The following is a 243,468-nucleotide window of genomic DNA, read 5'->3' as shown; positions in this document are numbered from 1 at the left end:
TGGCAGTACATATGTGGAGCACATAAGTCCCTCACTAACCAGGACTCAGATGACAAACGTGTCTTGATCCAGTTAAGCCCTGAACTGCCTGAACCAGACAAACATTCACGGTCAGCCGTGGCCAATCAGTTATTTTGTGTGATGTCTGATTTTGATCTTTATCTGGATCCACATCTGAGGTGTGTGTCTGCCCACAGGTCAAGTCAAATGCTATCAAATCCTTTTGGTTTTGGTTAAGTATATAAAATGGATTGCTCAGAATATTATAAAAATGCCCAAGGTGGTCCTAATCCTAACTTGTGTGACAGACAAGCACCTTTCCTTTGGTCTTAGTTTGTCCTGCAGCTGTGTACAAGCAGTCATAACACTGCCTTTCCCACCCGGTCAGGTTACCACCACTTGGACTCTTTGCTGTCACACACACACACACACACACACACACACACACACACACACACACACACACACACACACACACACACACACACACACATCAGAGCTGACCTGCATCTGCAGACATTATATTATTTACATCATGCCTCTCCTTCACATTTTGATTCCCTCAGAGTCATGTTTTTTTAGTTTATGACCTACATACACAGCTGGCTATGTGGTTTTAAGTCAAACGTCTCAACAACAGACATTCTTGTCCCCCTCAGGATAAATTTTAGTATTTTTAGTGGCTCCTTAAAGGTCCAGTGTGTAAGATTTACAGGCTTTTTTGGCAAAACTTACCAGACATGTCATATACAGTTGATAATTATTTTTTCATGACTATATAATTGTCTGAAAATAAGAAACATTGTCTTTTCTTCACCTCAGAATGAGTTGTTAATGTCTACAGAGGGCATGGGCCCTCTTCCACAGAGGCCGCCATGTTACACCGCCATGTCCAGAACAGACAAAACAGTCACTAGCTGGAGATAGTGTTGTAGTACTTGAGATCGTTCTTGGTCTCAAGACTGCTCTCAAGACCACTTTTTGAAGGTGTTGGTCTCGCCTCAATGCAGAACGCTTGTTGTTATACGAGGAGACCCTTTTTTAAAACAGTTTATAGCTTTTTAGGTGAAACTACAAGAATAACACTGCTCTTATTTTAAGTGACTTGCTGTAAAAACTGTCTCATTGAGTATGAATTGGCTGGTAATTGAATGAACTAAACAAAAAGAGAGTTTTTGGTCTTATTTGAAGACTTCTGTAAGGTGAACATCCGGTCTTATTTTAAGAAATCGTATTTTGCAAATGTTTTCGCGCAAATTTGATAAGGCATTTTGACAGTTTTTTTTTCAATGCACTGGAGTAAAATAATTAATTAATGAAATAACCTGATGTTTGTTACACTGAAGGTCACTAGTTCTAGGCTTTGTTCCTTCATGCAGTATTATTGTAATGGTCTTCTCCTCAACAGCAGTAGAAATCAAAAGACTTGTGTCAATTTGTGATCCGTCTTTAATGAGAGACATTATTGTCCAGCAGCGACTAAAGTATCAGGAAAGACCATTTAAGTATGGTAAATTAACTGTAATTAATTTAGAAGGCTAATTTAATAGAGAGAGGATCAGACATCAGAGGACACAGTGGAGGCTGTGGGTTTGAGCCTCAGACATCTCGGTGAATTTTGAAGTCCAGTGCTCAGTGGAAAGGATGAAGTTTTTCAGACTAAATAGCTCAGTGTGTTAGAAGCATGACTGAATGTTTTGAGACTGTGGGTTCAATCCCCAGTGTTGTTTGTTGCCTTTTGAAGGCTGATGTCCAAAGGAAAGAGTACGGAAGGGCATGTCTCTTATCTCTTTGAATGGTTCAGTCGGTAAGAGGACTGCTGTAGAGATTTAAAGTTGAGGGTTCAACCCTCAGGCGATAATGTGCTTTTTGAAGTCCCACACCCAGAAGAGAGAGCCAAGAGCTATAAGAGACAAATTTCAAGTGTCTGACCAAACAGTTCTGCCTGCTCAGGAGCTTTGGGTTCGGGGTTCAATCTTCATGCAACTCAGTGAAGTTTGAAGTATGTCATCTAAAAAATAATTAAATAAATAAAAGGCTTGAAAAATAGAGTTAAAGTGTGTTGTGTTGAATGCTTTAAGGAGTAAGAGAACTGTTTCACATTTTTAAGGTTGTGGGTTCGATCCTTGAGCAATGTGTTGAGTTTTCAAGTGCAACACTCAGAGGGAGACTCAAAACCTTGAAGAAAGGAGGTTTAATTGTTCAGGCCAGTAGCTCAGAATGATAGAGGACTGCTTGGAGATCTTCAGATTGTGGGTTCAAGCCTTGAGCCATTCTACACATTATAAATGCTAGTGTTGAAAACTGAAACTGAAAAGAACCAAGAATCAGTTTTCATCTGTCTGACCTAATAGCTCAGGATGATAGAGGACCATTTAGTAGGGCAGAGGATGTGGGTTTGATTCTTATGAGACTCATGAATTTTGAAGTCCAGCACTCAAAGTGAAGTCCTGAAAGCACTCAGAGAACAAGAACAAGAGAAAGGAGACTGGCTGGCCTGGTGGGTTTGTCAGTATCTCAAAATGTGCCAGGTGCTGCAGCACCAGGTTCAAATCCTGCCTGTGGCCAGTACCTGGAGGGCCAGTCCTGCTCTGGTTGGAAAGGGAGGGAGCCATGTCCCCCCTGCCTCTCTAGAGAGATAGAAGCAGGGCGTTATGGGATGAAAAATCTGGTGAAATTTTACAACAAGCTATATTGCTTTAGCATGCATTTTCAGGAGGATGTTTGTGTGTTTGGTGCAACTATTAGTCACTGGCAAATAGTGGAGCACAAAGCCCAGGCCAGTGAATCTTTTGCTCATTGGATTTTCCTTTTAGAAACTGGTGTTAGTTTGATTTTCCTTTTAAAATACAAACATTAAAATTAAAATAAATTTTTCACTGTCAAAAAGTAATGAGTTAAATTTAAGAAATGCTTTCTGGTAAAACAAAAAAATGAAATCACTAGGAAGTGTTGTTTTCATCCAGGATAAACAGTCTTTGGGTTTGACTTTGATATGATTTGAGACATGGCAAAACAAGGCCCATCATCCAGCATCATTTGTGAACCTGGTCAAGCCAGCCAGTGCTTGGATTTTAATGCACTTCTATTTGGGCTGTTATGGTAATGGTGCTTGGAGCTGCCAAAAAGGGCAAAGGACAAAAGAGGCAAAAGGGCAAAAGACTTCCATTACAGCAATAATTTTTCACAGTATTATCACAGAATGACAGCTAAAGGAACACTGTCCGACAGGCACACTGGTAACCCTTCATTTGCAACCCTTGTTTTATAAATGACCAAAACCAGTCTCAGAATATGAAAAAAACAGCTTTTCGTTTTTACTTCCTAGTGATTTTATTGTGTGTTGGTCTATACGAAATAGACCATGACCAAAAAATGCCTTGTAATTCGATTTTAATGTTTGTATTTTAAAATGAAAATCAAACAATCACTTGTATTTTGTTTTTAATACTCATTTTTAAAAGGAAACTCCAATGAACAAAAGATACACTGACCTGGTACCATGTGTTTCATTTGTTGTTAGGCTGACTGTCAAACAGGAAGTGGAAGATTCTATAGAGGAGGGAGGGATCTGGACTGTACTAAGTGGTACGGAGCACACAGGGGGTTAATCTTATACAAACTAAAAAGAGCAACATTTCAACACTTCTTTGTACTTTATCCACAGACATCACATGTAGAACAAGGGATCATGTGATACATATCAGGTGTCCAAGACCACTTTTTGAAAGTTGTGTCTCAGTGTCCTGTCTCCTTTATTATTCACGTTCATGGCGATAAAGGAGCTGAATGAGGAGGAATCTTCATTTGTTTTCTGTGGGTGTATTTATAGGAGTGTGGTGCTTTCAGATCAGTTTTATCCTAAGTGTCTGGTCTGGTCTCAGTCTTGACTTTGGTCTCAGCCCTTCAAAACCTTGGTCTTGGTTTAGGTGGTCTTGAGGGGAGGGTGAGGTGAAGTGTTTACATCTGGAAGCTCACCACTAGATGCCACTAAATCCTACACACTGGTCCTTTAATTTTTCATTTAGCGCCATCATCAGGTCAAAATTTGTCCAGTATTTTGATTTGTGACCAAATATCTGTAAAAGTAACACGATTCTCATCACCCTTGGTTGTACTTTGCGTTTAATGCTAATCAGGAAACGTTAGCATGCTAACACACTAAACTAACATGGTGAAACAGGGCAAACATTATAACTGCTTGACATCAGCATGTTAGCATTTGTATTTGTGAGTATCTAAGCATGCTGATGTTAGCAAGAAGCTCAAAGCACCAAAGTGCACAAATAGGAGAAGTTAACCCCCCTTTCTGGCAGAAATCTTGCTCTTTTAACCTAAACATTTTTTTTTTCCTTAAACTGATTCAAGACGCCCTTCTCCCAGAAGCCTGCAGTGGTTAAGTACGGCCTCACAGAGCCACTAGCTGTAGCATTAAACTAACATGCCTGTCACCTGTTTAACACATTTCCACCATCATTTGCACAAAAAACAAACCCAAGTAACACACTACACTTGATTATTGACACATTCTGGCATTTGTCTCGTAGCAAAACCCACCTACCTTGGCAGTTAGGCTGGCTGTAACAAATAAAGGTATTTGTGCTAAACAAAACCATAGACGCGCCCACGCATATTACTTGAGTGAAGCTCCTGGCAGGCAAACGTTAACTCCAGTCTATATCCTCCACTCTAAATGTAAACCATGTAGCTGACTTTACCCTTTTAGTTACAGTGTTGATTTCTTGGTATTTGAAGTGAATGTCTGATCATATGAATGTCAAAGTTGTCTAGAAGTAACAATGTGAACACTCTGCAGTCACGCTGCCATGTTGGCCTAGTTTCCAGGCCTCTGGGGCCAGTATTTTTATCTAAGAACAGCACTAGTTTAGGGTAGTTTCCTCTTAATGAAATACATTTGTAGGCAGCTGTATAAGTACACAAGATGATACTGTAGCATCTATCTATCTATCTATCTATCTATCTATCTATCTATCTATCTATCTATCTATCTATCTATCTATCTATCTATCGATTGTTCGTCTCACACTGGAGAATAGTGAGCCGTTGTTTTGATGACTTTAAAGCACAATGAGATTACCCCGACAGATTAGAAAGCACATACAAGGATGGAAACACTGCTGTACACTTCAAACACAATCACAAACAAACTGTATATGTGAAGATGATTGACACAAGTATTAAAGTCTTTGAATGTATAAAAACATTTTGAACATTTTATCAGCCTTGTGCAAAGAATCATAGGATTTTTTTTTTACTTTTTATTGTAGAGTGTGAGTAAATTACATTTGATTTTATGTTTGATTTTTGATATAAGGTCAATATTTATTTTTTACCAGTGCTATTGTAACACTTAAATCTGATGTGGAAAGACTAGTGAAAAACAATGAATGACAGATTTTATCTTGTCGCCTCTGTGTCTTCCCTTTCTTTCTCCATTGTTTTTATATTACGACAAATTAATACTGCAAATAAATGACCACTGTATTTTACTAACAATTAAACTGTTATGGTCTGTATATTTGGCTGTTGCACCTTTTGCATGTCTAACACATGTCTTTTTTTTTTCTGACAGAATTGTACAATAAATCTTTATCAGTGAAATCTCTCCCAGTCTGTCCTTCTGTCTTTCCACACCTGGGTTTGGTTTTGGTCACAAATAAGATAATTAAAGAAAGTGAATAACAGTTTCCTGGGTCTTCCCAAGAAGAAAAAGACAAATTGGTTTGAACAAAGTAGGGATTGTTTCTGTGCATGTCCAGCTTTAGCTAATTTGTCCAGTTGAGTTCACTTACTGAGCCGACTCACTGAGCGTTGCCCACAGTCATAGTGATCTTCTGGCTAGAAAAGCTCCTATCTGTTGCCTCAGCGCTCTCCTGAGAGGGGCACACACACACCAGGAGAACATTACATTACATCACAATGTAAATTAGCACAGGAAGATGCTGTGCTAGCACTGAACAAAGAGGAGAGGTTCACTGAAATTATTCCATATGCCCAGCGAGTAAACCAAAACATTGCTTCATTCACGCGAGTGTCTTGCTACTATTCGTGCGATCCAAAGAGCTCTCTCTGACTCCAAACCCTTCAGATGGTATCTTTCTTTCCCACAGCCAGTCTGTCGCGATCGATCTGATCCAGAAACCAGTTCTACATGTCAGCTGAACTGAGGCTGGCAGAGCTGATTACTCGACATGCCCAAACTGTCATCCTGTTCCCATTTCAGGCCTCCAAGAGCACTTCAAGGAACAGATTTGTCGTGCAAAAATTGGAAGAAAAAAACTGCGGACCATCTCAACCGCAAGATTTAGTGGATGATTCAGAGTTAAGTGTTATGGAGGCTTTGGCAATAATGTATGATTGTATGATATGAGTCTATAATTTCTTAACAGCAGGAAGCACAGAACCTCTCAGAGCTGTTAGGGTTTGGTTGGAATATTTAATCCCAACAAATCATGCAACAAGATGTATTTTCTGTTTTTCTGATGCACACAGTATGCACTTTGTTTTCAGTTGCTCGATGGCAGCAACACTGAAACAATCACATCCTTCCATCCAAACACTTCATAAAAAACAAGAGTTATAAGTGACAGAAAAAAAAACATCATGATCAACTATCAGTTTCACGAGATAGATACAAACAACCAAAAGATCACTTTGGGTCTGACATTGTTTGCAGGTCTACTTCCTAATTTTCCTAAACTATTCATATGAGATGATGCAGTTGTCCAGTAAAATGGCACCTCAGAGGGCACTGTTTCACATTTTGTCCACTAAAAAGGTTCTTTAGAGGACACTTTATCCCCCATTGAGTCTGCCAGTGCCTGTGGTGTCTGATAAAAATAAATGCATAAAGGATTATTTCAAGACAAAAAGTGAATATAACCAACGTGATGAAGCAACTCATCAAGCTTAATGCTTCAGGGTGGACAGCTGCACTGTATCAAAAAGTATTCTCTGTTGGTTTCAGTATTACTTAAAAGGTATTGTTATTGTTACTGGTATCACATGAGATATCATGAGATATAGTTAAATAGCCTTGCGGCTACATACAGTATGCTCAGGGACAATTATTACCCTCTAACTGGCCAGAAACAGGTCTGTCCTAAATCTGTCCTGGCACAGTGTTTACAGCAGGGACAGATTCACCTCAGCGAAGACCTTCATGTTTTGTTTAATAATATGTCATTGCCAGCAAGTCTTCACTTGATCCGACACCGTAGTGCCCAGATAAGAGACCGGCGTATCAGAGTCCAGGCAGTAGTCTAAGTAGGGGATATCTCAAAACTGCACCAAATCAGTTCAAACCCCTCCATGCCGCTGGTAAGCTGGGGGTACTGTTTAGACTTAGTGGATTTGTCTGGTGGGATCTAACACAGACCCACACTGAGTCCACTGAATGATCATAAGCCAACTCTTGTCCGTCTCAGTGGTGTATTTGACCCTTTACCAGCTCAGGAGAGATTTACAGATCTGTCAGGCCAGCAGCCAGGTCACACTGTAGATATAATCGCGTGTGTGTGTGAATGTGACCTGTGTGTGAAGGTGCTTTAATGTGCATCATAAAAGACAGAGTGTTACTCAATGTCCTGGCAGAGTGTGGGCTGGCTTCCTATTGCACAATTTGGTTGGACCAGGTTGTCAGTGTGTGTGTGTGTGTGTGTGTGTGTGTGTGTGTGTGTGTGTGTGTGTGTGTGTTGTTAATGTCACTGGGCTTTCTGGCTGATGTAATCGCTTAAAGGGACAGCTCACCCCAAAATTAAAATTACATATATTACACCTTGCCAGCAGTGCTATTGATCCATCTACAATGTTTTGGTGTGAGTTGCCAAGTTTTAAAGATACTGACCGTAGAAATTTCTGCCTTCTCTATACAATATAGCAGGACTACATGTCACAAGTCCTGTGTTACTTCAAGCACCAAAAAACATGTTTGAAAAATTCTAAACCAGCATCTCTTTCCAGAAATCATGACTTGGTTAATCAAAATAGTTTTTCACATTCGGTTTGGCTAAATTTTCAAAAGAGATTGACGTCTTTCAAAACAGTAAGTTCAGTTCTCAGAACAATCAGCTTGTTGTTATTTCTCATTCTTTCAAGGAAATTGCACACGTCTTGGCACATGCATGCAGAGGACTAAGTACAATTTCCTAACTCACGAGTTTATTCTCAGCGCAGCTGTCAAGCTCGTCACAACTTCTAAACATTCTTTTATCATTTGAACCATCATGTGCAAAATAATCCATGATGTTATCAAAATCTCCCAGGCATACGTACATATTCCATAAATATCTATGACATAGAATGTTTGTGATGTCTGCTGAATTGGAAAATGACCTTCTAGGTGGCAGTAATGAGCTAGAAATCATATGGAGGTCATTTTTGTGGCAAAATTTCTGTATACAACTTTGCATGAAAGATCGAAAGGTGAATTTATTTTGTTCATGTGAGCAGGGGTGTAATCAGGAGTGAAGCCAAGAAAACTCTGTATATTGCCTCTTTGAAATCAGACAGAGTGAATTCATCAATTTTCCAATCAACTGTATCAATCAATAAGGGAGAAAAAGGGTGGGTAAACTACAGTTTACCCATCTTTATATTTACCACTAAACCCCTGTAACACATTACTACACAAATAAATTTACCATACAAATGTAAATCCCTTCTTTAGTGTACTAGAAATTGAAATTTGATTCTAAAAAAAAAATAAAAAATAAGACACACACAGCCAGTGTGTCGACAAAAAAGTAGAATAAAACTGCACATTTTTGCACATAAGGAACATTTCCAGGGTTGACTGTCATGGTGAAACCAGTTAACCAGTACAATTACTTTTCATTTTTGGTGGCATTGGCAAACTTAATGAAACAGTAACTTGTTTTGGAAGCATGAATTCAATGTTTTGGGCGAGTTACCACCTTTTGTAAACATGCAGTAGGGTCTTGATTTACCAGGAAACTGTTGCAACAATTACGTTTACAATTTAGAGGACGTTAGGACTGTTTCCAAAAATGAGCCGAACTGATTGAGAAAAACTTTAATCCATAGACCTTGTTGTGAACAGTTTCATGTAGGAACTACTTTCTTTCTGCAGTAGACTCTACCTGATCTACTTTTTTTCTAACAGAAAGTAGTTCCCACATGAAACTGCTGACAACAAGGTCTATGATTTATGATAGAACCCTATGAACCTGTACATAATTTCACCCTCACAAAAAGTGACAGGGCATAAATGCACCCTCATTTATTGACCTCACTACCTGAAGGTATTACGCTTGCAACTTCTGAGTCCTCGTTTAAATCTCATCTGGAAATGTATTTTTTTTTTTATCTAATTGTACTATTCCACTAGTTTTTAACTGTATGACCTGTTTGTGAATCAGTGTTTTACAAATGTACCCATGTTTTGAAAAGTGCTGTATAAATACAGTTAATATTATTTAAAGTGACTGCTCACACAGAAATCAATACAATTTATACGCAGATCCAACCAGTATCTGAGTTTTGGAGATATCAAATGTAGTTGCCTTCTCTCCAATATAATGAGACTAAACAGTACAAGCCCTCTGTTGATCAAAGCACCAACAAAATACACTTAAAAAAATCAAAACAACTGGGAGGGACTGTGATGAGGGATTTCATTTTTCTAATTTCATTTTATTCCATTAATCTAATTCTAGTTCTATCTGATGGGATACTATTAAATATTTATATGGAAGTTTCCAGTCAACTCTATGGGAAGACATGAGTACTTGTATTAGTAAGGTCAACAGCACACTCTGGTGGCCACATATACATTTCAACCAGTTAATTCTACCCACTACTATATTCAGATTTCAATCTATGGTAGGTATGACTCAAATCACGTATCATCTTTGCTTTAAATTTCCAAGAATCAGGCCCTTGAGATCAAAATTGAAATCATGTCTTTGCTCCTCTCTATGCTGTACAATATTATTCATTTAGGTTCAACAGGCAGCATTTCAATAAAGACCATACAGTTCAGTGCCGTAACTCATTTATTACTGAATAAAAATCGGACATGAACACGTGCAGACTAAAAACCAGTGTAACAAATTGACGACCCTAAAATTTTCTGAAACCAAGTCTGCATCCCCTGCTGTAAAAATAAAGAAAAACATACGTCTATAACCAGTTTGCTTTTTTTTAAACTGTACAAAACACAGCTTTTAGCAACATACATCTGTCCAAAAAAAAAGAAAAGGAAACAAAAACCACTCGTCTGCCAGTCCCTTAATGTGCAAACATATTGAACTTTCCTGAATGATCGTTTTTATTTTACATTTATTCATCCCATCCTTCCACTGAGCGGTTCGCTTTTATAAATCAAAGCGTTCACATATTGTCAGCGGATATCAATCCATCTTTACACTGTAAATAAGTTTCTTCTCCCAAAGTCCATAACTCTACATGTAAAACCAAGAACACAAGGGTAGGCTACAGGGATGGTATGGTGGGTGGGATTATGGGAAAAGAAAGAAAAACCTATAGGTGGAGGAGACGACGACAGGTCTGGGACTGATGTCACACTGCAATGGTGCCTTCCCTCAACCACTGATCATGTCTGACCAGGTGGGTGAAAAAAAAGGGCTAGTAAACCTACAAACAGTCCACTGCATGCTGGTTGTTACTGCTGCAGCTTGGGTTGCTCAGATGCACACATTCAATGTACGATAACACATCAACCACCTCTGCCAAATATCAGCTACAGGTGAGCTGTTGTGTAGATGAGAATCAAAGCAATAAAATAATTTATCACTGAGACATTTGTACATGCAGCAGCTCTGTGTAGGAGTCAGGCAATTCTCAACAGTATTTCTATAAATGCCGCTAATGTTGAGGCTTTATCAGTTTTGATAAGGACAAATTTTCATAACAAAACTAACCGGTTGTGTTATTTGGTTTAGGCCAACAAAATTAAGAGTTGAGGAGAATCAACATTCCTGTAAATTATACAATTCCAATGTTTGGTTTAAGGATGCATATGAGAAACCCAGAAACTATGGTGGTATTGGATTATAATATACACAAAATCAAATCAAACCCGGCATGTTCTCTCTATCACTGCTGAAGTGCAACATTTGGCTTTGACAGCTGATGGATGTTGATTTTTTTTTTTCTTTTGTCAAATTCTTGATTACCAAGCTCAAACATCTGACAGATTGAGGATATTTGGTTTACTTGCAATATAAGTTACTTAAACCTTTTGAAGAACATGTCAGATGTGTCTGCTTGCATGACTCCACAGTGAACTGTTCGACAACATTCAGAGAACACACCACATCGATCTGGTTTTGAGTATAATGACAATACTTTAGTGACCATCAGTCCTAGAGCTAGTCTGTGTGTGTGTGTGTGTGTGTGTGTGTCTCAGCGCCGATGACGGCTATGTCCTGAGTGTCCACTACTGCTGTGGTGTTTGCTCTTGTGGCTACGCTCCCTCTCTCTGTCCCTATCATACGACCGAGATCTCTCCCTCTCCCTCCTGTCCCCCCGATGACCACCTCCTCGCTCATGTTTGTGTTTCTTAGAGGACAGGTCGAAGGAGCTGCGGTCTCTGTCTCTCTCCCGCTCTCTCTCTCTGTCCCGGTCCCTATCTACTTTGACTGGTGTACGGGACCGTGACCGAGAGCGTGAGCGCTTCCTCTTGTGACCAGATCCTCCGCTGTTGCTGTGGCGTCCGCTAGGCTTAGAGTCGCTGTTTCCGTGGTGACTGGTCTTGGATTTAAGATGAGGGAGCAGAGGCGAGGGTTGATGTCGCCGAGGCGATGGACTGCGACTGTGAGAGCGAGAACGTGAGCGAGAGCTGTAGGTCCCTGAGCGACTGCGTCTGCTGTTGTAACTGTTGAAAAGAGAGAAGGAGAAGATGAGGAATACTTCCAGCAAGTTAAGCAAATTTACAAGTTTTCAGATTCACTATAAGAGGATAAGGAATTATACAATCATACAAGTTGATACTCAGACCAGTAAATTAAGAATGTCTTAGATTTTGATCTTACTGTCTGCGAGGGGAGCGGGATCTAGAACGGGAACGTGTTCTTGAGCGAGATCGACTTCCACTCCTGCTGGTCCTCCCAATCTTCACCTCTTTTCTTAAACTGGAAAACAATTTTAAAAAAACACAAAGATTAGGCATGTAAACTTAAACACACACAGACACACACACACACACTTAACTGGCACTAAGAGCCAGCTCTTAAAATGAAACAATGGCACAAAAATCCTCGCAGTAAAATACTGTTTTTTTCTTACCCATTGTGTGGACTCTTGTTGACCTGAGTCCTGTTGTCAGGCTCCTTCTTAACTGGTTTGAGGGTCTGGGGGTTGGGGGATTTCTCCTCCACCTTGACCACATTTGGGGAGCAGGGTTTGGAAGCAGGAGAGAAGCCACCCAGTGTGGACAGTGCTGGGGTACCGTCAGGGTTCAGACCTTTGGCCTTCAGCTTAGCCTCTGCCAAGAACACCTTCCTCCGCTCCACCTCCTTCTCCAGCTGGTCGTAGTTGGGCTGGGGAAGAAATCACAGTCAGTTTACTAAAGAGACAACCGGTGCTAGCTACTGTGAGCAGGCAAGGCTATCACACTGCTGCTAATAGGTTTGTTATGACAGGCAGTTCTTATGGCATGCAGAGCAGGAGTCTTTGCCAGTGTTGTTTACAGCTTAGCAGAGTGATAATGTGGCATATTTCCACTGGGTAAAACAGACAATGTCAGTTGATGACTCAAGGTCATATCAACACTAGGGTTATCCCTTAACAGTCAACTAAACCATTAGTCAGAGACGAGTCTTAATCAATGACGTTTTCATCATTCCATTGATCTGTCACAGAATCCTCCCACCTCCCAATACCATTCAGGGAGCTACACCTTGTTATCTGGTGCAGGGGATTAATGCAACACAGACCTCTTCTCTTGTAACACTGAAGTCCCCAGCACACTGCTGCAACAATTCAGAGGTGATTTACAGTGGCTTTAACCAGGACTGTGAAAATGGAACAGGACAATGAGGACACGGGGGGTTCAGGCGGGGACAGGAGAGGTGTAATGTGGTTGAGGTGTGAGTTGAGTGAGTTTGTAGTGAGTTAATTTGTAAGTATGCATCATCCATAGTGTTGATAGGCCTACAAGCATTTGTTGTTGTGAAGGTGGATGTTTTAAATAACAGCTGTGTGATCTTTTACTGTGTTAATTAAGAAAATGTTCAGCCTCCTTGCTGGTTATCAGACACTCAGAATCATTACCACATACTCCATTTGCATTTAACAGGCATCTTACATTGTGCCCCAATCAATATGACAATCAGTCAACTAGGAAAGCCTTTTGTCAGAGCTGCCCTAAGTAATGCTGCACTATTCGAGGGGGGGCATCTACCTTCTTCCTGGTGTAGAGTCTAAGGGTGGTGATACAGATCTCTTTGACCTCATCTTCAGTGGCTCCAAACAGCAGGTACCAATGAGGTCTTGACGGCAGAGGTATCTGGGAAAAAAATACAAAGTTTCTAACATCTGAAGGTGCTACACTACAGCTATAGATGATATCTGATGTGACAACATTTGGTATAAAAAACAAGACCAACAAAATGAGCACTTGTGAGAGGGTAATGAAGTTGTTTAAGGCTAACAGTTCCTCTTACCTGCAGAGCTCTGGCAGCAAGGAATATGCAGGCACAGGCAATAGTTTCAGCTTGGAACCTCACAAACACATTTGTCCTCAGGCTGTCGTTCATGTAGTTCCTATAGACACAAAAAAGAACACATAGAAACAAAAACATAGCAACTTCTCTACACAAAGCCACCTCTCATCCATTCCCACATCCTTTAAATCATGTCACAGCTTCAACCACAAATTCTGACTGTAAGTCAATAATCCGCAACATGAAATGTCTACAGCGCTAACTCCTGATCAGGGCTTTATATTTTTTCTATTTTCTGATAAGGGTTTATATTTTTAATTCTTGAAGCTAATTTACAGCGGAGAAATGTTTGGTTATTGACTTCTGCAAAAGCATGAGCCCTGTAACTGCTAACTGATATGCTGGAGAACAGGTTACCGTTTGCTGATTAAACCATTAGCAGCACTGACAACATTTCAATTAATCATAAGACCTGACAGCTATTTAAAAAAACAAAAAAACAAAACAAAAAAAAAAACAGTTAAGCTTTATAACACAATGCTGAAGCGAGATATGCATTTTGATCAGTCAGGTTTAACTTTGTCCATTTCTCTCTGGGGCATCCATGGAAGTGCTGTATGTCACAGGTAAAGCATGAAGACACAAATGGGGAAAAATCTATTGAAGACCTGCCAAGACCACCTTACCACACTATGACCCGGGACTGGCTGGATTTACGGAAAAAGATTGAGACAATGACACATGCCTTATAAAGGGATGGGGGTGTGCACATGCAGGCATATGGTTTTAGCACATTCATTAAGAATGCAGCTGTTTCAGATGGTTGGATCTGAGGGAATAGGGAGGCCCAGAATGTCCGGTGACATGCACAACAGTTAGATTTTGGGAGTCAGTGGCAGGTTGATAAAATGATGTAACAATGGTCTAATATGCAGACAGCTTGCAAGTTTTATGTTTAATATGTAAACCATGAGGACTGTGGCCTTCATGTTGGAAGGTATGACTACATTCCATTTTGAATAAATGTGTTCCAACCATGATTTGAAACTGACCCCTATAAGACCACTGATTCTATTTGTCTGCAACCCTATTCCACCATGCTGCGTTCTAAGACACTCAAAGACATTAGATGGCAATCTATGCCTCACTACTTAGGCTGAGTGAAATCTGTGTGCTACAAAACAGATTATGAGTCAGTGGGTTGTCTAGGGCAACGGGTAAATTAGATTAGGGAGAGCATTAGGAAAGACAATGTGGCCAGGATGTGAATCAGGCAAGTACAGGGTGGTGTGAGCATCTATGTCCTTCAGAAACATAGAAGTCAGAAACAAAAAAAAGTGTGGTAACAGAAACATGATGGTAAATCCCCAATAAACCGTGGGTCCCACTGAGATTATTGTGGAAAGGAACTACAACTAAACAAAAATACTAAAAATGATCACAAAGCAGTGAAACATCATGTAAGTGGTGACACTTCTCCCTATGCATTCACTTATGTGTGTCAATTTCCACCCATCAAAATTATATGTGCTGCTCTACTGGAGGTTTGACGCAAGTAATTGTTCAAAATCTGCCACGTGGCAATTACTTCCAGTCTAACCTGCCTTCGACAAATGACCTGACCTGCACTTTGGCAGGCCAGTGTGAAATCACTATGCCAACGTTACTATAGATTAACACATGGCCGTTGGATTCTGACTGCTGCGTGGGCGAGACAGGTCCTTGGAGGCAAAACCTGAGAACTGGATCAGCCTGTAAGACAGACACATGTCTGAACACCACGTCAGTTGGGGACAGGACACAGTATACTACTGTAAATATTATATAAAAAAAAAAAAGGCAGGTAAACTGGTCAAAAAAGTTATTCTGTTCTGGCTAAGTTTACTTCATTGCTAGATGCAAGTAAACTAGAAAAAAAAACCTCAAAGTATGTATTTGTAGCTACTTGGCAAAAATAGGTATTACAGATGAAACCTTTGTAGCAAGACCAAAAAATACAAATCCTTTTGGACACCCAAGGCTGTTGGGAAAGGCCCGCCCGCCCCCTTCAGTGAATCTTGGCATTGGGATTGGCTGTCTGGAGAGGGGCAGCCAGCCAATGGGGGGAGCTTCCTGAGGTCATGTGGTTGGAGGAGGCAGAGTTCAGAGGTTCTTTATGTGACTTACCAGCATGGACTACCCTTTAATCAAAGAGTAGAGAGAAAGGACAAAGTTAAACCAAGTTCCCTGGGCACCGTCAATCAAAAAGACTTTACAGCAAAGCCATGTAAGGGCAGACAAGAGAGTGAGACACGTAACAGGATTAGGCAATAAAACAAATTGCTCCATCAGAAAAAAAAAAAAAAAAAAGAGGTGGAACGGGTTAAAATGGAGTGAGGGAATGTCGCAGTCAGACCTGGGCAAAATGGTTGTTGAATGTTTTTCAAATTTGTATTTAAACATGAGGGGCACTTGAATGTCACTTATCTGACAGGTGTTGTTTCCACATGTGTCCCAAGATCCTAGCAGATAAATCAAGTCCTCCTCAAGTAATTCAACCATTTGAAACTCCTTCAACTTAATTTTTAGCCCAGGTCTGGTGGCACTTCTTGCAGACATGACAGGTTGCTGCTGTGGGGGATGGTCAGTGGAGAACTATGAAGGAACTTACCAGGCCGTCTGGACCAGTGTCTGGTTCTTCTCACATTCCAGGACTTGAAGATACATGACGATAATCTGGAATCATAAAATGAATGCATCACTACACAGAAACAGCTCCAAATATGTCATTGTGCAAGCTCAAGCCTTTTTTGAGAAGTGAGAATAGTCTGTCATAGCTGCTTCCTGTGTGGTTTCATCTGCATGGAGTAACAAACTTACAGGTGCAATAGCTAATCTACACTGGGCTACAGAATTTTAATCATTTTGGCAGTGGCTGTAACTCACCTTGTGTGGATGCTTGACATGGACACAGAAACCCAGCTCCTTCAGGACCCGCCGTTCCGCTTTGATGACTTGGTTTTTGGTATTTATGTAGTTCTGATCAAGTATCAATGAACTTGGAGTCCTAGTTTATAAAGGAATCAAAATAAAATAATGTTTCTCCTTTCCTCTCTAAAATATAAGTAAAAAAGAAAGTGCCCTTATGCTTTCTTGTACTCTTCTTTTTTCCGTTTCAACCAACTCAAAGCAACAGGTTAAACTGTTTGAATGCCTGACAGTTTGCTGGGGTTTGTGGACTCCTGTGGTTCCAGTGAAAGCTTATGGGATCTGCAGACAGCCCTCAACCTCAATCACCCCATATCACAGCTTCAACAGAAATAGACCCATGTCACCACCTAAACACGCAAGAACGTTTTACGGGCTTCAAATCTGAACTATAATATCCTGCCTACAGTACTGTTACGCACTAGATACATAATTACAATAATACTCTGTCCAGCAACCGAAACCACTCATTACTTCTCTTTCCTTAATACTACAGCAGGGTATCCAGACTCAAAGAAATTACCAGAAAAATACAGGTTGCTTTTAATAATGACCATATCACTACAAACAGTACTATACCAACTGACAAAACGTGCTGGTTAAACAAAAAAGATCATTTTAAGTGCTACTGATGCAGACAAACAAGTCTACCAGTGACTTTACAGCAAATACGAAAAAAAAATCTCTCTAAATTAAAAACAAATCAATTGCATGCATTCTGATCTATAAATCTGTTCACAGGCAGTGTGTCAGCTTCCACAACGGACTATCAGCCCTATATTGTGTACTAGTCATGACACACAATCTACATCACAAGACAAGAACATAAAGACTGTTTTATTTCAAACACTTCCGAGATTTGGGAGAAGTAATTTAGCATTTGCACTTTCCAGAACCAACAACCAACAAATTTCAGATCCAAGCCCAATATTTTGATGTCTCAAACAGAAATATAAATGTGAATACCGTCATGCTACAAACCACATGCATGGAGAATACTTCAAATATCAGTGTACTGTCCACGCCTTAAAACAGTTAACAGCCCAAATCCAGATCTTAAAAAACAGACTTAAAAGTGCATCACACTTACTGATTCATATACTTGAAATGTTGATTCCGTTTACCTACACGTTATTCCAAACTCTTACAGCTACAGTACATGCATTGACACTAAAAAAAAAAAAAAAAAAAGAAACCCGCATGGACTACGAATATCCAATTTATTACTTTAACTTCACGAACAAGGTCATATTGTCTATAAAAGCCATGGGTAACAGTAGGTGAATGGGGTTTTGCTCTTGAAGCACAAACAAAATGCATGGTGAGGAGCAGTCAGAGAAGAAGACTACATTACCCAGTGGCCCACAGATTGGCGGACAGATACCCAAAGCCTAAGATTGAACCACAGGAGTCCTCAAGGTGCCCCGGGGGCCAAGGACCTTCGGCCAACCTGTCATCCCCGATCCCAGTGCCCCACGGTGGCTCAGACCACGGGCGTCTCCCACAGGAGGGGGTGGGGTGGCCCTGGGGGGAGGTGAGAGACCCCCTTGCATCATGGTTGTCATGCCGACTGCTTCATCTTACGTACCATTCCACATCACCGAGGCTTTGGTAAATGTAGCTGGTCGCTGTTAGTTGGTTGCAAGGGAAAAAAGAAGCCAAGTTAATGCCAAGGCCTTCAGTACTGACATGTACAGATTTTTATGAAGACAAAGGCACACTCTAATTAGTTGTGCCTTGTCTTACAATGTTTAAAATGCGCTCCAATCTTTCAGTTGAGTTTGTTGAGATATCAATTTCAGTGCAATGTCAAACTCAGATGTTACATGTAGACAATTACACTTCTGAAACTACCAGTGAAGCGGAAACTGAAAAGTTTTAAAATGGTTTAGAGTACATGGATAAACAGAAGAGCACTTTCACAGCAAAAACAGATCAACATCATACAACATACACCATCATATAGGATAAAATCAAACAACAAATGCAATGTAACATGTTCCATGTAACATTAACATTACGGTTTACAAAAAAAGAGACTGGATTTAATGTTGATGCTTACTTTTTGCCTCTGATCTGTCTTAGATGGTGGAAAACGTTGATGACATCTCGTATTCTTCGTGGCGCTTCTTCGATCTTAGAGGCCAAGTTGATACAAGCCATAGCAACAATCTAGAGAGAAGATAATTGAAGCAAAAAGTTGGAAGAAAGAGGTCAATAACTTAAGATAAGCAACAAGATACAGTGCCAACATGTGACCAGGGTCAGGCGGGGTGATACAACATATACCAATACAACAAAGCCACGCAGACCTAAATTTGTCAGTAATGAGATCTTGTCATACTCACACGCCTACACACACACACGTGTGTGTGCACACATATTTATAGCCTATTTATACTATGGCAGCTCTCATTTCAGTACCTCTGAGAGAATTAGGCCATTGCGGGAGAAGTTGTAAATGTGTGAGAAGACCTGCTTTGTAATAATAATGAATTAATACATGATTTTGCTTTGTTTTGATACATTACAATACTAATGTACACATACTTTGATAGAGGACCAGCTGAAGACCAGCTCTTGATGTTTGCTTTACTTAGTTAAACACAATCAAGGCTACATAGTAGAACTGGCCTTATAAAGCAATCTCATGATTTGAGCCGAAATATCTTAGAATTTGAAGACAAATGTGTTCTCCTGGTTTTAAAGGCTCTATTGCAGTAACAAAGTTTTCTGCACTCACCACGCAGCTTTAGCTACTTATTGTTGGCCTGTAACCACACTGACATTATATCCACTTTGCTAATGATAATCTGAATTCTCACTGTGTTAATACCATAAAGCACAAATAAAAAATGTCCTACACAATCAGCGCAACATCAAGATATATTTAGTCCAAAAATAATTATCCATATCACCAGCCATACTGTGAGATCATCATGTATTTGTACTATGCAAAAACTTAAGGTACATTACTTTCAAGAAAATGTGTAGATCAAGATACATAATGTATAACGTGATATAGTGTAAAAATTAAAATAATAGTCAAGGACCATAACTGTCCAGACCTAGTATGCAGTAATAATGGTTGCCTTAATAACATTAATGTTTGTAAACAGAAGAGAAGTGTTTCAGGTCTAGAAATTCACACTGGCAAACAACCAGGCACTACTTTGATCTGGAAAACTTTTTAAAGACTGGATATAAGAGAAATCTAACAACGTTTCAATTCACTATTGCTTCAACACTTGGTCCTCAGTATGCCCGCTCTTAGTCTTTTAACGTTTGCAGCTTACAAACTCTGGTAACGGTACAACGTATCGACAATATGGCTGCCACCAACGTAACCACCACGTTAAGCTATGCTAACGTTAACGATCAACCACTGGACAATGATCAATAAACCTGATCAGACTTACCTCAAAACTGTGTTTCACGAAGGACTTTGAGTAGAAAAAACGATGGAAGAGCACCTGCCCGGTTGCCATGGCCACCTGTCGAAGAAAGTACAGAGCATGACGTTTGTACTTTGTCTTGTATAAGCTGGCCTAACCTTGCACAATGGACCGCCGCCATTTTAACTCCACCACGCCAACGTCAAAGAGCTAACATTAGCTAACGGCTAACAAGCGGACTGTACCTGATTGTGGTCTAGAAAAAAAGCTGTGAACTTCTGAATTAAACACACAAACATGTGTGCTATTAGATATTATAGCTATTGAGAAGACGTACTTGGGGTAACCGGAGAAGAATGCCAGCTGATTGAATCAATTCACAGCCAAGGATGCGAAGGTCGGTCTCGGTGTTCAGGTCGAGGCCGTCGAGCATCGATGGCGTCGGAGAGAGCCTTTCCTCCGGTATGAGCGAGTTGTCGATCGTAAGGTACACTTCAGAGTAAACTTTGTCACCAATGAGGATGCCATCGTTGTTTGTGGATGCGTTGGAAGATACAGAGAGAGGACCTGCGGCCATCTTCACCCGAAAAAAAAATATAACCGCGGTTACGGCTACAGCTCAGCCAGCCTCGACAGAACGACAGCAGCGGGGCTGGGTGATTGTGACAAAGCACGTTACGTCATCACCCCGTTGAGACGCAAATGGTTGTGCACATCCGCGGCGGTAAATAGTTCCACAAAATTGAGTGTTTCAACAAAAAATACGTTAATTTCTTCACAGTGTTTAGAAACTGTTCTGAAATGTAGCATGTGTTAACTGAATGTATATCAACTGGTCTCTAGTTCATCTCGTCTCAATTTTGTTCCATTATCTCACCTGTCTTCAGATTACAACCTTAGACTGGGAACACAGTCTAAACTAGGTTAATTACGGGTTATACAAATAAATAGTTATCAAATAGATCGTTTTGCCTGATATACGAGAATGTTTCAATTGTTATAATGATTACAAATTGTAAACTATCTCGTGTTCCGTTCAAGAGCCCCTCGTACAACTCAATCTTCCAACTTAAAAAGTATTTTAGATGACAGATAATGACAATTGAACTTAATTGTAGTCATTGGTCGACAGCTTTATTGACATAAAAAAATATCTAAGACCCTCTGATTTCACAGCCTTACAGAACATACAAAAAGTGTAATTTAGGAATTTCTACATTAATTTAATTTATTAATGGTAGTTTCTTTTATACGGAGGCTCGGTTTTACAATTAGTGTTGAATGTAGCAGTACAGCACTCCCATGCATTTGCTCCGTAAACGTTGGTGGCAATACAAGCATCTCACTAAATATTTTCCTAATGGTTGTAATATTTATGTTACCAACATCACCCGAAGGCAGCACAAGGAAGCGACTCACCACCAACGGTTTCTGTGACGTATTTTACGGGAAAGTCCGGACTTTTCACCACTACCGCTGGAACATATCCATCCGCCAATTGCCAAAAAAAAAAAAAAGAAAGAAAGAAACCTTGAAGCAATTTATTAAGAAACCAGTTTATTAAGAAACCAGTCTTAGTATGCTTAATTTACAGATAGTTCACAGGAAGTCAACAGTTATTTTATTATTTATCCATATAAGTATATAGCAACCCAGGTAGGGTGAGTGGGGCAAAAAGGTTCAACACAATTATGAACTTAATTTGAAGACTGAGACTGATTGAAGGTGTAATTTCATGGCATTGATTGTGTCAAAGAACATGCAGCTCCACAAGTACAGCTAGTACCAGGAACATTGTGTTCACTCATTGTTCTGCCCCCGTATTTTACAGCCTGCAGCCTTGCAGTAACTAGACATGAACAGCAGAGAGAACTAGAGACACACGAGTCGAGGTTTCTGAAAACTGGGCACCTAAGTGAAGTTGTGTGCTTCCTGAGGTGACAGAGTTCTGTGAGGACACTCACTGAGGACACCACAACACTAACCTTGTACCAAATTCCCACCAACAACCTGATGCTGCAATTCAGTTTACTGCAGTGTTTGACTACAGCTTTACTGCCAATAAGTGACTTGTTGTACTGTACGGTGTGTGTTACATTCACAGACAACCAGTTAAGACATGTAATAGTAATAATCGTATAAAATGTATTTTTCTTCTTCTTCTTTTTCTTACTAGTATTATTATTACATGCCTTTGCTGGTTTACCATCACTATTGGCATGTTCGCAAAGTCATTTGGTAATTTGAATAATTGCAAGGTTGTTAAGGAAATTTGAGTTAAAATAAACTGTGGCTCATTTTGTATTATTACATCATCTTAGGCCCTGTCTTGATAAAGGGCCCAAGGTCCAAATCTTGTTCTACGAATTTAATTAATTTAGTTTAAATCCGTGGTTTTCAACATTTTGAGACCCCTTAAAATGAACCAGTGTCTTGCAACCTGTCATCACAGCTTGAACAAATCCACCAAAGTGTGATTTCCCCCTCTGAACACCGGTAAGAGGTAAAAGAATCTAATACTAATATTTCACAAAAAGCAAACATTAAAGGTCCAGTGTGTAAGATTTACAGTGATCTGTTGGCAGAATATGGCAGAAATGGGATATAACATTTAAAATATGTTTTGATTATCATGTAGTCACATGAAAATAGGAACGGTTGTGTTTTTGTTACCTCACAATGAGTCGTGTATATCTACTTGGTGTGCAGGTCTGATTGCATCATAGAGGTATTATACATAGATGACACGTTTTGTTGCATTATGTCAACATTGTAAAGACACAAATACATGTAAAGGGGGAGCTGAGCTGAGTTTTTCTGGATAAAAAGCACTGTAACATTTATGTTTCAACAAATCTCAATTGTGTGAGCGGTGTTACATTCAAACATTATGATATATGTAAGCCAACTCTGGTCCCTGATAGAGTGCCAAGTAGCCCTCTGACCATTTCTTAATTCAAAATGAAAATAAACTCATACTGTTTTTCCCAGGAAGGAGGGACAGATATGTCAGTTTTGTATGATGGGATAAATGAGGCTGTTAGTAACAGAGGAGGTTGATCAGGCTGTGCTGAGTGCAGTCAGATCAGACTGTGGGCTCTGCAGGGAAGAAAAGCTGAAGAGGAGCAAAAGTTGCACAGAAATGAGGATAATTCTGATGCCACAAATGTGTATTTCGCACTAAAAGAGCTTAAATATGCTCTTCATAACGTCCCTGGTAGGAGCAGTTTCTGTTTATGAATCATTCCAGCATTTCAGTGACTGCATGATGAAGAGGTTCCAGCTGTTTAATGTTGTACAGACTCTGTCAAATTGAACCCAAGCATTTACAACAAAAATGCAGCTGCCGTTATTAAATGCAATAAAATAACTGATTCATCTGTTATAGTTCATTTAGTTAATAAGTTAATAAGTCACTTAATTTCAACATAGATAATCTCAAGGAAAGATGAATTATGGGTAATTTAATGTTCATGCATTTTATCTGATAAATAATGTTATTATTAGTGTTTGTTTATTAACTGGCCCCAAAAAGTGGCCCCAGAAAAAGCAAGTTGAGTATCCCTGATACATGGAGTAAGTTAGAAAAAAAGACCTTTTCTTCTTACTCCATGAGTAGAATGGACAAACCAAACAGTGGCTCTATACGAGTTTCACTACCACTATAATATCTCCTTCACGCTTAGAAGGAGAGTGACACGAGGTGTTTGTAATCTGCAAGCTCACCACTAGATGCCACTAAATCCAACACACTGGTGCTTTATTTTAGTTTATTTCACTGGTTTCAAATATTTTGGCTTCATACTCCTTAAGAATGAAGCAGTGTGAATATTCAACCTCTCATCACAGCTTGAATAAATGCACCAGAGTGATTTTCCCCTCCAAATGTCTCAGACTGTTAAATTTTAACACCTGTTAGAGATGAAATACAAATACTCGTATTTAATACAAATCTTGCACAAGATTTCTTTTTCCATATGTAGTAAGTCCTCAGATTTATCTTGAAGTGGTTTACGTTATGCTCACATGGACTATTGCTGCCTTCAAATGTGTTCATGAGAAGTTGTATTCACAACATTGTAAGTGGAAATTTGTGAACCGCGCGCACAAGTTTCCATGTCATGACCAAGAGTTCCTGAGTTCCATTTCAGCAACAATTACTCCAAAATAAAACTGCTTTTAATCAGATTACCACAAACGGACACATAGCAATCGTGGGCCCAGGTAGTTTTCCAGAAACAAGTGTACTGTTTTTTTCCAAGTCTAGAGGCAAATAAAGTGAAACTGCCACATTTAGTCTGCTGTGTGCAGTACACAGGTTGACATCAGGGCACATACACAACTCACAGAGGGAGGAAATGGGGGGTTTCAATTGGAGCCCAAGAGCAAATTATTGCCCCAGGTCGCACTAACAGTTTAATCCTGGCAGTGGCTGCTTATTTCCTGAGGTTACGTTTGTATGCGAGTGTCTGCGTGCGTCTTAAGCCATTGTAAGTAATAGCTGTAATAACGCAAACACAGCATAAGGGTCTACTCTCATAACCCGTTTGAGGCTCCATGTGGCGCGTAAGGCACAGACAGATACACAAACACACACACACACACAGATTTACCTCCTTGGTTTTCCTAATACACCATATGAGGTGGCAGACTGAGGTCTCATTGTCCCCGTCATTAAGCAACACCTACAACCAGCACCTCCGGCCCTCGCACTTACGCAGTTACCACGACGACAAGAATACTGAGCATTCTTTCTCCGGTTGCCCGGGTGACACTAATTATAGGGTGTGGGAGGGCTCACGGGACGGCAGAATTCCGGAACGACCATAACGACGCAGGAGAGAGGCGTTCAGGGACGCCCAGTGACGAACAAGGACTTAGTTATACACACACACACGCGCCACTCCCTGGAGTGCGCGCGTGTGTGTATGTGTGTTTACGAGCAACTTGCACACAGATTCCCCAGGGACACGTGTGCATGCCTGCCCTGCTATGATAATTACTGCGAGGAGATCACACTCCGAATGTGTGTGCATGGCATGCGTACGTGTGCGTACATATGGATGTTTGTGTGTGTGGGCTTTTGTTAAGGGTGATTAAATCTGAATGTTTCAAGGCGATCAGAACGTCATTCATGTCAATGTAATGCGGCTTTATGCTGCGTGGCTGCTATTATGCGCATATCAACATATAGAAAGTGTTTCAAAGAGATGTATCTCTCTCACACACACAAGCCCTGTGGCTCTTTTCTCAAACACACGCACGCACAAACCAGGAAGGACACCGGGTCAAGGGCTACAAAGCAAGGGCACGAGCAAAGGAAAAAAAAAGCCCCAGTAAAAGAGCAGAGGGGAGTAGAAAAGAGAGCTGATGGGATCAAAAATAAAGTGAAGGCACAGAGAGCTGAGGAGAGGGGAAGCTGAGGGGGAATTGCTTTTTAGCAACAGAGTCAGAGGGGTTGAATACTAAAAGAAGGCCATGGAGATTAAAAGAATATTGACTTGGAGATACAGAGAGGGAGAGTATGTGTGTGTGTGTTGGTGTTTTGAGTGAGGCAGAGGAAGAGAGAAGCAGCGACACTGGGAATCAGTCAGAACTGGGGGTGTATTTAATGATGCCATACAAAATGCTGTGCAAGTTTCATGGGTTTTGCATTAATTTGAATGGCCAGGATGACTTTTTGTATGAGGCAGCACCTGAACGTGCATTTTATACAGCATATATATGGATTTACCGATGCCCGTTCAATCAGCAACTGACCCATTCATATGAAACAGCTGTCACTCTGTTTGCTGTTAATAGCGTAAAGGCTGAGACTCTAGTTTGCAGTGAAAACCCAAGAATTAAACAGCGTTAGATAAGGATTCATGATCAAATCATCAGTTTTTGTGTCATGTCTCCACTTGTCAATATACACAACCTCTTTCTCATAATCACTTCTAAGTTAATACAACCCTAATTCCCCCAAAAATACATTAATGGCCTGCTCACTGCACGGTTTGGAAAGGTTGTTTCCACACTATAAACTAACACTTATTAACAGACAGACTTTTTTTTTTACCACTATAATCATGCACTATGCCTTTAAAAAGCAGAGAGTCATTATAGGTTTAACTGATGTTTTTCATCACACCTGATGTCAGGGGGTGCTGCAGCCCCTCGATGGAGGTGCTGACCTCCATGGAGAGTAGTGTGTGTATGTGTGTGTGTGTGTGTGTGTGTGTGTGTGTGTGTGTGTGTGTGTGTGTGATCAGAGCAGAGACAGCGAGTGTGTCAAGGGCAGGGAGAGATGTGGGATAGAGTGGGATCATAAAAAGGGGTTATATCTTTAAATACAGAGCAGACATGCAGGTCACGGTGGGAGGAAGCTAAACAGGGATAAAAGGGAAGGTCAACGGTCAGAAGTGCATGTACAGGGAAAATGTGACCAGTTGTCAAAAGGCCAGCACGTGTCTGGAATGGACACTTTTCATGGCAGACATTTTGACTTGCCAAAGCATGTTAATGGTGGCTCCATAGAGCACTGCAGGAATGAGTCCTAGCTTATATTTTCCTCTTGCCTGTAGAACCATTTCTCCATCCAGATTGTTTTGGTGTGAGCTGCAGAGTTTTGGAGATATTTGCTGTAGAGTTGTCTGCCGTCTCTCAAATGTAATATAACTAGATGGTACTCAGCTTGTGGTGCTCAAAGTGCATTTAAGAAGCTCAACAATAATGCCTCTTTTCAGATATCATGACCTGGTCACTCAACATAGACACAGACCCTGTTGCGAGCAGTTTCATGTAGAAGCTACGTTCTGTTAACAACAAAAAGAAAGTAGCTCCTACACGAAAGTGCTCACAACAAGGTCTGCAGATTACCTTGAGTAACTGAGTCATGATTTCTCGAAAAGAGACATTGCTTGCTGATATCTCCAAAATTTGGCAACTCACACCAAAACACTGTAGATGGATAAATAGCTCAAAAGGCCAGTTGAAAAATAAGTTTCATTTTGGGGCGAACTGTCCCTTTAAGAGATTTTCCTGTTTTGTTCTACAACATAAAATATGTCAGTAAATACCCCACTCATGAATTTTGAATTTCTGTTTTCTTTACCCCTCTATGATATATGAACTGTATATCTGTGGGCAGTGGACAAAATATGTGAGGACGTCATATTTTTCACCATTTTCTGACATTTTATAGACAAAAAAACTAATTGATTGATTGAGAAAATAATTGACAGATTAAATGACAATGAAAATGATTGTTCAGTTTCAGCCCTACCTTAAACATCATCACACCGAGCACTAGTTACATAGTGACGGTGCCACTGAAGTCATATGCCGTTAGCTTCTGGTGATCGCATTTATGCTTCAAAAATCATAAGAAAGGTATTTTGGTAAAGGTAATTTGTCAAGATTATCTTACTGAAAAAAAATGTGTAAGGATCAAAAAATGCTGTTCACCACAGAGATTATTTTTCTGCACAAAAAAAATTCCCATTGGCTTTTTGTCAAAGAGTGATACTAATGCTGCAATCCATTTTACTCGGAACTCAGGAAAAAAACGACCTCTGACACAGAGAAGCACAATGGCTGCAAAAGTTGGAATTCTAAGTCTGATCTTGTGCAGTTGAAAAATATATATGTTTGTGTTGTTGAATGTGCTTTAACAATATTGTCGTTGCCATTTACATTCAGCTGATTTGTGTTTGATGGAAGTCTCTCTGAGAATGTGGTACAAGCTTACCCCTCCTGTTTCTTTTAAAGTGTGCTAATCTGTTAAATCAGCTGCAGGAGATGCTTGTGAAGTTCAGAGGCTTGCCACACAAACATCAGTTTGCTGCAGGCGTCCATGCTTTCCCGAGCAGATGCACTGGGGCGTATTTAGATTGGAAGTGTCAAATGCCAACTTGGAACTTCCAACCTCCGACTTGCAATGGACTGCAAGCATTGCAGCATAACTTCCAGGTTGGCCCACAAAAATACGTCATCCCTGCAGCGCTCTATTCTAATAAGTGTCCCAGTAAGCCATGTCAGTGAGCCAGCATACACAGTACCAGAGCCCTGGAACAGACTCACCTGCAGCTCTCTCTCTCTGTCTTACACACACACACACACACACACACACACACACACACACACACACACACACACACACACACACAGGCACTACATAGTGATAATCACCATACAATTCATGTCCTTCAGTGACATTACGTGATTACAGACAGTGAGTGATGGCGGTGCTGGGACAGAAACAATCACTCACTGGAGACAGACGCACACATGGCAAAGTGTCGTGTAATGAGTAAACACACACAAGGCCGCACACATTCACACTCAAGCACAGGAAGGCAACAAAAGGCAGCTGCAAAGCACAAAAGAAAATATTACCATTCCACATAAAGGACAATATGTACTGTTGTTTCTAAGGGCAGTCAGGGGTCATTTGTTATGTTAAGTTTACTCAATCAGAATTAGAGCCAGGCAGATGTATCAGTTGGCGGATATTATTGGCCAACATTAGCCTGTCATAGATATATTCGTGTATATTGGTATCAGCATACATGTATTTGCAGATAGTTTTTAGTTTTATAAGCAGCCGTTTATGCACATTTGATCATTGTCAGTTCAAGTTAAATAAATTTTTATTCTATTTGTGTTTTTTTTTTGGTTATTTAAAATTATTAAGAAATATCGGTGAAAGTTTGATGTTTCAGTGACAATAAATGTTATTATTACACTGTAACATATCCTGCTGTTTGACAACCACATTTGAGGGATCATGACAATATCAGCTGATAAATTAATATCAAAAATCTTTTACCCAAAACTCCAGTATTAGTCGGGCTCTAATCAGAGTGAAATGAAATAACCAAGGTTTATTATGATTTATTGGAAATCTTATAAAAAATACACTGTATCCATATTTATCAAATGAATTTCTTACTGACAGTTCATTACAGTCAATTTCAAGAGAAAAAAAACATTAACCTGTTTGTTCTGTGTGGTAGGAAATGTTCTGTTCGAGAGGAAGAAAAATAGGTTGTAATGGCACAGAACGTTCATTGTTTTGCATTTTAGAGCGTCCTCTCCACACGATCCGAGATTCTTAGCAGATAAACCATATGTGTGTGTGTTCTGGCAAACAGAGGAAGCGTTGGCAGGACAAAATCATTATCGTTCCACCTTTCTGTGTGTGAACAACGTACACGTGCATTGTCTCACAGATGGAGTGGAAGAGAGAGGGACACGGGGAAGTCAAACTAAAAGCTTTCCATGTGTGCCAGTGAGCAGGGAAATGAGTTCCATGGCGCGCACACACACACACACACACACACACACACACACACACACACACACACACACACACACACACACACACACACACACACACACACACACACACACTTTTCACGCATTTCTCCCATCATGCCAATTCATCCCAAATGTAGAGGGAGAGGAAGAGGGGAGGGGAGGGAGGGAGGGATGGAAAGACCTTGCACGGAGTGAATGATGTCAATAACACACAATGCCTGAGGGGAGAGTGTTGGGTAATTGTTGTGTGTGTGTGTGTGTGTGTGTGTGTGTGTGTGTGTGTGTGTGTGTGTGTGTATGGTGGGGCTTGCCTTACAGTTTCTTTTGTGTTTGCCTGCCTTTTGTTTGTGTCCACAGGTGGCAAGGGACACGCTGTCGTGCTCCTTCAGCCCTGCCCTTGTGACAGGCTGCATGTGTGAGTGTTTTTGCATGTGTCTGTGTGTACATGTGTGTGTGTGTGTGTGTGGATGTTTGTCTGTGAAATCCTGTGCGTGCCAGTGAGACTGCGTGAGTCGGGTTGTGAGAAAACAAGTGCATGTCTGTTGTAGAGTGTGTGTCCTGGGACTTTACTGGTGTACGAACAGGACTCACTGGTTGTGCTGTTGTGTATAAAGTGTGTGTTTGTGTGTGTATGTGTGTGAGTTTTAGACCATGCAATTAAAGAAATATTTGACTAAAATGCATATGTGCTATTAAATTTTAAGAGAACAATAAAAATTCCATTAACATAATAGATTAATATTAAAATTATGTTTTGTTTTTAGAGGGTGCAATAGCTGTTTATTAAACACATGTTCCAGGTTGCTTTTCACAGTCTCCCCTTCCTCTCCATGACTAAACCGACCTTACGTCTGACTTCGCTCACTGTGCCACTTGCTTTCAGTCTGGGCAGTGTCCCCTCTTGCTTTTTTTCCCCACCAAACACCCCACCACGATTCCAGGGCTCCAAACTCCTCCCTGCTCCCTCTCCATTCGTGCCCCGGCCTCTGTCTTTGCTTGCGCTGGCAGGGGAGGGTTGGAGTGTGTTTGGGGAGTTTGAACAGCGAGTGAGAGGTACCCGGGGTTGATTAGGGAGATGGAAATGCTTGCTCCCCATGGGGGTGTGTCTCTCCGTGGGGTTCAGAGGCAACCTGGAGGAGCCCTGATGAGACGCAAGGGAGCGCAGCCCATTGAGCTCCTCTTGAGTCTGACACAGAGCAGCAGTCAGCTCCTCCCTCTCCTCACACTCCCTCCTCACTGTCTCCTGCAGTAACGCCACCTGGAGGGTGAAAGACAGAGACCAAAAAGTAATATTTAAGCAAGTCATTTTATTTAGTATTGAGTCTTTCCATCTTCTGACAGTAAGATAAAACAATCAATGTAACCTCATGTCTGTGAGTTAAAGGGATAGTTCAGATTACTTGAAGTGGAGTGGTAGGAGGTACTTATCCATAGTCACTGTACTACCTACAGTAGACAGCAGTTGCTAAATAAATATATAAGTTTAAGTATTAGAACATATACTACATTTAGAATATTTTCACTGCTTTACCTTGCTGCCAGACAGCATTTCTGACAGGAAACTGCTGTTACATAAGCCAAGTAACACTCTTTCCAAACCAACAAGACCCAGAACACAGGAGTTCCTGGACTACTCCTGCCAAGATCAGTTAGTTTGTTTGTGTTATTGTGTGACTTCAGTGAACCGAACTAACCTTTTAAAAACTGAATTCACATAATAACACAAACTAACTAACTGATCAAGGCAGCAGTTGACCAGCAACCCTCGTGTTTTGCAAGATAAAATGACTGATTTTGCCTATGAAGTCTGGTTGGTTTGGAGAGAGCGATATTTGGCTTATATAACAGCAGTTACCCCTCAGAAAAGGCTGTCTGAGGGCAAGGTAAAGCAGTGAAAATATTCTAAATATAGCGTCTGCTTAAACTGACCGGCATCTGCTGTAGGTAATTATACTGATTATGGATAAGTACCTCATACAACCCCACTTCATATAATCTGAACTATCCCTTTAAATAAAGCCATGTTTAGCTTAACTTTGCATAAAGACTGAAAACAGTGGGAAACAACAAGTCTGGCTCCGTCCAAAGTTCAAGAACACAACTACCAACACCTCTAAAACAGACAAATTTGTTTTTCATGTAACTTTTACATTTAAAAAAAAAAAAAAAAGATCAAATCAAATTGAATCGTGACATTAAAAGTGACATCAAATCACATCATGGATTGAGACAATTGTGACAAGAAACAAAATCCATCCTCACTGGAGATGCTGGTGGTTGGTGGCTTAACCTCCCCTCAGTGTCAGTTTTACATTTCTGTTTATGTCAGTCCTAACAAAAATTATACTAACATCTTAAGACTGAATCGGAGGCTGAATATAATGCGTTGGACATACTATGTAGTGAAAGAGAGGGGGGTCTGAGACAATGGAGAGGAATTTGAGAGAGAGAAAAAGAGAATGAATGACATTCAGTTGAGAGACATGCAAAAATAAAACAGACAAAGATGGAAAAACCTTTGGATGCAGATGATAAAGGGGGTTATTCTGAGCATCTCGCTGACACTGTGAAAACTGGCACAATCAAAGAGACTTGGTCAACAAGACCCACGCAGGCAAGCTACCCTAACACAGTCACAGTGACCCAGTATTAATAGCACATCACCACAACAAAACTCAAAAACTGCTCACAGAGCTGCTCATACAGATGCAGAATAAAATATACACATAAAGTGCAGCATGTGTGTGCATATGTCTGCTCAGAACCACCAAACAAATGGCAGTAAAATGGTTGGTGCTGGGAGGTCAACATGTGATACATTATACTGTTTACATTTCCAGGTCTGCTGAGAAATAGAGCCTCTGTCACTGAGTCAAATCTGTTGAAAACCAAACTGCAGCTCTTGTTCTGTGACAGCCAGAAAGGAAGACGGAAAGGAAAGCTGCTCATTTTAACTCCTGAGCCAATGTTTTTTTTTTTTTTTTTTTTTTTTTTTAAAAAGGCCCTTCATTACTTTCCAATCACTTTACATGCGTTTCCTACCAACATGGCGCACAGCCACAAATACTGATCACTGGCTCATTTAATTACAAACATATGCCATTTGAATGGTTTACATCATTATGACCATCTGCTGTTTGATAACACACGTGTTTTATGCATTTCAAAATGGTCGGGTGACAAATTTAAATACTTCAATATAGCAGACACTTACTGGAAGATGCAGGCAGATTCCTGTTGGCAGTCTGTACAGACTCATCATATGTCACTGACTGTCACATTTGGCACATATGTTCTTTTAAAACAACAAAAATTATGTGGCGCTGGAGTGACGTATTGGAATAGGATACAATTACAGTACTCATGATAGCTGTAATACACTGTAATTGTATCCTATTTTGAAACAAGACCACTTCACTTGCATCAAGATTACAATAACTTTAATGTAACTCACTATAGCCACAAAATGATACATAATTAAATAATGAAAAAATGCTGAAACATAGAGTAGCTCAAGAAAAAGAACAGATCGTTTGTGTTACAAATCTGTGACTTGTTAATGATGGCAGTATTAACTAAAAGCAGCCAGTTAGCTTATCAACTGGTCAGACAACTATTTACAGAAATGGGTCTTTACCAACATTACAGCAGAACAATAAATAAACTGAACATCGACTAGACAGAGTAACACCATGAAATACAGAGATAATGCAGTTTTTGTGCTACATGACAGCACATCATAAGTGACTTCTGCTCCGCGTTGAAGGCAGAAACATAACGGTGAGCTGACAGGACAGAAGGAAACAAACGTGTATTTTCAAAATAAAAGTTTAAAACAAAAGGCTATGAACAAAAACATCTAAACATGAAGAATTCACAACAGAAAATAAAATATTTTGTTTCTTTCAAGGAGGGGCAGGGTGTCCCGTAGGGGATGCAGATCTCCCTCCCAAAACAATCGTTAGGAAAACATTTATTCATAAAGGCAGTGAACTAAGTTCTTTATACAGCAGTATCCACAGTTTGCTCACATGCTCACAGAGCCACTGGTCATACCAGACCACATACGGCTGGAACAGTTAATCCCCTGAATGTACTGAATGGATCAATGGTGCGTTTTAAGGCCAATTAATTAAACTTTTCATTTGTAAGAGGCAACCTATGTTTGCTTTTAAGGACCAGTGTGTAGGATTTAGTGGCATCTAGAACCAGACAGATATATTCATTTGCCAGTATAATCGCCAGTTTTATCGTTCTATAAAGGTATCAATGTGTTTGGTTTTTTTTTGTTTGTTTTGTGCAGAACAAAATGCATACTGTTTTTTATCTTTCTATTTTTCAGTTTTACAGATTGCATTTTATGTACATTTGATCCTTTTTCTCAATTCAAGTTGTTCTATTTGTGTTTTTTTTATTTTAAATTATTTATAATTGTTATTATTTATGTATAAATCAAGAATATCAGCCAATATATTGCTGTCATCATTTTTTTTTACTCCTTTGCTGTATTGGTATTGGCCCTGAAAATCCAGCATCAAACTCTAGTGGTGAGCTGGATGCCACTGGCACCTTCCCTCCACTTCCGAGCGTGTAGGTAGGAGAACCTAACTGAAAGGCCCTAATTTAGGCAGTTTTAAGTTTATCCATTTTGGGCTACAGTAGAAACATGGCAACATGGTGGACTCTGTGGAAGAAGATCATAGCTACAAACAGCTTCTTTAATTCACTCCATTTCTGCCACATTCTAATATACCATGAAATAAATTTTAAAAATATTTTGAATAATTTGAAGAGAAAATATTAAGCTTCCAATCCAGTGCATCTCTACGCTAATTTTGATCCACTTGTGTTGTCATTGGTCTGTATGGGTCTTCATATCGCTCAGAACTGTGTCAAATATCAACTGAAACCTCAATATGAGAGTCCATCAGATTCACCAGTAATTTCGTCCTGGTCTGACGTGTGACACTGCGTGAAGAGCTCCTGTTGCTGTCATGCTGAATGATTACAGGGACGATCCAAAACACATGTTGCGTTAGTGGGAGTTGTGTGTTTTTTTTTCTGAGGGTAAAATACAGTGTATTTCTCTCTGCTGCCAGGTGCTAAAACACCAGGAGTGGAAGGAATGAATTACAACTACTCACGTTACTGCAATTAAGTCATCGCTTGGAGTATTTGCACTTTTATGAGTATTTTTTCTGTAAGTCTGTAATTTTACACTTACTTAAGATGAGGTATCCACCACCGTACCAGAGACAGCGGAACTCTCTTGTCTGTCAGCGGTACAGGGAGCTTCTCTGTGCGTGTATGTCCAAATCTGTTCAGTGAGGGAAATCCCCAATAATGAAGAACACAAACTAAATGTGTGTGTACTCTCTTTTTTACACTCATGTTTTGAGTGTGGTTTTCTTTGCATGTGTCTGTAATTGTCAGCATATGTGTATGTGTTAATAGCTACCTATATGCCTCTGTTATATCCATGTTCCATGTGTAGTGTGTCTTATGTTATGCCATTGTATGGAATTATTATGAGATTGTGTGTGTGTGTGTGTGTGTGTGTGTGTGTGATAGTACACGTGTTTGGCCACTTCCTTTCTGTGTGTGTGTGTGTGTGTGTGAGAGAGAGAGAGAGACTTGGAGTGTGAGTCTCTTTACTGCCTGTTTATATGCAGGCATGTGTTGGATCCTGTGCGCGCGTGTGTGCGTGCATGTGTGTGTGTGATGTCGTGCATGCCAGTCTAGCTGTAGAGAGAGACAGCCATCATTAGGGGCTCCTAGTGAGAGCAGGATTACAGGGCTAGTAGATGGAAGTCACACGCAGACCCACAGAGCCCCTGCTTTTAATCTAACACTATAAACCACATTCCAACACACACACACACACACACACACACACACACACACACACACACACACACACACACAATTATATATACACGTGTTAAAAAACACAATCAAAGACCCTCAACAGTACACTGCATGTAGGGTTGCTTTTATGCGTGCACACCAAAATGCAGAGGCACAAATACATACTCAAACACTTATTTTAGGCCTTGTGTGTGTTGTGTGTGTGTGTTGTGTGACCTCAGTACTGCTAGTGGGAGGTTAAAGGTCAGGCCTCTTTTCCCCCAGACACAATGACCTTTTCCTCTTGTCCTGTTCCATCTTGCAAACAAAGCCAGAAAGGGAAAAGAAGGGGGTAAACAACATAAAGAAAGAAAGACAGAAAAGAAAGAGTTTGGGTGGAGCAGTGAGAGAAAACTGTAAAGCAGTGAGGCAGGAGAGAGAGTCAGACTGAATGGGGCACTTCCAGATGATTCTGGGTGTGTGTTCTTGTGTGCGTGTGCACAATTATGCACTTACGGTGGCTTTATATGGCGAAACTTTCACGCACTTTTTGCAAGCTGCTAATTGCATGAAATCACAATTTTCATGACACATGACAGTTAAATGAAGCAAATAAAAAAAATATCTAAGTATCATACAAGTTTAAGCCTAACTTACTTAGCTTTACTTCTAACTATCTCCATACTGCATCAGCCATAGAATAACATGCTTGTACAAGATTATGACCTGTTTTTTGTGGTAATGAAGGTGCCCGGATAGACTGTTTAAAATGTGAAACAAAATACTATCACTGCGATGAAAACATCTGCAATACTATTATCCTTGTTATATTTCTTAAAGAAATTCAACTACAAGTTATCTAAACATAATAATAACTTTTCAAAGGGGTAGGTATCTAGAAACCTTGTTCTTCTTGATGATGTCCCTATAAAAAGGGTGCTGTGGATTATATCACATGTGCTGCTTTTCAAATTTGTAAATTAGGCTTTGTTCATACTGCAGGCAAATCAGATCTGTTTCTCAAATCAGCCCGTTAAAACACACCGTCCAAATGATCTGATCAGATTTTGTGTCCCAACATCATCAACCTATCTGCATGTGTTTCTGTGGTAATGACGCAGGCCTCAGTAATTACATACGCTGGTGATGCCGCTTTCCAGTGGGGAGGCATGAGAAGTGGAGATCATCGTCTCACCCTCCAAACAATCGGGATGTCAAGTCGCAGGGCAGAACTCCACGGTCACACCAGAGAAACTCGGTGAGAGAAGCCATTGTGAATGTGATGTTCAGCTACTCTCTTGCACTTCCATCACTCTGAATTTGATGTTGTCTTTTTGTGTTGCAAGTGATGCAAAAAATTCTTTGATATCCAATTTGATCAGCCCAAACGTCCCAACTGAGATGCATGTGTATAAAACTGGTTGGAATAGCATTTAAAACCACCACCAAAATTCTGCAAATTAGCAAAAAATAGTATTTTGTCTGTTTTTGCCATCCAGATGAAAAGGTTTACATTCAATCTGGACACACTCTGCAGGATTTCAAACAAGCAACACAAGAGTAGGTTAGGACATCCTCACTGGGAAAAACTGAAACAATCTGATGTATGCTCACTGATTCACATCACTTTCAGTTAGGAAGCAGTGTTAAACGTAAAGTGGTGGCAACAGTGTGCTGATTTACTGGATACAACCATAAACAGCGGTTGTGTATCATCATTAAGTTCAGCATTCAGCACAAATTTATGGACAAGAAAGGAAAAAAATGACAAAAATGAGCTGTAGACACATGATACATTACAGGAGCATAGTTCAAATGTTTCTTTTATTGTTGACTGACCTGATTTTTGTTGTTCAGTCCTAAAATGTTTCTTTCATTTAAAGAGATTGATTATTACTTTGTTGTCTTGAAAACTGACTGGGTGAAAGGTCATTCACACACACTCCAACACTGAATGATGAAAGTGCTTATTTGACATTGCAGCAGTATCTTGGCAACAGAGCGATATCACAAGGTCATGATCAAAACGTGATTATCTCTAACCAACACGCACACGGACAAACATCGATAGATCAATAAAAGTTTCATAAAGAAAAGGATGATAGAAGCGTGGGTTTGAATTAGATAAGGACGGCAAGAGATCATTAGAGACAGAACTGAAGAACTGAGTCAAAGGCTTGGAATATAGAAAGAAAGAAAAAGAAGAAACAAAGGTCATCTAAAGGGATTATACTGATTGATCTGCTCTAAAACTACAAGCACAGCATAGAAAAAACTACCCCCTTTAAATTAGATGAGAAAGAACAGAAAGAAAAGGGTGGCGGGGGGAAGGAGCTGCAGTGCAGAAGGTCCATGAATGACATAAAAGAGCATGTCAGCTGTGAAATTGGCATCAGGGCACCTTGAACTGGCTGAACTCATGTGGACAGGCACTCTGAGGGAGACGGTTAAGCAGACAGAGGGTGAACAAGTTGGAAGGTTGTCGAACCACAGTGGTACAAACCTGAGCTGGGTAAGTGAGTGAGGAGGAGAAGGAGAGGAGGTGGTGCAGGAGCACTGAGAAGAGGAACTTCACTCTAGGAATGCAGCTTTCTGGACAAGGAATGAATCTCCTTAATTTATTAGGTTTTTTGTAATATTTATTGATTAATCACCCACCTCAGCTGAATCATCCACCAGCTCTAAAACTAAACCATCCTCCCAAACAGAAATGAACAGAAAAAAACCCACTTAAATGACTCTTTTGTGGTGGGACACACTGGACAGTATAGTCACATTTGTGCAGCATATGAACAACTGTAACTGTTAAGATGAAATGCATTTTCTACAGAAATCATCCTGGCACAAATTAATTTTTTTTAGATTTGTTCACAAATGAAATGTTTGTACAGAACACAAACCAGCTGCATACTTTGATTTAAGAATTTTAAATGGTAAAGCTGCACTAACTGCTGTTTTTTATCTGCACTAGGGTTGCAACTAACAATTACTTTCATTACCAACTAATCTGAGAATTATTGTCATGATTTATTGAGGCTACCAGGGTGCCCCAAATTTAGCGTTGTTTTTTTTTTTATCCCTCTGCAGCAGATTAGATAAAATTATTAAAAATGTGAAACGTTGGCTCTGAATCAGTTTTCTCTCCCTCTGTAGTCACCATTCTGTACCGCCCACAACACTATCTGATTGACTGAATAGTGAAAAGTTCTATTTCAATTAAACATATGCATAAAGACATTTCGACAAAGTTTTGTGTTGGAATTTGTGTTATTCTGAATTTTCTAGATACAATCTAAGAGAATTTAAGTAGAGGAAAGTTAAACTAGAAGTGTGTGTTTATGTATGTGAGTGTTAGTGGTCACACAGCTGAGATGTGTGATGACTGTTCCCCCGGAGACAGCATTAACACACAGACATACAATGACTGAGGCACGCACACGCACACACACACACACACACACACACACACACACACACACACACACACACACACACACACACACACACAATGTCTATCAATCAATCAAACATGCTCTCTTTCCTGTCCTGTCTTTGTTCTTGTTCATAAAAGTTGCTCCTTCACTCTGTTTCATTCACTTCCACCCTCTCTCTCTCTTTCTCTCTCTTTCTCTCTCTCTCTCTCTCTCTCTCTCTCCCTCTCTCACACACACACACACACACACACACACACACACACACACACACACACACACACACACACACACACACAGTTGCTTTCCTTCGTTCCTTCCTTCCTTCAGGCTCTTCATATGTACGCCTCATCCTGCTTCCCCTCTGTTCTGCCTCCCTCTTTTCACTTTTTGTTTCACAATTTAATTCAGCTCCACTCGGATGGTGCTGGCACAGAAATCCATCACTGCACACTCTGCTGCCAAGGCAAATATGAACTCTGTCTGTCTCTGTCTCTCTCCATTTAAACTCTCACTCACTTCCTTTAGCTGTGGCCACGCTCACTCACACATACACAGACACACTTAACTAAATTTAATCCAGCTCTGTTTGAACAGTGTTGGCACAGAAGCCCCACCAACAGAACATATAAAACATATGAAAATCACTCTTTCTATTTACATGCACAGTGACAATGTTTTCTGTCTTTCTTACTCTTGTGAGGACAACTGAACGCCACGCATCGGAGAAACAGCAGCACAGATGCACTGACACACACACCTCTTTTTGTAGTTCAGCGTTCCTCTCAGCCATCAGCTTTAGCTCAGCTTTAACTTGGCTCAGCTGCAGTGCCTCCTGCTGTTGGGAGCGCTGCAGCTCCTGGTGGATTTCCTCCTCTCTCATCCTCCTCTCCTCCACCCTGCTCCTCCTCTCCTGCTGCAGCTCGTCCTGCAGCCCTCGTAGCTCCTGCTCTCTCTCCTGCACCTGCAGAAGAAGACAAAATGGGTTCTGATTTGTGGATATTTATATTTTCATCTAATTATGACTATTCAACTCTTGATGTATTTTGCCAAAAACTGTAAAATGGATAGAAACTGGAGGATGACTTTGCATTTCCTCTTTGCTCATTCATCACATTGTCAAATTTGACATCTCATATATGACAAAAAATGATGCTTTTCAGCTCAACCTTGGACCAGCTTGAGTTACTTGAGTCAGTTTGTCTCAAAACAGTATTTTTTTTCAACCTGTGGTGAGCTTGTTCGCGAGCCTCACTCTTTGTTCAGCCACTATCTTGAAAAGGTCAGTGTCAGATATCTGCTCATATCCAAAAACCCGTTGATATCAAACTCTTTCATAATGTTTAAAAATAGGTGGGTTTCTCCTGACCAGAAATGTGGGATTTTCTTTTGTGTACACATCCCTACCACCGCCTTGCCAACTGTTGGCTAGTTGGTTTCTTTATAACGCACAGAGCTGATAGTAAACAGGCAAGAGGACGTGTGTGCATACACGTCCAAAGAATACTACTAAAACCCGAATAATACTGGCATATGTCTCCACATCTTAATCAGAATATGGTACATTCAGAATAAGACCTAATTCAGAACGTCTGAAATATCTCGTTTACATGACCTACTGTATATCAAATTCAGAATATTGTCATATTTTGAGTAATGGCGGAAAATTACTGTGCATGTAAACATAGTAACTGACTCATCCAAATATACTGGGAAATCAAGATGTCACGAATGTGTCTAGGCTTCTGCGTCATATACCGGGGCCAACGTGTTTTCTGTAACCTCATCTAAAATTTGCAAAGGAAGTGGGTAGGAGGGGAAGCTGCAGTGGCAGACACAATCGGAACTCAAGGGGTTGAGTTGGACTTCTCGATTTTACTTAACTATGGAAACCGATTAACTGTCCCTATCCGTCATATACAGCTCTGGAAAAAATTAAGAGACCACTGCAAAATGATCATTTTTTCTGGTTTTACTATTTATAGGTATGTGTTAGAGTAAAATTAACATTTTTGTTTTATTCTATAAAGTGTTTTCAGACCTCAAATAATGCAAAGAAAACACGTTCATATTCATTTTTAAACAACACAACACTAATATTTTAATTTAGGATAGGTGGGATAATCTCAATCTTTAATCACAGCAGTGTTTTTATAATCTTCCTCATAAAATAAGATTTGGTACAGGTGATCACCTAATCAGTGTCTCATTAAGTAGAATGAGGAGGCTTGTGTTGGAATCCAACAAACACTGGAATGGGTTGGCTGCCATTCATGTAGAGATGCTGATTTAAGAAACATTTGTTAGAGTGGTCTCTTAATTTTTTCCAGAGCTGTATGTAGTATTAAATCTATTGAACCGTCCTTGTGTTTTGGCCATTATTCATACTGTGAGAGATTATTCTGTTGGCAGATTTATTGTATTTCAGGGTGTGGGTGAGGATACACCTTTTGTGTCTTTGTTTTCTGTTGTCCCACCCCCACTGTCTGGATTTAAAGTCTCTGTGTGTGTGTCTTTCTTCCTTCTTTATGCCATCAGTACACACAGACTAACCACAGTGTCATTGACAGTCAGTGTCATAATGGTGCTCCCCATGCGGAAAGCATGTAAGGGAATTAATCACACACACACGCACACACACACACAGAAGCAGGAATACACAGTAACATAGACTGACCAGACAAACATTACTCATAGGAAATAAGTGGGAACTTCAGGGGCCTCATTTAGAAAAATGAACATAGATTTATACTTGAAGTTATTGTTAAGGTCTTTCTAATGGTGTGTTAACATTCAAATAATAAAAGCTGTTGAGCATAAAAAAACTTGCTCACACTTGTTCTAACTTATGCACCTGAGAATAAATCTCAAATTAACTCAAAATTGATGGCAGTCGCCTTACACTCAACAACTTCCCCTTATACATTATAATGCAGGCACAAAAGAGGATTTAGTCAGAAATGCCCGTGAACCAAAAGAGAAACTTTTCAGAAGACGAGATAACGGTGAGGGTTGAAGCCAACATGTATTATTTGGTTGACTGAATAGTGGGTTGACAAACAAAGCCAAACACGTAGCTTGAGTGTTTCACAATTAATTCTTCACATCTTTAACTGATAATTTCTACACATTGTTCATAAAGCAAATGCAAAGTTTACCACAGGCTTGGGCACAGACGTGTCCCAAATTACAATAACCCAATACAACCAGCAGGAAAATCACTTAAATCAAGTCTAGACTCTCTAAGTCTAGTCTATACAAGTGGTTTTCTGCATAAGTCACTTAAGAACTAAATTGATCATAAGTCTATTTTATAAATGAGGCCCCTTGTCTTAAATTCCTGGTGGGCAGAGAGTCACAGACATGCAAGCAATGGACAAAGAGGGAAGTGAAGCAACCAAAAGAGAAGAAACAAGGAGAGGGCCAGAAAAAATATACTGAGTAAAGCACAAGCCCTGTCATTTTCCCACAACCACTGAATGAACTATATTCTGCAATGTATGCTGATTTCTTCTTAAAATATGGTGAATGTAAGATGTGAAAAGAGGAAAGGGAATAAGACAAGAAAGCCAGAGAGGAGAGCATGGAAATCATATCATTAAAGAGGCCTTATATTGTAAATATAACAGTTATAAATGGCCTGTTACAGCTGTATTTAATTGATGTGTTGTGATGTGTTGTCTTCAGTGATCATTTTTATTTATTTTCATTATCAACCTTCTGCTGAAGCTGTGCGCCGTCTTGCTGGTACTGTAGAAGCAACAACTGATTTTTCTCCCTGTCAATTGTCAGCTCTAGCTCCGCCTCCCTGCGAAGCTCCTCCATCTGCTCCTTCAGGTGCAATGCATTCTGGGTTCTCTGCTCTTCCAGGGCAGCCTCCAGCTAGAAAATATCAAAGACAAAGGATACATTTATACACCAGTTTAAAGGTAGAATATGCAGGATTTGTTGGTTGCTGTTAGCAAAAGCAGCATCAAAGTTGGCCCCTCCTCCCTGGCTTAATGAACAAGGGCTTGAGAATGAATTAAGTGAAGGAGTGGCAAGAACAAATCAAGAAAATCATTGAAATAAAATGTTATTTCAAGTTCACTTTCAGGTTACTTTATTTGTACCTGTAGGTAGATTTGTTTTTTTGGTAAAAGAGACAGGGCATCCATCTTGACATTTTACAAACAACACAGACAAAGACAAACATGATAAAAGTACTCAAAGGCTCCAAGGAATTAATGAAACTGGGAAACAACAATACACTGCTTTAAAGCATCTGTGCAATGCTGCTACAACTTGTTCAACTAAGCAATGGCCACTGGTTATTGTCTGATTTTCTTTGTGATAAAGCATTTTGTGTGAATGCATCCAGAGCAAACCCTCATCCTGTCACTGTGGATATATCTTTTTTTCTTTATAGATTCCTGACCTTACAACCTGCATGCTGTTGTTGGCTTGTATCTACACATTACTTCCCAAAGGCTGAAACATCCAGAACACAGGAAAATAAGGAAATGCAGGCAGAGAGCAGACATCACCACTCACTTCTAGTGGGTCATAAATGATGTTTGAGAGGGACTATTTTTATATGAGCCAATACATTTTTTAAAGAAAATCCTGCATAATATGCCTGTAAATATCACACGCAATAATTACAATGCGAGTGCACATGTAGTCTTGCCATTTAAAACAGAGACTCATGACTTTTAATCATCAGTAGCATTAGTGTGTAAATAGTGCGTGATGAAAACTAGAAGTAAAAGTTCAGTCTAGCCCACATCCTATGGCCTGTCTCTAATTCAGAGTCCTAAAAGAGACCGTGAAGTGTTGATTTTTGCGTGATATAAACAGGAAGGAGGGAGGTCACACAGAGCTTTGTGAAAGAGTTTAACAAGAAGCACTGAGACAGACATAAAGAGACAGCAGTGGTGTATCAAATTGCTGGGTACAAAACACGCGCACAACCTGAAAATACGTCTAATGAAAACCATTGAAAATTTCTGTAGCTGTCAGGGGAGGATTTTGAGAAGAGTTGGCATTGTTCTCTAACCCTTTAAAACACATCAATGCTTCTGTAAACATATTTAATCTCAAAATACTGCGTCCTGCCCACAGTCTCTAACCTCTAAAATATACTTTTGACAGACGTGTTATTGTTCCACGTTGGGTTACATATATTATTGCTGGTGCAATCTCTAAATAGAAACAATGTCTTAACCCTCATCTGAATATATGAAGGGGACTAGCCTTGTCACTGCACTCAATCAAAAATTAAATTGTCACGGACATAAAACGCCAGCTTTGGCTTTTATAAGAGTGAGGCCAAAGTTGCATGTGACATATTTTTTTCAGTCTTGGCCAAGGCAACTTTGTTTTCTGGAAGATCCGACAAACTGAGCATCAGAGCCGTGAGCTTTGTGGATCACTGTGGCTATGAGCATGTGTGTGTGTTTATCTGTGTGAGTATGCCTGTGTGCATTTATGCGTGCGAGCGTAAAAAAAGAGAAATAGTGGATGTGGGAGTCAAAAAAAAAAAAAAGACGAATTGGCGTGTGAAAATGTGTATATTTGGGCCTGTGTGTGCGTGTGTGTATTATGCTTGCGGTTTGAGAGACTGTATGAGAGAGACTAAGATTGCGTGTGTTGGATCAAATGAGAAAACACCACTTCCTCTTTGCTGTTTGAATGTACGTGTGAAGAGCATGGATGGTTTATGTGTTTATATCCTTTTGTGTGTGTGAAAGTGTGTGTCTGTGTGTGTGTGTGTATGTGTGTGTGTGTACACAGCTGCTGTTTGTATTTAAAAAGTGCAAAAGAGTGACCACTTCCTCTCCATGGGTATAAGGCCATGTGAAGTCAGGAAGCCCATAATGAACAATAACCTGTATGGATGTGTGTGTGTGTGTGTGTGTGTGTGTGTGTGTGTGTGTGTGTGTGTGTGTGTATGTGTGTGTGTGTGTGTGTGTGTGTGTGTGTGTGTGTGTGTGTGTGTGTGTGAGCTGTCCTAGTGCATACATCTTTCATGCGCTGTGTACTGTGTGTTTTAGTGTGCCTGTGTTCATCTGCCATATGGCACACATGTTCTGCATGTGACATTTTTACATTTACATTATGTTTAGCACTTGTTGGGATGTGGACTAGAACAAAGTAGAATAAAATAAGCTAAACATAATTCTCTGACCTGTTCTCCTACAGTTCCTCTTTAATCACCGTGACCAAAAATGCTCGGGTTTCTGTGATGCAATCTGTGGAGTTAAATGTGTTTTTGCAGCACAACTAGGTCAGCGGTGGAGATAAAGTACACATCAAGTAAAACATAGAGCTCAAACAAACTCAAGTTAAAAGGCCTTTAACCCTTAATTTAAGAAAATTATATACACTAGAGATACTTTAAGCCAGGGGTTTGCAAACTTTTTCACATCAAGAATCTCAACAATAGACGCACATTAGAGGTTTAGAATTTGAGAGGATTTTGGATTAAGGAATCCCATCTGAGAATTTTTTTTTTTTTTCAGTTTAATATTTTAAGATAATCAGAGAACACTCCTTTTGCACAGTTGTAGATCGGCAGATGCGTAGAAGACCATAGGTTGACAATGCACAACAGTAAGACGACTGCACGCTGTCTTCAATCTAAAGATTAATTCAAACCCCAATTCCCAGAAATGCTGGGATGCTGTGTAAAAGCAAAATAAAAATAGAATGCAATAATTTGCAAATACTTTTAAACCTATGTTCAATTCATTCATTCATTTAAATTGAGAATGAGTGTATATTTACAAAAAACAACAAAGTTTATCTGTTTGAACATGAAATATCTTGTCTTTGTGCTGTATTAAATTGAATAAAAGTTGAAAAGGATTTACAAACCACTGCATTCTGTTCTTATTTACTTTTTACACAGTGTCGCAGTTTTTTTTTTGGAATGAAAGGGCACAGACCTTTGTTTTTCCTATATTTTACCATTTTTATGGGACAAAGTGTGTCATGACTGCACAGGATCACAGGCACTTTGCCTCTTATTGCAAACACGCGATTGTAATTTTGCTAAACCCTGAGATTTGTATCATAGTCTAAAATCTTAAAACCAGAAATAACCTGATCTTTCTGCAAAGATACAGCACTGCTGAATGTAGCTATTCTTTTTTCTTGTTCTTGGTGAAAGTTCCTCTTTGTTGTGACATTCAAGTAAACCTCAGTCACTCTTGCCGCCAGACAGACAGACAGACTGTCAGACAGTGCAAGAGACACTATTACACTGTTTGAGTAATAAAAGACAGACTGGTTTTATGTGTGTGTGTGTGTGTGTGTGTGTGTGTGTTTGTATTTGTGTGTGTTTCTGTGTATTTAGTTTATCTGGTGTCAAACAGACTGGTGGTCCTGGAGCCTCATAATCTTATCCACATTGTGTGCGTCAGGACCCTCCCTGTTAAACTCCTCTGAACTGTGACAATGACTTGGATGCTGTCCTAACGTCTATTTACTCCAACATACTGGAACAACATGTCTGCCAGTCATAAACTGATACACCCACAGAAACTAAGCTCATAAGTAATGCTTTGATTTGTTCAAATCCATCGTACAAAATAGAAACATTACATCTATGGACCATATATAACCAATATCCAGATACACTTGGCAATTAGATTACACTGGTAAAACTTTAAAGCCCCCCTTCACTCAAAAATATGTTTTCCTTCTTTTCCTACAGTTGAATGTTTGAGCTTCACTGTGCAGAATGATATATGTACAAAGTGTAAAGTTTCTTGGTGCTCACTGAAAATCAGATTTTAAGGGTTGGGCCTGAGAGCATGGTTTGTGATGGATGTCACAACTAGTTTAGAGGTCGATCCTGGTCCAATTTGGAACTTATACAAGTGTGATGTAGAAATCTGAAGCAGCTACTACACATGCACTGAGAGTGGACGTTACATTGGAGCAGGAGACATCTTGTGTCCAGCAAGAAATGTTAGCATATTCATAGATTATGGAATCTTTAATTAGATAGAGGGACTAGATGCCTTTTTAAGGATTTTAATCGCGAAATTGTAGTTTTTTGTTAAAAAAAAAACATGTCAGCCACACATTTCTGTTACACGCAGGCTCAAGTGTATCAGTAATAAACTGAGACAGTTTAATAACCAGTTAAAATAGAGTAATAACAGAGTTATTGTTCCTCCTGGAATTACCTTTGAGGCTGTTTGCTGTCTGCAGTCTTCCTCCATCTTGGTTAGGGCTCTGCCATGGGACTCTATCAATACTTCCCTATAAACACACACAAAAGGAAAACCAAAACAATCTTTTACCTGCTATAATTTCAGTTCCATTTAGAATATTATACCTTTAAAACTGTTCATGTAAATAAGCATCCACAGTGAAATGAGAAGATAAATGTAGCATCAGGTCAGCAGCGACATCTGAAACCATTTTTAAATAGCAACTGCCTGAGGACCAAATACCTCATTCCCTTACTTGATACAGCAGCGACCAACAATCTTCCATCTGTTTCTAAAGCCATCACTGCTCTGCTGTAAGTGCCTTAAGATTCCCATATGAGACCAAATAACATGTTCACAGTCACAGGCTGCTTTGGCCTCTGGAGCCTTACAAAGACCCTCAGTGCCCTCGATGTACGTAAATGAAGTGACCCAAACACAAACAGAAAGGGGAAAAGCAAAAAAAAAAAAAAAAACCCTTGCAAATAATCAGCCATATATTCTGACACGAAATACAAATTCAAAGAAATGGACTTGTGCATGCTTTAAAAATAACATGCAGTGAAGTACGTGTCAAATGCTCTTTTTAACACACACACACACACACACACACACACAAGACACGACATGGTGTTAACCATTTTTACAGTGCAGCACTTTCTGCAGTTGAATAGATAAGTAAGTAAGCCAACATCACATCTATATCCGTCACGACCCAAAAAGCTCTGATAATATTTACACATGCTTCTTTTTTGATGATCCTCTCCACATGTCAGGTTGCATAAAGAATATATAACGAGAATACTCCCAAAAGTCTCTGGGGAAAGAGAGGGGGATGAGGAAGGAAAAGAAAGAAAGACAGTGAGATGGAGTTGAGATAGCTGGAAAGGCTGGTTTCATGGATTTGTTGATCTTCTGTCCAAATATAATATGTCATTTCAGCAGCTGGTCCGGCTGATAAGATGTGAAGTAGCATAAAGCTTAATCCAGCCAGAGACGAGCTGGGGAACTGACGGTTTATTACTAATGTTTATACAGTTAGAGTTGGAGGGAAAAGGCACTTTGAGGCAGCTGTTTCAAAGAATGTGAGCAGAAACAAGGATTCTGGTAGAAGAACTAATCACCCAAAAGAAAACAAAGACATAAAATGTATGAAATGAAATGCAGAGATAGCTGTGAACAGATGTGTATATTGTATCTTGGTAAAGTTGCCGATAGCACAGAAGTTTTGACATATGCAAACACAACCAATTTTGCTGGCTGACAACTAACCTCACAGTTTTCATCGATGACATTTTTTTACTGATGAAAATAAGACAATAACTAAATAAGACATAATTTACGGTTACAAAAACAGTGACAAACTCTATTGGCCCTTTTAATAAGAACATAGTTTTACCATCCTCAAATGAAACAAATGTGTAACAAGGAAAGAAGAATGCACCTATGTAGTATGCATATTATTAGACATATGACATGTAGTACACTGTATGAAATGTTAACATTAACAACAACAGGTAAATAGATATTTCCTCCAGGAGTATATTACGAGTTTGAAATTCTAGAAAAACATTATGTAATTGAAAATATATATTTAACAGAAGCTGACTTCACTTTTGAAAAAATCCACACATACTTTTTGAGGGGTTTGTTTATGCCCCCCTCACCTACATATCCAACACCTGTTAGACAATATGTGTGCATCTGTGGCAAACACTTCATCACAGGTTGGTTAATTATGTTACTGTGTAAATGTGTCGTTTGTACGTCTAGATTAAAGTGAATCAGTCTTAGTGACCGTCTGACTTAAGTTTTTACATCACTGACCTCCCCTTTAATTATACTGACACATGCATGCTTGATTGTAGATTCAGTTGACTAATATCTTAGTTAAAACAATTCAGTTGACTGAAATATGACTAAATCAAAACTAATCTAAATTTGCTTTCAAAATTAACATTGAACACAACGGACTGAGAACATCTCAATACACATAAAAAAAATTGTAGTCCTATGTGAAACTGCCACTACCTCATAGCACTTTGTGTGTGTGTGTGTGTAAGTGGGTCCATCTGTATAAGAAAAGCATGTGAGCTGATGTCTCTATGTGTGTGTGTGTGTGTGTGTGTGTGTGCATGCTTGACTGTGTGTATATCTGATAGTGGAGTAGATGATCTACAGTATAATAAAGAGCAGCAGCTACATTCCATCTCTTCTTAGTCGGGGCAGACACAATATTACTCACTCCACTGGCTCTGGCTAATCACATCAGCCTACTCACCACACACACACACACACACACACACACACACAGAGCAGCACAAAAGTAGATGCAGACAGACAGCCATGCATGATCGCTCCCCAAGAGTTGCAAGTTTGATGCCAAGATGTGACTTCTAAAGCTCATTTAAATGTGTCGTGGTCTTGTTAAAAGACGGGATTCAGAGAGGAGACGTGAGCTTAAAAAAAGGGCTGTTGCTGTTAAACAAGCATTATGAAACTACGCACCAGTTCTGCAGTTAAGTCTCAGCTGGTGAAAAACCCCTGGAAGTGAGGATTTGACAGTTTTATGAAGCCGAAGCCTTTTTAATATGTAACAAACTGCTGATGCATGCAGTGTTTGTGTGTATCTGTATGTGAGTGTGTATGTGTGTGTCTCTATGTGAGTGCTTGCGTGGTTGTGTCCCACTGTCAGTAATGTAATTCCGGCTCTCTGACTATCAAAAAAAGTAGACCCCTGCAGAGGTAGTGTACCAGATATTTTAAAATCAACTTTGAGCGTGTAAGTGCACGTGTACATGTATATGTGTGTTGGCGTCTGTGTGTGTGTGCGCGTGTGTGTGACCCCCCGGGGAGCGTGAGCGTGCAAATTCAGCCCTCAGAAGGAGGTCTGGGGGGATTACAGGGAGGAATGATGGGAAAATCTGGGAGCACTCTCTCATTCACTCACACGCCAGGCTGCTTTTAAGGACAGGCGAGTGTGTGTATGTGTGCAGTGTTGTGTGTGTGTGAGTGTGCAGTGTGAACGGCTGCTACCTCATCAAAAGGCACAGAACATTTTTCCACTTTGTGCTGATACAATCTTTGTGTGCACACGCAGACAAAGACGGCTGACTCGACTCCAAATTATATCAGTCTTTTAAAAATTTTTTATAGTGGAGCTCAAGGGCAATTTTAAATAATCTTTATTGTGTATGAATCAACAATGCAGATCAACAGTTAACAGGAATCGCCGCTGACATCATCTCATACATCCTCTTTGTAATTTTCAGGGACATAACACTCCACCTGCAAAGATGATTAAGATTTCAAAGTCAAAGAATCTTCTCACACTCACCCACGCTATTCAAAGCAGGAAAGCAGGAAAAGGCTGCTGCCTTGTAAAAAAATTGACATATGAATTTACAGCAATAGCAATTTATGACAAGTGAATAAAAGGGACCGAGAGAGTCACAATAAAAGTAAAGACCCAGACATGGGTGATATAATACTTTCCACTCTGGGAAACAGGGAGAAAAATGGAGAAAATATGGCAACAGAAGAGAAAAAAGAAGAACAGTAAACTTGGCCAAAGGCAGTATTTGCTGAGGTGGAAGTAACTAATTACAACTACTGATATTACTGTAATTAAGTATTTTCTTGGGAGGGAACTTGTACTTTTTATTTTCTTTAAATGAGCAATATGTAGCCATTGTGCATCCAAAAAGTGACAAACGTCCTTCACTGTAAGTTGATCAGCTGTTTATGACTATAAAGCTGAGCCTCTTATCCTGAAAAACAAAAGTCCACAAAAATACACACTCTGGAGTTGGACTTGATTGACTGCCTGTCTTACTGCCTGCCAGACTCTGTTAACAAATTGCTCAATACAATCGTTAAAAACATCTGTTCTTTTTATAAGAGAAATATGGATTATATTACAGATTTCTCCTTTAAGTAGGCTTTACACTATTATAATCTACTTAGTTACTTTTAAAACCATAATGAGTACTAAGTACAATTAAATCAATGTCCAAATGATTCTGTAGCTGGAGTTTTACTGCCAAGAAGGATAACTGATCACAGGTCAGCAGAGTAATTTAGACTGAAGATTTGATTGAATGGCTGATATTGATAATGCATTAAACATCAATGGTTAAAAAGTAACTGATACAAGTAAGTACTTTTTGACAAGAATACTTTGTACTTTTACTTCATGTAACAGTGCTTGTACTTGAGTACAAATTTTCAGTGCTCTTTCCATCACTGTGCTGTTGACACTAATCTTTTTTAAGTCTTATTTTTTAGCCTAATTGTGTAAAGCCTGAGGCGTAAAACCACTTCTCTGTACAGGGACAGACAGAAGGGAGAGTTTTGGGGATCATAATTTCTGTCACGAAAACATTCCTCCGCTGCTTGAAACCACTTGAAACAAGTCCTCTCACATTTAACAGATGGATGAGGAACCGCACAGATACTCCTGACCTCTCTTGACTTTTAAATCTTTTACTCTCTCCACTTTCTGCCACTTTCGCTGTCTCTCTGTTTTTAACTTCGCGTCAGTTATACTGAATCAAGAGCAAGCTGTCATGTTTCGTGTGTGTGTGTGTGTGTGTGTGTGGATCGTGTGCGGCCCCTGTGACCCAGGCTGTGTGCATGCGAGAGTCAGACAGTGTGTGAAGTGTAACCACTGCAACCACAGTCACGGTCTCCATCCCTCCTCCCTCGGCCCCTGTACTCCCACCCTCTCTCTTAATCTCCTCCTCTCCTCCTTGTTTCCTTCCCTCCCTGTGCCCTTTCGTGCTCTTCTCTCCTCCTCGCCTCTAGGCCTTCCTTCATCCCTCTCTACTCATATGTCTCTCACTCACTTTCTTCCACTCCACAATCCCACCACCCTTCAATCAACCACCCTGGCCCTGGGAAATCACTGTCTGCTGGTAACTAAGCTTGTCTTTTCACTGTCACTTCACAACTGGTTTTCATCAACATGTAACATGCAAGATTCATAACTGTGTCCAAGTCATAGACAAGCAGGGGAATTGTCCTTGTTATTGTAAAGAATTGACCTTTTCCAATAAGCAATTTGGCTCTAATTTATAGGGGGAATGACATGTTGTCCTGTATCACCACCCTCACCTAACTATCACTTTGTTGGCCAAAAAACTGCGTTAGATGACAATTCAGCTCTAACAGTCAACATAGCACGCACTGATGTGAACTGTTTGCTTTGATGTGAAGTTTAAAATCATGAAATTTTGTGATACATGTTGTTAAGTATATAAAAAGTTTCAAGAAAATGATTAGACATGCTATTTATATTATTTACAATAAATGTGTGAAAAACTATTTCCTGCTGTTGGCAATTTAGCATTAGCATTAGGGATGGGCACGATTAATCGATGATCGATAATTGATCATTAAGAATTTTGTCGATCACGTAATTTTTTTTCGATTTTTCGACAGTGTTTAACAGAGTTCATGTAGTGTGCGTCGAGAAAGCAATGTAATGAATTTCATTATGTGGCGGTAGTAAAATATCCCACCAGCGGGGGGCGATATAGCAGAGAAAACCGCCTGCGAGCTGACTTCTGCCCTGCCGCCGTATCTGAAGGTAGTAAACATGAAGCGTGCACGGTGAACAAAAACAAGTAGGTTAAGTAAGCTATAGCCCAGGACAGTTACCACCGTAGCCTTCATGTAAACCTATAGGCCTATAATGTGTTATTGTTATGTGGGACCTCCCTCTCTCAGTCGTGCCTTTTGGCAAAAAAAAAAAAAAAGGTCAGCTGCGAGTCTACTTTGTTCTTTGATTAAATGACTATTAGTTAATAATATGATGTTTTATTTTTGTGTTTAAAAGAGGCGAAATGTAGCCTATTTATTTTGTTTTAGAGAATAGCCTACTGGCTCTTATTTTGTTAAGATCTCGAGTCCCGACGCCTCCGCGTAGGTATATTTCTATTGTTTAACAGTTGCACATTTAAATTGTAAATCGCGCAAGACGTGGATTAAAGTTCTCCTTAAATTATTATTATTTATTATGATTTTTTATTCTGTCTAAAAGAGGCGGAATTGTATTTTGTTTGAGAAAATAGTACTGTCACTGGCTTTTATTTTGTGAAGAGTTTCAGCCCGACGCCTCGCGGTGTTTTGTTTAACAGTTGCACATTTAAACTGTAGCCTAAATTGTGCAAGAGGATTGTTGGATTAACGAGAAAAATCAGACTGCCTGTGGTATTTTTAATCATTTTTTCTATCAGACATTTCTTAATGATTAAATCGATAATTGATCGTTAATTCTCATGATTATCGATCAAAAAGTTTGTCGAAAATGCCCATCCCTAATTAGCATGGACCTTGCTAACAGGAATACTTTTATTTTGAAGTGCAGGAAGTAATCTGTTGAGTTTGATGATTGTTTACTGATGATACAAACACAAGACATCAGACACAAAGCTCCATTTTGTTTATGTTTCTTTCAGTTTCTTTGAAAACTGCAGCATATTAGACAGTAAAATCTTCTGTTATTATCTAACACACTGAGGAATTCATTGCTATATTCCTGACTACATTCACCATCAACACTGACTGGACCGCCACATGAAAAGTGCCAAATTTTCTGTTGAAATCATTATGTTAGTTCATTCTTCATGTACATGTTTTGCTTTGATTGTTTTTATTTTGAAAATAATCCAGTATTTATCCCTTCATTTCCTCTGTTTACTTTACTTCAAGTTTATTTAAAAGTACGAGAAGGAACTTTTATATTTTGTTGATTTTGGGCCCCCCTGTGGACAAAAGCGGTAAAGTTTCCATCATAACAAACAAAAAATAAAATGATCTAAATAAAAATCTCCTCCTTCTTCCTTTTAATTGGCTATGATACTAATCACTATAACTTTGCCTGGGAAAATGTAAACACAGCCTAGGTTCATGTGGTTACACGGGGAAAAAAGTCTTAACATGCTCTATATGAAAAGTGCCCCGAGATAAGTTCTGCTATGGTTTGGCACCATATAAACAAAACTGACTAACATGACTTGACATGTTCTAAATGAGCTACTTTGAAATGTTGTACAGCACAGAGAAATTCGGAGCATTTGACTGACACTTGACTCCAACAAAAGACGTATAGCAGATTAAACATTACATGAAGCTATTTTTTTACTCTTTCCACAGCCTCCTACTGGAGATGAACCATTTCAAAATCCATATTAATCCTGCAAAGGACGTATCACACTAGTGATGTATCCTCAGTATGAAATCTGTTTTAACTCTGCAAAAGAATTTAAGACAGTTTTACTGGTATTGCATAAACAGGTCCTGGGGGTGAAAAGATGGCACGCAACAGAGGGGTTGGCACGAGGCAATCTGCAGTGACAGGGTGGCATAGAGGGTGGAGTGTGAGTGAATGAGATAACAGAGTTTACATGAGGACAAAAATGGAATCAGACCAATAGAAGAGGCTTGGTAAGGCACAGGAGAAGAGGTGATAAGGCCTAAATTGTAAAGTGTAGTATAAATCTGTGTATGTGTGACTGTGTAAGACAGACTGAACAGCGTGTCCTTTCATGGGTCACTGGAGGTCGGTGGAAGTGGTCAAATCTCTTGACTTTATAACGAGGGATAAAAAAGTGTTGGAATGTGCGTGCGTGCACGTATGTGTGTAATGATTGCGGTCGGGACATAAAGTGTGTGCAGTCGAGTCAGTAATCCAGCCTTTTCCTCTCTGAGCCTGTCTACACATCTGAAGAAAGGACATTTAGACAGACGCGCATGCGAGCACACGCACACATATTGACCATCAGACCTCCAACGACTAAATGAGTTCGGCTGAGGACGCCGCAGAGACACAGGCTCGGGTGTCTCTTTGTGTCCCGCCGAACCATTGCTATTCATTTAAATAATGAGATCAACTGGAAAAATTGAGCTGTTTCAGCCTTGAAGGGCAAGATTTCACTTTCAAGTCTACCACAGAGTTTCAGCTTTTAGTTATTTAGTGGCTTTAAGTTATTCTTATATTTCTGCATCAGAACTGAAACTTTCACCTCTATTTATCTACTGAAAACAAAAGCTATTATTTTTACTGTCTTTGAAAGGGTTATTAAATAGAATAATTCAATCAAAGGACAGTTTTACAAATGACCTGTAATGCCTACTGATCATAAGACTTTTATTTCATTATGCGATGCTCACTGATGTTTCTCCTCCAAGAAAGGACACAGAATGATGAGTTTCACTGTACAAGGCAATAAGGGAACTTTTCGTGGTAAATAACAAATAAACTGATGATCAATACACTTAATTGATATACTACATATATAAATATATAGATTTGTCATCTTTTTGGCACCCCTGCACTACAGTACATATTTTTTTCAGTACCACAGTCCTCTATTCATTACTTATAGAGACAGCTGTGGAGTAAACAGCTACTCAAAGAAATATGGCTTTCCATGACCATTTGTAAGTGTTTCTGCTTCTATGATTAATCTTTTATATTTATTTCACAGTGTCACAGTTTTTCATATGATGCATTACAGGGGTTTGCAGACCATCCCTTCTCAGAGAAATAGACTACAACACTGATGCAAATAAATGATAACACACACAAGCGTGATCATCCTTAAGCCACGTTATAAAGAATGTTTCTGTGAATCTTTTTTTTTTTTCTGTGATTCACATCCTGTCATCACAGCAGCATCCTCTGCAGCTGGAGCACAGTTCTTCATGATGCTACCAGGCCAAATTACAAGTCGATTTAAAATATAACAAATGACACCAACCAGTGACTTTAAGATAAATAGAAAAAATAATGTATTTCAGTCTCCGTGCATCAGGAATTACTGTTACTGTGGAGCAAAATAATATAATACTGTATATATTTTAAGAGTACCATAACACAAATGAAAGCTTCTTCTTGAATTTAACCTTTGTAATTATGTATTATGTATTATGATAGTGTTTGTATGTTATGTGCGTAAATATCGTAATGACATGATTTACGACTCCTGTTGGCTACTAACTAACCAGGCTGCAAAACTCACTAACAGGTGCGGTAAACATTTCCATGGTAACAAGGAGCTCCAAGAGATGCCCGTTATACTAAAGGATTGTGGGTAGTGTAGTACTTATCCATGACAAAGTGAATAAAATGTATTTCTCTTGAAATAAGGTTGACATCATATCAACTTGTGGCTTCTATAGGAGCAAATGCCATATTTTCACAATCTCATAGCTCATGGTCAGTCTGCCTTAGATGGTTACGATGTTCTAGCTAATAATCTTAATCCTATTCAGATAATGAATAATTTTCACTTACCAAACCTCACTGTTGAGCTCTGCTGTTTACTGCAAATTTGCTTGAGAGGTTGTTCTGCAGTGGTGAAACTTGAATATTTGTGGGCGAATACACACTTAGTGTACTTTAATCTCATATGGATTTATGGTTCCTCTGGTGCCTTGGACCATGAAGTTGTTGCAGACAACATTGGTAAACAGTTTGTTTTCACAGAAATCTCTAGGAGGGATTCAGCTCGGTTGGTCCTGGGTTTATAAGCTGGTTTTGTTTTGCTTGACTGCGTAATCAGGACATAATAATAATAATAAGCTGAATCCATCATCCTCATCTTGCATCTCTGAAGCCATAAACTCTGTAAGTCTGTCAAAAGTGGAGACTCTTGGTCTCTTGGCCTGGTGCTAGGAAGACGTGATTGGTCCACTGGTGATTCTATTGGATATCCAGAGGATTTGTTGCAGGACTGTTGTGTTAGAGAGGAGTGCAGTTTTATTGCCTGGTGTCAGAGGTTGAGGGTGTTTTTCTTATGGGATTGTAGTTGGTACTGCTTGATATGTGATAAGTCTGCTTGTCACGCACTCTACCACAGGAGAGCTGAATACACATCAAGTTTGTATGTTTATTTGTATATATTATATAGGTTTATAGGACAGCACTGTAACCTCAAACAAACATCTCTTTTCAAGAAGTAAGACAGAATAATCTGGTTCCTGCACTGTTTAATATTTGTTTATTTGTATGTATCATATTGATTTATGGTGCAGCACGGTAACTTATAACTTGGAGCAGCATGGAGCTTCTTAGGTTCTGCATGGAAAGTTACACACAGGAAATACCACAACACTTTGTATAAGAGGGTTTTAATGTCTTTCATGTGTGGATGTGTTTGCATGTAATTAAATTTAGGACTTCTCTTTTTTGATATTTATCTGTATTAGTTATTTAGACAAGCTTTTAAGTTATGTTAGGTTTACCTTAATGGGAAAAATAAATTAAAAGATGCAAAAAAACACTATTTTAAAGCAGTCCTACAGTGTAATAACAGAGACTATAGCCTCTAGGTATATTTATGATTATACTAAAGAAAAAAGTAAGTTAAAAAGCATTTTCCTCTGCTCTTATGATAATGGAGATAATTTTGTTTTGATTCAACAGCAGCAACATGATCGCATATAAAAATGGGAGTAGAAAACTTTTTTGTTTTGACTTGTCATTATGAAGTAAATAGTGATCGTCTATAGAATAATAACACCATCCACAGCATGTGGTTACCAGTAAGCCTCGCTGTCATCAGTCTGCCACCGAGCATGATTTCTTAATGGGAAATGTTGCTTCCATTATAGACCAAATTAATGAACAAATTCATATTTTTTAATGTTTTCTTCTAATGTCACTCCCTCCTCCACCCTGACGACATGCTCTGTTGGCACAAAGCACCAACTTGCAATGCACAACATTACAAGAGCTCATGCTTGTTCCCAAATTCAACATAACATTTTGTAAAACTGTGTTCATTTCAATGTACCTGTACAATGAATATGCTTCCTTCTTCTCTGTTATTAAAGTGGTGTTGATAATTTCTTAACCGACTCTTCACTATGACTCTGAGGAAACAGAAAGTGATATGGTGTTGTATAAAAGTGTGCTCTCCGACAACAATGAGACCACTTGGAAACACTAGGGGGCTGAAAAGCTGTCGGTTTCCACTTTATCTAGAAAAACATTCATTTAAACTTCAGTTCGACTTAAAGTTCCTTATAAAGGGTAAATGTAGCACCCTGATACTTGAGGTATTTACAGCTTTATCTGCAAACAGTGCAATCAGGGATGTGTATTCAAAAAAACTAGATAAAGTACTGACATGGATAAACACCCATAAATGCAAGGTTACTGAGCAGTGTGCTGGACAGTGTGGGCCAGACACACAGGGAGAGGTAACACCTTACATAAGAGACTGGGCATAGCTCCCAGCACTCTATTAGATCTCTGCTCTCATAGAATAATGTAGGCCCTTTGGTTGGTGCATCAGCAAGAATTCCTGCCTGCACTCACCCCATGTCCTCTCAGACACAAAAGGGTTGTAAATATTTAACATTAGAACAAAACAGTCCAGACCAGGAGTTTGGACTGCCACCAGTCTGCGGTTGTGGTGTCACAGTTTAGAAAAGCCAAGTGCAGCCATGCACTGAAGCTGGCACCCAGTAAGCTTCAATTAGTCGTCACTTCAAACCAAAGCAGCCATTTTTGACATTGCGGTTGAATATCTGACCATATCTTCCTGAAATGAGATGGGTTTCTGACAAGCTTTGAGTAGGACCACTGAACCAAAGTCAACTCTATGTACAAAATCTAATGAACAACCTCAGGACTGAATCGATGCTAACTCATTTTGTTTCTATCTCATTTGCAGTTGAAAACTTGGTGTCAAATGTGAAGTATTTCTCTATTGGAAAGAAATCATGTATACAAGTTCAGGGAAAAAAAGAACATCTGTAGATATCATATTATTAATGATCCAGCATGTATGATTTAGGGAGATTTAGTGATAAAATATGTCAGAAACTGAATATAATATTCATAAGTATGTTGTCATTAGTGTAGAAGCACCTGAAAATAATAATGTGTGTGTTTTTGTTACCTTATAATTAGATGTTTATATCTACAGAGGGTGCGGGTCCTCGTCTATGGAGGTTGCCTTGTTGCACTGCCATGGTTCTACAGTCAGGGATTCTGCAGGCTTTTAAGACCTATTTCAGACCATTATAAATTCAATTTAAAACCAACTTCATGTCCATACTGGCAAAAACGTACAAAGGGTATGAGTTTATATAACTGATGTTAAGCTACCGTGTGTAAACTACAGAGCACGGCTGCTGCTTTTAATGTAGGTGTAGATCCAAATGTTTGGAGGCTGCTAACTGGAGTTGCTGCAGTTAAACTGTGATCAATACAAATTTTTCCCCAAAACACATGTAAAAGTGAGACCGAAAATTGCAACTTTATAAAAGTAACAGTAACTTCGGAATCCAATCAATTCTTAGGATCTGTAAAAAATATTCAAGACATTTTACGGCCCAAAGTTCAGATTTGTGGATTTTAGACTCCAGAGGAAGAGTGAAACAAGGTGTTTGTAAACTACAAGCTCATTGCTACTTGTCACTAAATCCTACATGGTGGTCCTTTAAGGGTTCAACACTTCAACACACAAAACAGATTCTGATTCAAATGTTTGAAAGTATGGATTGGTGTTTTCAAGTATGTGGCAACATCTTTTTCTAAATGAAACCTCACCAACTTCAAACCAGCAGGAAGAGCACAGACACAAAAGAAAAACAGCAATATTTTAAACAAAATAATGAAAACTTTGGGAGAAAATACTGTGTTTGTGTATGACTCTATCACTCATGGTAAGAGGCAGATTGAGAAAATAAGTTTTTAGGGCCTTTAAAGGACCAGTATGTAGGATCTAGTGACATCTAGCAGTGAGGTTGCAGATTGGAAACACCTCGTCTAACTCTCCAAGCATGTATGAGAAACTACAGTGGCTGAGAAACTTACAAAAACACAAAAGACCCAATCTAAGCCAGTGTTTGGTTTGTCTGTTCTGGGCTACTGTGGAAACGTGGCAGTGCAACTTGGCAGCCTCTGTGGAAGAAAACCCACACCCTCTGTAGATATAAAGGGCTCATTCGAAAGTAGCAAAAACACAACGATTCTTATTTTCAGGTGACACTAATGAAAAAAGACTTAAGAATATTCTGCCATATTCTAATAAATCCTGGTAAATCTTACACACTGGATCTTTAAGAAGAATAAGTTTGTGTACCAGCCTATTAGTGTTGGTGTTAAAGGATCAGATGAATAAAAGTTTTAAGAACAGAATAGAATAGAACAGAATGGAATAGAATAGGGGTAGATGTACACAGAGCAGAGCAGACATCACAATGACCTTTCTCTCCTCAGCTCTCTTGTTTCCTGCTGGACCTTCTCCAGAACTTCCCTCAGTTGTGTCACTTCCTCTTCAGCTGCGCTGCACTTCCTGCTCATATGTTCCTCCCTCTGCTGCCACGAAGATAGCTGCTCCTGCACGCTTTCGCACCTTTGTTGGCATGACAACCACATCTCGTGTTTCACCTCCAACTCCTCCTTTAACCTGTTTAAAAGATGCAGGGGCAAAAGTATATGAAAGAGTAATGATGAAGAGGGTCTGTGGTCTAAAAACAGGATTATTTTACTCAATAAAAACTCTTAGTGAGAAAAGATATACAGATACAGAAAATGAGTATCCGCACAAACACACACACACAGTCTATACTGTGATTCTGTAGGCGGAAATATCTTTCAACTGCATGTATATAGAGCATGTGCAGGCACGCTCTGAACAAGCACACAAACACACACACCTGCAGGCACACAGGAACTCTGTACTGGCAGGTCAGCCGGTGACTGTGAGCGTCAGAACAAGTCTGTTACATAAGAGAGAAACTGTTTGTTCGTCAACATTATCAGGCTTCTTATAGTCAGATGGTTTACACACACACACGCACACACACACGCACACGCACACACACACACACACACACACACACACACTAAAACTGGGCCAAGCCCTAAATTCAACATATGTTCTATTTTTCTTTTTGCTAAAACTGACAGGAGAGGTTTTCCACATAGGCTGAGTACTAAATCTTTATGGTGTGGTCCTGACAGTGAACTTTGGTGTGTCAAGTATTGAGGAAAATATACTTATGTACATATATTGTCTATACACTAGTATTTTCATTACTGATTAACCTGTTGATCAATTTCTCATTTAATAAATTGTGGTTTGATTTATAAAATGACAGAAAATGATAAAAAATGTTGATTACTACAGATATAACCACTCACTGAATATCGCAATACTGCAACAAAAATGTCCTGATACTGTACCAGTCTGTGATGATATCTACCAGCATATTGAAATTAATTAATTCTTTTATTTTTTTCTTATATGATTCTATAAAAGAACAGCTACTGATGCATTGTTTTTGTTTTGCAATTGTACATATATAATTCAAACCTTCAATGCTAACAACAATTCATGCAGCACATGCTGATGTCATGGCTGGCTACTTTTATTTTACTTCATTATAGCAGTGGTTCTAAACCTGTGGGTTGGGACCCCCAAGGGGGTTGCAAAATCATTTTGGGGGGTTGCCAGAAGTTTGAAGAAATAAAATAACATATTGCACCAAGCAGCATGGGATGAGAAACTTTAATATTACATTGATTGTACAAGTGCTATAATATGAGTTTGGTATAGCTTCAATATGTTCTACAGTATACAGCTGACTGACAGCCTCAGGCAGGGTGTGGGAGTCACAAACGCCAACCTGATTTTTCTGAGGGATCACCACTCAAAAAGGTTGAGAACCACTGCATTAAAAAAGTTAAATGAAAAAAAAATGAACAAAATGCACATCAGATTTATGGGGATATTTAAGGACATTTTTTTTCAAGTCATAATTGTATTGGTATTATCGTACCTTGACTTTTTTGTATTGTTACATCCCTATAATGATCATAGTTCCCTAAAGCCAAAGACGAGATCCTCAAATGTCTTGTTTTGTCTACAACATATTCAATTCACTGTTATAAAAGAGTACAGAAACCAGAAAATATCTACATTTGAGGAGCTGAAATCAGAGGGTTTGGATATTTTGTGCCTAACATTCAGAATTCTCAGAATGCATGGCAATTAATTAAATAGTTGACAATGAATAGATGAATTGACTAGTTGTTGCAGCTCTACTTCTCTGCTATATTAGTGTTTCTTTTTGCAGATTTACCCTGTTATCAGGAGATTAACACGTGATCGACGTTATGGATTGACAGTGACAGAGCAGTTGAGTGATATCAAACCCAAGAAGGTTTGTTTACTCATCTCATCTCTGCTCTGTACTCCAAGGAAAGGTTGGCAAAAGAACAATTAGAACTGAAACTGGACGGATTCAAAAACAATTCAATTTAAAAGAAGCAGCTACTAGATATCATTTATTTATTGATTTCTCTGCAAAAAGTAAATCTTACTGAGCAGATAAACATCATCTTTAGCCACCTACAGTCTCCAATCTTGGGCAGTTTGGTAAATTGTTGTCTCCCATTACATTTTCTCCCAGCTAGGGAGGGGGCGCTCCCTCCCCCAAACCCTCTCATCCCTTCTAAAATAGCCTCCACCCCCCCGGTGGAGTGCTATCATATGTTGAGCTGTATAGAAGCCAGAGGGTGAGATCAGAAACTGCTGTGTGGGAAGGGAAATAAATCGACAGTGTAATTGAACACACCAGGCTGCCAGTGGCTTAGAAAAAGAATACCAGCAGATAGCATGTGAAAAAATACACACCCCACATACATCTAACGCCTGCATGGAAAGATGAGAGGCTCTGTGTGTATATGTCTGTCTGTGGGTGTACACATGTGGGTTGGGTGTGTAAGCACATGTGTCTGCCTGCGTATTAGTGAGATGCGCTCTCAACAGAAGTGCCACTGCGCGTCTGCACATCCACAGTATGTGCGTGCCTCAGTGCACAGATGAGTGTGTGTTTGTGTGTGTGAGAAACATGACTCCAAGCCAACTAAGGAGTGCTTCCATCTGTTGCGCCAGCCTCACACGAGACTCTCCGCTGTGTCACTGGCACTTTATGGAGCCTAAGATCTCCTCAAGTGATCCAAGAGCAGATCTCAGCTGACACTAATATCCCCACCTCTCTCTGGGAGGAAGAGGAATGAAGCAGAGGAACGGAAGAGGATGATTTGGAAGAGAATGAGTGGGATAAGTGGAGGGATTGTGGGAAAGTTGGAGAAGGGATGGGATGAGATGATGATTATCACAAGACAAAACAAAAAGTGCAGAGAAGAAGAAGAAATGGACAGGTCAATATACCTGAGTAGTAATGTATATGAGTATACATGCCAATGAGAATATGTACATGTATTTTATTATTTTATATTTACTTATTTTGTTTTCTGGATTGCCATGAAATACTTTGAATGTTTCAACAGGCACAAGATATGCCATTGTTACGTTAAAAGGAGCAATATGTAGCAATAGTGCACCCAAAAGTGAGCACTGCAGTCCCAATGGTGACTTGGAGCCATAGACTGTATATGAAATAGGTTGAATTCCTATTCAATATATAGTCTATGGCTGAAACAAGTTGTTTACCCCAGCCCTTAATTCCCAGAGCTGAGCTCAGGCAGGCTACAGGAACACTGCAGGAGCACTACATCATAAATTGGGAATAAAATGTGATGACAAGTCCTACACTGTAAGTTGATGAGCTGTTTATTACTATTATATTTTTGTTAAGTTACCAAGTTAAGTTACTAGTATATGCTTTGTTAACTGTTAAAATGAATGAAAAGGGGAAAAAAAACAACAAAAAGTTGGTCACAATAAAATATATACCTGAGCAATTTTTCTCTGTCTTCTTCCTGCTGGCACAGCTGCTCCTCTCTCTGTCTCCTCTGCTCCCTGGAGACACAAAGTGCAAGGCACAGTCACTCAGTTTTCACCATTTGTAGATTCAGTAAAGGTACACTGACATGCCTGAAAACAGAGTAATACTTTCCTCTTTCCCTAAAATGTAATTCACATTAATTGTACCCACGATTCACATTCAGGCAGAGGGGAATAAAATCTCCTAGAGTATGTTTTTACAATTTCAAGTGTCATTGAAAAGTACTTGAACAAGATACCAAATCCATACAACTGCTATTCTGTGTACTCCTACGCTTGTGGAAGAAGCTGAGCTTAACAATGAATTCTCCCTCTGGGATCAGCAAAAGTTCAACTCAGCTTCCTGTATATCATGATTCGTTTGCCTCGCAAAATACTGCTGTTGTCATTTTACAACTGAGCAACTTTCCACAAGTAATTTAGATTTTTTTTTGTTGCTATATTCAAAGTAACAAGCCTGTGTGCATGTGTTTGCGCTGCTGTGTTTCTGAAATCACCTCCTTGTCCATGTGCAGCTGCTGCCTCTCTCTTGAGAAAGTAAATTGGAAATCAGTTTTAATTCTAATTCTGCGTGCCATGACAGTATGTGGTACTCCCGCCTCCTGTGCACACACACCCACACACAATGACACACACAGACTTTACCCCAACCCTCCTAACCCTGTCGGCTTCTCAGCCTAATCCCCTCTCTGGCGGCATGATCAGTTAATGTGTTTGTGTGTGTGTGTGTGTGTGTGTGTGTGTGTGTGTGTGTGTGTGTGTGTGTGTGTGTGTGTGTGTGTGTGTGGCTGGCTGTCTAGCCCTGTGACCTTGCAGCCACACGCAATGAGGATACAGAGTGAGAGGGCTCGCACGTCTGAGCTCACAGTCAGACAGCCTGTTTTCACTGCTCATCTACGACTGTGTGGATTTAGTGGCACACTCAACAAAAATTTAAACCCAACACTTGTTTTTGCTCCTGTTTTTCATTAACTGAAGTAAAAAATTTAAAACTTCTTCTGTGCAGACAAAATGTTTGTTCTCTTCATTTTTTCTCACAGATTTATTAAAATCTGTGTTTGTGAGCACATCTCTTTTGTCAACATAATCCAACCACCTGACAGGTGTGGCGTACAGAGATGCCGATTAAACAGCATAATTATTACACAGGTGTGCCTCGGACTAGGCCACTCTAAAATGTGCAGTTTGATCTTGAAAAAAGACATTTATTAGACTGAACTTTGGCTATTTCACACAGGACAACAGATACCAATTGTTTTCTTTTTTCCCAGGAGGGCAAAGTCATGAATGGCTTAGTCTCATATTCTTGCCTAATCCTAACCAATCGTGCTTCATGCCTTAATCTAACCAACCTAAACAAGAAAGGAAATGAGTACCAGCCAGTCAGAGGAAAAGTAGGGCAGGTCATGACTTTTCCCAACTTGGAAAAAAACTGGTACATGTTGAGAACAGATCTTTGATACCTTCATGGCACCGACTGTATTGCCTCGATTCTACTGAGTGTTACATAAATGCCTTGTCATTTGGTACCAGATTTTGATACCTACCGAGTAAATCTAATCAGCGTCAGTGAGCCAATAAGCATTCAGCATGTTTTGTTATAACAGGGTCTAATAATGCTGGATCTATTATTCACATCATAGAGGCCCGCAAGAAAACCACCACACTAACATTACACCCAGAGCCGGGGATCACAGGCGAGCCAGACTTTAGCACACAGAAAGTAAGAGGTCTCACTCTGCCACTATTTCCCAGTGCCACAAACCTCATCCACACAGTCATTCTCTTCTTCCTCTCATTCCTCTTCTTCTTCTATTCAGGTAGTGTGCAAAGTAAGATTAACTATGCCCAGCCCTAAGTCTCTGTAGCCCCATAGTTCAGTTCCTGTTCAGAGTGTCCTTTTATTGTGACCAGTCCAAGGCACAAACATGCTGTTGAATCACCATCTTGATATGCCACACAAAGATCAGGTAGATTATCTTGGTAAAGAAGTGCTCACTGTGCACAGAGGAAGTCTTAGATCTGTTACTTCAACTCATGAAAAATGGGAGCAAAAGTGTTGCATTTCTTTTTTTGTTGAGTGTACATTTTACTACAGCGATTCAGTAAACTAGCCCAAGCAGCTCATCACTCTACCAATAATCTATCATGTCTGCATTGTAACATATTGTCAGCTGGTTGCCTTTTGTTGTGTTAGTAATAGTGCAACACTTACAATGTATAACTGAGGTTAGCCACAGACAGACAGAAGCATAGATAGACACACAGGCCTATACACACACACACACACACACACACACACACACACACACACACACACACACACACACACACACACAATCAGAGTAATAGAGTCACAGCTGTTTGGCACCAGTTATCAGCCTCCCTCTCTTTGTACCTCTCATCACACATCTCCATCCCATTTCCTCTCTCTTGCTCTCTGTTTTTTTTTAACCCTCTTTTCCTGCTGTCATAGCTACTGGTGATTTAGAGCAGGCCCCTGACTGCTCCCACATTCTGCCTGCTTAGCTGCAGCACACTGTCCCCTTGTCTTTCTGTCTTCAAGGTCAGAGATGACATGATATCTGACTCCCAGCTGTTGTTTCAACTATCTTTTATCCTCTGCTCTCCTGTTCCTGCTCACTTCTTTTTTTACTAGAGGTGAAAAGAGCCTTGAGAGAAGGGAGCAAATGTAACACAGTAAAATAGAGGATGGCGCTTTTCTGTGAATTACTGTAAGGTGTGCTCTCTTAGTAATAAAGATGCTAGAACCACAAAAAGTTCTCCAGCCTGTCCTGTAGGAGAACCCTTTTTGGTTCCTGGTAAACCCTTTTATAAAAGTTTCAGTTGAAACCTTTTCAGAGGGTTCTAACTAGAACCCAAGATAAAGGTTTCTACGTAGAAGTGTCGATGAGAGGCTCTACAAAGAACCCTCTACAAAGCCTTTCTTCAAAAAAGGGTTCTTCAGAGACAATCAGTTTTGGGTCGAACCTCAGTCCTTCAGAAGGAACCCTTTTGGAAGCTTATTTCCAAGACTGCAGGGTTCAGTGCGGTGAAGGAGTAGCAGAGCATTTTGTGCATTTCAGTGGCTGTAGGTATGTGGTGCACTCAGTGCACACATGGAAACAAGGTGAGACTTCGAAGAATCTATTATCATACATTATCATGGGGCGTGTTGTAGGCAGGTTCTAATCATGGCATGAGGGCTCCGAAGGGGTTTCAGAGTAAAGAGGCGAGAGGTGTTAAAACAGTCTCATGAATTTTCATGGAAATGAGTGTCCAACCTGTAAAAACATGCAGTGAATAAACGAGGAAATCATGTAGAATAATGAATCATCGCGTTCACGAATGAAGAAGTTCGCTTGTTGCACAAGACTTAATCAAGGTAACCACAGTGTGTCACAGCTTGACAACATGCACTCAAATTACAGACTACAGATGGAACGCATACCTGCCACCTTCGGCTCACTGTAACAAGAGTTAATCAGCTGTTGTGGATAACAGACGCTGATAGGAACATTAACCTTCACTCTGCCTTCTTGGCCATAATCAGCATTATTATTATTATTATTATTATTATTATTATTATTATTATTATTATTATTATTATTATTATTTTATTTTATTTTTCTTTTCTGTGTAATTAGAGGCATCAACTAGTCAAAAAAATGTATCATAAAAGTGAAACAAGAAAAATATGTGGGTGTGCCTCCACAAATTAAAGTGAAGCCAACTGTACATACTTCACTGTAGATCCTGTCCGAACAGCCGGGTGGCAGGCGAGGAAAAGCACGGTGAATCTTGACACCGAAATTGTAATGTACCAGTGACACCCTGCTGAGTGTCTCCTCCCACTGCGGTGTGTGGCAAGTCACCAAAAATACCAAACAGCCACATAAGAGGGAAAAACCTCTCTGCATTTCAGGAAATTACCATTTCTTGTGCAGCATGTGCTCACATGATAACATAGCTCAGAGGAGGAGGAGGGTGAGCAACAAGAGGAGCGAGATTTTTTTGGTACTACTTTATAATAAGACTATAGCCTTTCAAAATATTTATAAATGGTTTATAATTAGATTATTAATTAGGTTGTAGACACTTTATCATTCATTAAACAATTATAAATAAGTTTTCATACATCAATGTAGGCTCGCTATTTAGCAAGATTCAGTTACTGCTTCCTACTACAGCTGCACCAACTAGTCCATGAGGCTACTATTTTGATAACTGATTAATCATTTTGAGTCTTTTTTTTTTAAGCTCTGCCATTTCAGCATCTCGAATATGAATATTTTCTGGTTTCTTTATTCCTCTAACTGAATATCTTTCGCTTGCAAAAAAAAACAAACAAGACAATTGAGGATGTCACTTTGGACTTTGGGAAATACTAATCAACATTTTTCACTATTTTCTGACTTTTTATGAATCCAACAACTCAATTAATCGAGAAAATTGTCACTAGATTGATTGATAATGAGAGTAATCATTAGTTGCCGCCCTACTTACTTATTAATTTTACTAGTGACTTACTAACATTTATAACTAGCAAAAATGTGGGGGTGAGGGGATTTCTCCTCCAATTCTCAGGAGGGGTGAATCTGAGGTGGACTGGCCCCAAAACTCCTGTTATATGGGCAAGTAAATCAGAGGTTTAACAGTATAGGCTCACTATTTGGCAAGCAACTGCTGCCCCATTTATTTAATGTGGCGTAACAGCTTATTAATGATCTATAAAGAGTTTAAAACCCAGTTAATCATAAACCATTTATAAATCATTTATAAGGGTAGTTTTACTGTAAAGTGGAGCCATTTTGGTTTAAAAAAGAGAGAAAGAGGAAAGAAAAAAGATGTACGGGTCGTGACCGCGTTTATCAAATATGAGATAAACAGAGGACTGAGGATAGGGAGGAAGACAGAAAGTGTAAGCGTGTGTGTCAGCAAATGGCAGGGCAATATCTTGTGTAAAATTAGGTCCTTGGATACACCCTGAGATCAATAGTTATTTCTACTGCCAACTGTCACACAGGCGCAGACACACACACTTTAATGCATACATGCACACGCGCAGAGCAGTCAGCGTGCATCAGCCTTATGAAAACAAGCTGTATCACATCAATCACATCAATCCTTTGCTCTTCCTCTCTTGACCTTCACTCATTCCATCATCCACTCTTTCATCTCTCCTCCCTTGCTCAGCGCATCCATCCTGTCTTTCATCTGTCCCTCTCTTCCCTCTAATCCATCCTTTCAACCTGGCCCGCGTCTGTGTCGGATGATCCATGTGTTCATCCTCTGATGAAAGGATGAGCTCAACATCTCCTGCCAATCAGAAGGCGGCAGGAAGCTTCCCAACACGTTTGACATACGTGTCATCCAGGCGTTAGAGGAAGGGGCTTGTGACGCGCTCTGTGATCCTTTGACAAACGCTGTCAAAGTGCCTTCAGGCAGAAAGCAGACTGCGATTGCCCATCAGACCTGTGGACTCGTTTAGTGGCCAGTACTGTGAGCTGTAGGTCAGGTGATCATGATATTATACATCAAGTGGTTCTGACCAAGCAATCTGATTGGTTAACGCAACATTTTGAACGGGATCAAATCAGCATGACGGCAGACTGTGCTCATCACGGATTTAACAGCACCATCAGTTCTAATCTTTGATGATTAGAACTGATGATGCTGTTAGATTGTTGCTACAGTGTCTCATTAATACAGATGCAGCCACCTTAGGCTGGAGAGCAAACAGTTTTATGACTGCGGTGAACATCTTGTTTTTGGAAAGCTAAACAGCAACAAATATAGATTGAGGCAGAATATTTTGTTAGAGGAAAATGTGATTTTGTCATTTTTTTCAATTCATTTTGACTTATGGACTTTACAGTGCTCAGGAGTTATTGGAAATGTTGGGATCACACAGAAATGCTCTTCAGCACCCATCATCAGCTGTGTCGGTGGGTCTGTGACAGGTGACACTAGCTCAAAAAATATATGTGAAGTTTGCAGATGTCATAGCTAAATCCATGTTTATTTCCCATGTCCATGGGAAATAAAAATTCACAATATGAATACATTTTGACCACAATTTTGATTTTGTTAGTAACCTGTTATATAATTGCAATATCACACTCAAGGGTGAGCTTTACAGTCATTATTGGCATATCCCTTCATGTGATGTTGCTTAATTATATATCATACACAGCACTGCCACAGTAGTCCATGTACATATACTGTAAATACTGAAACATTCAGGGGCACAACAAATAAACAAACTAAAAAAAATCCTTAAGAGTCTGTAAGTCAGTGTGTGTGTGTAAATAGTCATGACAAAACAAGCTGCCTCTGAGTGTGTCTGTGGCATGCTGATCAGATTGCATGCTCGGATCAGAAGGATTCCACAGCCGCTCGCTGTCCTTAGACCGCCCCTGAAATATGTGTGTATGTATGTTTCCAAGGCAACGGGGCTGGCGCCGCAGAAATGCAACAGGTGCGGAACACTGATGTTTGATGGAAGTGAGGGGCAAAGGTTGGGTAGTTGTCATGGTAACACATCCTGTACACAAACAAACTGGTACTTTTTGTTCTGGGATCTTGAGCAAGCATCAAAGGTTTGGGAAACTCTGGAGTCTGGATGATGCACAGTGTGACTAAAAGGCTACAGAACACACACACACACACACACACACACACACACACACACACACACACACACACACACAGCTGCTGTGGAAGACAGTGTCAGAATAGGCAACCAATCAGCATCAACTGGACAGTGAAAGCAGCTTTAGCCAGTCAATTCAGATGTCCCATCTGGACCTCAGTCTAGACCTCGCCTGACTGTTTGCCACACATGGCACAGAAAGAAACACCACTCAGGTGTGTTTATTGTAATATGATCACATCCCCTATGTGTCCTGATGAAGAAATGACAAAAAAATGAACTTGATTGGCTATTTCAAACATATGTCCAGTAGTTGTTCTATAGCCCTGCAATTCTGTAATATTAACATATTACATTGGCTGTCAAAAGAAGTTTAGCATCACCTCTATTTGCTTAAGAAAAGGATCTGAAAACTTCCTCCACTGCTGCATTTTGTGAATAAATATTTCTAACCTTACATTTCTGGAAACACAAATTAAAATTAATACTAGGATTATTTTCATAATTTGAACTATCTGCCAAAAACTCTTTACCTTTACACCTAATATTTACTCAGATGATCCTTTATGCACTTTATACTATACTTTTCCTTGTATGTAGCTTATATTCCTCCACATTGTAATATGCTATTTTTAAATGCAGTTCTTATTGTATTTATTTCCATCTCAGAATACAGATCCATCTTCTGTTGCTCCTCTTGAGGGTTATCATTTTATTTCCTGTTATATTGTTACTTCGTGGAGTTTTTCTCTTCCTTGGCATATAAAAATATGACATAAATTTTTTGTTGTTGGAAATATTTTCAGGTGGAAAACATTAACGTAAAGTTACATATATCTGTTTATATTTTACAAAAGGCCTACAGTCTAGGTTAAATATTGTACACAGTGCTGCTGTGTCACCACTGAGCCGCTCGGATAGATGAGAGCCCCTCTTTTGCCTCCCCATAATCCTTTACACACACACACACACACACACACACACACACACACACACACACACACACACACACACACAGTCCTTATCATGCAATAAAGTCTCAGACTTGAGCACACACCCGCCTCCTCCTCCTCCTCCTCCTCCTCCTCCTCCTCCATATACACCTCAACATGCAACATGGCCTTAAGGCTGAATCTCCCTATAGCATATGTCCATATGTCTGGGTGGGTCGCGTGCGACTGCCAACATCCCCTCCATCCTCCCTGTCTCAGCCCTGATCCCTGTATTGGATGGGTGCACACATTCCACACACACACACACACACACACACACACACACACACACACACACACACACACACACACACACACAAAGTTGACAGTGGCATGTACAATTTGTGTGGCAGGGCAGAGCGCAGGGAGTCAATATAACAAACAAATTTGGCTGAGCACTGATATTTTCCTTGAATCAGAGTGGTCAGATATTTAAAAAGCAAATCAAATTCTTTGGTGATTTTTTTTCCTTCTCAAAATTAAAGTAACATTATATTAATACTCCATATTTCATTGGTAACAGATTATTGTGCATTAACCACAACTTGAATTATCTTTCATCAAAGCCAGATGTTTTCATTAGTTTAATACAAAACTCTACGCTTGGAAAATTATATAAATAAGTGTGTATGGAGGGGAGAAAAAAAGAGAGAATGGTCAAAATGGAGTTAAGGAATTAGCGACAGAGGTAGAAATGTGAGGAGATACACCCATGGTGTGAACTACACAGGAGTCAGGGGGAGCTTGGGTCCTATCAATAAGACATGAATCCCCCTGATTTCATCTGCAACACACAAAATAGTAACCCTAATATGTACCAAGGTATCAAGATTATGTCACATTTAGATGTTTTTTACGTGCAGCTAACCAGTGATGAGACAGACCCACACTACACAGACATATACACATACAGCTCCACCACACATACTGCATCTTTTCCATAACTGAAGGCAACAGCACTTTGAAACAGATAAGAAAAAAGAGGGAAAAAAACAAAATCAGTAGTTTCTAAAGGTCAAAAGCAAAGTTCATGACTAAAACATTTGGGAGGGACAAAGAGAGACCGATGAGGAGGTTATAGAGGGAGAAGGAAGAAATATTAGTGAACAAATGAGTGCTTCATCTGCAGCCTGTCAGGTCAAGTAGTCCTTTCATTTTCTGATTATCAGATAAAAGCAACATTTAACAGTTACTCCCTTTGCATGTAAGGGGAAGCTTGTGATTTTCTTCTATTGTTGTGTGTGTTTCTGAGGGCGTTTGTCTACTTGTGTGCACTTTGAAGTGGTTGATTTTTCAGATAATATAAATAAAATTACTAATACCAGATTAAAAAGCATCTGTGTCAGTCGGTGCAACTATTCAATGTCTGCAAACATTTGAAACAGATGCCACTAAACAGCAAATCAGTGTCAGCATAGCACCAAATATGGAATATTTCATCAATTTTTAAGGGCAAAAGACACGGAAAAATTAGACCTAAACAATAACCAGCTCAAGCATTCTTGTACTTGTGATAACAGTAAATAGTGGTCCATTTCAATCATCACTTATGAGCCACTGGAAATGAGTGTTAGTGACTGTATCTGCAAAGGCCCTGCACTCTGCCTGTAAATCCTTATATTTTCTCATTATTTTGATGTGCTCAGGATGTTTCACCAACCCAAAACTTGGTATTTGACATCCAAACTCGTTTACAAAGAGCTCGAACAAATCCTACTGACTCTACCTTTAAATATACAATCATTTCTATATGATGCATTCTAGGCTGGCTTCTTGAAAATAGAATAAACAAGACTAAAAGGGCTTTTTCACTCTTACTTTTGACTGCACCGAGTCCATGCTCCACCGATCTACATTTCTGGTGCCACTTATAATGTAATGCGGTGCCGAGTCACACCTGAGGTGGACAATCTCCAGTGTGAAGTACACTCGACCTATCAACCCATGACGACTCCTCCTTTACGCCTAAAAAAAGTGTATTAGGAGGCTGAACTCATATCTGAGAGCACAGAGAAATGTGCTGTTAAAAGTTTCTGTGTTCAGCTTTCAGTACTTTTGTAGCTTCTAACTGAAACTCTGTAGTTTTAAGTTTAGATTCTCTCGTGCATTAGTATTTGTGCTCTCATGTATCTGCTTTATTTTACTGTTTCATGTTTGCTTTCAGTAAGTCAAGAGTATTTCTAGGTTTGGAGCAAAACCTTAAAATATGTTTAAAAAACTAGAACCAACAAATGTTTGACATTTTAGCTTGAAAAATGAAAAAAAAGTATTAAATAGTTGGAAACTAATTTTCTTTTGACTGACTATTCGATTAATCAAATTGCAGCTCTAAACTCTAAAGTAGTGGGAAACTTAAAATTTGACCTGATGATGGAGGTAGATAAAAAGTCGAGGGGTCACTAAAGTTATTTTAATTTATTCTCAGTGGGACATGGGTATGGACCAAATTTCATAGTAATTTAATAGTTGTTGAGACATTTAAGCCATCCAATAACTGATGAGATATTTCAGTCTGGACCAAAGTGGCGACCATGCCACCAGCAAGGCTATGAAATACACTTTACTCAAATTTACATGACAGCTTTACAACTGCTGCGCCTCTTGAGAATTTAGGAATTTGAAAAAACATAATTTATGTGATTCACTGACTCTCTGGGTGCAACTGTACAGTGTGTGTTGAGGGTGTGTGCCAGTGTTTGTCTATGTGTGTATATTTGTGTCTGCAGGTCCAGGTATTAGTGAGGAAGGAAAGGAGAAAAAAATGTCAAAGGAGCTGTGAAATGTTTGAACGGAGAGAGCTTCATCATCAGCATATTTTCAAAAGCCACAGGGACATATTTTTCCTCAAGTCCTAAACCCCTGACTAGACCTTTGTGTGAGAGTATACAAGTCAAATCCTCTGTTGTTGCAGCTTAGCAGGCCCGGCATGTGGAACGTGTGCATTTCCTGGTTTGGGTGGTGCCAACGGAGCTGCTCAGAAGGTTTTGATTGGTTGAGATGAATCATGCATAGAGCCAAACCCTGCTGTGACCTGTTCTTCACCCGGCATATTCCACATACCAAGATCCACCTGCGTCCCCATCTGTGCATGTGCATGTTTTTCATAAATGTGTGTGTGTGTGTTTTACCACATACTGTAGACACTTACATCAGCTGCTGAGCTAGGTGCTCCTTCTCTTCTCTCATTTTCTGAAAACCCACATTGGAATGCTTCAGCTCCTCTCTCAGCACTGTTCAAACACACACATGGATTTGAGTTTACTTGACACAATGAAGATGCTGTAAAAGCTTACAAAAGCTTGCCTGCTCAAAACCAGGCTTGTCACCAGAGGCTGTTACACTGCATGATTTACAGAAGGAGGGAGACAGAGGGCAGAGAAGAGACAGACAGATACAGTAGGCAGAGTTTTCTATCACATTGTTACTTCACACTTGAGCCAAGGAGGAAACCCTACACCATATGAAACTATCTACGAGAGTGACAAGAGTGGAGGGCGAAACAAAACAAGAGGCGGAGGAGGAGGAACACAAAAGAAAGACAGAAGTTCCAGACAGAAACATGAGAGCACCTCAAACAAGAGGTGAGGAGGAAGAGTGAAAGGAAAACTGAGGTGGAAAACTGAGACATGAGGAAGCAGTTGAATATGCGAAAGAGAGGAAGAGCAGAAGGAGGGGAGTGTGTTGAGTACGAGCTGAGGGGAAGCCATGAAACAGAACACCACAGTCTGGTAGTCTTTGTTGATGTGTGTCTGATACAAAGAAGCTGCTCTGTTGCTACTGTTTCCTCTCTTCACTGTCTGTCCATTTTCACCATGACAGTTAGGATACAATTTGCACACAGCAATGGGATACAATACAAGGTATTCATCACACGGGCCACATTATTAACATCAGTATACAGTAAAGTTCATAGAAAATACCAGATAACAATAGTGGCTAATGGTCATTGCTGTAGTCCTGTTTTGTTGGAAAGAGTTCCCTAGGTGGAACCACACTGTGGGAGGAGGGCGTACATAATTTGGGGTCTAAATACCAAACCGTTGATTCTTCATTCCATATAAAACTGTGAGTTGGCCAAATGTCAGAGAAACAGTAAGTTATTACACCTTGTCTGCAAAGGCTGCAGCTGCAGTCCTCCATCAGTGTCCACAGGATTGTTTATCCACAGTACTGCTGTGCACCAACAGTGTTTTGCCAATTTTCACAGCTGACAGCAAAATCAATGTACAGTATGTACGCCAAGTCATAATAAAATGAACTTAAAGCATTAAAATACACACTCTAACACACGCTCAGCTGTACTGATTAAAATTGAAGTGTATCTGTTCTGTCAGACGTGTAAGACTGAAAGGTGTGAGAAGCTTGTCTTGTTAAACTTTACAATAGTATTAGAGTGTTGATACTGGGGTTCAGGGCTGTCCACACCCAATACAATAAGTATTAAAAAAAAACTATAATGATGTGACCATCCACACCGATCTAGAAAGAAATTCTGCAAACAGTGGCACCAAGTATGTGCTGCTCGTTCCAGCTGTGTCTGCAGCTTAGAAAAATAGGTATTAATGACCTGCTGTATGTTGGTGAGTTGAAGACAAATGTCCACACTGGTGAAAAATAAAGATTTAATTCTATTCTATTGTTTTCTATTCTATCCCGGAGGGATTGGTTCACAACATTCTTCAAAGACAAGAGGATTTAGGGGAATCAAACGCTCTGCTGTGAGACTTATTTTCTTGTATTTATACTGTCATATGAGTCAACATTAATTTGATGGTATCCTGCCGATTGTCAGAGGCCATTAGTTAAGACCAACTTCAGAGATCCCATCAGTGTCAAAGACCTTTTGGCAGTATGTCTCAGGGAAATTATGTTTCTTTATGTCCAATCTGAAGCCTAACATACTGTTATACAAGGGTTCAATAAGTTTGTAAGCTATATCCTGTAAATTCTGGTGGACTGTCAGTGTTTCTACTGTTCATCAGAACACTCTACTCTCTCTACTCTAACCTTGCCACTGATGTTGATGTTATAGTTTTGACAACTCATTACAGTAAGTATTTGTATCAGTCATATACTGTAGATACACAAGTAAGTTAAATGCACAGTTCTTCCCTGTTCACAGCCACCTATGTTGCCATGATGATAAAGCTACACTAAATTAATATTCTGCAGTTAATTTCCGCTCATATTTTTCTTTAAGTATGCCCCATAGTGAAAGTGTTTCTATCTCTCTTTGCATCACTGGCTGATATCTAATGACTCAATATTTATCTATGGCTTGTACATTAAGTGGCTCATCAGGGACATTACCTGTACACTCAGAACGATTCATCAAACATACTGGTCATGGATCCCCATGGATCGTTTGCTTCTCTTCCATCTTTGACACATAGACTGTAAATGAAGATGGATGATATGCCTCTGCTTCCTCTCACTTTAAAAAAATGAAGCCAAAATATCCCGCCATATTTCACTGGTGACTTCATTTGGAGCCAGAGTCTGCACAGTACTGAGTATTGACACTTGAACACAGATCAACGTGATGAGAACTACCTAAAATGACAGAAACCATCTTTGTGAAAATGTATTTGATGTTTACTTTGAGTTTTTAGCTCAGCCCATGTCCCATCTACTAACGTGGAGTGGGCTGGCTTTATGACCTATACTGCAGCCAGCCAGCAGGGGGCGATTGAGATATTTTAGAAAGATGTTTTCTGTGGTATTTACAATAGCTTTCATATGAGAATCTGAGTTAAGATCAATGCTAAAATGGATTATATTGGTATTAACATGAGCATTACCATTAGTATTATGCACAAAGCCTGCCCTTTCTGGTTTCAAAGCAAAAAAGATCAGTCATAAAAAGCCAACAGACAAAGCCTCTGTGTGGGTGTCTGACTAGCTGTTTCCGTGGCTGTCAGGTCAGCAGTGTGGGTAGTGGAGTGTGTCAAAGAAGTGTTATATGTTTATGTGTGTGTGTGTGTGTGTGCGTGTGTGTGTGTGTGTCTGCTGTATATTGAGAGAGTTGTCTGTGAGGGTCCTTCAGAGCAGAGCAGCAGGGCACAGTGGCTGTGGCTCTGGAGAGCTCTCAAACTGATCCAGCAATGTCAGGCTGACATTTTCCTCCTCCGACTCTTTGCTTTCCTCGCTCTCTCTCTCTCTTTCTATTGCTCATTGTTTTTTTCTTTCACTCGTCTCCTCGCTGTCTCTCTCCTCTCAGTCTTCTTTCATCCCTTTCTTGTCTCTTTCTGTGGCTCTGTTTTCCCTTTTCTCTCTGCACTGCCTGTCTCTCTTTGTCCGTCTTTCTCGGCAGGAAGAGGGGAGTGTAGGAGGTCCTCCTAAAAGCGGCAATACACCGATAATTGCTTTCTGGTCACTGTGACATGACAAGGTCCGCCAGGGTAAAGCAACAACGCACACACACACAAACATACACTCAGAAACTCACACAGGCTCAGAGAAAAAGACGCACATAAATAAAATGAACACACAAGAAGGCATGCACAAAGAACCACTTGCAGAAAGACGCACAAGCGGCACAAAAACACACACAAATACACATTGTAACAAAAACGTCCAAATAGAAATAATTGTATAAATACTTGATGGAGCAGAGGGGCTCTGCAATGAAAGCAAACCAGCCTGTCTAACTATCTCTACAGTGTTTCTATTATGTGCCACAGTACTTACACACAGACACACACACGCAGTGTAACAAGGTGGCTGTAAACATTACAGCAACTTATTGGCAGCTTGCCACCAAGGTAATGTAACAGTTTTACAGTACTGTTACTGGGCTGCTTCTTTGAAAATGCTGCTGAATGTAGATTCATGTACTTTTCAGTAAATCACAGTAATAGCTATACTAGTGTGGTCCTCCCCTTTAATATACCAGCCTGTCCTCAAACACTGTTAAGACCAGGGAAGATTTTAACCGCAGAGAATATCTGATAACTTTAGATATTTATGTCAAATCAACAACATAATTACTATAATTAGCCAGGTGTCCAATCATGAACATAGTGATAAAACTGGAAAAACTCCCAGAGGATGATTTGTTTTCCACAAATTTGGTGGGTGTAGATGTCTGTACCAATTAGAGGGCATCTGATAAATATACTGAATCATGTTGTGAGTGGTTTTCAGATGGTTTTCATTAATTGTTACCTGGCTACAGAACTGCTACACTAGGCCAATATGGTCAACTGACAGGCATAAAACGCTAACAACAACAAAAATCTCTAAATTGAGCAAAGACATACAGTGTGGCATACAGTGTCAATGTTACACAACTGTAAGAAGAAAAGGTCACTGTATGAACAATCTACAACATAAAAAAAACACATGGATGAAACTGTGAAAGCAACAGGGCATGTTTACAGTTTCTGCTGAAGTTCATTTTATTATTGGGCCCAAAGGCTTTGTTAAATTTAAATCAGATTCCCTCATGTCATTGGCTAGTTCTTCAAAGATATTAGTGTAAGTAAATTGAAAGAAGGGGAGAAATACAGCACCTCCCACAACTGATGAGAATTCCCCCTCACAATTGAATATGTTCCATAGTAACATAGACTATAAATTAACTCATATCAACATGACATAGTTCACATTTTGCAGAAATTGGCCTCACACAAACATAAGCAAACACAGACACACCCGGCGCCTCCAGTTATGCTGGGATTTACACACTTTAAGGCAATTTATAGGGAGCTAGTGACAGTAATCTAGAGGACCCTGTGACACTGTAGGGTCCTGTACATTACAGCTGCCTTTACAGTTACCTATTAACACACACAGCTGCACCCTGGAATTCTTACAAGACTCTACATAACTATAATATCACATTCTTAAGTGGTTGGGTACCAAAAACATTTTCGGGTGTCTGCCTGGTTTATTATGCGTAATAAAAGCAATACTTCTGAACCACAGCAGAGCAGCATAGAAAAACATCACAGAAATGCTGGATTGCAGAGACCTGGAGGAGGCCTGTTACAAGATTATTTTCCTTTAACTTGGATACTATGGAATTTGCAGTTCGTCTCTCCAGACACTTGGTGCCACATGTTCAAAGAAATGTGCCTTTAATGCCTGACTTCATTAAGAGATGGCTCAGTAACCGCGACTTGTTTTAGCTTGATTTTAGACACCACTCTAGTAGATATTAGTCAGGGAATCAGTTTATTGCCAGTCCTAACTTTGTCAACAAATGATAAGTATTAGTTGAAGCGCTTACAGACTAAATTATTACAACAATGTAAATGAAAAAAAAAATATTAAAAACAAAAATGACTATGAAATCTCTGTTCATTACGCCCTCACGAGTAAAGATGAGACGATTAGTTGGCCCTGTTCGGTGGACCTCCTTCAATAGATCACAGTACTCAGCCATCTCAAAGTACTAATAAATCTATGTTGCTTAAAAAGGAGAATGAAAAGCTGCTGACGGCAGCTGGCCTCTCAAATGATGAGTGCCTGATCTTCAGTAGCAGCTTGTCAGGTGGGAAGAAAGGAAAGAAAAAAGAAAAGAAGAAAGAGGAGATACGGCCTGTGGAAACTTTTCTCTTACACTCAGACTGGAAGAAAGACCGAAAGGGAGTGCCTTGATGTGCAAAAAAACCCACAGCCAATATGAAAAGACGTCTGAAGATACACTGTCCTGCAGTGTCATTTATGTAAGCTGACTGATTCGATAACATGTATATATGTTAAATCCCTTTTAGGACTACCTTTAATGTTGGTATACCGGTAACAATTTATAATAAACATTATAAAGGGTAAATTGATGGTTATTTAAACTTATTTAAAATTAAGTTAATTAGTTAATCAAACTAATTTTACAAGGTTTAACACCAAGCAGTACAAATATCTGGTCTAAGTAATGGTTTCTTAAAGATTTACATTCATTAACAAATACTCACTGTGGTACATAAAATATACGTGTGCAATGACAAACTGTTAGTTTACTAATTTAATCAGAATGTAACTGTGATCCTCTCAGCTATGATACAATATAATATTTAATTTATAAACGACTTCTTTCCTCTTACACTAAATAATGATAAAATAGCACAAATTACAGCATTGTTGATAATTATTATCAATTTAACATCTATTAATGATGGTTATTATAAAGTTTTTACATTTAACATAATCCTGTATTCCATTTAACTTCAGCAGAGGACCTCAGTAAAAAGTCTGTTTGTCAGGTAACAAACATGATCAGTGTCTGAAAACCAACAATGATGCATCAATAATTACTTATGCATTCCCTTTCATGTTATGAAAGAATGTGTGAGTAACACATTCTCAGCCTAGATGACTAAACACATATTTTAAATTATGTCCATTTTTTTTCTTACAGCCAGGAGAAATATCCTCCAGCAAAATCCATCACCGTATCATTAAACTATCACTGAAAAAATTACTCCTGACTAAAACACTCACTAAAATGAGACTAAATTCCAGTTCCACTAATTAAATCTTGACAAAAACAAAGCAAAAAAAAAAAAAAAAAGACTAGAATGTGACTAGAATTTTCAGTAAGCCTAAAATTCAACTGAAAATTCTTGTCAGAATAAACAAAGTTAATTTCTAATGCAGTTCATAAATCTCACAATGATTTATTCATATTGCAACATAAACATTTTTACCTAAACATATTTCTAATCCAATCCATAAATCATCCAGTGATTCATGCACGTCTCGGCAGATATAATTCTCTCCTGTACGTTTCCATAATAAACAGACAGCAAAACACAGTCACACTCTTCTTGTTTGATGTTTCTATATTGCTGTTGTCACTATCAACATACACACATACACAGTTGGCTTCCAGGGAAATTGATATCATATAGTCTAAGGATGGCCCAGGGTGTTGGCAGATGGCTGCGGTTCAGGGATCGGTCACACAGACATACACACACACACACACACGCACACCCACATACACAAATATATATATTTAGATTCATACACCCTTGGCCACGCTCATAGCCTTTCACCTTAATTTCACTGTCAACCCTCTATCCCCTTTTCCAAAACACTGAATGAGAACTCCCACACTCTCCAAACTGTCTGTCCATCACTATCACATCAAGTTGTAAGAGTCAGCTGCTGACATGTGCACAAAATGAACAGAGATTAATTATGTTTTCATGTCTTCCTCGGCTCTCAGTGCTCGTCTTTGTCTAGCTCGCTGTAAAATTCCACACCCCTTGAGGTTGTTTTCTCATCTCCTCCCTCCTCTTCTCCACCTAACCATAAACCGCATTCATCTGTTCACATTAGGCCACCTCCTTATGTTTCTCTCTGTCGTTTTTTCACTCCTCTCTTTCTCCTTTCTTCTGCAGTTTGACACTAACCGCAGAACGCTGATAGACAGGTAGCACAGTTTAATTGCCGGCTAACGCCCATATCAGTTTGGAGTCATACACGGGTGACTGGCTAAGGTGTGTGCTTTGTAGAGGTCTGCAGCGCAGTCTGACGGGGGCCCAGGAGTTTTCACACATGCAGGCCAAGTTCAGGCCCATTTCCACAGACATACGGCAGGCTCTAGTCATAAATAAACATTAAACATTATATGTTTGTGATAATTTCAAATTACAATAACATATTCATTACAATAGATTGAATAAAGTAGTAAAGCAAGAAAACGAACAAATAATCAATCAGCAATTATTTGAACAATCGACTGTTCATTTTTCAAGCAAAAATTACCTGCATTCCCAGATTCCAGCATGTCATCTTGGAGAGTTTGCTGCTTTTCATTGTCTTATATGATCGTAAACTGAGATTAAATTGAATATGTTTGGGTTTTAGTCGGACGAAACTAGCACGTCTCTTTAGGTTTCAGTTAACTGAACAATGAGCATTTTTCATTTGTTCTGATATTTTATGGACCAAATGACTGCAAACAATCTGCAATCAATCAATCATGGCTGGTTGCAGCTCTAGATTGATTGATTATTATATTGATGACAGATATCTGTGAGATCTGTCCTGAGCCCTATAAGTTCTGTCCATTTCTGTGTTCAGTTCAGGGTCACACAGGTCCGGTGTTCTGCCCTGTGCGGTGTCATGTGTAGCTTATCCTGCCCCCCTGGAGTCATGTGCTGTGTCTCGATCATGTTTCACATGTTTCCTTGTGTATCACATTTATCCTGCCCTGTGTCTTGTTAATCTTATTTATTACTGTCACCCGCTTTCTGTCATCATGACTTGTAAACACTCAGGACCAAAGTGTGGCTAAATAAGTAACTGAAAATCGAAGCAATTACTTATCACAGCAAAACATGTGACAGCTGTTGGACTTTGGTCACTGAACTGAATCTGATATACATGCAAACCACATGACGAGGCTGAAATGTTTTGTTTTTTCTTGATCAAATTAGACAAAATATAAGTGAATGGTGATTAAGGACTCAATCCTACGCCGATCAAAAGCGCATGGTTCAGAGCGCAGGGTGAAAGGGTTTTGAGTTATTTAAGGCGTGTCCAAATCCACCTTTGCAATCTTGCGCCATGGGTGTGCACCTTATCAGCTGCGCACAAGTGCCTTGAGTAATTCATGGGTGTGCTTTGGGCATAGCATGCACTAAACCGATCAGAAAGTCAGTTCTCATCACCTTTAAGAAGCAGGTGAGCCCAAGCATTTGCAGGGAAAAAGGTGAAAACTCTGATTACACCGATGAGACTATTGGCTAGGATTCCCACTAACACTACTGTGGGTGAAGGAAACAAAATCAGAGAGTGTTTTTGAAGTTTGGGGGAAGTGAGCATAATTACGCATGGATTATCCAACAGGTATATCCAACCAGGATCAATCTCTGTCAAAGTACCCTTACTTTTTTCTCCTCGGGTCAGGCCGATCTTGTGGTCAGATACAAGATCTTGTGTGTTTTGTATGTTATAGATCATTTTTCTGGATCCCAGTAAACACGCAAGCACACTACAGTTGCTCTATCTGTGATCAGGCCTTATCAATAAATCTTGGTAAGACTTAGTTTGTGCATAAATAAACATTCCTGACCATTTTTACTGCCATTAGACATAATCTAGAACAAAACACTTCATACAACAAGATAAAATATTGTTTCAGCCCTACGTTTCTGAATGTGAAAAAGGTTTCTGTGACCATATGTACTGTGTGCATGCGTGTTTATATGCACGTGTGTGTGTGTGTGCATTCCTGGGTGTGTATTTTAGTGCATCTGTTGGTTCGTGCAGCAGCTGCCTTTCATGCTCACGTCACTGAACAAACACATACTCACACGGCATCAATACAAACAGTCTACTTTCTTTTTCTTCCTCTTCCTCCATCACATTCTCCCTTGTTCCCTCCCTCTCTAACACACACACACACACACACACACACACTTGGCAGCTGTTTGGAACGTGCAGTGGAGAGAAAAAGACCCACCCATGAGGTGAGTCGGAGGTTAGCTCTCCTTCAGGCATTTACTGTCAACGATGAACACACACACACACACACACATGCATACACACATGGCCTGTAGTCTCGTTCTTTTTGCTTGCCTCTTTAAAGTTTATAGTAAGAGTTTCATCAGTTTACAGCATTTACACACATATAACCATGAACACACACGCATTCCTGCCTGCCTAAATTCTCTTTAAATGTTACAAGAGCTTGTGTAGCGACTGTAAACACACACACTACACACACACACACACACACACACACACACACACATTTTAGTCATCCATTGCGGGTGCTGCCCTCAGAACTTAAAGTCCACAGCACAGTTAAACTAATATTTATTCCTGCTGAGAGATTATTTGCTCGACTCTATTATTAGACTCTATTAGTCTGTTTCATGTCCAGGTCTGTATTAAAATACACATAAATTACCCTGATTCTGTTCTGTTTATACTTCCTTAAAATGTGAGGCTTACATTGGTGTGTGTGTGTGTGTTACCTGAGAACACCTGTGTGCTGTGCTGCAGTATCTGACATCTGAAGTGCTGCCAGGCCCCCATCAGCTGGTTGAGGAAACCCCGTACATCTGTGAGCTCACTGCCAAAGGAGTGGAGTGTGGAGAGAGTCGTTCGCAAGGCCTGCTGCTGCTGAGCACACACATGCCTGACACACACAAACATACACACAAAATAAAAGCCAAAAAACTCAAAATTCACAATTCACAATAAACTGACAGCATTTCATTCACAAACGGCTGAAATATCTGAGCATCTTATGAGCGCTGTCACACAAAGACTGAGACAGTACTGTTAATAGCTACCCAGGTAGCTGTTAACAAGTGCTGTTAAAGTGACAAGTGTGTGAATAAGATAAGATCAGCCATTAAAGGTCTGGCTTGGAAAGACTGTGCTTGGAATCATAAATTCAACAAATACTTTGACTATGACTCTTCATCCCTGATCACTCCAGTGAAGTTTATCGGTGTGTAAGAGCACACGACTGTGGTTACTGTTCCCTGGTGTGAATGTGTGTAACTGAGGGCTTTTAAAGTAGAGCATTTGTGAAAAAGAGCATACTGCGTGTTCTGTGACAGCGTTCCCTAGACAGCTCAAGGGTTTTAAAAAATGTAGCTGCTCTTTCACTGCAAATAGTATAAATACTGTATATGTGAGAACTTAGACAGTCACACAGTGGTCACAATTACACATTGTATAGTATTCCCATCTGACAATAATCAAGACGTTTCTGCTAGCCACAACGCAGACAGCTCATGTGTATATTTTCTGATTAAGAGGGGCTGAGACGAATATCATATAAACCGTAGAGCTGGGACAATACGCTTATCTCCTGATTTGATAATATCATGATATCTGGGTGATGATTCAATATGTATTGCAATTCTACAAGTATTACGATTTGATATTACAATTTATTGTGATTTGTATTTGCCTTTTTAACACTAGACCATGGGAAAAGGTTGTATCATCCACTTCTAGAGATTGTTTATCTTTAGATTTTAGATTTACAGAAATATTGCACATCATAGGTAAGTTAGTTTTTCTGAGTTTCATTTCAGCAGCATCATTGCTATACTGCATATAACAACGGTAAACAAAATACATTTTGAAGCAGACTGTTACATTTAACTGTTCCTGCTTGTCAAGCTGCTGTTATAAGAATAATAAATAAAATATCAGTAGTATAGACATATATGCTGTCCTAAACTGCAATGTCCTCGGTTTGAGTCCAGCTGAGGATTGTTGTTTCATGCCATCTCTCTCTCTCACCCCACATTTCTTGTCTGCCTCTCAACTACATTATCAATTAATGAAAAAATGCCCCCCAAGTACAAAAAATAAAAAGCAAGGAACAAAGAGACTTACTTGGCTATAGGCTAATATTAACAAATCACAGCTTTTAAAACCTAGCTAATTAAAAGATGATTGGAAATCTAGTACCAACCACTTAAGACTTCTTTTAAATTACTTTGACTGAAAATTACTCTGCCGTGTTCGCTTAAAACTAATTGATTTGCCAACATATGATTTGATTTTAGCAGTTTAGTGTCAAGAAAAAGATGCTGACACCAAATATTTCTTCATCTCTCCATTTATTGGTTTAAAAGCACCACTGCAGCACTTTTTATGTTCAAAATGGGCAGAGTGGTCAAACAGGATGACACTTCACATCCAAGTCAAACTGAACAGACTGCACTCACACTCTGAGTGAGTTTGTTAGCTCAAATGTAGTTGCACAATTGCCTTTGGTTAAATAATAATAGGATTAATTCATATATATGTCCTATAGATGAAGGAGTTGTTTCGTCCTGGCCCCTCCTCCCCAGACTCAAGGAAGTTAAGGCAGGCAGCAGGAATGCTGCAGGAGCACGAGACGAGCCATTGTAAAATGACAATAACGAGAGAGGGTGTGTCCTACACTGTAAGTTGATCAGCTATTTTTCAAGCTGTCAGTTGTTTGTCAATTATGGCTAAGCCCATTGTCCTGAAAAGAAAACCCCACTGCTCTGACGTTCAGTGATTTAACTGTTATAAACATCTGCTCCTTCTAAAAGATTATTATTGATTTCTTACGACTCATAAACAGAGACTAACTCATTTGTTGAACATTTGGTATTAATTTGAGCTCTAATTAATGTGAAACAGGGAAACAACAAAACCAGTTATGGGCACAAACCATACCATGGTCATTTTATGATTTATTTCAATAAATATTATAGATTTCTCCTTTGACATATCAATATTCCATTATTTTTTTTAAAACAGTTACCGACAATACAGGTTTATTGCAGTACCCCTAACTCAATTCTGTCCTTATTCAAATAAATCTATTGCTGCTCTGACAAATTTGTGCCTCAAATAACTGCAGAGTAAACAGCACTTTATTTGTTATGAACTCAGTTATTTTCTCATTTATTGGCTTCCACTGATGTAGGAAATGACTGACAGCTAGAAAGAGAAACTGTTAATTAATAGAAAGACGACTGAGGCAATGAGACATAAAATAAATTTAAAAAGGTGAATAGAAGAGACAGAGTGAGACTGAGGACTGATGTAACCACAATGTCCTCAGAAAAGGGCACAGCCATGTTTTACAGCCCTCTCCCTCTCCTCCATCTCTCTCAGTCTCAAAGAACTGTGTTCAGACGAAAAGCACTTTGAGCAACATGAAAGATCACTAGCTTGGCTCACACACACACACACACACACGTGCTTACAAACACACGCTCAGTCAAGTCACAAACTCATGCAAAGAGTGGACATGGAAAACTCAAGTGCTGGAATAGAACATTCTGTTATTCCAAGAACACTTTTGAAGGAACATGTGGGTGAGAGCACACCAAACAGTTTCCTATTTTCTTACACGTAACACATATGGATAAAATGCAGGCATGGGGGAGCACACAGGTATACCTACACCTGCACAAACACGAGCCTGTCTCCACACAGACAAACTTCCTCAACATGGTGGGTTCTTGCGTGCAAAGTGATGTGACAGTTTTTGAGTGCTCAGCGGGGTTTGAGTGGTTGTTGTTTTTCTTATTCAGGGTTTGTGGCTTAAGGTGATCAAAAATGAACGCAGTCTCAGACTAGACGGGATGAGAGGGGAGACTCTGAGCTGCTCCACCGTGCCTCAGAGTGTGTGCGTGCGTGCGGAGGGGAGGAGAGCATAGCCACTGCTTGTCACGAGAGCCAGTTTTATAATGTCAGATGACATAAATCATAAGGCTGACAGCACCAAATGGAGGAACAGATATGAGCCAGATCTGTCATCGGTGATAAGGCTAAGATAGTGAAAAACAGAGAGGGAGGGAAAAAGACTGCATGCGTTTGCTCACCCGATGGTTTACTCATTTAGCAGCCTTCACTGTCAGACGCCTGATTGAAAAGCACTTTTTTTTCCCCTGATGTCTCATATCCTCCCTCCCACTCTCTTCACCTCCACCTCTCTCCTCTGCTCCTCTCCTGTCACTAACTGCTCACCATCTCTCTCTCTATTTTCAGGAAATAACCAGAGGGTCAGTTGAATTAACTTTCCTCCTCCCCCTGTTTTTTCCATTCTCTCTTTTATTATTTTCCCTCTATCATCTCACACAGTTGTTTCCCATCTGCCCAGGCCTTCCTGCCGTGCATCTGGTCAAGGAGCTGACAGCCAATCACGGTGATGCAAACCCATGCTTTGAGTTTTTTTTTCATTGTTCGTTTTTTTGTGTGTTTCATCTCCATCCTGTTTTGGCTTTCTTTAACTGGTAACACCTCATTTGAAGGGTTGTGCGTTTATGTAAGACTGTTTTACACTGTTGTAACCATATCATGACACCTGACATGACTGTGAAGTATGAGTTAATGAGTGTTTATGACTGCTGTCATTAAGTGTCATTTGGTCAATAATGTCATTTTAATGCAAAGTTGATATTGTTTGAGAGGTCTTTGTTATGACAACTTGACATGAAATAAGCCAATAATGTATTTGCTATGACAACGTGACATTAACCAAGACAAAAAATGTCTTTGTTATGAAAATGTGACATTATCCAAAACAACATAACCTGCCAATGTCTTTGTCATGACAAGAAACTGTCATTTTACACTATACTGTCATCTTGTCATTGCCACTGTAAGCATGTCATGAATATTTTCCTTCACCTCAGGTACAGTGGACTTGTCATACAGGTGTCATTATGTTTTATTACACTGTCAAATGCTTTTGTAGCAGTGTCATGAACAATTTCCTGGACTTCAACTAAAAGGGTATCATTTGGACTTGTCATTCTGATGTTAAATGTTATAAGACCAGCTTGATGACAGAGTACAGTACTAAAGTGCAGCAAACAGTGGTAAGCTAGTTTACTTGATGTTTAAGTTGGCTGCATGCTGTTTGCTCTTATCTGTAGCTGACGTTAGCTAGTTAGCAAGGTTAGCCGTGGAGCCGGCTGCCTATTTAGCTGACTCAGTCCTGGGGTACCAGAAGCAAAACCTGGCAAGAAAACCACCTTTTTATTATTTTCTCTGCCATCAAAGTGGCCACCATCAGCCATCAAGTTGTGATCATTAGTTTGGCTAGATTTAGCTAGCTGCCGCTGTCATGGGAGGGGAAAGTGCCAATCAGTACTGCACATGTGCAACCCTCAACAGAGATGAGAAAGAAGTGAGATGTGCCACTTCTAAGCTTCTTCTATCATCAGCTCCTGCAAAAACAATGTGTTTAATTCAGGATGTTGTCAATTAAGACCTTTAAAAAGAAGTGTAAATGTCCTCTGGATGCAGTCTGTTTTAAAAGCTTTCAACAAAAAACATTCATAAAGACTCCTTCATGTTCATGACAGGTGTCATGACATGGGTGCAATGACTGTCTTATGCACGCCCTTTGAAATAAAGTGTTAGAATAAGCTCATCATATTACCCTACCATCAAGCTTTTGTGTCACTTCATTTTAATTTCTTACCTGAGAATTTCACCTTGCTGCTTCTCTTTTCCAAGTAACTGCTTCACCTCCTCCTTCGCAGAAGCTGCTACTGCCAGCCTGTCGAGTGAAGAAGAACAAGAGAGTGGAAGAATTAGCGTGAGGAGTCGTGAGCAAAATTCACTCATTACAGAACCTTAGCCCAACATAATGCCACTGTACTCCCATGGGGTAAAATTAGCTTATAGATAATGCAAATTTAATGACAGAGATGAGAGGGATGATCGTGATGAAATGGAATGAGATGAAAAATTAAAGTGTTCCTCGGAGGTAATTGATATAAAGAGATGGGCTTCCCTCTTCAGCTCATCTTATCTCGTTTTGGATAATTTCAATGTATAATAAATAATTTTTTGAATATGAGCAGAGTAAGCAGAGCAGAAAGGCAAATATTTAATAGGACTGAAGTGCAAAAATGAGATAATTTGCATAGTAAAAGAAGAAAGTAACTGATTTTCTTTCAAAGTGCCACAGATTTCAAGAGTAGCTTGGAGGTACAGCCATGATAGCAGATTGAAGTGTTAGGGTCCATTCTTTAATCTATTAGCAAAACTTGCGGTGTTGAGCACTGGAGTGTGTATTCATCCTTGGCACAGTAGTATGCAACTGTAGCCCACTAACCCAAACACGCAGTACACTTAACTCACACTTGATGCACACTTATCAGAGTACTATTCAGAGTATATCACATGATTCATAATGGTTGACTGCACTACCATGGTGCAGCTGTTGGCAGTACTGCATCCGTAAGCTAGTTTTATGACCTGCAATAATCTACAGACATGAAGAAGTAAAAGTTTATGACTTGCAAATACTTGTGTGGGTATTGGGACGAACCCATACTGTGCAGATGTTTTCAGTCTGATTGATTCCAGACAGGAGAAATCCAATCTGACAGACAGATTCCAGCAGAGCGCAATCAAACAAAGACACATAAACAGTGAGATTGTGTGACCAGGACACTTAGAGAACGTGGACAACACATCCTGTTCTTTCCTAAAACACCACAAATAAGCACAGACAGCCAGACAGCGAGAGTAATAAACATAATGAGCAGTAAGTATCACAAGGAGCAGACTAGACAAATAGAGACTAAAACCAGACAGGTAATAGTCATGACCAACAAAGTTTCATCAAGAAGCGTAATTTGAACGAGATGCAGTGATCATGCCAGGGGATTTTCTGCTTATTGGCAGCACTTTAGAAACAAACGTGAGGCAAGCCCCATTTGAAAGTATAGAGGAGATGTTTCCAACATACTGATGCTAGGGATTCCCCCTTGATGATAAGCCATCTTTAAATGATCTATGTAGGAGAAGCAGAATAGCTACAAGCAACCGAAAGAATCCAAATTTCTGCTGTTGTTCCAGACATGTCATATTTGACTAGTGCTGTAGGCTAAGTTATATTAAAAATATCTGATGCTACGCAAACTGCCTAACAGACAGAAAGCAATCTACACTCAAAAAAAAGAAAATAAACGCTTTTGTTTTTGCTCCCATTTTTCGTTAGTTGAAAAAAAGCTCAAATTTTTAAAATCCGTGTTAGTGAGCACTTCTCTCTTGCCAGTTGATTGGCTTGTACTCATTGCCTTCATTGGTTGGGTTGGCTAGCTAGAATCACAGTTAGAATCTAGAACAGTTTCTCCAGCTGCTCTCGGGTCTTTGAACGGTTTCTCCCTTTAAAGTTAGTAATTGTAAGCCAGTAAGCAGAGCTGTGTAGTATACTTCGGTCCAGCATGGAAAATATAACAGTATGTGCATGAAATCACAAAAAGGTTTTGATTTATATCCGGTAACACAAGTATACTCTAGCGAGTTACTTGTTGACGGCGGCCATCTGATAATGTAATGAGTTACCTTTAAAAGTAACCCAACACTGATAGCTACATAGATAACCTTGTCCTGCTTGTTAGGTTGAAGTAACAATGCCAGTTGTGATGACACGTTATGTTGGGGACACAAAGAGTCAACAGAAAGACCTGCTGTTAAGTAGCTGTTGCTGTCCCAGCTTACTTACCCCAGTCCATTTTTAATCTAATAGCATCATCATCTAAACACTGCTACTTTACTGACCATAAAACACACGAGCAGTCACAGAATCTCAGCTTGAAAGTCTATTTACCAATAATTCAGAGCTTTCAACCGCTATATCACCACATGTTATCACCTGAATGAAAGTTCACGTTCAGGTCATGAGATGACATCTGAGCCAGCTCCAGTGGCTGAATGAAGATGCAGCTAAAAGCTCAGAATCAATAGTAAGTGGGCCTTTCAGCTTCACTTCTCTTCACCAGATATTGTTCCCAAAGGTCAAGAATGATCATTCATGCAGAGAGCAGCACTCTTATTTGTAGAATATCATCATGCTGAGATGGCCGCATTTGGATTTGTGAAATATAACAGTGATGCAGTATGTTTAAAGGTGAGCATTTTAAGGACTGAGATGGGTTCTTGTTTTATTGCAAATATTTATTTCTTTGTTGTGAAATGTTGCACTTCTGTGTTTATTTATCTTTAGTATGTCCTCATTTTCTTTCATAACATTTTTTCTTTGAATGTTGTTTTTTACATGTATTTGTTAGTGTTACAATATTATTTATGTTGTTATTTTGGCCTCATCTGAAAGAGATTTTTATTTGCAGCCATCCTGGTTAGAGGTCAAATAAAAGATACCTGTTTTCTCTCTATCTGTGATGAACTGCGTGTACAGCTGGGAGGCTGAGAACAGTGTGGGGTGAGAATGAACACAAAGGCGTGTTTCTAGTAATCTGTGTGTGTGAGAGAGAGAGAGTGCATGTGTGTGTGAATGAGAGGCCATGTTTGAGTCCGAGTGCATGTTTACAAGTAAATAAGTATGCGTGTGACTGGATTAGCTGATGTCTGTGTCTGTGTGTTTGTGTGTGTGTGTGTGTGTGTGTGTGTGTGTGTGTGTGTGTGTGTGTGTGTGTGTGTGTGCGTGCGTGCATGTGATAGAGAGCAACTTAGACCTTTCTGCATTTCTGCCTGCCCGTTTATGTGTTTGCCACTTTCTAACCAAGTCAGAAAGTGGCAAGTGTGAGCCTGTGATCCTCTGTGTGTTTGTGTCTGTGTGTGTGTGTAATGTGTGTATTTGTGCATGCATGCCTTTGCTTTTCGAGTGATGGCAGCCCAGACTCCCACTGTTCACCCATCTGTCCCCACCAGTCCCAAAGCGAGATCAGAAAGAACACTGCCTCGAGAGGGGTGTGTGTGTGTGTGCGTGAATGTGTATGTGTATGTGTGTGTGTGTATTTTGTATACAAATCTGTGTGTGCTCTGTGTGCGTGAGCTTGAGCTCCTGTTCCCAGGGCAGTGGCTGTCAGTGGAATAACTAGGTAGCACAGTGCCAGTGAGTGCGTGCCAGATTAGAGTACCCCCTACCAGCAGCCCAAATCAACTGCCTCATCAGGACATGTCACACACACACACACACACACACACACACACACACACACACACACACACACACGACAAGCCATACACACATGGACGCTCATGCACACACTGATCTGCCAGCCAGAGTGTTATCGTGACCTATCAAGTCACTTTATTTTTCTTTTTTGGAGTGTGTACTGTATCTGTCAAAGACTTTCGTGCGCCTTCATATTTTCAGAGATTTGGACTGAAGGTCAACATCACAAAGCCAAACTTAACTTCCCCTAGTAGGCTTATTTTAAGCCCCAGACTGTGTACAAAATGTTCTGTGTCATTATGTCTGTTTATCCTAGTTTTTGTACTGGGCTAAAACTCAAGGGTGATTGTGATTTTGCTATTGCTGGCTCATCCTTCCCCTTTCCTATCAGATTATGCCGATAACAATATCTACAAATAAAAGCTTCAAGGTTCCTCTCTGCTTTACAGCCTTTAACTGTTTGTGATGTTTTATTGATTGTATTGTTTTGCTATGTGAGTATCAATGTGTATAACATTTGACTGTTTTATCAATGGTCTTTCTTCTGGAAACAACCACAGGGGGTGCTGGTTTATACTACGAATCATCAGTGGGCCATACTGAAGAAGCCGCTCTTCTCCACAGATTTTTCCCTGTCCTGTGGTTTAGTCAGATGTGTATACACATTTGTACTTAAGTAGAAGTACAGATACCTGTGTAAAAAAATACTCTGGTAAAAGTACAAGTACAGATTCAATTTCTTTACTCAAGTAGAAATGAAAAACTACAGGCTCTGAAATGTACACAAAGTATGAAAGTAAGTAGTAGTCTGAAAGACTCTTTCTTTCCTCTTTTTCCTGTGCAAAGTTAACTGAACCTCACCTTTCCCTGGGAGTCTCCCACTCTGTCTGTTTCGTCTTGTTACGTCTTCTCCATTTTGTTATGTATTGTTATGTCATTTTTTCATCTTGTTACATATTGTTAGGTTGTTTATGTCTGATGTCATTATCATCTTATTACGTCTTTTATGCATTTTTTTTTCTGGTGACATCATTTTAATCTTGTTGCACCTTTTATGTCATTTTTGTCTTGACACGTCCTCTTACTTTGTTTTCGTCTTGCAATAAAACGAGCTGGTTTTGAAAATGTACCTGTGAAATCTACTCAAGTACAGGGAGTATTTGTACATACTTACTTCCAATCACTGGACTTAACATATTCCACATTTTATCAGATATGTTCTATGGCCACATGATTAATCATAAAAAAACACAATCTTCATTCATACATTTATCTGATCTCATTTCTAAATGATGACAATCCACTCACTATAGAAACGGGACATGGCAAGCAAGGCAGTCAGACACAGTTTAGCCAGCCTACCCAGAGGAGTTGGAGCCAGAAAGTTTTCAAACAAAAAAAAAGACAAGCACAAATTTGCAACAAGCTTTGTGACATACATACACGCTTGCACCTGCAGTTCCATATTTTACAATTTTTTAATTTTAAGTCCCAACAACTCAACTTTTTTCAAATGTTTTTTGTTGATTGAAGGTCATCAAAATGGTTATCTTATGCATTTACTGTAGCAAAGAAACTTGTTTTAATGTTTGCGGAGAAAGCAGACATCGCATCTATCAAACTGGCTGTAAGAAACAGAAAAACTCTCTCACCTGGAGATAATACAGTTTTGCTCCATTAAACAATCTGGTTCAGTTCAACGGGATTTCTACATTACAATGATAACTCTATCTGAATAGCTGACTTATACTGACACAATGTAGAGTTCTGGGAAAGGGATAGTTATCTACAAGTCCTTTCGTGTTTGTTAGCTTCATCTGTGTCTCTAAAGATATCATTCTCTCAGTACTGCCCTCAAAACAAATACCCAAACAAAATGTAGTGTAATTCCTTATTCAGCCACAAGAGACCATTTCTCATCAGTGATCAGCCACTGGAGCTGAAACACTGATGTATTTACCTTGAAATGACTGTCAAGCATTTACTCTTCCAGGCCTTTTGACATTGGTCAGGGTAAATTTGATGTAGAACTGTTTAATGCTAACTTATGAGTACATGTCAGTCTAAATGAGGTTGCATATTTATGTGCCTCTGCGTGTGTGTGTGTGTGTGTGTGTGTGTGTGTGTGTGTGTGTTAGTGCTGGCATTTCCTGTCATCATTAGAAGTGACATAAAAGCTTCCCCATATCAAAGCGTCATCTGTTCACCCACTGTGTGTGCGCATGTGTGCAAGTTAAAAGGCTGTTTTGATCAACATCATGGCAGAACATTCAAAGCTAAAAGCCATTTTACTTTGACCAAAAATGAGCACAGACAGAAAGTAATACACCTACAGCCAAAGACAGACACATTACCACACCCTAACTCACACGCAGTGGAGGTACAGCTTTCAAATGTTTCTAAAATTAAAAAGCTGAAACACGTTTGGGACTGCTTAAATGTTTTGATGAACAGTTAAAGCAGTTTAATTAGAGGCGTCAGTGCCTCACTAGTTCATCACAATCTTTTTGTTCAAAGTTGTGACGAAGAGCTGTAGTAGTTGAATATGCTGGTATTTTAGTTTTAATTGATTTCACCACTATAAAAAAAGGCTTGGTCAGACTTTATTTCGCAGTACACTAATAAGATATAATAGTACTCTGTATCAAATTAGACACAAACTAAAATAATGTGTTTTTTATTAGACAGTATTAGACCCTTCTTAGATGTTCTTAGAGGGTAATTAGGACAAATAAACAACAGAGCTGTACTGTAAACTTAAGTGAAACATCTACATCCCCATTTAAAAACAGCATGTGAAACAGATCGACTAAAGGCAAAAACTAAAGAGGTAGAGGAATATTTTGTCTACGGGTGTCCACACAGAGTTACTGTAATAACTGTATAGGCAGATAATGTGATTTTATAAAGTAAGCATTGGTCTTGTTTTCATTTAAGTTTACAGTGAGGTTCTAATAGGTTTAAATAAAGGATCTAATGCTGTCTACTTAACAACATAGCAATTCTAGTTTTTGTCTATTTTGATGCAAAGTATGGCTTGTTACATCTTAATAGTGCACTGTAAAATAATGTATGGCCCTTTAATGAAAATGTTCTGTGTGTGAGGTTGTGACACCCATAGATATCTATATCTATGGGTGACACCTACTTGCATATATTTTGTTGTCAAGTTATCTGGTAACCATGTCAGGGATGCCATAACAAAGACTGTGATGATCAAAACAGCACACATGCACAGACACACACACACACACATATACACACACAAGTACAAGTACAAGCACAAACAATGATATCATATTATGGCTAACCGAATTATCTCCAAGGAGATGAAAATGCATTTGTCATCAAGCTTGTCATTTTTAATTTAAATTCAAAAAACTAACATATTTTACCGTGTTTCATTTGTGTGGGTATGAGTTGCTATGCTACTGCATAATGTTTCTGCTGATTACCAAATAAACTTTGTCTTGTTGTGTGTGTGTGTGTTCTTGACACACACTCACACACGTTAATGTTGTTGTTTTTGTTTATCGTGTTGTCATGAGCCCCATGGTGAAGTTGAGCCACCATTAGAGCTGAACAGAGGTCATCTTCTACCAGGGAGAGTTCTCCTCCAAAATAATATACACACAACACTGGCACAGCAGTATGTGTGTGTGTGTGTGTGTGTGTGTGTGTGTGTGTGTGTGTGTGTGTGTGTGTGTGTGTGTGTGTGTGTGTGTGTCAGTCTGTGTGTTTGATGTGGTAATGTGAACTTGAAGTTGGATCTATGCTAATACCTCACATGCTGACTTAGACTCTGTACATAGTAGACCTGGCATATTACCCAACACACACACACACGTACAGAGAGGGAGAGAGATTACAGTGATTTGTGTATTGTTTCTGTGGTTGCCAGTGGAAACCAGAATTGAAATAAAACCACATGAGTACATAACTAATTTACCATAAAGCACTTCCTTGTTACAAATGGATGCCTTTCTATTTGTCATCCATCATTCGTGTCTCCTTCACTGTTCTCCCACCTGCAAGTTGTCTTATCACTGTTACAATCCAGCCCCAGGTGTGTGCGTGGGTGTGTATGCATGTGTTTGTGTGTGCTCTCACACGTTTTTTTATGATTCATTCTTCATAACTGCCAAATTTATTATTTTTTTTACTGTGCGCAGGAGTGATTATCCTATCCACTGCAGGTGTATAGAAGTGTGCACAGGCATGTGCACACACACACACACACACCTGGGCAAAGACATAACACACACACACAGTCACGTACAGACGCAAACAGACTCACACCCAGGCACGCCGTTTGGATCAAGACTAAGACCAGCCGAGGGGGAAGCAAGCAGAGCGTATTAAATTCCCAGACACTTCTCTCAACATCATAAGCATGCGCACAAGACACACGATATGTTTCAACCTGTCTCCGGTTAGATGAGCTCTGTCTGTCCATACATGTTTCTTCTACCATGGGGCAGGTTTTACCCCTCGGTAAGTTTTGATTGACGTCTAAACAGCATTCAACAGGCTATTCTAAATATAGAGACAGAAAGAGAAAGCTAATGGACGTATTTAGGAAGGCTCAAACTGTGATGACAAGGAATAAACTTACCATATGGCAGAAACATTTTATCAATATCAAATCCAGAATACAATTCACTAATCAAATTCTGAATCCTTTAGAATCCCTTATCAACTTTAATTAGATTCAGCTGTTAAAGTGTACCAGTAACTGTTCATCTTCTGTTGGCTGAAAAGGCAAAAGCAATTCTGAGTGGCAGCCTAATTAATGTTCACAGCCTGTAGCAACAACTCAAAGTTAAGGTGACACTTTGAAATATCAGGTGTATCCTCGTTTAGCAAGAGCCGCACATCATCAGTGTAAAAGCAGCAGTGGATTATTTGAGGTGAGGCACTTATTCATAGTGAGTATATTACCAACAGGAGATGGCAGCCAGCACAGCCCCAGTTAGGAGCAACAGTAAAAGACTGCAGTGTACTGCTGTGGACAGGGCCACCAGCAAAACATATTTGAACCACTTAAAAAAAGGCCCACCTAAGAAAAGAATCAACATCAGTCTTAGTGATGGTATATTTAGAATGTTTTCAGTGCTTTGATTTTTCCATCAGACAGTCTTTTCTGATGTGGAACCTCTGTGACATAAGCCAAAAATCACTATTTCCAGATCAACCAGATCCTTTGCAAAGGGTCTCTGGCTGAAAGTTCAGCTGCAATTTACAAATTACCATGTCATTTAGCCAGGAGTTTTGACCAAAGTCACATAATAACACAAACAAACTAATAAATTCAGGCAGTGGTAGACCAGCAACTGTTCTACAAGATACAATTACTGATTTTGCCAGTGGTTGAGTGAGTCTGGTTGAGTGAGAGGAAGCTATTTTTGGCTTATATGATTGCTGTTTCCCATCAGAAGAGGCCCTCTGATGGCTAGGTAAAGTGCTGAAAATATTCTAAATATAGTGCTCACTTAAACTGATACTGACTCTTTAGGTGGACTTTTTTTTAAGTGGCTAAAATATGCTTTGCTACTAGTACGTACCAGGCATGCTGGTACTTCTCTCTGTTTCTCTGGAGGCGTGTTGACTGCCATCTACTGTAGGTTATACACTGACTCTCAGTAATTACCTCATACAACCCTACTTCAAATAATCCTAATTATCCCTTAACAGTTATCATGATGGATGGACTATGTGAGTCATTCTTGTCTATTTGCCTTTGAGAAATGTGGCACCAAGTTGTGTATTTTGAACCTTTCAGAAAGAGATTCAAAGTCAAAAACACTACTGGAACGTTGACATGAATGGTGTTTACAAATCATAAACTGATAAATGGGGAAGCTCTAATACGACACAAACATAGCACATATCTATTTCTCTTTTCTCCCTTCCTCTTCCTTTCTTTATGACAGATCAAAATATCTCCGGCTCGCCTGTGTTTGAACTTGTCTAGCAGGTGACGTTATAAAATCAGGTTTAATTGCTCTCTGCACATTACTACCCTTCTCACTGTGCTTTCCCCTGTCATACACCTGTCACACACACACACACACACACACACACACACACACACACACACACACACACACACAAACACACACACACACACACACACACACACACACACACACACACACACACACACACACACACCATCTGACAGGTGACATTTTAATCAGGTTTAGTTTGTATGGTGAGTGTGTTGTTATCGAGCCACCAGTCAGCCTCACACACACACCATAACCACCTCTCTCATCCTGTCAGACTAACACAGGATCAAACAGCTAAGTTTGTTAGAGGAACATAGAAATGTGCAATGGAAGGTTTGGTTGTAGATGTACTGTATGTGTGGCTATAAGTCAGTATTGGGATCTCAAGTCCAAAAACAGTATTAGAAAGGCCAGAACCTTTGTTTAATAGCATGTACATCCATTTGTGTATAAAATCTACCATCCATTTATGGTATGAATGACATAATCTCCCAACAAAAGCTGTATTAAGTCTCTCAGAGTGGAAGGGGAGGACTGTCAATCAAAAACACATCTCACATAACAACAGAGTCACACTCCTGCTGTGTAGCCAGCCATTCAGAACATCCTCATTAACTACCACTCGCATGCTATCTCTCTCTTTTTCTCTCCTCCTCTTTTTACCTTTTAATCTTTTCATTACCACCTGTGTAAGTGATGGCGTACAATTGCAGCAAAGTACTTGCAAATTGCTGGTGTGAGTGTTTGGGGATTAACAGAGACAACAGGAGACGGGACTGAAAGAGAGTGAGTAAAAAGTAAATTAGTTTGTAAACAGGTGAAGAAGGTAGGAGACTGGATTAAGGTTTTACATTTAAATTAAACAATAATTAATGCATAAAACAAATTAAATATACATATAGAGAAAGAAAGAATCCACTGCTGTCAGTCCATGCAGGGGCCTCTCACACATCTCTGTGCCGTGCATCATTATCTCTGACTGAACTCTGGCCTCCTGACCTGAGCCTGGCCCCAAGGCTCCAGAGCACAACGTTTGTTTGTGTGTGTGTGTGTTTGCGTGTGTGTCTGACTCAATGGAGAGGCAGTGTATGAGAGAGATAATCAGCTTACATTAGTGGATTGGCTCACCAGTCTACCATACACACAACAACATACGGACAACCTGAAACCCAGCAAGCCATATGAGCATAGCAGCTGCAGCCTACACATACACGCACACACAAAGAAAGCAAAAATGAAAGCAAGAAAATCCTCCCTGAAGCAATCACTGCTGAATTTTGTAAGTCTTGACATTTCAAGTCTTCATAACTATAGATTTGTTGTGAAGTCTCCATTTAGCTTACTGCTAAACTCTATACTTACACTATAAAGTACAATATATAGATATAAGTGAATAAGTCAGACACTATTTTATATGAAGCATACGTTTCATATTCACTGAAACTAGAATTACTGACTTGTGGTTCTATACTTCATGCAACCAGGCAAATTTCAGTTTACATCTATGTCTGTTCAAACAAACATACTGGCCATTTTTGCCACATCTACAAGACAAAAAAGTAACTTGCACCTGGTCTGTGCGGCCGTGGGCCGGAGGTATAAAAATGAAGGCAAAACGAAGGCGTGGCCTGGTGCATTCCCTCTCTTGTACTCGGCGCATTGGAGTAAAAACCACTTGTGCCTTAGGCCAGCTAAAACTGGTCAAAGTGCAAAGTCCGTGGCACAATTGGTCTGTCTGCAGAAGATAGCACCTAGCACGCACTCACACGTCTCCACTATCACAAACCACCTTCATTATGTTCAGTCTTTTCCTCACACAGAAGTGTGGATTAGTAAACATATTTCCTATCAGCAATTAAGTGTAAATATTGAAGTTAAAAGCACGTGGGGGTGTGTGTGTGTGTGTGTGTGTGTGTGTGTGTGTGTGTGTGTGTGTGTCTCACACTTGGCTGAGGTGCACACATGTCTCCACAATAAAAAAACACCTTTAATTAATGTTTAACAGTGTGTGTGTGTAAAATTATTCTCACTAATAAGGAATCAGGAATTATTATTATAATTGTAAAGCCCAATGAATGTCAACAGACCTGCAAAGTGCACATGGGACGGGATCACAGCTGTCAGATCATCTTTAACAGATCAATCAGCATGACAGCCGTAGTGTTTGTGTCTATGTGTTTATTGGAACAACCATGATTTTAAATCATTATATCTGACCATGAAACCCGTCTGACCTGGGGAGAAAACTGTTGGAGCCTGATGCTGGGTGAATAATCAGCATAATTTTGCGCACAGGTTGAAGCTGCACCTCAATCTGGCTCAGGTGGGTGTCTCCTCCTCTCTGCTCTAATAATGAACTACAAAAATCTAATTTCAAGGTGCCTTAATGTAAAACACAACCAGTTACAAGTCTTCATGACATTTACGGCTCAGGTATTGTATTACTTCTTGCAAACATTAACGTAAAATAAACTATTTACACATGAAGCTGCTTTGGACACGTCCTGCTGTCCTATTTTCGTGAAAGGCAATGTCTGAGGAACACTTCAAACTTGGTACAAGTGTCCACTTGGATGAACTGATCGAAAGGGTCAAAGGTCAAGGTCACCTCACTAAAAACATTTCTGTCCATAACTCAAGAATTCATACGCTAATTATGACAAAATTACACACAAATGATAAATGAAAAGATGGTGAAGATCAAAAGGTCAACTTCACTGTGACATCACAATGTTCAGCTCTCTATCAGTCCTCTGTACTCCTCTGTAAAAGTATTCTCTATGTGAAGACATAGGGCATATTTCTCATTGGAAATTATTCACTATAATCAGACATGTACAGTAATAACTGCCATTTAGCCAAATAATACACTTAATACCTTTTATTTAATTCTTTCAAAGTTACAGGTTAATATAGCATTAAGTTCCATATTTAATTCCTTCAAAGTCGTCACTACAGACATTGTATGAGCCTGGACAGACATGGATGTAAACTGTAACTTGACTGGTTGGCAGTGATATACAACTGCAAGGCGGTAAATCTATTTTTGGACTTTTGGAATTGGCTTTTTGCTCTGTTTTATATAACCATTGAAATTTCCAACCTCCGACCTCCAAGCGTTCCAGGTGCATCACAGTAAACAAAAAAACATGGCTGACTGTCACAAACTTCTTTGGCAAGTGTAAACATAATTGAACTCTCAACAGTGCACCCCCCTTGCATATAAATGAAACAAATGTGGAAACTGTAACCAGCTACCTAACAACACCGGCATGATATTTTGACATCAATTTATATCCAGAACAGGTTTTACTCTATGACAGTACGTAACGCTGGCCGCCATGGACAAATATCATGCTTTTTTTTTTTTTACCAAACACCTCAGTATCAGTCTTGACTGACATTGTAACAATAATGTAGGGATGGCTATTGGTGTTTTCACACATTATTAACACAATGAGAATGTTGATAAATTATCATCATTAATGTGGATACGTGGGAAAAGGCAAATAATAGAACAGCTAAAATATTCTGGTAAATTCCGAAAATTACATCACTTCACTGTAATGCAGCCTTCAAAACCAGGAAAAGATAACTCTAATATCACCATATAACAATACCCAAAATCTAAGCTGATATCCAGTCATTTTGCCTTTACTTTATAAATAGGAACTGTGTGATGTTCCATCGTACTTCTTCTAGTAGGAAGTTGGGACGTTTTGAGTTTAGAGTTGATTGCAACACAACATAATAACCACCACAGGAGGAAAGACCGCACAGGAGTGGAGAAAACCTAGGAGGGTGCACATGGCACAATTTTTTTATGTCAACAGTGTATCAAACACTTTGTAACAAGCAAAGTAAGTGCAAACACCTGTGTGGGTGTGCTAAGGTTGCATAGGTACGTTAACTTTTCAGCTGAGCTAACAAGAAAACCTTTTCATGTTTCATGTTTGCATAATAAAATAAAAACATGTTAAAAAATGAGCAACCTTTTTATTCTGTTTGGCCACAACATCTCCTAAAATTTGATATAGTTGTGGTGTATACTGGCCATTTGTGGATGAATATGCAGGTGTGGGTATGCATGCATGGTTGCATACAGCTGTGTGTCTTGGGCTTCAGATTGGTGTCATTGTTTTGCATTTCAACAGGACAGTCTTTAGATGTTTTTGGCTATTCATAGCATTCTCACGAGTCGTGGCATGCGAACATGTCACCCATATTTCCCAGAAACTTAACTTACCCTTTGATGGCTGTTTGATTACCAACACCTTAAAGCTGATGTAAGTGACACAACAGGAGATTTAACCACCTGTGTGCATGTGAGTGTGTACACTATATGTCATCAAATACACACACACAAACTAGTAACTTTTTCTGAAACTGGGCATACTAAGTGAAAAAATTTAAACACAGCAATATCTTTTGCAATTCTACTGCACAAGGCCCCCTCACCCTGCTTCCAGTATACACACACACAAAGGCATACTAGCCACTAGCCAGTAACATTAAGTGGTTAAATGAAGTGCAAATAAAACAAACTGTATACAGTTTGCTTTCATAATGACAACTACATTTCTTTTTTGCTTTTGCTATATAAAGAAGCTCTGATTAGTAAGTATACTGAGATGAATTTATACCTATGTCAGTTTATCTTTAAGGCCATTTTTGATGTATACGTACATTCCCTAGAATAGCTTCTTACAGGCCCCAGAGAACATGACTGAACATGTTGCATTCAGCTGAGATAGAGAACATGTGTAGGCGGGGCGGAAAATAGCAGCGAATTATGGCACAGTAATGAAGACAGAGCTGTATCCATTATTTTAAATATGAACACGCTGCATGGCTCTGTTGCATTCTGGTCTACCACTGTCAATAGAGAAAATGGTCCTTTAATTTCCTCCTCTGTGACTGAGCCCTTTACCTCTAAATCTGATGGTTAAATTAAGTAATATATTAATGAAGTAATGAAGCAGGCAGTCACTGAACTCCAAATCCAGAGTGTGTATCTTCAGGACAACGGGCTCAGCTGTACTTGACAGACAACTGATGGAGTTAAAGAAAGCTAATCAACTTACAGTGGAGGACTCATTGTTTGTCAGTGTCAAAGAATTTTGTTCAGTGTCCCTGCAGCCTGCAAGCAGCCTGAGGAGGAGGTGGTAGAAGGAAACAACTCGCTCCAGTATTTTGCATTTGGACTGCAGCAGAGTTATGACAGTTTTGTATTTTTCATTAGTTTTTATTCTTATTTTGCCTTTAATTTTTGTTTTCAATTCAATTTAGTTTCAGTTAGTTTCCAGAGTGGGTTTGCTCATATCAGTTTAGTTTTTATTGTTAAAAAATGTTTAGTTTTAGTTTAGTTTTCATTAGTTTCAGTTTTGTCTCAATAAATGAATGCACCATTGCCTCCCCATGCCTGCTGTGTTGACTTGACTGCCCTTGTGTTTGAATAAATTGACAAAGACTAAAACTAAAGATATTTTCTGATTTATTTTGATTAGTTTTGCAAATACACACCACATCATTTTCATTAGTTCTTGTTTTTATTTCAGGAAAATAGTTTTTAGCTTAGTATTAGTTATAATAATCTCAGACTGCAGTGCCAAATTTTTAATGCTATGATGCTGCATATTTCACCTTCAAAATCAGCCTTTTTACTGAAGATGGATCAAACCAGTCACCATGAAACGGTCTGTCTCACACTCTTGTGATGAAGCAAACTCTAGCAATCAAGGTCAAGGTGTCTCTACCTATCACTGGCCTAAGAAGGGAGACACTATGTGCACACTGCTTTGTGGTATAGCATAACTAAAACCTTGAGTAACATTCCTTATGGATTAGGATGCCAAATACTTTTTACGAGCTGCTATAAGCCTCCATAATGCACTTTTGATGTTATATAGAGCCTCAAGTCACAAGGCATTAAAAGGAATCGTTACAAAATGGGATCACAATTGCTTACAGTTGCTCTCCCAATTCTGCATGGAAAATGTTACCAACAACTGTGCCATTCTTCACATGCCTTTGTGCTCTCCTTCCGAAAATTAGGCTCCTGGCTAAGAACCTACCACACAATATAAATGTTGAATATCCAACTTATCTCCTGTTACAGTTTTATGTAACTAATTTGTATTGGTCAAGTATGTTTTGTGGGAAACAGTTTTGATGCTATATGGATTTGTATGATTTGTACATGAGAGCATGCATGTCACTTTCCCGCCTTAAGAGTGACCATCCAATTTTTTTGGGTGAAAACAACGGCTTTATGCGTCTGCACCAAATTGAAAAAAGTAGTGGCACCATGCTTAAAAGCTGCATTTTGCACATCAAACTATAATATAAACCCCAGTTTAGGCAATTGGATTAAAATGATGAAGCTGGACCAAGCCATACGTGTAGGTCTGTTGCAAACACTTCATCACAGGTTAGAAAATAATGAAGAGACGTGTGTGTGTGTTTGTGTGTGTGTGTGTGTGTGTGTGTGTGTGTGTGTGTGTGGGTGTGGGTGTGGGTGTGAAAAAAGATGTGTGTGCCGATTGTGCCTGTAAATCCAAGCAAATCAGAAAAGAATCTTAGTGATGGTGTAATTAAAGTTTTTATCTACCATAAAACACCTGCTTTTAGAATGCAGTTTGCTTTAACAGATTGCCCACTTGAAAGACGTAGTTTACAGTTCTGTCAAGTGACAGATGTTAGAAATACACTACCTTGAGATTCAATGAGGTAGTTGTATATGTCAGGGTCATCCACTTACATGGAGGCAAGGACACTGATTAACCCCTATTTGTTTATTTTTTTCTGTATAATTACATCTATTATTGATCGGCATTGACATAATATAATTGTTTTCCTGACTGGACATAGGATTTGAGCTTCTAATAGCTAAAAAGTAGCAAAGTATTCTCATTTTAGGATATTAAATTGGCAAAAAAAACATGGAATATTCATTTATTGCCACTCAAATTAAAGAGGTCCGCTTTCACTTGAGGAGGGGCAGGGGCATGAGGGAAGGGCAAAGTACCCGGATGTGCTGTTCTCATCCAAAAAGATCACAGGAACAAACAGGGCGACGGAAAGAGTTTTAATCATTTTTAAGTCTGACGTGTGGAGTCTTAAAAACAATCTAAAATAAGCAGTCTAAATTTGGGTAGAACTTCGTAGGTCTCTGTTCTCTCTTGCTATGTTATGAACGTGGCACAGTTATCTTTTGTCCACCTCACACCTCCACACATCCTGATCTGCCCCCTCATGTATCATTTCTGGACACTGATCCAAAGTGAAACAAAGCAATGACGTCCAGTTTTGTTATGTGTGTTTTTGTTTTCCTAAATACAAGCAAGAGAGAGTTAATTCTCTAATAAAATTAGGAGGATGTTTGTCAAACACACTGTTTCCTCCTATATTAAGTCAGTCTTATATACCAAGTCTTATATATCTATTTTCCCTTTTTCTACGATGATGAAGGCATTTAAGGTGATAGTGGAATATATAATTACACAGCAATGTTTGTGTCAGAGACGCACATGCACACAGCAGATAGTGGGATACACGTTTGATTTGTCTGAGAGTGTGTTTGTGTGTTTTTGTGTTAACAGCATGACTCACAGGATAATTGCCCACATGAAGCCTGGTATTAGAGATCATTTCACACCAGGGACGGGAAACACAGACAAACACATACAAACCTCACCTCTCTTCCAGCTGTTGGAAGTATTTTCTCAGCTCGTCTAAACTTTTATTGGCCTTTTGAAGTGCGTCACAAAGAACTTTCTCTCTCTCCTCAGCAGCCTTCTCAAGCTCCTCTCTCTGCTTCCTCAGTCGTTCCGCCTCCAAGTTTTCCAGTTCTCTTCTGAGTTGTCTCTCTTTTTCTTCACTGATTTTCTCATACTCCTCTTTCATCTCTCTCCTCTTCCTCACGTTCTTTTCTTCAAACTTCTCTCTCAGAGTTCTCTCTCTGTCTTTGTTCCTCTCTTCCAGCTCTTCTCTTTTCTCCTCTGCTTGTCTCTGCACCTCCAGGTGAAGGGCCCTCTCCCACTCCACTCTTCCTAGCTCCAGTGCCTCTCGCTGGGCTTTCTCCCTCTGGGTGGTCTCCCTCTGTTCCTGGAGCTCAGCCTCCAACTGAGCCAGTCGGTTGTTGAGCTGATGGAACTCGTGGAAGATGAGGTAGCTCACACCGCAGTACCGACACACCGTCTCACTGCGTTCCATCTGAGGGGAAAATGCACACAATTTGTTGGCAATTATACAAATAATTAATTTCATAATTAATGTAATTTAGAAGTCATTAAGTCAAGTCACTACAAAAGTATAACTTATGAAGTGGCATTAAATAGGTGGCTTAATCCTTTTGGCAAAAGACAAGTCTGAAATTTAAAGGGAAAATTCAGCACTTTTCATGCGGACATCCAATCAGTGTTGATGGTAAATCTAATCAAATGAGTTTTCCTGCTCATGGAGCATTTTTCATGTCCTTTACAAAGATGGCTGGCCAAAATAAGGTAGAAAATACATTTTTTTAAAGGCGAAGCCTATCTCTTTTGTTTAATGCTGTGGAAATAATCTAGTTGACACGGTTAGCGAACCGATTTATCAAAATGGGCATGGCACTGACATATGGCTGGTGTCGCATGACAGACTACCCTGACACTGAAAGGACAGTTAACTGATAATTATAGGAGAAAATCATTTCTTTCTAATTAATTCAATACATGCATTTTTGGTATTACTTGCATTAATATGAGTATTATGCATGGAAAAAATGACTTCATGTGATAGGTTACTATCCATGTCTGATGATTCAGACCTTTACTACAGTCTGTTGGTTGGTTGTTGGAAGATATTTTGACATTTCTGGATAATCACACTTTGATAAATCTGTGTACAAGGCAAGACAGACAAGAATTATTCACATATAGTAAGAAACAATTATGAATCTTTTTCCAGCACTGAATTGAGTATGGCTGTTCAAGAATTAAATATTTTAAGATGAATTGTATATTATCATTTATACCTGTGTAAGTACATTGAGTACTTTTAAGTGTGTTTAATATTATATAAATATATATCTAAATAACCTGTTCTTTTTTGTTTTGTTTTTTTATCAGGGAATGAAACTCAGGATGAGTCTAAAAATAGCATTCACTTTTTAGTGATTTATTGTATGGCGCTTTTATAACTGAAATATCAAAGCTGTCTATAAACACATTTAGACTGACAACTACAGGCTCCATTATCCATCAAAATCTGTTGCAACTGCTGGTGTCATAAACATCTTTTTATCTGTCAGCAGTTCAAAGCAGAGGAGCACAGATACTCTAATCCCTCCTTCAGATATTGTTTTTATTGCTGTCTGTTGGAAAAAAACATCTCCCAAAATTATCTTTCTATCTCCGTGTATGTCAGTGTATTCTCTCAAAGCTGTTGTCACTTCTTTCAGGCTTACGGGGGATAAGATCAGATCCCCAGAGCTTTCATCTCCATGATGATATGTGGCAGAGAGACAGCTGAAATTTGGATGACATGCTGACAGCTCCCATGTCAGAAAGCTCCAAATAGACTTCTACATGATGTAAACAAGGTGAAAGAAACTTGCCAACAAAGCTGACATGCTTTGGGAAAACAACCAGGAACAGATCATTTAATTGCTGCTGTAAAGGAACAGAGATCATGTGATTGTCCATTTCGAAACATCCACTTGTTCGAGTGTGACTGAAATATCCAGTGAAACTAATGGTGTGCACATTTTTGCTTTCAAGAGTAAAAAACCTACTGTATTTGATTCTGCTCTGACCTTTTTTCCAGTGATACATTCAGATGGCTTGCCATGTTTTTAATGGGGTACATCTCTTAAAGGGACAGTTCACCCAAAAATCAAAACTGCATGCATCATAGTGCTATTTATCCAGCTAGATTGCTTTGGTGTGAGTTGCAGAGTTTTGGACACATCAGTCGTAGAGATGTCTGCCTTCTAACTGGCAAAAAAAAAATCAGTCATTTTAAAAACTCAACAACGTCTCTTTTCTGAAATCATGACCTGGTTACACAAGATGGTCCACAGACCTTGTTGTGAGCATTTTCATACAGGAACTACTTTCTACTGCTAACAACAAGGTCTGTGAATTATCTTGAGTATCTGGGTCATTCTTCTGAAAAAAGACATCGCTGTTGAATTTTTCAGACATAATTTTTTGGCACTCTGAGCACCAGAAGTTGAGTACCATCTCGTCCTATTATACTGGAGAGAAGGCAGCCCTCTCTATAGCAGATAACTCCAAAAATCAGCCGTTCACACTGAAACTGTCGAGATGGATAAACAGCACAACAGGCCACAGGAAAATATGTATTTTTGATTTTGGGGTGAAGTGTACTTTTATACAAACATTCATGTGGACATTCATGCCTCAACAATTAACCAACTCATTTGTTTTGATGACCCCAAGACCCTTCACTTTTCCTTCCAAGACCCACAGCACCGTGGACTGATGGTAGCAGAGGTTTATATGGATTTTTTGATTGATTGAGCTTTAAGTAGATGAAAGAGTAACAGGTAACTTTTCACCCAGGTCAAATCTATGGAGTTCAGTGCCTCGGGACAATTCAAATAGTGTTAGATTTTCATTAGCTTTGTATTCAAATGAAACACTGCTGAAATTAAATGCAAATTAGGTGTACTTCCATCAGCAGGCTCCAACAAATAAGCCTCTCCACATGTAAATGAAAATGTAAATACAAGACTACTTAGTGATACTGAAATCAACATTACTTACATTAAGAGAATAATTACAGCTAAAGACTGCCCATCTGCACTCAAATGACTTTCAAGTACTGTTTGAAAGCACCATTGTCTTGTCCTCTGTGGAGATCTACAACTAAAACAGGTTAGAACTAATAAACTGAAGAAACAGCCGAGTCAAAGGACAGAGATAAAAAGAATGGCAGCCACTGCTTGAAAGTCTTTTCCTGAAAGATGCTGAAATGGGATTCAATGAATGATCTGTTTCCTTCGTCTTTATGGAGAGAAGTCGAAAAGAATGGGTGCAAGACGAGACAGACAGACAAAACACATGGCAACACTTGAAAGGGCTTTTGAAATGACAAATGATTGACAGGTGATGCATTTAAGAAGATAGCGCATCTCACACAGTCTCTCAATCTAATTTTCTCTCCCTGTTCCCACCTATCACAGTGACTTTTTGCTCTGTGTTAGCATCTTGTCTATCCATGTCAGGTCAAAGTGCAGATTATGTCTGCCTCATGTCTTCAAGACAGCGGGAGTCTGTCTTGTGGAAGCCATGACAGACAGAGAGACAGACCGAGGAACACTTCAGAAGAAGTACATACACTTGCAGCAAATGCCAAGGTATAAGAGGAGAAGCCTGTGCATATAATAACAAGACTACAGGCTCTTACATCTGGCTCAAAGCAGATGTGCCAGTGGAGCAGGTGGCATTGCTATCTTACTCCAGCAAAATTGTCACTTTTTCCTCTTCTGCAAGATAGGAAATGAACTTAGACCTAGTCTGTGCAGCTATGGGTGAGAGTTCTAAAAATAAAGGCAAAACGAAGGCGTGGCCACGCACAATTGGTGTCTTGTGCACAGCACATTTGATTTGAAACCACTTGTGCCAAAGTCTGTGGCACAATAGGTCTGTCTGCACAAGACAGCACCCGGCATGTCTGGCCAAAGCACACAATCACAAAACAATAATTTATGTTAAGTTTTTCCCCACACAGGAGTGTATATTAGTAAAGTGTCCTTTGAGTAAATTTTCTATCAGAAATAAAGTGTAAATATTGAAGTAAACAGCGTACATGTGTCTTGCATTTGGCTGAGATGCACACAGGTCTCCATAATTACAAAACACCTTTCATTTATGTTCAACAGTGTGCATGTGTGTCTAAAATTATTTTCACTAAGCGAGCAATGGATTATTATAATTATAAAGCCTACTAAGTTTAAATAGACCTGTGAAGTGCACACGCGATGGGACCACAGCTGTTAGATCGTCTTTAACAAGTCAGTCACATGACAGCTGGAGCAACTGTAGTGTTTGTGTCTGCTTGTTTACTGGGATCCAGAAAAACAAGGATTAAATAATTATGATCTATCACGTACAATTCAATAAGCCATTATATCTGACCATGAGACCTGCCCGACCAGGGAAGAGAAAGGTTTGTGTGCTTCTGTCAGGGCCTGATGCTGGTTGTATAGTCACTGGATAACCTGTGTGTCATTTTGCGCATGGGTTAATATTATGCGTGAATTTACCTGTCTCATCATTTTCATCTTGTTATCCTGACTGCTTTCTGTTTACACCGGAACATGCATACCCAGTGTATGGTGTATTAGTATGTAGTAGTATGTATTACAGAGACAGACTTTCATTTTAAAACAAACATGTAATAGTGTGAATGTAGCCATTATCTTTGTTTTTTGTTTCTCCTTCTGTTCAACGCTCTGAAAACAGAAGAAACCTTACAGAGACCTGACTCCTGATTGCTTTTTGCACTGTTTCATGTATCTTTGCAGGGCTCATTATGTATTCGGCTGCTTGTATAATAAAGGAGAGTCTTGCACTTAATGGTCTCTCTCTGTAATAGGTGTTGGAATCCCCTGTGTTAGACACTTAAACCCTGATGAAGGTCTAGAGACAGACAGAAGAGAAAATGACAGACAGTAAGAGGAGGACGTTTATTAGTGTGGGTGGAGAAAAAGCTCCACAATGTGACAATGTATTACATTGTGTTGCCACAGAATGCACTCTGGAGAATATGGGCTATTATCTGTTTGCAGTGTGATTGTGTGTGTGTGTGTGTGTGTGTGTGTGTGTGTGTGTGTGTGTGTGTGTGTGTGTGTGTGTGTGTGTGTGTGTGTGTGTGTATGAGAGAGACAGAGAGAGAGAAAGAAAGAGAGAACCAGAGAGAGTAAGTGCGTGCAAGTGTGAGCAATATTTGGGACTGGGGCTCAGGGGGTTTTAGTGTTTACTGTGCAGATGTCCTCATGGTTCCTGCAGGCATAGATACAGCAAAAACTACTAAATGTGTGTGTGTATGTGTGTGTGTGTGTGTGTGTGTGTATGTGTGTGTGTGTGTGTGTGTGTGTGTGTGTGTGTGTGTGTGTGTGTGTGTGTGTATGTGTGTGTGTGTGTGTGTGTGTGTGTATGTGTGTGTGTGTGTGTGTGTGTGTGTGTGTGTGTTTTGCGTGTGCATGTATGTGACCATGTTTGTGAGTGGGGGTTGTATTTTGTCCAAAAATGCTTATGCATGGAAATTTGTGTGTATGTGTGAGAGAGAGGGTGTGGTGGTGGTGGTTCTTTAAGCCAGTGATGTAGTCATGAAGACTGACAACAAGGGGGCAATACACAATGTTAAAGTGACCTGAGGGCTGAATCGTGCCTTAGCTATGGCTTCACACACACACACACACACGCGCACACACACACACACACACACACACACACACACACACACACACACACACACACACACACACACACACTGCTTTCTCAGTCAAAAGCACATTTTACACACACAGGGGCAGATGAAAGGCACAGACAAAAACACACACACGCCCAAAGACACACAGACTAACAAACACACACACACACATACACACATTAAAATCCACGTAGATACAAGCACAAACATGTACGTGGGTACAAACAAAAGACACAGACGTAGACAGACAAATACAAAGGCAAATTTACTCACATAAGCATCTTCAGACAGACAGGAGACTCACACACAATTGCTCACTGACACACACACATGCACACACCCTGAGGGCACAATGTCTGCACCACCAGTGGGTTGTGTGCTCCCGTGACTGAGTTCGGCCCCGCGGGGAGACCCCTTGCCCTCGGCACTGACACGTTCACTTAGCACTCAAACCACAAAACTAACCCCTCCACACGCAGACACATACACACACACACACACACACACACACACACCGCACAGACGACTACAACCACACACAGGCTTGCAAAAAAATACCTGAGAGGAAAAAAGAGAGACAAGGATGGTTTGAATAAAATAAGGAAATGGCAGAAAAAGAGAGAAAGGATGAGGGAAGAGGAGGAAAAAGGTCTTGTTGTCCTTTAAATATTTCATGCCAGCAGCCAATTGATGCTTCTCGTCTACACACCAAACCTCTTTGCCTTCTGTTGCGCACAACACTTCTATGGCTCCCCTTGTGTCTCTCTTATCTGTCTTTCATTCTGTCTCTTGATTGACTCCATTAGTATGCTGGACTCTTGCCAAAATCGTTCAAAACATTAAATTTCGAGACACATACTGTACACTGTAAAAAAAATCATACAAGAATTTAGTGGAATTAACTCATGGCCACAAAAAGTTTTTTTCTTGTGACCAAATATTCCATGTAGGTGCCCCAGTCGCCAAGTTTTATCCCCATACTGTGAGTCTTCACCAACATTACAGTTCCACAAACATCCTGATTCCTTCATGCCTTTATAGTTCAGCATGAATTAAACTATGAAAAGTCTAGCTTGTGTGTCACTGTGTTGCCTCTTCTGTATTGTTTTACATGAGTTCACATACGGGCCACCAAAAATGTATTTTGGCCACCAAATTTAGGGGCTCAGTAGAATGTGGAGACAGTGCTTAAAAATATTAGTGTCTATCCCTGCAACAAATTTTTTCACACTGACTTAGAAAAAAAAGTTTTATTCTATTTTTTTTTTTGTTCAAGTTAATGAAACTTAAATTTTCTTGTATTTATTTTCAAAACATTTCAGAACTTACAAACATGAGTTCTTCTAACTTGAAGTCTTTTGACTTCAAATGACAAGCTGAATGTATGTACTGTATATATGAGTTCAATCAACTCATATTGGCAGATTTCCCATCATGCTCTGTTTGACAGTTAAAACTTGTCAAACTGAGAGAATGTAAGAAGAAATCTATTTTGTTTGTAATGTTCCTTAGTGTGACTTCAGGGTTGTTGGTTCAACTTAATATCTTGAGCTTGTTTTCTCAAGTACAACTGAATTCATGTGAAGTTTATTTGTATAGAAAGCTTTATTTGTTTTCCAATCATTCCAAAATCACCTCAAACTGTCTTTTCAAATTCATTCAAATTAAAATTTTAGGGCAGCCCTTATTTAAGTTAAAATAAATATATATTTTTTACACTTGTACTACATCAGTTTAATTCTTTTGGTGATCATTAGTCTATCATATATAGAGCTGATTAATATCTATTGCAAAATAGCTTAGTGTAAAGTCAACATACTGTATGTAATATGCAAAACATACACGATGCCTCAGGGTACATCCGTGATGGATATGTATCTCTCTCAATCTAAAGTCAATAACCACAGAGCACCAACACTGAATCCTCCACCTCTTGCTGTAACTGAATCTCCAGCATATGTCTACACCTAACAGGTACCAAGACCGCTGTGTGTGTCTGTGTTTTTTGACTTGGACCCCCTCCACAGTCCATGTTATCACCACAATGCCTCCATGCTCCATCAATTAAACATGGGGCTATTACCTCTCGCCTGATGTGGAGGGGTGGAGTGGTGCAGGTGGGGGCGACAGAGTGGGGGCATCCTGTGGGCGGTTGGTGTCTTGCCAGTATAAGAAACATAATTAATTTACGTGATGCCTTTTTAACTCCCTGACTGTCTGCCTGTATGTCTGCGTGCAAATGTCTGCGCTCATTGTCTCATTGTGCTGATGGTGGAGATGGACCACTATGCGGACAAGACACATAAAAAGATCTAATTTGTCCCGATTTGACAACTTCTCCACTGTTACGTTCACTCCATCTCTCCACTCCTCTGTCATCTCTTCCTTATCTTCAGCTCCTCCTTGAGTCCTTTTCTCCTTCCTTGTTCTTTCCCTCCCTCTCCTTCTTATCTTCCTGCTCCTCTCCCTCGTCCACCTCCGCCTCCTCCGCCCCATCTGGCTCATCAAAACACCAGAATAGGGTCACTGTCACGAACATGGACCTTTCATGTTACACACACATACACACCCACAGACACCACACACACATACACACACGTGAAAGCACATTCCCTCCATGTCTATAGTCAAACATGCATTCCATTACTAAACTGACCAAACAGCCACGCAGCCACTTACACACATGAGCATGCACTGTGCACACACTGTAGTAAGGACTTGTATTATATATCAGCGTCCACAGATGAAGACAAGCAGAACATGACTTTGTTCATTAGAGCAACCATTCCCAAACTTAAGAAGGCCACAGACCAATTTGAAATCTGAAGGTCTTTGTGGCCTATCAAAATCTTAAATCACAACTCTTATTGACACACGCAACTGATCGTTCCAATGATGAGATATAAAATATGGTCCGGTGTTAATGTGACAGGTCACCAAATATGTTGTAACACCCATTAAAGCAGGTCAGGTAAATGAGGAATAACATGTAATTTAAATCCTATCTCTTTGTTCTATTACCTCTGATTTCTAGTGCAAATTAATCATGCATACAGTATGTAATGGCAATTTTAAACTTATATATTTTAAAAAGTTTTAACTCAGGCTGCTTAATCAGAGATAATTTAGATTGTCAGACTGAATTTAAAAAGATATTAAATGCATCATTATGTTTCTTAAAACAAGCTAAAAGTAGCCAAATAGGCCTGAGCTAGGCTATATTATGAGCATGTTGTGTTTTGGCGACAAATACAGGCACTTAAAGAGACAAAAAGGGCTAGGATTGTGTGTTTTCTGTTCTTTAAGCACATTACATTTTCTCACTTTTCTGCATCACAGCTACTCTCCTTTATTTCTGCTGACCCAGTTGCAAAGCCTACTTTTCCAGTGTTTCTTTGAGGATTTCTAAACTACCTCAAACATGTCTTTGGCTTCTGTACTGAAATGTCTTGGTACTTAATGGCTGACAGACTGGTCAATATATCAGCCTGACCAAAATTTGGCAAGAAAAATATATTTGTCTCTTGATTGCATATAAGTAGACGGTCAAGGCTCTTAATGTGGAGACAGACTATACAACGCAGGAAAAAACAGAGTATTGGAGACAGCAGGCCCCAAAACATCTTCACAAATAGCCAGACTAAACAATTTATTTTTTCTAATCCTCAGTACTTCAAAAGCCAGAATATCCTTGTGTAATTTTGGAAAGTCGGGAGGCTAGATAAACTACAACCCACACTCATAAACAGCCACAGAAATACTGTATGGAGGCACAATTTGGCGCATACTGAAATCTGTTTAGAGATGTTATGGAGGGGTACAAGGCACTTAGGCATTTTTTGGGTGCCTGGAGGATTAGAGGCATTAGGATTAGGTTTAATCAAGTGATATGATGATGGGCAGCGGATTTAGAGAGGGAAAAACAAAAGCAAGAGTGCTGCCTTGCATCATACCTGGACCCTTCTAAACTCTTTCTCTTTCAAACTCTCTCTCCCTTTCTCTTTCAATCGAACAAATGCTTTCTCCTTTCTATCTGCTTAGCTGGCACTTCATCCCACTTCTCCCTGAAATCACAGACACGATAGATCACGCAAGCATTTAAGAAGGGATTAAGTAGTTAAGGGTCTTATCCATGTTTTTTTACCCTAATTTTCCAAAATTATTTTCTTTTTTGGACTGTGACTGTGTGTGAGAGCTTGTGGGGTGTGTGTGTGTTTTTTTATGTTTGTGTGTGTGTGTGTCCCTGTAAAAAACATAGTCCAGCTGTGCTCTTGTCTTTGCGTGTCAAAACGAGAATGTTTTTGTGAGCTTTTGTCACTTCGTGCGTGTGTGTAGCACTTTTGTTTTTTTTTTTCTCTCTTTGCTTTTTCGTGTGTTGCCAGCATGTGCGTGAATATGCCTGGGCGCGTGTACTGTGCGCACAGAGCTGCATACGTATGCGTGTGCTCGTGTTTTTGTGTGTGTGATCTAGACGGCGCTTCGTGACTGTGGCTTTGTTGATTTTTGCAACGATAAAGACCCCCTGTGGTGCTCAGTGTAGCGAGAGCCAACACTGAGATTCCACTCATCTGGACCCCATGGCGCACCACACATCACATGACAAGTGTGTGCGTCTGTGAGCAAGTGCACGAGTCTAGATGTGGGCATGTGCATGAATATTTGTGCGCAAGTTCCTTGACCATGGCACAGTGTGTGTGTCTGTGTGACTGAATATGTTTCTATGTCTGTTTATCTGGGTGTGTATGTGAGTGTGTGTGTATCTGGGTGTGTGTAGAGGAGGGAAGCGGGAGGGGTAGTAGCGGTCACAAGGGATAGAGGGAAGTGCAAGAAGGGGGGCAGAGGCGTGCGAGTAGCAGAGGAGAGAAGGGTGGGGGCAGACAGATCAGGGGCATACTGTACTGTGGAGTGGATGAATCAAAGTGTGTGAGATGGCCAGTGTCTGGGTTTAGTGTGTGTCAGTGTGGAATAGTGGCAGAGAGGAATCCACAGCCAATCACTCACACACACGTACACAGATGTGTGCATGCAGACGGCGTAGGCTGAACTGATCAGAAACAGTCACAGGAAAGTCCAAACTAAGTCAGCAGAGCAGACAGAGTACACGAAGGAGGGGTGACTGAACCATGGGGGTAGTAGTAAAAAAAAATTAGGGAGCATAATAAAGGGAGGGCTTGGAGGGGGGTATAATCCAGGGTTGCATGTTAGTCGGCTGACTGGTTGTCCTTCTGTTTCCATATCTTCTTTGCCTTCCCTTCCCCGTCTGCCTGGCTGCCTACCTCACTTGCTCCTTTGCGTGGAAACAGGGAAAGGGCAGTGGCAGGGAAAGAATCACCTATGGCTGCCTCGACCGGCACTTGGCCACGCATCACATCACATACAAACACAGGGCGAGGCACAGCATGGCATGGCACGGCACAGCACACACAACAACAAACAACTAGCCCAAGGAGTAGGCAGAAGACTGCCTGTGTCTATTTTGTTCTATCTGAAGGTGGGGGGAGGTTTGGTTGTGTGGGAATTAATCACTCAGTCTGCTTGTCTTAAGGTATTTTCTTTAAGTTAGCTATGCGCATCTCCAGAACTGACTGGTGACTGCAGCTAGGTAGTTTTTTGCACTCAACTTCAGGGGCACTGGAAAGTGAGGCCTGCAAGGCCATCATGGACACACACACCAAAAAAAAAAAAAAGAAAAAAAGACAGTCAATACCACTTTGCTTACCATTAAACTTTTATCAGACCCTTAATTTGAAAGGGGTCAGTGCTGTGTTCACTGGTAATAATAATTAAGAGTATCTTAAACTCTAACTTTATTCACTCAATCCTGTATGTTCATGTTGTTTATGTTGCTGTTCTACTTTTGCTGCTACTATCATTGCAACACATATGCGGCAATTCCCCCAATTCATCACATGGTAATTCAGAAAAACTGACCAAAAGTAAAAGTCCTATATAGAACATTTCAGACTATTACAATATTAGAGATTTGGCCATTATTAGGATCTTAAATAACACTGTCTACCCCACAGTGGCCTGATCAATTTCTTAGATGCCTAAAATAGATGTCTTAGATAGAACTGATTCACACATTACTGAATTTTTGACTACTAAGACATTTATTCAGTTTTAATGACGAAACCCAATCTACTTTGAAACTAGTTAGAGGTTACTCCTGCAAGCATTTAATGTTAGAGAAACTCTTCAACAGCTAAGTGACAATATAAAAGCTAATTTGACTCTTTAGCTCCAGAAAAGTGAGCTGTCCTGAGCCCTGCAACTGATGTTTTGTAACATTTTAACTTGGACTGCTTGTTTTATAGACTCAAATATATTACATACTAGACCAACAAAACCAGAGACACACTGTGTTATAATTTAATGACACTGTTTCTCAGGGCTCAGGTTGAAACACAGACTGACTGCAGACATGAGAGGTGAAGGCAGGACAGCAGGGCAGCCAGTGAAAAAAAGCAGCCAGAAAGAGAAGGGGGAGTATAGTCTGTTACATTAATCAGAGTTAGCAGACAACACATGTGCTTCCGTTAGCCCCACTAGACCACGCATCACAACACACGGCTCGGCACGACATGGCACGGCACGGTAAGCCGAGAGAGGCCAGAGGAGGTAACACTGGCTGAACCCTGTGTGCGTGTCTGCATGCCTTTTCTATCTGGGTGTGCTTTCCCTTGATGTCCAGTTTGTCAGTGACGCCCATACCTTTCTGAACATTCATCCTACTTTTATGTTCTTCATTTGCAGCTTAAACCCATGGAATGACAGTCTGTCTGACTAGATGACAGTCAGTGGAGCGAAGCAAAATGCAACCTCATTTAACCTTCTCGAGCAAGAGAAAACAAGTGCGGTCGCCTGCAGTGTTTTACTCTGTGCTGCATCTGAGTGCATTATGCAAAAAAGCTTAAGACACTTATGAGTGAGTAAAACAGAGATCATCTACATCAGTTTGACAGGACAAATAAGTAAAGTCACCAAAGACCACGCGAAACATTAAAATTTAGTGTTAATTTCAAGTGTGTCGGATTTAGTGGCATCTAGGAATGAGCTTGCAGATTGCAAACACCTTGCCTCACCCTCCCCTTTCAACCTGCTTTCATATTTTTGAGTATCTGGTTTGTCTGTACAGTAGAAACACGATGGTGAAGTATGGCAATCTCCATAGAAGAGGACCAGCAGCCTCTGTAAATATAAATGTCTCAATCTAAGACATCAAAAAACAAAAGGATAGGGTTGGTCACATAACTTCACTTGAATTACAAACTACAGGGTCAATTGCTTGGTGTACCCTGCCAATAGAGCCCCTAAATCTTAGGGCAGCTTCACACCTTAAGGCCCAGTTCCTGAATCGAATCACAAGCCTTCTGGTGGAAACAACATTCAATTATTGGTTATACAATAATATATGGGTCAAAAGATAACAAATGGTCCACTTTCTAACTGAATATTATACATCATGCAACACTGTCAGGTAGGTAAAATTAAAATGTCAGCTGGAGACTTGTCAGTTCACTTAAGTCTAGTCAGCTTACATCAGCCAGCTACACTTATAAAATCCGCTTTTGAGTCTTAATTTTAGCCGACAAAATCCACCACCATGAGCTAGAAATGAGAAGCTGTTTTTGTTTGCAGAAATGAACTGCCCCAGAACTCACTGGACAGCAGTCTGAGATCACCCCTTTGAGACGGACCAGAAAATGGTTGTTTGGTCCGCACCAGAGTACAAGTCTGGTGTTCACAACAAACCCAAACAAAACGCACTGAGGGGGTAAATGCTCCAGGGTCCAGTCCAGCCGGACTTAACAACACACTGGACCTTCAAACTTACAAGGAAATGCTATTATTTAGCACTGGAAGGTGTAAATGGTGCATTTTCTTTTTCTGTTGTGGCCACTTTCCCTTAAATTCTACCTCAGTTATTGAGGTTTCCTTGGATTTCAACAGCACCCGCAAAACATGCCAGGACCAGCTGTATTCAGCTTTCAATATGTGTAAGTGGTGAAAGCTGTAGCCACAATAGTGAGAAACTACAGTAAATCCAAAGAATGGTAAAGAATGCAACAGAGCAAGACTTCCCAGTCCTCAAAAAGTGATATTCTCAACCCTTGCTGAAAACACAAAACATATTTGTGAATATCATGGATAATGGTTCATTGAGGCAACTAAAAATGAGCAAATTCTTCCTCTTTTGACAGTGAATTCCTGTCTGTATGACTGTTAAAGAATCAGAACAAACTGTTGAGCCTATAAAAAGACCTTGCTCTTATCACCGAATGTTGTAGATACTTTCTCTGCTATCAAACTCAGTTGTAACCTGTGTTATCCTGACATGACGTTAACAGAGTGAGGGCAGTTTTACCACACTACAACATGAATGTCAGGCATGGAACAGACATTGACAATAATATTTTTTTGTATTTAGGGATTGACTGTCTGGACGCTTGATTAAAGTGTATCTTTCAAAGACAACTGGCACTGTGGCTGGCATGACAACTGCTTCATAAAAGCAACAGTGACCTTCTAATGACCTGTGGATTATCATGCAATATTGTCACTTTGTATTTCCAGGCTCCAGACAACACCCGTGACAATATTGCACAATAATCCCCCCGCTGTCTCTCAGTCATTACTGCAGATCAGCATTCACCTGATGAAACCTCCCCACCCCACTCTCTTAATCTCTCCCTCTTCCTGCAGATTTAAGAACAGAACAGAACAGACTGAAAAAGGGCAGGAGAGGTGAGGAGGACGATGAAGGTAGAGGAGGAGGATAGGAACAAGTCTGATATACACTGATTAGAGTGAACAGACAACACATGTGCTAACATTATCCAGTGACTTTCCTGAGGTCTTACTGAGGGGAAACCTCAAGAGAAAAAAAGGGAGGAGCATGTCTGGTTGAAAATGATCCATTATTCAAGGAAAGAAGAACTGAGAGAAAGAAAATGAGACAGACAGAGAAAGAAGAGAGAAGCAGAGATGTGTAGCACGGTTTAGCTCATGGGGACATGTGGCTTGTCTCCCTCCTCTTTTCCTCTAGAAGACTTTGCCATGCTCACATTAAAAATGGATGGATTGAGGGAGGAAGAAGGGGAGAAAGAGCAGTTGAGAGCCCTTAGTTGGACAGTCAACAGTCAGAGGCACGGAAAGACACGATGGAGGCTGGTCAGGACCTCGATTTACACCTTTACATTGAAACAGATAGCCAGAAATAGAAGATGCTTCCAGTATCACACAGAGCAGTCATCGTGAGATTTTAGTGGAAGAAAAAGAAAGAGTGCTCCAACGAACAAACCACACTTGTGATGAGAGTGTTTCAGTGTTGTAAGTTCAAGAACTGCAGCTACATCCATGCTACTGCGTTTTTATTTATTCACAGCGTTTTAAAACTAAAACAATCTCTGATAGTTTGGCACTATTTCAGTAATGATTTCTGTCCATACTAACACACCTGAAAATGCATGTCACATGACCATTCACGCACACTGACATGCCCGTGCCTGTGTAAAGAGAAAGCAGTCAGATACCAGGACAAAATACCAATCGTTTTTTGTATCTAAACACACACAAACCCCAAGCTAACAGCAAGCTAACCAAAGCTAGCAGCTTACATATAATAGCAAACTTTGAAACACCGGTACATCAAAACAAACCCATTATTTACACACACTCTCATTTATGACTGAAAAAACTTAAAGTTGCGATAGTCCAGAAGCATTAGTGATTTTCTGCAACGTGGATGCTAACTTTGTAAGTAGCCATCCGCTCCGTTATTCATGTTGAGGTGTCTACACGGCAGCTGTTAGCAGCTCAAAACTGAAGAAATCAGACCCCAAGCTGGGAACCAATGGAGTAATCGACTATGAAAATAATAAATAGTTGCAGCCCTCGATGTTACCTAGTAACACAACAGAGGCTGGATTACAAAAAAGGCGCTTCAGGCAGTTTGGGAGTGTTTTCTGGGAGTGAATACTCCCTTTGGCATGGGCTTTCGTCTTTGTGACTTTGCATACCTTTTACATGCACAAAAAGCTATATAACACATTAAAGAAGAGGGGAAAATCAAAAGGGTATAGTCACTTTAAAGCTAGAGTAGGTACCTTTGGAGAACCTAGAATAAGATAGATTTTTAAGGTAGGTATCCAAATGAAAAATCCCCCCCCCCCCCCCGGTTGCCACCAAAATGTATAAATGCACAACTTCAACTACCTCATGTTGCATTCACATAAAAGAATTCACCAATTTACAAACAAAATAATGAATGTAAACAACAAACATGGCTTTTGTTAGAACTCACTGCTGTCAAGCTAGCATATCTACCTACCTAACCTATACCTAGCCTTGTGGAAAACTTTGGTCACATGCAATGATTGCACAGCAAAGATGTATTATATGACCTGGACACCAGACACAAAGGTGCTGCCCTTTCATTTAAATGAGAATTGCTTGGCTGGTGTATTCACCAAAAGTTACTACATATGCACAGTAGTGTTTCTCCACCTTTGCCCCTGCCTGGCATTTTCCCACTGTATCCATATGCTTAACATTGTAATGGTGGCACAGATTTTTAAATCGCTCTTCAAGGCCCTATGGAACATCAAACACATCAAAAATTCATAATAGAAACAGTCATAACTGACCTTGCTTGCAGTTTGAGGTGTCTTGTCAACAGCTGGACGGTGGCTTATGGGGGAAAATGCTTTGGGGCCGCAGGGGATTTTTACCATAATTTTTTCTTGCTTTTTGTCACAGCATCACCGAGTGCTGTCGGGATGCAAAGAAAATGCCAACACATATATGAACCGCATGAAGTTTGTTTCAGACATTCTACAGCTCAGCTTGAAACAGCAGTTTGTATTGCACCCTTGTAAAAAATGATAACAGAGAGAGGCTCAGCAAACCAAAAAAGTCTGACTGGTGTAACATCTTATGAACAACAGCCTTTTGGAGACTAGGGTAAAAACATGAACAGCATGAGATGTTCAGAAGTTTGATTTTAGTTTGTGAGCTAAAAGAAGAAAATAATGCATGTATGGATTGCTATATCTGTACATCAATTATCCTACACTTGGAACACTGAGTTACATTTATTAGACAAGTTGGATGTGATGGCGTGTCTGCCTTCAGGGCAGAATATAAAAACTTAACTGATGTAAACCTGAAGCCAAAGAACAGGTGTTCATGTGTACACAGAGCAAATCACTCTTTTTCCATGTACCATGAAGTGTGCAAAGAAAATACCACATTCTGATCCATATTTATTGTTGAAATACAACAAAATATTTTTTTAAACAAAACTTCTAATTATTCTATAACCTGTTGATACACAATGAGGTCAAACCCCCCGACCTCCCATAAGCTTAACCTAACTGACATTTTAAAGGCATGTCTGGAGGTGTTGCAGCTGCTCTCTGTTTACGAAGGCTGCAAAAGCAGTTAGTGTTTCACTTGCACACAAACACAGAAAAAAAAACTGTTTTCATGCTTCAAGTCTGTTTTCTGCTGTTTTTGCATGTAACCACAGTGATTAAGTGTTAGGCTTGGAGTGCTGCCAAAATGCAGGTGACCTGAACTCGATACTGTGCCTGAACGCATCCTGTGTAGACACAGCAAAGGGACTGGAGCTGCTGCTGCTCTGCTAACACGCTGCTTTCATTGTTTGACCTGACCTAATTCTAAAATCAGGTCTTTGAAGTGAGGATGGTCTCCCAAAATGTCCTTTCTCTCAAGGTCTAAAACTCACAAGGAGAACAATATGAGAGTGGTATACAACATTAATATCATCATTTTGATAAAATGTCCTAAAATGTTCAAAATTATGAATGAAAGTAGAGTCAGATAGGAAGTGCAGGCATGCCATGACATGCAGTGTGTGTGTGTGTGTGTGTGTGTGTGTGTGTGTGTGTGTGTGTGTGTGTGTGTGTGTGTGTGTGTGTGTGTGTGTGTGTGTGTGTCTGTGTGAATAGCGTGGGGTAGAAAAACACAGGCCTTTTAAGTACAGAAACAGAAACAGAAACAGAAAAAGTTAAATAGCACGACAGAGAGAGCTGCAAGTGTGTTGTGTGCTTGCATGTATATCTTTGTGTATGTGTGTATGACAGAGACTGTCTTCATGTTCTGGTCTTATTATATTCATTGGTTCCCACTCTGAAGAAAACAAAACAGAAAATCACTTCACTTATCTCTCCTGCTCACACAGGGGGATGCTCCTGTTTCTGCCTCTCCCTCCCTGACTGTCCTCTCACTCTCTAATTATCTCTCAAGTGAACGTCTTGTCCTGTTACACAGTGTTTCTGCGTTCTTCACAGACCACAACATTTGAGACTGTAACAGGGAGTATTGTCCCTCTTGGGTCTGTCTTTCTCTGCTTGCTTTTCTGGCTTCTCCCCTCCATCTCTTTCTCCCTGTGCTTCCCTCTCTCTTGGAGGTGAACGTCTTGTCCTGTTACACTGTGTGTTTGAGCTCCTCTCAGGCTGTGACACTTGAGAAGTGAATAGGTGGTATCAGCACCTCATGGAGAACAAGAGGTGCTCAGCTGCTGCGTAAAAGAGCTGCGGTGTACTCTACTCTGTGCTGCACTGAAAACAACTAATCCATCAGGAGAAGAGCACCGTGCCATAGGAAGCAGGAGACACATCTTCTAAGTTAAAGTGTCACTTTGACAGCTTGGAGAAAAATTCTGCCAAGTCAGGAGGGAGAGAAACAGCTTTGTTTTGAGTTTTAGTAGTAGCACTAGACAAAGACTTGTGCTGTGTGTTCAGACTGACAATAGCACTGTGGAGTTGCATTACTGCAGCAGAGGAACTGATGCAGAGGACTCACACAAAAAAGTTACTTATTCTGCAACACAATGCAACATCATCCAGCACACTGTGTTGGCCAATCAAAGAAAGTGCAAGCACAAAGTCCATGTGTCATGACCACCTGTCCTGAACATGTAGTCTTTATGAATGTTTATGTCTGTTGTCATTAAGTGTCATTCAGTCAATTTTGTCATTATTTAATGTGACGTTTACATTGTTGAGATGTCCTTATTATGAGCTTGAAATTTATCAAACCAATAACATCTTTGTTACAATAACTTTACATTAACGAAGACAAGATAACCTGTTAATGTCTTCGCAAGATGCCTGTGAATATTCTCATTCATCCAGGTCATAGTTATCTTGATCATGAACTGATGAAGCCTGCTCGGATGAGAGGCGAAACGTCTTCTAAGACAATTTTACCAGCCCAGTTGCGATCGATTTAATCCCTTAAATCTTTGTCAAGACAACTTAACACTATCAAATAAAAAAAAACTGTTTAGTTTTAGGTTTTAACAAGACATCAAACTGTCATATGTGATTAGTTTTGACACTGATTGTCATGAGACCTCACAAGTGTGTCAGGAATATTTTACTGGATCTCAAATAAATTGGCACATTTTGGACTTGTCATAAAGATGTCATTAAATATTATTTAAGGCCAGTTTGACGACAGAGTACAGTACAGAGGTGACTTAGCTTACAGAGTTAAAGTGGCTTAATGTAGCTGTCTGCTGCTGGCTGTAGCTGGTGTTAGGTAGTTAGCTTGATTAGCCATGGAGCTAGCTGCCTAATTAGCAGACTCTCAGTCACCTCACCTCAACGTCAAGATGTCATAACAAAGACATCTTAGACAATGTCAACTTTGCATTAAAAATATACATAATTGGCTACATGACACTTAATGACAATACTCATATACCATTCATAAAAGTGTCCCTTAAGCTCATGACAGGTATAATGATGTAGTTATGACAGTGTCATGCCAGTCTCAAGCATTCATTCTTCATTCATGTCACCCTATCTTTCACCTCATGATCATTAAGAGCACATGATATGATTGCTGCCATGACAAGAGAGTACTAAATTCTGCCTCACAGTATTATAAACTTCTGGCATCTGATAAACCTCGAAACTAATGGATTTTTTAATCAAGCTGGACTTCCTGGATCATATTTCATCTTCTCACTGCTACCTGTAGCAACACGCCAAACACAGCCGCTCACATTTTTTAATTCAGTTCTATTTTTAGTCTGGCCACCTGCTTAGAGAAGCAGGTTTGAGTTGATTTTCAATTCAGAGACCATCAGTGAAGGTGGGAGTAAGACTCTCTGGTCCCTGAATAATAAGTGCTAATGTGCCCTTGAGAAAGACAAAGACAGAGGCTGAAGAGAAGTGTGACTGTATTCACATGACACAGGGTGAAACTGAAAAGCAGCATGCATTCTCAGCATACTTAGAATGAGATACAATACCACATCTGTTATTCTAAGTTCCGTTGTTATGGTGGCAGAGACAAAAGTTAGGCACTGAGAATAGAGTGGCTGGTTTTGCAACACAGAAATATGAAACAAAGGGAAAAAAAAAAGTAACCGAAATAAAGAAGTCAGTCAGTAGCTGTAGCTGACAGTGGGAAAAAAATGTCAACTCCTTCAAGAGCAGTGCAGATTTGTTGGTGTTATAGAGATGCATTTTGGAAATTTTGAAAGAGAAAATGTGAAGCAGTGCATGTCACTGTTCAAATGAAACAACCACAGATTCGTGAGTTACTAATTATCTTTAGTATTGTCCCAGTATGTACATGACAGAGGACAGGGAGATGCCCTGGACAGGGTGACAGACTAGATGCTGCATGTCCAACACAGAGTCATACCTAACAGAATACATTTTCAATGCCCAAACCTACAAGAAAAGGAAACACATGTTGGATGTGGATGCTCTCATACCCTGTCTGACACTGGTTACTCTACTGTCTTACAATGTACTATATGTAACAGTAAACACTTTTCCTAATACTACATTTAAAAAGATACAATATCTGTTCCAATGTATTTGTCGACCAATATTATCATTATTATTATCATCTTAGCGTATATTTGATCCTTTATATATATACATATACTGTCCCATTGTCCCCACAATAATTGAGACGCACATGTGATAACATATGTAACACTAATGTGATGCTATATAAGCTAATGATGGATCTGTTTTAAATAAATAAATAAATAAAATCATGTGGTGTTAGCATGTATTTTCATATGTGAGTGCACCTGAAACTGTACTTGAGCTGCATCCTGTGTGTGTGCGTAAACACACAATAAACATACTGCCAGTATGAAAGTTCAGGGGAAGTATGTGTTTCTGAGCCCAAGTGTGTGGGTGGGAGGCATGGTGTGTGTGTGTGTGTGTGTGTAACCGCAGCGCTCTCCTTCTCAGCAGCCCACCATTAAACCTTGGTGCCAGCCCTCTCCCAGCACACCAGGATTAACAGCACTTAAATGGGCCTGTTAGTACACCACCTCCTCTTTGCCTCCCACGCCGACCAGTGCACATGGTGCTGCCCACAGCTTTGCGCTTGCAACGCACACTGCCTCTGTTGTTTTTTGTTCTCCGCTCGCCCCCAGCCACCTAAGCCTCCTCCAATAAATGGTGCTGAAGTGTACTCAGCGGGGGGCTAAGCCCAGAACATCCTCTATTTTACAGACCTATTGGAATCTGAGTGGATGACAGGGGGAGGAAAAGAAGAGGGGAGGGAGGGAGGTAGACCCTGAGACCGAACCAGATGGATGGGCTATGATCAAAATGTCGGTCTCTCCCTCCCTCTCTCATTCTTTGTTATTGTCTCTCTCTCGCTCTTTCCTTTGCTCTGTGTCTGGTTATCACATGCCCCTTGTGACAAATCATAAACAGAAGGACTGAAGCGGATGCACACACACACACACACACACATACACACACACACACACACACACACACACACACACACACAGGGGAGAGATGGATGTACACCACAGAAATCAATAAATAAAATGGATTCCCATCTGAGTCTGCTGGCCATGGCAAAGCAGGCAGAAAGATAGACAGACAAGTGGAGGGATGGGAGAATGGACTGTGTGTGTGTCTGTAAGAGACTTTCAGGGGAGTCTGTGGCGGGATTTTGTCTGTACATGGGCATGGAAAGGCCACCCTCACATAATACCAGGGGGTGTATTGTTCACAGCCATCTACTGGCCTCAGTAAGAAATTCCAGACATTACTAGAGAGCAGCAGACAGAGGAACTGAGAGAGACAGGAAGAGAGGCTGAGCACAGAGAGCAGCTTCACAGAGTCACTGAGTAATCTAACTACTATGCTCTATGCTATGCTATACCAAACCAGTTACAAATGACAAAGTTAACTTAATAATATACAGCTGTTAAACATATTAAAGGATAATTCCGGTTTATTGGGGTGTTGTATCCATTATTTCTAGTGCTTATGATAACACTGTGCTGACAACACTGAGAGCTGGGAACACATCACTGGGAACATACATCGTTAAGGCTGTCAAGTCTAACATCACCCAGTGGGACAATCCGACAGGCTGTAAACAAGCTAACGAGAGGGGTGTGACATGTCACATTATTGTGCCATGTTATGACATTTAAGTTCCCCTCCAGAAACTTTTTATTGTAGGTCTATGTAAAAATACTTTGCTATGATTAATTTTTTTTTTCACATTATGTGCCCACATAAAAAGCTATTAAAAACTCTGAAACTGAAATTGGGACTGGAAGCACATCTACTCTTTCTCCCTCATCGAGAAATTCTGGATCTGGCCCTCAGTACCACTGCGGCCTGTGCTTGGTTGACCAGTGATCAAAATGGCTAGTAGAGGATGGCTCAGTAGAGGAAGAGAAAAAACACCTCTTTCATGACAAACTTTGCACAGACACAAGTCAGCATGGTCAGATTAGACATTTTAGGCGACATAAACAGAAGGAAATCACATTTTTGAGTGCAGGAGACTTTGCAACTTACTTATTTACATTGTGACCATGCAGCAGCAATACACATTCCTAAAATTGGAAGTAACTTTGCTGCTGGTCACACAGAGGACATATTAGTTCCAAAATTGGAGTGACTTTGGTAGTATTGGAGTGATTAGCTCTGGTGACAATAATTGATCAATTACAATATATCACAATGTAAAATAGGGAAAAAAAAGAAAAGTGGGGAAAAGACTCAATGAGATTGCAGTATAGGGTTCAATATTGTTACTGGGGGCCAATATTGACCTGATTCTGTTATCGGATGCTATCGGACATCACTGATCCACATTCTAATCTTAATTCTACAGTCTTGCATAGTTGTGCATGTTATGTAATAATAATAATAATAATAATAATAATAATAATAATAGTGAAAATACAGCTCTGGTATATAACTGAAACATCATCATAAATACCGTTATTGCATAAAAAACAGACTCAACTCGAGCAAGTGCAGGGTAGATGGTAAAGGACAGAAAATTATTGTCTAGTTTTCCCAGCCTCTCATAACCAGTAATTTGATTTATATAAAGGTTACTAGAGTATGTGGAAATTATGCCAAGTTGGTTGGGTGTACCACAGGCATGAGAAATTAATTAACTTTGCTAAGGATGCTATTTCACCTTCTACCAGAATGGGAAGTAAAACTATATACCCAGTGACAAAGGGAATATGAAAAAAATCAAAATGCATGTTGTATTGTAAAAAACGCTTTAGCAACAGCTTGAAAATAAGACACAGAGAATACACTGCTAGTACATATCCTATGTGCTTCTTGATTAAAAGGGAAAAGCAAGTGGCATTCCTGGTTATTCATATTCATGCCATATGGCATATCATATGGGAATATGTAAGTGCCACCTGACACTGACAAGAATATAAAGCAACATGCCATCATTGCCATGTTCCTTACTGTGTGCTTTATCTTAAAACAGATGGAAGATTAAAAGAGAGAACATTGTCCCATTTCTTATTTAAATCATATGGATTACTGTAGCATATGGAGAGAGTACAGTGTTGAAACACTCATCAGGATGCAACAAATATGTTTTCAACACATTTGTATTTTTGTGTTGTAGAAAAAAATCTAATTTGTTCACAACATATGTTGTGTCAATATGGTCTTTCATTAACATGCTGTTTGGAAAAATAACATGTACAGTAGGGTCCCAAACTGAATGTCTGTGCTGAACATTATTTCATTTTGGTTCCCCTGGTGTTCAGATGTGACTTCAAAAAGTAAATCTGCACTGTACCTGCCAGGGGTTTTCAGGAACATGATTTCTGAATTGATGCCTACCTTTTTTATCTCTTCTGGCAGTGGGTAGACCGGAGGACAGTGAAGAACCATCTTCATTTCCTCCTCCTCCTGCTCTGCCTCCATAGAGCTCTCCTTGTCTCCTGGAAACAAGCAGAAGGCCAGCAGAATTAGCAATACTGTCTGGGAACAGTATACAGTGTATGTTATGGATTTTCATTTGATGCTGCACACTAGGTCTGCAAATAACACTTGCTTTCAATACTGATTAATCTGCCCATTTAGTTCTTTAATAACTGGAATAATCATTTTTTCTTTACAAAGTAAAAAAAAAAAGTAAAGAAATATCCATCACAATTTCACAAGGCCTAATGGGCATTATCAAACTGCTTGTTTTGACCAACAGCACAAAATAATCAATTTCAAATGCTATTAAACAGAGAAAAACACACAAATCCTTACATTTGAAGATCTGAAACTACGGTGTATGTAAGAAAATATCGATACACTTAAGCCTTTAAGGAAGAAATTCAAAATAATGAACACGTCTCTGTTTTCAAGGTAGGGCTGTATGATGTGGTAAAAAAAAAATCAAATTTATGTATGTATTATGTTGACAGATATTTCAATTGGAAGAAATGTTTTCTTACATCTGAAGAGTAAGATTTATAGTCCAGAGCATCTCTGAAGCACTACAGTACTTCATTATAATGCTGTTTTGTAACACATTTTTACTTAAACAAAAAAGTAGCAGCTTCTGTGATTTGATTATTGCAGCTGGCCAAACTGCAATGTCAAAAATAATTTGAGTAAATGTGCATCCCTGTTTCAAGGTTCTACATCTGATCGATTGCTTCTTGAACTGAGGGGTGAGTTCTGTGTCTGTGTTATTTTCCAGATTCTTGTATAAAAAACATCCCCTTCAAATTAAAACACAAGGGCCAACAGTAGCAGTTTCCGGACAAAGTAGTAGCCCATGTGTGTAAAAACATGTCCTCTAATCACTTTTACAAAGTACATCAAAGTGATTCTACAACCACCCAAAGACATTGTGTTCTCCCAAATATCATCCAGGAAAATTGACTCCTCTTTTCAGGATAAAAGTGGGTAGTAGTTTTAAACTGATGAATAGCACTTAGCTTTTGAGGTTAATGTAAGGGTAAATCCCTTAGCGTGATGTCCACCATATTAAACCCATTTGCCGTACACTCTATTCAATAGATTAATCAGTCAAGCTTATGGCATTAAGCTTATAGACTGTAGATTATGGCATTTCACAGCTGAGGGTATTTTGACTTCACAGCCATACATTAGCCTGTCCTCCACAGCAGGGCAATGCAAGGACTGATTCAACCTTCAAGTGTGGGAACAAGCCACAAAACAAAGTTCTAATATCTCTGCAACAACAACCGAAAAGTGATTAGGTTGGACAGAAGGCATTCCATGAGTGCTGATATATGCTGCAATCACGTGTTCCTCAGATGGTCCCATTTCCAAGCTGGCATGCCATTCTTCCGACTTTGGTCTGTTCATGAGCTTTTAAGTCGTACTGTGGAAACAACATGAATGCTGCACCAGTATAGTCCCTTAAACAACTAAAATAAATAACTCTTTGTGGACAGCAAGTAATGGTTACAACCCATTACCATATAACAAATAAAGCCAAAATTGTCATGCGATATGTGAATTAACAAAAAACTTAACAACCAACCATTTACTCTTGTCCACCATGCTTCTGTGTATTTAAAATCTAACATAAGCACACAATAACTTTGCAAGTTGTGGAACAAAATTTCTTGATTTTTTCAATCTGTTGTCCCAACTTGAGGGGCTGTTCGGGTGAATTTTCCTACTTTGCAACTAATTTTGCAAATTATTCCAATACCACATGAATGCAGGAATAACATAACAGCATTGGGACTACAACTGTATCACTTAGCCTAACAGGTGTGCAAATGACCCTTGATTTTACAATGACTTACAGGTAGAGACCATAGAGACGGATGGAAAGGAGGCATCCAGTATAGTAATGATTCAGGGCTTTTTACTATAGGATCTCTGTCATGCAGTATTTACTCTGACAAAGTACACTGAGTAGTTTCAAATAAGTTAAGAAAGAAAATGATTTGTATATCCTGTTATTTAGCTGCTGCAAACCAAGTAAAGCCCAACTTTCCCCTGTAGTGTAATAGTGGCCAGTGAGGAACAGTAAGGAATGTGGCCAAGGGTGCAGGAGGTTGTGTGAGGAGAATGCAAGCCAAACCCAGCCTCTGTCTGTCTATTTGTGTGTGCTCGCTTTCAGGGCATTTATCTATCTGCTCACCATTAGTGAGGGGAAAACATCACGCCAACTCAACACTTGACCTCAGATTAAATACCTCTGGCTAACTTAGGGCCACAGGTCACTACTATCAGATGATCCCCTGTGCACGGCTCCATGCCAAACATTAAATGCCCTTGCAGACCATCAGAGGGAAATAGAGTGAGAGGACACACAGGGAAATGTACAGCACAAATACACAAGGATTTGGCTCCTAGCACAATGCACACAGACAGACACACAGCCATCTAAGAACTCATGCAAAGACAGGCAGGTTTAACTTAGGCACACTGAAACATTCAAGCAGTAGCATGTAAACAAGCACGTGTACTCCCTCTGTCTCTTTCACACTCACACACCAGTGCAGACACACAAATCCTGCCCAACCAAAGAGCAGGCTTCATGCTCATGCACGCTAATAGCCTGATTGCCCCCCAACTGTCTCTAGGCTCTGCATTTAAAACACAGCAGAGATCCTCAATCACTGGCTCACACAACGCAAATAAATTAGTAACGCCCTGTGACAGCACTAAGCAGGCCTATCCTTTTAGATGGACGCAGATATAAAGGGCTGATTTTGCATGACAACTGTTCCATGACATTTTGTCCATTTTAGCCCTGATTGAACTATTAATCAGTCTAATGTGAGAGAGGCAAGCTGTTCATAAACTCATCTATTCTGCATGGACGCATGCCTGAGTCGTGAGAGGAAACAAACACGAACATATAGCCTAAACTCATGAGGGCATACAGTTTGGCACAAACACAAATACAAGTACTGAGGGGCTACTAGGGAAGTAAGGATTCAAGATGGAGAACTAAACCACTTCATTTTGAAGGAAGCAAATGGATAATAATATGATTTTATTGACAAGCAAGATATTTTTTTTAAGGCAAACTATGCAGCATTTTCCCAGAACACTATGTGTAGACTCATACAAAAATAATCCCACCAGAAGTGTGTTGTGTGGCGTGCAGCCACAGAGACCCCACCCGCCACTCATAACCTTCTTATTTTCTCATTATTTTGCTGAGCTCAGGACACCAACCTAGAACATCAGGATTTGACATAAGAACATTCAGCTATCTTCCTGGAGCGTTTAAAAAATCACCTGACAAAACCTACTTATTCCAACGTTAAAGAGTTAAGCAGCATGAACTTCTGTTTTTGTGGTATCTATATTTTTAAGGCCAGTTGGTTAGTTTTATGTTGCTGCTAATTTCTCTACAGGTGCTGTAGGGAAATGTATGTATTCCTATGTGTTGGATTTTATTTTATCCATTGTTTTATGCCTCATGGTTTTATGATTATTGCATGTACTATTGTACAGTTTTATGCTTGATGATTCCATGGTTTGGATAAGTTTTATGGTAGTGGCACAGTGGTTAGCACTTTTGCCTCACAGCAAGAACATCCTAGTTTCAAATCCCATTTCAGTAGGGTCTTTCTGAGTGGACTTAGCATGTTCTCCCTTTGCTTGTGTGGGTTTTCTCCAGGTGCTTCAGTTTCCCCTACCATCAAAAACATGCATGCTAGGTCAACTCTTCAGCCAGTAAACGCGACCAAGGTGCTGGGTTAGAGCTGGAGTTCCTGAGCACTGCACATCAGCTGCACACAGCCCCAAATACAAAGATGGGTTAAATGCTAAATCTCTGTACAAGGACCCATGGTCTATGTAAATAAAAACGACTCATTCCAAGGTAGCAAAAACATCACAATACTTATTTTCAGGTGAGTGAAAACTAATGATAACTCTAATAAATGTTAGATTCCACTTCTGCCTCCTAAATATTATACACTTAAAATTTAAGTGAGTTCACCAAGGCAAATTCCAATCAACTATCATGATATGGCAATAGAGTATTGAACTGAATTGAATTAAGTCGAATTTAATTGAATTTAACTGATATGCAGAGTGAGTAATTAATAGTAGTCAGTAAATAGTTCTCTGACAAAATCTGAAACATGTTATCATGGTTGAAAACACACAGTTCCCAAATATGCAGACTTCAGATATACAGACTGAGTGCATCCATATGAAATAGCTAATTCCATAACAGATTTTAACAATGACATGTAGGCCTACTATACAGATATGAATTTGAAGTTTACATACAGTATGTAGCCTACATTACTGTTATATCATATCATCTATGAGACCGTGAAAAGTTAGCATACACAAACTCATTGCTAAGACTGACAGACACATTTTAGGTCCCTGGATTAGTTTACTTGCAATATGCAGTGACCAAAATGCCGTTTTGTTTCGAAGGAGACGATAAACATTATTATAAACTGTAGCTACATTACTGTATGTCATTGATTAGTTAATGAGAGGCAACAGCATTTATCAAATGAAACTAACTTCCAATCTCAACTAGCATGGTTAGCTGGCTAACGCTAACCCTGTAAACAAATCAGTGCTGCCTCTCATCTCACGTAGTTTTCACCACCGCAGTCACAACGTAACAAGAACGAGGCTTTTTGCTTTGACTTGTAAAAAGAAAACTTCACCTACCCATATTCAGCAGTCACTTTAGGAATGCAGGCAAGAATAATCATAAAATACCAGAAATTTTACTGACTTTTTCCTGGCGTGAGCCACGCTCTAACTGTTGCTATGGCTACGACGCAGAGCCACGCAGCGTAGAACGTCGCGGATGTTGGTTTCCTATCAAAATAAAAGCCTCAAAAATAACCACATATAATATATTGTATAATGTACAGAAATGAGGAGAAACTATGCCCTACTCACTAACAAGGTCACCTTAACTCTAAACCATCTTTAGACCTCAGCAGCTTTCCATTGGTGTGGAAGCCTCCAGATTTCGTGAGAAAATTCACTCTTACCACAACCACCATGACTTGAAGCTTCAGTTGGTAATGCCTATCACTTCAATTATATGCTTTGGGGGCTGCGGGCTTCACATGCCAGAGTTAAAGGATGAAGTAAGGGTGTGTGTGTAACTTTAAACATTCATTCAGAGTTACGCATCAGCATCTAAACTAGGAAGATCTGTTAGAAAGAGGGACAGAGACCCCCTACTACATACATTGCATTGATTATGTTCGTGTCTTCTTTCATTTGTGTGTACCCATAGCTGCTAAGTCAGCAGCACCTGTAGCATGGCTAATGTTAGCTATGTTAGCTGCACCCTCTGCTCTTTCACCTGTGGTTTCTGAGGTGGAAGCGTAATATCAGTGTTGTTTAAAAGTGTTTTGTTTTGTTTTTACACATAGACCACACTTAAATGTATTTTTGAACATATTCTAATTTTTTTGGGGAAAAAAATCAAATAAACCATCAAAGAATAATTTGGCGCCCCCCTGCAGTGACTCCGAGGTCCCCCTAGAGGTCATGGACCCACTGTTGAGTACCCATGCTCTCGTTGCTTCACTAAATGAATATGAGGACAATCATTGACAGGGTAGAAACAATCAGAGATTTCAAAAACAATCTGCATTGCAGAACAAATTCAGGGTCTGTAGGGTGGATCTTCATATTAAGGTGGTGACATGCAGAAGTTGTGTGCTTTACTACTGAGGAGAATGGAGGGAGAGCATATGCAAAGCATCGTTTCCAAAATGTCAGAACCTTCCCAGATGAGATCTTTCAAAAGCCAGCTTGAATACATTTTGTGAGAATGACTTTAGTGTGCTTACCTTTTAAATAAACCCAGTTTTTGGTTGTAAGAATAAAGAATGGATAATCTCTTGTGTGCAAAATGCAGGCAGACAAAGCCTTGAAGTCACATTAGCTGAGCTGTGTCTGCTTGCATGCATAGGTCACACTCCATGCTCTGTTTGGGTTGTGTGCATTTAATTCATTGCCTCAGAAGTAATGTGAAATAGCGGCCAGACATTCCCGCCGGGGCTTTTACAGTACCAATTGTTTCATGGTAATATAGATGCTTTCCAAATAACTCCAGACAGACATTTTTGCCTTTTTTATGTGACCTCATTGCCCTTATTTCTCTGTAGCTGACCAAAGCAAACCTGTGTCTGAATCTAGGCTAATCTCACCCATCCTAATAGAGAATGAAAAGAGAGAGAGATATCTTCGCTAAGATTTCTTTTGTAATGCATGTCGTGCTATTTATGGACCCGTCAATGAATCGTGCAGACTCAGTTGCTCTGATGCAAATTGCACTCGCCCACTCAAGTCTAGCCTACCTTCCGTGCCTGTTTATCTGCCTCCACAGCAGAAAAAAAAATTGGTGAACGTGACAGAAGGGGAGAAGAAATGTTGTACTCGAGCAGAGACAATAATCAAACCTCGCACCCTACTGTGCCAAAGAGGGGAGAGGGAAGACAAGCCCTGTCTCTGTGTTTCCCCCTCCTCCTCTTTCTGTCTCACTCCCTCTTACCCTTTCTGAAACCGGTCATATCCTCAAATACCCCGATGGCAAGGGCATAAGAAGAGAGAGTTAGGAGCAACATAAGGCAGTATAAACGGACCACAACTGACAATCATAATGCCATGTATAAAATTTATAGTTTAGAAATAGTGAAATAGCCTGATATACTATGCTGTATAATACAGTATTTGGTTATTATAATATTTTGAGTGTCCTGATTATCATAATTTAAATATACCTCCTATCTATTTCACTATGCTAGTCTGATTATTCAACCCGGCCAGGTCAATAATTGATGAGAGCTGGAATTTACGCAAAAATAACATAATTATTTCTCTGTGCTAATTGTTTTGTGGGACCACTAGACTGTATTTTGGGCAGTCTCTGTGGCAAAAGCAAATTAACCTAATTTGGGAAGGTGCATCCAGTGTTTTAGGGGCACTGAGCCTGCAGGGACAGGGAGCTTGGCATCTATTGAGTCTGTTTCCGGCACGCTATGCTGTGTGGGCAAGTGTATAATGAAGCATGCTGAGTGTGTGCTTGCGTGCGTGCGTGTAAGAGGGGAAGGAGAAGGAGGGGGAGGGGCGACAGGCGAAAGTGTGTGTGTGTGTCTGTGTGCGTCTGTGTGTGCATGCATGGATTTAAGAGGGGGAGGAGGGGTGAATATGACCCACTATTCTTTTTTTGGCATGAAATGACTAATATTGTCACGCTTGACATATTTGGGGTAGGCTATGCGGGACAAATCTGATGGCCAACCATGCAGGTTGGACTCGCCAAAATCCCCATGAAATACTGCAGGAGCAGCACTCCACACACACACACACAACTGTGACTGACAATGACAGCAGAGTATTATGAAACTGATAAGACAGACTGGCACCTAGAACACAAACACTGAAATTAAAAGGTCTTTCTTTTTTTTCTGTTTTGTGATATGACTTTTATGACATAAGTTAGTCCTATCCCACCCACTGCTTTCACAGTGCTTGTCGGATGTGAGCTGTTTTCCTTGGTATTTCTGTGGGTGATGTCAAATGTTCCTCTTGTGCACGCGATGTTCTCCTGTACAAGTCCCGTCCACTCCATCTAAATGTACGTGTTGTCCACCTGTTTCTATTGCGTCACTGTGTGCAGCCCCCTGATCCTGTTTGGCCAGCCTCTCACTGAGCCTTGGTATTTTCTGTTTCCCTTGTGGGTAAAAATAAGAAAACCCCACGTCTGATTCATGTAAAATGTGAAGACCACTGATTTGCTCATACCCACACATCCCAGGCAATTTGTCATTGGCTTGTGTAAATGCCCAAACAATCCCACACAAGTCCTCAGAGATATGTGAAAACTAAAAGATCAGAACACGACACTAAAACTAACAACAACTGAACCAAGAATAAGAGCAAATAGCTGATCTATCAGTCTTTCAAAACATATTGTCTTACTTAAACATTTTGCCTTATTTTCTGACAATATTGACCATACTGTTTGGCAAATATTTTTTGACAAATAACCTCATTTTGTGCTCTATTAAAAAGTTAAGATGTGGCTGAAATGGAACTATTATGTTTGACTATGGTGGCAGCTGAAGTCATGCATCATCCTCCAATCTTGTTTAGGCACGCCGCCATCCCTCTTTCACCCTTCACCCTTTAGCTGCTCCCACTCCACCGACATGACATGATTTCAGGCTAACGCTGTGTGACTTAAATTTGACTTGACTCAGATGTGCACAATGCTTCAGCCATGCTAGTTTTGGAGGATCTGGTGGAGGTGGAGGATTTTATTCGACCTCCTTCACCTGAACACTTATGTTAGAGTGGCTGCTGTCGCTAATCTATGCTAATATTAATGCTATTGCTCTCCATGCTAATGATGCTGATCGATCTGGTTGCCCCGGTAACAGATTACATCTGACTGTTAGCCACACCCTAATTCTCTGAATGAGAAGGAACGTTAACCTAAAAACATCAGCTAAAGCTTTAACCCTTCAGGGATCATCTAGTTAGTACAGTTTGTGTTCACAGGTGTCGTATTTTATTTTGAAAATGGCTGACCAACTTTTATTATCAAGAGGTAAGTCATTCATCTCTGTGGAGGTTAGAGTCTTATCTTGTCTGTGCTGTCATTCGTAGTTCAGTGCACCCAGAAGAGGGCAGCGTAATAATCCAAAGAAATGGATCCCTTGATTTCAATTTCAAGAATGAAATCGTCAGCCCTCCACATTTATCTTTACAAGCAAATAATGAGTATTTGTAACATTTTGAATATTTTAGACATATTATAGACATATAGCAGCCGTATGAGGAGCAAAGCCAAAAAGAAGTTTGTCCTTCTATATCTATATGTTTGATATGACCTTTTCTAACGTCAGTGTTAGCTTAGCGTGTCTCTTGTCTTTTTTTTTTTTTTAATCCCAAACACCCAAACAGAGGTTGCTGCAGATGTAGGCCCACCGTATGTTCATGCTTTCGGCGACATAGCTACAAAACAGCCACACGTGGCCAGCTACATTGTCGCCCTGAGCCGCCAGTTAAGTGTTTAGCGCTCAATGACAGTAAAGAGCGGTTGTGTGTAAAGTCAGCGAACAGGGATTGCTAAACTGCATGTTTTTTGCTGATGTTGTGGTACGACAAAAGGTTTAAATAAAACTGGAAACTGGCTAACGGCAAGAATAAGTTTTCCTTTCATTATTTACACTGCACATGAACAGGGAGACAGGAGCGGAGATGAAAAACACATGATTGGTTGACGCATAACTGTGTCATAGGAGCGCTGAAGAAAGTTGAGGCCAGCTCAACTCTGTAGCGCATCAGGTCCGGCACGCAGCGACAAGTATCGGACATCTGTTTCTTTTTCTGTTAAGTTATTGAAAATGTAGCCTGATGCCTGTCAGTGGTAGTGTTCACATACCGTTAGACCTGAACGATAATATTATTATATTATATTTGTCATTCTGGTAGTTTACTTAGGAAGACCTGGACTTTGTAAGCAAGCTTCAACTAATATGCTTGTCAGACAGAAACTCCCAAAAACTCCCTCCATCCCCGCCTTTCGAAAGGCAGATGTGGTTGAATGGCATTTTCTGGTTTGTCTGGACTACACCCTGACCTTTTGACCTACAATCAGCGGCTGATCACCACCTCCGCCTGCACAAGCCACTAAGCGGAAGACAGTTTACTAGAACGTTACGAGAACAGTTAGCTCTTTCTGCCATTTTGGGCTACCAGTGAGTGAAGCAGGAAAACTTTAAAATGATGAGGACTGAAGTTATTTCAGACATTAATCTGTCCTTCTAGATAAACATCAGTATATGTGTGCCTCTGTGTCTTCAGGTTGATTTGCACATCTGTCTGTTTGTCTTCTGGTTTGTCTGTCTGCCAAATGGTTTTCTTGTCCACCCGTCTCTCTCTGCTCGAGTCTTTACATGGCTCTCTGCTTGCCTGCTGGTCTGTCTGTCTCTCTGTCTTTTTGCTTATCTGCAGGACTATTAAGTGTGTGCGTGTGTGAATGTGTGTGTGTGTGCGTGTGTGTGTGTGTGTACTGAATGGATTTGCATGAGAGCCAGTGGGGTGACCCTGCTCTCTCACGCCAAGGCTTCTGTGGAACAAATAGGACTAGTCGGATGTCGTGACAGCACTCACATCAGTTTAAATAAGAGTGCTGTGCTGCAGCCGTGTGTGTGCGTCTGTGTGTGTGTGCGTCTGTGTGTGTGTGTGTTTTTAGCAAGCAGCCAGGCACGCATTTAGTCAGAAAAGCTTTGCGAGGCTTTGTGTGTGTGTGTGTGTGTGTGTGTGTGTGTGTGTGTGTGTGTGTGTGTATGCAGGACTGTGTGTTTCAGCCACTGAGCATGCAATATCTTGTGAGGTTTGAGGTTTTGTGAAGAGGAAGACAGCGATATTAACAGTTTAATGAGCTCAGTGGGGTTCACACACACTGACACACACAGGCCAAACGCTCCACAGAGTTCCTTTGAAAAGGAACAGGTTTGTCCTGTAAGGCCAACCTGCCCTCTGAATAAATGAACACTGTCACAGGGTTAAACAGAGTTCACTCCAACATACATCACTGCAATATAAATGAGTGCCAACCACAATTATGAATTGTAACTCTTCATTATGGTTGTGATGCCCGAAAAAAAAAAGGGATTGTTATTTCAGAAGGTGCAGTCAGGCACGGCCGATTGTTGGATCAAATTAAGATAATTATTTTTAGATTGTTTACCTAAACAAGGGTTCATTTTATGTCGTTTCCTTATGTGCATGCTCCCATTCTGTCAAATAAAATGATGTTACTTTTCATTTCCTTGTTTATGCCACACAGCTACTGTATATTTTCCTGTGAGTACATGCTCACTGCTTTCCTTTAAAACACAACTGAAAGTGTATTTTATGAACCTCCCTGAGAAGACTTGCATAACACAATAAAGTTCAAAAGGTGAGATGTTTATTTTCTGGAGGAGACTTTGGTTTCTTTCTATGAGTATCAGGTGATTGACCTTGAGCAGAGTATATTGTAAGGCACACTTTATTCTAAATAAAACTGGGATAACTAAATCAAGGTTTATAGTTAAAATAAGGCGTTTTTTAAATACCATATAGCTGGAATGAACCCTGATATCTCTAACTGTGTGTGCTGACAGTGTTCTCCTTTCAAAGTGTCATCACTGTGTGTTTGTATCATAGTTTACTGTGTCTTGCAACTGTGGAAGAAGCGCCATACAAATGTGTACTTGCAGACTATAAGATGATTACAGTTTTTGTCCTTGTGGCGGCATAACTACATTTTCTAGTTTTAGATTTATTGTACTATGAAAAATGTTTGTTTTGGTGGCAAAACCAAAGATAAACATTTAATGCGTTCACAAGTCATGCTTATGGTTAGCTAGGCAGAGGGAGTGGTGCTTCGTGAAAACAATGAGGATGGAAATTGCAGGTTCAGCCATTCAGCTTCAAATGAATCCATGGTCATTTATTTAAAGGACCAGTATGTAGGATATAGGTGAATGTACTGATAGAATATGACAGAAATGGAATATAATATTCAAAAGTATGTTTTCATTTGTGTGTAATCACCTGAAAATAAGGACTGTTGTGTTTTTGTTACCTTAGAATGTGCCAAGAGGGCGTGTTTTTGTGTTTTCATGTCGATCCTACACACTTTGAAAGGGAAGGGTGAGCTGAGGCGAAAAGATGAGAACTGGTGTAATTCAGGACAGGGGGTTGGGTGTGTGTGTCATATTAGAAGGATTAAAATAGAATAATTAACAGGAATATCATTTATTTTTAATATTACGCAGATCGGTAACTGATTCTGTGGATGATATAAAGCACAGTGTCCTGGCACAAATGACGTGTGTGTTTCAGACATTTCAGAATCAGAAATATCTTTATTGTCATTATACTGAGGTACAATGAAATTACGAATGGCTTCTCTCCTTGAACATTTTTCATGGTAAATTTTAATGTCTTTTCAGCAGATACGATTGTCATTGAGCTGATGGACCTTACAAACACATTTTCTTAGATATTTTAAAATAGCCTAATCAGTGTGATAGACAAGTAAAAACACACCAATAATAATGAAATATTTTACAAAAAGAAATAGGACATTTTTAATAGCTAAAAGCAGGAATTATAGCCTGCATAAGTGATTTGGTCATATTTTCAACAATTTTTATGTTGTTCATATTATCTCTTATTATAACAGTTAATTTTACAGACAAACAGGACAGAAATCAGGATTCAGGACAAGTGCTTGTAATACCAGACTGTCCTGAATTTTTCAGAACGTCTGGTCACCCTGGGGTGAGTCTTCTGCAATCTCACTGCTAGATGCCACAAGTCCTACACTGAGGTCCTTAAAATTGTGATGCAGGATGTAATAGCAACAAGTTCTCGTCCCAGCTTGTTGATTACTGACGCTGCTTTGTCATGTTCCTCGGCATCTCATACTTATGCGCAAGGTACCCTTTAGCAGCAGCGTGAGATGCTGTCAGAGAAACTTTTTAACAGATGGGTAACGTTGTGAAACCCTTGCAGTTTGGGTAGGTTTAAAAAAAAACAAAACTACTTGGTCAAGTTTAGGAGATTGAGATATAAAAGTCTTATCCATAAACAAATTCACTACACATAAAATAATACACAGGTACTATTGGACACCAACCAGACTGTAGGGGATGGGTTCATTAACAAAATACTCATGTGAGAAATGCCAGAGAGAAATAGGCACTTTTTTACGTTGTATTTGGGATTGTCTGCTTATTCAGCCATTTTGGAGTAATATTCTTAGACGCATGAGAAAGGGGCTGGGTAAGACACTGTCAGTGTCTACAAGAATGTGTTTTTAAGAAGACAGATCACATGTCAAGAAATAAAATAATGAAAAAAATACCAAACAAAACAAAACAAAATGAAAAACCGCCTCATACAACTTCATGCTGACCAGGATGAAAAATTACCAAAGGACCAATCTGGGGAGGTTTTTGAAATGATGTTACACTGTCTGAAACCCCTGAAACATGATGGTTTTTTGGTCTTGTTCTGTCTATAATTTATTTATTTAAATTTCATAATTTATTTGTTTCGGGGGTATTATGGCTAATGCTGTGCCCTCTCTTGTATGGGTCTCCATTATTCTGTAGCTATTATATTCTTATTTGTGCCAATGTAACATCTCATTTGATATATAAATCTGTCAACTCAAAATCAATAACAATCTGAATTATTGAAAAAATCTTCATTTTTTCCTCCAAAGTCAGTTTGAAAACTATATGATTGTGTGACTGCTTGTGATTCTAGCACCATTTGACCACCTTTTTTTTAGTGATGTTGCTGCATTTCCATATCTCAGTAATTAACTTGGCAAGTTACTGCCTGTGGAAAGGATGGCCAAATTTACAAAAATAAGACCCAAACTGTAACGAACTGCAGTTACTAGCTCAAACAATCATTCGATCACTGTATCTTATTAATAAATGTCTAAATAGCAACAATAACAATTTGTGAATTCTTAAATAGAAATGGGCTCCCCTTAAGCTGAACTCCCATGAACCTGATCAGGTAGTCTGGATTTAGGATGCCCACACAGCTTCTGCGTCACCACACACCCTGAGGCGTGACGACTGATGAAACACAAGGAAGATATGCGTCACACTGTAGCAGGACGGGGGAGACGAGAGTGATGCGTGCAGCCGATGACTCTCGCGTTGGAAACTCCTTTCACTATATGGCAAGTCACGAAGGCATTTGCGTCTCTCTCTTCACCCTGAAGCTGTGAAGGGACTCCTTTGAGCTGCGTCTCAACAATGTAGTAGCCGCACTGCCTGGCTAACACTGCATCACACACACATACACACACACATGCACTGCCAGCCACCCTGAGGCGACCACGACTCTGGTCCCCTGAGAAAAAAGACAAGGGAGGAGAGGAAAAAAAGAGAAAGAGTCAAGGAGGCAGGGAGTCAATGTATGTGTGTGATCGTGAGCGAGCTGGCTGTGAGACATAATTACGGCAGATTAGTGAAGCCGCACTGAGAACCTGAGTTGGAGCCGTCTGGACCCAGAGACAATGACCTCTGGGATAGAGGCTCTCACACGTCACACACGCAGACACACAAACACACACATTACACACAGGATCCTCACGGAAAGGCGGAGTTAAGTGGAAAAAATACTGAGTATCTACACGCTCATCCCCTACTCGTAAATTCCAACCGGAGCGGCGTGTTTTTAGTCTGTCAGCAGGATCGCTGGTTCATGAATCCCAGAGGTATTGCAAAGTTCCAGCATGAATAACATCAATGAAGCAATGACAGGATATTAAGGACACTGTGATGAATCATCAGACAAAGGCCACCTGTCATCCACAGATACACACATACTACTGCACACATGGTGGAAGGCTGCTTCGGTGTTAAATGTGGTCTCTGAAGCATCTCGAGTTAATGTGGGACGACAGTTGCTTTGCTTTAATGAAAGTGCAACATCAAAATGAACCAACTGAAGCTCAGATATTTCATCAGGGCCACAGTTGTCAAATCTGAACATCTGGTGCCTGTTTCTCGAAAGCGCCACTTATACACAGATTGCGAATGGTGGCAGTGTCACGCTTTGTAGCTACCAAATTGCAGATACAGGGTCACAATTCATTTGTGTTGGTGAAAATTAACAGGAGTGGAAATTATGTCATGTTGCTTTGTGCTTTTGAGATGTGTCTATCATCTAGATCTAGATTAAAACCCAAATCAAAAACATGATTTTGAGGCTACTACAAGGAGTTCTTCACTGGTCATGAAAAAGTCTGTTTATTTTTTAATGATTCTATATGACCTACATAAGCAAACAAGACCATCAGCTGGAGGATGAGCTATTTCTAAATAGTTATTCTTAATGTCTGCCACTGGGTCAGAGTCTGAAATCAAAAGAAAAGATGCCTGTGTTTACATTTTTCCAGACAGTGTTAAATTTTATGATTATTGTGGTGGAAACACTACCGCTTTTGTCCACAGTGGCCTCCAAAATCAACAAATATAAAAGTTTTTTGTACTTGCTTCAAAGTTTTCTTTAAGGCGTGTTGCGCATGAATGCATTAAAAGAGTGTGTTCATTCAATGTACCCATGTTTTTGGTGAACTAAATGCATCCGTTTTCAACTTTTGAGCGTGAATGTGACCGGCGTGGGAAGTGCAACTGGAAATTCAGATGCAGCTACCAGTACTGCTCAAGTCAGCTCATACAAATATTTGAAGTTGTTGTTTTATGAACAAATCAATACAGATTCCAATAGAAAAAAATACACTTATATGCAAATTGTGCCTGCTGGGCCTGAAAAACGTATGAATACCAGCCACATCTGTAACACATCTGAAGCATCCAAGCAGTCTAGGGAAACATCTGTGAGTTAATGATGTTCACAAGAAAACATTAGCGACATGAACAAATCTGACAGATCTGTTCGCTCAGATAACCAAAATCTCTGATGTTCTTATTTAACTGAAGAAAAGTTTCAGCCATCTAATCCATAATTTCTGAAATACAGTTTACAAGATTTTCAGCTCAGCTCAGATCATCAAGTGGAGCGGAGATGTAGAATTGTGTGTCATCTGCATAGCAGAGGAAACAGATGTTTGATATAACCTAATGACAGCACGTGAGGACAGAAAAGCAGAGGGCCAAGGATCGAACCTTGGGGAGCACCACAAGAAATATTCACTTCTATCTACTCTCAGAGTAAAAAAAAATCAGCTTTATAAGATTAATATAACTTTTTTCAAAACTTTTTGTCATGATAAAGGATGGCCAGTAAATGATACACTGATAATATGCACAAGGACATTGATGAGTGGATGAAACAGTATATGAGCATTCATGTTGCAGGTTCACTGGACAGTTCAGGGATGTTGATGCGTTTGTTTGACAGAACAAAGAACTTCCAGCCTTCTGTTTTCACTCACTTCCCTTTTCTCCTCCTGTGAAAGACTGGCAAACAACAAAGAATGCTGATTTTTTTTTCTTTTCTTTCTACAGAATGCCTTTTTAATTTCCTCCTCATTACTTTGTGTATGCGTGTATGTGCGTGTGTGTGCATGTGTGTCTGGGCTGCACTCCAGTCTGTCATCTCAATCTGATCTCTATCACCCATGGCTGTCTGGCTGGGGTTATCTCGCCAGAGGAGGACCACCCCTGCTGAAGGGAAGAGGAGTGCAGCACAGGAGCACCATTTTCTATTTTCACATCCTCTTTCCTACTTCCTCCTTTACTTCTTCTCCTTCATTTGTCATTCATTAACACCTGCCCCATTCTTCTCAGCTGTAACCTGTTCTGCTGTCATTCAAACTATATAAGAATAGGAGCAAAGGTTATCCTCTTTACCGTGACTCCTGCTTAAATAATACACTATCTAGATTCCTCCCACTTCTTCCTTCTTCATACAAACAGTAGCCGACATACTGACTATTAGATTAAACCTGAAAACAGATATTAAAGGAACGGTTTGATGTGGGGAAACACACTCATTTGCGTTCTCTCTGAGATTAAGATAAGAACATAGGCTGCCACTCTTACATCTGTGCGTGAAATATGAAAAGAAAGCCAGTGCATGGTAAATTTAGCATAGAAAGGAAATGTCACGTTATCTTGTTTGTTGAATTTGTACAAAAACCAAAGTCTAAAAACATCTAGTGTTACAGGAGGTTATGTGCTGGACTAATTAACACAGTTACACTTCTTTCATTATGGTTCTCTCATATTAAAAAAATTTAAATAACAAAACAAGTAGATAATGAAGTAGTGTGGGATCACGGTAGTTGTTATCTTCATTGTTAAAAAAACGACCATTGTAGATCAAAATCTGACTTTCCTCATCACTTTCTGATGTATCCAACTGTGTTTTTGTATCCTGTGTTTTCCTGGAAGTTATAGCAACTATTGGATAGTATAAAGTGCCTCGTTACGTTGAGTAAGTCACAGATTTCTCTGAGTTTGACCACTGTTTTAAACATTTGGGATAATGTACACAACTCAACAAAATATATCACATAGGTCTAGACATTTTAATGCCGAAATGCTTCATACTATTGCTTTAATGATTTTTTTCTTTTTTTTTGCAGTTCTGCTTGGCATGTACCCTTGGACTATTAGTTTTTATGCTAAGCTAACTAAGCTAAACTAAGCTAAATAGAACATAAATAAAATTTTTAGAAAGACAGATTGAACACTTGTTGTATTTGAGGGACCAGTGCTTATGCTTTTAGATAAGATAAATTTTATTGATCCCACACTGGCGAAATTCGCAAGTTACAGCAGCTCAAATACTTCTGATAGAAAAGAGAGTTGAGTGACGATAGATAAGATAAAATGACACAACCATACACTATACTACATATATATATGGACGTATACATGGGTATATACAAGTCCATTTAGTGATATCTAGTGTTTGGTTTCTGTGCTACTGTAGAAACATGGCGGTCTCTGCTGAAGACAAAATGGCTCACTCTAAGGAAACAAAAACATACATTAATGAAAACATACTTATGAATATTGTTTTCCATGTCTGCCATATTCTGCCAATAAATCTGTGTAAATCTTACGCACTCGACCTTGAAGTCATGCACAAGGCTATCTCTCTTTAATATTATGGAGGCCTACGATGTTCTGCACTTCACATCACATATAAATGTGAATCATCTGAATTCTGAAAATAGAAAAGTAGGTAGAATTACTTCATTTGAGGTTTATTTTCCACATGTCTTGACACTCGAGCAGGAAAGTGTTCGCAGCATTCGTTGTGTGGTCCCTGCACGTAGCATCAATCCTGACCAGATCCCTCTCTCACCACCTGCTTTGTATCCATGCTGTAATGCTCAGTTTCCAGATTTTAAAAAAATAAACAAAATAGCTCCACGGCCTTTAGAATAAGTTCAGTTCTAGACCACACAGCTAATGGAAAACTGCATAAACCTAAACACAGCCGACTCACATCGCAAGTGGCCCACCCTTTGTGTCAGTGTTGATGGTTCCTTCCTCACTTCCTCACTGTGAGATAAGGAGTTGGTCCGGCCCTTTGGGGGGGTGTGTGTCTTAATCAAGATCACTCTGCAGAAACACAAGCAGAGTGAACAAATTAGACTTGGCAGAGACCAGGGGGAGAGTTTATTAGGATTGGGATCTTGGAGGGCGTACAGGGATATGGCCATATATACAAAGTTATCCAATTTAATTTTGCTACTCATATTGTTTTGTCTGTTATTGACTCTGGTGGGGCTGCCAACATTCAGGCGTAGCATTTCCTCTCTTAACACAGTAAGGAAAAACGTAGAAGGAGGGGGGAGACAAATTGCTTTCCATGTAAACAAATAGGTTCAGGGGTGAGTTGAAGTACATCCTCCAGTTTCTCCATATTTTCCTTTCTATACTTGCCTAATCCATTCTTCGCAGTTAATATCAGGCAAATTAATCCTTAATTCATCCCAGGCTGCGATCCAACATCAGATTATAATCCTTTGATCAGTAAATCTGCCAGTGAAAGCTGAACTTAACAGTGTCAGTCTGATCTTTTGCATGGCTAAGCAAGGTGTTTGCATTTCAGCTGTCCCAGATCCATTTCCCCCTCGGTAATGCTCGCTGCATATCGTATTTAATTAACACATGCAGCTAGACACACATGAGAAAAAAAGCTGACATATACACAGATGTGAGCAATGGCTTTCGCACACACACACATGCACACACAACCCCCCCCCCCCCCCCCCCCCCAAGCCAGCCATGAATGCTTTCTCTGTACCAGAAAGTGCACATTAACACATCTTTAAAACCTGACATTTATATCACTCCCTCTCTCAGCTCCCCCTCTCAAAATTGTTTGCTATACTGGCTGTGGTGTTGTTGGCTCCATTTGAATCCCCAGCTACTAATTAGGCATTTGTTTTGAATTTTTCTCTTGATTTTTCCTGGTTGTTACTTTTCCCACATTTGCATGTGAAGTGCGGGCACGCCCAGCCGTTAAAACTATCTCACGGCTCTTGGGGGGAGAAAAGACACATGAATGACAGATGAGAAAGAGCGGGGAGATGAAGATTATCAAAGCCACGTTCTTTAGAGGTTAAGAGGAGGAGCAACATAATGATGAATGTCTTGTTATTTAGAGTTGAAAGCACTATTAAAGTTCCCATGAACTCAACATCGATGTTTAAGTGTTTTTCTCACATTTTCATTGCAATATATGTCACCTATACACCAGTGTGTGGCCCAACAATAATAAAAAAGTTGCCTTGTAGATATTCTTGGGTATTTTTAATGGCATGTCAGAGTTTGGCTTTTCCTGGAAAATGATGAAAAACCGTTGATGATTCATCCTCATCCTGCACTCGAGGGCGTTACTAAATGTGCGTCCAATGAAGCACTCTCTCGATCATGACGCTTTCACAGCATGGAAGGAGAATACCTCCCTTCATCAGGGTGGAATGGAGAGTTTCTTCAGGCCTCACTGCACCAAAGCAAAACTTTTTTAACTTTAGTCACTGATTTGTGTGAAACTGGATAAAACTTTATGGAGAAAATATTTTCTGGGGTTCCCTCTGGCAGCTCAGTTTCAACTCTCATTTGCTCCAAAAGTAGCTGACCATAACTGTTGTCATCATCAGGCGACAAAACCGGGCTCAGCAGCCTCGAGTGAGCACAACTGGGCATCGGGACAAACACAGCTTCCAGGACCGTCAAGAATACGGTAGCAGGGTAATTTAGAGTTAGCCATGACTGTGGCTCTGTGGCCTATTACCTGGTGTGAAGCAGGCCTTCGTTGGTCTCTAGGCTGTTTTGGTCCAGGTCTGATCATGTTAGCTGGGAGCCCTCACTCTGGCAAGATTCAGCTACTTAAACGGCGAAGTCCAGGACCTTGGAAAACATACATTATAATAAAACATTCAATTTTGGAGGACGCGATGACGCCATTTGCGCATATGGTGTGTAGTCTCTCTGCTTACATATCTTCACAGCCTGGTAACATTAACTGCAACTTTCTTGGCTTGTAAAATTATCTTTTAAACTGACAAACATTGTATGTGTAATTTGTGGCAAAATTTAATTGGGACCAAAAGATTATTTGTCTTTCGTCATTGACTACAGTTTATATTCTTCCGAAGTAAGGTCCCATGATTGTCCAATGGAAGGGGCATTACTTTGGCCCTCTATAGAACCGCTCCCCCACTTGGTGTTACATCCGTGGACCACTTTAGCTGCACTACAGGGTGGCGTAACACACAGTGCTACTGGTTACTGCAAATACCAATCAGTACCTATGACAAATACATCCCTATCTGCCTGTTTTACAGGAAACATGCAACCAATAAGCACTGTGCCAACTGTTTCATGGGAACTTCAAGAAAAAAAGTTCACACACCCAGACACTCAAAAATGCTTCAGCCTATTCTTAGAGACTTAATAGGAAACATGCAACGATATATCATTGTGATCTCAATATAAAATCTATTCGTGGGTGTGACTTTCCCTGCACTAATACATCATTTCCAAAGTCTGTGTTAAAGTAGGACACTAGCCGTGAGACTAAAGATACAGCGCTGTATAAATAAAGCTTGTGACATGCTGCCAACTTTAGATTCCCACTCATCAGCTGAAGTCGTGAAAGGTTCCTCAGCTCCAGCCTACAACTCACGCCGCAACAGAACTGCGGTGACGTATTCACCACACGTCTGTGCATGAGTGCACACACACAGAGAAAACTGCACACATCACCTGTGTGTGTGTGTGTGTGTGTGTGTCTGTGTGGCTCCCGTGTTGCCTTGACAACCTGCTGCCGTTTCTCTTTTTGTTTGCCCTTGGAGCCGAGAGCGGACTCACACCAACGCAGGAGTAGAAATCGGAACAGAGGGAGGACGGAGAATGACATCGTACTGGGCTTTTCATCTCACCTCGCGAGCGAACAACACCCACGGCTCTCCCACCTGCCTTCACCTGTCAAGCAGCAAATGTAGGCTGATCGTGCTGATATGACTACAGGGAGGGAAGAGAGAAACGTGTCTCATCTGTGAGCTGTGTTCTCAGGAAGTGGTTGAACTGCTAAACTGTGGGCATCATTGGGGTCCAAGTTTGAGGCCAGCTTATATGTCTTGTAAAATGAGACATAGATGAAATGACAGATACCACTCGTATCTGTCTGATAAATATATGGATGAAGCCAGCGCTGGTTAGCTTAGCTTAGCATAAAGCTGGACTTGGGGGTAAATAGCTAGCCTGGCTGTGTCTGAAGCTAAAAGAATCTACTTACCAGTATGAGAAAAGCTCACTAAATAACACATATCTTGTTTGAGTAATGCCTAAAAACCAAAGTGTTAATAGGACACAGTTGAAATTTTACAGGGTTTTGAGTGTCGGACTGTGTTTTGGCAGGAAGCAGCAATGCTCCGTTCTAATTACCTCTGAAGTCAGAGCTGGGAAAGACCTCACACCTGACCTGTTGACTTTGTTCCAGTACAAGTCAGAAAATAAAAATGAACGTCTCCATGTTTCATAACAACATATTATTTATCATTTAGACTGATGCAACTAGAGACAAAACTTAGAATTGCTAATAAACAGTATATTACTTCAGCTTTCACTTTTTTGAGGTTGGGGTTGGTGAGGTTCCTCTGACTTCCTGAGTCGGAAATCCAACTTCAAGGGGCGTTCCAGTTGAAATTTTTCAACTATGACTTTGGAAATTTGGGCCTCCTAGTTTCAGTGGAATGCACCAAAACTTCCTGAAATCTCCACTGGTTTTCTCACAATTCCTTTCAATTAGACTCCACCCCAAATACACTGTCATTTTCACAGTTTTGTTTTTACTATACAACACGTGAAAATTGTGAGTTTTAAAGGTTCTGGTACGGTAATTACCTTAGGACAGATTCAGGCTCACTGTTTCCCCCTGTTTTTTAGTCTTTAACTGGCTGCTGGCACGACAGACGTGAGAGCGGTATCAATCTTCTCATCTAACTCTTGGAAAGAAAGCAGCTAAGCATATTTTCCAAAATGGCAAATTCTCATTGTAAGATCCATAGCCCCAAGAGGTCAGAGGTCCAGGTCGAGTACAGAACAGTCATCACAAAGCTGTTGTAAGGATTTGGCTTGGGACATCTGGTTGAAGGGAAACTTGCATTGTCTAAGAAAAGAAAAGAAAAGAAAAGAAAAAAGAAAACAAAATTAAAAAATAGACCAGACATAGGCTGTGTTATCTGTCACTACACTACAGGCAGATTTTATGTTTGGATGCAAAATGTGAAACAAAACAACAACAGAATTACAATTTTAAGGATTAAATAGTCAATCTGTTGTAACTCAATCATTCCAACCTTTAATATTTCAGCACACACAACACAGGGTATGATACCCTGAGATACACTTAATTATCATAGACATTCACATGAAAAAACACAACATACACTCCAAAATAACAACAACAACAACAACAACAAAAAAAACCCAGAAAGTGCAGTTTAAGTGTTTTTATTCTCTTTAATTGTCACGTAATGTCAGCAGTATATCTCAAAGTACAAAGCTCTTGTGCCATTAAAGACCAATGGGTCATAAAAACATATATCCTGCCCTTCATGCTGCTTTCCACTATATCCCACAGTCTCCATCTTAGTGAGCAGCTGTGTTTGGCAGTAAACATTAGTTGGCCAGTAAGTACAAACAGCTTAAGACTGAGTCAGTGAAAATGACCTGAAACAACCACGGTCCTCCACAGCAGAAACGCTCTGAGAGTTTGGAATAGAAACAGAGCAGAACAGGTAAACCTGCCCCCAGTGAATACGAGGATCTGTTCCTCGAGCTCTGCTGTTTCTCTCCCTCCGTCTCCCTTGTTTAGGGTGTGTGTTGGATATTTCCCAGAGAACCAGACGCTGCAGCCCTGAGCCCACCAATATCCTGTAACCCCGCTTTAGCACCTTGTCAAACTACAGTATGTGTGTGTGCGCTTTAGTGAGCACATGTGTGCAGTTCAATCAGGGGAGACAGCGTGACTGCCAAAACAATATCAGATGATTGGGGACCATGACACCCCCAAGGCTTGTTGCCAAGGTTACGAAAGGAAAGAAATAACAACAAACATTTACTAAACACAACACAGACAAATGACAGATCCAGGCTGTCAGTACATTACTGGCCTTCTTTCTTTTTCTGCAAGTTACAGTAAGAGAACCTTGTTTTCACCTGAGCGTGATCGAGTCAGTGACAAAGTCCTGTGCTACTTTTATGTTCTAAGTATTTAGAAGTTGGACAGGAAGTGCTAGGAAGTCTTTCTCCTGGACACTTAGTCAGGGCACACGGGTACGCCAGTAATCCTGTTTCCTACTAATTTGTGAGGTCAAACATATTTTGGAGGAAACATAGTTCCTGCATAGATGAGAGGTTTGGATGGATGGTTTGGTGAATAAAGTGCCTGAGTTTGGCACCAGAGATTTCTAGGTTAGGTATTTTTCATTTAGGCTAATAAAGTGCTGATCTCTGTGATCTCAATTAAATAATGTGTCCTGTGCCATGGAAGTAATCACTGACTTTTTCAATATTTAACCAGACTCATGATGTTTTCAGAACCATACCCAAGTGCTCTGAGTTACCGACACAACACCATAAAGATGTTACTCATGCTTTTTTGGCAGAAGATACTGCACGGAACATTGCTGAAATTAATTAATTAGTTAATTATTTTCTCATTTAATGAGGTCCAGTTTGTAGGGTTTACAGAGATTTACTGCCAGAGTGGATCAGAAATTGAATATAATATTCATAAGTAAGATTTAATTAGTGTATTATCACCTGAAAATAAGAATCATTGTGTTTTTACTACCTTAGAATGAGACATTTATAACTACAGAGGGCGCAGGTCCTCTTTCATAAAGGTTGCCATGTTACACCGCCATGTTTCTACAGTTGCCCAAACCAAACAAGTTTTGTGAATTTCATGGCCACCATAATTGGTGTGGTGAAGGTGAAGGTGAAGTCTTTAAATGTCTTGTTTTGCCTGATTCAGGGGGCTTTGACATCAGCGGCTCAGATCCAAGTACACATGACCCCCAAAGTTCAGTTTGTTTCATCAACACTGTACCGTGCATCCCGGACATGGATCAATGGACCGTATGAAAACTAATCATACCAAAACAAGGAAGTGGATTGATCTTTGGATATTGCAAATGGCAGGCTTTTCTACACCATAGCAACAACAAATGTTGTGCAGGAGATGATGCAAGTTTACTCGGGTGCAAAACAACATTACTAATGTGAACTTTGGCACAGTCCAAATCAATTGTACCTAATGTGGAAATACCCTAACAGTCCAAAGATAATTGGATTTTAGCATTCCCACAAAACAATGATGCAAACAATTCATCTGTTATCAAAATACTGTTTCTTTTCCATTGATTTGCATCTATGATCAAACCTGTAACTTTTGGGGTGCCCCTGTAGCTCAGCTGGTGGAGCATGCAGCTGCTGGTTCAACTCCTGACCACAGCCCTTTGTGGCGTGTCATCCCCCCACTCTCTCTCTGCCCGGTTTCCTGTCATATCTTCAGCTGTCCCTATCAAGTAAAGACAAAAAGCCCAAAAACAATATTTACAAAAAAAAATGTAACTTTTGTTGTAACTGTAAAACTATTTCTAAGTGATCAATGTTTAAAGGCATAAGTGGAGGAGGAATGATGAACTGTATCACTCATAGAGACAGCATTATTCCAGTGTGACTTGTTATTGTGAATAACACTGAAAAACAGAAAAGAAAGAAATCCGTTAATACAGGATGGATGATCATCTGGAACATCTGCCAGAGTAGTTGTGGGAGGACCATCATCGCTAGCACAGTTAAAGCTTTGTTAGTTCAGTAAAAAACAAAACAACATTTTTATCCCCCTTTTCTAGCTTTTATGTAGGAGTGAGTGGAACATTGGGTACTTCCGCGAACTAAATGTTGACATTTTTGTAACTCTTGAGAAAGGATCAGAGGTCTAACGTGAATGATAAAGATCAGCAAACAACCGTCACCTAGACAGATGCCATCCTGCCCTCCTGTCTGCAAGTGAACACAGCGAATCTGGAGAGGGTCAATCGAAGGTCAAAAAAGAAACGAGCTACAAACCACTATTATTACCATGCATCTTACACCTCTTTCACACCAGAACCTTTGTTCAGTCAGTGTTTCCAAACATGACCTGACTCATGTGGGACCCTCTTACTCTAAATCTGATGACCAAGTCATTCATACAAGACGTGGGCACTCGAGTCACACAGTGACTCACACTCATTGTTTACAGGTGCTGACATTTCCACATCCTCTTCAAATTATGTTGAATTTTATTCTGTACTCTTTTAATATGAAAAACAGTATTATTATTAAAGCAGTATTATTATCTAAACAACCGGGATAACTTGTGTTTTTACTTTTACTTTCCTTTTACTACTTTTTACTAATAATATAGCAACATTATGTCATTCACTGTATCAATATAATATTTAAATATTCATTTCAATATAATATACACATTTCAAAGCTCATTAAATGCATAAGAAAATTAATGTGTTGAATTTACTGCTTAAGAAACAAATGATTATAAATTAATCAACGAGAGACACAAACAGTATTTTCCTATAGAGAGTGAAGTTAGTTTTGAACAGGTTCACATGATGTGTGGCAGACACTAACATTTGTTCAGTGCAAGACTGGAAAATGTTTTCATGTCAGACTTCCAGGTCAGCAGTGGAGGGTTTTGCCCCATGGAGAAAAAAAAACACATGCTGTCACCAAGTTACCTGCCTCACACACATGCCCACAGCATGTGTTACCTGGAGGGAACAACACTGTTACACTAATGCTTCACTTTTAAGCTTGTTGTGGGTCGGTTGGTAATGTGGCTTTTTATTAAAGTTACCACACAGTTGTACTTCTAATATGTCTTATCTGTTTTAACATTATTTTATTTGCCTCACTGCAGTCCTGAAATGTTGTAATCCTGGTTGAAAATTAATAAATACACATGGTAAATATACATGGTAAAAATGGCAGCTATAAAGCAGCTTGTAACCTTGTTTTGAGTGCTTTGTAAATATAAATAAACCTCATTGCTATAATTATTATTATTACAAAAGGTGAGTCACTTCAGTTACAAATTGCAAATTACTGTATGGAGTTTGCAGGCTGACTGCAGAGGGCTGGAATGCAGGCCTGCTGTGGCTAGTTAGCCAGCCTGAGCTAAGGCAGCACGCAGCGGCACAGTAAATAAAGTGCAGTCTGTGCTGTTCTGTTACATGGTCTGTTCTGTTCTGGTCTCCAGGATAATCAGGACGAATGGAGAGCAGCTGTTTTTTGGGGGGTGGGAAGAGGAAGGGGGGTGTGCAAGAGCAAATAGTGGAGGCAGAGTTTTTACATGGGAAAAGAATGTGGATGAAATGAATGGGAAGGGAACATGCCCAAGGCTACTTGTCAAAAAAAATAAGATCCGGCCTGATACGTAGACGAGCCGCAGTGATAGAGGAGGCAACAGTGCAGGTGTAACGATGCAATTAGAAGTTAGACGAGACTTTTCCACTCACAGGGATTCTTATGCAAGGGCTACATTACAGAAACTTCCTAACTTGTAGGTCCTAGCTTAACGGTTTGGTACCCACGGTAATTAGGGTTAGGAAGTTATTTAGAAAAAAAATCCATTATAAATGAATAGTTCCCAACTTTAAATGTTCCTATCGCAGCTGATGATAGGAAAAGTCAGTGTTACAGAAGCATCCTAACTTCCTAAAGTATTCCCAAAGTATTGCCAAAATAAACTCTCTAAGGATAATTGTTGAGCAGTCCTAACTTTCACTTTTCCACCTGTAGTAGTAGAACTATTACTAACTAGCTAACGGAAGTGTTAGTTAACAGTAGCTTGTGTCTTCTAACAGTAGCTAATGGTGGTGTTAGCTAAGGGGAGCTATGTTCACTAATAGTAGTCAGTGGTATCTAACTGTAGTTGTGTTAACAGTAGCTGTAGGTAGTGTTAGCAAGCTTATTTCATGTGTGTTTTAGTGCTTTCACACAGTGAATGCCGGATACAGCAGAGACCGTATCTGTTATTTTAGCCGACTTACTTTATCTCCTCAGTGAGTGTTGTTGAAAAGTTCCCAAAAGTTTTGGATACTTTGGATAAAGTATTCTCTGTAGGTCTCAGAGGTGTGTTCAGACACCATGTCCCCACAGTGAATAAGTTTTAGCCAGTGGGTCGTAGCCACAATATTTTGGTGAAGCAGAACGAGGTCTGAGGTGATGAACATCTTGGAAGGCACACCGACGTACCACACTGTTGCAAGCCTGCTAACAGGTGATTGACAGGTGGATGTGTCATGATATGTTTGGTTATAACTTTTTGGTTTCAGCGAGTGTAAGCACCTGTCAAATTTTGTTTTACAGGAAGAAAACGGATTTTTCATGATTTTGACATAAAAATACAATGTACATATCAATGGATTTTTCTGTATTATTTGGCATATATGATTAAATAAGTGTAGAATATGACTGGATTAAAAAGGCATTTTCAATTTTTTTAAGTCTTCAAATAGTTAATTTCTATAATATGGCCACATGTATGCAGGGGGAGGAGAGGAGACGGCATGTGACATAAAGGTCAACAAGGCAACCTTTGAAGTCGTGAGCTGCAGGCTGTAGTCATTCGCAGGGCTCCCCTGAGATCCCTGGTGACTCATGCTACAGCAGCAAGATGTGACGTACAGCTCTAAACTTTTGGGGGTGATAATGGGATCGTGTTCTTTGTCCCGTTCACCACAGTCATCTCAGTCTCACTTTCTCTATCCATCACACTCCCTTCAAAGGCAATCTCTCTGACCTTTTTTTTAATGTCCCAGATCCCAGAGGCCCTCTCTCCCCGCCTCTACCCGTCACCAGTCTCTCTCACACTCATCCTCCCTCCTTTAATCGTCCTCACTATCTCCATTTACAGATCTCCCTGCCCCCCCGCTGCCTGTGTGACTGCTGTCCCGTCTGTCTCTGGGAGGAGATCGAGGGAAGGAGAAAATAAAGTGATGCAGGCGAGGGGAGGGATGAGTTTCACAGACGTGCCACCAGGCTGTACACATTCCTCAAGGGCCGTGCATCCTGTTCTTTTGGTCCCCACCTCCACTGAGGCTCACACACCCCGCTGCACGTACACAAGCCTCACACACTCTCAAACAACACGTAACCCGCGTCCACCTCCCACATGGTGCCCACTCTTCCTCCAGCATACTCCCTATAACACAGGAAGTGTTGACTTTTTCTTTATTTCTTCCTTGCTTGCTCTTTTCTTTCCTTATGCTTGTTCATTATTGTTTTCCTCTGCACACTGCTTCCTAAACCACAGCTGCCACTAACAGCATTTTTTTTCTCTGACAGTGAGAGCTGTTTTACATTTCACCTGGACAATGGAGAACAAAATTGTTTTGATAAGCAGAATTTGCACTCTTCCTCCCTCTTGCTCGCCATCCTCCCTCGTGCCCTTCTCTCCCTGTAACCTATTATTGCATCATTTGGCTTCAGGGTTTAGCAGCAGACAGGGACACAGGGAGGGAGACAAGTAAAGAGGAGGAAAAGAGACAAATGAAGGAAAGCAATGAGGCAAGCATTGTTTGGATGGTGACTTATACCTGGATAAAAATGGCTCAATTTGGATGCCATAGCAACTTTAACATGAACATTTTTCAAAATTGTTATGTAAATCTAGTAAAAAATGCTATTTATATGACATCATGTGTATCATATTAGGCTTGCTCTGTTTTTGGTTATGAAACCTAATACATCCTGGTAACTATTTAGCTGAGCATGTGAGCAGAAAACATGAATGTCAGTTTTTTGCTGTGGCATACATATATTGTGTAGAATTACATTACATAGTCTTTTAAAGTGTAACAGTCTTTTGCAGACAGCCACAAAATGACATCTCATCTCATCTTCAGATTATTGGGATAGTTCAGATTAATGTGTTTTCTATCATTTTTTTTAATCTTAATGAAATAGATTACTCACATCAATATGGTCTCTGTCCTTCTATTAATAATTCTATCCTACTGATTATATATGGACTGATCTTGACTAATAAACAGAACAGCAAATATAATTTGCCCTTTCAGAATTTTGAGTTCCAATGGAGATTTTGGACAATAAATTTCTAGTTAGGAGGCAGTTGTGGGTGTCTGAATCCACAGTAGACAGCATGACAGAAGGTGCTACTGTCAAGTGATTTGATATTATGAAATTATAGGCTTAAACAATACATTTTCAGTGAAACTTTGTGTTCCATTTTGTTCCAGGCTTGCTTCCTCCTGACCAGATTAGCTAATGCTGTGAAAACTGGAGGCTGCCACATTTACATTATGTTATCTTGTGTACAGCGAGAAAGAGCAGCGTTTAGTCCTTAAGTTATTTGTAAGCTGTAAACCATGCAAATGCTTTAATCAAACAATTTTTATTTTAGAGTTTTGTGATGGACAGTTGCCGTTAGCTTACTAGTTGCTAAACTAGGTACCTGTAACTGTTAGCTGCCGTTAGCGGGCAACAGAACCAGGCTCAGCGGCCTTCCAGTGACCGACTACCGGGACGAACCAAAAATGGTGTTGCTCCCAGTTTGGCTTCCAGACACACTGGCCTAACTGAGCTAACTGCGGGTAGCTAACTTACTTAGCTCTGGCTAACTGCGTTAGCTCGGTTAGCAGTGACTCAGCCCTGAACTTTTTCTCATTACAGGTGGAGGCATAGAAGTCTTTGTATTTGAAGTTGCATTAAAAAATTCTAAATCAGGAATTGGAACAATAAGTTACTCAAAGTCCAAGTTACTCTTTTAATATTATAAATTTTGAAGTTGGCATTAGGTTAGGTTATATGCTTTCTAAAGGCCACAATTAGCAGACCAGCTGACAAGATATGACAAGCTACAAGATAAGTTAAAATTGCACATTTAAAAAATTGCCATAGGTAACTTTAGTTAGCTAACAACGTTTTCACCTACAGAATGTGTTACTTAAGGTTAGAGGAGGAGTTTTTAATGGGAGTAACTGTAAATCATGTGACTGTTGTTTTTAGAGCTCCTTTGAAAACTATTTTTTTAAACTTGCACGTCAGGCCTACTTGTAACACATTACTACCCAACCCTGTAAGGTATTAAAAGTGGGGATGCACCAATACGATACCAGCGTCGGGTATCGGTATTGTCCTCACATACTAGTACTTGTACTCATAAAACTACTCTGAAACCCCATACAACGTCACGAAACGTAGTCACCCGATACAAGTAAACATCTAAAGAAGGACGCAGAGTTCAAGGTGTTTGCTGATTCTTACCCTCTTTTTTGGACACGCTGTCATCATCAGCCATAGAGTCGCTGTCCTCAACATCATCCTCTATTGACCGCAGCGACTTTGGAAACTGGCGCGTAAAATTCCATCTAAGTCCACGTAAAACTGAAATAAATGCACAGAGTGCAGCTGTAGACCGCAGCCCGCAAGTCCTGGCGGGTGTAAACTTGTTGAATGTCTCGGCAAATTAATCCAAAGACTAAGAAAAAACACCGCCGCCCCTTTCTTCGTAATAAGCTGCTACAACTTCTCTTTGTGTATTTATTCTTCAAATAAGAAAACGGCCTGACAGCTCAGTACACGCGACTTCACTCTTTAGGATTCACAGCAGGGTGGACAAAACTGTTGCACACATGGTACCACACTCATACCTGTCCCCCCTAAACAATGACAGGTAGGAACTAATGAGCTCTTAGACAAGAGAGACATGAAGAAGAAACTTAAGTACTACACATGTAAATGTTTAATTAAAATGCTAGGGAAAATGCTGTAAATAATAATTATAATATATAATTGTAAACTTAATTCTGCAAGTCCATAATAATGTTGTGAAATTAAGTATACTGAAATATACACAGTTGCACAGCTTAATAAGGAACACAAAATTAGTAAACTTAATACAAATAACCTGAAAAAGTGATGTGTAAAGTTAACTATAGTTACACTTGTAGCAGGAAACAGCAACAATGATTTGTTACAATTAGGAAGTCACAATCTAATGAAAATAAAACATGTTTTAAAAGTTATTGTAAGAACTTTAATGGCATTATTAAGTACTTGTACTGGTGCTCAGTATCGGCAAGTACCAGAATGTAAATACTTACTACTGAAAAAAGTGGTATCGGTGCATCCCTACTATTAAGGAAACAGGAAGCTTCCTTCCCAAAGACAGACATGTACACATGTTACCTGTTGCTACATTTTACATAAATCACACAGAGTTTATTTGTAATAAAAATATGCGGTTTAAATAAAGTGACCCAGTGTGGACACAGCAGCTCTTGCCTGGGTCCAACTGGGGACAAGCATCTGCTGTAACACATTTAGCCTCGGCTGACTTGGATGGACGAACAAGACATACAAGTTCATTCATCATGTCGGGAGTGGCCAGACACATTTGGAGTCCCAGCCCATTATATTAAGAAACAGTGCAGCACAGAACGTGAAAGTAGGATGGGTGCTCTGATTCATCACCAGTCGTCATTTGGCAACTGCTGGAAGTTAGTCACGTATTAATCTGATCGTTAAAGGTGTACACACATCTGAGTAAATAAGGAGTGGAGAGAATTTATAATGTTCTGGGCGTGAGAGATGCAAAACCCAAGTGTCTATGAGAACTTGATTTAAGAGAGACTGAGTAACGATTAGATTTGCAAGACTGAGCGAGTATTTGTGAAAAGCCTGTGCATGTGTTTGTGTGTATGTGTGCATGAGCTATAATCCTTGAGGCCTTAGGGAGGTGTGCGCACATTCAGTCTTTTCCTGTTGCTTCCCATTAATTCCACCTGTATACACTGGGAATGAGCCCCTGCTGGCCCTCACCCTTCCTGCCTCCTCCCTCCCTCCACTCCTCCCGGACTCTAAATCCCCAGATGTAGGCTTACCGAACACCCAGAGCGACCAGGCCGCTCTCCTCTGTTGCATGTTGCTCCCCGCTGCACACTGCGTTCTCCAGCCACAGCTCCACATATTACAATTTGAATGGATAGGATGAGCATATTTATTCAAATCAACATTTGAATGGCCATTTCGCTGGAACACGTAAGACAGCTGCCACATGGCTGCTAAAGGTTTGATAATGTTGCCATGGGAATGAGCGCTGGCACAGTGCTCGGGCCGAGCTGAGAGCTGAGGTGTTGCCAGCTGTGCTGAACATTTGCATTGTGTGTGCCTGTTTGCACTGCTCATACACACACAGACTTGTGTTACTATATTTGTGAGGACACATTGATGACATAATGCAGTCCTGCTCAACTTACTTTGTGTGGGGGCCACTTTAACAAAAATGCCAGGGGCCAATTAATAAACAAACATTAATAATAATGTTATTTATCAGATGAAAAGATAAATAAAATGTTCTTGTGGTGCTACAAGGCAAGAAGCTAGCACTGACGCTAGCATTTTTTGACTCGTGATTGGGCTTGATATTAGCAGAGGTTTTGGATTGGTGGCAATTTCATTGAATTTCACATTTCATTGAATTGCCTGTCTTCATTGTTGACCTTTGCACGTTTGCTCTTCCCACTCATCTATGCCAGCAGCAAATCCAACAGGAGCAGCCCAGCACAGGTCACCTGTGTCGAAAAATCATGTGACAGGGGACGCATCCACCTTCCTGAGAAAAACTGGGTGAATTGATTTAATTTCACTGAGAATTAGAAAATGGTTGGAGGGCCATCCGGCACCCTACTAGGGCAGATTTGGCCCACAGACCGCAAGTTAAGTATCCCTGCCCTATCCCTTACCCCAACTCCAACCTATACCCTAAAACCAACTCAAACAGTCCTTAAAAGTTACGGGGTCCAGAATTTTGGACCCTGGTTGGTCCCCACAAGTATAGTTGACTCCCAGTTTTTGGACACCACAAATATGCTGTATACACACAAACACAACACATGCACTAACACAACAGGAAGCAGTAACACAATATTCATTTAAATGACATCCTGGGTTGGGTAGGTCACTTTGAAAATATTTTCCATATCAGCTGGTAATATGGAATGGCTATAATCCAGTGAGCACAAAATACATAACACCTGCTCCTGCACCTGTATGATCCAACCTGTAAAGAGGATATTGATGCCTAATATGGTCATCCTGCCCTAAAAGAAGAACTAGACAGATCTGAAATGTTATTACTGACATCACCAATTTTCTAATCCCATTGAGTCTCAGACTTGTCCTGCTGGTTTTGTCTCAGTGTTAAACAGGCAACACAGGGATGACGGTTAGATTCATCTCACAGATAAAAAGCAGAGTCATGCTCCGAAACTGATACCGGCATCCTGTAGTTTCTCAGTTTGGCAGAAAGAAATATCACACCTTCCCTCTGAGGGAGACTAATGGTGTTTTCACTGGTGAGTAATAGGTGAGTGGGCAGGTGTGTTCCTCCTACTGCACATCACAACATTTTAAATGTGTGAAGACTTTAAAGGAATGAAGAATTTAAAAAAAAAATTACATGAAAGTTAACAAAAAAATTCCCATTACTAACCTGAGAGGTTAAGCTCTGTAGGTGAGTGACAGGGGAGACTGGGTTCACATTGGGCACATGAGCTGGTGAATTATTGAGTTTGGACAAACAAGCTGTTTTTGCTGCTCTCATGTCTGAGCCATGACTGCCTGTGCGAGGGGATCATGATGTTTTAACATGTGCTTGTTAAGCCTCAATTATTAAGGCAGGATCCACACAGCACCGTGGCACGTCTAACCTTTTGAACTCTGCACAGACGAGCTCGCTTTGCATGCACACTGGCATACATGCGCCTGCATGCACGCATGCTCCATATGGCACAATTAACCTTTTGAACTTCAGACAGACACACACTCAGACAGATGCACATGAACATACAGGACATAGATACACACACAGTCATGGACCCTTAGACTCTTACACGCAACCTTGTGTGAGTACGTTAAAGGCCCCTAAATAAATCCTTGATTAGAAGCCATCCTTCCTGTCTTTCTTCCTTGAAAGGCCACATTAAACACGGTTCGGCTGGTGTGAGCAGAAGCTACCTGATTCTCACGCATTTCAATAAGAGCACTTTGCTAGAGAGAGAAAGGAATGCTGTGTTCTTGGGAGTGTCAGATACCTATTTCTTACACTTTTATTTGCAAATTCAAGTATAGTTCCAAACAAGAAGTTTGGAAGATGCATAATAGATGAACTGAGTGAGCAAAATATCCCACAAAGTTATCACAGCACTATCCACCTTTTAAAAAAAAAATTTTTCCGAATTCCTGCTAGGCCTGAAATATTAATTTATATATTTTCTATGAAAATAAAATGTGGCACAAGCATTATAAATGAAGCATTGTGGTGCTACAGAGATGACCTGGCCTATAAAAACATGTTAGTTTGGTACAGACCACAGCACAATATGAAATACAAAAATTACCATTCCCTCTTGAAGTTGTTGACTCATATCACAATCACAATATGATTTTGTTTTTGCACATTGTTCAGCCCTAATCAATGCCATCAAATGGATGCTTTACATTTAACTCATTCTACAGCTTTACATACCTTTGTTTTTGAAGGAAGACACATGCGTTGAAAAGGTTGTCATAGGCAACTGAACTTGGTAGAGTTCTTGAAGACATTTCACCTCTCATCCAAGAGGCTTCCTCTTCTCTAATCCACTGCACAACCTGGCATTCATTCATCAAAACATGACACAGTGTTCCCAGTGCTGGGGAACATTGTGTCATGTGTTGAAAACATGTTTTTGTAAGCTGTCAATTAGAATAGAATAGATTAGAATACAATACAATACATCTGGCCATAAATTCAAATCAAATTGAAGACATAGCCTGCATGTCTTTCACATTGTAAGAGCAGGAGGTTTGAAATTATCTTTGCAGCCAAAGATTGGTGATTAGATTACTCTGCTAGTGTTTTTATCACTTGATCCTTGCAGTATGTGGAGACTGTGTACTGTATTGCAAGCAAACCAGGACTGCAGACCTGGGCACCAAGAATCCCACCGTAGCTTTTCTGCAGACTGTCCTCCACCCTCCAAGCTCCCTGATGGTGGAGACCAGCACTCCGGAAAGATTAGATCAATTTGATTTGAATCTTCCCGCCTGTTCAGATTCCTAATAGGCCTGCTCCTCAAGTTTCTTTTGTCTCTCTCTGCCTCCTCCTCCTCCTCCTCCTCCTCCCCCTCATCCCCCTCATCCCTGTCTCCTGTCCCCCTCCCTGTTGGACTCAAGTCTTCTGAACCCCAATTATATAAACAGGAGATGACAGCAGGACTGGTGGAGCACAGCCAGAGAAAACGATGATGTTAAAGGGGAGAGAGAGAGAGAAAGGGAGTCACAAACAGAAACAGAGGGCTTTAATTTCCCTCAGGTCGAGCACAGTGACGGGCTGAAAAGGTTGTGTTTCTTCAGGTCACAGGTGGATTTTTACACCTGCATGTGTTTGGATCTTCCAAGTCTCATCGTGACATCGCTCGCCACAATCTGAGAGGGGAATGTACAAGAAGGAAATGTCAAAAAGACTGTGGTGGCTCAGAGGAATTTTGGTATCATTATGATATCCACTTCCACATCTTGGCAAAAGCAGCAGCGTTACCTGCTATTTCACGTGGTTTCAGGTGGCAAAAACAAGCTGCAGCCCCATCTGAGGCCTTCAGGAAGTTTCAAAGTTCCATCTTCAGTTTTCACAACAACGAACTCCCCTGTGGGAACCTGTTTTCACCACATATTGTGAGAGAAGGCAGATGAATACAGTCAGATGTAACACTTTTTGCTCCCATTTTTCATGATTTCAAGTAAAAGATTTAAGATTTTTCTGTGCACACAAAAGTGTTAGTGAGCACTTCTTCTGTAGATAATCCATTCATCTAACACTTATTATTTTTTTTATTATAGTTATTGTGCAGGTATGCCTTGAACTGGTCACAATAAAATCACTCTAACAATTGCAGTCTTATCTTAAAAAAAAACATTTATTTGGCACCGAACTCTGGCTATTTCAGACAAAAGTGCAAGAAAATAATGATACACTTGAGTATTGCAATATTATGTTTTGTGATACTGTACAACCTTGCATTGTGATATTAGTTCAGTAGTAGTAATAGTTCATCTAGTGTTGTGTTTACACCATTGACTGTTAGACGTCAGTGTTCTCTATATGCAATTTTCTAAAATTACATTAAAAATAACATTAAATCACCTTCATTACACTATGCAGTATCTCATGATCCAACCAATCCAACTAAGGAAGGCAGTCAGAGGAAGAGTAGAATAAAAAAAAGTTAGTATCTGTAGCTCAATAAACATAGTTCAGTGCAGAGCACCTTACATTTTAATGGGATTCAAAGGGTTAATCAATTTCTAGATATGCCGCACCTGTCAGGTGAATGGATTAACTCGTAAAGGGAGTATTCACAAACAAAGACTTGAACAAATTTGTGAACAAACATGTAAGAGAAACAAACCTCTTGAACAGAAGAGATCTGAGATCTTCTACTTCAATTCAAGAAAAATGAGCAAAAACTAAGATGTTGTGTTCATGTTTTATTGGCGAGTACGTCTGTTTGCTCAGTTAGTTGCCACCACCTGTTTAGAAATATAACTCGCTGGCTGCAGAGAATTACCGCTCCATACCGTACAGCTCCATTTCCTGAAACTTTTACGGCATCACGAGGAAGAAATAAAACAGCTGAAGAACATAAAAATAAGTGCTGAAGATAATTAGGATGTCATAAACGGAGGATGCAGAGACAGTAAAACGAGCCACTAAATGGTCAGAAATATTCAGTAAGTCGCAGGTCGTGAACTCTCTCTCTCAGACTTAACCCACGACAGCGTGCATACATGCACATGCACATCTGACTTCTCTCCGTGGTCATGCCAAACGGTGCCTAAAGCTCAGCCTCAGGCAGGGTCTTAAAGGTCACGATCTCTATGCCGCTTTAGAAGGTCGCGCAAAGTTCATGACACGAGCCTGACCATATTTGGCTGCTGGCTCTCTTAAAGGCTTAGAGCTGAAATTTGAAATGATAGAGAAGGAGGGAGGAAAAAAAACAGTAACTGGAATGTTCATTGGTTGCAGCTGGGCATCGTTGGAGCAATATGGACCTGGGCTTAATGCAGGAAGTGTGTGTGTGTGTGTGTGTGTGTGTTTGTGTGTGTGTGTGTGACTGTGTGTGTGTGTGCATGCATATGTGCATGCAAGTCAGTGTGTTTATGTGGTCATGCGTGTGAGAGAAGACGAGCGAGATATTGGGTTAATACGGACCAAAGCTTAGACATTTCCAGATACATGTGTCTGTGTGAGTGTGTGTGTGTAAAAAAGTAAACACATGTATGCAAGCTCCTGCGTGCGTGTCTGCTTGCATGCCGGCATGTGTGTGTGAGTGACAGAGATATTAGAGCAATATGAAAAAGCTTAAGCCGGAAGTATGGGGCTGGAGAGTTTTGGCTGAGTGGAACGGAGCAGCAGAGAGGAGGTGAAGAGAGCAGAGTGTTTAAGAAACAGCAGAAAACGACAGAAAAGAAGAAAATGTCACACTAAGGAAGTACAGAAAACCCTTTGCTGCTAAGCATAGATGAACAATGTGTTTAATGCTCTTGGAAAACAGGGGACAAAAAACAGGACAAACAGGGAGGAAATTTCCAAAATATAAGAGAAAGAGTAAAATCCTTTATGGTGGCCAAATCATGAGACGGGTTTTGATCACTGTCGGTCTTTGTCAGGCAAATAAACGCAGATGTAACCACACCTAAATCAGTCCCACCAGGATTTCACAGGTTGTGATGTTTGATGATTTTCTTTTTTCTTTTTTATAATTGATTAAAAAGGCAAGCTGTTGCAAGGAAAATAAAACTGTTTAATATTATAATATAAAAGTCCTAAAAAGTAGTAGTAGTATAAAAGTCCTATAAAAGTGCACACAGTATTGATAATTGTCAATAAAATGACAAACTTTGTGTTCTTCTCAGTACCTGTGACAAAATTACAAAATATAAAAATACCCCAAAAAATAAAAATATAGTACATGTACAATGTTTTCATGGGGGCTGCTATGATTGGTGGACCTCGTGGGAAGCTGCAATAATTGGTCAAATATCCAGAAAAGTTCTGGTGATTGGACAAAACTGCAAGGTCGTGCAGAATTGACAGGGATCACAACAAGCTGCTGAGTGGTAGCAACAGTCAGTGGGAGGCAAATCACATGACCCACATAATAACATCACATCACAGGAAAACAAATGAAACACAAATTACAGGTGGAAAAAAACTCTATTACAACTAATTCTTTTGTTCACGGGAAGTTTTGGAGATAACTTGCAAAATCCATGGATCAAAGCCCAATTAAAAATCTGTAATATATTAAGAGGAGATTAAAAACAATCCGATGGTGCACTAAGATCCTGGTTTTATGTCTAATGAAATGGGTCATAGATTTAAATCCTGGATCTCAAAAGGAATAAAAACATTCTATTGGCTTACAGAAAAGAGAAAATTAAAAGACCGGAGGAAAGAACATCATCTTAAAAATCTAACTTTTTTTTTAGATATCTTGAGTTACACAATTATTTTGAACACAACATTAGAAATAAAACAGACGATGATCCGATACTGAGAATATATTTTGTGCTTATCAAATAATTCAGTTAAAGGTGCTATCTCTAGAATTTATAAAGGGCTTTTGATGAAAAAACTCTACAGAAAATGTTAAAGACAAATGGAAGAGAGGTGTTAATCTTTCAATATCAATCAGAACTGGCTGAACGTGTGTAAATTCCAGTGGAAACACTCAAACTCTCATATGTGGCGGGAGTTTGGGTGGAAGTGTTTAATTTGTTTCTGTATTACAACAAAGCAGAAAGTACGTTTTGCTGGAGGGAATAGTGTGGGTGTCAGGAAGCCAATCACTGTGATACTGGATATTTTGGGAGTGCCCGGTGAGAAGACCTTTCTGAACAGACCGTCACAAATGACTAAAAGCATACTTGACAATGACCTGCCCTAGCAATTTTCTAATTTATTTATATATGTTTGGTATTTTGATATCCGCTTGTTAAAAACAAAATCAAAAACAAATGCTCAATAGGAGCAGGTTACTTCCTGAACCCTGCACAGTACAGGAGTAAATAAATATAGTAAATGATATTTATGTTATGGAAAAGACTTTTGCTCTCTGCCTCAAGAAAAATGTCTACATTAAATTCTGGACCACTCTTAGGATGTCTGAACCATGGACAAGTTCAGAAAAACATGCGGAAGCTGCTCAAACTTACAGAGATGGACACTTCAAATCCGTACAAGCTGGCTCCTTCGTCTTGGAACGATCCAAAAGTGGGTTAATTTTTTTTCTTTTTGCCATGTTATCTGTTGTTATTTTGTGTTCCGTTTGTTTCAACCTGTTATCTTATTATCTGGGTGCATGTGGTTGCCTCCCATTGGCTGTTTCTACTAAACAGGTGTGGTCGCACCTGTGTTTGCTTATTCAAAGACCTCCAGCGGTCGAAACATACTGGCATTTTAAATGATTTAGCAACCACAACAAAGGCTTTTAACTGTTTATCTTCCTTGTTGTTACTATTTTCCTTATATGTTTGAGCACCTGGATTAGCCTCCTATTTTTCCCATTATAAAATACTCTAGAATAGTTAAGGAAAAAGTTCTTAAATATGTTTTACCTCAATTTCTGTGGAAAAAGACATTTAAAATTGGGTCCTCATCAGTTTATAAATTCTGAATAATTCACTTCAGGTGAAATTTTTTAAATGAGTTGAAATACAGCCGTGTAGTTGGACGCAGAGTTCACCTTTGATCGAGTTTCTCTGTTAACTGGGTCTCATGAGGAGCAATAATGTGTCTGGTTGGTTCCGCAGCGTGCAGCAGATTAACAGAGGCAATGTTCTGCTGCTTTTCTTGGTAACAGCATCATCTATTAGAGGTTCAAATAACACTACAAGTCTATTACACGCCTTGATTGAAAAATCAGCAGAGGCAATTTTGCACATGCTCAATCATTGCAAAACTGCGTGTTACAAATCAGTGTGGGAGTGTTTAACTGCCTAATTTCTCTGCGAAGCAAACCCCTTTTTACACAATGAATAATTTAGATTGGGAAGTTTAATAAGATTCAAATTGATGTTTGTATGTGTAGGTGCACATTTGAATCTAATGTAGACCCAACTGAATTATAAATGCATCCAAAATGATTAGTATCTGCCTGCTCTCCATTCAGAGTCTTCCTTTAGATGACGTACGGCTTAAAAACATGGCTGCTGTGGGACTGCATCAAACATCGTACACAATCTTGACTCCTTTGAATAATTCAAAGTTCTGTCGTTGCTCTTATGAAGGCTATACTTCACTCTGTGTTTTTATCTTCCTCACACAGATGCATGGCCCTTTTTGCAACCTCACCTCCCCTCTGTACCCCCTGTGCTCCCCTTGTCTCTCTCATCTCTCCCCTTCCTCTCATCTCCTCCATCCTCACCTCCACATCTTCCTCCTTTGACTCTCCTTTTGTAACCGCAGCCAGCAGGTCTACAAAGTAGTGCTTTCTGTGTGCCAGCAGCAATTCCTGGAGGGCAGTCAGGCAAACAGACCCAGCCAGTGCCCGCTGCATGACTCACAGAGAGACAGAGACCGAGAAAGAGGGAAAGAGAAGGTAGAATCATTAAGATGAGAGGGCACAAGGATTTTAAGCTGTTAAGAGCTGATGAGAGGGGGCAGGTTGGAAAAAGAGTGGAAAGAGAACGAAAGGCTGTAAGAGAGATTAAGAGGGGGGAGGTTAGGAGAGACTGGGAGATAGAGAGAGATGGGGGCAAATAGAGGGCAACCTGCACGATCTTGCATGCACACGAGAGGAGCAGACAGGCACGCAGCTCAGCGAGGAGGCACGAAGAGAGCAAAATAACTCCTCCTCCTCCCTCTTTCTATCCTTCTCTAACCCCCCCCCCCCCTTCCCTTCTCTCTATCTGCCCCGTTCCCCTCTCCTCTGCCAAAAAGAGAAGCTCAGCACTACAGTCTTACACGACACGGTGACCCGAAGCCGAGCAGAGAGGGAGAGACGGAGGCCTGCGCTCGCAGAGGAGAGGAGGAAATGGGAGTAAAAAAATGTGGCACAGAGAAATATGCTGATGCATGAGGATTCCCACATAAGGATGATTTTAGATACTTACATTTAAATAGGGTGACAATCAGTTTGGTTTCAATTTCAGATATACTTTCTGGCATTTTTCTTATGAATTAATTAAATTTACTTTGAAATCAATTCTTAGTGTTACTCTGCAGAAGAATAACTTATTTAAAGGAGCAGTATGTAGCATTGTGCTTCCACAAATGAGCACTACAGTCAAAATAGTTAAATACTTTAAGTTGAATCAACAGTTTATCTAAAAATACATTAATTTCAACAAAATATTTGTTGGTAAAACTCAAAAGTAAACTGCCTTGAAATCAATCTCTTCATTTCCACAGTATATTGTGACAACGTCTTCTGAAAGATTATTTATGTCATGCTGTAAGCTGTTTGGCAGCCCTCTTGTTTTGTTCTGTTTGTGTTCCATTTGGTGTTTTAATTTCTTTGTGCTGTTGAAATCTGTAAATAAAGTAGTAAAAAAGAAAAATAAATTTTCACTTTTACTGCTCACAGTTTATGACAAGACACTGCTTTATTTTAAGGGTCCACAAGCCAAACAGTTTTGGAACCACTGCTTCAAACTAAGTGTGTGGTTCAGAAATAAACAAGACCAGAGCCAAGATTTTAGATCTAACGAGGTCATGATCCTCTCAACACTTACACCACCGCTTTCAGATAATTTAGACCAGAGATCAAAATTAAGATTTTTTTTATTATTTGGCTTGATCTACATTTTATGTTGCTTCTTTACCTTTTGTTTGTTAACTTATTATGATTATTTATTTATTACTTTCTTGATCTAAACGTGGTCACATTTAAACATAATAGACTCTAAAAATATTGGAATTATCTCATAAAATACCCACCATTTGTGTCTTTAAAAGAATAGTTCAACAATATTTCGGGTTATGAGTACGAGCTCTTCCTTGTAGGAGTAGTCCAAAAAGTAACCTTGCACACTTTGGTTTTTGCATGAATTAAACAAACAAGATATTTCATGTACAATTAGTGAGCTAGTAGGTAGACTTTGTTACCTTTGGAAAGAGCCAGGTTAGCTGTTTCCACCTGTTTTCAGTCCTTCTGCTAAGCTAAGCTAAGCTAACCGGCAGCTGTGTGTAGCTTTATATTTAATGGACAGATGTGAAAGTAATATCAATGCTCTTGTCTAACTCTTGCCAGAATACAAATTGTCCAGTTAACTCTTGAGTTAGCAAAAGAAGAAGAAGAAGAAATAAATAACTACTGAGGACATGACCTGATTGTCCTCAAAGGTAGCTAAAGCCAGGCTCTGGAATCAAATAAAAAAAAAACCCAACAAGAATGAACCAGATTGAGAGAAAGGAAGGTTAGATAAAGGGATTAGGAACAGGAAGATAAAAGATGAGGTGAAAGATACGGCAGTAAGGAGAAGTTTGTCTGAGAAACGAGAGGTGAATGAGCTGCAGGGGAGGAGGAAGAGGGGGGAGGAGGGGTGGAGTTGTTTTGCTGTACCCCATGTGAGCTGTCTCTGGGCTGGGACAGACAGCTACCTCCGCCAGCCTCCCTCTGGACCGCATTAGACATGGCACTCAGATAATACACTGCTGGGGATGAAGGGGGGAGGTGGCAGACAGAAGGAGGGCTGAGCATGGGAGAATTCCTTTCTGATTTTAATACCAGTGGACCAAGACAAGAACAAGTAATGAACAAAACTTTCCTCAAAAAAGCTGACTGTGAAATATCACGTAGAGATTATTGAGACCAGCGGCGCAGTCGACAGCAACAGTAAAATGACTTCTCCCACTGCAAAGTGTATTGGCCAGAAGTTCTTTAGAGCAATTGTTTGACATTTCCATAAATACACTCACTCACTTTCTTTCCCAGAGTGAGATGTGAAGATTAAGACCACTCTCACGTCTGTGCGGTAAACATGAAGCTGGAGCCAGTTAGCTTAGCGTAGCGTTAAGACTGTAAACAGGAGGAATCAGATAAAAGGCACGCCTACAAGCACCTCTAAAGGACACTGATTAACACATTATGTATAATTTGATTAACCTGCACAAAACAATGTGTAAAAACAACAATTTGATGTTACAGGAATTCAACTATTTCTTTGACAGACCAACTGGAAATAGTCTGGCAAGTACCTCCAATTAAAACTACAATATGACATTTTTATACTGCAGTTTTTGTACAGATATAACTGTGAATTAGTGAGTTTGAAGCTGGGATAGGCAGTGCAAAAGTTCAATAATAGCCTTTAGCCATGATGCAAATCAAGTGGTTTGAGAGAAAACTAGACTTCTGCTCTAACCTAAATCTAACTTGTGATGGAAGAGTTTGGCCAATCGCAGGTCAGTAAAATGGTTGATTGTTGAGTCTCTTCCTAAAACATCAGTATATCAGGACCTGGGAATGAGACTCAACAATCTTTGAGCCACCAATCTAAACTGCAAACAAGACTCAAGAATTCACCACCTTTCTCCAAAATTGCTTACTGCATCTTTAAGAGGTGTTGGTAGGGTGATTTTGCTGCCTGTGGACAGGCTAGCTGTTTTCCCATTTCCAGGCTTTGTACTAAGCTTGGCTAACCATCTCCTGCTTCTAGTGTCCACTGGGCACGTTGCATCTGTGACATGGTTTTGATCTGTCCTCCACAGGGCTTCATGCTCCACCTGGAGCACCTTCAAAAGTGAAGTGTTTTGCTTGCTTGATTTTGTTTACTTACTCAGAATTTGTTGATTTGATCATTTCCCCTTCATTTTGTTTTTTGCTTTTACCATGGGTAAGTAGGTTACGTAGTTAAATAGTTTCTTTTTTGCCTGTTTTTTATGTTCCAGAGTCTGCACGGAGTCATTTATTTATACAGCCATATAAAATTAACCACATTCAGTTCTTGTGTCTGTACAGACATGAGTTTGGTATCGCTTTTCTAATCTACCTCTCAGTTACGAAGGCAAAAAAGTGTAGTTCCCAAAATGTCAGACTACTCCTTTAACGGTAGAACATGCAGAATTTGTTGGTTTCTGTTCTGTAAATACACCACTAATATTGGGCCCCTTCTCCCAGAGAGCTAGAGAGTGAATAAAGTGAGGGAGGACAGGATCTCTACATATACAGACAACACCACACACCTCCAGTGATGATTGAAGGGATTATTTGTATGAGTCTATACATTGTTTTTCTTAGGGAAAATCCTCCACAGTATGCTTTTAACTCTGTTCAGAAACATTTTAGGTTTAGATACACAACTGGGATTACAATAACTGCTTTTATGTATGATCTAAACTAATTTCTAATGAATGATGTCTATATTATACTTATTTTGCTGTGACCCGGTTAAACCTCCTCCACAGATCCCACTGTGAGAGCCTTTGGTGAGTATTGATCGGTGTAATATTTATGAGTGTCTAGAAGGAAGGTCAGCAAAACACAATTAGCCATTAAGAAATCTGCATTAACCTAATTTCAATAAAGCACAAGATCACCAATTAGTCATTTTTTCTTTTAGATTCTTTATTTAATCAATGTTACATTAAACTAACATAAATAAAATTTTTATGAACAAAAGGCACACAGTTCAAATATAAACAAAGAGAACGTCTGTACAGTTTGTCTCAATAAAACATGTCTACTGTCTCTGAGCGAGAGAGCGTTCCAAGAGAGATGAGTTTCAGCGGGGGTTTGTTGACAAAACGCTACAGCGCCGCCACCGCTGCTTGCTGCAGCGCAGAGTCCCAGCGTGAAACTGTACACTCTTCAATCCCCCGCGAGGAACTAAAGCGGTGGGCGCGAAGGCAAAGACGCCAACCGGGAAACAGCACTGGCTTCATACTCCTCCGGCTGGAGGTTTACAATGTGTGGATGTCCGTCTGTAGAAGACCCACTGAAACTCATGTCCATGTTTGTTTGAAGAGGCCACAAGATTCATGTCCACTAAAGTAAAAGATTCAAACACGCAGCACATAGACTTGAAAAAAAAAAAAAAGTATGGGCCGGAGGCTGGGTAAACACTCACTATGACAATTTTTGTAAGAGAATGATGGGGGTCAGTGTCACCATGGTTTCTCTATGGAAGCGTTTGATTGGTTGGTTGCTGCTTCCTCAGGATAATACGGCCAGTTGGTCATTCACAGTACTGGCAGGACGCTAAGTGTCCTGATGTAGAGTTCATATACAGCCATACGACTAAGTCAAGATGATAAAGAGGACTAGGTTTGGTTTTTCCTGCGTCTGCTCCAGATCAATAAGGTAGATTAAGTCCTCTCGTGTCCCATGATCACCACAGGGCTCCTGTTCATACAAGATAGCAAAGCATGGTACATGAGTCCAGTCACATCTGTTGCGATCACAGCTGTTGTCAGTTGTCATCCACTTCTGAACACTGGATGAAACAGGTGTCATCCTTTGCTTAGTCCAGTTTTGTCCAGTTTAATCCGGAGTCTGTTGTTCCTTACTGCAGTCCAGTCTGGTTGGATCAAGTTGATGGCAGACTTAAATCTCTCAGTATTTGCAAACTTAAACTGTTTTAACCAGTTTAAAGCAGCAGATGGGTGAAGTTTAGTCAGACAAAGTGATTCCAACAGATTAAACTTCTTATCCTTTTCATCTTAAGTGTAAAACTCAGCCCGTCTCGCACCTTAAAACAGACAAACTCTGAGTAAGTTTGTGCAAATACAGACAGATCTGATCCGGGTCTTAGACGGCGACAGTGCTGGGTACCTCCTCGTAGTGAATGATAAAGTATGGGTAGCTCTGGTCATCGTTGAAGATGACATAGATCTGGGGGTCCACCCAGTTGTCCACACACGAGTCAAAGAGGTCACTGGAGGGGTCCCGAGGATTGATGGGTGGAGGTCGTCGCATGGAGGGATTTCCTACAGTAAACCTGAGTAAACAAAGACAACAGAGACAAGGTCAGTTGTGTGGATCAAATTATATACAGCAGTAAAATGACTGAACAACTACAATAACCGATTAATCGCCTGTAAGAATTTAACTGATTAAAAATGTCTTGTCCTTGTTTTGTTTGGCGGACCCATTTGTTGAATTCGGAAACTGAAACTTTAACTTAATGAGAAAATAATAAATAAATAATAAATTAAAATGAGGAAAAAAACATTGTAACTTATTAATTATTAATAATGGATTGTTTGTTTTTTCAACCATCAGTGAAGGAAAATACAAAATTTGCAACTCAAAACAACACATTTTGCAATAGCACCGCTTTATGTAATAATGTGACAAAATATAATTAATTTTCACTTTTTATATAATAACACCTTCATTTTGTAATAAGCAACCTGAACACAATACATAATACATTTCCCCAAATGTAAATTGTAATAAATAATTACATACTGTGGTGGTTATTAAGCTTAACGTGATGTAGATTTGGCCAACGAAAGATACTACTAATCTTCTGAACTAATAGCATTTAGTAATACTTTTAAATTAAATTTTGAGTCAGTATGATTCATGCAAAAATGCATAAACATTGTTGATATAATGTTTTAATGATTTCTATGATTAAAGACATCCTTTTTGATTGGTTAGTACATAATCCAACATATTATTACATTTTCAACAAAAAAAAAAATCCTGTATTTTTTAACCACCACAATATGTAATAAATGTGTTCAAGCCGTTTGTTGAAAAATGCGGCAGATTATCACCAAATGAAGCTGTTACTACAAATTTATATTTACAAATGTTATGCAATTACATTCTGTTGCGGTATTATATAATGCGGTCTTATTTCATAATGCAGCATTACAATGCTGCTAATAGATTTCCATTCTATTCAGCGAGTGTGCAGTTACAGAAGAATAATTTACCATCTAAAAGAAGACTCTTCTAAATTTAATGATGACAAGCATGCTGCTCCTGTATGTGTTTTAAGGCACCTTAAATAATATAAGCACAGGCTGTAAGTGCATGAAATGAATATGCTCTATTTACAGGAAATGAGCCAGTGCATTGTAACCAGTTTGTTTTTCCTCTCTTAAATATTCATGTCAAGCCCTAAAGACCCGTAATCCATCAATTTTTGTTCCACCTACTCTGAGGTCATAAATAAAACACATTAAAATAAGAACATTTTCAGCTGCATAGAAAGGCAGTGGTGGGACGTTAAAGAGTCTGTGTGCCAGGTATGTTTCCAGACAGGAGAGGTCACACTGTACAGATCATTTCTTTACTGGTCTATATTCCTGCTCGGGTCTGGAAGCAATGTCTCCGTTTCTGCCGTGGAACAGATTGAACACAGGTTTGGTGGTGGAGCGGGCTGGGGGTCGTATGTGTGTTTCCAAACCACCAAAGCATCCTCAGGCCACACCACAGCCTGTCTGCTGCAGCATAACAAAGCCGGTGATGTATAATGGGTTCAGCCAAATCAGCTGTTTTACATGTGTGGCTCTAGATTTGACTTGGCATTTTAAGGAATAGGAGGAGGACGGTGCACAGCATGTCTGAACGATGGTTTATGGAAAAGAACCTTGCAATTTCCATGACCCAAATTAATGTTCATGTGTTCTGCAAATTTAATTTGAAGGAGTGAGATAGTGATGGGGTCAGAGAGGGATGTTGTTTAAAAGGAAGTGTGTGCTGAAGGGAACATGCTGGTAAAACAGGGTAAAACAAACATGAAACTCAAATAAAAACTGGATACATGAAGCCTCGGTTTAGCAATTTACAAAACTATGTCACTTCCAGCTAACACATGAAACCAAAGCATGGTGTCCATGCAAAGACAACCAACTGAAACAAACAAGTCTAAAGCAGCTTATGCCAGAAGTAAATACTTTGAGAGGCGAGAGCATAGAATCCCTTTAAATGGATAGTTCAGATTATTTGATGTAGGGCAGTATGAGGTACTTATAAAAACTCAGTGTACTAGCTACAGTAGATGGTAGACACCACTCCACCAGGTATTTTATCCACTTAGAGATGGTCAACCTAAAAAAAATCCATATCAAATTAAGTCTACCACATACTTAGAATCTTTTTACCTCTTTACTTAGCCGTCACTTTGCTTTGATGGCAGAAAACCATGAGCCAAATATCATTCTCTCCAAAATAACCAGACTACATAGGTGAAATCAGTCATTTTACCTCACAGTACCTCGACGCAGAAAAACCATTTGACAGAGCGGCCTGGCCCTTTATCTTTGAGACTTGTCAAAGCTTTGGCTTCAGTAATACAGGGATACAGCATACAACAGCTTTTCTTTTTTCTTTTTAAAATAATCCAGACTGTTCCTTTAATATCTCTGGTTCCATAGATGATTGCTGGCAATGTTGTAAGTCAATGGGCAGAACTACTTTATGGCAATATTGGAGTTATAGGATTCTGCATCAATGCAATGAAGTACCTTGTTTTTTCAAATATTCAATTTTCCAAAACCAGACATTCTCATCTGGTTCCTCAAGTGAATGTTCTAAAAATGTACTACATTACGGTTTCTAGCAATATTGCATGTAACAGTTAATCACCAGCATTTTTTTTTTGCAGTGATGCAATGAAGTTTCAAGCAAAAAAAGCTGTGAAAAATCCCATCCATTACCAACGACATGAAAAATATTTCCACTATCAACTTGTTAGCACAGCACCCACACACACCTGCCAGTGAGGACTTTGGCCAGGAACATGCAGTGGACTCCTTTGGGCGAGCGTTTGGAGAAGTTGTGGGAGTAGACAGCCTTGCGGGCAAAGTAGGAGCCTTGGCCAAACATGGTGGCGTGTTTACCGCAGACTCTGGGGTCGAAGTTGTGCTTGCAGATGCCCTCCACCACGTCGGCCGAGGTGCCGTGGAAGAGGTGGCGCTCGCTCAGCAGCCGGTCCATCTCTGACATACGCCGTGACATGTACTCCTTCTTCCTGTTGGAGCAAAGAGAAGCAGAGGGTGAGATGGGATTTAGTGATGAAACTAACATTTTTATAGTGTTCAGGCATTATTATTTCTGAAGAGTAGAGTAAAAACAAGAAAAAACTAAACAAAAACACTTTATTTGAAGAGGTCTGCATAAGACTGTCATTACACTGTCATAACTATGCCGTAACACCTGTCACAAGCATGAGGTCTTTATGAATGTTTATAACTGCTACAATAAAGTGTCATTCAGTCAATTATGTAAACTTTAATGCAAAGTTGACATTGTTTGAGATATCTTTGTTATGACAACTTGACATTGATTAAGCCAATAATGTCTTTGTCATGACAACCTGCTTTAGCTTTGTTTTTAACATAACTGTCATAAACTCTCATATGTGGCTGGTTTTGACATTGACCTTAAAAAGACTATAAGTGATTGATTATTAAGTGAATGAATACATGAATATTCTTCTTGACCTCAAGCAAAGTGGTACATTTTGGACTTGTCATAAGGATGTCATTAGGTTTTATCACACTGTTGAGTGCTTTTGTAACAGTGTCATGAATAACTTCCTGGACTTTAAGTAAAGTGGCACCATTTGAAGTTGTCATAAAGATGTCATTAAATGTTATGAGGCCAGTCTGATGACAGAGTACAGTATCAAGGTGATTTAGCTTACAGAGTTACCTGATGGACAGACAGCAGTTAGCTAGTTAACATGTTGCTAAAGTAGGCTAACCGCTGCCTGCTGTTCTAGCTGTGAAGATAGCTCTCTGATTAGCTGACTCAAACCGGCAAGAAAACCACCTTGGTTCTGTGTTCCCTGTCCAACTGGACAGACTTTGCCCTCAACAGAAATGGGAAGGAAGCAAGATCAGTCACTCCTAAGTTACTTCCATCAGATCCAGAACGAAAGATGGGTCTAACTTAGTGTGTTATTAATTAGAACTTTTGAAAAAAGTTTAATTGTTGTGTTGATGCAGTCTATTTTTAAAAAGTCATGACAAAGACATCTCAAACAATGTTAGGTTATTAAAAGTGGCATCTTTGAATTAATGACACTTAATGACAGTCATAAAGTTTCATAAAAACTCCTTCATGTTCATGAGAGGTGTCATGCAATAGCTATGACAAAGTAATGACAGTCTTATGCACACCCCTTCAAATAAAGAGTTACTGAAACCCCTGAGTACTTCTCATTCTTTATGGGAACAGACTGATGCACTAAGACAGATCATCTCTCAGGTGATGAATTAGTAAACAGCTGGGAGCAGTCCTTCTATTTCTATTCAAAAGTTGTGATCACAGCCTTGTTTGCTAATCCGTTTCCTTGAGCAACATAGACATACACACACCCACACACAGAGCTCATTTGATGGGCTGAGCGGATCAATCACGCAAGTGGAGGCGAAAGCGTTTCAGAGACAGAGAGGCTGTGACCCAGGCATGACCTCCCGTGACCCCACGGCTTGTGACCTGACACCGCACGCATGCAAGCATCCACACACGCACACACGCACACAAACACACACTTTTCCACCATACGGTTTTATACAGATTTTTAAGACGAAGCTGCTCGACTTCCTGCCAAACATGTAGGCACGCAAACAAGCAGTTATGGTTTCCCTGTCACGACCCGAGTGTGGGAAGAGGAAATCAACTGACATTCAGAAGGGGCATCACTTCAGAGTAACACACACAAACACACGCTGTCAGTCATTGTGAAACCGTGTGGTACCAGTCAGTGTGGGAGAGTTTAACTGTCACAGCTGATGAGACCTGCCTCGCTCTAACCATGGCGGTTAGCCCACTGTGTTCGTCAAAGGAACATCCTCATCAACAAACATCTCTCCGTCCTCCGTGTTCACACACACCACTGCTGACTCGTTCTCACTCAGTCCCACACAGCTGGTCCCATTTGCCCTATTTTCTGTTTTTTTTCCTTCCTCGTCTCACGTTGTTTCTCACCCACCCTGTGTTTGTTGTTAGGAACTGTTCTTGTCCGTGTTTCAAGTAAATATGCAGCTGTATCTTCTCAAATATTCTCGAGTCCAACGAGAGGAATGTAGATAAAAAAGGCTAACAATAAATTTTCTGCCACAGCAGCAAAATATGTGAAACTAGGACAAAAGAGGAACCAAATAATTTATTTCAGCAGAAACCACATGCACTAATATTCTGGCACGACTTAAGCACACCGTTGGTCTCATTAATAAAGTTGAACATAGATAGATCTCCAAGTGTGATCAAATATATTCACTGTGAAAACAAGTAACTATCAAACAAGCTAAAATCATACCATTCTCATGACAGAGTTGCTGGTAATCATTTCAGCAGCCCAGCTGAGTCGCTTTCAATAAAACAACCACAAGTGCGTCAAAGTTATATGCCACAGCTGCACCACACAGCATGTAAAGAAAAAAATACATGCAAAAGAAATGAAAGCACTCAAACCTGACAGCAGAAGACTTTCTGATTCTTGAACACTGGGTTGCACTGACAAATATTAATTTAATCTAAGATTAGTTCTAATCAGAGTTTAGAAAATGTAAAGCTCTGCTGCACTATTAAAAACTACTCCCAGTTTAGTAAACCCAAGTTTATTGATGTAAACTGAAATTAAATAGAGTTCAATCAAAACTTGTGATTGCTCCGTATTCCTTAACATAACATTACATAGCTAACTATCTAAAAACTTAAAAACATGTTACATTGTTTTCTAGGTAGCCAACTAAAAAATAAAAAACATGATATATTGTTTGCTTGTCACACTGTTTGCTAACTGGCTAAAAAAAACAAAAACATTATACTGTTTGCTAGCTAGCTAAAGGTAGGTTAGCCTACATAGTCTACTCATGATGACTTAGCAGATCATTTTGCATGTTAAACCTTCTGAAGTGGAAGTTTAACGGTAATACTGGATCCCAATTTAAAGTGAATAAAGTTTAAAGTTTTGGTGCAACAGAATTTAATTTAATTTAATTTAGACTGAAAACTAAAGGTTTTAAATAGGTTTAAATTAAATATCTCTTAATTTTAAGCTACTTTAAAAAAGTTTGGTGCAACATAAATTAAAATCAATCCATTAATTAACCAGGGTTGGAAAATCATCTTTGCTGGTGCAACACAGCCAAAATGAACAAACCGACACCTGTTTGACTGATATTCCTTGGACAGCACAAAAACCACATGATTTAGGGAAATAAACACAATCAGGGATGTCTGTTTTTTGTAAATTAATCCTTCAAATGTTTTCTCTTGTTTTAGTGTCATGGACACTGGTTATGATTACTGGAATTACTGATGATTTTAAGGTCAAATTAACAGACAATATCTCCAGCAATAAGGAAGTGCCTTAAGTAACACGCTTCTGCTCCGTGGCTCACCTCTTGTACTTCTCCCAGAGGAAGGGGTTCTGCACACGCTGGATCTTAATGATCCTGAACTTGGTCTCTGACACCGTCTTGTGGAAGAGGCTGTACACCGTTCGGTAGCTGCGATCCTCACGTGAGACCGGCACCTGCAGGAAGTCCTGGCTCATTGTCATGGGCAACCATGTTTCTGGAAAAAGGCTGGGCGGGTTGGTGGTCGTTGGTGAGAGGGGATGCGACATGGAAAGATCCATGGATGAGGAGGAGGACGAGGAAGAGGTGGAGGAACAGGGGAGGGGAGATGAAGAGAGGCCGCCCAAAGTCCTAGAAAGAAAGAGAGACAGAAAGACGTTAAAAAAATAGTACAGTTGAGCTGCAACCATTAGTTGATTAATCAATTAGTCTTTCGAAATAATGTTTTGAGCAAAACTGTCATACACACTAACAAAGTAAATACACGTTAAAAACAAAAAACCAAACAAACTAAATAAACAGAATATGCACACACATACTCATAACCTGTTCCTGACAGCTGTATTGTATCCTTTCTTTTCCCTAAACATGGTAACACTTTATTTTATAGGTCCCATAGTTTCCTACCATTTACTAGACAGGAAATAAGATGCAACAGTAAATTTAAAGGAAGGAACCTGGAAGGAACTATTTAATGTAGTGCTAATGATGGGGAAAATGGAGACAGACACTCGTCCAGATGTCTTAATTACTTGGAAATGTCATTTCAAAACACACTTCCTGTTACTTGCTAACGTAGAGTCCAGAAGTTTTAAGTGCTCCAAAGTTCAGTTTAACATGCAAAAATGTGAAATTTGTCAACTGATAAGGACAGAATTAAACATATCAGTAGAATAATATAGCAATGATGAATTAATATTTATTCAGGTTGATTTTCAGCAGAAACTCCACTGGAAACCCACAACCTGTTTGTTATAAACTGCACATTCAGAGCACAAAATTAGCATCAGGTACCAGCCACATGCAAGTGGCAGGTAGATTTGCTTCACTCACCAGCCAAACAACAATGGTTATATATTGAGTGTCTGGTAAAACTTGAATATTTACTGGCCATTCAGTCAGTGATCAAAAGCGTCCTGGAAACACGAGCACCCTGAACACAACTAACAAATAACTGCGAAGATCAAAATAAACCACCACAAAGCCTGTGTTTCAACATTTTTTTCAAAGGTGAACATTTATCAGGACACAGAACAATGTGTAGTGGTTTACTGATCACAAATACTGGCTCCTGTTCACTCTAACACATAACTGTCTCAGATGTTTGTATTTTTTCCCCTAGAGTTTGAAAAAATCACATAGTTCTTTCCAGGAAAACTTAAGGAAACTATCAGAAAATCCTATAAAGTTAAATACTACCCACATGCATTTACTGTTGCTCCACACAATGATGAATATGCGCACGTTTTGCCAAAAAGTATCAGTATTAGTCTATTTATTATTCTATTGTTAAGCTATGGTAGCACTGACATAAAAATAATACATTTAGGGATGATTTCCCAGACAATAAATTAATAATAGATGAAAACTGTACACACATGCATTCAAACCTTTATTTATACTTGAAAAATCATTGATGTTGCCCTCATTTATAATGTTGTCCAGTTATGGACAAGTTAAAAATAAATAGGACATGAAACTGATAAGAATTTGAAAAAACTTAACAAAACAGAAAAGCGCCATTAAAGCAGTTATACACTGAACCAGAGAGGTTTGGGATCGTGATTTTAAATTGTCCATTAGTGACGTATTGATTTTAGTGTCTGCTGAAGGTCGTTCTGAGAGTTTGGGGCACTAAAACAAAAGCCTGACCTTAAACATAAACCAGTCAACCAGTAGGGCTGCATGACAGAGTAGGAAAAGATAGAAAGAATAGAGTTTTCTTTCATCAGGACAAGATTTGCAGACCAAAGCATCTCTGCAGCACTGCAGTACTTCATTATAATGCTGTTTTGTAACAGATTTTTCCTTCATCAAAAAAATGCAGCTTCTGCTATTTGAATATTGCACTTGGGCTATATTGCAGTTTCAGTAATACTTTGATTAATTGCGCCACCCAATCTATAATCCATCACATACAATAAAACACAGATGAATCTCCATGCAGATGAATAAGGATAACGAGTGCATCACCCATAAGCTGAACATCACAGCATGCTACCTATGTCTACTCCTTTCTATAGCCTTGAATCCCATGTGTTTCCACTCAAAGCTGCATCCTAATGTAAAACAAAACCTCTGTGATGAACCGAAATGTCTGCGCTTCCAAACTCATCTCCCACCAACTGTCAACAATGACATCACCGCGCTGCAGTGAGTGGAGCGGCTCCACAGCAGCCGCCAGCCGTCAGCAACCAAACAAAACAGCAGGTCCGCGCGAAAGTGAAGCCCAGACACCAAACAAGACAACAGGGAGGCAGTCAGAGCGAGGGAGAGACAGAAACAAGAACAAGAGAGAGGGGAGGATAAAAACGCCAATTGCGGAGCTGCCATGAAAGTGACAAAAAAAAACTATTGTGTCTGGCGTTTGAGTCAATAACAGTGGTTTGGCTGTCAAGTTATCGCTCTCTAAGTGTAAATGCTGTTAGCCCTATCAGCCATAAGAGAGTGTGCATGTGTGTGTGTGTGTGTGTGTATTGTCAGGAGACTGTGATCAGTGTGACTCTGAGTCAGTGCAACATTTTTTTTCCTCTCTCTTTTCTCTCTCTGTTATCTTGTCTCTCCGGTCTCAATCTCTCCCCGAAATCGATGTCTCTATTCCCCGTGTGCTTTGAAGAGATCACAGACAGCCTGCTGCAGAAAACAAGTGTGAAATGAAAAGGGACAGATAACACGAGAGTGATGGAGTCGAGGAGAGAACGAGTGAAAAAGGGAGAAAGATTGGGACAGATAATGAAGGGGGGAGGGAGAGAGGGAGGAGGAGGAGGCTCAAAATAACATCATCAGGACAGGAGAGAGGCGGGGAGGGAGCAAGAGGGAGAGTGCCAATCAAGCTAATGACCTCAGCCTCACAGATTGTTCCTGTTGCACGCGCACGCGCACACACACACACACACACACACACACACACACACACACACACACACACACACAAAGAAGCAGTAGGTAACTAAGTACTTTTACTCAAGTACTGTACTTAAATACAAATGAGGTACCACTGCATCTCCGAATCAGATATTGTACTTTTTACTCCACTACATTTCTCTGACAGATTTAGTTACTTTAGTTACTTACAGGAGGGCCCACCTGATACCCAACTGGATGTTTGTGGCCGATGTTAATACAGATATTATGTAGTACATCAAATCTGATAACGATATATTGGCTGATATTCTTTATACAGAATATAATATAACCTTTAAAGTGTAGTGTTTACAAATAGAAACAATCTGGATAATGTTCTGTTAAAAAAATGTTTTCGTATAGACAACATATAGGCCGATACCAATATAGCCCAGTTACAAGCCAATAATACCAATTGATGGATAAATTGGTTGGGCTCTACTTACGACAGATTTTCATACCTTCCTGTGCAGTGAAAACGATGTATTTCCAGATGTGTTGATTTTGAAAGTTTGTGATAATCTGTTCCTTTATAGGTCGAGAAAATTCTCCTGCTCCTTAAGACAAATAAATTATTCAAAAACCCTCTTGGGTTAGTAGGAGAATGCATCGTCCCAGACCTGAAAACAGGGCTGTTTTAAATCAGAAGCTATTGTGCTATGAACAACCAAAATTATGCTTTTGGAAACACTGATCGACATTTTTCACTACTTTCTGACATTTTTTGGACCAAACAACTAATCGATTAATCAAGAAAATAAGCCACAGATTAATCAACAATGAAAATAATTGTTAGTAGCAACTCCAGTACTTTTACTTAGATAAAGTTAAGTGGATCTAAATACTTCTTCCACCACTGTGCACACACTCAAACACACTGACTTGCATTCATTCCCTGGGAAAAAACTAAAAGAAACCAAAAAAACAGCATCAATGCTAAGATTTTAATGATTTGCCTCCTTTTTCTCCTCATACTGTGACTGTGCGATCATATTTTTGTCCACAAAGTGATTAATTGAAGCGTGCACACAACAAATGGATGAAAAAGTCCCAGGGACAAATCCCTCGATCCAAATTCCAGCTCCCCACAGTCACATTTCACACTCCTTCACTCACCAGCTCGGCTCTGCTGTGCACCCAGTCTGGAAACCATTTAGACCTCTAACTTCCTCTCACTGCACTCTCTCTATCTCTGTGACTCGCTGTCCTCTTTCTCCCTCACTCCTCTGTTCCCTGCTTCCTCCATCTAATTTTCTCCCTCTTTCCTCCAGCCCCTGCTCTCCATTTTGTCCTCTCTCTAGCTGTCAAATCCCTGTGCGGGAACAGCTCGTGCTAGCGTTCGCTCTGTGCGGGACGCTGGCAGGACACAGTGACAGCAGCCTGCTCGGCAAAGGAAGTGAAACATTCTGCAAATGGGGTGAGATGACTCTGCTTGTTTCCAATCTGGTATCACTTGTTTCAGGAATATCACTGAGGTGAGAGCAGCGGGGCCGATCACTTCACTGCTATAAAGACAATGGCAGCTGAAAGATGAAAACTCCTGAAATCAGCTCATAAAAAGCTGAGAGATCTAATCTCATTTACAGATTTCCCCCTTGTTAGAAGAAAAATCTGACTTCTGTGGATGTTTCCTGTATTGTGGGGACTAACTGGATTGATTTTTTATGCATTTCTTGTCCTCCTTTGCCTCATTATCTCATTTTCCATCTCCCTGGTTCAGGCCTGCTTCACCCTGCACAGGACGGCTCCTGTGTCCCGGTGACTCTGTTTGATTTGCCAAAAATCTGAAGCATTAATATGGGTTTCAAGTTCAGCTCAGGCTGCCAATGTGCAGCCGCACTGGAACCGATTAAAGGTGAATGTGGCGTTCACAGGCTTTTGAGTATTCAGCCCTGACTGCGACATTAGCATTGTGTACCGACCTCTGTGTGCCTGCCAGTCTCAAAACAGGGACTCAGGACGCTCACAGAACACAGAGAGCCACAGGGAGACAGTGCATCACATACCGAAGAGCCAACTTTGTATGAGTGTGTGTCTTACTGTGCACATGTTGCCAGGCACTTTATGTAAAGTCGAGTACTTGTTCTACTAGTTAATGTGGCTTCATATCCGAAATACAAAATGTTCTCTCACAAGGTTGAGATCTGAGTGCGAAATGATCTGCGAGGCTCTGCCAGAAAGTACAATGGAAACTAGAGACAAAGAGAGACTATCAATCAAGTGAATGACCTCTACCTCTCTGCTGAGGACTGACTGTTCCCCTCACTTTGCCTTACCATTAATTTTAGCAGCACTTCTGAACCCTAATGCTTTTCAGAGTGTTCTGTTATCCTTCAGACTTCTCAGAAACAATACTTTTATGGAACCAAATAGCTTCCATATTGACAAGACAATTAACTTGTTGGTCAGCTCGTCCTGTATGTGACGAGATGATTGGAAGGAACAGCCTAACCTTAGCATGCCAACAGACTCACAATAACAATGGGAACAGAATGATTTTAGCAGGTAAAATGGGAAGTCACACAGTTTGAGAACCATAGAGCCACTGCAGGGTAGGCATGGATGACCAGGGGAAAATACGGAGCGAAACTAAATTGAATGACTGATGTTGTTTTATGGAAAATAAACCAAAAAAAGGCGGTTATGGTGCGATTGTGCTGACCTTTATTTCACTAAAATTCATCTTTGTGCAGAGCTCTGCAGTGGGATGTGCCACAAAAAGTTTGAGAATGACTACTTTAGTGTATTAGCAGCATGCTAATGCTAATTAGTGCATCATGCTGACAGGACTAGTGGGAGTGTCACATGTTTTGAAGGTATTTCGTCATAAACCAAATCAAAACTGTGACCTACAAAAGTCAGAGGATCACCAGAGTTATTACAATTCATCATGAGGGGAACATCAATGTTTAATTGCAAACCATTGAACAGTTAGTGACAGACACTGCCATCCTTAGAGCTACACTACTAGCATGACTAAAACAACTTTGGGTCAGTAACATCCATTCTGAGCCTCTAAATATCTTCACCTACTTATTTTAAGAAGGTATTATGCAGGAATTTTGCAAAAAACAATGCATCCACAGAGATTCCACCCCCTGGCCTGTCCTGCCTAATTTTCTCATTATTTTTCTGTATTTTCTGTCTGTATTTTCTGTCAGCAAACTTTTTTGTGTGTTCACAAAGAGCTACTGACAAATCCTATTTATTCTCCCTTTAAGAGCAGAGGGGATGTGTCTGTACTTACTGTAAGTGGGGAGTAAGCATCACGGAGGACATGAACATGGGTCGCTTCTTGATCTGACGTCTAAACCCAAAGACCGCATTCTGCTGGAAGCCCTCCCTGATGTTGAGGATATACTGGTTCTGGAGCGTAATGAATCGGACCTCCTTAAGACCCCTCGAACTCGCCTCCTCTATGAGCTTCACCACCGGCTGTGAAGGAGGAAAAATAAAGAGTTTAGACTCAACTGTTTATCATTTCATGAAGATGGCTGTTGTGCATTTTCATTCATCAGAGGAAGGAGGAAGAAAGAGTTTGGAGAGGGAAATGTCAGTGAAGTGTGGCGCAATGTTCAGATATCAAAAAGTCAAGCTGATAACGAGTTTCATCATGAGACACAAACTCTCACGGACAGAAACAAGTCAATCTTTACTGATTTTGTGAAATAAATTGCAACTGGCTGGGGAAAGCTGTGTCACAGGGGGCGTTTTTAGGTGTGTATATGCATGTGTGTGTGTCTCGATCGATCCCATCATAGTGGCTAGACAATTGATTGGTGTAGGCAGACTTAATGCGTCTGGCCTCATGTTCATAGAGCGTGCACACAAACACACTGTAAATGCACCGAGTGGCTCACCTCGGAGTATTCCCTCCAGCCAAAGTTGTCTCTGCAGTAGTACTTCCACACTGTGTGACAGCTGGGCGTGGGGTTTGGGTTCGTTGTAGGCATGGGTAGAGGGCTGGCGGGGGTGGTCAGTCGTCGGACACGGTCAAACTCTAGGTCACACACTCGCATCGCCCCGAAGTCTAGGGAAAACACCCTACCCCTGAAAAACAAAGTTGCAATCGTTATTGAAAATAATAACTAATTGTTATGCCAGACAGCATGAAAAAACATACTACACATTCACACAGTCAGCTAACATGTGGCTGTGGCATGGTGACCTTGTTGTTAAATGGTTGCAGCCACATGTCTGGTCATGCGGCTGCTGATTAAACCTTAATTCAACCCGAGTGCCCTGGAGCAAGACGACCAAACCTCTAATTGCTCACTCAGTATGAGTCACACAGGATGACAGCAACTACGTGACTTTCAGGCCACATGTTAACATACAGAGAATAGAAACAAACAAAACATACATGATGAAAACATTATATTTACACAGCCTGAAAACATAAATACCACTGTAATAATTCACATATCACTCTTATTTCAATAAGAGCTCTTCAAAAGATAAAACAGACCAGGACCTGAGAGATTCTGTTAAGATTTAACATGAGGGAGACTTCCAAGGAATAAACCTGATATACCATTATGTAGCATGATATCACGGTTACAGGAATAGTTCAAAGTGTTGGGCAATTTCCTTGTTAGTTTTATTACCAAGAGTTAGATGAGAACATTGATACAACTCGCATGTCTATAGAGTAAATATGCTACCACCGGCAGCCTCTTAGCTTAGCTGGCTAGCTTAGCTAGCTAGCTTAGCTTCGCTTATAATGTGTTAAAGTGTTACTAAGTGAGCTTTGGAGTGTTTGGTAAGGTGATTTGTAAACTCTGGACAGAACCAGGCTAGTTTTTTCCCGTCTTCATGCTCAGCTAGTCTAACCAGCTGCCTGTTTTAGCTTCACATTTAGCCTACAGACATGAGAAGGGTATCAATCTTCTCATGCAACTTCCAGGAAGAAAGTGAATCAGCACATTTCCCAAAATGTCAATGTCTATTTCTTCAAAGCTTTGTCTCTCATTCTTCGTGATACTGACATTGTCTTCATAGAGCAGTTATCAGTCAGGTTCAGCTACACAACAATGATTTTGTAACATGCTCAAGGTCTAGCATCTGTTCAGCAAATAAATGGTGGAAATTCACAATTCTTATCATCCCAAATTGTTGAGCTATTGCTCCAGAACTTTGCCTCTTATTTTTGTAATGCTGACATTTGTCTGTGTAGAGCAGTTATTGATCAATTTAATTGATTTAACATGCTAAAATATTAGCATCTGCTAAATGTTAGCTTTTGCTGACTAAATAAATGGTGGAAATGCATAATCTTATTATGCTCATGCAACCTCCCTTAACCCCTCTGTCTCGACAAGCGTGGGTCAAAACATTATTATGTGTGTGTATGTGTGTGTGTGTGTGTGTGTGTGTGTGTGTGTGTGTGTGTGTGTGTGTGTGTGCATCCGTCTCTCTGCATTAGTCTTCCATAGGGCCTCTGGCAAATCCTTTCTGGGTCAGACATACCACTCACATAAACGTGGGCATCATACGCTGGCACGCTATGCCATGGACGGCAGACAGACAGAGGCACACACACACAGGCATACACACATGCACACACAGACATACACACATGCACACTCACACAGAGAGACATGCAAACCTTGCAAGACACTCACACGGGCAAAACACACAAAAACACGCACACAGCCTGACAGTGTTAATGGGCTCATTGATTTTTGCCGGGAAACTAATTGGATGTAGTGTCAAAGGTTAGACATTGGTGAGTGTGTGTCTGTCTGGAAACGAGTGCGTATGTGTAAAGCATGGACTGGGTTCTGCCTCAGGTTTGTTCTAAATAAAGCACATGAAGTGCAGCCTTTAGATGTCCCCCATCCAAAACACAGAGAGGCTGATGAGTTATTAGCTCAACAGCCCGGAGAAGCAAAGCCTCATATCAAGTATTCAGTTTCATCTACTGTAAGTGTAATTACTGGTCACTGGGGTTACTGGCACACATACACACACACACACACATCAGTTTCAGTCAGGAAGGTAAGGTGCTGAGTCATATTCCAAAAACACATATGCACACAGATACAAATACTATTTATACACGCTGTATTTACACTTTGTGTTTCTGCTCAGTCATGGGGTGACTGTGGCTCTGTAAGAGGAAGTGAAATAGGAATCAAATCACTGAGCACGTGCAGAAACAAAACAGCAACTCAGGAGTGAGTCACTGATTATCAGATCACCAGATTACCAGAAAGCCAAGACAGCTAGATAACGCAGATGTCCACGAGTTCTTGTTTTCCTCATTGCATTATTCAGGCATGTTTCCATTTCATACAAAATACAGAAGTGAGTATTTAAGCCAAAGATACAACAGAGAAACAGAAGAGAGAGGATGATGGTAGCGGAAACAAATTAGCTGTGAAAACGGTACATCCTTTATTTCACCTCTGGTCAGCCTGTTCTCTTCTGCTCACTTTGCTTTCTTCATTGTTTCTGGCTTTGTTCTGTCGTCTCTCTGCTCTGTTCCCTCTTTCGCTACTTCTTTATGTCTCTCCACATATCTCTGTTCTCTGTACGGTCTGTCTGAAAAAGAAAGTAGACCGGGTGCACCTGCATGGCCCTCTCTCTCTCTTTTACTGTCGCTGCCTGTCAATATAGAACACTTTCTGCTCGCAACTGTATGTTATGATGACAAGAGCTTCTGTATGTGCACTGTTAAAAATCATACAGGAATTTTGAGGAATCAACTAATCTTTTCATATTAACTTGATGGAAACATACAAGTATTATTAATTCAGGTTTATCAAACTATAAACATGAGTTCTTCTAACTTTAAGTCTTGTTGACTTGACTTCTCTGCATGCATTGTGTGAGTTAAAAGTTTATAGTTTGAAGAAAACAATATAATGAAAACTTTATGTGCGTGTATTATACAATGTAAGATAAGTCATGGTTGCTGTTTTTGACAATAATGAAAGCACAGAGCCCTGATGACGGTTAGTATTGAAGTCTTACAACTGCAGCTGCAGCTGGAAGTTCTTTGTGTGAAATGAAGAAGTGATTCTTCAAACTGAAAAAATGTGAAAGAAAATCAGTTTTTGCATGTAATGGTAGTTAGTGTCACTGAGGAGTTGTTGGTTCAACTTCATATCTTAAGCCTACTGAACATGTTTTCTGAAATACACCTGAATTGATATCAAGTTTATTTAACTACAGACGTTTATTCGTTTTGAATCATTACAAAATTACCTCCACTTATCTTTTCAAATTCAGCCAACTTGAGGTTTTAAGGCAGCCCTTTTTAAGTTAAAACAAATTTTTAATTTTACAGTCTGTGAACTAGAAGCGACTTATGATGCAAACGCATATATTCAGGTTTTATTATGAGGAAGCTGGTCGCATTTACAGGCAGCCTCCCCACCTCACTGATTACCTCGGTCTGTCTCACACACTCACATTCAGATGAAGACAGGTCTCCAGAGAGGTCAGTCAGTGAGTCCGTTTCCCTCCCTCGCTCCCAGACTGGTTTGAGCTGTTCTAAAAATAAAATTCCGCCAGTTAAATTAAGTGCAATGAGATTCGGTGCTTTCAGCGTGGAGGCCAATCAAAAAGTTGGAAAGAGACACGAGGCACGCCCACCCTGGCAGGGACGACACTTTGCAAGACCACGCTTGAAATGTCGGGCTGCTCCAAGTTTGTACAAAGGTGCGCACACGAAAGTGTGGCAAAAGTACACATTTTCTTTACTCAAGTAGGAGTACAGACAAAAAAAGACTGGTAAAAGCAGTACTGTTCAACTTCTTTACTCAAGTTAAAGTGAAAAAGTACAGACTCTGAAATGAAGTCAAAGTAGAAAAGTCGAAAGAAGCCTGAGGGACGTCTCTAACAGCTTAAACCATTCTACTAAAAATTTACTTAAAGGAGCAATATGTAACAATTGCACATCCAAAAATGAGTATTACAGTCCAAATAATAAGTTGGAATCATAGACGGTATATTAAGGTATATAGGTTGAATTCCTATTTGATATATGACCAATAGTTGATCATAAATTGACTACTGCACAAACTCAGACTCAAAGAAGCTCAGGTAGGCCGCAGGAACGCCGCAGAAGTGCATGACCAGCACAACATAATAATTTGATAATAAGAAGCAATGACGAGTCCTACACAAGGTGATAAGCTGCTGATAACTGTCAGCTGTCTGTCAATGTAAAGCTCAGCCTGTTATCCTGAAAACAAAAGCCCACTGCACCTAAAATACTCAATCTGGAGTTGGAGTTCAGTAGCTGCCTGTCTCACTGCCTGCCAGACTCCAGAACTCTAATTAATGTGAAAGAGGCAAACAAGAAGTTATTTTGGCCCAGAATGCAAATTTCAATGGAGGTAGCCATGGCTGTAGAGTTGCTGTCAGAGTAGCAAGTATTTAAACTTAACATACTTCTTTAATCTCTGATGATATATCATGGTCATTCTGTGATTCATTAGAGTAAATATACTGATTACTCCTTAAAGAGCAGCAATAAAGTATTTGTACTTTGCTACTTCCCACTTCTTAAGTCCACTGAAAATGCAAATCTACAGAGCAGATTTGGAGCGGCGTGTTTTCCAGGAAGAAAAAAAGAGATATCTGAATGGAAAACCCAACCACTGACTAGAGAGGGTGTTTGTATGCTAAAGGTGAAAGCAGAAGGCCCTTGAGCAAAGCACGTGGCGCTGAGACTGCACCAAACCAGCTCTGTTCTTGTTACAAGGCAGCTCCCAGGTGTGGATGTGTGTATCAGCGCTGAATGTGGGAGCAGGGTATTGCTGGGAAAAAAAAGGGAGCATGTTCAGCAGAACCTTTCCCTGGATAAATAAAAGGTTAAGAAAACTCACTGCACTGTCAAAATGGCTGTTAATCCCCCCACGCTGCCTTTAGCACACACATACACACACACACACAACTTCAAACTTTCTCACGGCTACACACACAAGGACCCGCATACCAGCATCAGTCATGCTATTGTGAACGTCACAGGCTAGAAAAAAAATAACATGAGCCGTGTACACACACACACACACACACACACACACACACACACACACACACACACACACACACACACACACACACACACACACACATTCTTTTGACAGATTCACGCACACAATCTTCATCCAGTCACGCCTTGATAAGTCAGTCAACCAAATCTGCTGACGAAGGCTTCCTTCATACACACACACACACACACACACACATACACCACCTTGATGTCATGGGTAAGAAGAGTCATTTCCTCGTGTTTGAGAAGTTTAAATGTGCTTCATTTGTTTACTGTTTTTTAGCTCTTAAGGCTGTGAAGTCAACCACACACACAGGGCGAGAACAGGAAGAAATGTACTCTGTTGTCCCCTGCATGTCCTGGATTGTTCCTGTTAAGAGTGTCTCTGTCTGTCCTCCTCTACAGCGGATCATTAAACTCATAGTTCAGGGTGTCCTCGCTCTCAGCCCTTTAAACCTCCCTTTGAAATTTTAAAACTCTTCCCCGGGTACAAAGCGTGAAAGAAACAGGGGGCAAGATGGAAAGATAAATGAGTTTGACATTAAAAAATAACACTTTGTGGCACTTGAAAAAAGAGAAGAGAAGAGCTGATGGAAAAAAGATGAGACAAACACACAAAAAAAAAGTGCACACACACATTTCCACATCTCTCACACCTCTTTAGGCCCTCCAGGGGACAATTGAGGAATGAAAAAAGAGATAAAAGGGGAGTAAAAGGGGGGACAGAATGGGAGACAGAGGACGTAAGACAGAATGACGAACGATTGCAGAGATTAAGGAGGAAGAGGTGGAGAATGAAGGGGGGGGGTTGACGATGAAGAGATAAAGGCAGACTCTGAGTAATAAGAGGCAGAGCGACCCAAACCTCGCCCCACTGATTCATGGCATGGGCTGTCTGACACGTTATAGCCACACGCACAAACACAAACACACACGCAAACACAGACACAGAGCGGACACACTCAGTCTGATTATCTTGACACCGCCTCTTTTCACACACACGCAAACAAGCTCTCACAGACATAACCATCCTTGATTTTCTTTGATTAGTGACACAATGAGGTAACATGGATGGAATCCCCCGCAACACACAGACACACACAGACACACACAGACACACACACACACACACACACCTTGGTGTCAGGTCGCTCTGCCCTTGGTGCTTGGTGTCCCTTTGTGTCAGTTAATGACAAGCGAGGCTTTTATCACCTTGCCTTTGACTAAAGAGCCTCTTTCACACGCACACATAAGAACAATGTGTGCTTCGTCATGGTTACGCAAAAATCAGCAAGATGTTTTTCAAGTCCTAAAGTCGCCCCAACGCCCCAGCCTTATGCAGATATTACGAGACATTGGCCTAATTATTAAACATTTAGTTTGGAATTTGTGTTTTCCTGAAAATAACAAATTTCACAAGGGTTCCCACTCTTTTTTTAAGATAATTTCCCAGGATTCTTCCAGGACATTTTCAGTGGAAATCTGATTTAAATTTAAATAGGTTTTCTAGGTACAGCTAGAACTGCCATAAGAAGGCCACTGACTTCCATTTTTCCACTTTCTGTTTCTTTCTGATGTTTTGCTCAAAAGCAGAGTTTGAACTTGTGTGGGCAGGGAAATACAGGGAGTTTTTAAAAGTCTCTGTGTGCTATGCAAATAAAATGTATCATCATAACCATTAGTAATATATAAACTGAATGCCTTTTTTTTCTTATATATTAACCATGGCTTAACTGAATAGCCTGAACACCTATAACACAAACAGGTGCCTACAATTTTGCTTACTGACAAATCTAGACTGAACTTTTTATCCCTAAATGTACAATTCAAAGTTAGTGTCAAATTTACAAGGATTATTAACTGCCACTGAATTTGATCTTAAACTTGGTCAACTTTTTTTTATAGGTTTTCCAGAATTTCTAGAACACATGGGAACCCTGGTCATGTAATACTCTTAAAATCAGCCAAAGGGAAATAAATGTGTCTTTCGTATTTTCTCTCTCTCTCTCTCTCACACACACACACACACACACACTCACTACAGCACAACATAAATCTGTTAGCAGGCAAGTGTACAGCCGAAGATTATCACGGTATAACTTTTAGAAGCGATGACTGCGACATTCCTCCTTACTGCTGAGTTCATGACTAAGGCGGATTAGCCAGACTTCCATTCCTGCTTATCATATGGATGGGATTAACCTGTGCTATGGATCATACACACATGGGAACAGCTCGGCACTGAACACACACTCACATACACACATTACAATAGGCTGCGCAGGACATAATCAGATACAGGCACACACTCTTCCGCACACACACACGCACAGAGCAGAAGGCAAAACAGGCCTGTGTTGCCATACCGACAGTAGAGCTTGTTAAGTCATCTGCTGCTCTTTAGATCACTAACGATGTTATCATTTGGCTATGGTAACCACGGTGATGCTTTCGCCCAGCGTATGTGTGTGTGCGTGTGTACTTGCGTGCATGAAAAGACAGGCTGGATTGCGTCTCTAAAGAAAAGTATCAAAAGAGCTCTCACACACACACACCCAGTGTAACACAAAGCTTTGCGTAAATGACTGAACGGAGAGCTGAATAACCAGAACAGTGTGAATGCTGTGCAGTTTACTGACTTTCATGTTCGTCTCTAAGAGCCCTAAAACCAATTCTGAGTTTACCCAGCGTCAACATACTGTATCTCTGAAACAAACAATTTAATAACGCCACATCCATTAGAGGCAGGTCAGCAGCCTATTTTCAGTTCTAGCCTGTGGTGTAAATAAACGGTGGATTAGAAGAGGCCAACATCACCATAAACCACTTCTTTAAACTGGGAATTAGCCTGTGTTTACTTCCTGTAAATGCATGGCTGAACAACATGCAAAAAAAATCTACCAACCCACTGTACTGATATTTGTCCGAGAGGTTGTGGGTTTCAGGAGTGAATTTTTTTACATCACGTGAAGTGTTTTATGGCATGCCTTCACTCTACCGTCTTTAAACACTCAAACCTGTTTTTAGGATCAGGGTGAGAAAAACATCACATACACATTGTTGAGAGTGTTATGCCTCCCAAGTGCTTCACAACAATGAAGAAACACACTCCAGAAGGAGCAACAGGGTTATGACAAAGAATTGTCACGATTAGAATGTGCTTGACAGCTGCAAACCTTATAGGTGACAGTTAAAATGGATAACATTCGGGCTGCATGATTTAGTAAAAAAATCAAGTATCTTGACAGATACTGCAATTGTGATATGATTTGTTAGGGTCTGTACCAAACATGTTTTCCTTCTGGAGAGCAAGATTTGTAGGCCAGAGCATCTCTGCAGCTCCACACAGTTCTTCATTATAATGCTGTTTTGTCACACATTTCTCCTTATTTAAAAAAATTGCAACCTTTGTGGTTTGGATATTGCACTTGTGGATGGATATTTCAACTGAATTCACAATATGTAGATTCTGTTGCTAAAAAGACGTAGTTTGATGAGATCGTGAAGAGGAATGGGATTACAGGAGTTGTTATCTTCATTTTTAAACAACCACCGAATGATTTCAGGCAGACATGGATGAGGTAATGTTAAAGTTTTATTCATGTTATGTTAGTTTAAGGTGCTGACTACCTTCCTGACTCTCTCATGTAGCCAATGAATCACATATTTTCTTGAAAGTTATAGCAATCGGCAGCTAACTAGCGAGCAGGAAACAAAATTATGAATTTCTCTGTTTTTAATTGTTGGAAATATTTGGAAAGCACACAACTCAACAAAATATATACCAGTGGTGCAGCGTTTTTAGACATTTTAATGTGGAAATGTTACATATCATAGGTTTAATGGTGCAGCCCTAGTTGACAGTGTCTGGTATGGTAGAATTAGGTGAAAATATATGTCAAAGGTACTGGTGCGATTATTGTGGAGTTTCTAGTTTCTACTGGAGTTTCAGTGCAGTGAGCCAGATGGTCCTGTCTGACTGTATGAGAGCGTAACAACACACTCAAAAGGCCTCTGAAGAATTTGGGTTGACACCACCAGGTGCATATCCTGTTTGTGGAGCAATATGCACTTTGCATAGAGTTTCAGTTGAAGACATGAGTCAACAAGTCAAACACACGGACACATACAAATCTTTGTACACTCACGCAACCCCCACAGACATAAACAAAGACAGACATGCACATGGCTGCTTAAAAGGCTCAGTTCATCGTCAACGACCTGATGGTCTGATCAGGGTGCGGACACGGTTGATAGTTCGGAGGAATAATGGCATAATGCTGTGTCATTGACTGTACATGTAACCTGATTCAGACAATAATGTGACTTAGACAGTGATCAAATTTGCTGATTACATTAACTGGGATTGGGTACTTTGGTACCGGATACTGTTTACGTAATATTGATCAAAACAACACGGGACCAAGTAGCATCGAAACTCCTCCAGTCAAACTAAGATCAATCCTTTTTTGTACTCAGATCTTCAAAAATGATGATTTGTAAAAACGAGCAGTTTGCTGGCAATATTTTGCTAGGTTTTCACGAACATAGCAACATGAGACGCTTGGATTATCATTGGATAAGATATGAGGGACTTGGACTTTGTCATGTGGCTACCATGGAGGAGTCATCTTCAGTGATGAATACAGTAAACAGGGATATAATCAGAATAAATGATAAGAAAATTGTTTCCAATAAGGTCAGTGGAATCAACGTAGATGTCCTCTTTGTGTGTGTGTGTGTGTGTGTGTGTGTGCGCGCGCGCATGAATGTGCCTGCAGGAAGCAGTGCATGCTCCTTTATGTCACCCCACTGGGGCTTGCCAAGTGCTTGCATGTGTGTATCTATGTGGGTGTGTGTGCGTGAGAGAGTGAAAGAGAGGTTTATCTCTGTCTGCTAAGAGGCGTGCGTGTGAGCACTGCAAGCCACTGAGCTCCTCTGTGCAGCACATTCGTGTGAGCGTCTGCATGCCAAGCACTGTGAGCGTGTGTGTGTATGTGTGTGACACAGCAGTGGTGTGCATGTCTATGACCGAGGGAAGGAGAGAAGCTGCCAAGTGCGTCTGTGTCAGTGACCGCACAAGGCAACTGTGGGGTCATGGAAGTTCACAGCTTTCTGCAATGAGTGCCGTAAAGTCTGATTCAGACGGAGCTCCGGCCAATCACAGGGTGAGTTCGGGAGCAGGGGAATACAGGAAATAGATAACCAATATCAGGGCCGGGAGATGGAGTGCCATGTCTACTCATACAAGGGCACGATAGCTGATATGATACACGTTAACTAGAAGACACGTGACAGTCAAAACACACACACACACACAGGAGATAAAAGGACAAACACACACTTTCACACATGCATTAATAAGCCACATTTACTGCATTAAGAACTGTGAAAGTCACACTCACACAGGCACATTCACTTGGCTGCAGTCCATCAGCAACACATGTACAGAACAGCTGTAGAGTCAAAGCCTTCGGTTTGTCACCGGTGGTGGTGAAACCAAAGAGGAAGCTCGCTCAAGCCGAAGTCTACTGTTTCCAACACGCCGAACCAGAAGTGCTTATCATTCACAGGCAGCCTATCAGCTTACTGCACCATTGTTGCCATGTCACAAGTGTCAAATATTTGTTAATTCATAGGTACTTGTGACATGGCAACAATGCACCTATCAATTTACCACATAGTGGCCTTTTCAGCAGTGCATACAATGTGCTGGTGTGGGTGCAATGTACTGTACTGAATTTCTGTCAGAATTTTAAACTTGCTCTTGATTTTATTGAGAGATTATTAAAAAATAACATTTAACTGTCAGTACTCATAATAAACAGACAAGTTGGAAAATGATGCTTCTCCACAAGTGCACGAATTACGGTTTCAGTTCCTGTTCTGAATCAATTGAACTGAAAAGATTGCAGAGATCCAAAACAGAAATACAGAAACACTCTATTACTGCTTCCTCTCAGGACACACAGTATACACAACACAGGATAACACAACCAGCAGGTTGCAATAAACAAGGTACCACTTTACAGTAGAACTACCCTCATAAATTATTTATAATTAGGTTATTAATTAAGTTGTAAACACTTTATAAATCATCAATAAGCTGCTACAACACATTAGATATAAAAGGCAACAGTGGTTTGTTGCTCGCCAAATAGTGAGGCCACATTTATCTGCACTGTTAAACCTCATATCTCATTTCTTACTTAGCTTACTTTGTCTTCTCCATTAGCCAGAAATATACCTGTCAGCTTCATCATATATTTATTAATAAATTAGTGGCATGTAACCACTGTCAGCATTTCTCAACAGTCAAAAAGTTGCATTTGGCAAATCAAATTAATATATCATTAATTAACATTATTGCCTTATTGGCACAGGTGTTGATAAGGCATATGCTATCAGGTTTTGACCAAATACCTTGATATTATTGTAGGAATGACTGTTAGTGGAGAATAGACTTCTGTCATATCACAATATATCCAAAGTTTAAGCTGATATCTAGTCTTGATATAATATCAGTGTATATTAGTACCATTAGTGCTATTAGTAAGATTCATCTGTAGTCATCAGTAACTGTATCTTGCCAAATAGTGAGCTCACATGGTGTACAAAAAATGGGATTTGGGTTGTTAATAACTGTTTAATAATTACTGTTTACAACCTAATGAATAACCTTGTTATAAAGCATTTATAATGGCAGTCTTATTGTAAATTGTTGCAGTTAACACTTCAGGTGGTTACTTACTGAAACTTGAGCCTGACTTGCTCATTGTCCGGGTTGCAGTACAGTCTCTCCAGCTGTTCCTGGGAGTCGTCTGCTATGCTCTGCCACGTCTGACTGCTGCTCCTGCGGATCTGCCAGTGGTAGGGCAGCACGGTGTGGTGGTGGGCACAGTCATTGCCATAAACACACTGCCCTTGGAGGAAATCCACACAAATGTCCACTGAGTCCGACTGATGCGTGTGATACTGGAGCTGGGTGAGCAGCTCAAAAACCAGGTCCAGGGAGGCCTCCTCACTCTTATCCTGAAATAACACTCCTTTGTCGGGCTGCAGGATGAGGGGACTGGGCTCCTGGACTTGGTGGGTGCAGTCTTTGCCTGGAAGGTTTTTAGCCCCAGAGGTTAAGAGGTCATTGCTTTTGATGCCCCCCTCCTGGTGAGGAGCCTGGGGTGCAACTATGGGAGGTATTATATCCCTGCTGGGCGGCGTTATTGTCACTGTGCTCCCGGCCGCCCTGAGGCCAGGTTTCGGCTGAAAGCAGCTTCTGTCGGGGGTGGGATCGGTGATCTTGGGTCGCTCCCCTCGCCGCTCAGTCTCCTCCAGCTCCGCAGTAGTATCGGCTATTTCCACATCACCATCCCGGGTCATCAACCCGGCTACTCCAGCTCCAGCTGCGGCATCGTCAGCAGCTGCCGGGTCCTTGAGGCACACCTGGCCCATGCAGTTCTGTTTCACCACGGCCGCTGCGCACAAGGTGCCCGGAGTCCGGCCAGCCTGGTTCCTGGGAACAAACACCCCGTCCCCGGAGACCAGCGTGTCCGTGCTCAGCAAAGTGGTCAGTATTGGATCCTCCAGGGCGCGGTGGAGGCATTTGGCGTCCAATTTCCTCTGCTTCTTCTTGAAATAAGGTTTCACCAGAGGTATTTTGTCCGGAAGTCCCACGATCTGCTGCTCCGCGAAGTCTTCCCCTTCGTCCATGTTTAAACTCATATCCAGGGAGATCCCAGTCGGCACACCGTCTGCGGATTTCTGGAGAATGTGCAAAGTTTTATCCATGATCCCCCCTTCTAAAGCCCGACAGTCCTGCGAGAAAGAGAAAGAAAAAGCTAGTCATCAAAGTTAACACCTATAATCCTATAATCTTAAGTTTCCAAGGTGAAGTCATCCTGGCGCATAAAGCGATGATTAATAGGCTGCTTGGACGAGCAATTATGCTATAAAAATAACTGTGAAAACGCATCTTTCCTTTCCTTGGAAAGGAAAACCCTCTATGCGCTGAAACGAAACCTGTTTAACCCCTCCGACAACAACTACAGGCTGCTCTGATCCCATAATGACCCTGCAGATATAACAGGAATAACAGCAACAGCCACCATAATGATGTGCTGACACAGGCACATTAAAAGATAAGCCTATATAGGAGCATTACAGCCTGTTATAACGATTCCCGTTTTAAGAGGAGAGAGAAGGGTTCACACAGCCGGTAACTGAAGCGGAAAAAATATTACCTAATCCTGCTGTAGAGCACCGAGTCACCAGCCTCAGATTAATCACACAAAAAAACGGGAAAACATAATCAGAGTATTTCTGTTTTTATTCTGGTGACTTTGGTCTCTTCTCTAACGTCATGCCTGCAATTACAGCTGCGTCTCCGACAGAGCAGGAGGAGATAAAATCACCACTGTAACAAAACCTCTCTCCCTCTCTGGGGACCATATATTTTGATCACGGGAGTCCGATACGCGGCCCCTGCCGTCTACGTGCCGCTTACACATCGCTGCCCGCGCAAGTTTGCACGTAGGCTACTGCCGACACACACACACACACACACACACACACACACACACACACACACACACACGGGCACTGCGGCGGAGCAGCGACAAAAGATAAACGGGGCACCCCGGTGCTTTATTTCACAGCGGCGGCTCTACTCTGGTTCACTGTAGGACTGTACGTCACTTTTTAAAAGCCGACGCTGAAGCACTGCAGTAAACTGGCAGCGCTCGGTGGTTTTGATATAACGCAGAAAAGAAAACGGACAGCCTCTCCACATTTCTCTGCTGACACCGACACAACAAACCCCTCACCTGCGCGATAAAATCCGCCCTTCTCCCCCCGGTCTCGACACTCTTTGGTGGGTAAAATCCAGTGCGTACATCGGCGGAGCTCCGTATCCAGTCTGGAGGTGATAACAGATCCGTGTCTGGACTAGTCTGTAGTCCGGTTAGGTTTCTCGTGTCCCTCTGCTGCCCCCGCCGCTCTCATGCTCTGTCTCTAGTCCATGCTGCCTGTCTGTCTGTCCTCTCTCTTTGTATCCTTCTGCCGGATAGAAAAGAAAAGCGCAAGAGAGCAGAGGCACCGACAAAGAGTGGAGCGGAACACAGCTGTGGCTGGCGAGAGACGCTCTGCCTGCCTCCCGGCTCTGCACAGCCAGGCCCCGCCCCGTAACCTGGTCAGAGGAGGAGCCTATAGTTTCAAAGAGAGAGGGAGGAGGGAGGCAGCGAGAGAGAGTCGTCTGGTGGTGATCGGAAGAAGCTGCATGAGGGTGTGTGGGGACCCTCAGGGGCCGCTGTGACGGGCCCCTGAATTAATAAACAGCAAACTGGATCCAGAAAATGGCAATGCACTATTTAACCACGGATGCGGAGCAATTTAGGTCCTTTAGTACAGTGTTTTCCAAACTTTTTTTTTCCCTGAGAACCTGCTTTTTTAAAAATGACAAACCATCTCGACCCAGGTCACAATAAGTCTTATCAATAAATGCAGGGAATAGCTCAGTTCTGCATAAATTAATATTCCTGACCATTTTTATCCATATCCATATCACCCTGTATTAACTTGATGCTTTACTGAAAACATAAAACTAACATAAAACTTTGTAAATGACAAAGAAATTTATTTAGGCTGAGCTAACAGGCCATCTCATTGTTCTTATTTCCTTTTATCAGCAAAACATTGTAGTATATTTTAGCCTATTTCATGAATGAGACAGAATAAGTGCATTTAGGTGGAATTAACTGGCTCTTGTTTCTTTCCTCTTATCAGTAAAACAATATACACATTTTAAATGCTGTAGCAAAGGTATACTGCAGATATAAATTTAAAATTTACAGCCTTTCATTTTTTGGGGGACCCAGATGGTTTGGTGAGAGCGATATTTAGCTCATATGATAGTGGTTTCCTATCAGAAAGTGATGAAAATATTCTAAATATAGCATATACTACTGACTTCAAATAATTTATTCATTTTCTGTCTGAACTAGCTACCACATTTCGTTTCATATTGTCACAAGTCTATATTTATGCCACTGCCAAAAAAGAAGAAGAAGAAGAAGAAGAAAGTCGGACCACTTCTGATGCACCTTTAGTGGTTTGTGTATGTACCCTGTCCCCAGCTGACCATTAAAAAACCCTGCAAACATTTGTGAATTAGCTTATGCAGAAATCAAAGAATATGCATCACATGTAAACAATATAAAGGGTCTTAAAACTACATTATACCACAAGACAAAAGATTCCATTAGACAGATTCACACAAATAAGCAATAATGCAAGTAGGCCTGGGCAATAAAACAACAGCATAGTATATATCAGCAATGGACAATCAATCATCAATACTAATAAGACACTTGTTCAATGAAATGTTCAGGAGTTCCACTAAAATGCATTAAGTGCAAACTGAAAGCACATAATGAATATGCCCTGGATCATAATCATATCCCTTGATAATGGAGCGTGTGACGGGTGACATGCAAACGGTCAATCATTAACAGGTGTGTTGTTCAGTTGCACCACTGACGTGTGACACAACAACAGAAACAGCATGGAGTGAGAACGCAAGTGCAGACAGTGAAGAAATTAATAAAAAAGGACGGGTCAGCTCAACAGTATAGCAGGGTTTTTTTTATTAAGTCTATTGCTTTGAAAAATAAAGTGGCTAAATTCAAAATAAAGTAGTTGATTTTTTTTTCTCCTGGTCTCCCGGGTTAATTTGAAATGATCAATTATAATTGATGTTGACTGAAATTAGACATTTTATTGTGATAGATTTTTCATCTGTACCACCCAGCTCAAACTGCAAGACCCTTCTTAGTTGTGCTTTAATGGTGTACATTCTCAAACAAATTGCCATGCTGCAGTAAACTGCTTTTTTTTTTTTATAATAAATGATTTAATAAATATGAGTACAGTATACAATATAAATACAGTGAATAGCACACTAACCAGTTAAAGAGAAGCAGGAGGAAATTTTTGTTTAGATAGTTTTATTTTTTGTGGTTAGGATGGAGAAAACGCCACACAGGGTCTCCAAAATCAACAGAATATTACAGTTCCTTGTAGTGGCTTTAATCTACAAGGTAACTCCAGCTGTTGGATTAATGCTGTGGAGTAAAAAGCACAATATTGCACCTGAAATGTAGTGAAGTCGAAAAAACAAGTAGTAAACAAAGGAAATAATCAAGTGGAGCAGCCTATAAGCGCCTAAAAACTGTACAGTATTTGCGCAAATGTACTAATTTAGCGTTCTTTCCACTATACATGGAGAAATGTCGAGTAATAACTTGTTTCAAGCATAAGATCATTTGTGCATACAAGAAATTCGTTAACTTAAGTATTTTGTTGATTAAGTCTCATTTGAAGATGATTATCACTCCTGACATGACAGTTCTTGTAAAGTGGTGAAACAGCATTGGGAACATTTGGACATTTAATCACACCAGATCATTTCACATGAGACTGAACATGAAACTTGTTGAGACATCATTCTAATCCTACCAAAAGCAGACATGAAGTGAATGAGTCATTTATTTTATGCCTATCTGTTTTTTTAATCTGGTTTCTTAAAGTAATTGGGAGGCCAGACTCTGTTCTGTGCAGATGATCTGTCACATTTCCATAAAGGAGTGCTGTGTTTACTGAGTGTACATTGAGTCAGCTTCCCTCTCCTCCCTGTTTTACCAGAAGTAGTTTTTAGGAACCTGCTGTGCTGCACCACCTTCCGGCGTAAGTTTCGTTGTTTGCACACATGTCTGCTCAACCAACCAGTTTCAGGTTTCTTAAGAGCGGATTTCTCAAAAAGGGCTGGTCTGTTAGATAAAATACAAAATCATGATGCAGCTGTTTACGTCAGATTAAAACAGCAGCAACTCAGGGATTCTTGGATGTTATGTAAGATGCTGTGCGTGTGGCGAGAGTTATCATTTTATGCACTCGCTTCTCTCCGACCAACAATACCTATGTGACATCAGATGAGTGGCTTTAAAGACAAGCCTGCTGCAACAGTCACAAGCTATGCTCTATTATCCCATTTTAATAGTAATTAGAGGCAGATTTATTAAACTAGTTTATATAAGGACCAACAGATCTAAAACACAATCAAACATTTAACCCACCGAGTGTCGAGTTTGTCCCTGTAACAGTAGGATGAATCATTCAGCCTTGCAATTTTCCCCCATTGTTCTTGAAAGTGAAATAACAGGAAATTAAAGTAACCTTCAATTCCCCCTCAGGGTCCCTGAGGGAGCCAATATGGAGGAAGCACTAAATTGAATATGTTATTCATACTGATTAATTGCCTATTAATAAGCCCTGTTTAAAGGGACAGTTCAGATTATTTGAAGTGTGGTTGTATGAGGCTTATCAATAGTCAGTGTATTTGCCACAATATGTGCTGGTTGGCACGCTTTCACTTTTGAGAAGTAGAGAGGAACAAAAAAACAGTCTATATCAGTATGAGTGTACGCTATATTTAGAATATTTTCTCTACTTCACCTTGCTGTCAGACAGCCTTTTCTGATGGGGAACCACGATTATGTCAGTCAAATATTGCTCTCGCCAAACCAAGCAAACTCCATGGGCAAAAACTGTAATTTTACCTCACAGAGCACAGGAGTCGGTGGTCAGCTGCTGCCTTGATCTGTTAGGTTGTTTGTGGTATTGTGTGACTTAAGTGTTTAAAGTGTTAACACTTCAGTAAATCTTAAGTGTTTAAAAGATTTAGTTTGGATTCGCCAAAGACACACAATAGCACAAACAAAGGCAGCAGTAGGTCAGCAACTCCTGTGTTCTGCTAGGTAAAATTACAGATTTCATCTGTGGAGTTTGGTTGGTTTTAACAGAGCAATATTTGTCTCGTATAACTCTGTTACCTGTCAGAGAAAGTTGTCAAACAGTGACGTACAGTGGTAAAAATCTTCTAAATATAACATATGCTTAAACCGGCATTGGATTTTCTTTTTTTTGGTAAATCTCTTTAAGTGTTAAAAAATACATTTTGTTGCTAAAACCATCCACAGCAGTGCATTGCTTAGCTTCTGGTACTTGTTTCTGCTTCTCCAAACTGGGGGTGTGGTGTGCACCATCCACACATTAAATCATCTGAAATATCCTTTACAACCCTCCTCAATTAATTTGAACTATTATTTTAAGCGTGCATATCTTTTAACATCTCTCATCGTTACTCGTCTGAACATTAAAGGTCGAAAAGGACAAACTTCCTGCCACAGTTATTTGCATGCAAACTATCTTACCCCATAACACCCGCAAACAACCAACAGATCTCTGCTGCACAGTTTTTAAATGATTTACTTTTCCATGTGCAGGCCACAGGCTGCGGTTCAAGAGGTCAGAGATTAACAGAAACATGTACAACCATCTAACAGACAAACACTGATGCCGTCAAAGCAGTTCCAATGAAGGTTAGTAATTGGGAAATTACAGGCTTGCCGCTGAAAACACGAGAGAGCTGACGTATATGAGAGTAATTGCCTGGTTGCATACCGACGGATCTTGAGCATTCCTCCTCGGCTGACATGCATAACGACGTCCTATTGTTCAAGTTTTGACTTGTCTCAGAGGACGCCCTATAAAAGAGATACCTACCTGCCAACTCCTGTTCGCTTGTTGTCTTTAAAAAGTCAGTGAGTGATCTCAGCACATGAAACAACAAGTACTGTGTTGATCCTTTAATATATCAGGCTAGGAGTGCTGTTATGAAGTGTAATAACCTCAAGAAACTTCAGTCACAGCTTTGGAGATTAAAAATAACACAATGTACCAGAGACAGTATGTGTACTGGGAGTGTTATTAGAATATCTGTTTGGCAAAATTTGAATACACTGTAAAAGTCACACAGGAAATTGGTACAATCAACTTATCTTTTCACGTTAACTTAATCTAAATATGCAAGTTATTTATTTAGTTAGTTAATTAAACTTCAATTTTAAGTATTATCTTCAGAACACTTCAGAACTTACAAACATGAGTATGATTATTGAACTCAGTCCTTACTTCGTCACACTTTTCTCAAGTACATCTGAACTAATAGCATTTATTTGATTAGAAAAGTTACTTGTTTTGACCCATTAAAAGACAAAAAACTGAACTTGTCTTTTCACATTCAGTCAACGTACAATTTAAGGCAGCCCAGACACCAACTTTTTGAATTGAAAATAAATAGTATGTATCTACAGTGCACAAATGCAAGATCATACGCAGACTTGAAGTGAAACTCTGCTGTCTATGGTTAAATTTGTCTCTTGTGTCCCTGAAAATGAGGTGAAAGGTCAGAACAGGAGCGTGTGGATACTTGCGGGAACAGGAACATAAACCCAGGTGCGATTTTAAACCCATGCTCAGTCCCGAATAAAACGGACAGTAAACTGATTCTATGAACCAAAACCACATGAAAGGGCATTAGGTGGGTCTGAGTAAAGGTGCTGCATTTCAGCCCCCAGCTTCTGAATCTTATCTGTTCTCGTGCCTGCACACAACACAATTACTGGAGGCAGATCAGTTAACAGTGGTGACAGGCCTTCAGCCTGGACACGCCTGTTTCACGCACAAAACAGTTGCACGGCATGGAAACATAAAAATACATTTTATTGAGGTAATTGGCGTTGCACTGGCAATGGAACCTGTGGGTGCCATAAACAACGATGAAAGTCAGGCTGTATAATTACTCTCATTATGGCCAGCAATTTTGTCTCTTTCATGTGAATCGCAATGGGTAAATTTCTGGATTTAATACAACTATAGAGAAAGTGTTGTGTAGGGTTTATAGGTGGAAAGTAACACATTTCTCATACAGATTACCATTCTGCATACTGAGTACTTTAAGAGGACTTTAATTATTCTTAACTTCTACTCAAGAAAAATTTTGAATGCAGGACTTGTATTGGGGTATTTGAGTATTATCATAAGTGAGTTAAAAGACCTGAATACTTCCTCCACCACATATCAAGCTTTGCTGATATGAAAGCAGTGTGAGTGACCTGAGACTGTTGGCTTTATATGACTAAAGTTCCAGATATGTGTAACTTACAACGCCCATAGCAGGTGCCTTACTTAGTGAGTCAGCAACACAGCCTGTGCTATTCTCTCAGATTGAAACTGGTTCTGTGTTTCTGTGTGTGTCTCATATAACCTTTGAGCTGTGCCAAAACCCTTTTTTTTTTTTATGACTAATTGTTTTGTGTGAGAGATGAAACACCATGAATATGAGTTCATGGGCTGTATGAAACAGCCACATGAATACTGGGAAAATCCTGTTAATAATGCTAAATGAGGGGTAGTTATATAATTTTTATGATTCAATTTTCCCAATCTTTTTAATCCAACCAAAGGCAGGACACAGCACATGGAAAACTGTGTGGAGTACCAACAAGAATAGAAGAGATATGCGTAAGTGGAAGTGGCAGTAAGATCAAAACAGAAGGGCTAAACAGAACATTAAAGGAATAGTTTGGATCACTAAATGGGGTCGTATGAGGTACTTATTCATAAACAGTGTATTATCTACAGTAGATTGCCGGCAACACGTCCCCAGTTTGAAGAAGCAGAGAGGAATACCAGCACGGACACTGAGCATTACCAGTTTTATCATGGTGAGCTGGGCCGAGAGACTGACCTTCTCCACAGCAGAGCCAAAGCGCACCCAGCCTGCCTCCAAGCGGGCTGCGGTGACGTCTTGTCTACTGCAGCAACCCCTTGACAATACTCTCTACCTCTCAGAGTGTCTAAAGACATTTTTAAATGGAATCTCTGTGGTTAGAAGTTTAGTTTCTCTCCTGTGTTCCCGTTTATACTTTCTGTATTTTAGTTTAACGTTTCATGTTACTTTCAGCTAGATAGGAGTTGTGTCAAGTTACTGATGAAAATCTGTGATTCCCCAAACTGGTGGGCTAGCTACCGCCATCTACAGTTAATATACCGGTCATGTACAAGTATCTCACATAACCACAATTCAAAAAATGTCAACTGCCCCTTTAAAGCATGCCTGCACACACTTGTCTCACAGTGGTTGCTTCAAATCTAAAGAATCCATTTTTAGGTCACTGGTTCAATGAAATCCAAACACTTGCTTTGTGTTGCATGCATTACGATCCGTATCTGCATCTGCATCAATACAGTCAACAAACTGTCAAACAGCCTGCATTAACGACTTCTGAACGCCACCTTTTACAGCCACATATGTAATATCAGGAGTGAGCTACCTGCAGCCTGCATACACCCAGATAGACCTGTCATACACTGAAAACTGCAGGGCAGCTTTGATATGTGAACACACCCACCCATTTAAGGTGATATCTGGCTAAAATAGTTGAAATGGTTTGGTGTCTTATGCGTTACACTTGTACACATACATACAAAATAGGAAATACCGGGCAGAAATGTATTTTTGTCTATTGGAGATATGTGCATTATAGTGAGTAGCACAATCTACTGTTGACAGACAATGTCATTTGTCTCTCAAAAAAGGACAAGGAGAGATTTTTTTAAAACTCACTGCAATGATGTAACCGGGTAACTTAAATGGTTGAAAGGGATGTTAATGGACCAAAGTGCTGGAGGGAACACTCTGAAGAGGTGCTAACCCATTATGAGGCTCCCCTCCATGCTGCAGTATTAAGTGGCACCAGGAATTTCTCTATTGAACTTTCCTTCGACACGGCTCGGGATCACTCTGCACACTACTGTCTCACTTTTTTTTTTTTTTTTCTTTAACACAGCCACTCTCGTAATCCCCTGGCTCCAAAATACAAAACACACAGACAGTTTTCTTTGTGATCGAACCAGTCAGGCTACCTTTAAATTCGTCTCTCTCTGTCTCTGCCTGACAGCATGCAATCTGAAATAACTGGAAGAGCTATGACAAGCTCGGTAGTTAAAGTGGACTGAGTCAAAGCTGAAGATAGTTTCAGTGTTTGTATGAGCGTGTGTGATATCTGTTTTGCATGTGTTGTCTGCACACGTGCCAGTGCATCAGATTGCAGATATTAACTTTCTTACACAGAGAGCTATGTGCCCTCATACACTCTTACAGCTGAGTCACATGTAGTAGCATGTGCATTAGGGCTTCATACTGTTGAGATGTGGGCTGGAAACCAGGGATGCAGTGGAGGGTGAAATCACACCAAATCTCATCTTTGTAGCCTATTTGTAACATTGATCTTTCCTTTTAGCTGGGTTTAATAATTTGTGATATATTTTCATAGGACTTTTGTTTTCAAAATGGGGTCTGTGCATCTATTCTGGGGGTACTCGGCATGAAAAAGTTAAAAGCTAACATTGCCATGTTAACATGCTCACAATAACAATGCTAAAACGCTGTGTATTTGGGTTGATGTGTAGCCGATTTATTGTTTCACCATCTTAGTATGGCATGTTAGCATGCTAACATTTGCTAATTAGCACTACAAACACAAAGTAAAGGGGACACTGAAGGGACTGATATGCAGGTTTTGTTTTTTTTAAATCATAAAACCAATGTATCGTATAGCCTAAATATAAATTTGGAACTGACGATAGTGCTAAATCCCAAATGCAATTAATGTGGTCAACAAGGTTGTCCACCACGAGTGACAATGGAGAGAATTTTTTCTCTGTTAACATGATGTTTTTAACCTGGAAATCTCATTTTGGACCAAGTGGCAGACCAACCAATGAGCATACAGACTGACTGAAATTATCTAAAAAAAACAAACAAACAACGTTTAGTGTGGCTTAAAACACATCTGTGTGGTTTTCTCTCTGTGCTGATCGTCACTGACGAGTTTATTCACCTTCTTGTTAATATGTCACTGTGTATAACGTATATTGGCTTTTCTTCAGACATTTCAGGTGTTTACACATACATTAACCTTTAGAGGGAAGCATCTCAGTGTCACATCTGATCTGTCTGAGTGGACCGTAAAGGTGAGAATGACCTACTCTCATACAAGTTCAAAGCACGATATCAGGGATCTCTGCTGCTATGGCAACATAGCAGGAATGCATGTGTATGAGTTTGTGTGTGTGTTTGTGTGTGTGCATGTGTATGTGTGTGGGAGACTGTGTGGACTCTGGTGGTCTCTTTGATGATCAATTCCAAGAGTTTGGCATTAGTGTATGTTTGAGGTTCAAGGAGAGAGGGAGAAAAGGTCGAAAAGAAAGAAAGAGGGGGACAGGAGACGGGGAGGGGCAGAGGAGAGGTTGAGGGTCAGCTAAACAAAAGGCTCTTTGGCCGTGGTTCCCCGGGTCAGGGCTTAGAGGGCAGGAAGTAGCGCAACAATATCCGGCACTTCAGGTTAGGACCTCCCACCCCCACTAAACTTCTGTCTCTCTGCCTCACACACACACACACAGAGGTCACCCAGTGTGCCTTGACAATGTGTGTTGATCAAAGGCAGCTCCAGCTCTTGGGGAGGGGGCCCAGTATAGGAGATTAGCCTGGGAGGGAGTGTGAGCTTGTGTGTGGTTGTTCATGTGTGTTGTGGGTCAGCAGGTCTTGTGTTACTTCCCCAAAGTCTGCCATTTGTCTTAAGGTTTCTCCAGAGAAGTGGACATACAGTCAGAAATACAGGGAGGTTTTTGTCTCGTTAGCAGTCACAGAAAGTATTAGCAATAGATAGGTACTGTTTTTATTAACAAACATTGGAGTTACAAGTTGGCATACAATCATAAAAGAGAAAACTATTTTGAGTCTTTTAGAGATTAAAAAAGTCTGTTCACAGTCAGCTGTGAACCCAACTTGTTTTTATTAGGGAGTGCTTGCAGGGTGGTTGCAATTAAATATATTAAATCACGTTCACTTTAATGTGTTTCTTCAGTAATTTCTGAGGTGCATTTTTTGAAGAAGAGGAAAAGTAAATAATCTTTAAAAAGTACAGCTTAGTAAAACTTTTTAAAAAGTTTATTTCAAAATTTAAGAGTTTGATTCAAAACTCAAAAGTTTAGTGAAGACAGTTACCTTGATGAGTTTTCAACTTATTTTACAGTGTACAACATAATTAAAAACACTCCAGTGATTCTGTATTGCACTTTCATAAAGAAGGAGGACTTGCAATAGACAGGTTTAAAAAAGAATGGAAAAAAAAAAATATCAGCAGAGTCTAAGATATCCTTTTATCCCCTAGTGTTGATCAAGCTCCAAACTCAATGGATCCTACATTTCCCATGATGCATCTTGCACTGCAACTTCCCATCAGACCCTCACTGTCTGGTAAATGTTCATGTATCTCAAAGTCCTGGAAACTCCCAATTGTTACACAGACATTTGGCCATAAATATAATTAATAAAACCCAGATCACCCTGATGACATCATTACGACATCATCAGGGTTATTTCCTTGACAAAGCTCCTCCAGACACACAGAGGACAATATAGAGCAGTTTCCCCAAGCTGAGTTCTCACTGTGGCAACTCTGGACAGCTAAAACATCTTTTAGAGCAGTTACTGTTATCAGTTATTAACAATAATGATAAGGATTTGGTTTAATTTTCATGAAATAAAACTCTTGTTTATTTTCCCTACATAAATTGTACACATTCTACTTTGTTTCACTGTATAACCCATTTTTTCCTGAGTCATCATTTATTCTTATTCTTATTCTTATTCTTATTCTTATTCTTATTCTTATTCTTATTATTCTTATTATTATTATTATAATTATTAAAATTTAACTTTTGGTTTCAGTTCAGTTTAGTTTCAGTTAGTTTCCAGTGTGGGTCTGTTCATTTCATTTGTTTAGTAAGTTTTTATTGTTATCATTATTATTATTATTATTGTTGTTATTATCATATGGAGGTTATTTCTCAGGGGCAAAGTTTAAGAGGCTCAGAACAGACATTACAGTATAAATACGTTGTGAAGGCCACTGACTCAGTCAGTTACACATCCTGGTCTCAACATGCTCGAGGGCCTCCTCATGTTTGTTAACAAATTGACTGAATTGAAACGACTGAAACTAAAGACATTTCCTGTTTTCTTTTCTTTTCTTTTATTTAGTTTTGTAAGCACACAATATCGTTTCTGTTTTTGTTTTTTGATCTTAAGTCTAGTTTCTATTTTTATTGCAGTTGACTAAAAAGTTTGTTCTCATATCTGGTGTTAGTTTTTAGTTAAGTTCTACTTAACTATAATAACCTTTGTCTTGGGTGAGTGTTTTCTGGCAATGACATCATATGCATGCTTCAAATATCTTGCATGCAGAAGTAAACGTGTCATATATGACATGCATCATGTTCAATGAGTGGCGGTAGCAAGGACTTGGTATGCACACAGGCAATCTGATGCATATTTGTTTGCAGCCTTTGTGATTTAAGGTTTCCACAGCTTTCTTTGTTACATGGACTCATTGTATTGACACAAATAAATGGCTTGCATGGTGTTACACAGACAGATCAATGGTAATCCTCAACCAACATGTACAGTCAGCATCAGATTCTGAAGATATTTGCCAACTTAATTTCAACATGTGACAGCTTCTCCAGCGGCTTTTGTCGTACCTGTTGCTGTTTTCTCTGTTGTATAGGTGACATTTGGAAGTGCTTGGAAGCTCAGGTTGCCTGTACATATTTTAGTCAGGTCATGCCTGTTTTTGTTGTGGTTGTGGTTGTTGTTGTTGTTGTTGGCAGGGGATACTTAAACAAGTGGTAAGGAGTCTGGGCAGGTTTGACGTTTACTTTGTTTGCTTCATCATCTCAGATTTAAGCAGAAGTGACACTCTAGAGAATACCGCCTTACACGCTTCAGTGGAGAGGGAAGCAGCAGACACCGAAGAGAGGAAGGTGAGTTGAAGTAAAAAAAAAAAAAGAAATAGAGAGTTTGGAAGGGAGTGAAAGGAGACAAAGATGAGGGATGACTGTCTAGATCTGTGCTGTCAAAGACAATTTATTGTGATCACATCTGGATGTAGAAAAGAAAGAAGGGAGATGAAGGGGTGACAGAGAGGGAGACACAAGGCAGCCAGAAAGACACCGACAGAGAGAGCAGTGTGCTCTGCAGCAGGGAGATAAGAGAGACAGAGAGAGTGGCGGTGAGGAGAGGAGGCGAGGCCAAGCAGGTGGACAGGAGCCAACATGTCGCTTGGGGCAGAAACTGTGGCTTCGAGAGGAGAAGTGAGGAGAAGAGGAATTTTAATGACCCAGAAACCAGCCCGGCAGGTTTGGAGGGGTGGAATGCCGCAGATACCTCCCTCGTCCTCCTCCTCCAAATCTTCCACTTCACATTGGAGAGCAGGAGGTCCCCTTCCCCCCGTTAGGCTGAATATCATTGTTATCAATAAGCTTTGTAGAAGTGTTTGGATGGGCTGCACCCAAGAACAATTCATTTTTTAACCCCAATTAAAGCCACTACAGAGTATTTAACTGGTTATGAAACTGTCTCAATTTAATACTGATGTTTCCTGGAAACAAGACCATCAGCAGGAGGATTAGCTATTTCCATGTAGTTATTCTTAATGTCTGCCACCAGTTCAGATTCTCCTTGAAATCAGATGAAACAAGCCTGTGTTTACATTGTCCCCTGCAGAGTTACAGTGAGTTGTACATTAACCAGTTAAAAGGAAAAAGGAGTGGACTTCTACTGAAATAATTTTTATCTTTGACGTTATGTTTTGTGGTTCTGGCGGTGGAAACACTGTTGCAAAAGTTCCTCATGTTTATTTGTTACACCAAACTTTTAAATTAGCTTGAAAATTAAGTAAAATAAATTTAAAGCTCTCTCTAAATCTCTGTTTAGTTTTTACTCTAAACCTAGATTAACTTGAATTATTTTGCACAAAATCAATTTTGATCCAGTATTAACTTTAAACTGACACTTGAGGAGGTTTAGGTTTTAACTTTTAAAATAGCTGCTTATTTGAGGTCATCATGAGAAGGCTAACTAGGCTAACCAACTTTTTAGTTAGGTAGCAAACATGAGGTAATGTTTCTTTAACTTTCAACCTAACTAGCAAACAAAGTATGCACGTTTTTTTTTTAATTTTAGATAGCTAGCAAACACTATAACTTTATTCTTTTTTAAGCTAGCCAGCAAACAATACAGCTTTTTTTAAACAAAATATAGTAGCCAACTAGCAAACGGTATAACTAATTAAAAACATTTTAACCAGCTAACAAACATTATAACTTAAAAAAAAACTTTTTTAACCAACTAGCAAACAATATAACCTTTAAAAAACCAAACAAAAAAAGCTTTAGCTGCCAGCAAACAATAACTTCATAAAACCTTTTCAGCTCGTTAGCAAACTATATATTTTTAAAAAGCCTTTTAAGCAGCTAGCAAACAATATAACTTTTTATAAAACTGAGATTAGTTTTGAATTGTACAACAGAACTTGGCTTAGTTTTAAATCTGGATTTATTAATTTTAAACATGATTTTGCTCAACTCTAATCAGAACTTTGATTAAATTAATCTTGTCTGTGTAATGCAGTGTTTGTTTGTCTTTGTGTAGCTCTGTGTGTTTTGACGTAGAATCCCAAAGGTCTGTTTCTATTTATGTATAAAAGTTAGTTAATGATTTCTTTAAGTTTCTGTTTACCAGAGCTTACGTGTTACCTTTCCCTTTCCCTCCTGAGCTGATGTCCCAGGCTCAACTTTGAACCGAGCGTGACGTGTACATCACATTTCTGTGTGCTATGATCAGCGGTTTTCCTTTCTCTGTCAGACCCTGAAATGTGAAGCCGTCTCTGTCTGTTCTTCCAATCAGTTTTTGAGCAGGTGATTGACTGTTGCTGGAGTTTTAGTGGCCGTGCTGAATGCAGGGCTCTTCTGACGTATGGGTGTTTGTGTGTGTTGTGTAATGGGGGGGGGGGGGGGGGGGGGGTAGTTTGGTTTTCGTTCTCCCTCATTCTCCTTTTCACTCTTTCATTCCCCCTCCCATGTCTGGTTTTCTGAACAAATGTCCTCATCCAAAGAACACCTCAAACAAACTCAATTTGAGTCCAGGAAACACTCCCACTCAAACATTTTTATAAATATTTTATTGTTTTTAAAATGAATTATTTGCTCATTTATCTGCATTATATTTTAATTATATTCTTTACTCTCTTATTTGGCCAGAACTGTTGAGTCATATGCTTTAATGATCTAATAAAATAAAAAATCCCCCTGTCTCTCCTGATTCCTTTTTATCCTCTTTTCTAGTCCCCAACATTACATTTACACGCTCAGCTTACAGGAATCCAATCAGTATGAGATAATAAGCTGTCTTCATGATTGGTTCCCTTGAATTTGATTATTTTGGAAATTAAGATCATTCTGTTGCAGTCAGTCTCTCTGTTTAACAGCTTGATGGGTAAAATGCAGCTATTGTGTTAATATCATCATCAGAAATCATTTTGAATTTGAGACCAGACTCATTTTCAGAGCCAGTTTCCTAAAATCAGCCATCTCCACTGTGTCTCAGGCACAGTTATGCAGGTTGACCAGGGAATGAACTCGACAGTGTGGTGCCATCATTGCCATAGTGATGAGTACCGCCCCTGGCGTGCAGGTTTTAACCACAGAAACTTGAGGTCCCAGGAAACAGACAGAAAAGAGGACATAAAAGATCTCTTTTTTTGTCAGGAAGTGGTGACGGTTGCTTTGCTTGCATCTCTATAAACGGTATAAATGGTGGCATTTGACAGAATGCTGAATGTCTGTTTAACTGTGCAATCAGCCACATATTACTCATGTGACTGAAATTAGTACTGTATGGAGATATATAATCAAAGTAGCTATGATACATATTTAATTAGTTTCGAAAGAGGAACTTGAACGACACTTAAATCTTATCAGTCATTTTTTCTCCCTAAAACATGTCTGTGATCCTCTTCAGTATCCTAATATTGATCATTATGACTGTGAGCAGTGGGCTGAAGGGATTCAATGTCAATCGTTTGGTCCATCTGTCTATCTGTCCATCTGTCCAAAACTTTCTTCACAAGATTGCCATGAAATACATACAGTATCTACAGTCCCCAAAGAATGATTCCCAGCAGTTTTGCTGACCCGTTGACCTTTCATCTGCCTTGATCAATGCTGAAGTCTGCATAAAAAAATAATGGCATGATAAGCACCGGATTTACAGTTGTTATTGATGGTTTTGTGAGGATGGACATCTGACCTCTCATCTGGCGTCATCATCAGGTCACAATTTACACAACCATTAGATCAAAGAGGCCGACTGCTGCAAAAAAGACTGCTGGACTTTTAGTTCAGCTACAGAAAAAAAAGTAAATGAACTCAACTGAAGATAATAGGTCCACAAATTTTTTAAAAATTTATTTCAAAACTTGAATCTGGGTTCAAAACTCAAAAATCTAGTTAAGGCAATGGGTGATATCAGTAATTTCACCTCAGAGAACACAGTAGTTGCTGGTCTACCACTGCCTCTATCTGTTTTTTGTGTTATTGTGTGACTTCAGTGAATCTGAACTATCCTTTTAAAGCACCAAAATCACAAATAAAAGAAACAAACAAACAGTCAAAGGCAGTGGTAGACCAGCAGCTCCTGTGTTCTGTGATGTGAAATTACTGAGAAAGCAATAATTGGCTTGTATAGCGGCTGTTTCTCGTCAGAAAAGGCTGACAGCAAAGTGTTGAAAATATTCCAAATATAGCATACACTGACATATATATATATATATTTTAAGTGGCTAAAGTTTTGCTCCCACAGCAGTTTATTGCTCAGCTTTCCTTCTGGCACTCCTCTCTGCTTCTTACAACAGCAGTTTGTTCATTAGCTTATTGTGCTGCTACAAAACATGATTTCTTGCTTCCTTGACCCCGCACTGACCTCTTAAAAAGTTGTCTCATAAAACTATTTTTCTATTATTTCCCCATATCTGTGCTTCCTCTGATCTTTCTTTTTCCTTTCCCAAACTCTCTGTCTGTTATTGTCTCCTCTTCTGTCTGTCTTGTCTGTCTCTCCCTCTCCTACTGATCTGTGATACCCCTTGCTTCTACTTATCCTGTCATATTATGTTTCCTTGTTCTCCTCCTCCCTCACTGACCATCCATCACTACGAATGACAAGTACACAAAGACATCAGACGAATGAAGAGAGATACAAAAAAAAAAAAACAATAAGAAAGAGAGCTTGAGGGCCACTGGCTAGTGTTGAGATTTCAAGTACATTGACTGAAGGAGTGGTGGAGGATGATAGAGAGAATGACACTCCACTGTTTCCTGACTGGAAAAACAGTTTGGCAGAATGGATAGACACTCACACACTCATGCACAGAGACAGCAATGTTGACAGGAAAACAGCTTGTTGCCAGGACGGAGTATTCATTTATTGCTTCCCCTCTGTCTCTGTGCATGCACCATAGGGCACTGACAAACACACGCACACACACACTCACACGCATTGTTATGTACATTGTTCTGTATGTGTTCTTGCTTGCATGGCAACCGCAGCATGCAGGTTATGCAATAAACCAGCAATAAGTGCCAGAGATGAACTATGAGTAACAGAGCTGAGGCTGAAAGGTTTGTGTGTGTTTGTGCATATATGTGCATATGTTTTTTTAAGGAAGTTTGTGGATGCACAATGTGCCCACCAGTGGGTTTGTGTGTGGGTTGTAGGACAACTGACTCACACACAGTGAGGGTGAACTTTATCCCCTGTACGTTGTCCACGGGAAGCATGTGTACAGCAGTCGCCTTTGTGTTGTGCCACGGTTTGTAACTGAGTCCATCACCTCATTTCCTGTCAAAAGGGCAGAGTCCTGAGAGGAGAGAGGAAGTTTTTAAATTAAATGTATTAGAATATGTATTTAGTTATTTTTGAGTATTTTGTCATCTGTATTTAGCTGGGCAGAAACTGTTGAAAAAAAAAAAACTTTGCAACAATTAGCTCGATTACAATCTGAGGCAAAATGCATGTTAATCACGTGACATGTCCCGTCAGGTCCAGCAACTCATTGTGAACTACTGTATTTCGTTTGTCTTCCTCATGACCAGTAGCTTGAGAAGAGAAGCTGCCTTATTATTTGGTTCAGCTGTATCAGAATTTTTACATTTATACATGTATATACATATATAAAAAATAACTGTATATATTGCTTTATTTGCTATTTTATTCTCTTCATTTATGAATTTAATCACATATCTGAATTACATGTGTTGCATTAAGGAACTACAACTCTCTCTCTACACCTTGATTTTGCAGCTTACGGAATGACACTAAAATACAACAGAAGAGGTAAATTTGTTAACAGGTGGTCTCTTGAACTGGCAAATACCCCTGTACTACTAGTTTGCAACCACAGAGCATGCACCTCTGGATTTGCTGCCTCTCACATCCAAGATATGCTGATTGGCCAATTCAAATCTATGATGCGGAAAATTAGCAGAGCTCATCTTATCAATAGGGGGCTTATAGTCAGACCCAAATTCTGGTTAGTAAATGTCTTACATGATAATATCAGTCTGTATATAATGTATTTTTCTATTTTCAAATAAAAACTACTTGTATTTCAATTAAATACATTTTCCATTCCAGTATTTTATTTTGATATATTTGTTGAGCAAGTATATGAATTTGTAAAAACAAACAAACAAAAAAAAGGGGGTGGTATAATGGACTGCAAGTCATCCTACACGGACAGTTCATGACCTTGTGAGGATAAACACACTCCCTGCTGAAGTGTCCTTGAGACTCTCGAAGACTCTCTGTAGAGATGCTGTTCTGATCTCTAACCTCCCCTTGAAAGGAAGCAAAACAAGACACAATTGCTTTACAGGGAGCCACAAGCTTTGATATTCATTTTATTAATAATATCATTAAACTAATTTGTGCTCCTAATAGAGAAATATGTAGACTTTAGCTCCACCTCCTGGCCTGTTGCTTTCATACACCCACTGCATGGGAGAGAGACGGGCTGTCAAAAAAAGAGATCTGAGTGATTCAGTTCCTGTTAAGTGAGGATCAAGAACGTCACAATCACACACACTCACATGCACACACACACACATACACACACACTGCTCCGCTTTCTGTAGTCTAAACATGTGGGTATGAGCTTATTCAGTCTTCCCAGAAATTATACTGATCTGGACCAGTTGGATAGCTTCTCACTTAGGATGTATGTAAATGTACCACACCTCTTTTACTCTCTAACACAAACACACACTGTTGCTGACACATGATTTACAGGAACAGTTTGACATTTTGGGAATAACGCTTATTTGTTTTCTTGCTGAGAGTTAGATGGAAAGATTGATACCGCTCTCATGTCTGTCCATTAAATATGAATCTGACAGTTTGCTTAATCCATAAAAAAAAGGCATAAAAGAAATAGTGTGACAGTGAGCCACAGCTCTTCTTCATCATCATTGTGAGGTTCTCTGGTTCCAGTAGAGACACAAGGAAGTAAAAAATAAAACAGTCCCACAGTTAACTCCCTGTTAAACCACAAACTGTCATTTTGCACCTAGGAAGTTAGCATATGTTTGAGAGCCTAATAAGCGAACCCATGAACTTGTCGTAGGATTTGTGATTGGTTCCATTAACATTTAATTCATTGAGCGCTGAATTCACCTGTTTGCAGATAAAACTGATCACTTTCTGTCCTGTGAAGTCTGACAGGATAAGGGTTAGTCTATTTTTCCTGAAACTTTTCTCTTCATACAGCATTTATTTCATAGTAGCTGCCAAGTTGTCCAGAACATAATTCCTGTAACACTCACTAGTTTCTATGCAACTAGTTGTCATTCCTAACCTGAGACTTTCTACTGCAGCTTGACACAGTAGCTAAGTAGTGTATTAAATATAGGCTACCAAAAGTGAAACATTTTTAAATGAATGATTAAAATATAATATATTTCCACACAAAATGTTTCTGATGGCCACCACTGGCATGTGGGCAACACTTTGAAATCCCCTGCTTTAAACAAACAAGATAGAAAATGTTACCAAGTGAGCTTTATATGTGTTGGTAGGAAGATTTTTTTTTTCACCTTTGGACAGAGCCAGGCTGTTTCCCCTTGTTTCCAGTCAGCTCAGCTAAGCTACCCGGCAGCTGTCTTCAGTCTCATATTTACCAGACAGACATCAGAATGGGATCAATTTTCTCATCTAACCCTCGGCACAAAAGTATACACTACACTGTGTAATATAAGCAAAATAACCGTATTTTCCCCAAACTTCTCCATTAAAATACAGCAAAATATAAAAGAGGACACATTACTGGAAAGAGAAACACAATAACAGACACAGTGATATGGAGTAAACCACAAAGGACACTATAATAGAAACCAGAGAAAGCAAGATAGAGAAAATATTTAACAGTGGAGCAGATGGGAGGAGTAAACGTGAGAGAGGGAAACTGAAATACAGACAGGGGTGGGAGTTGACGCAGCAGTAGGGAGGGGGTGGTAATATGGAAAATGTGCTGCTTGCTACCGGCTTTGTGCAACGGTTAAGTCATAGAGATTGTGTGATTCACTAGAGGACTGTTGACCCATCTGGAACACAGCTGCAAGTGTACTCAGTGTGCATGTGTGTCGGTGCACACATCAGTGTCTGTGCTGCCTACGTGAAGGAGATAAAGCTGCCGTGTGTAAAAACTTTCTTGAGAACTAAAGGGTTTATCCCACCCCATCCTCCCACACAAGTCATCCGGGAATACAGATACACACATAACACGCAGACACTCAGCTTTTTCAGTTGAACCTGGATCTCAGCACAGTCATTCACTGAATTTCCAGAAACGCTGCTGAACATGACAGGTTCACGTTCATAATGGTGGCAAATTTAGAAGTGGACAAAAGCAGCTTCTCTTTCTTTGACTGTCATCTGAAAATGAGTTGATTGAGTCCACTTGACTCAGACAAGAACCGTTTAAAAGGTGTCTTAAATATGGATTGGATGTCAACATACATGACATACCTTTTGTAGGCCAAACCAGAAGTTAGTTCATTTTTAGATGAAGAGGGAACCTACTGGATTTTAGATGAGTGCAGGAAACAAACTCTGTCATCTTTGCATGTGAACACCACTTTTATGATTTTTGAAGTGTACGTGCAAGTTGCAGAGGTAAAAAACTAATATTGGGCTATAAACAAACTACACCACGGTCACATAACTACACATACGAGTGGGGTATTTACTTGTATTAACAGCATACCTCATTTCAGGCATCTGACCAAAAACCCATTAAAAAAATAAATAAAAAAAAATAAGTCTGAGTTTTAGCCTCAGGTTTTAGGAGAGTTTGATGACTCATTCCTACAAACTCTATTGTGATAAAAACTGAGGCTAAAGTTGTACATCCAAGATTTAAAAAAAGTCACCATCCAGCTGATGTTTCACATGGAAGACATGGGAATATAGAAACAACATTGTTCTCATACTGCAGTGTAGAGCTTCGTTGTCTTAGTATTATAAGTATGATAAGGAAAATTTTAAGATGAGACTTTAATTTCAGTCTAAGATCCTTATTTTACTGCTTAGCTAACACAGTTGGGCAATTAAGCAAGACATGACATTTTTCTGTGAGAATATGTTTAACTTTTAACATTAGAAAACAATGACTAACCACTGGCGAATATAATGCTGTTTCAAATAATGAGTTTGGGTGGGTTGATTGTGTGTTACCTTGCTACTGTTAGCCTTCAACCTGTCATACTGAAGGCTAACACAGTGAATGTACTAGTCAGTAATGTAACTGGGCCTTGTTCAACATGGTTCAACATGGTGGGTAGTTAGAAGATGTTGCCAGAGAGTCTGATGGAAAGTAAGAAGCAGACTCAAGAGGCTTAGCTGACAGTCCTATTGGTGGACATTCATTTATAGGTGCTTCCAGGAAACGTGCAAAGTGAGAAAACTAAGAAATTACAGCACAAAATCAAAATTAACTGCACAAGCCCTGACCTGCTGTGCCTCACTGACCCCCCCTCTTGGCTTCCTCAAGACAACTGCATAGATTTCTCCGTTTACTGGTGGTAGCAAGTGGAATTCATGTTTCACATAAAAAGTAAGTGACAAACGGCATCATGGTTAAGCACACTTTGTCACTGTAGTAATCAAGTTAACTGCACATGCTAACGTTTACAGTTTATGTTAGAACAGAAACACACCGTTTGAGCCTTTCCTTGCACCTTTTATGACTTCATGCTGGAGACGGTCATGGCCAGGGTCATAATTCTAGTGAACATGATATGTCAGGAATGCCTTGATAGAATTTCTTCAAATTGGGCACAAAAATCCACTTGGACTCAAGGATGAACTGATTATGATTTGGAGGTCAAAGGTCAAGGTCACGGTGACCAAACAAAACATGTTTTTGGCCATGACTCAAGCATCCATATGCTGATTATGACATTTCACACAAATGTCGAATAGAATAAAATTCTGAATTGATGACAATTCATGTAAAAATAGACAGCTTGTTTCTCACTGGAAATTATTCACTGGAATCATACTAAATACCTTTTATTAAATTCTTTTAAAGTCTTCACCAAATTTAAGTCTGGACAGACATGGATGTAAATTGCCATTTGACTGGCTCGGGGAGGGATACAACCAAGAGATGGTATTTCTACTTCCCTTGTAATTTGGTCTTGAAAGGGGTTATAAAAAAGAAAAAGATTATTCCACAGATTGGAATGTCAACCTGTGGAATAATCCAAAGATTCGCAGGTTTGCTCCGCTCATTATGGTTGCCAAGATGTAGTTGGGCAGTTATTGTTTTACTGTTTTACTACACATTTTCCTACACAAATATTAGTGAGGTTGTCTTTTAGTGTTTTTTTTTTTAAAATACTTTCACACATACAGAATCTGGAGCATGCTGTTGTCATACAGTATTGCCTAATCCTATCCGCACACACACATACCCTCACACCGAGTCACACAGTGAGACACGCCATTGTTATCCTGGTAATGCTCCCCAGTGCATGTCAGCGAGGCTGTCTGCTTTTCTGGTGTCAGACCCGTCTATCCTTCACGCCAGCGGCTTCATGACCTACTGCCTAGCGTGCCTCTGTCTGCATGCATGTGTGTGTGTGCGTGTGTCTGGAGGCTCCCTGACTGCCAGCTGTACTCTCGACATGCCCAGGGAGAGTCTCGCCTCACAGGATAGAGAAGACAGAGAGAGGACCTCTTTCCACGCTAACGCTTCCATGTTAACACGAGTTGCGCACGCATGTCTGTTTATGTGTGCGAAAGGGGGAATACAAGAGAGTGGACCTGTGTGTGTAAGAGAGAGAGAGCAAGGCAAACAGGATTCAGTGCAGTGGGGCGGGGGAGGGCAGAGGTGACTTGGAGGGCTTTCACATTTCATTAGGGCAACAGTTCACACATGTAAACACACACACACAAGCACTCACACATCCTGCCCACCTCGTCCACTCCTCATTTAGCATCCCATTCACTAACACGTTTATTCCCGCTCTTCCCACATGCAAACACGCATAGCACTCTTCTCACAAGACCTTGGCCCCTAACTCAACCAGTAGCACACACACACACACACACATGCATTCACTCTCTCATGCAAATATGTCAACCTCTCGCAGGGAATTGGACATTAACTCCGATTCACACATGCACCTTGAGCATATGATCAAAGTGGCACGCACACCAGCAAACAAACTAGTTCCATATTCACAGCCTTACATGCATACACAGTATCATGCAAATATGTTTTTTATTATCATGCCATCAGCAGCCTCGGCATTCAACTCCTTCTTGACACACAAACATTCGTGCACATGGGTGCAGTGCATGCCAGTGCATGTCTTTGGACCAGGACACCATGTGGAGGGAATGTCTTTGATCTCATATTGACAGATTCATAGACAGACCGACTAGCAGACAAATGCAGAACTGAATAACAGCGCTACACACCAGGGTGAAGATTTCAACCAGCAGGGCAGAAAGAAGAATAAAAAAAATATATTATTCCTTTCGTTGAGATTCTAATCAGAGAAAAAAATGTTAATATCTGTACACTTCATGCCACAAAAGTTTCATGATGACAATGTTTAAATCCCGCTCGCATCTTTGCCAGTTCAGAACGTTTGAACAAAGGAAACCACACCCAAAGATACAAATCATGCACCTCAACAGGCTGAAAAGCACCACAACGGCAGATGTGGTTAACCGCTTGGTGTGAGAAACATCCAAAAATTGTAATTTATTGACTCAGCAGTTCAATAAATTAAAAGTACACAGAAAAAACTTCACAAAAGCTACACACCAAAATATCAAACATACATGAAAACATATCAGATTCATCATCCCATATCTAACAATCTACATGACATGCCTCCAGTATATTGAGTTTCTAATCAAAACATTTTAATAAAATGTTCATTTGCATTTTGGGGAAAATATGCTGCATGAAATGTATTAATAATTTGAATAAAGTCATGATTGTGACAGAATTGTTCAGGAAAGTTCAAAACCATCTTAAGCTAATGTGATTCAAGATTCCTTTGAAAAAAAGACGATTTGTCATAAGGGCCTTCAATTTGTGAAATGATAATACTAACAAACATTTAAACTGTAACACAATCTAAAATGTTGGATTTTACTTGTTAACAGGGTCACCCATGACAAAATGAGCTAACAGTAAAGCATAAAGAGTAAACCTGCTTTGTTCAATGGATATTTAAGCAAGTTTGAAAAATATACTAAATACAAGGAGAACATGCAATGTGAGATTGGAGATTCTGTGTGTGTCCATTGTTTGCTCCAGTCTATGAAACTCAAAATTTCCTCAGTGTTTTGGTTCAAAAATGCTCACTATTTTGGGGGAAGGTTGGCAAGTATGCTGGGTCTCTCATGTCACAGGCCTCCACACCTTTAACCTTTGCTGCATTATGTGAATGTCACATGACTTCCTGTACTGCCACTGAATATAAACTGTGTGCTAGAAATGTCCAAGTCAAAGCTGAATTTTTAAAGAAAGAAACAGGATGTAATGTAAACTCAAAAGCATATGTCAAATTGTCATAAAGCAGGGATTAAGACAAACAGTGAGTACAATGGTTTTCGAAAATGTTACTGAAACTGACATGAACATTTTCATGGAAAGAGTGGGCTTTTTACAGAATCTAAACGCGGTGATATCTGTAGTAGACTGAGACCGTCTGCAGCAGCAGTCGAACAGCTTTGATCCTGGTTTTTATAAGGAGTAGGTCAGACATGCAGTGTATCCAAGAAGAATTCACACATGTTCTCCAAACATGCCGTCTGATCACTCATGCTCTCCATATGGTACGCTGAACAGATCCAACGACACTAACAAACTCACCAGGGATGTTCACTGAGGGCGTGTGTTTGTATATACACATGTGCAAGATGTATGCACACCAACAGCTGTGTGGATTCACAATCAAACAATCCCATCACATCCACTCCTCAGTTAACAGTTAATAGCCTGAAATGCTTATTCATTGGAGGCATTTCCCCCTGACATCATGCTCAGGGTGGGAATCTCAAATGCTGTTACCAAAAATATAGTGTATTGCTGTATTCAATGTTGCAAGTCGCTAGCTAGAATGTGGCCAAATGCTAACAATAGCTACAGTAGTTATTAGTTTATCAAACGTGCTATTTTAGCTTGAAATATGGCCTGATGTTTTGCCCAGATTTTCAGTATCCATTATCTTTTCAGGTGCTGATCAATGGTGAAATGACAATGATTTGTCAAATTCTCCACGTTTATATGACTTGCAACCTGTAACACAGCAATCTGACAGGAAAATGGCCACCATGTGATTGTGGTGAATTCAGGAACATCTTCAGTAAAAGTTCCAGCGTATTATCCTATGTGTCCAAAAGGACAATATCATCAGCAAACAACAGAGGTGCTGCGGCAATGTCACTGAACTGGACACGTTCCAGACCTTTCTGACATCATGAGCATCATAAACAGCAGCACATCTGACACCCAGCTTCAAAGAGCTTGAATTAACGCCAAGAATGCAAACTCTGGTAAACTCTTGGCTCGCCACACTCCACGCATACTTCTCTCAGGATATCTTGCTTTTTACAAATCTATAAAATCTGCTGATAAAATTAGCCAGTGTCTCATTATTCATGTATTGTCTCAGAGACTGTGAACAGCTGGTGTGTGGTTACATGACCAGGATGGAATCTGCACTGTGCATCTGATGTTCAGCATTTGGTCTGGCTCATGAGTGCCCTGTAACCACCAGGCTGTGAAGTACTCATTTGAGTAGACACCAGGGCAAAGTGAGGTTGCAACAGGCACTGAACATATTTTGGCCATAGCTCCTCGCAGCTGCTTCCACAACAGCGGATAAACTGCCAAACTTTCTTGTCAACATCCTGAGGCGCACATGAGCAATCTTTCAGAGGTGACAGTTGAAATACATAATTTCCAGAGTGAGCAGTCCCAGCACATCCTCACAGCAGGTTTGTGCTTATGAGATTTGTAACCCTTCCTGTCATTTGATACAACTCACCACCAGTTGCCCTCACAACTGTGTTTGTTATTCATGGCCAGCACAAATGTCTCCATTTCAGGTTCCAAGTGCAAAGAGACAGTTTTTCAGGTCAGTGTCCACAACATCCATATATGCTTCTGGTCTTTATTTCAGCCATTAGTTATTTGTAGACTGTGTGAATCATCTCATCACTGATCAAATTTACTCACAACCTGGTTAAGTCTCAAACTAAAGGTGATTAATTTAAATCTGCTGTAATCAATGGATCAAAGTACTTGGTCAATGATGAAACCACAGAGAAACATCAACCCACAACAGGCTGCTAATTTCAGAAAACAAACAAACAAACAAACAAAACAATATACACTACCTGACCAGCATCAAACTACAAAACAGACAAAGTTAGCGACTAGCTGGTGAACAAAAAGGAGTTTTAAGCAGCTAAAGAAGCAACATTTTACTAGGAGATGGTAGATACCGAAACAGATCTAAAAGGAACATTTTTTGGCACTTAGCTTTTTTAGTTTGGCCCAAACCAAAGAAACTAAAAAAACAGGAAAGGTCATTACATCACTATAGAAGACTTTATGTCACAGACCTCAGAGTCAGTTCTATTGAAGCTTAAGAGAGATGCAGTGTCAATCATCCTATTTGGAAACCAAGAGCAAACAAACATATGCGCGCACACACTGAAAAAATTCAGTCAGTACGTTATTTTCCTAAGAGTGTTCTTTCATTTTTTTCATTGCTTGTCAATTCTTTCTTTTTTAGGTTCCTTACCCAAAACATTTTTTAAAATAGTTTATAAAGTTGCCTTGTGTCTAGATCCATCATCGTGACAGAATTTCACTGTGGTTATGTTGGTTGGATCATCAACGTGGCATACAGTATTAGTGCTATTTTGTTTGTTTTTGCAAATTACTTTATTTATGATAATGATGTAATTTGGTACAGTAATGCTGAGTATTGCAAAATCTCACTGTCCCATGGGCAAGTTTATGATCTGAGGAAGCTAATTCCTGCAGTTTGTTCATGTGACATGTAGCTACTGTTGATTGTTCAGGGCATGTCTAGTATTCAGCGGCAACACACACACACATACCAGTACAGAGAAGAACAGGCGTCTCTATAATGCTAGCTGAGCTAACGTTAGTGACGCAGCATAAACTTCCACAAAAAGGATCCATCAAAAAACAGTCACTGGCCTTTGAATTTGAAAATAAGGCTCAACAATAACACAGTTTCGCTTGACTGTCCCTCAATATTACAACATTAGTTCAACATCGTCCCAGTCTGTGGGAGTAACCACATGGCATGCTAGCATCCAGTGTAACAGGTTAACCTACGAAATGAACTTGAAAACAAAATAAAACATGACAAAACTTACAGTTTTTCAGTTTGAAGTTGGGTCACAGCAGGCCAGTATTCATTTATCTTTCAGCTTGAACTGCTACGGGCCTTTGTGTTGCTTGTCAAATTTTTCGAGGCATTGATTCATTCATTGAACAGGCGCTGATGTGAAACAAGAAGGGCCTGGAGTTATTGTGTGAATTTCCCAAATAGTTGGTCTACTCCTTTAGCCGAAAATTTCTAATGTTTGCCGCTAGCCTGTTCCTACATACTTTCTATAAACATCTTCAAAGCAAGAAATGTGTGTGTATGAATGTATGTATGTGTGTGTGTGTGTGTGTGTTTGTGAGACAGAGAGGTGGGGGGTGGATTCCTACTATTATGTTTGTGCTATGCCCAACACTTCCAGCATCTTTGTTTACAGCTCTCCTCTGCTCTTTTCACACAGAACTGATGAGAAAGACACACACATTAAACACATTGCTTTTGGCAGGCGCTGGGGCACACACACACACACACACACGCAGACACACACACACGATCACACGCATACTGTGCTCCAAAACCCACTGCAGTGACCTTTCAGATGCAGATGGAACAGCGGCTTTCCTTCCCTGCCAAAATGTCAACATCTTCTGCTCTCTCTCCGCTTCTGAGACAAGCCAAGTTGGCAGCAGGTTAGCCTTCATGTCTCTGCTCATTGGCTAAACACACGCACAGACCTACACACACACACACAAACACACACACACACACACACACACACACACACACACACACACACAATGTCCTGTGCATGGCGTTCTCATTATTAGATTTGTTAAAGGATATAAATTCCCACATAATTCATTCAAGAGCAAACAGCCTTGCAAACAGACAAACAGGGCCGCAGTGCACTCTGTCTGTATCCACACGTTAGAACAGAGCAGCGTGCTCTTATCTGCCTGTTTCTCTGTCTGTTTCTCTGTGAAATCTGGGCTTTATTGGAGTGAAGGAATGAACCACGTGAGCGTTTGTTTTGGGACTGAGCTCTGCCCGGAGGGTCAGCATAACTCTGCCAGGGGAAGCTGAGCCTGTGTCATCGCAGTCTGGTTAGTTATGAATCTCAACGCCTGGGTCCGGCTGACCTGATAAATAATGTCTGTCTGACCGCAGCTACACCTCCACACCTACAGCATGACTCACACACCAGTGTCGTCATCATCAGCTGGGGAACATATGAAGATAAAAGATAAATCCAAGTTTGCTTTTTCTCCTTAAAGGGATACTTAAGCTTATTTGAGGTGGGGTTGTATGAGGTAGTATATAACCTACAGTAGACTGAAGTCGGAGAGGCAGCAGGAGTCATTTTTTCAGCCACCTCAAAAATGGCCCATCTAGAAAAATCAATACCAGTCTCAATGTGAACTATATTTAGAATACTTTTATTACTTTATCTGGTCATCAGACTGCTTTTTCTGACATGAAACCACCGTTATACAAGCCAAATCTTGCTCCATTGGCAAAATCAGTCACAGGGAAATTCCTGGTCTACCACTGTCTTGATCTGTTAATTTGTTTTGGGTGTTTTTAACTTCAGTGTTTTAAAAGGTTATTTCAGACTCACCAAAGTCACACAATAACAACAAACTAATGGATCAAGGCAACAGTAGACAAGCAATTCCAATCCAATTATTATTTTTGCCAGTGGAGTCCGTTTGAGCACAAGAGAGAGATATTTGGCTTATATAATGGTGGTTTCCTGTTTGAAAAGGCTGTCTGACAGCAAAATGAAGTGATGACAGTACTCTAATATAGTGTGCACTTAAACTGATATAGATTTTTTAGGTGGGCATTTTTTAACTGGTTAAGATATGTTTTGTTGCTGACCTTGTCCATAGCAGGTCATTGCATACCTTTCGTTCTGTACTTTACTCCTCTCTGGAGAGTGTTGACTGCCATCTACTGTAGCTAATATACTGACTATGGATAAGAACCTCATACAACCTCACTTCAAATAAACAGAACTATCCCTTTAAAGCTACTGGCAAGATTTATATGTTAAAATGTCTAATAATAAATAAATAATATAAATAATTTTATATTTTGTTGAGTCGTGATCTCACAATATTCCAAATCTTTCCAAGAATGTTCAAACACAGAGAAACCCAATGGTTTATTTCCTGCTAACTGTTGCTAGCTAGCTGCTATAACTTCTGTGAATTTGTTGGATGTGCCAGAAAGTGAGGAGGGAAGTCGGTGCATGTGATGAAATACCACTTTAATATCATCTAATCCACGAACATGTTAGAGAGAAAAATGACATTTTGTGCATTTAAAATGTGTAAAGGACACTTCCCAGTTTTCTTTTCTATGAATTTTCCAGAAATAGGTTTGATTTTGATGATTAAAATTTATCATTGTTTTAAAAAAAACAAGCAAATGATCTTGGTTTTGTGTGTGTGTGTGTGTGTGTGTGTGTGTGTGTGTGTGTGTGTGTTTGTGTGAAGTGGCGTGCACAAATTTTACTGCCTTAACTCCGACACGCTTTCCTAGCAATTATGAGAAAAGGGAACGGAGAAAATAGATCAAAGTTTAGGTTTGGTCTCTGGGGTCTCTCCATCTCTCTCTCTCTCTCTCCCTCTCTCTCTCTCTCTCTCTCTCTCTCACACACACACACACACACACACACACACACACACACACACACACACACACACACACACACACACACACACAAAGAGTGATATGCTTGCATGCAGGTTCACATGCAAGCGCACAACCCCGAGGGTGAGGAAACTATTTATGGTGAAAGTGGGCAGAAAGTGTAAACACATGTCTGGCATCCTTTGAAAAGACAAATATTTCACTCCTTTTCCTCCCTTCATCTCTCTGAGGGATCCCCACCCCTCACCTCCACCCTCCACCCTCCACCCTCCACCTCTACCGTATCACATTCTCCTCCGTGCCTTTGAGCCGAAGGGGGAACATAAATCACAGGACGTGGAGGAGATAGGAGTGGAGGAGCACACGCAACCGTTTGAGCAAATGTCTGTGAAAGAGAGAGACGTTATGGGTGGGAGTAGAAGGGCTGGGTGTAATTTGTGTGGGTGGGAGGGTGAACACAATCCCTCCCTTAACGACAGCAGGATATGACAGAGGAGATGTCACTGGACCCTGAAACAGTTGCACGGCGCCTCCGGTGCCATCACACAGGTGTTTCTGTTTGTCTGCTCCTCCTTCTGTAACGTGTTCATTTTACAGCCTCTTCTGTCTCCATTCATCTCTCACTCTGACTCAATGATAGTGTTGTCATGTTTGATATCATCGTATCACAATCTGAAGCCTGAGAGGTGACGGTGTCGATGTCTTTGTCCTCATACATATTTCCTCCTTCTGGCCTATTCATTCATTCTTCCATTGAGTTGTTTAACATCACACAGCACAACCTGGACGCCCCTTTGGAATACAACTGTTTGTGACCATTTCTTTTGTAAGGACTGTGTATCAGAAAAAGTCATTTTGGGCCAGTGGGTGTGATATTGCTTGCACCAAAGCTGGCTTGGTCCCAACAGCGCTGCTCAAAACCTGAGACCACAAAACAAAAAGTCATAGTGACAGAGCCTTCACCCTGACTGTAACAAAACAGTCACCCAGTACTGATGTACAATTAATTATTGCGGATGGCAATACAATACTTTTTAAAATATTAAAATACTTTTACTTTTCTTTGTCTAACAAAACTTTTAAATCTCATTTGTTACAGGCTATGTTAGCCTTTGCACAATCTGCACATTTGCATTTGTTCATATATATATCTTCAACCTGTAGTTGTAGTTGCTGTGGAAGGCAATGCTGGCCTACTGGTTAGAGAGACCTGTGACCTCCAGTGGAGTCACTCAGCGGCTGCCAGCCGGCAGATCAGACTTTGGTTGTACTTGGCAGCTTCCCCACGCGAATGAGTGTAACCGTGTGAATGTGATCAGGGCATTCCTGTAAAAGGGAGCACTGCTCTCAGTGAAACTCGCCTAAATAAATAAGGGTAAAAAATCCTAGTAATCATGTTCTTGGAAAGCTTTTTTTTAAAAAAATCTATCTATCTATCTATCTATCTATCTATCTATCTATCTATCTATCTATCTATCTATCTATCTATCTATCTATCTATCTATCTATCTATCTAATAAATAATAAAGATAAAAGTGTATTTCCAGTAAGAAAGTGGTGGAAAAGGTAAGATGGCAGATGTTCACATCAGGAAAAAAAGGTTAAAACACATGCAATAAAAAAAACTAGCAAACAGACCAGACTGACTTATCAAAACAGACTAAAAATAAATTTACAAGAACAGACAAACTTATAACTGACTATTTACCAAACGTTTAAAACCCCTCACAGTCTGCCGTTGCTTCAGAGATCCTGTAGAATTGCAGGAGTGTCTAAAATGATTTTTTTTTCCTAATAGAGCTCTTGAATATAAAAAGGAATAACATTAAAACTATCAAGATAATCTGTGATTCGTTTAAAATAGTTTAGTAATAACCAGGAGCCGTAGTCTTCACAGCTTTTTATGTGAGACCTAACTTAATTTGAGTAATTCTTTTTTCCTCTGTGAGAACACTGAGATTTTGATGTGTTCAGGGAGGAAGTTTGAACATGACCCTGATAAGCCTATTTCAAGCAGTCTGAGGCTTATCTTTAAGAAGTTGTGGAGAACTGCTGCACAAAATCAAAGTGACACTGAGCTAAAGTCCCTGCCAGAATTTCTAAGGTTGTACTAGCAGGGCAGCTAGATAAATTATGAATTCCTTGTGTCAAAACTTAAAGAACAGCTTAAAACTCACCACTAAAGGGACAGTTCACCCCAAAATCAAAAATACATTTTTTCCCCTCATACCTGTAGTGCAATCCATCTGTTTTGCTTTGGTGTGAACTGAGGAGATCTGTCTAGCTTCTCTCAAATATAAAGGGTGTAAATTACACTCAGCTTGTGGTGCTTAAAGTGCCAGAAATACATCTGAAAAACTCAACATCAGTGTCTCTTTCGAGAAATCATGACCCTGTTACTCAAAGATAATCCACAGACCTTGTTGTGAGCAGTTTCACGTAGGAACTACTTTCTTTCAACTTGTGAAACAAGATCTGTGGATTACCTTAAGTAACCTGATTTCTGGAAAGAGACATGGCTGTTGACTTTTTTTAATTTATTTTTTTAGCACCACAAGACAGGCGTCATTTAGTCCCATTATGTTGGACAGAAGGCAGAACTCTCTACGGCCAATATCTCCAAAACTCAAACTCATAACAAAGTAATCTAGATGGATAAACAGCACCACAGGTAAGATAAAAAAAAAAAAAAAACAACAACAACAACAAAACTTTTGTTTTGGAGATGAACTGTCCCTTTAAGGCCCAGACAGTGTGGTGAAGTTGTTGTTGAGAAATAGGCAGTGGTAGAATCTTGCTGACATTCATAGTTGGTGACCTTCTGTGGCTAGTGGACTAACACGCTAGCAAGCCAGGAACATATGTTGTTTTGCTCCCTGGCATTTTGTTCCAAGGACTAAACATTTCATTCAATTAAGAGTTACTGAAGAGGAGGAACAAAACTCTCCAAGCCAGCTCTGATTTCTAGGTAGTCTCAGCTCTCTGGTAGTGTGCAATGCATGCCTCACACTACTCCTACAGGGGAGGTTAAATAAAAAGGAATGGAGCAGTGCTGTTAACAATAGTTTCATGTGCTCTCTGCTCAAAGGTCAGTGCTGTCAAGGGAGTCAGCCATTGGTGCACCATGCAGATTCACCTGTCAGAGTTCACCATTTGAACTTGGCGAGGGAGATTCACCCTAACTTACTAACTGAATTGACTTGAAAATTTCCTGCTTAGGACGAGCCCTTTCTATCTACAGAGGGCGTGGGTCCTCTTCCATGCCACCATGTGACACCACTATGTTTCTACTGTAGCCCAGAATGGCCAAACCAAACCTGGGCTCCATATAGGGCCTGTCATGTTTTTGCAGCCACAGTAGGTTGTCCCACACACTAGGAAGTGAAGGGCGAGGCGACATGTTTGCAAACTGCTGTCACTGAATCCCACACACTGGTCCTTTAACAGCTGGCAGGATTGAGCTTTTACCAGTTGACTTTTAGCTGTAGATTTCCTATTTTTCACGGCAAAACCTGGTTTTAAGTGTGTATGGCTTTTTCAGCTTCATGTATTTTATTTTTGTTTGTTGCTGACTCTGCAAAGCGCATTCAATCAAATCTGCTTTGTTTGAACTGCTGCATACAGATGATTTAACTAAAATATACTACAAAAACAGCTCATTTGATTTAGTTTGATTTAAAATATTACATTTTATGAGATAGAGCACATTTGGACATGTAATTTTTTTGCCATTGTGCTATTTTACTGTAATCATGAGCTCAAACACCAGCTCCCTCTTTGCTGAATAAAGCTGTGCAGGGTGTTCCCTTTCTCTGGAATCAGCTCAGAAAGGAAATTGAGAAACCAACAGTTTTGAGGAAAAGGAAAAAAAAAATCCATAAAAACCCTCTCTGAAACCTCCAGTTTAAGAACTATGCCACATGTGAGTGATAAAAGATTAATAAATGTTGTTCCTCTTTTAAACATCAGAAGCCAGAGGATGTTGTGTGACCACACGCCTGCTCAGTCATACTTTATACCAGTTGTGAATTATTTTCGCAGTAGCAGGGGACTTCCATGATGTCCACTGTGGAAAATTACTTGGCCTTGTTACCACTTTTATGTTTTAGATACCTTTTTAAATCCAATAAGCATGGACTCGTTTAAATGAATGTCACATTTTCCTCATGAGACTCTTATCTATCCTCATGATTTATTCTTCCTGTGTTCGCCTTTATGTAAGACTGTGCAACCGAAGACAAATATGTAGATATCATCAGTTCTCAATTTACTCATTGTTTCCATTTACTGAATGATATGCCTGCACTGTAAATATAAGTTATTTGGTTTGACTTGAGAAAAGATACTGTCTGGACTGCCTTAAAATTGACTGAAGTTGACTGAATTTGAAAAGACAAGTTGAGATAATTATGTAATGATTCAAAACAAATGAACTTTTTTGGTCAAATAAAGTTGAGAGTAATTCAGTTGTACTTAAGAAAACTCTAAGGAGGTAGAAAACAAATTCAGTACCGATCATGTTTCTTTAGATACTTAATGAGTTGACTGAACTCTGTGCAGTACATTAATTCAACTCATCATTTCAAGTTAAAAATAGAAGATCTCATATGTACAAGTTCAGAAGTGTTCTGAAAATATATACAAAATTTTAAGTTTAATTAACTCAAATAAATAAAACTTGTAGATTTGCATTAAGTTGATGGGAAAAGAAAACTAAATTCCTACATGATTTTTTACAGTGCATTTTGCGGTTAGACTTTAAAAAATGCAGAATATTAATTACTATAACATATTTTGCAAACAAATGCATGCTTTTAATTTGGAAAAAGTGATTCCTTTCTGACTTTTAAGCTGTTCCTGGACCAAATATCAGTTTGTTTTTTTAACCATTAGAGAGACTAACACTGGGGGAAAAAAGACAACAGAGGACATCTTTTTCAACAACTTTGGTTTCTGTTATTTTCTTATCTAGAAAGCCTTTCAAGAAGAGCTGGGTTTTAGGGTACAGCTACACCATAAATTACTGACATAATAAGTTATTGTTACTTACAATTCTGACAATGTCTCTGTTTTTGCTTTGGTTTTACTGAAATCTCAGAAAATATACTGAATTACACATCTTTAGGGCCCAAGCACCATATTGACCATATTGTAATGCAAAGAATTATTTTTGTTCTTTTTTTCTGCCAAATTAATCATGTTTTTACAGGTTCAATATGCAGAAAAACTCTTGCCACACATGTCAGTTGTGGTGAAAACTTACGTTTGGGTTTTTGTGATGACATGTTTCACCTATGAATGAAAACTGGCAGGCACATGTATTATGCCCTGATGTACAAAAAAGTCTCCAGAGCCACAGCTAAAACTCAACAGAAAGTCGGCCATTTTGAATTTAGTGGTCATTTTTGGCAATTTCCAGGCATTGTGTTTTAACAGACTACACTTACAGAATTAATCAGATCTGCTTCAGAATCGCTGTGTGTGATTTAAACCACTTTGTGGTCAAAAGTTATTCAATGATTCAGCTCTCGTTGAAGGGTGTGGCTGTGGAATTGGATTTCCATGTTTCGCCGTGAAATTAAATGACCTGTTTTATACCATCATGAGCTCCTCCTAGCAGGTTGACCAGATCCAATATGTGGTCAGAAAAGCGTTAAGACATTAATAATGCTGTACTGTGAATTGACTTCACATCAAATGGAATTTTATTCTCAGACACATTATCCGCAGTCGTCCCAGGTCCAGCAACAATATGTGCAATATTTGAGGACTTGCAGCCTCAGTACATGGCAGACACACTCCACCAACTGAGCAACAAGGGCATCCTAACCAGAAACTTTTTGATGTATTTGTGGCCATCTGTGACTCTGTGTAGAAAAACAACTGAAACCTTGCCAGAGATCTCTAATTAGCTTTGATGGGAAGGTGAGTTACTCTTTGAGGGGAAAAACTAAACTGAACACAACCGAAACTTTGTAGGAGATCTTAATTATCTCTGTCAGGCATAAGCAATTGGTTGCATGCATGCGTGAGTGACCAACGGACCTAAACTTGTAGCTACTCTCAAATACTACTGGACTGATCAGCCTAATTTTTTGTGCACATTCATGACTGTGCTGAACAATGTCTGTGATTCAGAATTCTTGAAAAATCTTAAAAACATTTTTTATGGCTCACGGCCACAGGCATTATGTTTTCAGGTCATCCTGTTCTCACAAACACGATATCGCAAGAACACATTAAGGGAACTTCTTCAAACTTGGCACAAATTGTCACAGTCTTGGGATTTTTGAGTGCTCATTTCGTATTTGCAGAGTTCTGCAGTCTGAATGCACTCCTCTTGATTGATTTGTTTTGGGTTGCACATGACTAAAAGCATATCAATGCACTACAAACCAGGATGAAATATTTTGCTGGAGATCATTACATCCTCGTGATTTTGTAAAAGTGTTTCTCCAAAATATTTTGTTTCAAATTTGTCTTTGTTCCTTTGTGTATTTTGTTTTTGGAGAAGTAACAGTTGTATGTCACCCTGATGAATCTTGATCCCGTGTGCAGCTCTCTGTTATTCATCACTGAGATTTTAGCCAATAAGTTGTAAGCGGGTCATCCCAGTTTTTGTTAATGTTGGAAACAAAACTCAACTTTTCACACTGGACAAAAAAAACCCACTAACGCCCACACATATCTGGATTTTTTCTTCAGTCACAATCGGCATTTATCCCTGGGTCAGATGAATGTGTAATAGTCATGGATGTTTATTGGCTCTGATTGGCAGTGATGTAAACATGACACACTATATTTGCCCCATTGTGGAGGCAATGAAGGCCTGTTGCCTTATTTGCTCCTTTTTCATCCATATATGCTGCTTGTCTCGTTTTGCCTCGGTACAACAGCTCAGCACAGCAGAGTTTGCACCAATGACAGCAAATAAAGATGAACGAGGCACCTCCACTTCCTCCAACTGTACAAAACTGGAACCAATATCTCGGATATGAGCGCTGCCTTCTGACATCTCTGGAGTCTGTACAGTAATGACCAGTGTTGGAGCTGATGTATTTATGTACTAATTTCGATGTAAAACCGTATTACTGCCATCTCTGATGTTTATCCATTGGTGCTGGTCATGGTACACTCTTTGGAAACTAAAAGATGTTTAAAGAAAGAAAGAAATTATTTTTTTTAAGTTATTTGAAGTAGCAGAAATAGAAACACAGATACATAGTACGTGCTAAGAGATTCATGTTGATCTCATAGCCTTAGAAAGCCGATGGCACAATAGCACTATTTTTACACCATATCATTACTACACACACACACACACACACACACACACACACACACACACACACACACACACACACACACACACACACACACACACACACACAGAATGTTGTGGCATGCAGATGTAAGAGATGTAGGGCTCCTGCAGCTTAGCTTTGGGCAAGTGAGTGAAGATAACTCAAAAATAATTTGTCACTGTGAGAGATGATCTGTCATAAATATTCCTCAGGGTACGATCAGAGTGAGCTAAAACATACCAGCACTGCCAGGCCAACCGCCCTGGAGAAGCCCACTGTGTGTGTGTGTGTGTGTGTGTGTGTGTGTGTGTGTGTGTGTGTTTGCCCCTGTGGTTATGTCTGTGGTATCACCAAAGCCAAAGTAATCTGGCACAAACATACACACTCACACATAAGGCAGAGAGAGAGAGAGAGAGAGAGAGAGAGAGAGAGAGAGAGAGAGAGAGAGAGATCACCAGTCTCGCCCGGCATTGTGTTGGCAGGCCTTTTGGCATCACCTCCTCCTCCCTCTACTCCTCTTTTGACTCCTTCCTGCACCCCTGAAGTGCACGGTTAATCCCTAAGCTCTATCCCCATTTAAAGACAGGGACATCACGCAAACCTGCCTGTCCACATTGCATTCTAACACTCACACACACACAAACACGCACAAACCCATGCACTCAGTCACACGCACATGCTGTTTGCTCCTGCAAACACAGAGAAAGACAGTGAACAGCACAGCAGGGGGTTAAGCACTGCAGTGGCAGCAGCAGCAGCAGCAGGCCGAGTATCTGTCTGGTTTTTTCCCTGCTCTTAAAATGTCTCCAGCGGCAGGCATGTGACGGGCTCGCAGGACGAGATAAGGAAGAGAAGGGACTTTCGCAGATGCTCGTGCTCTGCTAATGGGTTATGCATCTGTGGATGCCTGCGTGCTCACACTCTCATGCACACCATGGACTGTGGCATGTTTGTCAGATGAGGATGTGTGTGTGTGTGTAGAGGAGGATCTTAATCTTAAAATAGGATCTTAAATATGCATGAAAACTCAAACTTTCAAGGCAATTTACAACAGTTTTTGAGTATTGAGCCCAACTCAGCTACATATCTTTTGTTGAGATAATTTACTTTTCTTCTAACAAATAAGGTTCACAGTTGACTGTGACCAACTTTGGAGATACGGTACAATACAATATATTTTTGTCAGTTCCTAAAACTCAAAGATTCAAATTTATCTCAAGAAGAAAAGTAAATTATCTTAACTAAAGATTGTACATTTGCAAAACATTTTTAGTGTATTTCAAATCTTTGCCTTGAAAATGAGACGTCTCAATATTTTTTTACAGTGTACTGAACATTAAATAATCAGGTTTTATACCTAAAATTATTCAGTTTTGTTAACTTAGTGCAATGAGAGGAGGGAATGAAAAGTTGAGCGTTGCATTTACTGAAAATATTTGGGTTAGCTTAATCGATAATCTCAGTTTAACTGTAATCAAAGAGTATGTGTAACACTAATTCTGATAACCTTAACCTTTGACTCTCTCAATTTCTGGAGGAATGATAACTTATTTGGTTTGACAGTGAAAGCAGAAGTTCCGTGGGTCAAAGTATGGACCTGTGGGGTGGACAGAAATCTCTTCGACTCACCTGTTTATGAAGATGTCATTTGTTGTTGTCCTTTTTGAGGGAGATGATGTTCCCTTACAGCCTCCAGAAGCCTCTCTAGCCAGTTTAAACTTTTGCTGAAAGCCCATTTTTATCAAGAAGTCAATCATATCTCCCCACTGACTGAGATCCACCTCTCTACACAATGTAACTTCTCTTTAAAAAGCCTAAACCATTAAATAAATACTGTGTCTCTGGCACTATGAGGCCATGACCTTACTCTCCTTGATTGTTTGTAATCCTTGTGTGATTTAAGACCTGCAGATCCAGTGCTGCACTCATTACCAGTCCCTCAGGAAATGTGCGTCAGCTGAGTACCTCAACTGACATGAACAGACATGTAGACGTCGACCTCTAGTGGGCAAAATGTGAATGGTGCAAACACTTGAACTGCCTTCTCTACTGCAGGAGCTCGAGCAGAAAGTTTTTTAGAGCATATTCAAAACATCACTAAAATAAGACTTTTCATATGACAGTAGCTAGATTTCAGAGTTGTAGTTCATTAAATGATGAAGAGTGCTGCAGTCAATGAAGTTACTGGTGTGGGGTTTCTGAGGAGAAGGGTGGAGACAGAGCCAGTCCAGACCTCTGTGGGGCCCTAAGCAAAATTCTCTGTTCCATTTTATCCAACTTTATGCTTCTACACTACATCCCAGAGGCAAATACTGTACTTTTTAATCCACAAAGCTGAAAAGAGCTGTTTCTGACTTTTTAGAGATACATGGTTCTCACAGGACAGTGATGCTACAGACATTTGATGATTTTATAGACCATGATGCATTGCTGTAGATTAAACTGTATCACTATTTCACTGTACAAATCATTACTGGCGATGCCCAGCCCACAGGAGAAGCCAGATGTAGCTAGTTACTGTAATTATTTAGAAAAACAGAGAAGCCAGGTGGAGCTACATAGGGGTGAGGATGGGGGTGTGGGGTGTGTGGAGGGGGCAGGGACTATTTACATATTCATGATCTTTGAACACTAAATAAAGGCAGGATGTAGAGCTATATGCAGGACATTTTAACAAGGTATTTGAACTTCTTTTGCAAAAAAAAAAAAAAAAAACATATCAGAGACAATTTAATACTTATTGCATTTCTTACATCTATTAACTTCTGATAAATAATATTTTATCAACCATTACTCCTTAAATAGGCAACATTACACTGTAACAAGAAAGCTGTTAATGTTACAATAATTTATTGGCAGCAATTCATTGGTAAGTTGCTGTAAATACATTTCACAATATGATTA

General features: G+C 40.0%; 3 protein-coding genes across 3 annotated transcripts; all 3 read right to left on the bottom strand.

Moving 5' to 3' along the window:
- Window positions 1–10,019: 10,019 nt before the first annotated feature.
- On the bottom strand, window positions 10,020–20,696 carry ccnl1a (cyclin L1a). Its single transcript, XM_084717318.1, has 10 exons — window positions 20,370–20,696; window positions 20,057–20,131; window positions 18,700–18,809; window positions 16,596–16,716; window positions 16,321–16,385; window positions 13,671–13,770; window positions 13,409–13,513; window positions 12,292–12,545; window positions 12,039–12,137; window positions 10,020–11,881 (listed from the first exon to the last, which is right to left on the bottom strand). The coding sequence occupies exons 1-10, from the start codon at window positions 20,607–20,609 to the stop codon at window positions 11,410–11,412; spliced, it is 1,641 nt and encodes a 546-aa protein (XP_084573444.1). The 5' UTR covers window positions 20,610–20,696; the 3' UTR covers window positions 10,020–11,409.
- Window positions 20,697–28,888: 8,192 nt separating this feature from the next.
- On the bottom strand, window positions 28,889–173,092 carry lekr1 (Leucine-, glutamate- and lysine-rich protein 1). The gene is made up of 13 exons (XM_084716285.1): window positions 173,021–173,092; window positions 170,809–171,007; window positions 130,195–130,295; window positions 106,299–106,816; window positions 89,142–89,219; window positions 84,178–84,341; window positions 74,391–74,472; window positions 63,545–63,610; window positions 60,044–60,247; window positions 46,791–46,866; window positions 42,331–42,495; window positions 39,374–39,577; window positions 28,889–30,593 (listed from the first exon to the last, which is right to left on the bottom strand). Exons 1-13 carry the CDS (start codon window positions 173,090–173,092, stop codon window positions 30,144–30,146), a joined length of 2,379 nt encoding a protein of 792 aa, XP_084572411.1. The 3' UTR covers window positions 28,889–30,143.
- Window positions 173,093–175,003: 1,911 nt separating this feature from the next.
- On the bottom strand, window positions 175,004–204,009 carry tiparp (TCDD-inducible poly(ADP-ribose) polymerase). Its single transcript, XM_084717316.1, has 7 exons — window positions 203,677–204,009; window positions 201,609–202,669; window positions 189,711–189,900; window positions 189,098–189,285; window positions 182,770–183,078; window positions 179,130–179,387; window positions 175,004–176,396 (listed from the first exon to the last, which is right to left on the bottom strand). Exons 2-7 carry the CDS (start codon window positions 202,640–202,642, stop codon window positions 176,207–176,209), a joined length of 2,169 nt encoding a protein of 722 aa, XP_084573442.1. The 5' UTR covers window positions 202,643–202,669; window positions 203,677–204,009; the 3' UTR covers window positions 175,004–176,206.
- Between the last annotated feature and the right edge of the window lie 39,459 nt (window positions 204,010–243,468).

Source organism: Lutjanus erythropterus, chromosome 4 (assembly GCF_056507025.1).
Source record: "Lutjanus erythropterus isolate fLutEry1 chromosome 4, fLutEry1.hap2, whole genome shotgun sequence".
NCBI classification, from domain to species: Eukaryota; Metazoa; Chordata; class Actinopteri; order Lutjaniformes; family Lutjanidae; genus Lutjanus; species Lutjanus erythropterus.
This window is presented reverse-complemented; position numbering and strand designations above follow the sequence as displayed.

Coding starts and splice junctions, on each gene's coding strand:
- tiparp (XM_084717316.1), bottom strand. CDS start 202,642: ATGGATAAAACTTTGCACATTCTCCAGAAATCCGCAGACGGTGTGCCG. Junction 183,079..189,097: donor ATGCTTACTCCCCACTTACA/GTAAGTACAGAC, acceptor CTTTCTTTCTAG/GACTTTGGGCGGCCTCTCTT. Junction 179,388..182,769: donor CTCTGGGAGAAGTACAAGAG/GTGAGCCACGGA, acceptor TTGCTCCAACAG/GAAGAAGGAGTACATGTCAC.
- lekr1 (XM_084716285.1), bottom strand. CDS start 173,092: ATGTCTAATGCGGTCCAGAGGGAGGCTGGCGGAGGTAGCTGTCTGTCC. Junction 84,342..89,141: donor CAGCAAGGTGAAATTCTCAG/GTAAGAAATTAA, acceptor TGTGTGTGTCAG/GCATGTGTGTGCTCAGCAGC. Junction 30,594..39,373: donor ACGCTGAACTACAAAAAGAG/GTGTGTGTGTCA, acceptor TTCACCCTCCAG/GTGGCGTTACTGCAGGAGAC.
- ccnl1a (XM_084717318.1), bottom strand. CDS start 20,609: ATGGCCGCAGGTCCTCTCTCTGTATCTTCCAACGCATCCACAAACAAC. Junction 16,386..16,595: donor ATGTCAAGCATCCACACAAG/GTGAGTTACAGC, acceptor TTATGATTCCAG/ATTATCGTCATGTATCTTCA. Junction 12,138..12,291: donor AACAAGAGTCCACACAATGG/GTAAGAAAAAAA, acceptor ATTGTTTTCCAG/TTTAAGAAAAGAGGTGAAGA.